Below are 288,358 nucleotides of genomic sequence, written 5' to 3'. Positions count from 1 at the left end.
GAATGAACTAATTATAGAAAAGCAAAAGGAGAACCAGAGTGCATGAAACCATTTTCCCTCTTCTTATTCATTGAATTCCTATATTGCTTTTGACCAATCACCCCTCTTACACTAAGTTCGTATGTTTTGAAATAATCAACCATGATCACAAGCTCCAGTGTAGACATGAGACCCTGGACTAAACAATCAGAGAATCACATGTCCTAGCAAATGGCTGCAGGTGGAACTGCAACCAGGCCATACCAACCAAATCCTGGCTCCTGGCTTCGGATCGGTGCGCCGGCCACAGCGGCCATTGGGGGGTGAACCAATGGCAAAGGAAGACCTTTCTCTCTGTCTGTCTCACTGTCCACTCTGCCTGTCAAAAAAAAAAAAAAAAAAAAACACTACTGATACAAGAAACATGGAGAGTCTCAAAAATCAGTGTGTTCAGTGAAAAAACAAAAAAAGGATACACACTATATTATTCAATGTAAATGAAATTCTTAAAAATGCAAACTATAGTGACAGAAATACCTGAGAGCAGTGCACAAGAGGGACAGGGGGTGGAAGGAGGAATGGATTATGGAGGAGAAAATGTGGAGGGATGAAGGGTAATGTCCGTTATCTTGATTGCAGGGATGGTTTCCTGGTGTACACATACATCATCATTCAGCTTCTAAGATGGCCTCCAGTGATACCACTTCCTGATACCCTTGTCCCAGTGGAACCCTCTGTCCTTAAGTAGAGACTCCATAGGGCAGCCTTGTGGTGCAGTAAAACCTGTGTGGAATGTGTGCATCCCATATCCAGAGCCTGGGATCAAGACTTACCTCTGCTTCCCATCCAGCTTCCAGCTACTGTGCCTGGGAGCTAACAGTTCTTGAGTTCCCACCAATGATGTGGAGACCTAGTTGAGTTCCTTGCTCGAGGCTCCTGGCTTTGCCCTGATCCAGCCTGAGCTGTCAGAGGCACTTGGTAAATCAATATTTGGTATATGGAACATCAATCTCCCTCTTTCTCTGTCACATATGCCTTTCAAATGAATATTTTTTAAAAAGCATAGATTGCAACTAGTGATGTGCTTATAGTGACTAGAATGTAGTAGAAATGTTGGAATGTCACTTCCAACCAAGATTAAGTTACAAAACTAATGTGGCCTCAGCCTTGTATTCATTCAATTTCTCTCCAGCCACCCCCCTCCCCCACTACGCACTGCCTTTATCTTGAAACCTTTGCCGAGGGAGCCCCCAGCTGCCAGGGAGAGGTTTATGTGGCAAAACATAGAACTCAGACCTGCAACAGTGCTGTGAATGAGTCTCAAGGTGAATCCACACTCACTGGCACACAGAGGTAACTGTTGGCTCTGCCCAACACTGATTTCAGCCTCTGGGGGACCAGGAACCAGAATATTCAGCTAAGCCTCTCCCAGATTCCTGACCCACAGTGTGAGACAACAAATGTTGTTTTAAGCTTCCAAGTTTTGGAGTATTTTCTGTGAAAAAAACTACATAAACAGTACACTAATCATATGTGTATTTTAAACATATGTACAGTTTACTGCACAATTAAGAATCAATAAAACAGATTAAAAATAATGGAGAGGAAAGGGAGGGACAAAGAGAGGGAAGGGTAGGGTGAAGAAGTGATGGAGGGATGAATCGAGGGAAGGAGAGAGACGGACAGGGAGCCAAAAATGGAAGAAAAAATTGAGAGGAAGAAAAAAGATCGTTTATGATAATTAAACCCACAGGACCAAGGCAAGGGTAAGAATGGGAAGGAAGACCTGGCACAAATGCTAAACTTCTTGATAAACATGCTATTTTTTTGATTTTTTATTTATAATTTTTTATTTCTAAAAAGGGGAAATTTTTCATGTATTTCATCTATACAGGTTTTTTTTTTTTTTTTTTTTTTTTTTTTGGACAGGCAGAGTGGCACAGGCGCTGGCCACCTGTGTTTGAATATTGGATATTGTGTCCTATCATTTCTCGTCTCTATTGCAAATTAAACTCTGACTAGTAACAGTCCTTCCTACAATCACATTTAAACATGGCTGTGCAGCTCTCCCCTGGTTTGCATCTTCTTCTAGTGTTTTTCTGCCGAATGGTTTCCTCTGTGCCCTTGGGAGTCCACGCTCCTTGACGCCTTCAGATGCATCACAGTGCTGCGCAGGTGCTGTCCTTTACTGATGCTACACTGGCTTCCCAGGGAGGCCCTTTAAAAAGGACGCTGCTGCCCCATGTCCATGCCGCGGGTCTGAATGTCACTTAGTGCTGTTTCTGGCCTGTTAAACTTGAATCTTGTTCTACATCCCTCCTCTTAAGGCTCAAGAACTTAAGTAAACCATGCTCTATGTCCTCTTCCCCATACACTGTACAGTGTTGTATGTTTTCCCTGATTTGTGGTAACCAATGTAAGAGTACAAAAAAAGGTATATGAGAAAAATTGACATTTTGAGATTTGATGGTTGTTGATAGCCCTTGTCTAGACTCCTGAGGAACAATTGTTTTTGTGTTTAATACTTGTTGAATCTTTTAAAAAATTTATTTCGTTTAAGGAATACAACTTCATGCATTTAATATATACAGATTTGGAAATATGATGCTTCTTCCCCTCCTATCTTCCTCCTACCCATACTCCCTGAATCTTTTATTTAGTGGGGGGTTTAGCTTGTGATTATAAAGAAAATTTAAAGTATGTCATTGTAAACATTAAAAGAAAAATAAGGAAAGAAAAAAAGTGGAAGTGAGGGAGGGAGGGAGGGAGGCTAGGGTGGGAAGTATCATTATGTTCTTAAAACTGTATAGATGAGGGCTGGCGCTGCGGCTCAATAGGCTAATCCTCTGCCTGCGGCGCCGGCACACCGGGTTCTAGTCCTGGTTGGGGCGCCGGATTCTATCCCGGTTGCCCCTCTTCCAGGCCAGCTCTCTGCTGTGGCCTGGGAAGGCAGTGGAGGATGGCCCAAGTGCTTGGGCCCTGAACCTGCATGGGAGACCAGGAGAAGCACCTGGCTCCTGGCTTCAGATCAGTGTGGTGTGCCGGCCATGGCGGCCATTGGAGGGTGAACCAACGGCAAAGGAAGACCTTTTTCTCTGTCTCTCTCTCTCACTGTCTAACTCTGCCTGCAAAATAAATAAATTAATTAATTAATTAAAAAACCACAGGTAAAACTGGTATGATTAAGAGTAGAGTGAAGGATTTAATCCTAGAAACAGAAAAGAGCCACCCTTCCCTCTGAAACAGGAGTGGATCACACATACAAAATGGTCTCCATCAAATGCAGTTTGAGTCGCTGAGCGGAGACTGAAGACAGTGGAATCTGAGTAACTTGATCTTCTCTGAGAGTTCACTCAGCCTCTTCCCCTTTACTGCCAACTCACCACCTGCTCTGCCTCCTCTCTTACAAACAGAATGCCTGTTTTATTCAGGTTTTCTGCCTCCTGGGAAGGTAATCCCATCCCAAAACAGCAGGTAAATCCGGGATACTCTCAACCAAATGTGCTTATCTCATTGTCGTGCCAATGGCTGCCCAGGGAGAGACAGGTAACCCACTCTGGAGCAATGACAGACGTGAGTGGAACCTCAGGAGGGAGAAAGACTTGACAAAATAGCATTACCTGTTATTCTACTCAACCTTGTTCTGTCAGGATGCAACGCCTGGAACAAGGCCATCTTGTGACCTTGAGAGAGGATAGCCTAAGGACTCAGCAAACCGGGGATAGCAGAATGGAAAACCAGAAAACACACCAATGCTTAATGACATTGTTAAACCAATGAGTTAACCAAACCTGGAAACCCTTACCTCCCAATGTATTGTTCTTGAGTTTGTTTTTTCAGTTTGCAGCTAAAAGTACTCTAATTCATGTATAAGGAAAACTAACTGCAAAGGATGTTTACAAGTATGATGCAAAAAACAAGTTCACTGTCAAATAATTTGGAGTATCATGCATAATATATCCTTATACCTGAAAATCCTGTTTAGCTATTAACAGAAAATTTTTAAATGGAATGTATTGCCTTAAGTGTTCAATTAAGGAGATCTTTCTGGTCTCAGGCATGGCTTAACCCAAGAGCTCAACTGGTATAGGGTCTTTATCTCTTAGCCATTCCTCCCTCCTCGCATGGTGTCAAGATGGCTGCCAGCAGCTCCAGGGCTACATTGTTACTGGTGATTTTCTCAGTAGCCCTAATATAAATCCGTGCATTCCACTTTAAGTGCATAGGTCGGTATGTGCCCACCCCTACTGTGTGGCTATGGCACTGGATTACAGGGGTTGCCTGGTACCCAGGCACTTCAAGAAGAAATTGAGGAGTGAGTCAAAGAATGGCACATAGTAGGCAGCAAGTGTTTTACTGAGAAAGCAAAGATACATACTCCACAGAGTGGGACCCACTCAAAGGGGAGTAGCCCTATCTCTGAACTGTGTGTCAGATTACGGGGGTCATTTACAGAAAGGAGGGGTGCATTCTGAGGATACAGTCTAATAAGGGGAAGGCATATTCCTGGTTTTTCTGGGCAGTAGGTGGAGATTTCCTGAAATTTGGCTACAACTCTTTTTCACCCCTTATTTGGCCCCATGTTTCCTGACAAGGAGGCTGACAAGCGTGTCGTTCAGCATGCTAAGATGTCGCAATGTGTGTGTAAGGAGCTCTAGGTCAATAAAGGCCAGCCAGGGCCCCTAAACTGGTTTGAGCCTCGTCCTGGCAGGGAATCTGTTGATCTTCAGAGCAGAGTGAACCAAATCTTTGTCCTGTGCACAGGAACTACCTTCAGGTGGCTCGACTGCTTCCTCCACTCCCATGTGTCAGCCAGAGTGACAGAATTACCCTGATTTGTCAAGCTTAGTTTTAATGACCACTGCAGAGTTAGAAGTTGACTCACATCTGACCTTGGGGACTGAGATGGGACAGACGGGGGAAGGAGTGCAGGAGCAGTAAGCGTCTTTGGAATTGTTTCACAGGGAGCTGTTTGTTGAGGAAGGAGGAACACGGGGCAGCTACAAACACTATTCATTCTGGCTACCCACACCCCTCACAGTGCTCTTCCCTAGAGACGATAACTGGAAGGTGGAGTCATTGCATCTATGCTGACTCCAGGATCTCTAGGGCATAAACATCACTCCAGACTCCTTCTGGACAAGAATCCTTGTGGTCTAGCAGCCTACATGACAAGTGCAACCCACGCTCTGTTGGACAGGAAGCAAGCAACAGGAAGTGCTTGCATCCCCGTGTTCCTACAAATATTGCATCAAAAAGAGAACCCAACTTCTCCATCATTATTAGACTTCATATCACTGAACTTTCACTCTATTAGATCTCATAAAGCAGAAAGATGGTCCTCTTATAGTTCCAAAAATTTGTCAAAAATGGAGTTGAAAGATAAATTTGTTTTGCTGTACAAAAATTTGAAATCTATGTATATGAAGGGTCTTCAAAAAGTTCAAGGAAAATGTGTCTTATGAAAAAACTATAATAGTATATGTTCCATAGTCACATTCTGAGTATTCAAGTTTACAACTTCAATATATGAATTTTGGGAGGATACAACCCAACCCATAAAACAGTACCTGATTCTGTCCTAGACACTGTGGGGGGAACAGTAATACAGTCATATCCCTGCTTCCTGGCACTTACATTCAAAGCCATTAAAAATGGTTATTCAACTACAAGTACAACATGAAAAGTAAAAATCATGAAAGCACATAATAAGGGCACTTAACCTGGTCCAGTGGTTCTCAGAACTGGAAGTAATTTTGTTCCCAGGGAAATGAAGACATTTTTGTCATCACAGCTTAGAAGTACCAGCAGCTAAACATCCTGCAACACACAGAGCTCCCCCCCAAAAATAACGACCTGGTCCGAAGAGTCACACCGCCACTGTTGAGAAAGCCTGGCATAGTCAACAGAGGCAGGCAAAGCTCCCTTGACCTGACCTTGCTAAGGAAGGCACAGAAACAGCAAGTGTGCAAACTGTGTTAGCAAGAACCACTGTTCATGTGAGGAACTGAAGGACGGCAGAGTACTGAGTGCAGAACACCGGCAGTGAGGGGTAGCCTGACATGAGGCCAAGTGCACGAGACCCGCAGCAGCTCAATCATGCAAGCCCTGGACTGTGGTTTTTATTTCAAAGAGTGATGGTGAAGCAAAGGGTAGAAATGTTAAAAGAAGGTAGCAGGGGCTGCCGCTGTGGTGCAATAGGCTAAGCCTCCTCCTGCGGCGCCGCCATCTCATACGGGAGCCGGTTTAAGACCCGGCTGCTCATCTTCTGATCCAGCCCTTTGCTACAGCCTGAAAAAGGAGTAGATGGCCAAAGTCCTTGGGCCCCTGCACCCACATGGGAGACCCAGAAGAAGCTCCTGACTCCTTGCTTCAGATCAGCTTAGCCCAGCTCCAGCCGCTGCAGCCATCTGGGGAGTGAACCAAGAGATAGAAGACCTTTCTCTCTGTCTCTCCTTCTCTTTGTAACTATCTCTTAAATAAATAAATAAATTCTTGGAAAAAAATAAAGGTGACAGCTCCTCCTTTAGAGATGTGTGTGTGTGAGGGGTAACTCTCCAGGAGCTGCTAAGAAAACAGATGGCGTTTGTGATAAGTGAGTTACAGCAGGAGAAAGGGTGTATTCATGGAAAATTTGGGGGTATGGAAGATCAAGAAGTAGTAAGCACTATTTTGCCTTTGGAGGATCTAGTAATCCTACAAGTCTACAGCAAAAATTGCAAAGGACGGTGAAAGAGGAAGAAGACCCGGGAAAGGATAAAGACTGTAAGTCAATGTCTCAAACTTTGAGAAAAATCAAATAAAGAGATTTTTGCTTTGTTTAATTATTTTGTTTCAGTGGTGGAGAGACAGAGAAACAAAGATGCCCCAAATATCTGCAATGGTCAGGGCTGGGCCAGGGCCAGGAAACAGAAACGCAATCCAGGTCTTCCATTTGGGTGGCAAGGACCCGACAACATGAGCCATCACCATCTCCTCCCAGGGTCTGCACTGGCAGTCCAGGGAAAGAGCCAGGGAATATACCCATGCACTCCGATGCGTGGCCACCAGGCCAAATGTCTGCTCCAAATGAAGAGCTTTTTTTATTTTTTATTTTTTTTACAGGCAGAGTTAGACAGTGAGAGAGAGAGAGACAGAGAGAAAGGTCTTCCTTCCATTGGTTCACCCTCCCCCCCAAATGGCCGCCAGAGCCAACGCATTGTGCCGATCCGAAGCCAGGAGCCAGGTGCTTCCTCCTGGTCTCTCATGCGGGTGCAGGGCCCAGGCACTTGGGCCATCCTCCACTGCCTTCCCAGGCCATAGCAGAGAGCTGGACTGGAAGAGGAGCAACCGGGACAGAATCCAGCGCCCCAACCAGGACTAGAACCCCCGGGGTGCCGGGGCTGCAGGTGGAGGATTAGCCTAGTGAGCCGCGGCGCCGGCCCCAAGTGAAGAGCTTTTAAAAGTAAAATTTCTAGGATTATGTCCAAAGATTGTAATTCTTAAGTTTGGATTTAGGTCCAGAAATTTTTACTGCTTCCAAAAAAAAAAAAAAAAAAATTCCAGGTGATTTGAATGAAATGATCAAGGTTACCCTTGGAAAAACTCTGCCAAAATGTAACATGAGCAAATTTTCCTTATAAGAAGTGTCTGGTGGCAATGGGAAGGTTGAGGGAGAGGATGAGACTGGAAGCAGAAAGGAGACAGAAAGGGAGAGATCTTCCATCCACCGGTTCATGCTCCAAATCCTCAGGACAGACCAGGCTGGACCAGGCCGAGCCAGAACCCAGATCTCAACCCAGGTCTCCCATGGGGTGGCAGCAACCCATGTTCCTGAACCATCATCAGCTGCCTCCCAAGCTTCAGTATCAGGAAGCTGGAATTGGAAGCGAAGTTGGGACTCAAACCCAGGCACTCCAGTATGGGACGTGGACATCCCAAGTGGCATCTTTTTTTTTTTTTTTGACAGGCAGAGTGGACAGTGAGAGAGAGAGAGACAGAGAGGAAGGTCTTCCTTTTTGCCGTTGGTTCACCCTCCAATGGCCACTGCGGCTGGCGCATCACGCTGATCTGAAGCCAGGAGCCAGGTGCTTCTCCTGGTCTCCCATGCGGGTGCAGTGCCCAAGGACTTGGGCCATCCTCCACTGCCTTCCAGGGCCATAGCAGAGAGTGGCCTGGAAGAGGGGCAACCGGGATAGAATCTGGTGCCCCAACTGGGACTAGAACCTGGTGTGCCGGCGCCGCAAGGCGGAGGATTAGCCTGTTAAGCCACGGCGCTGGCCCCAAGTGGCATCTTAACCACTGTGCCAAATGCCTGCCCTGAGCTTCAGTAACTTGCCGGGCACCATACACTAGTGCCACGCAGCCTGGCTCCAGAAGTCCACACTCTAGACCATACACTGGGACCCTCTTCTTCCTCAGTTGTAGAACTCACCACACGAAGAAGGACTTTCATTCTTCCACACTGTCTTCCACAATAGCACAGACACAATACATGCTAAGCACACAGCAGAGATGTGTTGAATTCTCTCTATAAGGAGACTCCAAAAATTTCCTGAAAAATATGTTTGTTTTGGTGCCCAAAAACAATTGCTGAAATTCACACCCAGATTTTTCATAATCTGCATTTTCTGACGTTTTTGAAAGCCCCTCATCTCTGTGGATTTCAAGCTCTTTCTTCACCAAAGCAAATTGTGTCTTTGAATCCCATTTCTCCATGAACTTTTCTAGTACCCTTGTATAATTAAACCATGAAACAAAGGGCAGCCTCTTGTAAAAGAGCGGAGGAAGTCACCTCTGCTGAATCCACCAGTATATGAGTCGCAGCAGGAAGGGTTTGGGCAAAGTTAAAAAAAAAGAAAAGAAAAGGAAGGAAAGGGGGTAGGGGGTGGGGAGGGAGGGAGAGAGGAAATGATATCTCAAAGCAAATTGGAGCAGCAAATATACATTTTTCTATTCCTAGTTAGCTGGAAACTATTACATTTCACTGTCTTTAGCCATAATTTGGTGTCCTGTGCTGTTGAGGCTCTGTGATTCAGAAGCCCTGGTTTTTTGTTGTTTTTTTTTTTTTCTTGGCTCTGCCTTTAATTCATTTTGGAATGTTACAAAATCCATCTGTTCTCTCAGTCTCCTTCTCTGTTTTCCACCAAATAGGAATCAAATGCTGATCCACCACTAAAATGCTTAGAGATCCTTGGGGTAAAAACATTATCTAACCGCAAAGGATGACTTGACTGCTGTGTTTGTAGGCAACTGCTAAAGAGACTTCCAAAAAACTTAAAGCTGCAAACTCGCTGTGTGGAAAAGCAGCAATCATTTATATGAAAATTTTTTCAATCACTAAAAATTCTAGACAAATTAAGAATTTCTCAGTCTTCAGTCACTAAAAATTCTTAACACAAGAATTGCTGAGCGTTCATGTGATATAGTTGTCACTGATGAATGATATTCTTCAATTATAACTAAGAATTCAAACATGCTTTACTATCCTATTGGTACTATGTTCACATCATTTTCCCATTTTGACCATCTAAGACTTTGACCTTTGTCTTCATGATTCCACACAGTTGGCCAAAATATTAAAAAGCACAGCATTATGAGAACAAATGTCATCTGACTTGTCAAATATTAGAATAGGCTGGGAAAATGTAGTACCTGTTCTCTTATCGAAACCATGGGGGCAGTTTCCTCAGAGCCTCTGATAATGGTTATACCTGGTCAAAGCAGGTGTTGCATACAGAGATCAAGAACTTGGTGGAAGCAGAAAAGTAGGGGTTTTTTTGTTTGTTTTTTGTTTGTTTTTGTTTTTGTTTTTTTGAGCCACCCACATCCCAGAAAGCACATTGTTCTCTCTTCCTGGGGGATTTAAAGAAGACATCATCCTCCTTCCTTGAATGACCATTTCACGCTCATTAACCTTGCTTTCAATTTGCTCACAGATTCATTCATGCACGGCCCTCCGCTCACTAATGACCACGCAGCACTGTCTCTCTTCCTTCTAATCTCACGCCATGAGTGACGCATGCAGACCCACTAATTTAAACACCGTGCTCTGGCTCACTCTAACACTGAGGTTCTGACCTCTCTCTGGAGCTCTCCCCTCGTAAACGCACTATCTGATATTTCTTCTTGGATATCTAGTGAGCAGCTCAAATAACACAGCATGTGCTGGACAATGACATGTTAGTCAGCACTGGGTCACATACACAATGGTGATCCCATAAAATTATAATAGCTGGGAAACTCCTACCACCCAGTGACATTATGATCGTATTACTCACATGGCTGTGATGGTGCTGGGGCAAACCCACCTTTCTGCTCTGTGAACAGTATAACACACGTCATTGTGTACAGAATATAAGACTTGATAATGATAACGAATAGCTGTTACTGGTTATGTATTCACGGCACTATGCTTGTGGTTACAGTACACTCCTACTTAGACTTAAATTTGCTGTAAAGTAGCAAGCTGCTTATGCTAACAGAGCTTTATCCATCTTCTGTGTACCAAATCTCTTGATCACATCATTTTTACTGGTGCTTGATTTAATCTCGAGTTGTTTTGTTGAGCGCAGCCATAGAACAGGAGGCTACACTATATAAACCCTGGAGCCTGAGTGTGTAGTGGGCTATACCATCCAGGTTCCTGTAAGGGCACTCAGTGATGTTCCTACAATGAAGAACCTGCCTAGTGCTACAGTCCTCAGAACGTGTCCCTGCCACTGATCGATGCAGAATTGTATCCTCAGAAGAATGTTCTGCTTTCCTCCCTGAAGAAATCACCACACAGTTGTCACCCAGGAGCTCAAACAAACTATTTAGGCATGAGATTCGATTCTCTATTTTTCTCACCCCCACCAACACACAATTCATTAACAAGTTCTATCAACATCATTTTAAAAATCATCACAAATGACTTCAGTTTTGATCACCTCTTACCATTTCTCTTGGTCCCCAAGCAACACTGTGACCTATTCTCCACAGAGCAGCTAGAATAAGCTTTTTAAAAAATATAAGAACTTACCTTTCCCCCTTTTTAAACCTTCTAAAAGCATCTTTAAGAATAAAATCTTAGGCCGGCATTATGGCACAGGGGTTAGGCCACCGCCTACGACACCAATAGCCTATACAGTCCCAACGGTTCTGCTTCCAGCCCAGCTCCCTCCCAATGCTCGTGAGAAAGCAGCAGCAGATGGCCCAAGGATCTGGAACTCTGCGGCCCACACAGGAGGCCCTGATGGGATTCCAGGCTCTTGACTCAGCCTGACTTAGCACCCGCCACTGCAGCCTTCTGGGGGCTGAACCAGTAACTGGAGCCTCTCCCTCTCTCTGTCTCTGCCTCTCTCGTCACTCTTTCAAATAAATAAACCACATATTTTCTTTGAAAAAAAAAAAGAAGGAAATCTGAAACCTTTATGCTGGTCTCCTCAGCAAGTATTTAAGTCGGTAACCACCACTCTGTTTCTTGCTTACTCCCTCTAGTTCCCAGCTCTGCAATTTTTGGGGCCTGCCATGGTCTGCAATCTATAGATCCTACCCTCTGTCACTGTCCATCACCACCATCAAACCTCAGTTGCTTAAACATGCAAACTTAAATATCCTTGCTTCAATACCCAAACTCCTTGCTCCTCTTTGAGTACTTCATATATATGTAGGAAACCAGCTAACTTTGGTCAAACTCAGTTCAGTCATACACCACGCCTGCTTTGATGCAAACGCCTGTGACTAGGAAAGGCACATGCCCGCGCTACGGTAAGTAAGTATGCTTGATCTCACATGCTTCTTTCAATACTGTTCCAATTCTCCAGCTCTTTCTTAAAAAAATGCCTAAAGAGATTTTATCCCCCTCAATATTCCTTTTGATTTAGTTTTAGTCTCTGGACCCACTGTAACCACCCTCCTGAACTACCATTCACACAACTACTTCCAAGTTTTACAACCAATGCTCAATTCTCAGCTGTCTTCTCCCTTCCATTTCGGCAGTGTTTGAGACAGTTTTACTTACTCCTTGTTAAGACTGCATTCACTTCGTGTCTGGCAAACCCCAGGCATCTGCTTTTCCTCTCATCTCACTGGCTGCTCATTCTCAGTCTCCATGACTGGTCCCTCCCCTTCTCCTTCCATTAAAAAGGATGTGCACTGGGCTTGAGTCCTCAGACCATTTCCTTCTCTTTCTGCTCTTGCACCTTGCAATGATCTCATCCAATGTTCATGGCTTAATTCATCATCTATATGCTGATAATTCTCAAATTTATAACTCTAACTGGACATCACCCTTGGCTGCAGATTCACACACCTGAACACCTACTCTACAACTTCACTTGTATATCAAATAGGCATTTTCAGTCCTCTGCCTCTGAGCTCTTGATCTTCCCTCTCAACCATTCTCTTCCCAAAGTCTTCCTTAATTCAGTGCATATAAACTCAATCCTGCAGCAACCTCACCTGAAATCTCTCTATTGTGTAAAACATTCAAGCTGTCAGCCTAGCACACTGCACCTCCCTGGTACAAACTAGGCTTCCTATTTCTCTACAGTTAAGAGCTCTTATACAGCTTATCGCAATAGCCTCCTAATATGCCTCTTTGCCGTTGTATCTGGCCCTTGTCAGTCTTTTCTCAATGCAGTAGCCAAAAGGCCATGTTAAAACATAAGTGATCCTGTCAAACCCTTGGTTGCATCCCTTCTCAGTGACAGAAAAAGCCAAGGCCCACAGGACGGCCTGCAAGGCCTTAGCTGATCTGGCCCCTTCTGACCTCAAACTCTATGATAAGCCACATCCACTGTATTCCTGTCATTCAAATACTTAGGTGTTCTCTTTGTTCCTGGAATCTGCCAGGCACAGGCACACTCCCACCACAGGACTTTCGTCCTCCAGTTCCTCTTCGTACCTCACACTTTCCTCAACTGTTCACATGACTCAGTCCTTTATTTCCTGCAAGAAATGTCATTAAAGTCGCTGTTTAAAATGGTAGCACTGATGCTTCCTTTTCCTCTTTTCTGCACTGCCTTTCTCGGTAGCATTTACTGACCTTGAACATTTGTGAACTTACTTCTCTGGAATTGCCTCGGCTACTTGTGAGTTTGTGTGTGTGTGTGTGTGTAAGAGAGAGGGAGAGAAAGAGACAGTAGACCATACTGAACCCGGTGTGTGTGTGTGTGTGTGCACGTGTGTAAGAGAGAGAGAGAGAGAGAAGGAGACAGTAGACCATACTGAACCCAGTGTGTGTGTGTGTGTGTGTGTATGTGTGTGAGAGAGAGAGAAGGAGACAGTAGACCATACTGAACCCAGTGTGTGTGTGTGTGTGTATGTGTGTAAGAGAGAGAGAGAGAGAGGAGACAGTAGACCATACTGAACCCAGTGTGTGTGTGTGTGTGTGTGTGTAAGAGAGAGAGAGAAGGAGACAGTAGACCATACTGAACCCAGTGTGTGTGTGTGTGTGTGTGTAAGAGAGAGAGAGGAGACAGTAGACCATACTGAACCCAGTGTGTGTGTGTGTGTGTGTGTAAGAGAGAGAGAGAAAGGAGACAGTAGACCATACTGAACCCAGTGTGTGTGTGTGTATGTGTGTGTGTGTGTGTGTGAGAGAGAGAGAGAGAGAGAGAAGGAGACAGTAGACCATACTGAACCCAGTGTGTGTGTGTGTGTGTGTGTAAGAGAGAGAGAGAAGGAGACAGTAGACCATACTGAACCCAGTGTGTGTGTGTGTGTGTGTGTGTGTGTAAGAGAGAGAGAGAAAGGAGACAGTAGACCATACTGAACCCAGTGTGTGTGTGTGTGTGTAAGAGAGAGAGAGAAGGAGACAGTAGACCATACTGAACCCAGTGTGGGTGTGTGTGTGTGTGTGTAAGAGAGAGAGAGAAAGGATACAGTAGACCATATTGAACCCAGTGTGTGTGTGTGTGTGCACGTGTGTAAGAGAGAGAGAGAAGGAGACAGTAGACCATACTGAACCCAGTGTGTGTGTGTGTGTGTGTGTGAGAGAGAGAGAGAGAAGGAGACAGTAGACCATACTGAACCCAGTGTGTGTGTGTGTGTAAGAGAGAGAAGGAGACAGTAGACCACATGAACCCAGCCTTAGACCTAAATGCAGGCAGAATGGGTCTCTCATGATTTCCTGGTCAGTTGCAATTGGAAGAGGATCTTCACTATATCCATGAAGCTACCTGCATCTGGGTCCACATGTTCCCCTTTTCTTGTAACTTTGGATGAAATGACCATTATCCAGCAAAGCTCACACACTCCATTTATTCAGTAGATCCCACTTCCCTCATCTGTTTGGAAGCAGTGTTGCATGATTCTCCCAGCTCTTGCCTGTATTACCAAATTTTCCTTCTGTACTAGATCTTTCCTAGTGGCCCATAAGTATGTCATTATGACTCCCACATTAAACAAAAAATTTGGCGTGATCTTAAACACTTCTCAAACTGCTCTTATAGTTAGATTCTAAGCAATGCTTTGTTAATGGCAATTGCTACCTCTGTTTTTGCAAATGAAAATGCCTACAGAGACTTTAAGTCATGTGCATAAGGTAATTCAGCCAGTAAAAGTATGAGCCAGAATTTAAGTACAGGACTTAACGACTCCCAATCCCATGTTAATAAACTTTTCTATACTGCACTGTCCTAAAGCCCTATTTTTTATGTGATATAGAATTTCATGGAAAGGGGCTTTCGTTCGCAATATATCAATCACTTGAAAGTTATTCTACTTAAGACCACTTTAATACATGCCATGATTGTTCTCCTTTTTCCATAATACATAATTCTTTGTATCTACAACTTCAAAATTGCATCTGCAATAGAGAACACTTGTTTATACCTTCACTACAACAAGTATTTACTTGCCTTAACACCCCACCTTACTCTTTTTACCATTATTATGTAAGTGCAATATAGTCATGAAGGCTGAGATTTGTCTTTGAGTCAACAAAGGTCACAGGTTTGCACTCTGTGAAAATGAACCATAATTCACACTATCATCAATTCCTCCACACTTGATTTGGGAAATAGCCAAGTATATATTAAGATGTGTACTAAAAATATTCCAAGCCCCTCAGCTCCCTTCATCCACCCCAGACTGATGACATTGACTTCTGCTTCTCAGCTGGGAGGCAGGACAGACGTTCTTGCTGACACCTCATCTGGGAGGCGTAGCCAGCCCCGGTGGAAAGACCAAGGCCGGGGCTGTCCTTTCTGATCAGGTCCTCTCCTTTGCTGCTTCATACTTGGCAACAGTTCCCCAGCACTGGGTTAACACTAATACACTCCGGACGACAAGGACGAATACCTTCCATTTTGGAAAAAAAAACACTTCTGAAATAATGGGGATTCCTGTGGTCTGGAATAGGCACCAGTCGTTTGGTAGCCTGTGCATTCCCCATCTCAGCATCTGTACTCGTGCTGAGCCGTGAGACGAGAGCCACTGCCTAAATTCCTTGTTCCACGGACCGGAGAAGGCTGAAAGATGGCTATCGCCTACCTTTCTCTGATTGTAGCTCTGAGCCTTTCCTGGATTTTCAGGAATTCTGATTTTCAACAGAATGTAAATATTTCTTAAAGAACGAAAATACTGTAACACTTTGTTGCCAGTTTATCAGACGTCTTCATGGGACAGGTGGTATAGAAGCTGCATTAGAACACTTCAGCAGAGAATGGATTATGGCCGGAAAGGGTACCAGTACCAGTCCAGGCAGGTGAAATAAGAAACACAAAAAGCCAGTCTGGTCTTCTCCACAGCCCTCATAACTGGTTAACTGGAGGAAGGTAGGAGGAAAAGAAGGAAGGAACCTGTTTCCATATGGTTCAAGCTAAGTCCAACCTAATACTCTAACTGCTTTGGTAGTTCTTGTTCCCTCTTGGAAACACACACGGAGCAGATATCTGACTGCATGTTTGGACACTGGTATCTCCTGGCCTCCCTGTCTCACAGGGATGCTGCTGGACAACAGGGTGGCCTCAGCTCACAGCAACTGTGAGATCTACTCTGTTCATTTATAAAACACTGCTGAAAACATCGCACATGGAATGACATCTCAGCCACCAGATTCACTAGGCTCCTCTACAGGCAGAACCGTACACTCAGATCCGATCTGAGGAACCTGCTTTGGAGCCCTGACTTGAAGCTGGTAGAGCACCTCGCCTGGAGAGCCTCCACCTACACCCGCGAGGTCTCCCAGGACCAGCTGTGGGTGCAGAATTCCCAAGAGGCACTCTCTTTCCCAGAGTTCCACTGGAAGATGACTGTAGCAGCTGCCTTTCCAGAGACTCACAAGAGAAACAAGGCAAGCGCACTCCTACTTGTAAAAAGTATTTCAGATGTAAATGGGGTCTCAGGAATAACACAAAACTTACCTAATAAGTACACTACATAAATATTTCTCTTAACTAATAAAAATATTTTAGCAAACAAAAGAAACTATATAAAATTTTCATGGAAATTCAATAAACTCAAAGATTTCTTTTCTTAAATCTTCCTGAAAATAGTTTTCATTTTTTAAAAGTTCTTTGTGATTTTCAATAGTTTTTTTTAATGTTTATTTACTCAGTTTTATTTATTTGAAAGGCAGAAAACAGAGAGACACAGAGAGCTATCTTCCATCTGCTGATTCACTCCCCAAATGCCTGAAACAGCTGGGTCTGGGCCAAGCCAAAGTCAAGAACCAGGAACTCCACCTGGGTCTCCCACATGGGTAGAGGGGCCCAAGTCCTTGGGCCATCATATACTGCCTTCCTAGCCACATTAGCAGGAAGCTGGATTCAAGTAGGAGAGCCAGGACTCAAACTGGCACTTAGATGTGGGATGCTGGTCCTTTTTTACCCATCAAGTCCACTTAGAAATTACCATTCCATCTCCAAGAATTACCCCACCCAAGCCATTGCAGACACCTAGGACACCTAGGACCTCAAAAGTAGTCCTGAGTTGTCAGTTTCTTCCCCAGCTAAACCATTCCTAGACCTAAGCTTCTATAGAATTACTGGCTACTTGCCCAGAGACCAAGTGGGTATCTGCATACCTTGGACTTCAATGTGCAAAGGACAAAGCAGTGCCTTAAATTCTAGAAACTTAATCTGGTTTCTTGACATCAAGGGAATTAATTCCAATGGCTTTGTGGAGGTCACACAAGCCTGATCACTCCCTAGGCGACACTGGAAAAGACTTCGACTATGTTAACCTCTGTGTGCCCAGCTCATCTCACTTCTTTACTCTCGCCGAATTGTCTAAGGATTCACAAGCAATTGGCTGTAAGGAGAAAAGATCCTATATAAACACTCACATTGTTTTTTTCTATTTCCTTCTTTCAAGTACATTGAAGAGGACAGGATTTCACACAGGAAACACTGAATGATAATATTTGGAGGAAACCTGCTGACTTCGTAAGACACAGTTGGCCAAAATTCGGCTCAGAAATACCCAGGGAAGCAAAAGCCTCCTAGAGTTACAAGGATGAGGTTTCCACAAGTAACAGAGCCCTCTGTAAAAGGCCAGGGATAAAACTGCTTACAAGGGGGAAAATGGAAACATCCGTGAGGTTGCAAGCAGCTCACGGAAGTGGTGCACAGGTGTGCCAAAAAATGTGGGACTCTGCAAGGAGGGGAGGAAGAAGGGGCTCTCAGGTTCTTGAAATGATAGTAAGAGAAAGGAGAAGGCAAAAGAGAGGGGTGTGGACAGAGGGAAGACAGAGAGGAACATGAAGGCAAAAAGACGTAGTAACTGTCCAGGAAGGGATTCAGCCGACTTGGCCCCAGACCCTACGGCTGGCAGGTTAACTCTTTGATACGCCGATAGAAAGAATTGTAGATGAAAATCCTTTACTTAAGCACTTTTGAGAGTGTTCCTTAAGTTGACATTAACATTATGGAGGTCGTGGAGAATTGTCACTTGTTTGCTTTCCTAAAGACATAAGCACGGGGCCGGCACTGTGGTGCAGTGGGTTAATGTCCTGGCCTGAAGCACCAGCATCTCAAATGGGTGCCGGTTTGAGACCCAGCTGCTCCACTTCCCATCCAGCTCTCTGCTATGGCCTGGGAAAGCAGCAGAAGATGGCCCAAGTCCTTGGGCCCCTGCACCCAACTGGGAGACCGGGAAGAAACTCCTGGCTCCTGGCTTCAGATCGGTGCAGCTCCGGCCATTGCGGCCAATCGGGAAGTGAACTATCGAATAGAAGACCCCCCCCCCCCTCTCTGCCTCTCTTTGTATTATGAGTTGTGATAAGGGGCCATTGCCTATGACCTACTCAGATTTTTTTTTTTTTTTTTGCAAAGGATGCCAAGTTGTAAGGGGGATGGGATGTTGAGGTGACTCCTGAAGCTTATGAGCCAAGGCTGAGGGTAAACATACAAGCACTAATAAATCACAAATTCTATAAAGGCATACCCATGATGGTGCAAGAGCAGCTAGCTGGGGTATTTTCTCTGCAGGCGATTATGAAGGAATGGGTGGCCCAGAGGTGAATGGGGAACACAGAGACTAAAGTGCAAGATCAAGACTTGCCCTCAACTAAACAGAAACAGCTTCGGCCCCCCCCAGATCTTCAGAGAAGGCTGAACAGGAGACGTGGGAGTGGCCTTTAGACTTGAAATATTCCTGTCTGGACCCAGCAGATCTGTAATCCAGCATTTTAAACTGGCACAGAGCCCAGGCATCCAGCTGACAGGTGTGCGGCCAGAAGGGCAGAGGAAGGCCTGTTGTATGTGAGATTTTACACGCTTTACTCCTAAGACTTTCCCTAATGCGATTTGCAGATGTCCAGTCACTGCCTCCGCTCACTCCTTGCCAGCAGAATTAATTACACTAGTAACTGCTGGTCACATAGCCAGGATGTGATCTCAGAAGCTTCTGAACATCAAAGAGATTTTTCTAGAGCCCTCCCTGAACCATTAGAGAGTTTCGCTTTCAGTAATTTTATTAGTGGGCATTTGGGTTTGGCTAAGTGGTCAGAGCTTGGCCTACCCTATTTAGTCCCAACAGGAATAGAGGAGATGAACTGAAATAAGGGTAGGTTTTATCTTCATAAAGCTGTGTTAAGACCTTAAACACGTAATGTAGCTACGAGAAAGCAAGAAGGACAAAAATCGCTACTGGACATGAGGCAGTTCAACTTCCTTTAGTTTCGTAAGAAGGACCTTAATTCTAAGATAGATAGATCTCTCTCTCTCTCTCTCTCTCACACACACACACACACACACACATATATATATAAGACATGTTCTGATACTCACAAATATGTATATATATATATATATACATGTAGAGTCTGTCATGACATATATGACAGGACTTCAAAAAGTTCATGAGAAATATAATTAAAAAACAAGTTTATTTGTTACAAAAAAATTTCACAGCCATGCACAACTGTTTTATAATATGCATTTTCCATTAATTTTTTGAAGACCCCTTGATATGTTATATATACATACATATATATGTATATATGTTTGTGTGTATTGTGTGTATGTGTGTATATATGTACATATACATATGTGTGTGTGTATATATATATATATATATATATATAAAACACTATGCACTACATGATAGGGAATACAATGGAGGTTAGAAATGAGAGGCCGACACTGCAGGTCAATAGGCTAATCCTCCGCCTGCGGCGCCAGCACACCGGGTTCTAGTCCCGGTCGGGGCACCGATTCTGTCCTGGTTGCCCCTCTTCCAGTCCAGCTCTCTGCTGTGGCCCGGGAAGGCAGTGGAGGATGGCCCAAGTGCTTGGGCCCTGCACCCCATGGGAGACCAGGAGGAAGCACCTGGCTCCTGGCTTCGGATCAGCACAGTGCACCAGCCGCAGCGGCCATTGTGGGGTGAACCAACGGCAAAGGAAGACCTTTCTCTCCATCTCTCTCTCTCTCACTGTCCACTCTGCCTGTCAAAAAAAAAAAAAGGAAAGGAAAGGAAAGGAAAGGAAAGGAAAGGAAAGGAAAGGAAAGGAAAGGAAAGGAAAGGAAAGGAAAGGAAAGGAAAAGAGAGAAAGCAATGATGTGACCTAAGAAGCAGCAGAGTCAGTTCTTCCTGTATGGGGGATGAGATGGAGGCAATGCTGTTGTCACACAGTTCTGTAACACTGTGAAATAGCATCAGATGATTCTATGCCTGTTAATTCTTGTTCATACATAGGACTGGAGCATCTGTCATTGAACAGGAGGAGAGAACCAGGGACAAAGGAATTTTTCATCTTGAGAGAAGCCCTAAAAATCCCAACTCAGAAACAAGGCCTTCATTTGGGAGAGCCAGTTTTTGTTTCAAGAAGAAAGAATCTGTGTGATTTCAAGGAACCAAGGTATAGGACAAGAGATTACATTATTGAAAGGTAACCACAGCACGTGAAAAGATGCTGGATAAGTCAAAATAGCTTTTCATCACCTCAGGGGGAGAAGAAACACCTTACTCAGATAAGGAAAGATGCCAGGGAGGAATTAGGAAAGGGTGGAGACTGGTACTATCCCTACTTCTTTTCTTCAATTAGGTATTAAAATTTCAAACAAAGGATAGAGATGTGCAAGTAAGTTTGCAAATCTCATGTGAGAAAACCTGAGCGTAAACTACTTTGCACAAACTACCAAGGCGAGAGATAAACTCAGAGAGGGGAAAATGGAGGCACTAGGAAAAAAAAAAAAAAAAACCTGATTGTCCCTCAATTTGGAGAGAGCTACCTACACAGAACATCATCATCACCATCAACGTCAATGTCATCATCATAACACTCTATCTTCTTTCCTCTATCCTGCTCTGCAACATTGGAATTGGAGGGAATATTTATTCTAGTCTCATATGTCAGTGAAAAGTTAGTTCTTCTAGAGAGACATCTCCGTTTTCTCTCCAGATCCCTGTTATTTTTCTCCAGGGGAGGAAGTATGAAGCTGTAGTTGGAATCCGCTTCGGTCCCCAAACTCCTACAGATGTTTAAACCCAAAGTCATGGTTAACAGAAGGAAAGTTAACCCAGTTATGGTCACTGGTGCTCCTTATGCCAGCTGGGACAACCCCTCAGAAGGTAATTCTTGAGAGAAGGTTGGTTATAAAAGCCTGAGTTTGGTCAAGCCACTGTCTTCCACCTGGGTCACCACATGAACTGCTCCACCCATAATCCACCTCTGCCACCACCCTCACAGAGGAAACCATTGTGGTTGCTCAGACTCAAACCTGAACTTTGAAAACTGTGAATCAAAATAAAACTCTTTACTCTGTAAGTTGGTTGTCTCAGGCTTTTCAATTTAGTCACAACTAACCAATAGATATGGCTTGTTTTCCTGCTAATTTGGGAGAGGGACAAAGCACTCTCAGGACACTGTCTCTGGGACAAGGGAGGCAGATTCTGTGGATGTGGGGCTTGAGAGATATGTCCATGCACAGGAATATTCTCCCAGGCTTCAAAGCCAGAATCCAGCCCATCATTATCATGATGGTAATTAGCACTTTTCTAACACTGGATCCTTAAAATCTTGACATCACTATGTCTTCAAAGGTCTTAATATTAAGGAACAATCTGGTTTTATAAATGTGCATAGCACAGAGTGCAATTGCTTGTTCATGAGGGCTACTGTATTTTGACTGTACTGACTAATGAGTGAGTGCTTAATAATATTATATATTGAATGACAAAGCTGAGTATCCTGCTGAGTTTTCCTGGGAGCACAGAGTAGCAGAGACCACAGAAAATGAGTGAGCAAGCAGTTTTTAACTCTGATTTTATCACCACAGCCATCAGCACTTTTTCAAGTACATTTTTTAAAACTTAGATTGCATGCTGTTAAGCTTCTCTATTCTGCAGAAGGAGCACTACTGTCCATGAATTAAAATCTCGACGAGAAATTTCAAAGTTTACATATATCTATGTCAAAGGTCTGCAGAGACACAGGATTCTGTGGATCACAAATGATTACAAAGTTATTTTTGCTTGTTCTGGGAGACAAGAGCCTGCTGGAGTCTTCCTAACTTGCCCATCAAGAAATAATGAAGGAGTTGCGGGACATCTTGAAATATCCACCCGGGAATGGCAGAAGAAATTGCAGCCAGCCAGCCCAGGAGCAGCACCCTGGGGAGAAATACATGCTGCCTCGCAGTTAAAGAACACGTTGTCTCACTGCGCACTGTCTGGACCTGCATCTTTAGAAAGTCGAAAGGTTGAAGAACGCTTGCCCCAGCACACAGCTCAGTGTGAAAATGTCCAGTTCTCGCCCTGAAGTCCTGTGAGCTAAACTGCAGTGTTCTTCAAAAAACAGACATTTCCAAACGTTAATAGGAATGTCTGACTTAATGTCCAATGCTTCACACCAGACAGATCCAGGAAACCTAGTTTCTGAGGTCATTTTTTTTTTTTCTGGAATCCCCAACTGATAGACAGTAAAGATGAGATTCAGAAATCCTCTAATTCAAGTTCAAAGGTTGATAGCATCCTCCAAACATCACTGTGGGGAACCATGTGGAATGCATATAGGATGAGCTCCATTGTGGAAGGAGTAGGGTTAGAAAGGTTAATTTAATTCTTTACAGCATAGACAAGATCCAAATCCAACTCTCTTGATATTTAAGGCTCAATTCACATTGATTATGCAAAGTGCAATGGGAATATCAGGGTTATATAATTAATTTGATTTTTGAGGCAATCAAATTAATTTTCCCCTTATTCAGTCTATTTAACACCCCATAGGTCAAATTAATTGAGTGCTAAAGGCTATAGCTACACAGAAGAAACTACTACTCTTGGGCCTTAATGATAACAAACCAACCTGAAGTATAGGAAATCAATTAATTCACAATTTCAAGTACTTACCTTAATATTCCCATTCACTTAATCTCCATGTTGGGGTGACTAACACTATCTTTTTTCTTTATCTTTTTTTTAAGCTTACAGTGGAAACAATGTACAAGTCGCAGCAGGGAGCTGGGGATCTATAGTTAGAACCTTCATTGTATCTCACATCCACCACATGAATGCATCCTGTCTTGGCATCAGTCCCCACACACTTCTCTTCGTTGTTCTCCTCCTCTTCCTTCTCAGAATGTGATTTCCAAGAGAGAAGTTTCTGAGCCTTGCTGCCTGGATTCAAATCCCGACTCGTCCACTTGATGTAATTTCCAGGTCCCTACCGATTCCTCATGTTTGTTCTGCAGATTAAAGAAGTCAGTCACACATACAACGTGGCATGCTGGCTAGCCCATGTGAGCGTTCAACATATGCTAGCAATGTCATCACAGTCTGCAGCATCACTTGTGACCATCAGCAGCATCTTGCTGTTCTGAATTCTCGTCTTCACTCTCTTTTCAAACATAGGCTAACAGAAGACTGTTCTGGCCTCATGTTTTTATATAGAGGAACTTCATCCAGAGCAACACATCTAATTCCACTTAGGCGCTCATCATTCCTACACCCACGGCGGGGAAAAAAAGAGTGGCTTATTCTGTTGATGCGAATGGGGAGGAAGACCTCTTTTTTCTAAACTGCCTGAATATTTACGAAGCAAAGGGCAAATAAAAATGTCAGATTACTGAGTAAAATGCTAAAAAGATTTTTTGTCCTTAGAAGTAAAGCAGGGCCAGCACCACGGCTCACTAGGCTAATCCTCTGCCTTGCAGCACCGGCACACCGGGTTCTAGTCCCGGTCGGGGCGCCGGATCCTGTCCCGGTTGCCCCTCTTCCAGGCCAGCTCTCTGCTATGGCCCGGGAAGGCAGTGGAGGATGGCCCAAGTCCTTGGGCCCTGACCCGCATGGGAGACCAGGAGAAGCACCTGGCTCCTGGCTTCGGATCAGCGCAGTGCACCAGCCGCACTGCAGCCATTGTGGGGTGAACCAATGGAAAAGGAAGACCTTTCCCTCTGTCTCTCTGTCCACTCTGCCAAAAATAAAAATAAATAAAAAACAAAAACAGAAGTAAAGCCATGTTCTGGCTGAGAAAAAACATTTTTTTTTACAGTTCATTGATTTTTTTTTTAACATTTATTTAATGAATGTAAATTTCCAAAGTACAGCTTATGGATTACAATGGCTTTCCCCCAACCCTTCCCTCCCACCCGCAACCCTCCTCTTTCCCACTCTCTCTCCCCTTCCATTCACATCAAGATTCATTTTCAATTATCTTTATATACAGAATATCAGTTTAGTATATATTAAGTAAAGATTTCAACAGTTTGCACCCACATAGAAACACAAAGCGAACAATACTGTTAGAGTACTAGTTATAGCATTAATTCACAATGTACAACACATTAAGGACAGAGATCCTACATGAGGAGTAAGTGCACAGTGACTCCTGTTGTTGACTTAACAAATTGACACTCTTGTTTATGGCGTTAGTAATCACCCTAGGCTCTTGTCATGAGTTGCCAAGGCAATGGAAGCCTTTTGAGTTCGCCAACTCTGATCATATTTAGACAAGGCCATAGTCAAAGTGGAAGTTCTCTCCTCCCTTCAGAGAAAGGTACCTCATTCTTTGATGGCCTGTTCTTTCCACTGGGATCTCACTCGTGGAGATATTTCATTTAGGTTTGTTTGTTTGTTTTTTTTTTTTTTTTGCCAGAGTGTCTTGGCTTTCCATGCCTGAAATACTCTCATGGGCTTTCTAGCCGGATCTAAATGCCTTAAGGGCTGATTCTGAGGCCAGAGTGCTGTTTAGGGCATTTGCCATTCTGCTGTGTATCCTACCTCTCATGTTTCATCGTTCTCTCTTTTTTAATTCTATCGGTTGGTATTAGCAGACACTAGTCTTGTTTATGTGATGCCTTTGACTCTTAGTCCTATCATTATGATCAATTGTGAACAGAAATTGATCACTTGGACTAGTGAGACTAGAAAAAATGATGCTGAAATTCATATGGAAATACACAGGAGACCTCGAATAGCTAAAGCAATTTTGTACAACAAAAACAAAGCTGGAGGCATCACAATACCAGATTTCAGGACATACTACAGGGCAGTTGTAATCCAAACAGCATGGTACTGGTACAGAAACAGATGGATAGACCAATGGAACAGAATAGAAACACCAGAAATCAACCCAAACATCTACAGCCAACTTATATCTGATCAAGGATCCAAAACCCATCCCTGGAGTAAGGACAGTCTATTCAATAAATGGTGCTGGGAAAACTGGATCTCCACGTGCAGAAACATGAAGCAAGACCCCTACCTTTCACCTTACACAAAAATCCACTCAGTATGGATTTAAGACCTAAATCTATGACCTGACACCATCAAATTATTAGAGAACGTTGGAGAAACCCTGCAAGATATTGACAAAGACTTCCTAGAAAAGACCCTAGAGGCGCAGGCAGTCAAAGCCAAAATTAACTATTGGGATTGCATCAAATTGAGAAGTTTCTGTACTTCAAAAGAAACAGACGAGTGAAGACAGAATGGGAAAGACAGAATGGGAAAAAATATTTGCAAACTATACTACAGATAAAGGGTTGATAACCAGAATCTACAAAGAGATCAAGAAATTCCACAACAACAAAACTAACAACCCACTTAAGAGATCGGCCAAGGACCTTAACAGACATTTTTCAAAAGAGGAAATCCAAATGGCCAACAGACACATGAAAAAATATTCAAGTTCACTAGCAATCAGGGACATGCAAATCAAAACCACAATGAGGTTTCACCTCACCCTGGTGAGAATGGCTCACATTCAGAAATCTACCAACAACAGATGCTGGAGAGGATGTGGGGAAAAAAGGACACTAATCCACTGTTGGTGGGAATGCAAACTGGTAAAGCCACTATGGAAGTCAGTCTGGAGATTCCTCAGAAATCTGAATATATCCCTACCATACAACCCAGCCATCCCACTCCCTGGAATTTACCCAAAAGAAATTAAATTGGCAAACAAAAAAGTGGTCTGCACCTTAATGTTTATTGCAGCTCAATTCACAATAGCTAAGACCTGGAATCAATCTAAATGCCCATCAACAGTAGACTGGATAAAGAAATTATGGGATATGTACTCTACAGAATACTATACAGCAGTAAAAAAAAATTGAAATCTGGTCATTTGCAACAAAATGGAGGAATCTGGAAAACATTATGCTGAATGAAATAAGCCAGTCCCAAAGGGACAAATACCATATGTTCTCCCTGATCGGTGACAACTGTGCACCAAAAAGGATACCTGTTGAAGTGAAATGGACACTATGAGAAACGGTGACTTGATCAGCCCTTGCCCTGACTTAATACTTTATCCCTCTTAGTATTTTTGTGTGTGTGTTCTACTTAATACTATTGGTTGAATTCTGTAATTAATACACAGTTATTCTTAAGTGTTGATACTTAACTGAAAAGTGATCCCTTTTAAATATAAGAGTGGGAATAAGAGAGAAAATAGATGTGCAATTTGGGACATGCTCAAGCTGACTTGCCCCAAACGGTAGAGTTAGAAACATACCAGGAGATTCCAATTCAATCCCATCAAGATGGCATGTACCAATGCCATCTCACTAGTCCAAAGAAAGAACTTTTAAGAACAATCCCATTCACAATAGCTACAAAAAGAATTAAATATCCTGGAATAAATTTAACCAAGGATGTCAAAGATCTCTATAATGAGAATTACAAAATATTAAAAAAGTAGAAGACAGAAAAAAATGGAAAAATCTTCCATGTTCATGGATTAGTAGAATCAATATCATTAAATTGTCCACATTACCAAAAGCAATTTACAGATTCAGTGTGATCCCAATCAAAATACCAATGATATTCTTCTGAGATCTAGAAAAAATGATGCTAAGATTCACATGGAAACACAAGAGACCCCAAATAGCTGAAGCAATCTTATACAACAACAAAAAGCCAGAGACATCATAATACCTTTTTTCAAGACATACTACAGGGTAGTTATAATCAAATTAGCCTGGTACTGGCACAAAAACAGATATGTGGACCAATGAAACAGAATAGAAAACTCCAGAAATCAATCCATGTATCTATAACCAACTTATCCTTTTTTTAAATATTTATTTATTTATTTGAAAGTCAGAGTTGCACAAAGAGAGGAGAGGCAGAGAGAGAGAGAGAGGTCTTCTATCCAATAGTTCACTCCCCAGATGGCCGCAACAGCCAGAGCTGTGCCAATCCAAAGCCAGGAGCCAGGAGCCAGGAGCTTCTTCCCAGTCTCTCATGTGAGTGCAGGGGCCCAAGGACTTGGGCCATCTTCTACTGCTTTCCCAGGCCACAGCAGAGAGCTGGATTGAAGTGCAGCAGCCAGGTCTTGAACCGGCAACCATATAGGATGTCGGTGCTTAAGGCCAGGGAGTTAACCCACTGCGCCACAGCGCCGGTCCCCCAACTTACCTTTGACAAAGGAGCTAAAATCAATCCCTGGATCAAGGACACTCTCTTCAACAAACAGTGCTGGGAAAATTGCATCTCTGCATGCACAAGCATGAAACTAGACCCCTATCTTATACTTTACACAAAAATCCCTTCAAAGTGGATCAGAGACCAAAATCTATGACCTGATAACATCAAATTACTGGAGAACACTGGGGAAACTTTGCAAGATATTGGCATAAGCAAAGATTTCTTAGAAAACACCTCAGAAGCACAGGCAATTAAAACCAAAACTGACCAATGGGATTACATCAAGCTGAGATGCTTCTGTACTGCAAAAGAAACACTCAGCATAATGAAGATGCAACTGACGGAATGGGAGAAAATATTGCAAATGACACAACTGATAAAGGGTTAATATCCAGAATCTATAAAGAGGTCAAGAAATTCAATAACAGAGGAGCGGCAAGATGGCGGAATAGGCAGGGAGCACACTTAGTCCGGGGGGAAAGAAAGTTTAAATATGTGGAGATACTGCAGGGTCAAGGAAGAGTAGGGGATGAAACAGCAGAGGAAACTCTTCCAGAACTAGTGATTCACAGTGGACCTGCGTGGAGAGCGTGGGAGCCCAAGTTCGGGACACCAGCGGCAGACTCAACACACCAGCGCTGGAACGCGAGGTGAGCAGAACCTCAATAGCCCGAGATACCAGCGGGCAAGCGGAAAGAGGAGGCTAGAGGGAACGAGGCTTGAAACTCCGTGGGGAAAAGTTCACCAGGCTAACTAGAAGGGAGATAGGAAAAAAATTTAAAAAGTGACCGATACAGACACAAGTTTCTCTCTCGCCGCTCACCTCTCAAAGGCGAGCAAGACAGAGCAGGCGCCATTTTGGACATACGTCATAAGCAGGGCGACATCAGGTTTGCACCAGCCCTGAGCCTAGCAGAAAAACCTGACTCTGTGGGGAGGGGTGAAATAACAGGAGATTAACATCTAACTTGGCAACCCAGTGGGAGACTGCAGGAGAATTGGAGCCCACACTGAGGGCAGCAGAGATTCCCTGTGTGGTCCTTGGGAAAGAGCTTCCAATCTCTGGCTCCTGAGGGTATATCATTTGCCTGCTAACTACCTCCAATTACGTTCAGCTGTGCGGAATTACTTCCCTTTTAAATCAAAAAAAGAAAGAGAGATTTACCACACCTAACCTGGGAGTGTCATCTTTGACACACCCTCAACCCTGAGGAACCAAACACAGCTCTCAGTCCACACTCATCTCAAGCCTCTGGGGCTCCACTGAAAGCAGACAGTCCACTTGATATAGAGCCATAGTGTAACAAGAAGAAACACCACAGTGAAGAAACCAAATATCTCCAACATGCCAAACAACAAACGCAAAAACCAAGCTAACAAGAACAAGGAAGACACTATGACGCCCCCAAATGAAAAAGACACCCCAATGCAAGATTATGAAGATGATGAGATCGAAGAAATGCAAGAAGCGGATCTCAAAAAATTGATAAGAACATTAACAAGTTCTCAAAAACAAATTCTTGAACTACAGAAATCCTTCATGGACAAGATAGAAAATCTCTCTCGTGAAAGTGAAATATTAAGGAGGAATCAAAATGAAATGAAACAACTAGTGGAACAAGAAACTCTGATAGTGACTAGAAATCATAATGAAGTGAAGAGTTCAATACATCAAATGACAAACACATTAGAGAGCCTTAAAAACAGAATGGGCGAAGCAGAAGAGAGAATATCAGACTTAGAAGACAGAGAACAGGAAAGGAAACAGGCAAACCAAAGAAAAGAAGAAGAAATTAGAAATCTAAAAAATATTGTCGGGAATCTACAGGATACTATTAAAAAACCCAACATTCGGGTTCTAGGAGTTCCTGAAGGCATGGAGAGGGAGAAAGGATTAGAAGGCATTTTCAGTGAGATACTAGCAGAAAATTTCCCAGGTTTGGAGAAGGACAGAGGCATCTTAGTACAGGAAGCTTATAGAACCCCTAATAAACATGACCAAAAGAGATCCTCACCACGACACGTCATAATCAAACTCACCACAGTGAAACATAAAGAAAAAATCCTAAAAGGTGCAAGAGAGAAACGTCAGATCACTCTTAGAGGATCTCCAATTAAACTCACAGCAGACTTCTCATCAGAAACCCTACAAGCTAGAAGGGAATGGCGAGACATAGCCCAGGTACTAAGAGAGAAAAACTGCCAGCCCAGAATACTATATCCTGCAAAGCTCTCATTTGTGAATGAAGGTGAAATTAAGACTTTTCATAGCAAACAGAAACTGAAAGAATTTGTTGCCACTCATCCTGCCCTGCAAAAGATGCTTAAAGATGTGTTACACACAGAAACACAGAAACATGGTCATCAATATGAAAGGTGAAGGAGGGAAACCTCACAGCAAAAGATCACAGGAAGCTCAACTTCTCTTTGACATAGAATTAAACTCTGATGCTCTGTTAAAGCAATGTGTTAATCTATTATGTTCTCTTGATGTCTGTTAAATTCTAATTGTTCAAAAACAGCTGAATTTTTATTAAGAGCTATGGGTTATTTAAATATGTGCTTTTTTCAAAAATTTGAATAATCACCTTGTAACAATGATCAAATTTGGTCTATGTTATGTCATGATTTTAAGGAAACTTTTTTCAACCAGATATTTTGGATTTTGAGCCTTCTTGGCATTCTTGACAGGCATTCAAAAAATCAAAGTTTCAAACAATCTGGTCTCTAAAATTTCCAGTAAATCCTGGACTTTGGTTTTTCCAGTTTGGGCCCAACTGAAAAAATCGAAGGACCTATGTCTCTCATCTTATAGAGACACCAACTAATCAGTCTATTTGGAGTATATTAGAAGGACTGTCAAGATGTGATGTGGTACCAGACTTTAAGTTTCTATAATGGAAAATGCTATTAATACAAATGTTTGAGAATTAAAAAGTCTAATGATCTTGTGTTACTAGACATGATAGTTATCTTAATGAGAAAGCCCCAGAGGCCTAAAGGGTTAAATACTTGTAAAATCCTACAGGTGCTTTCAAAAATACTGTGAAGTAAGCAAGTGCCTCTTGTTGGTTGATGAGTTTATAATTTTAAACATGGCGACTTAAAGTCTTTTGTCATCCACAGTTATATATGATCTGCTGCTCATAAAACTAAAGCGTTGTTGGTTCTGTGTTTAGCTGTCCTCCTATAGGTTCCTATGGACTTTTTCCAGCCACTTTTATTGTATTCAGTACTTTGGGATGGCTCTGTAAACAGATGAAGCCAATAATGTATTAACAGTACCAACTGAGAGAAAGTATGGTTAACTGAGGTTACTAAAAACAAAAAGCAATTCAAATCAATTGGCAATCTACAAAAAGAGTTAAAGATTTTAAAAGCTATTATTAAAATTGCTATATTGGTCTATTATGCTATATTATATGTGTGTACATATCGTATGTCCACATGGGGAAATTTTATTAAGAGTTTTATTTTAAATGGCTTATAGATAAGATTGTCCATAAATTTAAGCTGCTAAAATCAATCAAAGATACATTTTAATTTGTGGGACCTGAATCTGTGTATCATATGTTTTAGACTTGTTGGTAGAAAGAAACTAAAAACATTTTAGATGGTTGTGCTTAAGTTTACTGGCTAAACAAACTACACCTTGTTAGATATTTAAGAGGTGTTTTAAAATACATGATTCTTAAAATTTATAGAAGGCATTGGACCTTCTGGTAAATGTTTTCTTAAGTTGTTATCTAATGGTTGAAATGGTTTGCTAAGTATTCATGTGATATTGCTATTGTCAGCAAGCGATCTAGGACTTGCTCCCTCATTTCTCTATTCTAAGCCCAACTTGTTCTTTCATTTCTCTATTCTCTTCAAGGTAGGGAACTAATTCTATTATGAAGGAATCTGTAGGATGCACAATTTAATCTTTAGACCTTATAAAAGAGATGGCTAACATTTTTCTGCAATAGCATAGCCAAAATAAGAACTTAAATAATAATCTTATAGCTAGATTCACTTCGCCATCAGCGAAGTATACAGTAAGTAGAAAAAACCTCCCTTTCAGACCAAAGGGAAAGAAAGTTTTTAAGTGAGAATATAATTTTCCTCATGGGCATTGTCTACCTTAGAAAAACTACTACAGAACATGCCTGTGACTATAGACTTGTAGTTCAGGCCACCGAAGATTAGAGATGGGACACGGGCACTCCCTTGACTTGCATCCTCTGGTCTGCTTTAACACAAACCAGGAGGAAAAGAAAGCTAGGCATCAGAAGCAGTGGGTGGCAGGCCTATTAATGGCTGATCTGTACAGTGATCTGCCCTCAAGGAGACCCAACAGGCCAGTCCACTGCAGTGGCTTTCAATGTGGTAAGCCTGGGCTTCAGCAGAAGTCAGCTTGTGAAGAGCCCTGGCAGCTCTGCCAAGAGTTGGATCACTGGAAATGGACCTGCCCTGGAGTCGAAGGATGCCCAGGTCAGAGCCACAGATCTTATTGGCTCTAAGCTGAAAAGCCCTTCACTCAGCCCAACTTCCAAAGTGACCACTGCAGCTGAGGGGATGGTCAAGTAGGGTCAGCAACATTGCAGGCAGAACTGTCAATTTCTTGTTAGAGATGCCACCTGCCTTTACCTGGCCAGCTCTCCTCCCAGGCCAGCCAAGTAATGAAAGTCAACAGAGTGCCTTCCCCTAGGAGGTTCACACCTCCCTTAGGATATACCCCATGTGAAGAGATAGATAGGTCTGGGCCTCTGAATTTACAAGGCCTAAAGCCCACCAAATTATTATCAAGCCCCTTCTATCAGGTTCTATTTGCCTCTCAATCAGAAAAATTACTTGTAGCTTAGCACCTTTCTTAGCTCCTCTAATAATGACTCTGTCCTTTGTTCTAGGCCCTGTCTAGTGCACTTGGGCCTCATTCCTTTGTAATCATAACCTCTACTCTACCACCAATGGCTCTACTCCCAACCTGTGTGTACTGATGGTCCTCTTCCCCACTTAATGCTGTATAATGGTTCAAACCTGGTAAATGCCACTCTTAGGATCATTGCTTACTATCCTCACTCTGTATTTTATGACCTTGTCTAAATACGATCAGAGTCGGCAAACTTGGAAGGCTTCCATAGCCTTGGCAACTCATGACGACAGCCTAGGATGGTTACTGGCGCCATAAACTAGAGTGTCAATTTGTTGGGTCAACAACAGGAGCCACTGTGCACTTGCTCCTCATGTGGGATCTCTGTCCTTAATGTGCTGTACATTGTGATTTAATGCTATAACTAGTACTCAAACAGTATGTTTCACTTTGTGTTTCTATGTCGGTGCAAACTGTTGAAATCTTTATACAAAATTGATCTCCTGTATATAAAGAGAATTGAAAATGAAAAAAAAAAAAAGAAAAGAAATTCAATAACAAAACAAACAATCCAGTTAAGAAATGGGCAAACATCTTACTAGTCAAAGTGATCAGTTTAAGTTCATAATTGATCATAAAGGTAAGATTAAATGCCAAAGGGTTTACATAAACAAGACCAGTGTTTGCTAATAATAAACTGATAGAATTTAAAAGGAGAGAATGATCAAACATGAGAGGTAGGATACACAGCAGAATGGCAAATGCCCTAAACAGCACTCTGGCCTCAGAATCAGCCCTTAAGGCATTTAGATCCGGCTAGAAAGCCCATGAGAGTTTCTCAGGCATGGAAAGCCAAGACACTCTCGCAAAAAAAAAAAAAAAGACCTAAATGAAATATCTCTGTGAGTGAGATCCAGCAGAAAGAATGGGCCATCAAAGGAGGAGGTTCCTTTCTCTGAAGGGAGGAGAGAACTTCCACTTTGATTATGGCTTTGTCTAAATAAGGTCGGAGTTTGTGAACTCAAGAGGCTTCCATAGCCTTGGCAGCTCATGACAAGAGCCTCAGGTGATTACTCCTATCATAAATAAGAGTGTCAATTGTTAAATCAACAACGGGAGTCACTGGGCACTTACTCCCATGTAAGGTTTCTGTCCTTAATATGTTATACTATGCAAATTAATGATAAAACTAGTCTTCAAATTACTACTTTATACTTTGTGTATCTGTGTGGGTGCAAACTGTTGAAATCTTTACTTAGTATATATTAAGTTGATCTTCTGCATATAAAGATAGTTAAAAATGAATCTTAATGAGGGGTGGGATGGGAGAGGGAGTGGGAGATGGGATGGTTGTGCGTGGGAGGGAGGTTATGGGGAGGAAAACCACTATAATCCAAAAGTTATACTTTTGAAATTTCTATTTATTAAATAAAAGTTAAAAAAATAAATGGGCAAAGGAGGCATTTTTCAATTTTCAACAGGCATTTTTCAAGAGAGAAAATCCAAACGGTCAACACATGAAAAAATGGTCAGCATCGCTAGCCATCAGGGAAACGCAAATCAAAACCACAGTGGTTTCACCTCATCCCAGTTAGAATAGCTCTCATACAGAAATCAACAAACAACAAACACTGACGAGGATGTAGGGGGAAAGGTACCCTAATCCACTGTTGGTGGGAATGTAAACTGGTCCAGCCATTGTGGGAGACAGTGTGGAGATACCTCAGATATCTGAGTATGGACCTACCATATGACCCAGCCATCCTACTCCTGGGAATTTACCCACACCGAAAGAAATCAGCACATGAAAGAATTATCTATACCCTCATGTTCACTGCAGCTCAATTCACAATAACTAAGCTATGGAATCAACCCACATGTCCATCAACTGTTGAGTGGACAAAGAAATCATGGTACATGGACACTATTCATAGACACTATTCTTACTCAGCTGTAAAAAATAATGAAATCCTGTCTTCTACAACAAGATGGATGTGACTGGAAACCATTATACCTAGTGAAACAAGCCAGTCCCCAACACGTGCCGTATGCTTTCCCTGAGCCAAGATAACTAATAGAGTAACTAAAATGCAATGTACTAAAGTGAAATGGACACTTTGAGATTCAATGATTGTTTACAGCCCCTTGTCTCTTCTGTTGAGGAACAGTATTTTTTTTTTCTTCATACTATTTGCTGACCTCATTACTTAGTGTAGGGTTAAGTTTCTGATCACTAAGTAAACTCAAAGTAGATCTTCATAAAATTAAGACTGGGAATGGGAGAGGGATGAGGAAGAAGGGTTGGAACATGGGTGGGAGGGAGGGTAGGGTGGGAAGTATCACTATGCTCCTAAATATGTATATATGAAATACATGAAACTTTATTTTTAAGTTATACAAAAGAAATAAAACCAAGTTCTTTGATCAGCTTTGCCATTTTTAAAAGATAGATTTATTTATTTATTTATTTATTTATTTATTTGAAAGAGTCACACACAGCAAGAGAAGCAGCGAGAGAAAGAGAGAGAGGTCTTCCACCTGCTGGTTTACTCCCCATTTGGCAACTGTCGAAGATGCACCAGTCCGAAGCCAGGAGTCAGGAGCTTTTTCCAGGTCTCCCACACAGGTGTAGAGGCCCAAGGACTTGGGCCATCTTCTACTGCTTTCCCAGGCCATAGTAGAGAGCTGGATCAGAAGTGGAGTAGCTGGGACTCGAACCAGCATCCATATGGGATGCCAGCTGCAGGTGGTGGCTGTAACCACTATGCTACAGCGCTCGCCCCAAGTTTTAGTATTAACAAATGTAATGCTCCAAGCTGAATATTACTTCTGTGTCCAGCTCCACACCAGCTCCAAACTCTTCAGAACAGGAGTGTTACACACTGCACTTCTAAGGCTTCAACATGAGCATCCACTCAGATTCTACCCTTTCTTCTGCATGTTCACCCTGTCTCTTCAAATCTCATCTCTCATCTACAGGTGCTTGTCCACTTCCAGAACAAATTTGCCCAAGCATTTTTAAACACTGAAAAAATCATGTGCACTGTGTTTTCCCAGTGAATCGAACTCGAGCAGTCTTTAACAAAGTATTTTTCTGTGAAATCTTCAATTTTGCTGTCCTTTGAACCTGCTAGTCTTAAATTAGATATCACTTCCTTCAAAGAGCCTTTCTAATCTCTCCCATCCTCAGCATACCTCCCTAATACTCTATTTTTCTATTAAAACACTGTATGTACCTTCTTTTTATTGTCTTTCTACCTCACTTGTATGTTCCCACATTTAGTAAAATACTGTATTTTGTTAACCACTGAATCATCAACACATACCATCATGCTGACACATAGTAGATGTTCAATAACTGCTCTATTAAATAATGAATAGGGGTGTGTACTTAGCCTAGCATCTAAGCCTCCAGTTAAGACACTCATCTTCCATTTGAGGAATGAATGAGTGGATGGGAGCACACATTCGCTCTCTCTCTCTCTCTCTCTTTAACACACACACACACACACACACACACCTCCGCTTCTCTACTAAACTAATTTTTAAATGGATAAGGTGCTTATGTGTTACCTTACATTATGATAAATACTAAGGGTAAAAGAGTGAAAGGGGAAAGAGGGACACAAAACAAAAAGTAACCTGACTTTAAGAAGCTTGCAATATGCATTAAGGAGCAAAATTAAGTAGGAAAAAAATAGTGCTCTGAATGGCTATTCCTTATCTTTAGAAGAATAAGTATCAACAATCACTTTTCAAAATACATTTTAAAATGGAAGGAGAATCCTACTTATTGGTAACACAGAATTCAAGGAAAGGCAATCACTGTGCTCAAAATTTTGACCATTTATTTCACAACTGTCTGTTGCCTTTAGGAATCCCAAGCGAGCAGATTTGACCATCCCTGTCAGCGGCCATTTCGATCCTTGCCTTTATTCAATGCAAGCAGCACTAGCTTGTTAAGGTTGGTTTTATGTTCAATTGATTTACATTTCATTAACTTGGACAATAGTTCTTGATAAGTATTCATGTGCTCATAAAATGTCACTACTACAAATATCCATAAATAATGTCACCCTGTACTGCAACGTGCATTGGTGAAAATGTCATCTTGAAGCTAATCACATATCATGCTGCTGTCACTGATTCCAGGATTCCATTCTCAACAGCTTGATACAGCAGTGGCTGGGAGTCTTCCACGGGCTTGGTACATTATTAGGACAATGTCACTTACTTTATCGACACCAAAAAGTCAGCATTGAGTCATGTCACTTTTTGAACAGAACATCATGAGCGTTTTCTACCAAAAAATAATTAATCCTATTTTTAATCACTGCCTTGTTACAGCATGCTCAGCAGGCTGTTCTAGGAACAGTAGGTTAGTCAGCTGGCTAAGGAAACTCCACTGGTGAGCTGCCGCATTCACTCCTTGCTCCACAGACATCAGACATGACTCAGCGGCCGTAAATGTCCAGGCACATCCACACAGAACTCATCAAGGACCTGGAGGTTCGCTTTTGCTTTCTTGAACTTGTGGACTCTAAGGGAAATCAATTGCAAGGCCATTCTCCCCACTAACAGCATGCCTGCACTGTGCTGCTTGCATGCCAGGGAAGAGAGGATCTGCCACAGTCACCCAGACACGTGGCCCCTCAAGGCTTGTGCCTGGACTTGCAAACAATGCATTAAGTTAATTCAACACATTTAGTGTAACTGTCTAGTGCTCTGAATATAACCAAATCAGAAAATCAAAGCTCAAGCAAAATCGAAATGTTGCTGACCATTACTTTTTCTTACTAAGCATATCTACAATTTGTGAGGTTGTCAATTGATGTTCTATCTTTTTAGAGCTTTGAGTCGATGCAATATATTAAGACAAAACTAAAACACCATAAGCAGGTCTCCATCATGTAATCTGTGATGATAGTTAAAAAACAAGAGAGAGAGAGAGAGAGAGAAAATAGAATTCTGAATATGTATCAACTTAACACAATCTGTAAGTTGAACATGCATTTATATGTGTTTATAATTATTTTATGACAGATACTCTATTATTTAAAAGTAATGGTTTCTCCAAAATCTCAAAATGTCTCATATTTTTTAAAAGGCTTTGTATCTGAAAGGCAGAGAGACAGAGAAAGACAGAGGGTGAGGTGGGAGAGAGAGATCTCCCATCTGCTGATTTACTCCCAAAATGCTCACAATGGCCAGGGCTAGGCCAGGCCAAAGCCAGCAGCCAGCAACGCAGTCTCACATGTGGTTCGCAGGAATCCAGTGACTTGAACCATCACTGCTGCCTCCCCGGGTGTGCACAGTGAGAAGCTGGAGTCAGGAGCCAGAGGCAGGCATCAACTCCAGTTGACATGAGCATCGTAAACGCTAGGCTGAAGTGCCAGGCCTTCTGAAGTGCCATGTATGTGGTCTCTGCTGTGTACCTCAGCACAAGGTACGCCGGAATGTAAGGATGAAAACTGCAGGAAAGGGCTCAGGCCATGCCTAGAGGACTCTAAGGTTGTGTTTTGAGCCTGATGTGCTCCAAGTTGCTAAAAGGATTTTTAAAAAAATCCATTAACTACACTGACCAAATCTATGGGGGAGAAGGTGTATAATGCTTATAATTTGGATTTAGCCTAAATACTGATGGCTTAGTAGACCGCCAAGTATGTACTCTGGAACATTGTTTTAGAATTTCCCTAATGCCCCGCCACTATGCCTTTGTTGGCAAATGTGCCATTTTAATTCTTTTGGTGTTTTGCAACCCACTGCATAACAAAAAAGACCTAAGTTACACTGAAATTCAGTTCCTAAAGCCAGGCACTATCAGCAAGCTTCAGGATATTGCCTTTTTCTGTCCATCCACAGCTCTTCCCCCCACTCCCAGCCCCACAGACACATAAATTTCCAGATTTTTATAAAACTGTCAAGCTAGAACCTATATAGCCATCCCAAAGTTATACAAAATAGTCAAAGCGAGCATCGGACCTAGCCGTTCAGATGTGGCTTGATACACAGATCCCATATCAGAGTACCTGGCTCTGCCTCCTGGCTCCACCTCCTTATTACAACTTCCTGCTAGTGCAGTCCAGGGAGGTGCAGTGGTGACTCAAGTAACTGGGTTCCTGTCACCCTCGTGAAGACCTGGATTGAGTTCCCAGCTTCCAACTGTAGCCTCAGTGCTGTCCATTCCTTGTTAGCATTTGGGGAGTGAACTGGTGGATATAGTGTGTGTGTGTGCATGCGCATGTGTGTGTGTGTGTGTGTGTGACTGTGTGTCCCTCCCCACCTTGCAAACAAAACATACCAAACTTTTTTTTAAATCCTCCCATATTACGAGATGGTCTTTCACATAGAGTACTTTTTACTTCAACATAATTTGTGACCTGATATTACAGAACAAACCCTCTCTCATTACTCTCTAACTTCTCAGCTGACAATCAAGTGTAGTCCAGCCATTGAAGATCTATAATTGCTTACAATTTGACATAAGCAGGAGTTTCAAAAAGTTCATGGAAAATTCCCATTATCTTTTAATTTTATTTCTCCATGGATATTTTGAAATCCCTTTGTATTTGTCTCTCCTCTATTAGAATATAAGCTCAATAAGGGTTAAAACTTATCTTAAACTTCTTTGTATTCCTCAGGTACATAAAAATTTTCTATAAAACAATAAGCAGTAAATGAATATCGTTGATTGAGAAAACATATGAGATAAACATAATAGGTTTTGCTCAGAGCACAGAGTTGGAAGCAAGCCTTGTAAGGCAGGAAGGACAGTAAAGATCTGAGAATAATAGATATCTTTACTCTCACTTTGTATCTCAGCAGAAAAAGAAAATAGCGTTGAAACCAAAATGGTACTAAAACAATTTCAAATACTTCAAAACTAAACTCCAAAGTAAAACTAAAATTTCTAATAGAATATAAAGAATCTTGCCTGTGGTGCAAACACTATTAAAACCAGATTGTAAAAGTGAGAAGTTCAGACATCTACATTACCTAAGCAAAGATTGGTTTATGCCAAAATTATATTATGTTCCTAATTATTACATTCCTGAATTGTGTGTAGGTGTGCTCTGTGTGTGATTATTAATCTTTCTTTAAATGCATGCTGGTTTTGTGGGGGAAGACCCAAAAATCACTGTGAAGCTTGAATTTACAAGTAACCTAGACACTACAATCAAAACCAACGTTTACTGGAGAGTTCACAAAACAACAGGTACAACTTGACACGTATTCTAAAACTTTAAAACTATGTAAATAAGGTCATCTCTCAGTAACTACAGGAGATCAGTCCCAGGACCTCTGTGGGCATGAAAACCTACAGATACCCCAACCCTTATGTCAAAAGATGTAGTATCTGCATAGGATAGCACACATCCTCCCACATACTTAAATGTATTTGTCTTACACTAATAATACAAAAATTTTAAATGTAGATGCCATATTATTCAGTGCAAAGATACTTATAAAGATTGTCTTCACTGAATTATAGCTCTTCCATAAAAATATACCCTTCTCTCCTCATTTTAGGAGCTTCATCTTGAATTCCAAGCTATGTGACATTAATACACCCACCCCTGCTCTCTTGGTGTTGGTATTTCCTTGGTGGACATTAAATTCTCAAACTTTCCAAATCCTTTTGCTTGACTATATCTCTTGCATGTAGCATTCAGATGTCCAATTAGCTGCATGTCCATTCTGAAAGCCATTTTATCTTAATAAAGATTTAGTTCTATTTTTAAATAAAGGGAACCAGCATGGAGGTCAGTTGGAAACCATAATTCCTGGTTGCGCCAGGAGTGGAGGAAAAAAATCTGTGGGTTAAGTCTTCCTTTTAAAGATCAATTAATCTCATTTTTATTCTTACTTATCAAACTCTTGCTTTTGGAAGAATCGGATGCATCTCCAGAGCTTTTACTGGGGTCCTGAAATAGAAATCATCCTATTTTTTTGTTGGCTTTCCCATGTCACTTACCACATGTGTTTCTCTATGTGTGCATGTGTGTGCATGTCTGTGTGCACGAGAGAGAGGGAGAGAGAGAAACAGAAAAGTGCATATAGCAACAATTAGTTTTAGGAACAAAACCTGCCTGCCATTCACCTTCATAAAGAGAGATTTTGAAACTTGTTGGAAAGTCCTCTCCAGTTAAATCCTCCTCTTCTCTAGAGATAACCATCATTTTGATTTGTTTCAGTTGTTCATTGCCTTCCTCTCCCATTTACTTTCTCCACATACACTCTTTGAGAGTGCTTCAAAAGTTGGTGGAAAATGGAATGAAAAGAAAGTTATGCAAAAAAGTTTGAAATCTGTGTATACATGAAAGATCTTCAAAAAGTTCATAGAAAATGCATAGTATGCAGAAAACTATGCATGAATTTCTACGTATTTTTGCACCACAGTAAACTTACCTTTAAATTCATTCCTCCATGAATTTTTTGAAGTGTCCTCATGCATGCTTTTTCTAGGTAATATATTTTTTTAGAAAAGTTTTATGTAATAAATATAAATTTTGAAAGTACAACTTTTGGATTATAGCGTTTTCCCCCATAACGACCATCCCACCCACAAACCATCCCATCTCCTACTCCCTCTCCCATCCCATTCCTCATTAATTGTACTTGATTTTTAACACTATGTAAGTAGAATTATACCATTTTAACATAAATTACATCAAGCTCTTAATATTTTCATATTGCTGCTGTTAGAACTGCACAGTTCATTTTTTCCTACTATATCATTTTATTTATATAAATATCCCACAATTTTAATTCTTTCTACTATTGATGGACAGTTGAGTTGACTCAGTTTCTGTGGCTAGGAGCATTCTTGGCATGTCTCTGGTGCTCGCAAGCAATAATTTTTCCAAGGACCTAGACACAGTAGTAGAATTTCTGGGCTGTGTGGAAATGCACCTTCAATTTTATCAGGCCATTCCAAATTGTTTCTCCAAGTGGAAGTATCAAGTTACATCCTTTCAATGTACATCCCCATCCCAGAGTTCCCCGTCCTTCCCAATCTTGATATTATTCCATCTGCTTTGCAACTTTCTAGATCTGGTCAATGTCTCTCATTTGCCATCAGTGTTTCCCCTTGAACAATTTCCACTCCTTGTGCTGTGCTATCATTTTAGATAGCGCAGGTAATTTTACACAGACAGTCCACCATGTCCAACCGAAAGATTTACATGTGAATCTTTATTCTTCACTTCCAGAAAGTAAAGTAACTTATAGGAAGGAGAAAAAGGGTTTATCTCTTAAACAAAGATGGATCATGATACTGAACCATCTCACCAATTCAAACCAATTCCTTTAAGATACAGGCATGACACACTTTAAAGAATGTTAAGTATGGTTAACTCTCAGGCGATAAAAACTGCAATGGCTTATTAGCAGTCCATTTTAATAACTGCTATCCCAATAAACGAAAAGTAAAAAGCATGATATTTTCTTAAAAGCGACTAAATAAGTAGCAGTTTGCTTTCCTCAAGCTTGTGCTGTATCACTTTCTTCTATCTGGAATAAAATGTGACTACAGCTTTTTGAATACTCCATCCAAATATTTAATACCAGTTTCACACCTTTTGTTTCACCTCTAACATCTATATTACATCTCTCTTTTGTACTGTAGATATCTCTTATGTGATTTTAAAGCACAGACCCTAGATTTAGGGACACGATATTTGAATAATAAAGCAGGTTTATTGACTCAGGTGACTAAATACTCCAGAGGTAGTTCTGCCTTTAGGCGAGTCATGATCTAGTGGTTCAAACAGTGGCAGTGAGAGAACACAATTTCTCATTCTCTCCACTCTCTGCTGTGTGACATCATCCGCAGGTTGCATCCAATACTGACACACCATGCCCAGTGCATGGCCTCCAGTTCCAGAGGTCACACCCTCAATCAGACTGCCCAGGACAATACTGGTGTTTTCAATCAAATAATGGGTTACAGAAGTATCCCTGAAAAAATAAAATGTTACGGTGGAAGAACTCGGGAAACATTGATTGACTAAAATTGAAATTAATTCATTTCAGCCGGGGGTAGGTGCCACCCAAACCACACGGCCCAGGAAGGAGAAAGTGGTTTTCTCAAAGGAAATCACAATCCCATTAAGAAGAGGAGTACTGGACAGCCACACAGCAACAAAGGCCACTGAAGTCCTAGTTTAAAAATACTGTTTTCACTTATGTACTTGATACACAGAAGCAGTATGTCTTCCCAGGACATGCCCTAAATATTATCTTCCATGAACCTGCGTGTCAACGGAATCATAAAAAGTGGGAGCAATGGAAAATCTGGAACCAGAGATTGAATTTAAAACGCCACCTAGGGGAGGGGTTTCCTAGTGATTGGGACGCCAATTAAGACACTTGCATCTCACATCAAAGTTCCTGGGTTGGACGCCTAACAATGGCTCCTAACTCTTACTCCCTGCTAATGCAGCCCTGGGAGGAAGCCTTGTTGGCTCACATAGTTGGGTCCCTGCCACCCGTGTCAGAGATCTAGACTGAGCTCCTATCATGGCTGTGTGTCACTCCGCTGCTCAAAATCTGTCCCGGCCTCCCATCTCCATCACAGTCAAAGTCAAACTCTAATCATGGCCTGCCAGTGCCGGTCAAGTTCGGCCCTCAGAATTCTTTGCGGTCCTCTTCTGCTGTTCTCCCTCTTGTTCACTCCATCCAACCACAGCGGCCTCCTCACCTTTCCCTGATGATAACACACAAGCTCATTCTGTGTGCCGTATAAACTATGGGTCCCAGGTTTACGGCTGATTCCAAGACTGCAATACGATCAGGTGGGAATAGTAATGCATGAGAATGTAATGTTTTATTTTTAAATGATACAAATAATGATTTTTGAAAAATGTTTACCTTTTTCATAGACTAAACAAATGACACAGAACCAAATTTAAAGATATAAAGATCTGAGGCAGGCTTTTGGCACAGCATTGTAACTACTGCTTGGGGCGCCCATACCCCATATCAGAGTAGCTGGGTTCAAGTCCATTTCCTGCTTCCTGTTATTGCACCCCAGGTGAGGCAGAGGCGATGGTTCAAGCAAGTCGGTCACCCACATGGGAGACCCAGATTGAATTCCTGGCTCCTGGTTTCAGCCTGACCCAGCTCCAGCTGTTGAGGGAAGCTGGGGAGTGAACCAGCAGTTGGAAGATCTTTATCTGTCTCTGTCTCTCCTTATTTCTCTGTCTTTTGAATTAAACAAGAAAAAGAAAAAGTAAGATTTTCTTTAACAATTTTAAAGCTTTAAACTCCACTTGTACCTTGAAAAGTACTAATTAAGGAAAAGACTTGCATTAGTCTGGTTTTCATTACTTTAATAAAATATCTGAAGTTAGGTAACTTTGTAAAGAAAATATGTTTATCTAGTCCACAGTTTTAGAGGCTGAAATTTCAAGACTGGCACCCTCATAGTGAAACCAAATGGACTGTGGCATTGTGAAGGGCCCACGTGCCAGAGGAGAGACCACATGGCAGACTGGAAGCCAGAGGGCCACTCAGGACTCAGCCTTGGTTTTTTACAAAAACCCACTCTCTGTTGAACTAACTATGGTCTCACAAGAGCTACTTCCATCCCTGGTGCTCAATGACTTTCCTATTGGCTCCACCTTTTAAAGATCCACCATTTCTCTGTGGCACACTAGTTCTAATGTGCAGCACCAGTTCTAATCCCAGTTGCTCCTTTTCCAGTTCAGCTCTCTGTTGTGGCCTGGGAAAGCAGTAGAAGACAGCCCAAGTGCTTGAGCCCCTGCACCCACGTGGGAGACCCAGAGGAAGCTCCTGGCTCCAGATCGGCGCAGCCCCGGCCATTGCGGCCATCTGGGGAGTAAACCAACAGATGGAAGACCTTTCTCTCTCTCACTGCCTGAAACTGTCAAATAAATAAAATCTTTTTTTAAATTTTTTAACTTTTATTTAACAGATATAAATTTCCAAAGTACAGCTTATGGAATACAATGACTCCCCCCTCCCCATAACTTCCCTCCCACCCGCAACCCTCCCCTTTCCCGCTCCCTCTCCCCTACCATTCACATCAAGATTCATTTCCAATTATCTTTATTAAGAAGATCAACTCTATACTATTTCAACAGTTTGAACCCACACAGAAACACAAAGTGTAAAGTACTGTTTGAGTACTAGTTACAGCATTAATTCACATTGTACAACACATTAAGGACAGAGATCCTACATGAGGAGTAAGTGCACAGTGACTCCTATTGTTGACTTAACAAATTGACACTCTTGTTTATGGTGTCAGTAATATCCCTAGCCTCTTGTCATGAGATGCCAAGGCTATGGAAGCCTTTTGAGTTCATCCACTCAGATCTTATTTAGACAAGAACATAGTCAAAGTGGAAGTTCTCTCCTCCCTTCAGAGAAAGGTATCTCCTTCTTTGATGGCCCGTTCTTTCCACTGGGATCTCACTCACAGAGACCGTTCAATAAATAAAATCTTAAAAAAAAAAAAAAAAAAAAGATCCACCATCTCTCATTACTACACAAGAGACCAAACTTCCAGATTCTGTGAAAATATTAAAGTAGTAAACAAAATCTATAATACTGCTGCAAAGATTTGATACCCCATATCTATATACACCCATGTGCATGAATGTGTGTAGACATATATAAACTAAAATAACTTATGGACCAAATAATGTCAATTAGAGCAATCAAGAGGGGAAATCTATTTGAAGAAATTAAAGAGGCCGGCGCCACGGCTCACTAGGCTAATCCTCCGACTACGGTGCCAGCACACCGGGTTCTAGTCCCGGTCGGGGCGCTGGATTCTGTCCCAGTTGCTCCTCTTCCAGTCCAGCTCTCTGCTGTGGCCCGGGAGTGTAGTGGAGGATGGCCCAAATCCTTGGGCCCCTGCACCCACATGGGAGACCAGGAGAAGCACCTGGCTCCTGACTTCGGATCAGCACGGTGCACTGGCCGCAGCGGCCATTGGAGGGTGAACCAACGGAAGGAAGACCTTTCTCTCTCTCACTGTCCACTCTGCCTGTCAAAAAAAAAAAAAAAAAAGAAAGAAATTAAAAAAAAAAAGAAATTAAAGAAACCATTTTCAAGTACTCAATTGTTAGAGAATGCACTGAAAATGGTTTTTTACCTTTTTGCTATGATGTAAATGTAAAATATGTTAGAAACTAAAAAAAAAAATGACACAAAAATAGAAGGAAGGAGGATGGGAAGGAGAAAGAGTGGGGCAGAAGAAGGGAATATCATTTTGTTCTTAGATTTGTATCTACAAATCATACTGAATCTGTTAAAAATCAATTAAAATAAAACATGAAAAAAAGCAAATGGCTTTTTAATAAAGGTGAAATTGGAGAGATGATAATTATTTTAATTTTCCCATTCTAAACCACAACTATTGTCAACCACTGATTGGTTGTTCTTTGGATTTAGTTCACCAATCTGAGAATGGTACTGTGTCTTGCTTCCTTTCTTGAGGTCAGAAGAATTGGAATCCCTCTGGCTTTGGAGCAGCTGTGTTTTAGCTTAGTGATGAAAAGTTAGTGCGTCAGCAGGCTTTTCTGCTTCAGCTTGTTAGACACTCAAAAATATCAAAAGAAATTGTATTTATTTGATCTAACTAAAAATGGATATTTGCTCTTAGCTCTAATTGTTAACACCACTTTACCAGAGGGATTAGAACTCTTGCTCTGACACTCCCCACTACAACTGCACGGCTTACGTCATCAATACGAAATCTGTCCTCCATGCCTTTCTTTCTAGAACATTTCACCAACCACAATCAGTCTGCTGTATTACTTTCCTATGTGATGCTTTGTCCCAAATCACACAGATTTTTCAGAGATGCGCACACTGGGATGTAGCAAAAATATCTGCAATAGTCTACCTTTGAGTGACTGAAGTTTCTTCCATCAAGTCTAAGTACTGTCACTTCTTTAGTGTCACATCTTAACTGGGCTATTTTTAGCATTTTGTGATTTAATCCCACAACAAACACTCACACAGAAAAATATTTGTCCCATCTCAGGTAGTTTCTCAGAATGAATCCCTAGGAGTATCATATGAGGCTAAAGGGTAACAATATTTTTTAAAGCTTTTGACATAAAATTTTCCTTCCTAAAGGTTATGTAAATTTGAACTCCAGCAGCATGAATGGGGGTGGCTTTCTTTGGTAAAAGAGCTGACAACGTGAAGCACAGAAAATGGCATCTCGTCTTAACTCAAGATCCGTGGTCAAAATCTCTCCATGTGTGAATCTGATAGATTGAATTATTTTTCCTTTGAGAACTGTCAGTGTGCCTTTTCTAACCATGCCAACGAGAAGTGACAGTTCGCTCCACTCAGCCTCAGAAATGCTTCATTTGCATTGGGCATTTGACAAAGCTTATCTGCATTTCACCTTTAGCATTTGCATTAGGCCGCCATAGGTTCAGAGAACATTTTTCTATTTCTTTTCATAATTATCATGGTCTATTGTTTTTCCCAAGGGCTAACCTTCATATTTTTAACTTCATTCTAGGCCCTTTATCCAGACAATGCTCAGAGCAGAATTGATGCTATACGAGTAACTCGCTCCTACGTCAGGACAAATTTAGAAACTAACCAATGGGAGCTGGACTGGGTGATCCCTTCGACTTCTTCCAGTGCTTGTACTTCATGTTTGTCTGCTCCATTTGCAGGCCCTGCCCTGATGAGCTCACCTCTTCAACCCATGTGATAGTTCCTACGCATCAGTATCAGATATCTTCACATTTGGATAAATCTGAATGAGTACCTATAATGAAAGCCTTGCAAAGTACTCACATATAGTTGATTATTTCTATCATATGGCAACGAAGTCAAATATTTAGTGATAACTCTCTGATATAGGATGTTTATACTCAAATATAGCCTTGCTTACAATTTTAATAACTATAAGCAAATAAAATTCACCAATTTTTTTGCATGAGACAGATATAACAATGAATACATAATCAATATGAGCTGAGTAAATAAAACACTATTAAGAAAATTAAGTAATCAAATGTATATCAGGTCTTTAGCACAGTGTCTTCCAAAATTCAAAACATTTATTGAGCTCCCATTTCATTTCAGATGCTCTTCTTCAGTATGGAAATTTCAAACTTTATAAAGCATAAGAATTTTTTGCCCTCACTGAGCTGCCCAATTCCTCAATGCAATAGTTGCTCCTCTATAGCTGTTATTTCTAAATTCACAAATTCAATCACTCACAGGTTACAAATATTCAGGGGAAAAAAAACTGTCTATACTGAACATTTATAGATTTTTTCCCTTGTGACTATTCCCTAGACAAAACAGAATTACAGCTATTTACTTAATATTTATATTGCATTAGATAAGTTACCTAGAAATTATTTAAAACACGCAAGATGGTATGCATAAGTTATATGCAAATACAATACAGTTCTTTATATTTTATATAAAGAATTTGAGCATCTATGTTTTGGCATCCAAAGGGGTCCTGGAGCCAACCCCTAATGGATACTGAGGGATGATTAAATATTCTTGCCAAGTAACCAATGCCTAATTCAGAACACATCCAATTATGCTCCAATTTTGGTGAGCCCTATTCCCAAGACCTTGTCCACTAATTTGCCCAAAAGTCATTTTTGCAAACTCTCCAGGAAACTAAAACCAGTCAGTATTGCAGGAATTAGGTTGGGTTAAATAAAAACCTCTCCAAAGATGTTTAACACAAACAATATTGAAATTTTTATTAATCATTATGCACATTTGGTTATATATACACCGTTGTTGATAGATTATTAAATATTAGATAAAATAATATTAAAACTTAGAAGCATTAGCAAGGAAAAAGCGATTTCAAAGATCAAATATAATTTTTAAAAAAACAGGAAAAAGTAACTGAAGTTAAAATTGATGACTACATTGATTAACCAACAGAATAAACACCACTAAAAAAGGAGCTTCTATTCTAATTGAATAAACTATCAACCAACTGACTGCCCTATGGATAAAACTTTTATATCACACAGATAATATTTAAGAAACAAAGATTTGAAGACTTTAGAGAAGTAGGAATATCCTGCAGGATAGTTGAAACCTAGAATTAGTGACCAAAGCAGAGTGAAATTGCCAAATATTTTTATTTCTTTTTTTTCTTTCAACCTACAAAAAGTTATAGTCATACAGTCACTGAGCAGCTAAAACTATGAAAACCTACATAATTTACTCAAGAGAAACCAGAAGGAAAAATTTAGGGCAACAAGAACAGCTGGAAAAATGAGGTGAAAATGTAGAGAGAGGAGCCCCCAAATCCTATGCTAAAACGATGTTTTAAGCTGCTTCCAGAAGACACACTAAGCAATTTCAGTATGATCAAATTAATTGCCATCTAAAAAAAACTACCAATACTTTTCAACGGAATATAACAAAATCAACAATCATCACAATATATTCACAATGTACAGGATATACAAAGTTACTCAAATTATGATACACCAGGAAAATATGTAAAATTCAAGGGAAAAGTCAATCACTGGAAACCAATCATTAGACACAGGCTCCAGATTGAAGAATAAGTGGACTAGATCTTTAAGCAACCACTGTGACTTTACTCCATGACATTAAGGTAAATATACTCATAATAGAACTAAATACATAGGCCGGCGCCGTGGCTCAACAGGCCAATCCTCCGCCTGTGGCGCCGGCACCCCGGGTTATAGTCCCAGTCAGGGCGCCGGATTCTGTCCCGGTTGCCCCTCTTCCAGGCCAGCTCTCTGCTGTGGCCCGGGAGTGCAGTAGAGGATGGCCCAAGTGCTTGGGCCCTGCACCCCATGGGAGACCAGGAGAAGCGCCTGGCTCCTGGCTTCTGATCGGCACAATGTGCTGGCTGCAGCGGCCATTGGAGGGTGAACCAACGGCAAAAAGGAAGACCTTTCTCTCTCTCTCTCACTGTCCACTCTGCCTGTCAAAAAAAAAAAAAAAAGTAAAACTAAATACAGCAAATCTCAGTAGACAAATAGAAAGAATAAAAAGAATGAATGTAACATATAGCATTGATTTTAAAGCTAAAATTATCTGAATTAAAGTATTCACAGAATAATTTGAACAGAACATTGAATATAATAAGAGTCAATGGCCATAAGATAAATCATCTGGATTTATCTGGATAAATCCAGAATGGATAAGTCCATTCTGATCTACAGAAATAAAGGATAATTATACATAAAATTGAACAGATTTTCAGGGAACTGTGGAGCATTATGTAAAGACCTAGGATCTATATGTAATTGAATTCTAGAAAGGAGACAAGAGAAGAATAGGACAGAAAAAAATATTTGAATAAAAAAATGGCTGAGAAATTCCCAATTTGATGGAAGGTACAAATTTATACACCCAAGAAGATGAGAAATTTCCTATCAGGCTATTACAATAACATATGAAGTATCTATTGATCAAAGTTTTGAAACCCAAAGAACAAAATGAAATCTTGAACATGTGCAGAGAAAAGTAGCCCAAGAGATACAGAGGAATATCCATGCCAATAAGTACTGGCTTGCCACACTTAATGACAGGGGCGACAGGGGCCAGAAGGCGACGGGACCACATCTTCCAATTGCACAAACAGCTGGGGAGGATTTATCAACTCAGAATTATGTGTCTAGTAAAATTTCTTCAAAAACGAAGGTGAAAACTTTTCAACTGTAAGAAATTTCAAGATAATCCATTGTCATCAGACAATAAACAAAAAAATGCTAAACAATATACTTCAGGCTGAAGAGAAAATATCAGAGAGGAAATAAAAACCCTTACCCCCCTCCAAAAAATGAAGATCATTAGAAATAGTAAATACTTAATAAAAATGTACTTTTACTCGTTTCTTAAAAATAATATAATTTAGTGCAAAAAATTGTATTATTTGATATAGCTCATAATGTGCATAAACAGAATAAATACAAGTACAGAATAAAAACAGAAAACCAGTAAATGGACCCACATGACTGGAAGTTTTCTATATTTTATATGAAGAGATATAATGCTAACTCTGAGTGAAAAAGCGTGCCCACAGGAAAACGCTATGTGGAATGTTAGATTTATCTTGAAAACCCTAGAATAAGCACTAAAAATAAATAAAAAGCACATACCTGAGCAAAGAGACACAAATAAAAAGCCAAACAACTTGAAGAACAATGCACTTCCTCAAGTGCAGTTCCTCTTGGTCTGAAGATCTCAAAACCAAAGGGACAAATTATTTGCCCCTTGCAACCAAATCTCCTTGGCAATGATTCTTATTTTTTTTAAGATTTACTTATTTATTTGAAGGGCATAATACAGAGAGTCAGAAGCAGACACAGAGACAGATCTTCCATCTGATGGTTGCCTCCCTGCAACAGCCAGGGCTGGGCCAGGCCAAAGCCAGGAGCCAGAAGCTTCCTCCAGGTCTCCCGTGTGGGTGCAGGGGCCCAAATACTTGAGCCACCTTCCACTACATTCCCAGGTACGTTAGCAGGGAGCTGGATGGGAACTGGAGCAGCCAGGATCAAACTAGTGCCATATCCAATGTTGGTGCTGCAGGCAGTGGCTTAACCCACTGTACCACAGTGCCAGCCCCAGGAGCGATTCTGTGCCTGTATCCAGATTCCTTCTCTCTCTCTACAAGAAGCTGCCCAAGTTTACAACTCAACAGCCTTTCAAGTCTTCCTGCTTAAAAAAGTCGGAGAACCTAAGATCTAATTTCAGTATGTCCTCTTTCTGTCTCATTTAATCTTATTCGTCAATGCTTTATCAATACAATTTCCATTAAAAATCTATTTTGATCACATTATTTAAAGGGAACAAATTTCATGTATTTCATATATACTGTTTTAAGAGCATAATTATACTTCCCACCCTACCATCCCTCCCTAACTCCCTCCCTCCTTTTCTTATTTTTCTTTTAATTTTTACAGCAACATACTTTCAATTCACTTTTAATTTTTTATGTTTTTTTAATATTTCATTAATTTATTTGAGAAGTAGAGCTACAGACAATGAGAGGGACAAACAGAAAGAGAGGTCATCCATCCACTGGTGCACTCCCCACAGGGTCACAATGGCCGCAGATGAGCTGGTCTGAAGCCAGGAGCCAGGAGCCTCTTCCGGGTTTCCCACATAGGTGCAGGGGCTCAAGTGCTTAGACCATCTTCTATTGTTTTACCAGGCCATAATAAAGAGCTAGATTGGAAGAGGAGCAGTGCCCACATGGGATGCCGGCACCACAGGTAGAGGATTAGCTTGCTGTACCTCAGCATCAGCCCCTCAACTTACTTTATACTTATAAGGCTAACCCTCCACTAAATAAAGAAATCAACAAGTAGGAAGTAGAAAAACCACTGTTCCTTAAGAGTATAGACAAGGGATATATACAATAATCAAATCTCAAAATGTCAATTTTGCTATATATATTTTTTGTACTTTGTATATTAGTTATCACAAATCAGGGAAAATAAGTATTTGTCTTTTTTGGGGACTGGCTTATTTCACTAAGTATAATGATCTCCACTTGCATCCATTTTGTTGCAAATGATTGGATTTCATTGTATAGTTGAATAGTATTTCATCATATATATATAAATACACACCACAATTTCTTTACCCACTTATCAGTTGCACATCTGAGTTGATTCCATATCTTAGCTATTGTGAGTTGAGCTGCTATTAACAAGGGGGGTACAGTTAACTCTTTCATATGCTGATTTTCATTTTGTTTGGGTAAATTACAGGACTGGGATGGCTGGGTCACATGGGAGTTCAATTTTGGATTTCTGAGGAATCTCCATACTGTCTTCCAGAATGGTTGTTCCAGTTACATCCCCACCTGCAGTGTATCAGGGTATCTTTTTTCTCCACTTCCTCTCAACATTTTGTGCATTTTCTCTAAATTTCAATAGGATATCCGTATGAGCTAGAAGATAACACTCATAATCTTTTTGAGACATGCTGGTCTCTATCTTCCATCCTCTGTGATCGCTTCTTAGGCTTTTGGCTAAGTTCAAGTGCAGATCCTGTGTGAGACTGCTTTGGAAAAGGGCTATTAAGACTTTACAAATCCTACTGTTTATCGAGTAGGCTCTCTGAGGCCACCTGAAAATCTTTACATAATTAACAGTTCTTCCTGTCCTAGATTTACCTCCTTTTTCTCTTAATTTGTGACAGGCTGTAAGAGGCAAACTGGCATGGAAATGTCCCCAGAGAAATCTAGGACTTCATTGAATACTGCTGTTTCGCTGCTGTGGACAGGTGTTGTTACCCAAGTCCTCACCACTATGAAACAAGGGTCCCCAACAACGACAGCCTCTTCCAGGCCTTTCTAGCTTTCCTAGCCATTTCATGGAATCTTTTTTCTGATTTCGCTCACCAACCAGTTGCAAAGGCAACGTTTCAGGTTCTCTTATTGTGGTACTCCATTCCCAATAACAAATTCTATCCTAGCTATCTGTTGCTGTATAAATTCCAGTGAAATTGGGCCTGGTACTATGGCATGGTAGGCTAAGCCTCCATCTGCAGCGCTGACATCCCGCATGGGTGCCAGTTCTTGCCACTGCAGCTGCTCTTCTGATCCAGCTCTCTGCTATGGCCTAGGAAAGCAGTGGAAGATGACCCAAGTGCTTGGGCCCCTACACCTGCATGGGAGACCAAAAACCTTCAGTAGCCGCTACTCCCATCCCCCACTTCACGTCACCATATTGGGAAATGTGTGTGGTATACTGACCATAATCATGAACCAGGGGCAGGCATTTGGCACAGCAGTTACAAAACTACCAGGGGGCTGGTGCTGTAGCACAACAGGCTAAAGCCCCAGCCTGTGACACCAGCATCCCATATGGGTGCTGGTTTGAATCCCAGCTGCTCCACTTCTGATCCAACTCCCTGCTAATGCACCTGGGAAAGCAGTAGAGGATGGCCCAAATCCTTGGGCCCCTGCACCCACATGGGAGACCCAGAGGTACCTCCTGGCTCCTGGCTTCGGATCTGCCCAGCTCTGGCCATTGTGCCCATTTGAGGAGTGAACCAGTCTCTGTCTATAACTCTGCCTCTCAAATTTTTTTTAAAATCCTATAAAACTGACTACTCTAAAAATCAGTTACATCTCACATGTTTGTAGGTCAAGAAGTCAAACGGAACTCATCTGTGGGATCCCTCTACATGGCATTGCTGGGCTCAGTGGTTATTATCTGGTGGTGCCACTAGGCAGAGCTGGCAGTCACAAAACAGCTTCACTCACCTAGCAGGTATGACCTGAAGCCTGGCCACAGCAAGACCTCTCTCTCTCTCTAATCTTTGAAGCAGGATAGTTAGTTTTCTACGTGGAGGCTAAAAGCTCCGAGAGACTGTGGTGAGAGCTTTCATTCTCCTGAAGGGAAGCCCAGAACAGGCGCTGGGGCACTGTTACTGTACTCAGGGGTCAAACGTTCACGGGCCAGCCCCGGTTCTAGGGAAGGAGAACGTACACCACCTCTGTGGAGCAGGACTGGGGAGGAGTTTGCTGCCATTTTACTGCTTTACTACGACAGAAGAATATTCTCCTTAACTAGTAAAAATAGCTATGAAAATATTAAAATACATGGTGAAATGTTGAAACCATTTTATTTAAGATAAAAGGAAGGATGCAGGATCCTCCCATTGCTAGTCATCACTGAATGCTGACTAATGCTAACATTAATGGAACGTCTACTAGTACAGTAAAGCAAGAACAAGAAACTAAATCATCTAAGAAACTCCTACTGTTCGTAGGTGATATGAAACAAAATTCAAAACATTTAACAAATTATTCAAATTTTAAAAGAGAGTTTAGCAAGATTCCAGGTAGAAAATCATTAAAACTATAATTAATTTTAAAAATCTACCAACAATTAATAACAATAATTTTAAACTGTGTAATTTTTTAAAATGTATTTATTTATTTGAAAGTCAGAGTTACACAGATAGAGAAGAGGCAGAGAGACAGACAGACAGACAGGTCTTCCATTCAATGGCTCACTCCCCAGGTGGCCACAACGGCCGGAGCTGTACAGATCTAAAGCCAGGAGCCAGGAGCCTCCTCCGGGTCTCCCACACGGGTGCGGGTGCAGGGGCTCAAGGACTTGGGTCATCTTCCACTGCTTTCCCAGGCCACAGCAGAGAGCTGGATCCGAAGAGGAGCAGCCAGGACTAGAACTGGTACCCATATGGGATGCTGGCGCTTCAAGCCAGGGCATTAACCCCCTGCGCCACAGCACTGGCCCCTAAACTCTGTAATTTATAACTCTAGGAAAAAAATATTAAGTACCTAGGAATAAACCTAACAAAACATGTAAATGTTCTTTATGAAGAAAATGAGAAATATTATTGAAAGATGCTAAAACAACTTAAATGAATAAAGAGCTACTCAATGCTCTCACATAATAAGAATCAACATTCCAATGAAGTAAATTTTACATAAACTTTTGTAGATTTAGTGTACTGATGAAAATCTCAACAGAGATTTTTATGGAATTGGGTGAGTTGATTTCCCTCAAATATTTAAGAAACTGGAAGAATCAAAACACATTGAAAGTAACAATCAGGTAGAGTGACTTACTCTACCAGTTATCAAGTTCCTTCATAAAACTGTAATAACTAAGATAGTACAAGGATAGGAAATTTGACTGTTATAGCTCAGATATGGTTTGACTGTATTCCCCCAAAAGTTCACATGCTGGAAGCTTGGTCCCCAGTGTGGTGATGTTGAGGTGGTTAAACTTGTTAGACCTGGGGCCTAATGGGCAGTGGCTAGGTCATTGGGGGACTTCAGATAGCTCTTTTAAGAGCAAATTATTGGGGCTGGTGCTGTGGCACAATGTGTAAAACTGCCACCTGCAGGGCCAGCATCCCTTATGGGCACCAGTGAGTCCCAGCTGCTTCACTTCCCATCCAGCTCCCTGCTAACGTGCATTGGAAAGCAGCAGAGGGTGGTCCAAGTCCTTGGGCCCCTGTACACACATGGTATACCTGGAAGAAGCTCCTGGCTCCCGGCTTTAGACCAACCCAGCTCAGGCTGTTATGGCCATTTGGGAAGTGAACCAGTGGATGGAAGATCTCTCTCTGTCTCTTCCTCTTTCTCTCTCTTTCTCTCTCTCTCTCTCTCTCTCTCTGTAATTCTGCCTTTCAAATAAATAAATAAAATCCTTTAAAAACACTGTCCCTCATCATGAGATCCTCACCAAAGCTAAGTAAAAGTCAGCAGCATGCTTTTGTGCCAACAAAAATTGTGAAGTAAATGAATCTCTTTTCTCTGTAAAGTACCCAGCTTCAATTATTTTGTAATAGTAACAGAAAACTTAAAAAAAAAAGCTGACAAAATTGAATATAGAATTTATCTTACAAAAGAGCATACATTGTAGCTTAGTGCACAAAGATTAGACTTTTCAGTAAAGGCTCCAGACTGATTGGTTGGCACACTGCAAAGAACTAAATGTAATCTGTATTTCCCAACATGTACAGAAATGTTCTCAAGGTACATAAAAATAATTGTGTTTGAAGTACAAAACTGTAAGACTTCCAAAAGGCAACAAAGGACTCTCCCTGTAGGAGCTTGGGAGAGCAAATGACTCCCTAAACAAGGCAAAACAAATGTTAAATGCATTCCAAAGAAGCAAAGGCTTATAAGGAATCAACTCATATACTTATGGCAGCTGACAAACCCCAAAGCCCATCGTGAGAAGGGACCAACTGAGGACATCATTGTGTGCAATGGAATCACCAGAGGAGAGAGTAGGGAGAGCTAGTTTTATTGAACACACTGCAAGGAAACAGCAGGCAGGTAGGCAGCTCAGGTAAGATATGACAAATGCTGCCAAGGTAGACCATAGTCTGATGAGCAGACATAGAGCAGCAGTCCATTTGTAGTCAGAGTGACTGCTGCCAGATGCTCCCAAGGGAGCAGTAGACAGAGCCTCCAGAGGCTGGCTGTTACAATAATGACTACAATCCAAGAAGCATACTCGTCATGGTGGTATTTCCTCAGTTAGGATGAGTTTTCTATGGCCCAGGAGGATTTCCCAGGTAGGTGATCTGCATCTAGGGGTGGAGCTGGGGAGTCTCTATCCACCCCTTTATCTTAAGGAACTTCACCAAATGCCCTGGGCCCAGCCTTCACACAGTCTACAAGCTGGAGGCTCAGGAGAGCTTTTGGTGTAGTTGCCATTCTACTCCATAAGCCTGAGAAGCAGGAAACTGGATGGTATAGTTCTGTTCTGAATTTGGGCAGTTCTGAGACTCGGAAATTTCCTTAGTCCATGTTTCCAGATCAAGTCCAAAGGCAGGAAAGAACCAACGGCCTCATTCAAGGCAGTAGGCAGAAGGAATTCCCTCTTCCTCACAGGATGGTCAGCTGGAATCCTACTGAGGCCCTCAATTGAATGAATGGGGCCCACCCACAATCATGCTACCAGTTGAGGTGCTAATGTCATCCAGAAACACCCTCGCAGACACACCCAGAATAGTGTTTGGCCAAATATCTGGGCACCTTGTGGCCTGGTCACATTGACACATAAAATTAACCATCACACTAATCATAAAGGAAAAGTTTGATAAATTCAGCCACAATTGAATTAGGAACTTCTGTTCATCCAAAAATACCAAAAACAATTTACAAAGCAAGCCACAAACTAGGAAAGGACAATTGCAACACAAGTGATTGTCTTAGTCACTATGGGCTACTACAGCAGAAAACCACAGACTGGGTGGCCTCGGTAGCAAACATTTATTTCTCACAGTTCTGGAGGCCAAGAAATCCAAGATGAAGGTGCTGGCATGCTCAGCGTCTGGTGAGGACACTGCCTTGCAAACCTCGCCTTCTTGTTGTATAGCACAAAGGGCGAGTGCTAGACTCTTTCTCTGCCAAGGATGCTAACCCACCATGGGAGTGACAGTCATGACCTCACCTCAACCCAATTATCTCCCCCAAACTCTATCTCCTAATACCATCCCACTAGGGAACAGAGTTTCAACATATAAATTTTGGGGAAACACAAACATGCAGTCCACAACAGTAACCAAGGGAAGATTAATATCTACACAATGTAAACAACCCCTATGACTCAACCTCAGTCATAATCAAAGAAATGAAATTAAAACCCAAAAGAGATAGCATGTCACACGCACAAGATTGGTAAAACAATACCAAGTGTTGGTAAGGATACAGAACAACTCTTAGGCACTTTTGTGGGAGGATAAATTGTCAAAAACTTTTAGAAAATGATGTGGCATTACCTAGTCAAGTTGAATATGCACATACCCTACAATCCTGCCATTCCACTCTTAGGAATATATCCTAAAAACCTAGAGAAACTCATCATTACACAACAAAATCTTTATAGAAATTCTCTTATAAATCAGTAACACTCATAATAGCCAAAATCTGGATATAATCCAAACTTCCATCAGCATTAAAAGACTACATCAATTGTGGCATACACATTTAATGGAATATTATACAGCAGTGAAAACAAATAAGCTACTGCTACATGTATCAACACAATATTGGGCACTGAGTAACTGAACATTGTAATAGTGGCAGTAATAACAATAAAATCCATGTTACCAAGTGCTTGTCTGGGCACCATACATATAATCTAATCCCACAGCAATGCTGTGCAGTACATACAATCATTGTTTGCATTTTACAGACAACAAAAAATCAGTACACACCCTAGTAGTACAGTGAAGCAGGATCTCAAACCAAGGGAATTTTCATGTGGAGTCCATCGGATCAAATTAGAAATGTTCAAAAACTGGCCTAAGTCAGCAGTGTATTTGGGGCTACACATGCACATCTCTGTTCATCACAACAAGAAGGAAGACATAAAAATGATTCATATGAAATTATTCTTCCAGGAATAACTGAGGAAAGGATATTTCGGTAATTTTCAAAGTCCTGGAATTATTTTTTCTTAAACTGAATGTTGGGTCTGTGGTTGTTTACTTGATTATAATTCTTTAATGTGCATCTATACTCTGGAGTACCGGCACACTCCATGCTAGTGTCAAGTGAGTTTTCCTCCCACTCCTCTTCTTTCCTCTCAAATTTAGGCAAGATTCCTCCTTAGTATCTGCCATTGAAACTGAAAGCCAGGAGTTTTCTTTCTTATCACATCCCTTCTCCACAGAAGTGCGTCAGTATGACCTTGTCCACAAAAGGGGTTAGGCAAAAAGCAAAAACAGAAAAACATGGAGAAAATGTGACTTAATACTTATTTTAAATTTTATTTTTAATGGACAAACATTGGATATGATGTTTTCATACATGTATAAATTGTGGGATGATCAAATCAGGCTAATTAATATATTCATCACATGGATTGTGATGAGAACATTTAAAATCCACTCTTCAAAAAATTATATCATCACAGAGAAAGCAAATGCAGGAGTGGAGAAAAAAATAAGGTAATGTAAGGGGAAAAGAGAAGCAAAGAGAGAGATGGGATAAAGTGATACAGTAGAGAGGAACAGGAAAGAAAAGAGAAAAGAAAGATTAGCCAGTAATTTTCTGAGTGTCCTGCATGGTTCACCTATAAAAACAGAACTGAACCACTGAATTCCACTAGGCCTTGGATGAGGTCAACTGTCGTTGTCTGCTAGGAGTGGTCTAGTTTGCATCCAAGGATCCAGTGCTCTATAATGAAATGATTAGTTTCTACCTTCACTTTATTAGTCTTCTCGGCTCTAAAGCATCAATACTTAAAACAGTCATTTCGCATCAAATGCAAAACAAAAATTCAAAGAAATCAAAAGATGAGTTTGAATCAGTGTATTTACATATGTATTATCTGTGCAATTTATTTATTTATTTGAAAGGCAGAGTTACAGAGAGACAGAGGGAGAGAAACAGGGAGACATTTTCCATCTGCTGGTTCATTCCCTAAATGGCCATATCAGCCTGGGGCTGGGCCAAACCAAAGCCAGGAGCCAGGAGCTTCTTCTGGATCTTCCACATGGGCCCGGGGCCCAAGCCCTTAAGCCATCTTCTGCTGCTTTCCCAGACCATAGCAGAGAGCTAGACAGGAAGTGGAGCAGCCAGAATTTGAACCTGCACCCACCTGGGATGCCAGGGCCTTAGCCTACTAGGAAATCTAGTAAAGAGAACACTAAAGATCCAAGAAAACACTGACTTTGCTGAGTTGTTTCCACTAGGCCCCTCTGCCCCCAACTTCTAAGCAATGTTGTTTACTGTCTAATATTAGGTGTCCTGGAGAAGAAACGTTTAAAATGTGAGTAAGGTCTTGCTTTTAGAGGCAATTTTAATGCTTAATGAATACAATTTTGAGACAAATAAAGATATGGTACTAATCACCTGCAAAATGACAATAAATTTAAAGGATAGGGACATTAGTAAATATCCACTCATTTTGAAAGTTACCTGATTTTCCTTATAAAAAATGTGTTTCTCTTATATGTACACAATTTAATTAATAAAATTAAATGTTATACCTTTATTGTGTTTCTCTATAAAGAAGCCATTTTTAAAAGGGATTATGTTTCCTATTAAAGGCTAGAAAATTATTTAAACTTATTTTTTCCCAGAAACCTTTTATTGAAGGTATACAAACTTCGTGCATTTCATAAATACAACTTTAGGAATAGAATGATAGCGATTCTTCCCACTGTACCCACCCTCCCAGCCCTACTCCCAACCTTCTTCCTCTTCCTTTTCCAGTTCCCATTCTTATTTTTTATTAAGATCTATTTTCAATTAACTTTATACACAGAAGATTAACTAAATAAAGATCAACAAATAGTATTAAAAAAACTGTTCCTCAACAGTGTTTTGACTTCTCTTCTGGCTTCTCCTATGACCCACTCTTCATGCAGGAGCATGCTGCTGAGGCTCCATGGTTTGATATGCTCTAGAGACTCTCACGTTGTTGATCTCCAGCTTCACTCCATGTGGTCCGAGAAGATGCACGGTCTGATTTCAACTCCTTTCAATCTGCTGAGACTTGCTTTACGGCCTGGCCTGTGCTCTACCCTAGATAAAGTTCCATGCAATGGTGAGACGTTGTGCAGCTGTAGCACAAGCACCCAGCCCCCTGTCAATTCCCACAGCCAGATTCAGGTGTCTCCTCCTGGCTGGTAGCTGGGGGCGCGGACACGAACTGGCACAGCTGTTACGTATGTCCAAATGGCACCTGCCCAATCTCTGCTAGTTACAGGACGCTGGTGCCAGATGGTCAGGGAGAGAGAAATGCGCCCTCTTTTTTTCCTCTAGTTTGGCAGGTGTACTGTCTCCCACAGGGCTCCAAGCCAGACTCATGTCAGGCTCCTCCCACAGCTTTATCGCCAGTGGCTTGAGCTGCTTCTGACTGGTCTCACCTCACTCTCCAAAGCTGGTGCTGAGGCTCTCAGCTGTGTGGTCCTGAGTTGTGCATGTTCACACCCTCCATGTAGACCCACAGTGTCCCTCTAATTTGTGCCGAGTTTCCTCTACCATCTTCTCCCTAACTCTTCCCTGAGACTGCAGTCTCCCCACACTGTTTTAAGTACCTTCCCCTAGACTAGAGCGGTAAGCTCCCTCCTTATTCCACCATCTTGGTGCCTCCTAAACTTTTTTACATAAGTATTGATATCAACTTCAACATACTAATCAATCTCTCTGTGGGAGAAAATCAGAAATGCGTTTACTATTAGAAATGCCTAGATGAACATTTTCTTTCCTTAAAACTCTGTACCCTGATAAAGGTATTCCTTGGACACCCCAGGCAAGTTAATGAATTATGACACCTCAGGCCCTGATAACACTATATAGTATATTTTTCATGTTAAACATTAGAGGATATCCACATGCAGAAATTAAACCCCTATCTTTCACCCATTATAAAAGTCAATTCAAAATGGATTAAAGACCTAAATGTAATACACAAATTTGAAATTTTTTCAAGCGCACATAGGGGAAACATTTTAGGAACTTGTAAATTGGCAAGGTTTTTTTTTTTTTAACAGAAAACAAAAAAATAAGGCAAATGGCATTTCACCAAACTAAAGAGCTTTGGCACAACAAAGGAAACAATACAGTGAAGAGACAATCTACAGAAAGGAAGAAACGATGCAGAGGCCAGCCTTATGGTGTCACAAGCACAGCTGTCACCTGTGTTGCCAGCATCCCACACGGGCACCGATTTGGGCCCCAGCTGTTCCACTTCCCACCCAGCTCCCTACTAGTGGCCTGAGAAAAAGCAGAGGATGGCCTAAGTGTGTGGGCCCCTGCTACCCACATGAGAGACACAGATGAAGCTCCTGGCTCCTGACTTCAGCCTGGTCCAGCCCTAGACCGTGTAGCCATCTGGGGACGCAATCAGCAGATGGAAGATCTCTCTCTCTCCCTCTCTCTCTCTCACTGTCTTTCAAATAAATAAATCTTTTTTTTAAAAAAAGGAAAATATGGGCCACCTATACTTTGGACCAGGCATTAACATCCTGAATATATAAGGAACTCAACTCAATAGCATATATATAATATACATATATTATATATATAAAACTTAAGCAACTCCGTAGCAAAACTAAATCCAATTTAAAAATGTGCAATAGATTAAATATTTCTGAAAAGGAGACATAAAAATGCCCAACAGTACATGAAAAAAAATATTTACAATACTAATCATCAGGGTAATGCAAATGAAAATCATAATAAAGACACCACCTCACTCCAGTGAGATTATTACCAAAATGACAAAAGGTAACAAGTATTGATGTGATGTGGAGAAATGGGAACCCTTGTACACTATTGGTGGAAATGTAAACTAGTATAGTTATTGTGGAAGCTAGTAGGAGGGTCCTCAAAAAATGAAAGAACTATCATAAATTCCAACAATTCCACTACTGGGTATATACCCCAGGGAAACAAAATCAATCTCTGGAATAGACTTCTACAGCTTCATGTTTATTGCAGCACCATTCATAATTGCCGAGAAATGGAAACGGTCTAAGTGTCTGACTACTGATGATTGTACAAAAAACTGTGTGTGCACACAATGGAATACTACGCCATCATAAAAAAGGATGAAATCTGGTCACTTGCAACAGCATGAATGGAACTGGGTATCATTATGTTAAGTAAAATAAGCCAAGCACAGAAAGATAATTATCAAATAATAATCTCATAATAATCTCGGTCATATATAAGTCTAAAAAAAGTGATCTCACAGAACTTAAAAGTGTAATAGGTGTTACCAGAGGGTGCAGTGGGTTTTGGGGAATGGGAAAAAGAAAGAATAGGAAAATGTTTATTAGCAAGTATTAAGTTGTAGCTATTTGGCAATAAGAAATTCTGGGTACCAATGCATACTGGGGTTACTACTATAAGTAATGTTATTGTATGGTATATTTCTCTATTTAAAAACATAGAAGATAGGATTTAAGATGTTTTAAATATGGATAAACATGAGAAGGGCTCCAAGATGGCGGAATAGGGAGGGAGCTCACTGATAGTCCAGGAAAAGACAGTTTAATAAAAGTGGAGATACTTTTGTCTCAGGGAAGAATTAGGGAAAAAGCTGCAGAGGAAACTCTTCCAGAATTACAGGGACATGGTGGACCTACGTGGAGGGCACGGGCGCCCATGGCTTCGGAGCCCAGCTCCTGAGAGAGTCTCCACTCCAGTGCTGGAAAGGGAGGTGAGGCAAAACAGTAGTAGCCCAAGACACTGGCGGAAAAGTACCAGGAAGAGCCTAGAGGGAACGAGGCTTGAAGCCTCGTGAAGGAAAGTATACCAGCCTAAATAGAGGAGAAAAAAAAAATAAAGGGACCGGTACAGACATAATTCTCTCTCTCTACACACCTTACAAAGGTGTGCATGACAATGGAGCAGGTGCCATTTTGGACATATGTAACAGCTGCAACAGCTCAGGGCTGCACCTGCCCTCAGCCAAGCAGAAAAACCTGACTCTGGTGGGAAGAAATAACAGGAGACTAAGAGCTTGTGAATGTGTGGAGCTTATGAAATGGGACTGGGAAAAAAAAACTTACTGGGTGTGTGGGAGAACCCACAGTGTGGCTGAGACATGAGTAGTCGCAGTGAGACACATTGCAGGGGGATCTGAGCTTACACTGAGGACTGCACATATTCTTTGTGTGGTCCTTGGGAGAGAGCAAACATACCCACTGGGGCTAGTACTCAGGCACTGATTGCCATCGAGGAGAAGAGCTCAGAAGAGCAGAATTACTTCCCTTCTGAATAAAAAAGAGGGAGAGGGAGAGGGAGAGGGAGAGGGAGAGGGAGAGGGAGAGGGAGAGGGAGAGGGAGAGGGAGAGGGAGAGGGAGAGGGAGAGGGAGAGGGATTTACCCCGCCAAACCTGGGTGTGTCACCTTTGGCACACCCTTAACCCTGAAGAACTGAACAGAGCTCTCTGGCCACACCCACCACAAGCCTCTAGAGATTCACCAAAAGCAGACAGTCCATTTAATCTAGAGTCATAGTATAACGAGAAAAGCCACCAGAGTGAAAAAAGAAGAAGAAACCAAAGAATGTCTCCACAATCCCAAACAACACAGAAACCGAGGAAACAAGAAAAAGAAACACAACATGATGCTACCAAATGAACATGACACTCCAATACAAGATTTTGAAGATGAAGAGATAAGAAATGCAAGATACGAATTTCAAAAAATTTATAATAAGAGATGATGGCGGAATAGGCAGGGAGCACACTCAGTCCGGGGGGAGAGAAAGTTTAATATAAGTGGAGATACTACAGGGTCAAGGAAGAGTAGGGGATGAAACAGCAGAGGAAACTCTTCCGGAACTAGTGATTCACAGTGGACCTGCGTGGAGAGCGTGGGAGCCCAAGTTCGGGACACCAGCGGCAGACTCAACGCACCAGCACTGGAACACGAGGTGAGCCGAACCGCAATAGCCCGAGATACCAGCGGGCAAGCAGAAAGAGGAGGCTAGAGGGAACGAGGCTTGAAACTCCGTGGGGAAAAGTTCACCAGGCTAACTAGAAGAGAGATAGGAAAAAAATAAAAAAAGTGACCGATACAGACACAAGTTTCTCTCTCGCCGCTCACCTCTCAAAGGCGAGCAAAACAGAGCAGGCGCCATTTTGGACATACGTCATAAGCAGGGCGACCTCAGGTCTGCACCAGCCCTGAGCCTAGCAGAAAAACCTGACTCTGTGGGGAGGGGTGAAATAACAGGAGATTAGCATCTAACTTGGCAATCCAGTGGGAGACTGCAGGAGAATTGGAGCCCACACTGAGGGCAGCAGAGATTCCCTGTGTGATCCTTGGGAAAGAGCTTCCGATCTCTGGCTCCTGTGGGTATATCATTTGCCTGCTAACTACCTCCAATTACGTTCAGCTGTGCGGAATTACTTCCCTTTTAAATCAAAAAAAGAAAGAGAGATTTACCACACCTAACCTGGGAGTGTCATCTTTGACACACCCTCAACCCTGAGGAACCAAACACAGCTCTCAGGCCACACTCATCTCAAGCCTCTAAGGCTCCACTGAAAGCAGACAGTCCACTTAATATAGAGCCATAGTGTAACAAGAAAAAACACCACAGTGAAGAAACCAAATATCTCCAACATGCCAAACAACAAACGCAAAAACCGAGGTAACAAGAACAAGGAAGACACTATGACGCCCCCAAATGAAAAAGACACCCCAAGGCAAGATTATGAAGATGATGAGATCGAAGAAATGCAAGAAGCGGATCTCAAAAAATTGATAAGAACATTAAGAAGTTCTCAAAAACAAATTCTTGAACTACAGAAATCCTTCATGGACAAGATAGAAAATCTCTCTCGTGAAAGTGAAATATTAAGGAGGAATCAAAATGAAATGAAACAACTAGTGGAACAAGAAACTCTGATAGTGACTAGAAATCATAATGAAGTGAAGAGTTCAATAGATCAAATGACAAACACATTAGAGAGCCTTAAAAACAGAATGGGCGAAGCAGAAGAGAGAATATCAGACTTAGAAGACAGAGAACAGGAAAGGAAACAGACAAACCAAAGAAAAGAAGAAGAAATTAGAAATCTAAAAAATATTGTCGGGAATCTACAGGATACTATTAAAAAACCCAACATTCGGGTTCTAGGAGTTCCTGAAGGCATGGAGAGGGAGAAAGGATTAGAAGGCATTTTCAGTGAGATACTAGCAGAAAATTTCCCAGGTTTGGAGAAGGACAGAGGCATCTTAGTACAGGAAGCTTATAGAACCCCTAATAAACATGACCAAAAGAGATCCTCACCACGACATGTTGTAATCAAACTCACCACAGTGAAACATAAAGAAAAGATCCTAAAAGGTGCAAGAGAGAAACGTCAGATTACTCTTAGAGGATCTCCAATTAGACTCACAGCAGACTTCTCATCAGAAACCCTACAAGCTAGAAGGGAATGGCAAGACATAGCCCAGGTACTAAGAGAGAAAAACTGCCAGCCCAGAATACTATATCCTGCAAAGCTCTCATTTGTGAATGAAGGTGAAATTAAGATTTTTCATAGCAAACAGAAACTGAAAGAATTTGTTGCCACTCATCCTGCCCTGCAAAAGATGCTTAAAGATGTGTTACACACAGAAACACAGAAACATGGTCACCAATATGAAAGAAGGTAAAGGAAGGAAACCTCACAGCAAAAGATCACTGGAAGCTCAATTTCTCTTTGACATAGAATTAAACTCTGATGCTCTGTTAAAGCAATGTGTTAAAGTAATCTATTATGTTCTCTTGATGTCTGTTAAATTCTAATTGTTCAAAAACAGCTGAATTTTTATTAAGAGCTATGGGTTATTTAAATATGTGCTTTTTCAAAAATTTGAATAATCACCTTGTAACAATGATCAAATTTGGTCTATGTTATGTCATGATTTTAAGAAATCTTATTTCAACCAGATATTTTGGATTTTGAGCCTTCTTGGCATTCTTGACAGGCATTCAAAAAATCAAAGTTTCAAACAATCTGGTCTCTAAAATTTCCAGTAAATCCTGGACTTTGGTTTTTCCAGTTTGGGCCCAACTGAAAAAAATCGAAGGACCTATGTCTCTCATCTTATAGAGACACCAACTAATCAGGCTATTTGGATTATATTAGAAGGACTGTCAAGATGTGATGTGGTACCAGACTTTAAGTTTCTATAATGGAAAATGCTATTAATACAAATGTTTGAGAATTAAAAAGTCTAATGATCTTGTGTTACTAGACATGATAGTTATCTTAATGAGAAAGCCCCAGAGGCCTAAAGGGTTAAATACTTGTAAAATCCTACAGGTGCTTTCAAAAATACTGTGAAGTAAGCAAGTGCCTCTTGTTGGTTGATGAGTTTATAATTTTAAACATGGCGACTTAAAGTCTTTTGTCATCCACAGTTATATATGATGTGCTGCTCATAAAACTAAAGCGTTGTTGGTTCTGTGTTTAGCTGTTCTCCTATAGGTGCCTATGGACTTTTTCCAGCCACTTCTATTGTATTCAGTACTCTGGGATGGCTCTGTAAACAGATGAAGCCAATAATCTATTAACAGTACCAACTGAGAGAAAATATGGTTAACTGAGGTTACTAAAAACAAAAAGCAATTCAAATCAATTCGCAATCTACAAAAAGAGTTAAAGATTTTAAAAGCTATTATTAAAATTGCTATATTGGTCTATTATGCTATATTATATGTGTGTACATATTGTATGTCCACATTGGGAAATTTTATTAAGAGTTTTATTTTAAATGGCTTATGATTAGATTGTCCATAAATTTAAGCTGCTAAAATCAATCAAAGATACATTTTAATTTGTGGGACCTGAATCTGTGTATCATATGTTTTAGACTTGTTGGTAGAAAGAAACTAAAAACATTTTAGATGGTTGTGCTTAAGTTTACTGGCTAAACAAACTACACCATGTTAGATATTTAAGAAGTGTTTTCAAATACATGATTCTTAAAATTTATAGAAGGCATTGGACCTTCTGGTAAATGTTTTCTTAAGTTGTTATCTAATGGTTGAAATGGTTTGCTAAGTATTCATGTGATATAGCTATTGTCAGCAAGCGATCTAGGACTTGCTCCCTCATTTCTCTATTCTAAGCCCAACTTGTTCTTTCATTTCTCTATTCTCTTCAAGGTAGGAAACTAATTCTATTATGAAGGAATCTGTAGGATGCACAATTTAATCTTTAGACCTTATAAAAGAGATGGCTAACACTTTTCTGCAATAGCATAGCCAAAATAAGAACTTAAATAATAATCTCATAGCTAGATTCACTTCGCCATCAGCGAAGTATACAGTAAGTAGAAAAAACCTCCCTTTCAGACCAAAGGGAAAGAAAGTTTTAAAGTGAGAATATAATTTTCCTCATGGGCATTGTCTACCTTAGAAAAACTACTACAGAACATGCCTGTGACTATAGACTTGTAGTTCAGGCCACTGAAGATTAGAGATAGGACACGGGCACTCCCTTGACTTGCATCCTCTGGTCTGCTTTAACACAAACCAGGAGGAAAAGAAAGCTAGGCATCAGAAGCAATGGGTGGCAGGCCTATTAATGGCTGATCTGTACAGTGATCTGCCCTCAAGGAGACCCAACAGGCCAGTCCACTGCAGTGGCTTTCAATGTGGTAAGCCTGGGCTTCAGCAGAAGTCAGCTTGTGAAGAGCCCTGGCAGCTCTGCCAAGAGTTGGATCACTGGAAATGGACCTGCCCTGGAGTCGAAGGATGCCCAGGTCAGAGCCACAGATCTTACTGGCTCTAAGCTGAAAAGCCCTTCACTCAGCCCAACTTCCAAAGTGACCACTGCAGCTGAGGGGATGGTCAAGTAGGGTCAGCAACATTGCAGGCAGAACTGTAAATTTCTTGTTAGAGATGCCCCCTGCCTTTACCTGGCCAGCTCTCCTCCCAGGCCAGCCAAGTAATGAAAGTCAACAGAGTGCCTTCCCCTAGGAGGTTCACACCTCCCTTAGGATATACCCCATGTGAAGAGATAGATAGGTCTGGGCCTCTGAATTTACAAGGCCTAAAGCCCACCAGATTATTATCAAGCCCCTTCTATCAGGTTCTATTTGCCTCTCAATCAGAAAAATTACTTGTAGCTTAGACAGCACCTTTCTTAGCTCCTCTAATAATGACTCTGTCCTTTGTTCTAGGCCCTGTCTAGTGCACGTGGGCCTCATTCCTTTGTAATCATAACCTCTACTCTACCACCAATGGCTCTACTCCCAACCTGTGTGTACTGATGGTCCTCTTCCCCACTTAATGCTGTATAATTGTTCAAACCTGGTAAATGCCACTCTTAGGATCATTGGTTACTATCCTCACTCTGTCTTTTATGACCTTGTCTAAATATGATCAGAGTCGGCAAACTTGGAAGGCTTCCATAGCCTTGGCAACTCATGACGACAGCCTAGGATGGTTACTGGCGCCATAAACTAGAGTGTCAATTTGTTGGGTCAACAACAGGAGCCACTGTGCACTTGCTCCTCATGTGGGATCTCTGTCCTTAATGTGCTGTACATTGTGATTTAATGCTATAACTAGTACTCAAACAGTATGTTTCACTTTGTGTTTCTATGTCGGTGCAAACTGTTGAAATCTTTATACTAAATTGATCTTCTGTATATAAAGAGAATTGAAAATGAATCTTGATGCAAATGGAAGGGGAGAGGGAGCGGGAGAGGGGAGGGTTGCGGGTGGGAGGGAAGTTATGGGAGGGGGAAGCCATTGTAATCCATAAGCTGTACACTGGAAATTTACATTCATTAAATAAAAGTTAAAAAAAATTTATAATAAGAGCATTTAGAAGTTCTCAAAAACAAATTCATGAACTACAGAAATCCATACAGGACAGGACAGAAAATCTATCTCATGAAAACGAAATCTTAAGGAGGAATCAAAATGAAATGAGGAACTTAGTAGAAAATAAAACTGAGATATTGAAGAGAAATCAAAATGAAATGCAGAATTCAATAGAACAAATGAAAAACACATTTGGGAGCCGTAAAAACAGAATCAGGGCCAGCGCTGTGGCTCAACAGGCTAATCCTTTGCCTAGCAGCGCCAGCATACCAGGTTCTAGTCCCAGTCAGGGCGCCGGATTCTGTCCCAGTTGCCCCTCTTCCAGACCAGCTCTCTGCTGTGGCCCGGGAGTGCAGTGGAGGATGGCCTAAGTGCTTGGGCCCTGCACCCCATGGGAGACCAGGAGAAAGCACCTGGCTCCTGTCTTCAGATCAGCACAGTGCAACAGCCGCAGTGTGCCAACCGCCATTGGAGGGTGAACCAACGGCAAAAGGAAGACCTTTCTCTCTGTCTCTCTCTCTCACTGTCCACTCTGTCAAAAAAAAAAAAAAAACAGAATCAGTGAGGTAGAAGAGAGAATATCAGACTTAGAAGACAGAGCACAGGAAAGTATACAGTCAAACCAAAGAAAAGAAGAGGAAATTAGAAATCTAAAAAATACTGTCGGGAATCTACAGGATACTATTAAAAAACCCAACATTCGGGTTCTAGGAGTTCCTGAAGGCATGGAGAGGGAGAAAGGATTCGAAGGCCTTCTTAGTGAGATATTAGCAGAAAAATTCCCAGGTTTGGAGAAGGACAGAGACTTCCAAGTACAGGAAGCTCATAGAACCCCTAATAAACATGACCAAAAGAGATCCTCACCACGACCCGTTGTAATCAAACTCACCACAGTGAAACATAAAGAAAAGATTCTGAAATGTGCTAGAAAGACACGTCAGATTACTCTCAGAGGATCTCCAATCACACTCACAGCAGACTTCTCATCAGAAACCCTACAGGATAGGAGGGAATGGCAAGATATAGCCCAAGTACTAAGAGAAAAAAACTGCCAGCCCAGAATATTACATCCTGCAAAGCTCTCATTTGTGAATGAAGGTGAAATAAAGACCTTTCACAGCAAACAGAAATTGAAAGAATTTGTCGCCACTCATCCAGCCCTGCAAAAGATGCTTAAAGATGTATTACACACAGAAACACAGAAACATGGTCACCAATATGAAAGAAGGTAAAGGAAGAAAATCTCTCAGTAAAAGATCACAGGAAGTTCAAAGCATATATTAGAAATATCTTTGGGAAAATGGCAGGGCAAAGTCACTACTTATCAATAGTCACACTGAATGTAAATGGCCTCAACTCTCCAATTAAAAGACACAGTCTGTTTGAATGAATTAAAAACCAAAACCCATCTATTTGCTACTTACAAGAAACATCTTTCCAACAAAGATGCATGCAGATTGAAAGTAAAAGGTTGGAAAAAGATATTCCATGCCAACAGAAACCAAAAAAAGAGCTGGTGTAGCCTCCTTAATATCAGACAAAATAAACTTTAACACTAAAACTGTTAAGAGACAAAGAGGGGCACTATATAATGATTAAGGGATCAATTCAACAGGAAAATGTAACTATTATAATTTGCACCTAATTACAGGGCACCAGATTATTTAAAAGATATGTTAAGGAACTTAAAGGGAGACTTAGGCTCCAATACAATAGTATTGAGGGATTTCAATACTCCACTTGTAGCAATAGACAGATCAACCAGACAGAAGAACAACAAGGAAACAGCAGATTTAATTGACACTGTAGTCCAAATGGATCTAACAGATATCTACAAAACTTTTCATCCTAAACTTAAAGCACACACATTCTTCTCAGCAATACATGGAACCTATTCCAGGACTGACCACATACTCGGCTATAAAGCAAGTCTCAGAAAATTCAAAAGAATTGAAATCATACCATGCAGCTTCTCAGACCACAGTGGAATGAAGCTGGAAATTAGCAACTCAGGAATCCCTAGCAAGTATGCAAACACATGGAGACTGAACAACACACTCCTGAATAAACACTGGGTCATAGAAGAAATCAAAAGAGAAATCAAAAACTTTCTGGAAGTAAATGAGGATAACAACACAACATATCAAAACTTATCGGATACAGCAAAAGCAGCGTTGAGAGGAAAGTTTATAGCAATAGGTGCCTACCTCAAGAAACCGGAAAGGCGCCAAACAAATGAGCTATCAATGTATCTCAACGATCTAGAAAAAATACAGCAAACAAGACCCAAATCTAGTAGGAGAAGAGAAATAATTAAAATTAGAGAAGAAATCAACAGAATTAAATCAAAAAAAATTACAAAAGATCAGTAAAACGAAGAGCTGGTTTTTTGAAAAATAAATAAAATTGACATACCATTGGCCCATAAAGAAAAGACCCAAATCAATAAAATCAGAGATGAAAAAGGGAATGTAACAACAGACACCACAGAAATAAAAAGAGTTATTAGAAATTACTACAAAGAGTTGTGTGCCAGCAAACAGGGAAATCTATCAGAAATGGATAGATTCCTGGACACATGCAACCTAAAAAAATAGAACCATGAAGACATAGAAAACCTAAACAGACCCATAACTAAGTCAGAAATTGAATCGGTAATAAAGGCCCTCCCAACAAAGAAAAGCCCAGGACCAGATGGATTCACTGCTGAATTCTACCAGACTTTTAAAGAAGAACTAACTCCAATTCTTCTCAAACTATTCAGAACAATTGAAAAATAGGGAATCCTCCCAAATTCTTTCTATGAAGCCAGCATCACCTTAATTCCTAAGCCGGAAAAAGACACAGCAGAGAAAGAGAATTACAGACCAATAGCCCTGATGAACATAGACGCAAAAATACTCAATAAAATTCTGGCCAAGAGAATGCAACAACACATCAGAAAGATCATCCACCCAGACCAAGTGGGATTTATACCTGGTATGCAAGGATGGTTCAACATTTGCAAAACAATCAACGTAATACACTACATTAACAGACTGCAGAAGAAAAACCATATGATTCTCTCAATAGACGCAGAGAAAGCATTTGATAAAATACAACACCCTTTCATGATGAAAACTCTAAGCAAATTGGGTATAGAAGGAACATTCCTCAATACAATCAAAGCAATTTATGAAAAATCTACGGCCAGTATCCTATTGAACGGGGAAAGTTTGGAAGCATTTCCACTGAGATCTGGTACCAGACAGGGATGCCCACTACCACCACTGCTATTCAATATAGTTCTGGAAGTTTTAGACAGAGCCTTTAGGCAAGAAAAAGAAATTAAAGGGATACAAAATGGGAAGAAAGAAGTCAAACTATCCCTCTTTGCAGATGATATGATTATTTTTTAGGGGATCCAAAGAACTCTACTAAGAGACTATTGCAACTCATAGAAGTTTGACAAAGTAGCAGGATATTAAATCAATGCACAAAAATCAACAGCCTTTGTATACACAGGCAATGCCACGGCTGAGGAAGAACTTCTAAGATCAATCCCATTCACAATAGTTACAAAACAATCAAATACCTTGGAATAAACTTAACCAAGGATGTCAAAAATCTCTACAATGAGAATTACAAAATCTTGAAGAAAGAAATAGAAGAGGATACCAAAAAATGGAAAAATCTTCCATGCTCATGGATTGGAAGAATCAATATCATCAAAATGTCCATTCTCCCAAAAGCAATTTATACATTCAATGAGATACCAATCAAAATACCAAAGACATTCTTCTCAGATCTGGAAAAAATGATGCTGAAATTCATATGGAGATGCAGGAGACCTCGAATAGCTAAAGCAATCTTGTACAACAAAAATAAAGATGGAGGCATCACAATACCAGATTTCAGGACATACTACAGGGCAGTTGTAATCAAAACAGCACGGTACTGGTACAGAAACAGATGGATAGACCAATGGAACAGAATAGAAACACCAGAAATCAATCCAAACACCTACAGCCAACTTACATTTGATCAAGGATCTAAAACCAATTCTTGGAGCAAGGACTGTCTATTCAATAAATTGTATTGGGAAAACTGGATCTCCACATGCAGAGCAAAAAGCAAGACCCCTACCTCACACCTTACACAAAAATCCACTCAACATGGATTAAAGACCTAAATCTACGACCTAACACCATCAAATTATTAGAGAACATTGGAGAAACCCTGCAACATATAAGCACAGGCAAAGACTTCTTGGAAAAGACCCCAGAAGCACAGGCAGTCAAAACCAAAATTAACAATTGGGATTACATCAAATTGAGAAGTTTCGGTACTTCAAAAGAAACAGTCAGGAAAGTGAAGAGACAACCAACAGAATGGGAAAAACATTTGCAAACTATGCTACAGATAAAGGATTAATAACCAGAATCTACAAAGAGATCAAGAAACTCCACAACAACAAAACAAACAACCCACTTAAGAGATGGGCCAAGGACCTCAATAGACATTTTTCAAAAGAGGAAATCCAAATGGCCCACAGACACATGAAAAAATGTTCAGGATCACTAGCAATCAGGAAAATGCAAATAAAAACCACAATAAGGTTTTACTTCACCCCGGTTAGAATGGCTCACATACAGAAATCAACTAACAACAGATGCTGATGAGGATATGGGGAAAAGGGACACTAACCCACTGTTGGTGGGAATGCAAACTGGTTAAGCCACTATGGAAGTCAGTCTGGAGATTCCTCATAAACTTGAATATAGCCCTACCATACAACCCAGCCATCCCCCTCCTTGGAATTTACCCAAACGAAATTAAATTGGCCAATAAAAGAGCTGTCTGCACCTCAATGTTTATTGCAGCTCAATTCACAATAGCTAAGACATGGAATCAACCTAAATGTCCATCAACAGTAGACTGGATAAAGAAATTATGGGATATGTACTCTATAGAATACTATACAGCAGTAAAAAAAAAATTGAAATCTGGTCATTTGCAACAAAATGGAGGAATCTGGAAAACATTATGCTGAGTGAAATAAGCCAGTCCCAAAGCTTCAAATATCATATGTTTTCCCTGATCGGTGACAACTGAGAACTTAAAAGGAAACCTGTTGAAGTGAAATGGACACTATGAGAAACAGTGACTTGATCAGCCCTTGTCCTGTCAAGGAACAAGTTACTATTTTATTCTTTTTAGTATTTTTTGTTCTACTCCATACCATTGGTTGAACTCTTTAATTAACACACAATTATTCTTAGTCATTTAAATTTAACTGAAAAGTGATCCCTGTTAAATATAAGAGTGGGAATAGAGAGGGAGGAGATGTACAGTTCTGCACATGCTCACCCAGACTTACCCCTAATGGTAGAGCTAGAAACGTACCAGGGGATTCCAATTCAATCCCATCAAGGTGGCATGTACCAATGCCATCTTACTTGTTAAAGTGATCAGTTTATGACAGAATTAAAAAGGAGAGAACAATCCAACATGGGAAGCAGGATACACAGCAGACTCATAGAATGGCAGATGTCCTAAACAGCATTCTGGCCTCAGAACTAGCCCTTTTAAGGCATTTGGATCTTGCTAAAAAGCCCATGAAAGTATTTCAGGCATGGAAAGCCAAGACACTGTGCAAAAAAAAAAAAAAAAAAGACCTAAATGAAAGATCTCTGTGAGTGAGATCCCAGAGGAAAGAACAGGCCATCAAAGAAGGAAGTACCTACCTTTCTCTGAAGGGAGGAGAGAACCTCCACTTTACTATGGCCTTGTCTAAATAAGAAAGGAGTTGGCGAATTCAAGAGGCTTCGATAGCCTTGGCAGCTCATGACAAGAGCCTCGGGTGATGCATGGGAAACCAGGAGAAGCACCTGGCTTCGGATCAGCGCGGTGCGCCAGCCACGGCAGCCATTGGAGGGTGAACCAACGGTAAAGGAAGACCTTTCTCTCTGTCTCTCTCTCTCACTGTCCACTCTGCCTGTCAAAAAAAAATAAAAATAAAAATAAGAGTCTTGGGTGATTACTGACGTTATAAATAAGAGTGTGAATTGTTAAATCAACAAATGGAGTCACTATGCACTTACTCCCCATGTAGATCTCTGTCCTTCATGTGTTGTACTATGTGAATTAATGGTATAACTAGTACTCAAACAGTACTTTATACTTGTGTTTCTGTGTGGGTGCAAACTGTTGAAATCTTTATTTCGTATTACTAAATTGATCTTCTGTATATAAAGATAATTGAAAATGAATCTTGATGAAGAATGGGATGGAAGAGGGAGTCGGAGATAAGATGGTTGCAGGTGGGAGAGTGGTTATGGGGGATAAAGCCGCTATAATCAGAAAGTTGTACTTTGGAAATTTATATTTATTAAATAAAAGTTGAAAAAAAAGAAACTATGAATAAACAAAATATTACGTAAATATCTATTACAAATAGATACATTACAGTGATTACATTTTATACAATATATACATGGATCAAAAAACCACACAAATATGTATAGTTTTATCTTTAAATATTTCACTGTTTAAAAATAGATTAATCTTTTAAAAATTAGAAACCAAAATTATATGAAGATTTTCAAGCTTATAATAATCAATGAAATAGGAATAGAAACAAGGAGATTTCATTTAATTTTTTTTCAAACGGTTTTTAAGTAATGCTCAGTTTTATAGAGGGTAAAAGATGTTTTCTCACATAATAATGCTTGCCAGCATGTATAAGACATCTTACTAATGTGTCTACTTTGATACAATAACTCCATGTCCAAGAATTTGACCTAAGGAAATTGTCATCAGTCTATTGAAAGTTTTAGATTTAATATTCGTATCAATGCAGTAATTGTAGTAAACAATGGAAAAAATGCCCAACATCACAGAATTAAATAATGGCACATTTCTCGAATGGAGTATGTTTAAATGATAGTAAATATAGAAGGGAAAATATCAAGAAATTAAAACATAATAAGTCAAAAAATAAAAATTTTTGAAACTCATAACTCTATGTGGAACTGTCAATGTGAAATAAAGTCTTAAAATAAGGAGGCAAGAAAGCAACCTCAGTGACTGCCTAAGTCCATTCTGGTCCGAATGGCTCAGTTAAAGCCTAACTTCTTGTTCTGTAACAATTTCTTCTTGTAAGGTAAGCTATTAGAAAGCACAGTGGTGAGGAAAAAATGACTGAGTACATTCAAATGACCTTGGGTTATTGATGACAGGAAAGCAAATTTAATGAGAATTCAGTTTGCATACTGTCCATCAAGACTTTCTGTGCACGGCTGATGTAAGAAACTAAATTGCTCAATGGTGTTGAAATTAAAATAATCAATGGTATAGAATCCCATAGGATAGTCACAGCTCTGTAACCATAGGTAATCTTTCATAAGGATGCCACTAGCTAATCTCCACAACTGATGCTTTAGCCCTAGGGGTTATCTAGAACTTCTCAAGGGCATTTCTAAACACTTACATATTGCATTTAAAGAAAGAGGTTTCTCTCATCTAATTCCTAATGGGAGTTTTCCATAGGAAACAGAATTGGGAAGGAAAGCTAACAGTATACATGATTGTCAACCTCTCCTACAAAAGTTGAAGAAGAAAATTATCATGGACTATGAAGCCAGAGATTTTCACATCTGAAATTCAGAATAGTTGAAGAGATGTATGTGTTAACAAGACATAAAAGTCACAAAAAGTATACATTTGTTGACCATAAACACAGATACCAAATCCCAAAATACTATCAATGAGCCAGAAAGGAGGTAGCTCAGGAACTTTACTGAACACATGGAATTCATTTTCCCCAATAAATCGTATGAGACAAAATTGGAATAGTCCTAGAAGGGACTGTTTAGAGCTTTTTTGTCCATGAGTTTACCATAAAAAGAGGGTAGTGTCCATCCACAGAGACCATCACAGCGGGGAACAGCCAAGTTCCTCCAAGCGTGTGTTCTTGTGTCACTGACAGTCACTCAACAGACTCTGTGGAATGCCACCACTGGTGTTATCTGCCTTGGCACAGTGCCTGGTACACAGTGGGTGCTCAATGCACATTTGTTCAATGACAGCAGATTTAATCTGCCCCCTCCAAATCATCATCAATTGTCATTCTGCTGTGTCACTGCTCTTAGAGTGAGGAAAAACTGGAAGACAAAGTCCCTTATCAGAATTCTAATCCCCCAGACATAAAATATGGGCCTCGTCCCCTTATAGAAACATCAACAAGATTATTAGAGTCATTAAAATATTCTTGAATTTCTGAAGAAAAAGTAGTAGTAATGTAACACCAGGTAATTTTACTAAAAGAAACACACAGCAGGTCTTCAATTAATGTCATCCATCAAATGTGTCTGCACTTTTAATTTAAAGCTCCATTTCAAAGATTCTCATAGTATCCCACCTTCTCCTCCTCCATCTAACAATTGTTTAATAATAATGTCTGTTGCGTACCAGTCAGTTTTTCACAAGGTATGTGACAATTATAAGTTGTAACTCAAGTTCTATCTTATCTTTGAAGAAATAAAATTTATTTATGGGACACTGAATTGCCCTTTCTTTTCACCCTCCCATCCTTTCCTGTGTGGAAGACACCCAAGAACGGCCTTTGCAAGTTCACAATGGACGGCTACCATGCCCAGGCTGCCAAAATCCGTGAAGAACACGAGGCAGATACCATGCTATAAAACACACTGACATGATGGCTTTAACAGACCTGCATGTAAAAAGTCTCAAGGCGGTTCTCTCCCACACAGCCCAGGGATCTTTGAAGCCTTTTCCTGAACCGTAAGGAATGAGCCATGTATTTACCACATTTCTTCACTGGCCTTCTGGAACCCACGCTTGCAGCTACAGGGAATAAGAACCGAGACCTTCTAGAAGCCCCTTGCTGTCTCATCACAGATCACTCCAAGAAGAATGCCAAGAGACACTGTATCCTAGGAATCCAAGCTCGCTGTCTGGGAACCATTCTGATCCCTGCTGAGAAGCACAGAGCCCTCACAGTTCACCTCCACACAGTGGATAAAACTAGCACGGCAAAGCAGAACATCCCTTCCCAGAGTAACCAGATGCAGGGAGACAAAGAAACACAAAAGGTGGACAGAAAAATAGTATTTTCTAACAATAGTTCCCACAGGAAGTATTTTTTTATTTCGAAAAAGCTCAAATACACACACACACAAATACCTAAAGAACAGTACAATAAATATGGGCATATTCCTTATCTCCATTCAAGGGTACTTCAAAAAGTTCATGGAAAAGCAGAATTAAAAGATAAGTTTATATTATGACAAGAAAAAATTTGAAATCCATGCAATGAAGGGTAGTCTTCAAAAAGTTCAAGGAAAATATGTATTATGAAGAATTATTTCAAAAATTTTTCACCAAAATGAATTTATCTTTTCAACCCATTTTCCCACAAGCGTTTTCACAGCCCATTCTACACCAACTCTTAACCAGTTTGATGTAAATGTCTCAGCTCTCTCTGTAAACACTGCTATGGTCTAAATGTTTCTGTCCCCCCTCCCAAAATGCATATGTTGAAATCCTATCCCCCAGGGCCAGCGCTGTGGCACAGCGAGTTAATTCCCTGGCCTGAAGCGCCGGCATCCCATATGGGCACCAGTTCTAGTCCCAGCTGCTCCATTTCCAATCCAGCTCTCTGCTGTGGCCTAGGAAAGCAGTAGAAGATGGCCCAAGTCCTTGGGCCCCTGCACGCACGTGGGAGACCTGGAAGAAGCTCCTGGCTCCTGGCTCTGGATTGGCACAGTACCAGTCATTGCAGCCAATTGGGGAGTGAACCATTGGATGAAAGACCTCTCTCTCTCTCTCTCTGCCTCTCCTCTCGCTGTGTAACTCTCTCAAGTAAAAAATAAATATTAAAAAAAAAAAAGTCCTAACCCCCAAGGTGACATTTTTAGAAGGTGGGGCCTTTGAGAGGTGATTAGCTCATGCAGTACATGAATTAGCGCTCTTATAAAAGAGGCGCCAGAGACACCCCGTGCCTTCCCACCGCGTGAGAACACCGGAAGAAAGTGAATAAGAAAGTGGACTGTCACCAGACGCTGGATCTGCTGGAACCCAGGTCTGGGACTTCCCAGGCTTCAGACATTAATAAATATATAAGCTGCTTGAAAAGGCACACCGTCTACTATACTAAGACAGGGACCTACGTTCACTTCCTCTGCTAAGCCATTGAGATCATGTTGTGCACCGTGTAAAGGCTTTGCCCTTACACGGTGCACAACATGTCATGAACTTTTAGCACTTAACTGTCATGAACAGGAGCTGGCACTCACACTGCTCAACACCATTACCAGGCCTTCAGGAGGAGTCTGGATAACAAGTTCCACATCAGACTTAGCTGGAAAGAAAAAGAATGTAGAGTTACACAGCAGAGTGGGTGGCCACAGACCACAAGAGCCTACGATACATTTTAAGAACAAATAGAAGAAAGAAGTTCCAAGCCTCCGATTATAAATTTGTGTCAAAGAAGTGTTGATTGCTCTAATTTAATCAGTATACAATATATATGAAATGTCACACTATAGTCTGTAAATAGTACAATTAGAAAAAATTAAAAACACATTTAAAATACATGTAAGTTTTAACTTAACGTTTTGCATCCAAATCATGTACCTCAACCAGACTTCCATATTCTAAAATTTCATTTTAGAACTAGATAGATTCTCCATTTTGCTTGTGAATCATGAAGCATAATTATAAAACCTCTGAGGGTTCCTAAAAAAGGTGCCCAGAAAGTTCAAGAAAACTGTGCACGACAAAAAACCATGCCTGGGGACAAGCACTGTGGCACAGCACCACAAGCTGCCACCTGCACCAACAGTATTCCACATCAAGTGTAGGTTTGAGTTCAGGCTGCTCCACTTCAAGTGCAGCTTCCTGCTAATGCACTTAGGAAGACAGTGGAAAACGGCCCAAGCACTTGGGTCCCTGCCATTCACGTGGGAAACAAAGGTTAAGTTCCATGCTCTTGTATTCAGCCTAGCCCAGCCCTGGCCATTGCACACATTTAGGAAGTGAACCAGAGAATATAAGATTTCACTGTCTCTCTATATATCTCCCCCTCCCTCCGCCTTTCAAATAAATAAAATAAATGTTAAAAAAAAAAAAAAAAAAGAAAGGGGGCCGGCGCCGTGGCTCACTTGGTTAATCCTCCACCTGCCATGCCAGCATCCCATATGGGTGCCGGGTTCTAGTGCTGGTTGCCCCTCTTCCAGTCCAGCTCTCTGCTGTGGCCCGGAAAGGCAGTGGAGGATGGCCCAAGTGCTTGGGCCCCTGCACCCGTGTGGGAGACCAGGAGGAAGCACCTGGCTCCTGGCTTCGGATCAGCGCAGCTCCAGCCATAGCGGCCATTTTGGGGGTGAACCAACAGAAGGAAGGCCTTTCTCTCTGACTCTCTCTCTCTCACTGTTTAACTCTGCCTATCAAAAAATAAATAAATAAAAATAAAAATAAAAAAGAAAGGAAACTAAGATCTGAGTTTCAAAAACAGCTTTGCACCAAAAAATAGCTTTTCATTCCATTTTCCATGAATTTTTTAAGTTTTTCCTACATAAACTTGCCACCTCGGAAGCAGCCTACACACAAAATAGAGCTTGTTCTTTAGAAGACGCACCTCTGAAACGTCAAACAAGAGAACTTGCTTGTCACCCTCTGTGTAGCACCTGCTTGGAACATCTGTCCTGACCGCAGTCATGAAAGTTCTTTGTTTTAACAATGTTCCTGCTGGTTTTGGTCCCAGTGTCACCCTTTCAGGTTCTTTCTTAGGCACTTGCCCAAAGAATTGTGTACACACCAGAAAGACTGGTTCTCTTTCAAAACTGGCAGATGAAAATCTGCCCAACTGTTTTGTACATTTATCAAGAATTAAGGGAGCCTAGTTTTGCTCGTGTGCCTTTCCACCTTCTAAATCTATCAGTGAATTTCATTCAAGTGGACCATCTGGTGATCAGAATTCACATCTGAAGGACTGACTCAGGACATCCTATTTCGTGTTATCTGAATCTGACAGTTTAAATATTAGGGATGGTGCTGTCACCAGGATTTATTTAAATAGCCTATCAACCTATAAGAAAGACTTACAATCAAAGCACATTAAATCAAAAAATATAAATGCTATATTTAAACATCTCTGAAAAGAGGAAGTCACTATCCATTCTGCTAGAATCAGCACTTTTTCTCCCAGCCAACTATGAAAGATGTACAAAAGTACCATGTGTGTTTTAATGAACACAGTAAATCAAGGTATTTTGGTTTTGACTAAGACTTTAGAAATAAATGGCTTTGTAGATAGGGAAGTAGTTGCATTTGTAAGTAATAACTATATTCAAATAAATTACAAGAAATAATTTAATGACATCATCCAACATTGAAGCTATTCTCAAATTGCTCCATTTGTCCCCCAAATGTCTTTTATAGCTTTTTTTTTTTTTAATTCAGGATTTAACCAATCCACATGTTACATTTGGATGTTGTATTTCTTTAGTCTTCCATTGTCACCCTCTGATGTTCATGACACTAAAACTTTGGCTGTACTGAAGCCAGCTGGTCTACAGAATGTTCCACACTCTGAAATTCTTTGATGGTTTCCTCATGCTTAGATTTCGATGAAACATCTCTGGCGATGATTCCACCTAGGTGACACGGTGTCCCTCCTGCTGTGTAACACCTGGAGGCACCTAACCTTAGACCAACCAGTCACTGCTAGGCCTCAGTATAACGCGAACTGCTAGATCTCTCAGTCATAAAGACATGGCTTGTTCTACTGTGATAAGGAACATCGTGGGATGATACTTTGAAACTGTGTGAACATTCTGCTCATCAACAATCTTGTACCCTATCATTTTAGATTTCAAAAATATTCCTCACTGAAATCAGTCATTGCACTGACAAGTTCATAGAACAGAGTTTTATAAAAGGAATTTATTTATTATTTATTGATTTAAAGATACTGTTACAAAGAGGGAGACACACACACATGAGAGAGAGAGAATCCTCCATCCTCTGGTTCACGGCCCAAACGGCCATAACAGCCAGGCCCAGACACACTGAAGCCAGGAGTCAGGAACTCTATCCGAGTCTCCCATATGGATGCAGGTGCCCAAGTGCCTGAGCCATCTTTTGCTGCTCTTGCAGGCTTGTGAGTAGAGAGCTGGATCAGCAGTGGACCAGCAGCTGGGACTGGAACAGGAGCTCACAGGGGATGCAGGTGTCACAGTTGTTAGGCCACAACTACAGTCCCATAACAGATTTTCTAATTCTACCATTCTTTCTGCATTTATCAGTGACATTCTACTTTAAGGAAAAGCTTATTTGCTCTCTTTTTCTTTCATTTTGTTATCATAGAATCAAGGAATTCTTGTATTTGCTATGTTTTATTAGTATTATTATAGTTTTTGAAGCTCAAGTTGTCCCAACTGCGGTTAATATGAGTTTTATTTCGACATGTCCCCTTTATTCATGGGACATTTTCTTGGTTTCTAGATAATAAGATACTCCAGGATAAACCGAGGCTTCTCCTCCCTCAGATAGGGAATCAGTCATTTCTCCAAGGAGCCCTAACTGATTTTAAGTGATTTCAGTAACTAATGGGCACTGTATGTGCTCACATTTAGGAGGTAACTGATTTGAACTGAAAGCACAAACCTCAGAATCTTTCTAAGCTGTCAAACAAATGAGGTGATTAAGAAATAAAATTAAGGGCCAGTGCTGTGGTATAGCGGGTAAAGCCGCCCCTAAAATGCCGACATCCCATATGGGTGCCAGTTCAAATCCTAGCTGTTGCACTTCTGATCCAGTTTTCTGCTGATGTGCCTGGGAAAGCAGTGGAAGATAACCCAAGTCTTGGGCCCCTGCCTGCACATGGGAGAAGCAGCTCCTGGCTCCTAGTTTTGGATCAGCCTGGCTCCAATCCCTGCAGCCATCTGGGAAACGAACCAGCAGGTGGGGAGGACCAGGGTCTCTCCTTCTCTCTCTCTCTAACTCTGCCTTTCAAATAAATTAGTAAATCTTTTTAACAGTGAATTTCCACTGTATTTCCACTACCAATGTGTATAACAATGCTCATACATCTGATAATTTAAAACTACACGTTATTTTTGTTGATAAAAAAAATCAATAGTATAAATCATCACAATTTTATCAGATGTGGACATATATCATGTGTATTCTATTTGGGTACTAACTTTATCCTCTGGATTATATTCTGCTTCAGACAATTATAAAATAAACTCGTCTTCTTGGAGTTCAACCTGACTGAAACGAGGTGAAGTGGATCAAAGCCTTATAAACAGATAAGGAAAAGCACCTTAAGTTAAACATCTTCTGGAGGTGACTTTTGACACATTTTATTCCCCCGTTTGGTGCTGCTACTGCTCCAGCACTTACTCTTCACACAAGCTCCTAGCATGTCCTGAGTCTTAGGGTGCAGCAGCACAAGTGAAGAGCCATGATGCCTAAAGCTTAGTCCCAAACGGCTCAAGGGGGGAAAATCATCTAAAAGAAGTATGACGAAAAGTTAACCACCAAATACCGGTGCTGGGTATAGAGGTGTTCGCCATATTGCTCTTTCACTTTTGGGCATGTGGAATTTTTCACAAGATAGCAAGGGAAAGTAACCCTAAATGGATTCAACATATTCCTCCTCTGAGTCCTGGCAAAGCTGTCAGCAGTTTCTTAACTCTAACAATGATCACGTCACTACGCTGCTCAAAAACCTTCAGTAGCTGCCACCCCCACCCCCCACTTCACGTCACCGTCTTGGGGAATGTGTGTGGTATTCTGACCATAATCCCGGACCAGGGGCAGGCATCTGGCACAGCAGTTAAGAAACTACCTGGGGGACTGGCACTGTGGTGCAGCGGGTTAAAGCCCCAGCCTGCAGCACCAGTACCCCATATGGGTGCTAGCTGGAGTCCCAGCTGCTCCTCTTCTGATCCAACTCCCTGCTAATGCACCTGGGAAAGCAGCAGAGCATGGACCAAGTCCTTGGGCCTCACATAGGAGACACAAAGGAAGCTCCTGGCACCTGGCTTCAGACACGCTCAGCTCCGGCCATTGCAGCTATTTGGGGGGAGAACCAGTGGATGGAAGACCTCTCTCTGTGTGTCTCTACCTCTCTCTGTAACTCTTTCAAATAAATAAAATAAATCTTAAAAAAAAAAAAAAGTCACTACTTGGAACATCCACACATCCCATATCAGAGTGCCTAGGTTTGAATCCTGGCTCCACCTCCAATCCAGTTTCCTGCCAATGCTTGTCCTGAGAGGCAGAAGTGATGGCAAAAGTCCTTGGGTCCTTGCAACCAACATGGAAGACACAAGATCCAGACCAAGTGCCTGGCTTCAAGCTGGCCCAGTCTCAGTTACTGAGGGCATTTGGAGAACGAACTGTGGATGGAAGATGGATGTATCTACTTGTCTATATCTATCGCTGTCTCTCTGCCTTCAAATAAGTAAATTAATGTTAATATATATATAAATAAATATTAATAGAAAGCTAAGTTAGGCACCAGCATTGTGGCACAGCAGGTTAAGTCACTACCTGCGATGCCGGCATCTCATTTCAGAGTACCTGTTGGAGTCCCGGCTACTCTACTTCCCGGCCAGCTCTGTGCTGATGCACCTCAGGAGGCGATGGAAGATGACCAAAGTACTAAAGCTCCTGCCAGCCTCATGGGGGACCCTGATGGAATTCCTGGATCCTGGCTTCACTGGCCTTGTGACCATTTGTAGAGTAGAAATTCTCCCCCCCCCCCCCGCCCCGTTCTCTTTCTGTCACTCTGTTTTTTGTTTTGTTTTGTTTTGACAGGCAGAGTTAGACAGAGAGACAGAGAGAGACAGAGAGAAAGGTCTTCCTTTTTCCATTGGTTCACCCCCCAATGGCTGCTGTAGCCGGCACTGCGCCAATCCGAAGCCAGGAGCCAGGTGCTTCTCCTGGTCTCCCACGCGTGTGCAGGGCCCAAGGACCTGGGCCATCCTCCACTGCACTCCCAGGCCACAGCAGAGAGCTGGCCTGGAAGAGGAGCAACCGGGACAGAACCAGTGCCCCAACCAGGACTAGAACCTGGAGTGCTGGCACTGCAGACGGAGAATTAGCCTAGCGAGCCGCAGCGCCAGCCCTCTGTCACTATGACTTTCAAGTATATAAATTAATCTTTTTGAGAAAAAAGAAAAATTTTAAAAAATATATTTGTGTTTGAATCCTAGTTACTTTTCATTAGCCTGTGATCTTACACCTGGTTTCTTAACCTTTCTATACCTCAACTTCCACACCTATGAATGAGAGTAACAGTAGTCCCATCTTCACACTATATAAAATGGATTAAGTGACAAAATAGCTGTACATGTCAAACAGTGCCTGGCATATAGTTATGCTTTCTTATGCTATGTGAATTGTTAGCTCTATGCACTGTTATATTTTTAAAGAATTTTTTGGTCAGAAGTTTTCAGGAATTATTGGGTTAAACGAAACCAAGCAAGAATATTGACTGTGGGATTCTCAGAGCTTTTAGTATTCCAAAGTGCAGGACGAATCTTCAGCCATACACATCTCATACTCAGCATATCTCATGGGACAAGCACTTTGAAATCAGACTTGGGGAATGCTGACCTGGCGGGTAACAGCTGCACTCCTTAACATGACTTTGAAGGGCTTCTACCTACCCACCGACTGACTTTGCCATCTCCTTCTTTCACTCACTGCAGTTTATTTAGCCAAATTTCAAACTCTACCACCTCCCAATATGCCCTTAAATTTCCCACAGGCACTATGCCCTCTGCTTGTTGGGTTTTCCTTCCAATCTAGCCCACTGAAATGCTAAATTACTTGATTTGATCATTATAATTGTATAAATTTATTGAACTATCACTCTGTGCCCTATAAACTATCATTCATTTTTTTTAATTTTAAAGGGATGTGAATGCTAGCTAAACTTATTTGATCATCATCTATTGAATTATCACACTGTACTCCATAAACATGTGCTATTACAATTTAAAAACAGGGATGGGCATTTGGCACAGCAGTTAAGATGCCCTTGGGATGCCCCCATCCCATATTGCAGTGCCTGGGTGAAGTCCTGGCTCCACTCCCAATTCCAGCTTCCTGCTAATATGTATTCTGGGAGGCAGCAGATAATGGCTCAAGTAGTTGGGTTCTTGCTCCCCATGTGGAAGACTTGTATAGAGTTCCTGATTCCCAGGCATTTGAAGCGTTAACTGGTGGATGGGAGACTGATTTCTCTCCTTCTCCCCTCTCCACCCCCTTTCCTCTCCCTCTTCTTCATTCTCCCTCTCCTCCAATTTCTCCTCCCCCTCCTCTAACTTCTCCTCCCCCTCTCTTTATCTTTCTCTCTGCTTCTCCAACCAAATGAATAAACAAGAACTTTCTAAAAATTAAGTTAAAAGGTAAATAAATCCCTAGGATGACGCTGCCTCTACTAAGGCAGTCCAGATTCTCCCAAGCAGAACTAATTTTTCCTTCCTTGCTCCTTCGAGTACTTTATTTAAAACTCCACAAAAACACAAGCCATCCTGTCTTATGTTGTGGATTTTTAATTCTAGTTTTCTAGAATAATTCATTTAAATTTTGTAACTATGTGGGGGGAAAAAATGTTCAAATTTGCAGGGCAACTCTTTTATCAACCACCGATCTTAATCTCTTCCCTAAAAGCATTTTTCAAGTCCCTGTGACACAGACCTGGTAGTACAAACCTCAACATGTTCATGGTAACTATTATGAAGAAGTTGTGCATGATTTCAAAAACTTTTGCACCAAAATAAATTTGTCTTTTAATATTACTTTTCCATGATCTTTTTGAAGTACCTTCATATTATGCTTTTAAATTACCTGTTTCATTATAAGACTATAAATCTTAGAAGGAAGAATTAAATCTTGTCCAATTTTCTATCTCTCTTAATAGCTACAGAGTTCAATAAATATGGCACATGCTACATAAATGTAAGGAGAAATATTAATATTAACTGCATGAGATCTGTGGTTGCCACAACTTTGATTTAGAATATGAAAGAAAAAGAGAATTTCAGAAATGATGACTATTTTAAAGCTCTGTTTTGTGTATTTAAAAATTCCCCTCCTTTTGAACAGTCTAAGCCAGAGAATCTGTTTTTCTGTTTTCTCCTCTGAATTCTATAAATTATATGAAGACAGGAATTCTGTAAACGAACTTTAACTGTTTCTTTCATTGCAGCAACTGGTAACAGGCAGGATGCAGGGCTCAGAGTTTACTTCGGAAAAAGTAGACGTCATCTGGACAGGAGCACAGCCCCTCGCTGGCGTTAATTCCAGCGGGAAACGGTAATTAGATGTGTTCAGATTCTGACCATCTGAAACTTTAGGAAGCTTCTAAATTTGATTTGTGACGGAGGAACTGTGGTCAAGAAAGGAACATGTACACCAGTGATTTGGATATACTCCAGAATGTGGCCTTTTTGGACCCCAGTACATGTAATGCTAGAAGAAAAATGCAAACAGAGTAATCTTTCCCTTTGCCCTAGAGGTGTTTCTTGGAAACTTTTTTTGAGAAAGAACAGTTAATTGATAAGTATCCACCTAGAATTCCTATCTCATAGTCAATAAACAATTTGATATTTTGCCTTTACCTTAGAACACCAAAATGTTCCACAAAATCAGTGCCTCTGTTAGCTCCGTAAGTTTTAAGCACTGAGTGTGCATCTGAACCAAAAGAAACAGCTAACCAGTGAACAGTCAACACTTCCCTCCCACTTGGCCATGACATCAGCAGAGCCTCCTTCACAGCAGCTTCCAGAAAGGCCTGAAAAATATGGCTTTTGGCTACTTTCAGAAGAGAAGTGATAGCATTTGTAGAAAATAACTTAAAAGTCCAATGAGCTATTGAGTTGGATCCCAGGCCGATCTTTTTGGGACATAAACACACTTTAAAAAGTCTTGTTATCATTATGCAAGGCCATTATTGTACAAGAATGACTACACTGACTGGGGGAATGAAGTCAGCTTCTCCAGGCATCACTGAGTTCATCAATAGGACAGTCAAATACCATGTTGTCAGTCAAGTTCACGTACGCTAGAGATTTGGCTATGTTTAGAAATCTCTGTGCATATGACATAACTGCTCAACTTTAAAAATATTTATGAGTAAATATGAAAACATAACTACCTTGTTTTATGCAAAAAATTATCTGTATTAGCATTTGAAATAGCAGGCATAGTCTCGAGCAGTTTATCTTCCTATTTCTCTATAGTGAATTGCTACACCAAAGGCTTTAACTATGAGTGACACACTTCAAATGTGCTCTTCTGAAACAACTTCTGCACTAGAATAAGGGTGCATTATTGGTTTGAAGAACTTGAAAGATGACAACTCTGCCAAACCCTAAATCTTCTATTCACTGGCTTTGTACCCCTAGTTGAGACTCCAAGTCTCAGTTTCCTGACCTGTAAAATAGGGTAAATCCTACCTACCATGCAGTGTGATAAAGTGATACATGCACAATGCTTCACTTACAAAGTGCTCAAGAGATACCTACTGTCATTTTTCAATCCTGGTATTTAGGAGCAAAACCATAATAAATGGCAAACAGGCATTTAACGTCCAGCCTGGCTGGAATTACAGCCGACTTCCGTCCTCTCCCCGTTTTAAAAACTTAGTCCGTGGTGGTTCACAGCAATAAAGAGTGATGCCTACTGTTTACTGAAGCCTCACACCATCCTAAGCACATCGAGTAACTTGTCAGATCCTCATTTGTTCCTCCTGAAAACGAGCTTTATGCTTGTTTTCATAAGAAAGAAACTGAAGTGCAAACAGTTTAAACAACTTGCCTGGAGTCACACAGCTGGTAAGCATCAGCTTCTGGGCCTGGACTCCGAGCCTGACTTCTCTCAGCAACCCCTGCCCCCTTGACCACCTACCAGGAGGAGCACACACAAAGCTTCCTGGGAGTTTCTGTTCCTGCTGAGATGGAAAATAGAAGCTGTCCTCAGTTGGTGACAACTACCGCTAGACTGCGGCCACTTCAATATACAAGTTCCATGAAGTCACTTTCAGTGATTAAAAGCACACCTCATTTTTATATGAGATCTTTAGGAACTATCAGGACATACTCGATTTAATATTGGACAAGTGTACTTCAAAAAGTTCACAAAAATGGAACGGAAACCTAGGTTTACTGAGGTCAGCCGTGTGGCACAAGAGGTAAAGCCACCACTGTGATGTCAGTATCCCACATGGGCATCAGGTCGAGTCCTGGCTGCTCCACTTCTAATCCAGCTCCCTGTTAATACACCTGGGAAAGCAGCAGAGGATGGCACAATTGCTTGGGCCCCCTCATCCACATGGGAGATTTGGGTGAAACTCCTGGCTCCTGGCTTCCGACTGGCCCAGCCCCAGCCATTGTAGCCAGTTGGGGAATGAACCAGCAGATGAAGATCTGCAAGTGCGCACATGCATGGGGGGGAGGTGGGGGGGGTCCTTCCTCTGTCTGTTATGCTGACCTTCAAATAAATAAATAAATCTTTTTAAAAGTTGAGTTAATGTTGGTGCCAAAAAGCTTTGAAATCCATGTACAGAAAGGTCTCCAAAATGCTCATGGAAAATGTGCACTAGGAAAAAACTACATGGATTTCAATTGTTTTATATCAAAATAAACTTATCTTTTAATTCCATTGGCCATGAATTTTGTGACCCTTATGTTTGCAAGTTCATAGAACTGTTAAAGGAAAGCTACCTTCTTACCCCAAGATTCTTGTCTGGTATCCAAGAGAGAATCTCTACGACCAAGCTCCTCCACGTTCACTGTGTCCGTGGAAAGAGAAATTCCCTGTGGTTGGGGGGAGAGGGCTCCTCCTCAAGCTCCACCCAACGACTTACTCCGGATTCAGATCCCCAGTGGAACATCACTTCTTCACCCAAGGCTTCTTGTTCCCCTTTGCCCACATGCCCCTGGCCAAGTCACCCACTCATCCAGCTTTGCAGCTTTCAGTATCATCCAAACGATGTCAATTTCCAAATTTACACCTCCAACCCAGCTTTGCTTCTGCATGCCAAGTGAAATAAAATATTTCCATTTGGATGGATCGCAGACACTTCCTGCTTAATATGGCCAACACTGGATTCCTGATCTTTGCCCCAAAAACCTGCTCATGTTCAGTCTTCCCCATCTCAATTACTGGCTCCTCCACCCTTCATCTGACCAGGCCAGATGTCTCTTAGTCATCCGTGACTCCTCTCTTTGTCTCATAAATCTCTTTCAATCTAGCAGGAGTTCCTGTTGCCTTGACCTTCAAAATCCATCGTAAATTCTAGACTTCCCGATGCCTCTACCATTACCACCCTGGGCCAAATGATTATCTTCCTCCTAGACTGCTGATCTCCTGGTTTCCCTCTTTAACCCTTAAAATAGTTTTATCACTACAGTCAAGAGTGATCTTCTTATAAACAAGATGGTGTCATATCTCTGCTCGAAACCCTCCAAGTGCCTGTGTCCATCTGTGTAGATGATACAATGACCTATTAGTGCCTACAGGATCTGCCTCACATCACCTCTCTGACCTAGACCCTTAACCTCTATTCACTCCATTTCAGTCATGCTAGAATTCTATCAGTTCCTACTTCAGGGCCTTTGCACTTGCTGCCCTCCTCCAATATTCACTCACTCTTTTCCCTCATTGATTTCAAGCTTCTGGGCATATGTCACCCTCTCAGGGAGACCCTCTGTCACCAGACCATCACAGACCCCCCCTCAATGCTGTCTCTCTCTTCCCTGCATTATGTTTCTCCTTGGTGTTTACCTCGTAAATAATCACAGGGTTTGCATAGGGTTTCTCCCCTCCAAAAACTCACACTAAAATTTAATCTCCATGGTGAGATATTAACAGGTAAGAGCAGGTAGGAAATTTAACTAGGGACCTGGGCTCTGGCCATCATGAATGGGTTAATCCATTTATGTGATAAATGATTAATGGACTAATGGATTATCTCAAGAGGAGATCTGCTTTCACAGCTGGTGTGACTTGGTCTCTCCTGTGTTCCGTCTCTTGCTGTGTGATGCTCTGCTAACCTCAGGACTTCACCACTAAGACCATCACCAGACAGATGAGGCCCCAACCGTGGATGAGACTGTGAGCTGAAATAAACCTCTGCTTTATAACTTACCCAGTCTGTGGCTGTGGTATTAACAAAAGAAAACAGACTAAGAATTTTTAATTATAACTATTATTACTATTACTACTATTATTACTGTTATTATATTACTATATATTATATACTACATATTATATTACATAACATTTACTATATATTATATACTATATATTATTATTACTATTAGTAGTATATCTGTGCTTGAGAGGCACAGTCAGAGAGAGACCGTGAGAGAAAACACAGAGAGCTCCCATCTGCTAATTCACTCCTCAAATTCCCACAACAGCCAGGACAGGGCCAGACTAGAATAGGAGCTGGGAACTCATTTCAGGTCTCCCGTGTTGGGGTGACAGGAGCCCAATTACTTGAGTCATCACCACTGTCCCCTGGGGTCTGCTCTGGCAGGAAGCTGGAGTCAGGAGCCAGAGTCAGGGAGGAGAATCCAGGCACTCTGTTGTAGGATGCAGGCGTCTTAACCAGTATCTTAGCTGCTTGGCCAAACGCCTTCTCCCCGAGACGTATGTTACACAATTACGTTATGCTGCTGACTTTCTGTGTCCCTTGACTCAAATACATCTCCCTTTCTGCTTCATTCACTGATGACTCTAGCACCTAGAACAGTATTTGTTCAGTGAATTGGGTCAGATCACCAATTATTCATCACTTAGTATTATAACTTTTTGTGGCCTTTGTCACAATGGTATTTGATAGATTTTGTTAACTATGAGTTTAGTTACAGAATGTCTCTCTCCTCCATAGAGTAAAAGTAACAGGAGGCCTGAGACTGTCTTCGTGACACTGATTTCCTAACAACCTGCAGAGCATCCTCTGCTTAGCAGATCCTTACCTTACTCATATTTGCTGAACGAATGAACCAAACCATCAAGCACTTAGCACTGGATCCCAAGGCTGATTCCTTGTTCCCGAAGTGCTGCAAACAGGCTACCTGCTACAAGTCCCTTGATGAGACAAAAAGAAGGAAAATCTGGAAGAGATAGGTTTCAGGGTACCCAATGCCAGGATATGAAAAGTTTTGCTCGAGAAGGGTTGACCAGAGTTGTTTATGTGTGGGGGTGTTGTTTGGGCTTGGGTGTGCTCTTCTCGTGTGTGACTGAAACGGTGACACCCTTCTTCACACGCTTGCTTATTTCCGTAAGATATCAAAACTTCTTCAGGCAATAAGAAAGGACAGTATAAGATTATTTCAGCACATTCCAAGTGCATACACCAAGGTGCAAGTCCAAATTGCCTGAGGGCTAGAAAGCTAGTAACCAAGACAGTTTCTCAATGTTGCGAGTAACCCAATTATGTACTTTTAAAAAGGTGGTGTGCGTGTGTGGGGGGGGTGTATTATAATATATAATATAATATATATACATATTATTCCTAGCACGCTACCTCTTTGCTCCACAGGGTTTTCTTTAAATTATCTTATATAAAAACACATTACGATGTGGCAGGCACATCCCATATCAGAATGCCTGGCTTCACATCCCAGCTCTGCTCTCCATCACAGCATCTTGCTAATGGGCACCCTAAGAGACACTAAGTGGTGGCTCAAGTAGTTGGGTTCCCACCATCCACAAGGAAAACCTTTAAGGAGTTCCTCCTGGCTCCTGGCTCCAGCATGACCCAGTGACTGTTGCAAACATCTGGGGAGTGAACCAGTAGATGGGAGATATCTCTATGTCTCTCAACCTTTCAAATAAACAAATAATTTAAAGAGTACATTAAGGTTGCTCTGAAGTTGGGGAAGAATGGGTTTCCTAGATCTTTTGCTTAGTGTTATACTGCCATCTAGTGACCATAAAATGTAAGACTGACCTGCAGGACTGAAAAACAATGCAGTTGCCCAAGTCACAATCCCAAACTAGCTGATGCAGTTTTTAAAGATCCCTTTCCGGACCCCGGAAGCACAGGCAGTCAAAGCCAAAATTAACAACTGGGACTGCATCAAATTGAGAAGTTTCTGTACTGCAAAAGAACCAGGAAAGTGAAGAGGCAACCGACAGAATGGGAAAAAATATTTGCAAACTATGCAACAGATAAAGATTTTTTTTTTTTTTTTTTTTGGACAGGCAGAGTGGACAGTGAGAGAGAGAGAAAGGTCTTCCTTTGCCATTGGTTCACCCTCCAATGGCCACTGCAGCCAGTGTGCTGCAGCCAGCGCATCGCGCTGATTCGAAGGCAGGAGCCAGGTTCTCCTCCTGGTCTCCCATGCGAGTGCAGGGCCCAGAACTTGGGCCATCCACCACTGCACTCCCGGGCCACAGCAGAGAGCTGGCCTGGAAGAGGGGCAACCAGGACTGAATCCGGCGCCCTGACCGGGACCAGAACCTGGTGTGCCGGCGCCGCAGGCAGAGGATTTGCCTATTGAGCCACATCGCTGGCCAAGATAATGCAAACTGGTAAAGCCACTATGGAAGTCAGTCTGGAGATTCCTCAGAAATCTGAATATATCCCTACCATTCAACCCAGCCATACCACTCCTTGGAATTTACCCAAAGGAAATTAAATTGGCAAACAAAAAAGCTGTCTGCACATTAATGTTTATTGCAGCTCAATTCACAATAGCTAAGGCCTGGAATCAACCCAAATGCCCATCAACAGTAGACTGAATAAAGAAATTATGGGATATGTACTCTATAGAATACTATACAGCAGTCAAAAACAATGAAATCTGGTCATTTACAACAAAATGGAGGCATCTGGAACACATCATGCTGAGTGAAATAAGCCAGTCCCAGAGGGACAAATATCATATGTTTTCCCTGATCAGTGACAACTGAGCACCAAAGGGGAAACCTGTTGAAGTGAAATGGACACTATGAGAAATGGTGACTTGATCAGCCCTGACTGTCGAGGAATAACTTAATACTTTATCCCTTTTAGTATTTTTTTTGTCCTACTTAATACTATTGGTTGAACTCTGTAATTAACACACAATTATTCTTAGATGTTTAAATTTAACTGAAAAGTGATCTCTGTTAAATATAAGAGTTGGAATATGAGAGGGAGGAGATATACAATTTGGGACATGCTCAATCTGACTTGCCTCAAATGGTAGAGTTAGAAATGCACCAGGGGATTCCAATTCAATCCCATCAAGGTGGCATGTACCAATGCCATCTCACTAGTCCAAGTGATCAATTTCAGTTGACAATGATCATTATGATAGGTCTAAGAGTCAAAGGGATCACATAAAGAAGACTAGTGTCTGCTAATACTAACTGATAGAATAAAAAAGGGAGAGAACGATCCAACATGGGAAGCAGGATACACAGCAGACTCATAGAATGGCAGATGCCCTAAACAACACTCTGGCCTCAGAATCAGCCCTTAAGGCATTCAGATCTGGCTAAAAGGCCCATGAGAGTATTTCAGGCATGGAAAGCCAAGACACTCTGGCAAAAAAAAAAAAAAAACCACCTAAATGAGAGATCTCTGCGAGTGAGATCCCAGTGGAAAGAATGGACCACCAAAGAAGGGAGAGAACTCCCTCTCTGAAGGGAGAGAACTTCCACTTTGACTATGACCTTGTCTAAATAAGATCGGAGTTGGTGAACTCAAGAGGCTTCGATAGCCTTGGCAACTCATGACAAGAGCCTAGGGTGATTACTGATGCCATAAACAAAAGTGTCAATTTGTTAAGTCAACAACAAGAGTCACTGTGCACTTACTCCTCATGTAGGATCTCTGTCCTTTATGTGTTGTTCAATGTGAATTAATGCTATAACTAGTACTCAAACAGTATTTTACACTTTGTGTTTTGGTGTGGGTGCAAACTGTTGATATCTTTACTTAATTTATACTAAACTGATCTTCTGTATATAAAGATAATTGAAAATGAATCTTGATGCGAATGGAATGGGAGAGGGACTGGGAGATGGGAGGGTTGCGGGTGGGAGGGAAGTTATGGGGGGGAAAAGTCATTATAATCCATAAACTGTACTTTGGAAATTTATATTTATTAAATAAAAGTTAAAAAGGAAAGAAAAAAATTTTATCTCATATGGTGTTTTAAGAATGAAATAAAAGATTACAAATCAGGAGAAAAAAATCCCTTTCCATTCATGGAGAGGGCCCCTTTTAGAGGCTAGTGCTTCTTCCTGAAGTGCTTGAGCATGGAGAAAGTTAATTATGCTAATAAATCACTTTAACTGGATTTATGAAAGAGATATCAAATGGGGGAGGGGATGTCACCATTATTGTCTTTGGCTTCTGACATCACAGTGATCGGAGGCCGCCTCAGGTCAGGTAGTCTTCAGACACCTTCCTACCCACCTCAGTGCAAAGCTGTAAGTAGAAAGCAAGCCAGAGAGCGGGATCCCAAGATTGCAATATACCCACAGGAAGATCCAAGTCACACAGGGCAAATTAGTTAAAATGAGAGGGAGGACACACACCAGACAGAAGCATGGGAAATTCGTGATGGGAAGCCTAGGAGTACAACAGAGACTGGGCAGGACCACACTGAAGAAGCAAATAAGAAAGGGAATTGGTAGAGGCCTGGCAGAGGCAAGGCAGAGGTGCAATGGAGGTGGGAAGAGGAGGCCAGCATCAGCCCTCACCAGGTTAGATGGGAAATTGTGGGAGGGGGAACTAGGCCATTGAAATTCCACCTGGGAAAAAGAGCAGGTATAGAGGAACAGAGAGAGAGGTAGGGCACCCTGCTGCCCATCTACGTCTCCCATCCCCAAACCGGACCCTCCGCCGGCTGGGAGAAGCCATGTTCATTGCTTACATTTTCCAACTTAAGCAGGGGACGGCCTCCTCCACCTCATGTGCACAGGCCCATCAATTACAGGGCCACCTCACCACATCCCCCATCCAGGACCGAGGACCACAACATTTCAGAGTAATTTCTTCCCCACCACGCAAGCTGTACAACAGGAGAAGTCCTGAATATTGAAAACTGGAGCTCGTTCCACACACCAGTGAGAAGCAAGCCAGGCCCCAGTAGGCAGGGCCCAGTGCACCAGAGCTCACACCCACTACACTGCAACTGAGAAGTGAGCAGGGCTCCAGGAAGCAGGGCTGTGTGCTTCCACTTGCAATGCAGACACACAGCAGCTCATATCACAGGGAAGCCTCACCACAAGCACCAAGACACAAATTAGAAAGAAAACCAACCAGACAAAAAAGAAAAAATACACAAATGCCAAAATACAAAGGAAGAACCCTAAATAAGAATAAGGAAGACACTATGAGCCTCCCAAAGGAACACTACAACTCTTCAATAATAGAAAGTAAAGATGAAGAGATCAAGGATATGCCAGAAATGGAATTCAGAAAATTGTCAGATTATTTAAAAGCAATCAGAAACAGATTCACTATCTAAATGCAAAGCACGCTCAAGAAATTGAGATATTCAAGAGAACCCAGAATGAAATACTAGAAATGAAGAATTCTACCGATCAAATAAAAAATGCAGTGGAAAGTGGTAACAACAGAATAGGTGAGATAGAACAAAGAATATCAAAACTAGAAGACAAATTTATGGAAATATTAGACCAAATAAAACGAGAAGAAATTAGAAAACTAAAAAATATGGTTGGAGATCCACAAGATTCTTTCAAACGATCCAACATACAGATCCTAGGATTTCAGGAAGGTGGGGAGAGAAAAGATTAGAAGGCCTTCTTAGTGAAATAATAACAGAAAACATCCCCAATCTGGAGAGAGAGAGAGAGATTCAAGTACAGGAAGTACACAAAACTCCTAATAGGCACAACCAGAAAAGATCTTCACCACAACACACTGTAGTAAAACTCTCAACAGTAAAACATAAAGAAAAAAATCTTAAAATGTGCACAAGAGAAATGGCAAATCACATTCAGAGGAAACCCAATTAGATTCACTGCAGACTTCTCATCAGAAACTCTATGGCAAGAAGATATATTCCAAGTCCCAAGTGAAAAAAACTGTCAACCCAGAATATTGTACCCTCTCAAAGCTCTCATTTATGAATGAAGGAGAAATAAGGATCTTCCACAACAAACAGAAATTGAAAGAATTTGTAACAACTTGCCCAGCCCTATGAAAGATGCTTAAAGATGTGTGCTACACACAGAATCAGGAACATCACTACAAAAGAAGATGAACTCAGAAAATGACCCAGCAAAACTACAAGGAAACCCAAAATACAAGAACAGCACTATTTATGGAAACATGGCAGGACAAAGTCGGTACTTAACAACAGTCACCCTAAATGTAAATGGTCTCAACTCCCCTGTTAAAAGACACAGACTGGCTGAATGGATTTTAAAAAAAATCTATTTGCCGCCTACAAGAAACACATCTTACCAACAAAGATGCACACAGACTGAAAGTAAAATAATAAAAAATAAATAAATAATAAATAATAATAATTAAAATAAATAATAAAAATAATAATAATAATAATAATAATCCATGCTAACAGAAACCAAAAAAGAGCTGGAATGGCCATTCTAATATCAGACAAAATAGACTTTAACACAAAAACTATTAAAAGAGGGGCCAGCAATGTGGTGTGGCGGAGAAAGCTGACGTCTGCAGTGCTGGCATCCCATGTGTGCACCACTTTGAGTACCAGCTGCTCCACTTCTGATCTAGCTCTCTACTATGGCTTGGAAAAGCAGCAGAGTATGGCCCAAGTCGTTGGGCCCCTGCACCCACATGGGAGACCTGGAAGAAGCTCCCGGCTTCGGATCATTGCAGCTCCAGCCATTGCAGCCATCTGGGGAGTGAACCAGCAGATGGAAGACCTCCCCCAACTGCTGCCTCTGCCTCTGCCTCTGCCTCTCTGTAACTGCCTTTCAAGCAAATAAATAAATCTTTAAAGAATTATTAAAAGAGACAAAGAAGGAGACTATATAATGATTAAAGGAACAATTTAGCAGGAATATGTGACTATTATAAATGTATACTTACCTAATTACAGGGCACCTGGCCTTTTAAAAGAAATGTTAATGGATTTAAAGGGAGATATAGACTCAAATACTATAGTATAGGGGGACTTTAATACCCCACTTTCAGCAATGGACAGATTAAACAGACAGAAAATCAATAAGGAGACAAAAGAATTAATTGACACCATAGACCAAACAGACTTAGCAGATATTTACAGAGTCCCTACAGACTGAGCACACAAGGCTCCCACAGTGGCTGGGTCCAGAGGTTTCTGTCTGCCCTGCCAGTCTGTCTAGTAAACAGAGAGGCTGACGTTCACCAAGATGGCTTCACGTAGGCATCTTGATCCTCGGAGGCCACGTGAACCTTACCCTCCCAAGTGGCTGCTCAACCATCTCCAAGCCAGACTCAAAGTCAGTGGGGACTAAGGGTTGTTCCCTATGCTAGAATCTCTGAATCACACACATGGAAAGAGTCACTGGCTGAATTTGCTCCCTCCCCACCTCTGCCACCAGTGCTGGTGAGAAGACGTTCTGTCTCAGCCAGTTGCTGTGTACACACACAAAGACTTCTACAGCCGCTGCCCAAACCCAAAATGGCTCCTGCCCTTTCTCAGCTAGGCAGTGGGCAATATTAATGTGCCGTCTCTCTTTCACTGGGCAATCACTAGCAACTGCTAGAAACCACTGACCCCCAGGGCTCCACAATGGACTCATACCATGCTCTCTCTACAGCTATATCACCATGGGTTGCTACCATCTGGTCTCACTGTCTCCAAACTACCACCTGCTCTGGCACTGAGCTGCTGCAGTTGTCTGTGTTCGTGCTGTGTGTCCACATCCTCCACACAGGTCCATGGAGTTCTTCTCCCTTTTGTGGGATTTCCAGTGCAGTTTTCTCTCCAATTCTCCCGTGAGAGTGTACTTCCTACACTTTTTTTTAAAGTTTCTTTAAGGATTCTTATTCAGTGAGAGAAATGCACAGGAAAGAGAGAGCTTTAATTAGTGGGGAAAGAAGTCTAGAAGGTAGATTGGGTCCATACCATGCAAAGAGCAGGCTGGTATGAGGAAGCATGCAGGCAGGAAAGCAGAGGCAGGGCGGAGGCCATATAGCCTTGCCCCCAGAGGTGCAGTACAATAGGGGTGCGCAACCAAAAAAGGGAGGGACCCACCATGCTCCAGGCCTTTTCTCTATCCCAAAGGGGGTGGTTATGTAGTCTGATTGGCAGGTGAGCATCCCGGTGAGATCAACAGGGGCATGAGATCACACAGGGGGCGTGGTCTCCATCTTACAAATCTGATCTGTTTTATCCTATCTGCCTGCCTGCATCATTCCCCCCTCAGAGAAATTCCAAACCATAATCTTAAGGGACGCTGGAGGGTGTCGAATCATCATATCTTCTATAGCTGCTTCCTGCTGATTAGGGGCGTAGTGCAGGCCTTACCTGCCCTGGGTCTGGAAGTCTTCACCTATCTCACCTAATGAATTTGTTTTGTGAGCTGGAGAATTTTTGGTCACCACCAATGGCTGTGTTCCCTGCATGGCCAGTTATTCTTTGAAGTTGTTGAGTTCTGAAACATTTAAGTTTGTTAATTAGCATAAGCAAAACTGGAACAAAGCCAACTGCAAGTGGTGTGCCCCTTCAGATGGAAAGAACTTATCTTACAGACTTCCAGATAGTGGGTGGTGATAGGCTATCCTTATGTAGATTATAAAACCATTTAGCTTGAGTGTAGAGGATTATAATAGAAGAACCCAATAAGGAGTTTATTGTCAATAACAGCTCCCAGAGAGAATCAAAAGAGGAGGCAGGTACAGCATGTCTGCCTTAGGTGAAGCAGTCTTCATACAACGAAAGCAAAAGCTTTACTAATCTTCTTGCTTTTGAAGAGATATCTAAGATCCTCAGTTGACTTCAAGAATAATCAGGTGTACCTTTTGAGGTCACTGTGAAGACTTTGAGCATGAGTACCTCAGTACACTTTTTTTTTTTTTTTTTTTTTTTTTTACTGTTTATCCTTAGTCTAGTGCAGTATGTCTTTCCCTAATCTGCCATCTTGGAATCTCTCCCCAGTATGACATTCTTGGAAGCCAACCTTGCCCTCTTCCTTTTTTTCTCCTGAATTTCTCGAAAATTTTTCATCTCGCAGTCTTATAACTCTTTCACTGAATGTTTCATAATTCATTAAGTTTTCGTTTATAATCTTTTCTCTTCAGTTTAAACTTGATGGTAGAGACCATGTTCGCTTTGTTTGTGTTGAGAAAAAATTAAGTCATTTGTCAAAAAATATTTGGTTAAATACCTATGTTGATTATTAAATGCAGTGGCTAAAAATCATGGGTCTTGGGGACATCTCCCAGTTCTGGATCTTTCATTCACTACCTATGTTTACTTTCCTAATTATGGCATGTAAAATACGAATTTGCAACCTGCAGGGGACAGAATTAGGACAGCTGGCATATGATCCATTCTATTCCTGGTTACTATAGAAATATACCCAGAGAAACAGGGTATGGCAAGTCACCTAATCCAAGCTCCTCATAAACATGTTGTCTAGATATCTATGTTTTAAGTTGCTATGAAAGAATATCATACACTGGGTGGTTTAAAAAATATTCTTCAGGGAAGATTTGGTGTCTGTTAAGGGCCAGCTTTCTGAATCATGGATGATTGTTCTCCGTGTCCTCACGTGGCATAAAGAGGGCTGGTGGGCTCTCTGGGGTCTTTTGTAAAAGCACTAATCTCATTCATGTGGTCTTCACCCTCATGACTCAATCATCTCCCAAAGCCTGCACTAATATTGTTGTACTGGAGGTTAGGATTTCAACATATGAATTTGAGGGAACACATACCTTCAATCCATAGCACCAGAGCATGAGGCAAGTAGACTAGTGATCTTTGGTAAGAGGAAGAGCCCTTATCTATGGCACACTTCTAGCAGGATGTCTCTGGTTTATGGTTGCTTGTAGTAAATACACCTGAAATCTGTGGACTCATGAGACTCGGTTCTCTGAATAATATCACACAAGTTGTATAAAACTCTGGGTTAAAAAGGTTTACTTCAAAACTTTTTTTCCTACTCTGTAAGGTGACTGGCAAGAAGATAATAGAAAACTTAATAACAGTGTTGGAGATTTATGGGATTTTATCAAATGACCCAACATACAGGTCTTAGGGGTTCCTGAAGGTGTGGAAACAGAGAATGAGTTAGAAGGCCTTTCCAGTGAAATAATTACAGAAACCTTCCCCAATTGGGAGAATGAAAGGGACATCCAAGTACAGGAAGCATGGAGAACTCCTAATAAACACGACCAGAAAAGATCTTCACCAAAACACATTGTAGTCAAACTCTCCAAAGTAAAACCTAAAGATAAGATTCTAAAATGTGCACAAGAGAAATGCCAGAATAATTTCAGAGGATCTCAAAGTAGACTCACAGCTGACATCTCATCAGAAACATGACAGGCTAGAAGGTAAAGCGAGATATAGTCCAAGTCTTTAAAAAAAAAAAAAACTGTCAACCCAGAATACTGTACCATGCAAAGCACTTTCATTTATGAGTGAAGGTGAAATGAAGACCTTCCATAACAAACAGAAATTGAAAGAATTTGTTGCCACTTGTGCAGCCTTACAAAACATGCTTAAGGATGTGCTACACAAAGAAAACACAGAAACATGGTTATCACTATGAAAGAATGAGAAGCAGAAAATATCCCAGTAAAGGTATACAAGAAATCCAAAGTAAACAACAGGGATATTTGAGCAAAAACAGCAGAGCCAAGTCGTTGCTCATCAATAGTAACCTTCAACATAAAGGGCCTCAACCCTCCAGTTCAAAGATACAGACTGACTAAATGGATTAAAAAACAAGACCCATCTATTTTCTGCCTAAAAGAAATACATCTCACCAACAAAGACACACACAGACTAAAAGTGAAAGGATGGAAAAAGATATTCCATGCTAACAGAAACCAAAAAGAACTTGTGTAGCCATCCTAATATCAGAGAAAATAGACTTTAACATAAAAAAATGTTAGAAGAGATTAAGAAGGGCAATATGTAATGATTAAGGGATCAATTCAACAGGGAAGATGTGACTATAATAAATGTATAGACACCCAATTAAATGGTACCTGGCTAATTAAAAGAAATGTTAATGAATCTAAAGGGAGACAAAGACTCCAATGCAATAGTAATGGGGACTTCTATACCCCACTTTCAGCAATGGACAGATAAACCAGGCAGAAAATCAACCAGGAAACAAAGACTTAATCCACACTATAGACCAAATGAACCTAAAGGATAGCTACAGAACTTTTCACCCCTCGGTGGCAGAATACACATTCCTGCCAGTGCATGGAACTTTCTCTAGGATAGACCATTTGCTAGGCCATAAAGCAAGTCCCAGGAAATTTTAAAAGACTGAAATCATACCATGCATCTTCTCTGACTACAATGGAAAAAAACCTGGAAATCAACAACTCAAGAATCTCTAGATTACATGCAAACAAATGGAGACTAAACAATATGGCTCTGAATGAACAGTGGGTCACAGAAAAAAAATCAAAAGAGAAATCAAAAATTTCTGGAAACAAATGAAGACAACAATACATCGTATCAAAAGTTATGGGATGGCGCTGTGGCTCACTTAATCCTCCACCTGCAGCACCGGCATCCCATATGGGCGCCAGGTTCTAGTTCCGGTTGCTCCTCTTCCAGCCTAGCTCTCTGCTGTGGCCCGGGAGGGCAGTGGAGGATGGCCCAAGTGCTTGGGCCCTGCATCCACATGGGAGACCAGGAGGAAGCACCTGGCTCCTAGCTTCGGATCGGCGCAGCACAGGCCGTAGCAGCCATTTGGGGGGTGAACCAACGGAAAAGGAAGACCTTTCTCTCTGTCTCCTTCTCTCTCTCTGTCTACAACTCTACCTGTCAAATAAAAAAAATTTAAAAAATAAACTTGTGGGATACAGCAAAAAGTAGTATTACGAGAGAAGTTTATAGCAAGTGGTGCCTACATGATGAAATTGGAAAGGTACCAAATAAATGCGCTATATATGCATCTCAAGGACCTAGAAAAACAACAAACCAAATGCAAAATTAGGAGGAGGAAAGAAATAATTAAAATTAGAGAAGAAACAATATTGAAACAAAAAAATACAAAAAATCAGAGAAACAAAAAGCTGGTTTTTGAAAAAATAAACCAAACTGATACAAAATGGGTTAAAAACAAAGACCCATCTTTTTTCTGCCTACAAGAAACACATCTCACCAATAAAAATTGCCATTGCCATTTTAGTCATAACTTTAAAAAAAAAAAGAGGGAGAAGTACCTAAATAAATAAAGTCAGAGATGAAAAAGGATATGTAACAACAAATACCACAGAAATAAAAAGAATCATCAGAAACTACCACAAAAAGCTGTATGCCAACAAATTAGGGAACCTAGAAGAAATGGATAGATTCCTCGACACATACAACCTACCTAAATTGAGCCATGAAGACACAGAAAACCTACATAGACCAATAACCAAGATGGAGATTAAATCAGTAATAAAGACATCCCCCACTCCAACAAAGAAAAGCCCAGGACTGGATGGCTTCACTACTGAATTCTACCAGACATTTAAAGAAGAACTAACTCCAATTCTTTTAAAGCTATTCAAAACAACTGAAAGGGAGGGAATCCTCCCAAACTCCTTCTATGAAACCAGCATCACCTTAATTCCTAAACCAGAAAAAGATACAATAGAAAACTATAGAGCAATTTCCCAGGTGAACATGGACACAAAAATCCTCAACAAAATACTAGCCAATAGAATCCAACAACACATCAGAAAGATCATTCACCAGGATCAAGTGGGATTTATCCCTGGCATGCAGAGATGGTTCAAGATATGCAAATCAACGTGAACCATCACATTAACAAATTAAAGAACAAAACCCATATGATTACCTCAATAGATGCAGAGAAACCATTTGATAAAATATAACATCCTTTCAAGATGAAAACCTTAAGCAAATTGGGTATAGAAAGAACATACCTCAACACAGTCAAGGCAATTTATGATAAACACATGCCCAGCATCTTATTGAATGGGAAAAAGTTGGAAGCATCCCCACTAAGATCCAGAACCAGAAAGGGATGCCCACCTCACTATTTCTATTTAATACAGACCTGGAAGTTTTAGCCAGAGCCATTAGACAAGAAAAAGAAATCAAAGGCATACAAATTGGGAAGGAGGAAGTTAAACAATCCCTATTTGCAGATGGCATGATTCTATATATATATATATCGGATCCAAAAGATTCCACTGAGTGGCTATTGAAACTCATAAAAGAGTTTTGTAAAGTGGCAGGATATAAAATTAACACATAAAATCACTAGCCTTTGTATACACAGACAATGCCATGACTGAGAATGAACTCTTAACATCAATCCCATTCACAATAGCTACACAAAATATCAAATGCCTTGGAATAAATTTAACAAACGATGTTGAAGAAGGGTGGGAAGCAGGTGGAAGGAAGGTCAGGAGGGGAAGAATCACTATGTTCCAACATTTGCAAATATGAAATGCATAAAGTTTGTATACCTTAAATAAAATGTTTCTAGGTTAAAAAAATAAAAATAAAAATAAATTGCATGGACATATCTCAAAAATGCTAAAAAAAAAAAAAAGCCTCCAAATACCAACATCCTGGGGATTGGATTTCAATATATGAATTTGGAGAATTCACAAACATTCAGTCTATAGACCCATGGAATTCATGGAAGACAGATGATAAGTCATGATGAGATCTCTACTTTAGAAAACAGGTACAACTGGCAGGGACTCATTTCTTCAGATTGATGTATTCTTACCTCTCTCAAAGAGAAAAGTGCTTTGATTTTATTATGGAAATTACTCATATACATGCAGAGATATAATAAAATAGAAACACAAAACTATTTCTTGAAGTCTGAGATTGTACAACAGCCTTTTCAAAACATAAATTTGTGACCCGGAGCATGATCCAGGTAGTAGAAACAAGTGTCTTGAAGGAAAGTCAGAAAACTCACATGAAGATTATTAACAGAAAAACAGTCATGCACTACAGGATATAAATCACAGGGCAGAAGTCATTCTTCTAAGAAATCAGTTAAAATCTTAAGTGGCCTTAAAATCTTAACCTTGGCTGCCTCAGAAATCTTCAAATGTGAACTTGTGTTCATCATATGCAGCCTTCGTATGAGCCTACAGTAAAATAATTTTCCATCTGTCATGCTTCATGACAAAATACCACCTTGCTCTTCTAAGAAACACAGAATTGTCACCCTCGTGCACCTTACTTCCTCAGAACTAAACACCGCACTTACAAAAATCTCCCTTCTTTCCCACTTCTTCCTATCCCACTAATAAAATTTTCAAACTCTAAAATACTGTTATTTGATTAAATACTAAGCAAATATTTTAAATATTTAATTACATTTTAATATTTAAAATATTAATTTTAGTTTAATCTAAATGTATCAAATAAGTCCAACTTTCAAATGTTTGTAAATGAAGAGTAATGCAATAAATTCATGTATCACTGAGAAATTTTAAATTTTTTCAAGTAAAAAAGTTCATTTAGACTTTTTGCAAGTCAGGGTGGGGCAATATGAAAATAAACCAGAACCATCAGAAGTAAAGATGAAATAAACTATAAGAGGAATCCAGTTACCAAGACGTAAGGGGAAATTTGGATGAATTATCTGCTTTTCTCAAAGTTAAAAGCCCCCAAACCTTGGTATTTACTTTGGGGGGAAATCCTGCATGGGAAAACCACCACAACCTGTCTGCAAATTACCCCTTATTATCACAAGTAGGCAACACCTAAAATGACAGAAGAACAGGAAACCCAATGGTCCCACATCCTTCAAAGATAGCTATCTGAAGCTGCTGGTGGGAGTGTGTGGGGAAGACAGGCAAGATATTCACCAACCCAAGACACTGCACTGACGGAAGGCCATGCTCTTCTGTCCCAGCGGAGAGGCAGGGAACACACCATATTCCAGACCCAACAGCACCAGTGAGAAGCACACGATTTGGGAAAGATCAGAAATTTTATACAACTCCAGCTCCCCAGATTCAGGCACATACAATCTCCCTAAGACTAAAGCTGAAACAGGAGTATCAAGAAATGTTTCTCTACTCACTACAATTCTTACTCCAAATACCAAAGGACAAACACCAACTATAAGCAAAGAGGAATGGGGCAAGATCCCCTCTGAGACAGGATCTCACAAGAGCTACTGAAATCTGACAGTGTGACAAAAATACTGAGAAAATCCCAGTGCTTTCTGTATGCTGCCTCTGCTATGACCTAGCTTATGAAATATCCTAAATTAATTTCAAGTGCTGGCCTAAAAATTTGATTCTTGAGTCCTAACCTTACTGAATGGCTTATTTTTTGTTTTGTTCGGCAAATACTCTGTGCATGCAAACACAGTGGTAGGCATGGGCAAGATCTCAGGGAGAACCCTGACTCCCATTACCGTACGGTAGTAGCTTGGCAGGTAGGACCAGAGTTCATGTCTAAAGCCCACTGTCTCGGAGATTTCTTCTTCCACAATAGCTCTTGATTGAGTCTTCCTTTTTATTCCCACTTCCACCACCCCAGCACAAATCTCTACCTCTCTCTGTGACTCTTTCAAATAAATAAAACAAAACTTTAAAAAAATTTTGCCTGTTTGTGATCTCTCCCCTAGCTTTCTCCACCATCCATAAAACCTTTCATAAATCTTTATTAAACACTGCTTTTCTCATGCCAGCCCCTGTGCAAGATCTTCAGTAGATTCCCAAGTCCTACATTCTGATATCTATGACATCAATGAAGACAAGCTGATCTATGGACAGTGCTGGAAGGCCTAACAAAATAATTAGGAATATAAGATGATACTACTTAAGCTCCATTCAAGTTTTAAAAAACAGGATAGAATTATAAGACTGAAGCCCATGGAGTTGCATTTGGAAAATGTTGTATAAGAGAACTATATCAGTGTCCATTCAAAAAGTATCAACTACACAGAGATGCAGTAGTCCTCCATTATCAACCAAGGATATGTTTTAAGACATTCTGCAGATGCCAGAAACCATGGATAGTATCATATATATACTTCAGTTGTCTGGTGTGTTAGTTTGTTTGGGATGCTATAACAGGCATTTCTCACAGTTCTGGAGGCTGGGAAGTGCAAGGTCAAGGTGTCAACAGCTTTTGTCTCTGGTAAGGGCTCACTTCCTATTAATACAAGGCACCATTTCACTATGTCCTCACGTGATGGGAGGGACAGGCAGCTTTCGTTTCTTCTTGTAAATGTGCATGTATAAGGGATACATTTTAAATGTAATCATCTCCAAAAGGCCCCACCTCCTCCTTAGAGATTAGAAGTCCAATATAGGAATTTTGACAAACATTAGACTATTTTAGTAGTCCTGATAGGCTGAGAAAACCTCCAGGCCTGAAGGGTCTGAATCCTCAGTATCCTGCTTTAGTCACGCTAATTTTCCACTAGCTTTTACAAATGGATATGAAAGTACTGAAGTACCCCCAGAAAACCCCATAATTTCCAATGGTGCCTCCACTGTATAAGCCAATTTTCCTTGCATTTCCAGATGCAAAGTATTGAATATGTTCTTTTGAATTGTTTTTGTTGTGTTTTGTTGATGAAATGCCAAAATATAGGCCAGTGCTGCAGCTCACTTGGCTAATCCTCCACCTGTGGCGCCAGTACCCTGGGTTCTAGTCCTGGTTGGGGCGCCAGATTCTGTCCTGGTTGCTCCTCTTCCAGTCCAGCTCTCTGCTGTAGCCCAGGAGGGCAGTGGAGGATGGCCCAAGTGCTTGAGCCCTGCACCTGCATGGGAGACCAGGAAGAAGCACCTGGCTCCTGGCTTCAGATCGGTGCAGTGCGCCAGCCGTAGCAGCCATTTGGGAGGGTGAACCAACAGAAAGGAAGACCTTTCTCTCTGTCTCTTTCTCACTGTCTAACTCTGTCAAAAAAAAGAAAGAAATGCCAAAATATTACATATATTAGATCAAACAGGAAATATGACATGAATTACACAGTAACTCTAAAAGAACAGAAAATTTAGAAATGGATTTAGTCTCAGAAACTAACACAAACTGTATCATTTATGGAAACTGATTAACAGTGCTTCACTGCTTCATCAGTGGCCAGCATTGTGGTCCAATGGGTTAAGATACCACCTGCAACACCAACATCCTATATGATCACCAGTTCAAGTCCTAGCTGTTTCACTTCTGATCCAGCTATTTTACCTACTTCATATAGTCCTCACTACAACTTGCTAAAGTATGTATTATTGTCCCCATTTTACAGGAAACAAAACTGACCCAGATTGACTTGCCCAAAGCTATTTAAACAATGGACAAAACAGCACTGAAACACACTTTTCTACTACCAAGTCTTGATTGTCACACCATTCCACGCTATTGCTTATTATAAATATAATTCATAGATATAGTGAATCAAATTATCCCATGGGATTACTACTTTAGTAACGTAAATAAATTCTGAGACATGATCTAAACTTTGAGTTATGCTGATCTGTATTTTTTAGTGATTCAGTTAAGTTTTCCATCCTTATCAGATGTCTAGAAATCAAAGAAGTTCAACAAATATTCAATAAACATGATCTGTATAATCATTCCTTGTCCCTTTCCAAGAAAAAAGTCATTTTATAATCAGTGTTTCTGTAATCACTATTTTTCCTTTTGTTACAGATGTAAGACACCTATTAGTTTGACTTACATTTCTTTTGTCTGTTATATAGTTTACACCTAGATTTGTGTTGCACTACACCTTGACTGCATACATATTACAACACCCTCACGGCTTCCTTTTGAAATGGCTCCTGCTCTATGACATTAGTGGTATGTATTAAAAACAAACAGTAGAGTGGCATGCTAATTCTATCACATAGTCCTTTAAGTCAGATTCTCCCTTTCAATCTCCATTTCTGAACCTCATTTAACCCTTTCTCTCAACTAGTTGACACCAAATGCCTAGATCTTCACAGACTCCTTTGTCTGCAAAAGGATAACTTTCCAAGTCATTGAGACTCTGGGCCGGAAGCACTCCAGGTACTGAAGGTATAACACTGAGCACAAGAGACTCAAATCTGCCATGGGGGGAGCTTCTGTTCTACTGGGACTTCCCCATCAAAATTCTATCCTTGAGTATCTTAGCTGGGATGAAGAAATTTCAGATTATGGTATAACAAGATATGGAGTTTTTGCTTAAAAAACAAAAAATAACCTATTAATTAAAATATCCTGACATAGGCTCAACAGGCTAATCCTCCGCCTTGCGGTGCCAGCACACTGGGTTCTAGTCCCGGTCGGGGCGCCGGATTCTGTCCCGGTTGCCCCTCTTCCAGACCAGCTCTCTGCCATGGCCAGGAAGTGCAGAGGAGGATGGCCCAAGTGCTTGGGCCCTGCACCCCAAGGGAGACCAGTAGAAGCACCTGGCTCCTGGCTTCGGATCAGCGCGGTGCACTGGCCCCAGCGCACTGGTGGCGCCTGGCGGCCGCCATTACAAAATAAACCAACAGCAAAAGGAAGACCTTTCTCTCCATCTCTCTCACTAACTGCCTGTCAAAAAAAAAATATATATATATATATATATCCTGACATAAGTGGGATGCATTTACCCTTTCCTCCTTTCTCCTGTGAAATGAATTTTTAATTAAAAAATATAATGATATATTATGGAAAAATGTATAGGGATGTATGAAACTAAACTGTTGTATCAAAAATTCTCAAACGTCATCATCATCATCAAGCGGTTTCCATTTTCCCTTTCTGCATGAGTATGTTTCCTGAGGACACCACTGCGGTAAAAACTCTTGCTCAAGTTCGCACAGCCAGCAGGCCAGAGAGTAGAAACCCAACCCGACCTAACAATTCTCAGACCAGGGTTCAATGCCCTAAACTCGGGTTGCTTCAACATGCATAGTATCCACACTGCTGGCGTAAAAGGTGGAACCATGCCACCTGCACACGCCGTGTCCCTACCTGGAGGTGAAACCCAGAAGTGTGCCGTCACCACGCTGCCATTGTGGTTGTTACAAAAACGAGGTCCACACACAGTTTCCGGTCATTCCTACTGTTGTAAAAACCGCCACTGCACCATTTCCACACGGCCACTGTGGGCCGTCCTCACACTGCCCTCACTTGGCGAGGGAAAAGAGAAAGCGCCATGTGTCCAAGCCGCCATTTTAAGTCCACACACAGCTTCCGGTCATTCCTACTCTTGTGAAAACCAGCACCGCGCCGTTTCCACACGGCCATTACCATGCAGTCTCCACGCCGCCACTGTGGTTGTTATAAATACGAGGTCCACACAGCTTCCGGTCACTACTACCGTTGTACAAACCAGCACCGCGCCTTCCACACGGCCATTACCGCGCCATCTCCAAGCCGCCATTGTGGTTGTTATAAATATGAGGTCCACACAGCTTCCGGTCACTCCTGCCGTTGTACAAACTGGCCCCGCGCCGTCTCCACACGGCCATTACCGCGCCGTCCTCACGCTGTCCCCACTTGGCGGTGGAAAGAAAAAGCGCGCCGCGTCTCCACGCCGCCATTATAGGTCCACACAGCTTCCAGTCACTACTACCGTTGTACAAACCAGCACCGCGCCTTCCACACGGCCATTACCGTGCCGTCTCCACGCCGCCATTTTAGTCCCACACTCAGCTTCTGGTCATTCCTACCGTTGTGCAAACCAGCACCGCGCCATCTCCACAGAGCCATTGTGGTTGTTATAAATATGAGGTCCACACAGCTTCCGGTCATTCCTGCCGTTGTACAAACCGGCACCGCGCCTTCCACACGGCCATTACCGTGCCGTCTCCACGCCGCCATTTTAGTCCCACACTCAGCTTCTGGTCATTCCTACCGTTGTGCAAACCAGCACCACGCCATCTCCACAGAGCCATTGTGGTTGTTATAAATATGAGGTCCACACAGCTTCCGGTCATTCCTGCCGTTGTACAAACCGGCACCGCGCCTTCCACACGGCCATTACCGTGCCGTCTCCACGCCGCCATTTTAGTCCCACACTCAGCTTCTGGTCATTCCTACCGTTGTGCAAACCAGCACCGCGCCATCTCCACAGAGCCATTGTGGTTGTTATAAATATGAGGTCCACACAGCTTCCGGTCATTCCTGCCGTTGTACAAACCGGCACCGCGCCTTCCACACGGCCATTACCGCGCCGTCTCCATGCCGCCATTATACGTCCACACACAGCTTCCGGTCATTCCTACCCTTGTACAAACCGGCACCGCGCCTTCCACACGGCCATTACCGTGCTGTCTCCACGCCGCCATTACAGGTGCACACACAGCTTCCGGTCATTCCTGCCGTTGTACAAACCGGCACCGCGCCGTCTCCACGCCGCCATTACCCAGCCGTGCTCACGCGCCGTCTCCACGCCGCCATTACCCAGCGGTGCTCACGCTGTCCCCGCTTGGCGGGAAAAGGGAAAGCGCGCCCTCCCCGCCGCCACGAGGCTCCGGGCTCCGGAACCGGCCCGCGCCCGTCCGCTCCCTCGTCGGCCGCCCGGCGCCTCCTCCGCGACGCGGCCCGGACTGCGGGCGGCGCCTCGCTCAGCCGTGGCTGCCTTCCGGAGCCGCTGGTGGCGGCGGGAGCCCGCGGGTGGCGTTCCGCCGCGCCCACGGGCTTGAGGACGACGTGGCCGGCCGGCGTGGAGGTGGCGCGGTGGGACGCGGCCGGCCCGGAGGAGGCCGACCGCCTGCGGCCCTGCCCTGCCCGGCCCCGCCGTCGTCCTCCGGTGCTCGCCGCGGCAGCCCGGCCCGGTGGGCCCCGCAGTCCGGCACCCCTGCCCGGCGTCCCGGTGGGGAACAGGGAGGACCTCCGAAGACGAGGGCGCCAGGCGGGCGCTGGCGGCCTGCGAGCAGGAGCCCCTGAGGCCTGAGGCGGCCAGGGACGTGGCCGGCAGGATGGGCGCCGTCGGCTACCTGGAGTGTCCGGCAAAGGCCAAGCAGGGCGTGAGGGAGCTGTTTGGGATGGCCGCGGAGGCCGCTCTGCGAGCCAGACGCCGCAAGAGAAGGTGGGCTGCCTCATCTTGTGAACCCTGCGGCACGGTGCGAGTGACGTGTTCGCGGGGCTTCCGGTCTGTTACTGGATTTTTTCTCATTTATCAGTAGTTTACCAAGGCCTGCACACCAGAAGTCACCTTGCTACAGCGTTCGGAAGTCACCCATGGCCAATGCCATCCAACTCAGCCAGCCCCCGACACTGCCCTGTACCCTACCTGACACAGCAGGTGCTGTGAATTCCTTCACTGCTTGCTTCTTGCTTGAAGGACAAAACAGGTGTCTCTTGTGAATCAGGCTGGAACTACTTAAAAACCAACATGTCCCACCTGGCAGCTGCAGGCTACTCTGATGCGTTACCACTGTGGAGCTTTGCTCCTTAGCAGATTTCATTGGCATAGCTGTGGGGTGAGCATCCAGTTGGTTTCAAAAAAAAAAAAAAGTGGGGGGAGAGGGGGCTCAACCAGCAAGACCCAAGTCCATGCGGCTGTGGCAGAGTTACAGCTCTGTGGTTTCAGGTTTGTTACCTTATGGTTCCTGTGTAATTAGTGCCACTTAACGTATGTTACCAAAAATAAATATATCTACCCCAGGCTAAATGTGTTTTTGGTATAATTGGATTCATAATACCGGTATTCACCAACTCTGCAGAATGTGTATTGGCTTGTAAAAAAAAGTAGTGTTTGAAAAAAATTGAGATTGAAGTTTCATTTTTGAAATCTTACTGTGTTACTATCTCTGGTAAAAGATAACCACATCACTTGTTTTCTACCTATATCAGTACCTGTTTCCAGAGATGAGCTCAGTCAACAGGACTTTGTTTTCACACCTGAGGCAATTAGAAATTGTGGAAGGTGCTATAATCTCTCTCACCTGGCCTGCAGGCTCTGGCTCTAATTCACAGCACTTTTTCTCTTCACTGGATCCAGGTTCCCTCACAGAGGAGTTGCCAATCTTGGAGATGGAACTTGATTTCCCGCTTCTCTTTAGTGGACTAATTTTTTTCCCCTGTACTTGTTAATTTTTCCAACTACTAATAAAATAAAGGTAGTTTCAGCCCCAAAAACAGTGCTGAAGTTTTTTGAAACCTGAAATGGCAAGAAAGGTGATAATGGAAAACAGATTTCAATGTCACTGTTAGTCTAAATTATTAAGCAACCAGATAGGATTTATAGAGATTTAAAATTATCTTCATGGTGGGAATAAACATTATCTTGGTTTGTAGCTCCACTCCGAATTCTGTAAAACATTGGTAGAAATGGTTTGCAAACTTGTTCAGTACAGGGCCACATCATAAGTATCTTAGGATTTACAGACCATTCTTTGTTGTGTATTCTTTTGTTGGTGGTTTATTTTATTAACAACCCTTTAAGGAAATAGAAAGCATTCTTAGCGCTATGCAAAAACAGGCCCCGGGCCAAATTTAGTCCATTGGCTGTAGATTGCTGTCCCCTAGAAATGAGGTTCTGGGTGTCTGGCTCTACCACAGCCTCCTCTGCTATTGTCTACATACATGTCTAAGATACACAAAGTAAACTTTTTCACTGGAAGTTTTGTGACTGGCCGAAACAGAGGTAACTTAAAAATTCCGATTATATTTTTTCTTTTAAAAATGCTCATGATGTTACAAAATAAACAGATACAGCGATTTCATGCTATAATAACATAAAGAGATTCTTTGTTTTTCTTTCACTTATAAAAGTTCAAGAAATACTTTTTTTTTTTTTTTTGACAGGCAGAGTGGACAGTGAGAGAGAGACAGAGAGAAAGGTCTTCCTTTTGCCGTTGGTTCACCCTCCAATGGCCGCCGCGGTAGTGCACTGCGGCCGGCGCACCGCGCTGTTCCGATGGCAGGAGCCAGGTGCTTCTCCTGGTCTCGCATGGGGTGCAGGGCCCAAGCACTTGGGCCATCCTCCACTGCACTCCCTGGCCACAGCAGAGAGCTGGCCTGGAAGAGGGGCAACCGGGACAGGATAGGTTCCCCGACCGGGACTAGAACCCGGTGTGCCGGCGCCGCAAGGCGGAGGATTAGCCTGTTGAGCCACGGCGCCAGCCAAGAAATACTTTTAAATTTTCAAATTGAGTACTTTTTTACAACAGTAAGTGCATAAATGATTGCTGTATCACCAGAAGTAAATGTATAGCAATTAATTGGGCATTGTAGAGTATCACAAATATGTCAAAGTAGACTGTATATTTTTTTGACAGGCAGAGTTAGACAGTGAGAGAGAGAGAGACAGAGAGAAGACTTTATATTTTTGGCCGGCGCTGCAGCTCACTAGGCTAATCCTCCACCTGTGACGCTGGCACCCCAGGTTCTAGTCCCGGTTGGGGAACCGGATTCTTCCTGGTTGCTCCTCTTCCAGTCCAGCTCTTTGCTGTGGCCTGGGAGGGCAGTGGAGGATGGCCCAAGTGCTTGGGCCCTGCACCCACATGGGAGACCAGGAGGAGGCACCTGGCTCCTGGCTTCCGATCGGTTCAGTGTGCTGGCCGTAACAGCCATTTGGGGGGTGAACCAACAGAAAGAACTTTCTCTCTCTCTCTCTCTCTCACTAACTCTGCCTGTCCAAAAAAAAAAAAAAAAAAAAAGAGAGCGAGAGAAGACTTTATATTTTAAAGATAAATGTGTTCATTTATTTTCTGAAATTGCTTTCATAAAAATGTTCCCTATACAATTTCTGGTTTTTGTAGCATTTTTCTAATACATTTTTACCACCCAGACTTTGTGTTTCAACCTGTGTCTTTTTTGGACAACTATAAAAATAATTTCTTTTTTGTACAGATAAGAAAAATAATTTTACAGGCCGGCGCTGTGGCTTAACAGGCTAATCCTCCGCCTTGCGGCGCCGGCACCCCGGGTTCTAGTCCCAGTTGGGGCGCCGGATTCTATCCCGGTTGCCCCTCTTCCAGGCCAGCTCTCTGCTATGGCCTGGGAAGGCAGTGGAGGATGGCCCAAGTGCTTGGGCCCTGCACCCCATGGGAGACCAGGAGAAGCAGCTGGCTCCTGGCTTCGGATCAGGGAGATGCGCCAGCCGCAGCGGCCATTGAAGGGTGAATCAACGGCAAAAAGGAAGACCTTTCTCTCTGTCTCTCTCACTATCCACTCTGCCTGTCAAAAAAAAAAAAAAAAAAAGAATTTTACAGTGAAAAATGTTTCACTGTAGCTCATGATTAGACGGGTTATTCCACTTATTAGTTTACCGTCAGAGGCTGCCTTTTTCATATTAATATTGCATAATAAGTTATTTTTGTAAGAAAATCAAGTATATAGATCTAGGAAGGGGGTTCAGTTTCTGAGTTGTTCAGACTCCAAAAAAACCATAAAAGTATTTCCTTACATGTTAACACAATTGTGAGTAAAATATAGTTGCTTAGTTCTAATTCAGAGTATTTGGAATGGTAAAAATTCCAGTTCTTCAAATGAGGTCAATGAATAAAAAAATGATTTTTCTGAAAATTATATCACTTATATTAAGGCCTTGTGTACTAATTGTGAGCTACATATCAGCAATTACAAGTCACGAAGCAGATAACAGGCCTGATACTACTGCAGAGAGCAGAGGTCCTCTTTGGAACCAACTCATCTCTTATGAAACCATTTGATATGAAAACCATCTCTCTGGCTTTAACTTTTTGCAAAACTGAATATCCAGAAGTAGTTTGGCACTCAGATCCCATGATTCCAAATGCACATCTTTGCATGGTTGTAAGATTTCAAAGAAATTTAAGTCTCTAGGACAACTTAATAAACTATCAATTTGTTTATTTGCTCCTAATAAATTGTTAGTTATAGAAAAAAATAAACTATCAGTTTGCTTTTTTAAGTATCTGATCTCTAATCTTAAAAATGAAAGAAACTTTTAAAATAACTGTTGGAAAATTTACATACTCAGTGGAACAGATTAAGTGCACATAGGTTTTTTCCCCTACTGAAGTGGTATTAGAATCTCTCTCTTCCTTTAATAAGTTTTGCTGTCAACTTTATCATGTGATCTGATTCTAAATGTTTTTAACTTGAGAATCACTGTCTTGGCTTGCCTAAAAAATTACAAATTGCAAAGGGAGTGTCATAATATCTTGCTTCTCTTAGGTGAAAATTACCCATGCAGATGTTCAGGTAAAGGAAATTTGGCCTGGCTATCAAATGGTCATGGATGAAACAAACAAGAATTTCAACTGAAGCCTGAGATTTGCAATCTACACCACTGCTTTTCCACTGAGTAGCGTATGAATTGACAATATGATCATCTACTTTCTGTTATCATTAGCTGATTGTGTTATTGGTTAAAGCCAGCCTATGAGGATGAACATATAGCTTAATATGCAAATAAAATAAAACGTGAAATACACCTGTTTATGATATACCTGCATTGTAGAAAGTATAATTAAAAATTCAAAGTAATTTAAAAAATTAAAAGTAATTTTTAAAAAGATTTATTTATTTGAAAGGCAGTTACAGAGAGAGAAGAAGGGACAGAGAGATTGATCTTCCATCCACTGATTCACTCCCAAATGGCTGCAATAGCTGGGGTTGTGTCAAGCCAAAGCCAAAAACTAGGAACTAGTTCTCACTGGGTTCTGCTGCTTTGTGCCCCAGCAGGCTGACTCCTTCCTATTACCTCCCACTACACCCCACTTTCCAGATGCTCTGGTTACTGTCGTTTCTACTGAAGTTTGTTTCAGCAATTTCTACACTGGTTTGGATATTCCTGGTAGGACGCACTATGGTGACTGATTAACAATATTTTGTAAAAAAAAAAAAAAAAATACTGTATGCGCACTTGTGTGTCACCTGTGTTACAATCATTTGGGTTCCATTTCAGGAACCAGGCTTTGGCTCTGGTTACTAACGTGGAGCTAGCCAAACTATAGTTTGAGTGCATGATCATGTCTGACACCCACTGCAAGGAGTTACAGTCCAGCTACAAAGTAAAAAGGGAAAATTCATACAAGATTTCTCTGACTTCTGCACCAACTTAAAAGTCAGTAGGTTCCCAAAACTACCCTCGTGCTTGCTAATTCACGAGAAGGGCCCACAGTAATCAGGAAGGCTGTTAACACGCCCGGTGATGACCAGCTGTAATGCAGGGGAACAGAGGATTCCACATGCCCTTAGCACATACTGCCTTCTCGGCACTCGTGGGTGATAAACACACATGGAATGCTGCCAACCGGGGAGGCTGACCCAGGTCTCCCCGTGTGCAGAGCTGTTGTTGTGGTCCTATTAGGTAAGCGTGATGGATTGACTGATTGCCTCTATAATTGAGAGTCAGCCTCTAGGTTAACTGATACCACATGATTCAAAGACCCAATTCTAAAATCACATGGCTGAGCTTTCTGGTGTGGTCTGCTCTCATCTTAAGATTATCAGTCATGGCCAGCCACATTCTCAAATAAAAACATTCCAGATAGTTATGATACAAATTTCTCTCCAGAAGCTACAGGCAAAGTCCAGACTCTCCACTGTGAACTACGTAACATCTCTAAGCCTGTGTTTTTTCATCTGTAAAATAAATGTAATCATACTTTCCCTATGACTTTCAACCCTTAATTCATGAAGAAATGCTGTAATCCTCTATATTTAGAAAAAAAAATCCCAGCTAGTAAAAATTAAAAAAAAAAAAAAAACCTTTTCATTTCTGCTAGAATGAGGTAGCTTCTCTGACAGAATGTTGTCAAATGGCTCCCACCACAAATCCCATTTTCCGAAGATAATTCTGTTTACATCATGTCCTCAGACAGGCTCTCCCATTTTCAGGGGAATGGTACCTCGTGGTGAGACGTCCACGGTACCAAGCACTGGCAGAAGAGCCATGTTCTAAGCACTCATTAGCTGTGTGGTGTAATACAGGTAGTCTAACTTCTCTAAGCGTCGGTCTCCTTGTGAAGATAGCATACTTGCTTTGTGTGATATCACAGCTTATTGTTAAATCAATTGAATGTCATTGAGTGTAAAAATCATGACAAATATATATGTATATGAAAATACTCCTAAGTCAAAATGTAGTGAATAGTAGAGCCTCCAGGTAGCCCCAAGACAGTGGATTTCAGTAATGTACAGAAGAAAGGGGCGAATGTGTCAATACAAAGTGTAATGCTGAATGTTTCTGGCCCCACAAAAACCCACGTATTACAATCCTAAAGCCCAGTGTGGCTGTATTAAGAGGCTGGACTTTGAGGCTGTGATTTGAGGCAGCTCTGTCTTCATGATTGGGATTAGTGTTCTTATAAAAGAGGTTCCAAAGAGACCCATACCCTTTCTACCATATGAGGACAGAGCAAGAAAATTGTGCTAAATCATGCTGAATCACTTAGCACCTTGATCTTGCACATCCCAGCCTCCAGAATGTGAGAAAAATTTTTTTTCTGTTGTTCATAAGCCACCCAATCTATGGTATTTTGTTATTGCAGCTTGTAAGAACTAAGAAGTGGATTGTTGAATTGTCTGCTTCATCTCTCCACAGTACTTTGAAATGTTTTCTCCTGTATTGGTTTAGTAGCGTTTAAAACATTTGTTATGTAAGCTCTCTCCAGCACGTACTCAATCATAAATACACCCGCTGGGAGGTATAGACACAGAAGATTTTTGAGACTATGCAGTTCCCTGACTGCTGAGTTTGAGGTTCCATCCTCCCACGTGCCTACTGGGCTTTCAGGACCTCAGACACAGCCTTGTGTACAAACCCGATGCTGGCCTCATTTGCGCTTCTCCCCTCCTTGAGAAATGGCCCAGCTGTGGCGGTCAGCAGCACCCTCACACTCTGCTTCCTTCCCTGCACTGGTCAGCTGGCCAGGCAGCCAGGGAGGGTTTTCCTTCGGCGTGAACAGCCAGCTCCTACTTCTTTTCCAACATGCTGCGACCTCACTGCCTCCACAAGCCAAACAGACCAAAGGAGGTGTGGAGGTTTGTGAAGACTCTCCCAGTGCTTAGACCGCACAACTCAAAAGCCTGCAGCTCTCCGTGCCACAAGAAGCAGCAGATGATTTGGGAAGATTAATGCCAAATAAATACCAGCTCAGGCTTTCACTTGGCCCATCTTCAACATTTAATCATTTAATAGAAATATCAAGATTCACATCTTTTAATACATTTAGAACAAGGATCCTTTATATACTCTATATTCTGTGGTAATATGTCATATATTGTGGGTCGTTTTTGGCCCTATATCTTTTAAATCTAACCATCCAAATCTGACTTATATAGCACAAATGATTTGGGAAGGTTAATGCTAAGTAAATACCAACTCAGGCTTTAACTTGACCCATTTCAAAATTTACATCATTTAATAAATTTCTAAATGTTAAAAAAAAAATTGCTTATTCCAAAGTTGAGTATGAATATACTCAAGGATCATGGAAAATGCACAGGAAAATGTTCATGAAAAACGTGTGCTATGAAAAAAGTATGCATAGATTTTGAAAAACGTATATATGAATTTAAATGTTTTGCACCAAAATTACCTTTTAATTCATTTCTCTATGACCTTTTTGAAGTACCTTTGCATATTGTCCTGAAAACAAAATGTTTATGAATTTAAATCTATTGAAAATACAGTCCCTGGTGTATGACTTACTCATGATAGATTTGCCTACAGTTATCTCTTCCTATTTAACCAAGGTCCTGGAAATCATAACTCTGACACACTCACAGAATTCTTAAATTAAATCAGTCAGAAATAACCTTGGTGAGTAATTTGATCTACTCCACTTCAGACAGGACTACACCAAATCCATTTCAGCCGAGTCAAAGTCTACTCTGTTTTAAATTCAACTATCTATGTGATGGTCTAAATGCTGGCCTTCAGAAAGATACACCCATACCCTAATGCCATGAATGTTACCTAATTCGGGAAAATAAAGTGTTCTTTACAGAAGTACTTAAATTAATGACCTTGGTATGAGGAGATTATGCTGGATTATCCAGGTGGACCCTCAATCTGTGCCCAAGTGACCTTGCCAGAGACAGAAAAGGAGGACAGACAACAGAGAAGCCAGGAAGGTAAAACCACACAACTTCCACTTTGTCTCCCAGAACCCCTTAACATTTACTCAGTGTAACAGACAGAACTGTGTCCCCAGATGTGTTTAAGACCTAACCTCTGATCATGTAAACCTTCTTTGGAAATAGAGTCTTTACAGATGTTATCAAGTTATGCGTGTACCTGGGCTCCTAGTTTTGGCCTAGCCCAGTCCTGGCTGTTGCCAGGGGAGTGAACCAGTAGATGGAAGATCTCTTTCTCTCCCTGTCTCTTCCTCTCTCCTTCTCTATAATTCTGTCTGTCAAATACGTAAAGATAAATCTTAAAAAAAAAAAAATGAGTAGGGGTCTGCATTCTGGCACAGCGGGGTAGGCCGCAGCTTGTAACACAAGCATCTCATACTGAGGTACAGGTTCAAACCCTGGCTGCTCTGCTTCTGATCCAGCTTCATGCTAATAAGCTCGGGAAGGCAAGGGAAGATGGCCTAAGTAGTTGGGCCCCTGTTACCCATGTGGAAGACTTGGATGCAACTCTGGGCTCCTGACTTGTCTGCCTGTCAAATAAATAAATATTTTAAAGATAACCAAAGGGCTATGGATGCACCTAATTTAATTACTGGTATCTTTTTCAAAGAGGGAAACTCGGTGGACTTCCATAGACACAGAAGAATATCATTTTATTACAGAGGCAGCTACTGAAGTAATGTGCTCACAAGCCAAGGAATACCAAGAACTGCCAGCAACCACAAGAAACTAGGAAGACACAGGAAAGGGTCCTGGCCTGAAGTCTTCAGAGACCATAGCCCTGCCTATACCTTGGCTTTATACTTTGAGTTTCCAGAACTGTAAGATTAAAAAAAAAAAAAACTTTATTGTTTTAAGCCACCCAAGTTTGTGGTAATGTGTTGCAGCAATGATGGAAAACTGGTAGACCATGTTTGCAATAGATGATAGTTCCTGACTCAGCATCAACATACATGTGTTAATGAGCTTCAGACAAAATACTGCCAATGGAAAACTACCTTCAGAGGCAATGAGTTACTTTTCAAACATGGGAGAGGGCATTGCCATTGGGATTGACTGACGTTCCTGAACGTGATGGTGCTGACCATTTTTAGAGGGTCAGCACCTGAGCGATACGTTTCTATCATTCAACTGTATGTAACTAATTTTGTGACTAAATAAGAAGCTTTTCTAAAGACCCTAAGCAGAGGTTCTCAACCAGGGGCCAGTTTGTCCCCCAGCAGACATGGGCAGTATATGAGGATATTTTCCACTGTTACACATAAAGGGTGCTACTGGCCTCTAGTGGGTGAAGGCAAGTGATGCTACTGAACATCCGACAACACACGAGAAAGTCCTCTAGCCCCAAATGTCAATAGTGTCAAGGTTGAAAAAAACCTAATCTAAAGGAATATTCCAGGAATGTGAGTTGGCAAAATAATTTGTTACTGTAGAAACAATGAGCAAATCCACATTACCCCAACAGACAACATTCATAGATGGCTTAGAATGGTACATCTCACAGATGCTCGATGATGACTTGTTAGTAGAGACCACAGCGCTTTGGTTCCCCTGTCTTTGAAATGGATATTAAAAACAGGATGAGCATTTGTATTGGCCACAAAGTAGAACATGTCTGAAATGTTCTTAACACATTCCCTGTTGAACAGTAACTTCTTCAGTAATGTTAACTATTGCCCTCATCACTGTATGTACACTGTGATTACTATCAGTTGTTCTGTCCTATCACTAATTTGTCCCAGAATAACCCTCTCATCTCACTTCTGAGTTTTCTGTTTTGAAATTACCTGATTCTATGAGCTTGCAGGAAAAATGAATTGCTGATCTTTGACAAAAATTCTAAAACCAACCTGAATCCATTTCCACAAAAATATATCAAACTGGAGCTAAATGCAAAATGGACATCTCATTATCCTTGAATTACCAAGTGTCATCAAGACAGACAGGATTCTGTCTCCATTTCCTTATTTTGGGAAGAGAAAGAAAAAGTCTCTACCCTCTACTTGATTTTCTTTTGGTTTGGCCAGATTTTTCACTACCCAACTATGTGGAAAATGTTCCTAGTTTTTATGTAAATTAAGCTGGATAGATGGTCTTACAAACATATTTAATTGTGTTTTAGTTTTTCATAGGGCTTGTAAAAAAAGGCAGAAGACTGCTTTCTCCAAATCATGAATTTGCCCAGGGAAAAAGACCCTGGTTTCCATATGTAGAGATTTTGTGTACCTTATCTCCAGTAATTATCATAACAGTTAGGCAAGGGATATGTTTTTATTTTTGCTTTGGGGTTATAAAACTAAGCCTCAAGGAGGGAAATAACTTATGAAACATCACATGGTTTATCAGTGGTCAAGCCTGGATTTGAACCCAGGTTCGTCTCATTCCAGAGCCTGACCCCTTCCCATGATTCTTCATGCTACCCATCAGCATCTGCTCTCTGGCGTCTTAATCTCAGCATAGAAAAGAGCAATGAGATAGAATGGCAAATGCCCTAAACAGCACTCCAGCCTCAGAATCAGCCCTTAAGGCATTCAGATCTGGCTAAAAGGCCCATGAGAGTTTCGCAGGCATGGAAAGCCAAGACACTGTGCCAAAAATGACCTGAGGGAAAGATCTCTGTGAGTGAGATCCCAGTGGAAAGAACGGGCCATCAGAGAAGGAGGTACCTTTCTCTGAAGGGAGGAGAGAACTTCCACTTTGATTATGGCCTTGTCTAAATAAGATCAGAGTTTGTGAACTCAAAAGGCTTGCATAGCCTTGGCAGCTCATGACAAGAGCCTCGGGTGATTATTGACATCATAAATAAGAGTGTCAATTGTTAAATCAACAACAGGAGCCACTGTGCACCTGCTCCCCATGTAGGATCTCTGTCCTTAATGTGTTGTACTATGAGAATTAATAGTAAAACTACTAGTCGAACAGGTAGTTGTGTGGGTGCAGTCTGTTGAAATCTTTATTTAGTATGTACTAAGCTGATCTTCTGTATATAAAGATAATTGAAAATGAATCCTGATGAAGAATGGGATGGGAGAGGGAGTGGGAGATAGGATGGTTGTGGGTGGGAGGGAGGTTATGGGGGAAAAAGCTGCAACAATTCAAAAGTTGTACTTTGTACATTTATATTTATTAAATTAAAAAATGGAAGGCTATGTTAAAAAAAAAAAGAAAAGAGCAATGAGAAATCATGTTAGGGCACTTTGACAGGTAATTGTAGGGAGCATTGCCCATTGGACTGTGGTGGCCTAGAGGAGGATTCTGCCTAACACTTCTACAGCTAAAACCTGATGAAGAGTGTTCACTTCTCTCACTAAACTCTCCTTCTCCAAGAGCCTTGAAAACAATTTTGAGGGGCAGATATTTGGCCTAACGCTCAAGACACAGGACAAGACACCTGCATCTCACATCAGAGTGCCTGGGTCGCGTCCTGGCTCTGGTACCTGAGCCCAGCTTCCTGCCTGTGCAGATGCTAGGAGGCAGCAGGTGATGGTTCGAGTAGCTGGATTCTTGCCATTGAGTTCTCAGCTCTCAGCGTTAGCCTGGCTGGGTCCTCGCCAGTGCAGGAGTTTGAGGAGCGCATCAGCTGATGGGAGCGCTCTCTCTCTGTCTCTCAAATTATATAGATAGGGGCCACTGCCTGCGGTGCTGGCATCCCAATTGGTGCCAGTTCGAGTCCCGGCTGCTCCACTTCCAGTCCAACTCTCTGCTGTGGCCTGGGAGAGCAGTAGAGGTTGGCCCAAGTCCTTGGGCCCCTGCGCCCATGTGGGAGACCTGGAGGAGGTTCTGGGCTCCTAGCTTTGGATCAGCCCAACTCCAACCATTGTAGCCACTTGGGGAGTGAACCAAACGAACCTCTCGCTCTCTGCCTCTGCCTCTTTGTGACTCTGTCTTTCAAATAAATAAAGAAATCTTTTTAAAAATTATGTATAACAATTTTAATATAAAAATATAAAACAAATGTAAGTTTTGAAGCAGTCCTTGTCCTGCTACTAAATCTGCAACTCTTTTTCCCTTTTTTTATATGCCTTTTTTTAAAGGTTTATTTATTTATTTGAAAGGCAGACTTTGAGAGAGATGAAGATCTTCCAACAGCTGGTTCACTCCCCAAAAAACCACAACATCCAGGACTGGACCAGGCCAAAACCAGGAGCCTGAAACTCCATCTGAGTCTCCCATGTGGGTGGCAGGGGCCCAAGCACTTGCACTATCTTCTGCTGCTTTCGCAGGTGCATTAACAGGGTGCTGCAGCAGAAGCAGGGCAGCCAGGACTCAATCCAGCACTCTCATGTGGTTAAAGCTAGGAGCTCTCCCAATCTCTGACACGCGACTTCCCCGGCCCCCGCTCTGTGGCTCTGTTGGGACCGGGGAACCTCGACCGGGAGCAGAATCCCAATAAAAGCCTGTGAATTAATCGATTCGTCTGCCTGGGAAGATTTGTTATGCGCTGGACACCTTACAAAACCCACTATGCCACAACACTGGCCTGTCATTGGCTTCTTGCCCCCACCCTCCCAACTTGTTACTTACTGTTGGTCTTAGAACTCAAAGGGCAGAAATACCTGACAGCACAGGTACAGAGTGAATGGACTCTGCTTGTCTCAAAAGGAGATTCCACAGAAAACTATGCCGACCCAAACCCAAACAGGCTGGGGAGGGAGGGAAGAATGGAACATTCTTTCCCTGGTGTTCTCAGCGGGCCACAACCTGAGTCCCTTCTCTCCTGTCTAAATTCCTTCAAGGCTTTAGGTTACAGCCAAGGCTTATTCTGACCGATTCTGTAGTATTTACTGTCCCACACATACTGTGCTTCTCTTTTAAAAGTATGCCAAAGGGGCCGGCGCTGTAGCGTAGTGGGTAAAGCCGCCGCCTGCACTGCCGGCATCCCATATGGGCATCGGTTCGAGTCCCGGCTGCTCCACTTCCCATCCAACTCTCTGGTATGGCCTGAGAAAGCAGTAGAAGATGGCCCAAATCCTTGGGCCCCTGCACCCTGGTGGGAGACCCAGAGGAAGCTCCTGGCTCCTGGCTTTGGACAGCACGGCGGATGAACCAGCAGATGGAAGACCGACCTCTCTCTCTCTCTCTCTCTGTCTCTCTCTCTGCCTCTCCTCTCTCTGTGTATCTCTTACTTTCAAATAAATAAATAAATCTTAAAAAAAAAAAAAAAGTATGCCAAAGCCTGTAATAAACCAGAGACAGACTCAGCACATGGCACTTGTTGTGTACTTACTATGACCCAGGCACTGTGCTAAGCACTTTCTGTAGATCACAAACATATGTACACATGGAAAGGGTGGGGAAAAAAGAAGAGTGGGAGGAATTCCTTCTGGAGTCTGACTTCCAGCAAATGTCAAGAGCCCAAAGCTACCTCCCATCAGTGGAGGCCTTGTTGGTTGAGGTTTCCATTGGCATCCTGCAATATTTAGTCACTGGGTGACCAGCCTCCCATGGCCTTGTTTCCAAAGCACTGGCCTTTAAAGGGAAAAGAAAAAAAAAAAAAAAACTTGCAAGGCTGGGACAAAATCTGACATTCAAAATTATCAGAAGTACATGTAAATGGTAATGTTTTGAAGCTCAAAGATCACACGACATGAATTCCACAAAGGGTGTTTATAACATGAGGATGTTTGCGGCTACAAGTCACCATAAACAGCCAGGGAAGAGTGTCGTTTTCTCACTCGGACACTGCTATACACTCACTTTTGTCCTTGAGCAAAACAACCCTGATGAAGTTAATGTCCCTTTTAAAATTCAAGATAACTTTTCTCTGCCGAAATCCTGCACAAATCTCCCCATGGCATCTTAACTATTTTTCTATGACTGGGCACACACAAACGTATGGAAAGATAGAGCATCATGGTCCATCCATATCAACAGCATAGAATTCTCATGTAATCCCATTTGTACTTCGGCATTACTGTGATAAACAAGCCAGAAACTATGTCAACATACTTCCTAAACTATGGAGAGATTTAAGACAGCATATTTCAGCTTAAAACTCTGGCATTCTTAAAAATAAAAAGTAATTCTTTAAGGACATTTTGAGAAGCTCATAGAAAATGGAATTTATATTTTGATGCAAAAGATTCAAAATCCATACATCTGCAGGGGGTTCAAAAAGTTCATGGAAATGTGTGTTATGAGAAACAGAGATTTTGAAATTTTCACCAAAATAAATTTATGTTTAACTCCATTTAGCCACTAACTCTCTGAAGTAAGTTCATATTTAACACAGAGAAGAACAAAAGGGAGGGCAGCAATCCTCTTTCATTTTAGGATAAGATCCCATCAAGGTTCTGGTCTCCCCAGTGGATGTGACTGGTAATGAGGTGCTAATAGCTCCTAGGCTTAGCTGGATACAGAGACACACAGATATGGATGTAGCTTTTGACAGAGGTCTACCACCTAATTCAAAGGCTATCGCTGGTCTCAGAGCATCATCCCACGGTTTAGATTTGATGCCAACAAGAGCATCCCTGTCTGTTACCTCCTTTGTCCCACGGTCCTGCTCTCTCCCTCTTGTCCTGGCTCCTGTCTTCCAAGATCAGCACCAGTGTTCACTGATTCCTCCCCAAGGCTATTATATCTCACGCTGGAGCTTCTTTACGACCCCAATATCCATTCTGCGAGGAGGGTGGCAGCAGGAAGACATGTCACAAGCCCACGGATTTGATTCTCTGTCTTGCGCAGGGGGCCAATGTCCAGGTACTAAGGAACAACGGCATTTGTCATGAACAGATTTTTCTGGGCAACAGAAAGCTGTTCTGAGCATACATTTTTTTTAATTAATTTTTTTTTTTTGACAGGTAGAGTGGACAGTAGAGAGAGAGAGAAAGGTCTTCCTTTGTCGTTGATTCACCCTCCAATGGCCGCAGTGGCTGGTGCGCTACAGCCGGCGCACCGCGCTGATCTGGAGGCAGGAGCCAGGTGCTTCTCCTGGTCTCCCATGGGGTGCAGGGCCCAAGCACTTGGGCCATCCTCCACTGCACTCCCTGGCCACAGCAGAGAGCTGGCCTGGAAGAGGGGCAACCGGGACAGGATCGGTTCCCCGACCGGGACTAGAACCCGGTGTGCCAGCGCCGCAAGGCGGAGGATTAGCCTATTGAGCCACAGCGCCGGCCCTGAGCGTACATTTTAATCAAAATATATTCAGCAGCACAAGGTAAAGAGTTTTTTATCACCTTCCATTTTCACCCTCTTACTTTCCAAAAGAAATTTCCTCTGAAGAGCCAGAAGATTACTAGGCAAAGGACCTTTAAAAATATCATCATGGCAGCTCTCTACCTTCAAGCTGAATATAAGTATATTTCAAAATGTTCATGAAAGTGGAATCAGATAAATTGATTTTGACACAAAAAGTTTTGAAATATCTGCAATTTTTTTTCATGAACTCTTTGAAGACTCCTCATATGTGTGGATTTCAAGAGGATTTTTGGACTAAAATAAATTTATATTTTTATTCCACTCTCCACCAACATTTCGATGTACCCTCATACGAGCAGACTGAGGTTCCCAAAGCAGCCAGCCCTTCTATGAGATCAGCTCCACCTACTGCCCATATCTTCTGAGCCCACCCAGGGCCCTTTCTACCTCCCATGCTCTTAATCCGAGTGATTCCTCCCTGACTCCAGTTAGTCAACTGCAATTTCAGGTATTTGTCAACAGTGAGGGAAACGATCTAACTCTACTCAATCTCTGTTTATGCCGGAGACCTGATTTCAGGGAGGCCTCCACCGGCCCACAGTCAGGACCCGGCTATTGGTACTGGGGACTGGATTGGGAGAATTATAAGGTGGTGAACAGGTTGGAGGGGGAGCTCTCTAGAAAGCAAGCTCCTCCAAGAGCTACAGGATCTGAGAAAGATGCTCTATTTTAGAGGGTCCCTTACTGAGGGAGAGCCTGTGGGAAAAAGGAGGAAGAGGAGAGTCTATAGTATTTGACCTCAGTTACTTTCCTGGCTAAATGCAGTCATGAGCCAGAGACATCTAGAGAGTCAGTGTAGAGCATGCAAAGGAGGAAGGAGAGAGAAGGAAAGAGAGGCTAAGGAAAAGTGTAGAAGTTTGAATGAATAGAACACACATGACAGGGGCTGGCGCCATGGTGCAGTAGGTTAATCCTCCACCTGCAGCACCGGCATCCCATGTGGGCTCCAGTTCTTTTTTTTTTTTTTTTTAATTTATTTGACAGGTAGAGTTATAGACAGTGAGAGAGAGAGAGACAGAGAGAAAGGTCTTCCTTCCGTTGGTTCACTCCCCAAATGGCTGCTCCAGCTGGCGCGCTGCGCTGATCCAAAGCCAGGAGCCGGGTGCTTCCTCCTGGTCTCCCATGCGGGTGCAGAGCCCATGCGGGTGCAGAGCCCAAGCTCTTGGGCCATCCTCCACTGCCCTCCCAGGCCACAGCAGAGAGCTGGACTGGAAGAGGAGCAAGCGGGACAGAACCCGAATGGGCACCAGTTCTAGTCCCGGCTGCTCCTCTTCCAATCCAGCTCTCTGCTGTGGCCTGAGAAAGCAGTAGAAGATGGCTCAAGTCCTTGGGCCCCTGCACCTAATGAGGGAGACCCGAAGAAGCTCCTGGCTTCAGATCAGCGTAGCTCCGGCCACTGCGGTCGTTTTGTGAATGAACCATCAGAAGGAAGACCTTTCTCTCTGTCTCTCCCTCTCACTGTCTATAACTCTACCTCTCAAATAAATAAATAAAATATTTAAAAAAAAGAACATACATGACAGGTGATTAGAAAACAAAGTAGAAATGTAAGTGAAATGGGGTGCCATATTTTACGTTATAAAAACTCCTAAATAATGATACTGGGTTTGAAAGTGATTCCTGAATGGGAAAAGAGAAATGACTGTCTTGCTTTTCCATTTTTCGTATGTTTTGATGTCATTCCAGAGAATCTGGGATGGCAGTCCCTGGCATGCCACCCATGTACCCATAAGCCACACACCACAACCAGCCTAGGTGCATGAGGGCTTGCCACTGCCCATGTGAGAAGTTGGAGTTTGGAGGCGGGGCTGTGATTATGGGGCCCATATCCTCACTTCCGCATTCATGAAGAAAAGAAAGGGCCAGCACACTCAGGGATGTGCAGGCAGGAGCCTGCTGGACCATTCACCTAGCAGAGGACACAACCAAACATCCAGCCTCCAGCGCTTCTCTTCGCATCTGCCCATCCGTCCTACTTGTTGGCACCTGGGCCTTGACAAAGAGCACAAGTGGCAGCCTGGAGCTTAAGGTGCACCCATACAACTGGTACTTTCTTACCTCAATTTCATACCCACTTGGCTTTGAAATGCCTCTGTGTGTTCAATGCACAAGAAGTGTGCTTTAAGATGTAAGCAAAGAAAGCTGTACCACCTACCAGTTTAATCTTCCCTACCCAGGCCCAAATCCTGCAGCAGTGGTTCATGAAGCCAGATAAACCATTGCAAACACATTTAGGAAGCCGTGCTTAGACTCAAAGCTGTTTTCTCACCATCCTGCTCTTCAAATTGAAAGTTCAAAATAAACCCAGGGGAGGCCGGCGCTGTGGCTCAACAGGCTAATCCTCCGCCTAGCGGCGCCGGCACACCGGGTTCTAGTCCCGGTCGGGGCGCCGGATTCTGTCCCGGTTGCCCCTCTTCCAGGCCAGCTCTCTGCTGTGGCCAGGGAGTGCAGTGGAGGATGGCCCAAGTGGCCAGCCGCGGCGGCCATTGGAGGGTGAACCAATGGCAAAAGGAAGACCTTTCTCTCTGTCTCTCTCTCACTGTCCACTCTGCCTGTCAAAAAGTAAATAAATAAATAAATAAACCCAGGGGAAAAGTTGCAGTGACGTTTCTAGAGCAGAAGGGAGAGGTAGGCAAATGACTTTTGCCAGCTGCACCATCACAAGGGTAGGGCACAGAAGTGGGCTCAGCAGTGTCAAAGCTGAATCTTCAGGAATTTCTAGAATAAGTATCAGTGTCAACGTAAGAGGGAAGAACAGTTTTAGCCAGAGGGTTCACTGAAAATTTTAAGTCCTGTAGTCAGGACAATAAGAAGAGTGCGTTATTCTAATTTTCAAACTCACAAAAGGACAAACTCAACTACTGGTTTGGCTATTCAAGAAAGTCTGTCATTTTCTGATTTCCTTCTGTGGGGTGCTATATTTTGTCTTATGCTCATCAGCCAGTGATTTCTTAGCAATTCAGTAAATATATCCACCAGGCCAGTTTTCTTAAGTCCACGAATAGGATTTCAGCTTGATCAGTTTGCATCACAGAGCTAATAATGGTTTAATTCTGAAAAATTACATAGAAAAGAAATATGAGAAAATGACCACGTTTCTCCCAGTTTTGTAGCAGTTATAGCAGGTAGACTCTGTTTCTAAAATGAAAAAGGAAGAGTTATGAGTATTTCATCACGTTGATTTCCCAGTAAGCTTTCTAACCATGCATACAAGGGGTCTTCAAGAAGTTTATGAAAAATGTGTGTTATGACAAAACTAGGCTGTATCTCAATTTCTAGACAAAAGAACCTTATCTTTTACCTCCATTTTGCATGAACTGTTTGAATTACCCTCTTATCTCAAGGGAGACATTTATCCTGGTTACCCAGAATGTCTGGGCAGAGTCCTTCCATTTCGTGTCACTGTCATCTCCACATGGATGCTTGGGTGATAACCCTTCAGAAGCACCAACTGATCCAGGCAGATTTTAACAATGCAAGGTAGACACTACTCTCACAAGTCTTGAGGTATAAGCCCACTGTGCTTTTCTCTCTCTTTTTTCACATTATCATTCTGACCGTAATATTCCGTGGTTGACTGGGTAGTGTTTGGTCTAGAGGCTAAGGTGCTGATTTGGGTGCCGATTTCCACATGGAAGAACTTGAGTTCAATGCTCACCTCTAGCTCATGTTAGTGCATGCCCTGGGAGGCAGTGATGACAGCTCAAGTAATTGGATTCCTGCTATTCTCATGGGAGACCTGGGTTGAGTTCCTGGCTTATAGTTTTAACCCAGTCATTTGGGAAGAGAGCTAAGAGATAAGAGATCTCTTTGTCTCTCTGCCTCTTAATAATAGCAATAAAATATATACTCAGCAGTTGCTGATTAAACAGCATCAGTAGAAAAAAACACAACCATTTAAAATAATGTTTAAATTCTTCAGCTACTACTATAGTTGGTACTAAAATTATTATCATGAAGTCTAGGATTACCTTATCTCTTTGTCACCATTCTCCACTAAGCACCACCAGCAAGCTCAAGTGCCTGGGCTCACCTTGACCTAATACAGGGATTCAGTATTACACCACCCCTCTTCTGATAACTGGGTTTTCAGATCACTTACAAGTATTATCTCACCTGAGGTTCTTTTTTTTTTTGTTTGTTTGTTTTTTCAGGTGAAGTTTCAATGGATATTAAGTCTAGGATGGCACCTTTCTCTTCACCAAAAAATCTAGCTTCCAACGGTGCAGAGCTGGTGGAGCGTCCATCCGTAGCCACTGCCCTGGCTCTCCCTGGGGGCTTCCTCTGCCTGCTCGCATCACCAATGTCCCCAGCACTGCTAGTCTTTTGGGAGATTCTGGGCCAGCTGCTGTTCCCACTCAACTTCCACCAACTTGCAAAGCTCCATGGTGGCCTGAGCATCTTCCACAGGGGAATGTCGGCTTTTCCCGACCTGTGCGTCCCAGTGCAGCAGCATCTTGGTGAGATGCCTGAGACATGGAGGCTTTCTCTGGGAAGTTGGCTTTCCGGTTGAGAGAGGCAGGGGATATGGGAGATGTCCCGGGTTAGGGCTGAAAGTCCTGGAGGGCTCTGAAGTCATTGAGGATGGCACGCCTCACCACCATCTTCCCAGTGGGTAGCTTCAAGATCTGCCTCTGAGCAGTCTTGAAGGGCGTAGCATTAACCATGCATGTTTCTGGGTAGCACTACACTACGATGCTGACAATGCTCCATGGGGCCAAGGAACTGCCCGGCCCCTTGGGTCCTATGCCCACCATCTCACAGCCAACTGCCACCATCTACCTCTGCAACTTCCGGGAGAACTCACTCTCTGGGTGAGCCTGCGTGGGCTCTGGGCGTATTCTTCTGGGAGCGAGTGGGGCGGCTCTTAATCTTCGGAAAGGCACTCTGGAACCCCCTCCAGCGACAGCCCGGGCCTTCTGGGGAGGGGCGGGGGTCAGCCAAGACACAGACACGCAGCTTTCTTCTCCAGGGACTGCAGGCCCCTGTCTCCTTTCTTGAGAGGGAAGGGGTATTCCCAGCGCCATCCGCCTCAGGAGCCTCCCCTGTCTCTGGAGGGTCCGAGTGCAATTTAGGAGGAGCCTGGCGAAGGGGGCTGCTTCTCTTCCTTCCAGAAAGCCTTTCCGTTCCAAGAGCCTCCGCCTCTTGACAAAACGTCGGTGCTGGGTGTTTCCTTTGGGAGGCCGTTCCCAAAGTCCGGAGTCAGCAGCAATGCAGACAAGAGGACAGCAGATGGTAGGGGCGGAGCTGGGAGGAGCGGCTCACGGGTGACCGGATGGGGCACTCCATCCCGGCTGACTCCCACTGCGGAGGTTACGGGGGGATAAGGCTCTCCTGGACCGGCCCGCTAGGAACAGAAGCGCCCGAGCCGCATGCAGAAATCAGTGCGCGCCCCAAGGCCCCGAGGGCACTCGACTAGGGGGTGTTGCATCGCGCACCCCCAGCGCCCCGACCTCCGGGAACAAGGCCAAGGACTCCCACCTGAAGCTCGTTCACCTGGATTTCGTCTAGGTCACAATTGGTAACTGCGAAATCTGATAGTTTACCTTGTAATCATAGAAGAAGCAATAAAAATAACAGCTTTTAGCAACAACTATTTTAGAAATAGTGACATATCCGTGCATAATATCAGCACATTATTAAGAATTAATTATAGGAGTTGCATCTTTTCAGCACTTGTTACATGCCTGGAAGTTTATTTATTTATCTATTTGAGAGGTAGAGTTACAGATAGTGAGAGAGAAAGACAGAGAGGTCTTCTATCCGCTGGTTCACTCCCCAGATGGCTGCAGCAGCTGGACCTGGGCTGATCCAAAGCCAGGAGCCAGGAGCTTCTTCCGGGTCTCCCACGCAGCTGCAGGGCCCAAGGACTTGGGCCATCTTCTACTGCTTTTCCAGGCCACAGCAGAGAGCTGGATCGGAAGAGGAGCAGCCGGGACCAGGAGGAGGATTAATCTGCGCCACAGCCCGACCCCAACCTGGAAGCTTTATAAGTGCTTTATATGTACTTGTACTAACTCATTTAATATGTGCACCGCGGAATCCTATTTGGCAGCCTTCCTTCTGGATGGTACACTGACCAGGAACCTGGAAGCCTCACAATGCATGGGTAGCCTTCCTTGGTGTGAAGAGCCAATGTCCTTTTATGTTCAAGCATCATCTAAATCAAGTTTCTGTCTGACTTTGGGACCCCTGCTACTTCATTTTGTGCATTCCCAGTCTTCTACTGCTGCAGTGTGCCCTGATGACAACTTCAGTTCTGAACTCAGAAACCAGCACCTGCAGCTGGGTCCGCTTCCCAGGAAAGTCATTCCCTCAGAGGGAAGATAGCGGGACTAGGAAGCGGTTTTAATGCCAGGTCTTCCAGTTCTGCTGCAGGTCACTGACCTTGCCCTGAAAACCCTGAAAGGTGTCTCTGCAGCATTAGTGTCAGCACCAAGCATAACGTGTGCCAGACATCACAGGCACATGACCAAGCTAATTGAAGTCACAGTAATTCAAGGTAGCAAGAAGCTATTTTAGAGGCCGACACTGTGGTATAGCGGGTAAAGCTGCTGCCTGCGGTGAGGGCATCCCTTATGGGCTCCGGTTCAAATCTTGGCTACTCCACTTTCAATCCAGCTCTCTGCTGTGGCCTGGGAAAGCAGTGGAAGATGGCCCAAGTCCTTGGGCCCCTGCATCGGCCTAAGAGACCTGGAGGAGGCGCCTGGCTCCTGGTTTTGGACCAGCACAGCTCCAACTATTGCAACCATTTGGGGGGGTGGACCAGCGGTTGGAAGATTTCTCTCTCTCTCTCTCTCTCTCTCTATCTCTCTGTCTGCCTCTCTGTAACTCTGCCTTTCGAATAAATAAATAAATCTTTAAAAAAAACTATTTAAAAAAAATTTGTTGAATTGATTTGAAAAGGATTCTTAAATTATCTTTAAAGGGCCTTCCTTCAGAATAAGTAATAAATATTACTCCAAAGCCCAAAGTATAGCAACCCACATATTGGAAGGCAAAAACGAATATAAAAAGGATCCATTTAAGTAAGACTACAATTCTTTCCAGGTCACACGGAAGACGTGAGGCACAGTGGAGCCAGGATTGGCACAAGGACAGCGGACGTGAGTTTTAATCTGACATTTAGCAGCTGTGTGAAGTGAGCAGCTCAATTAGATTCTGAATATCTCTCTTCATCTGTTACACAGAAGACTGTAGCACTTCCTTTGTAAAGAAAAGACTTATTACTTATTTGAAAGTCAGAGTTACACAGAGAGAGAAGAAGAGGCAGAGAGAGGGGGAGGTCTTCCATCCACTGGTTCACTCCCCACTTGGCAGCAACAGCCGGAGCTGCGCCGATCTGCAGCCAGGAGCCAGGATCTTCTTCAGGGTCTCCCATGCGGGTGCAGGGGCCCAATGGCTTGGGCCATCTTCTACTGCTTTCCCAGGCCATAGCAGAGAGCGGGGTCAGATGTGGAACAGTGGGGAGCTGAACCGGTGCCCATATGGGATGCTGGCACTGCAGGCGGCAGCTTACCCACTGTGCCACAGCACTGGCCCCAGCACTACCAACCTTAAGATATTGTAACTGTAGTTTCAAAATACTGCATTTCGAGTGTCAGGCACAGAGGGTAGCACAAGACACTTCTCAGTAAAGGTAAGGGTGATAGTGACGGTGATAACGAGTACAGCAGTGACGGGGAGGGCCACAGGCCACCTTCCTGGGGGAAAACATGGGGCGAGCCTTTTGTATTTGCTGAATAAATCTTCAAAACAAAAGGTTGGAGAAAAGAAAAGGTAAGAGAACATCCTCAAAGAACTAAGACAGCTTTAGATTAAAAGAAGTAGGGGGCTGGCGCCGTGGCTCACTTGATTAATCCTCCGCCTGCAGCGTCAGCATCCCATATGGGCACCAGTTCTAGTCCTGCCTGCTCCTCTTCCAGTCCAGCTCTCTGCTATGTCCCAGGAAAGCAGTGGAGGATGGCCCAAGTGCTTGGACCCCTACACCCGCATGGGAGACCGGGAGGAAGCACCTGGCTCCTGGCTTCCGATTGGCGCAGCTCCAGCTGTTGTGGCCACTTGGGGAGTGAACCAACAGAAGGAAGACCTTTCTCACTGTCTGTACTCTACCTGTCAAATAAAAAAAAGTAGGAGAAAGTACAGCCCTCTGCCTTGGGGCCCCTGGCATCATGAGGTGTTCCAGTAAGCTTCATCAAGGTGATGTTTCTTCTCTTGTCTTTTTTTTTTTTTAGACATAGGGACAAAGAGCTTCCATGTACTATTCCAGCTTCCAGATGCCCACAACAGCTGGGACTGGGCCAGGCTGAAACCAAGAGTCAGGACCCAATCTGGGTCTCCCACGTGGTAGCAGGGACCCAAGGCCTTGAGCCATCCCTGCTGCTTCTCAGGGTGCATATTAGCAGAGCTGGGACTCAAAGCCAGGCACTCCGTATGGAATATGTGCAAGCCAAATGGCGTCTTCACCACTAGGCCAAACACCTGCCCTGGTTTCTCTTGTAGACCATATACAATTTTCAGCTTGGTCCACATGCATGGCCCCTACCCCAGCAAAGAGAAATCTTAGTCCTGTCTTTGAAAAGACTGATTCATAGGAATTTTTGCACTGATTTAAATTAATCACATAAGCTATCATTATAATCTATCATAGAAACTCAAGTCATGATGAGTGGATTCAATTATGACTGTGTAGTAGAAAGAAATAAAGGGTAAGGAATCACAGCATTTGTAAGTATGTTAGATGATGTTTAAGAATAGCAAAGTCAGGATGTAGTTTATTTATAAGGTGAAGCACAAAAAAATCTGGGCATATTGTATCCTGACATTTTTCAGGCAAAAATTTGAAATGTCATGCAGTCCTAACCACAGAAGACAATCCTTGTGAGAATTTTGAAAAAGAGAAGTTGAGTAATATGTTGGAGTGAATGATAGGTTCTTAGCCTCCCACAACACCAAATCATGGAAAGTTTTCAGAGGTTGAGTATATAAATAAAATATGAATTTCAAAGTTCATAGTTCCATTTCTGCAAATATTCTATCTCTGTTTATGTGAAGAATTGGACATAAAAATATGAATTAAAATGAACTATTCCCTCCATGGTAATGTGCCTAGTTTCCATCATCAATGAGAAGAAATAGTAATGTTCAAAAAGTATTATTTAATTACAATCAATTATACAGTCCTCTTCCTTGCTGATTTTAATTCCCTAAAACAATCTGCCCTTGGGTCCGGCACTGTGGTGTAATGGGTAAAGCTACTGCCCGTAGTGCTGGCATCCCATATGGGCGCCAGTTCGAGTCCCAGCTGCTCCACTTCCAACCCAGCTCTCTGCTAATACATCTGGAAAATGAGCAGAAGATGGCCCAAGTCCTTGGGCCCCTGCACTCATGGGGGAGACCCAGATGAAGCTCTTGGCTCCTGACTTCGGACCAGCCCAGCTCCAACCATTGGGGACACTTGGGGAGTAAACCAGCAGATGGAAGATCTCTCTCTTCCTCTCTCTCTCTCTCTAACTCTGCCTTTCAAATAAAGAAATCCTAAATAAAATAAAATAAATTTGGCCCTCTTTTTCACAATTCAGATTTGTTTAATCCTCAACTTACATATCGCCCAGTCCTTGCCTGCTCTAACCTTCAGTTCTAAACCAAAAGTCTAAATCAGAGTTTTCATTTATGCTAAATTTACACGAATCAACAATTTGATGTCATTTCCAAAAAAAATGTAAGCATCATCTTGGACTGTTTTAAGAGAAAGACAGTATTCCAGTAAGACAGGTGCTTTTGCAAAGGCCACATCTAAAATATTAAAGAATTATATCTCTTAAGGAAGGTGAAGATTCAGCTTCAAATACCCATTTCTCCCGTTCTAGAGTTCAGAACCAGTAGAAAAGTAAAGACAAGTTAAGCTGTCAGCTTTATTCTTGGTAATCTATTCTGAGAAAGTGATATTACATCTGAGGACCAAGATCCTATTAGTACTCTGTGTCAGTCAACTACCACTTTTGTCCCCAGGCACCCAAAGCTTATGCCAGCACCTAGGAGCGTTTGGAGCTGGCTCTAGGGAGGGGAAGGGCAAGTTTACAGTTTTCTGATAGACTTGTTCTGCCCAGTTAAGGCACCATGTTCCCCTCATGACTAGGTGACTGACTTCTCTACAGGGAGGAATGAGAGAGCAGTGGGACCAGAGCCAAGAGTCTTATTCTAGGAGAGGTCCTTCTACACACAGACAGGAACCCAGGGAAAAGGAGCTTCCCTCCCAAGAGCACTTAACCTCCACTCCTCATTAGACAAAATTGGTACACTTTGAGAACACAAGGCCATATAGCTCAACAAATGGTTGCAAGAGCAAGACTGCAGGGAATTAATGCCTTGCTTCCAACAGCTGTATGGGTAATTCAGCTGGTCTGTATGGCTCAGTGGCAGAGAGGCACGTTGTGCGTGCTCCCTCACCTTCCTTGCTTTCTGTTCAGTTAGGCAAGGCCATGTGACTAGTCCTGGCAAAGCAAATAGGAGCAACGCTGACATGTGAGACTAAGGCGATGACAATTCTGCTCTTGGTTCCAGTCTTTTCCTCAGTGGATCAGAAAGTCCCATATTCTAGATGGTACAGCTATGCAGAGTGGGACCTTCATCAACCTAGGGTCAACCTAGGTCCTAAATGAATGGGGAAGAGGGCAAAGTCACGCTGAACTGAAGATACTGCTTAGGGTGCCTGCATCCAACGTTGGAGTGCCTGGGTTCGAATCCAGCTGAAAGCTCCGCTTCTAGTTCCAGCATCTTGCTAATGTGCAACTGGGGAGCAGCTCAAGTAGCTATGTCCCTGCCACTGACATAGGAGATCCAGATTGGGCTCCCAGCTCCAGACTTTTGTATAGCCTGGCCCTAACTGTTGTGGGCATTTGGAAAATGAACAAATAGATGGGAGATTCTCTCTCTCTCTCTCTCTCACCATCCCTCCCAAATAAATAAATAAAATTTTTTTAAAGAAAAGTGCAAAGTCAGACCATGAAAACCAGTAAGAGAAGGAAGCTGTTCACAGAGTGTAGACTCAATCCTGAGATCAGGGATGTTTTCCATCCCCCAAACAGCAGGCTTATAAAATATCTACTTGGCAAGATTTCGGAGCTGTTGCATACTGATGAGTGCTTGTACCGCTCATTCCTCACCACTTCAAGTGGGGTGTTTGCTGACGTTGCCTCAAACACAACCTCTCAGCTACTAAACACTGTGTTTGATAGATACATTGACTGGTCTCTCTCTCTTTAGTTCCTAAGTGTCTGGAGCAGGAGTAGGCACATTCAGAGCTGATATAGACACTAGTGTGGGATCACTCAGAAATCCCAAAATAGAAACTCAAAACCATGGTTTGATGCGACGTTAAGTTGCCCCCTTGTGAAGTGAACCCTATATTTGGAAAAACGAGAGAGAGCAAAGTTGTGTTAGCAACCAGGAGAGAGGACTGTGGCAGCAATAGGGTTGCCCAACAAATGTGGCTAAACAGGGCTGTGTGACTAATTCTGCCCATGGGCAGCAGTGACTTCAGTTATCTCTGTGTGACCAGAATGAGACTGCGAGAACTTTGGGTTAGCCGTCCGGGTGACAAGGCTGACAGCCTATCGCTGGGTCACTATGTGCAGAACAAGTTTCCTGGAGAGTTGCATGGATGTTACAGACTTCTCATAAGACACAAATGATTAAGTTAAACCACTGAGGTTTGAGGTTGCTTCTCACTATAGCACAGCCTATTATATCCCGTTTTATATAAAACTACAAGGAGCAAACTTTGAAGCTCCTTGGAGTTCAATCCATATCCTGTTTTCTTCTGGCTCTGAGTTCCCCCTAGGGGAATTTCTACATTCCTGTGGTCTTAAAGATGACCATTGTCCCAAACTTTCCCCCAAAAATGCTAGATTATACCTAATGCCCTCCCATAATCAACTATGTCCCTTTCATTCTTTAAAGGGCCACAGTTTGGATGATTAAATTAAAAGGAAGCATCTGCATATTGATTTCACCCAAATTTCCATCTCCAATCCCAGCATCCCACATGGAATCGGGCATCCCACATGGAAGATGCAACTGCATGCTCTACACACACCTCCATTTGCATATTCTCAAGTATAGGCACCTCCAACTTAACATTTCCTAGACTGAAATTGCTGTTTTCTCACCTTTTCCAATCTGCTTCTTTTCCAGTGAGCCACAGATTACAGACCCACTTGCTGAAGTTGGAAACACGTATCATCTCCAACAGCTGCCTCTCCCTTGTCACCCACATCCAATCCATTATCAAGACCTGTCAATCCTCCCTCTGAAATATTCACATATAAACTCTCTTCTTATCACTACTGCCACCACCTGGTCCAAGTCACCTCTCTCTTGGACTCCTGCAATAGCTTCTTATCTGCTCTATGCTCTTGCTTCTACTCTCTCCACAGCAATGAGAATACTACTTAGAACCTAAGTTACATCATGTCCCTTTAGCTTACGGATACTCAGTAATTCTAAGAACTCAATCCTCAGTCTTCACTTCTGGTCTATGAGGTCCACATGATATTGTCCCGTGTACCTCCTGGTTTTAATTCCCATATCTCACATCTCCCTGCTCCATTCATTCTGTCCTTAGTCCCCCAGAAACATTCTTTTTTGCTCTGATTCCTTCGCACCTGTTGATCTTTCTAGCCAGCAGACTGCTGGAGGTTCATCGAAGTCCACATTCTCCTCACCCACCTATATGTACTGTTGGACTATATTTCCCAGACTCCTTTGCAGCTATTGTGGCTGAGGAATGTAATCACAGGCATGTGACATGAGCAGAAGTAATTTATCCCTCTCCCAGGCCTGGCCATTGAAAACATCCTCTCCATGCTTCACCACACTCTTTCCTCTCTTCCACTGGGAACAATAGAGATAACCAAAAAATGGAAATCCATACATAATTTTATCATAATATCTATTTTCTATGAACTTTTGGAAGATCCTTTGACTATCTGAAGATTCACTGCTACAAAGTTAGCACTATCCTAACAAAAATGTGTACCTGCAACATTGATCCATCCTACTGCCACCAGCATACACACACACACATGCACAAAAATGTGTACCCGCAACATTGATCCGTCCTACTACCGCCAGCATACACACACGTACATGCACAAAAATGTGTACCCGCAACATTGATCCACCCTACTGCCACCAGCATACACACACGTACATGCACAAAAATGTGTACCCGCAACATCGATCCACCCTACTGCCACCAGCATACACACACGTACATGCACAAAAATGTGTACCCGCAACATCGATCCACCCTACTACCGCCAGCATACACACACGTACATGCACAAAAATGTGTACCCGCAACATCGATCCACCCTACTACCGCCAGCATACACACACGTACATGCACAAAAATGTGTACCCGCAACATCGATCCACCCTACTGCCACCAGCATACACACACGTACATGCACAAAAATGTGTACCCGCAACATCGATCCACCCTACTACCACCAGCATACACACACACACATGCACAAAAATGTGTACCCGCAACATTGATCCACCCTACTGCCACCAGCATACACACACGCACATGCACAAAAATGTGTACCCGCAACATCGATCCACCCTACTACCGCCAGCATACACACACGTACATGCACAAAAATGTGTACCCGCAACATTGATCCACCCTACTGCCACCAGCATACACACACGTACATGCACAAAAATGTGTACCTGCAACATTGATCCATCCTACTGCCACCAGCATACACACACGTACATGCACAAAAATGTGTACCCGCAACATCGATCCACCCTACTACCGCCAGCATACACACACGTACATGCACAAAAATGTGTACCCGCAACATCGATCCACCCTACTGCCGCCAGCATACACACATGTACATGCACAAAAATGTGTACCCGCAACATTGATCCATCCTACTGCCACCAGCATACACACACGTACATGCACAAAAATGTGTACCCGCAACATTGATCCATCCTACTACCACCAGCATACACACACACACACATGCACAAAAATGTGTACCCGCAACATTGATCCATCCTACTACCACCAGCATACACACACACACATGCACAAAAATGTGTACCCGCAACATTGATCCACCCTACTACCGCCAGCATACACACACGTACATGCACAAAAATGTGTACCCGCAACATCGATCCACCCTACTGCCACCAGCATACACACACGTACATGCACAAAAATGTGTACCCGCAACATCGATCCACCCTACTACCACCAGCATACACACACACACATGCACAAAAATGTGTACCCGCAACATCGATCCACCCTACTACCACCAGCATACACACACACACATGCACAAAAATGTGTACCCGCAACATCGATCCACCCTACTGCCACCAGCATACACACACGTACATGCACAAAAATGTGTACCCGCAACATCGATCCACCCTACTACCACCAGCATACACACACGTACATGCACAAAAATGTGTACCCGCAACATTGATCCACCCTACTACCGCCAGCATACACAAACGTACATGCACAAAAATGTGTACCTGCAACATTGATCCATCCTACTGCCACCAGCATACACACACGTACATGCACAAAAATGTGTACCCGCAACATCGATCCACCCTACTACCACCAGCATACACACACGTACATGCACAAAAATGTGTACCCGCAACATCGATCCACCCTACTACCGCCAGCATACACACATGTACATGCACAAAAATGTGTACCCGCAACATTGATCCATCCTACTGCCACCAGCATACACACACGTACATGCACAAAAATGTGTACCCGCAACATTGATCCATCCTACTACCACCAGCATACACACACACACACATGCACAAAAATGTGTACCCGCAACATTGATCCATCCTACTACCGCCAGCATACACACACACACACATGCACAAAAATGTGTACCCGCAACATCGATCCATCCTACTACCGCCAGCATACACACACACACACATGCACAAAAATGTGTACCCGCAACATCGATCCATCCTACTACCACCAGCATACACACACACACACATGCACAAAAATGTGTACCCGCAACATCGATCCACCCTACTACCACCAGCATACACACACACACGTACATGCACATGCACACACATTGTCAGTCACTCTGCAGGGCTCCCATCTACTCATATTTTAAGTCTTATGTGCATAAAAAGCCTCACTTCCGTACCCAGTGGAATTTAATTTTGTCTATTATTCTTTCTCTCCACACTCTATGCTTTCCCATTGATTTACTCACCAGAATGCATTAATTACATATTAATTTTTGTGTGTGTTTAAAGTTTGTATCCACAACTAGCCCATAAGATCCATGGAATTAGAACCTTTTGTCCAGCATAATAATATACACAGTGCCAACACCTTGCTTGGCATATAGCAGTCCACACATTTTAAAATGCAGATGAACAAATAAGAAGTCACTATTAAGGGAATATATTTTTTTCATTATAAGAACTCAGCTCTAAACCAAAAACCATGAAGGATCAAAATACACACCAGGAAGATTTTTTTTTTTTTGTAACCTTTATTCATTCAGAATGCAATTTTGAGTCAATCTACAACCAAAAGAAAATGCTAAATTCTTACGTAGTGTTAACAGGCTGAATAATATAATATTGCCCCTATGTGTACAAGCAAGAAGTCGGTCTCTATTCCTTTCATAAAATCTCTTGGTAAACATGTATGTATTTTTTCCATCAAAAATGCATCAACAAGATCATGCTTATGTGGCTAGTCAGCACAATAGACAAATAATAATTTCTACTGAACTACTGAAGTCTTGCGACACAGTGCTCACAGCTCCAAGCAACGTCCATTGATCTTTTCAATGGCATTCATTATGTGACAGGCTCACCAGTTACATTAAAATAAGTCTACTAATTTTTAAAAGCTAAAATTACTCAAAAAGTCCTGTATTGTAAATAACATCTGGAATATTGCATTTGTCTAAGATGACTAGATTACATAAATCTTTTCTACAGTCCTTTCTGCAGATGTAGGAAAACAAATGCTATATAAGAGAGTGAAATAAAGTTCTTATATTTTTGCCTAAAAGTCTATTTATTTATTTTGCTTAATATTTAAATGATCAAAAATGAATCAATATTAAATGACTGCACAAAACCTAAAATAAAATGGCCACATTACATCATACTACATTATATAGACAGATTAAAAGCAGCTAATTAGAAGCCTTTTCTAAAAATTTAAAGTTTCTGACATCATTTTCCACCATTCCATCAACTCTTCCTTCTCCTCTTCTTTCCTTTCTGAAAATGACTCCAGTTCAAAATCAACCTAAGGGAGAAAAATCAAGAATTTATTTTTATCAAATTGCTTTTAAAAATAGACATAAAAATGAACAGTTTCAGCGCTTATATAACAATCTCAACTCAGTCACCTAAATTAAAGTGGATCCTCAAAAAATCTCTTATAATAAACAAGAGATATTCTCAGGGGGAAAAATCAAAAGTCATTATGTTTGAAATGTGCTTTGCTCTAATCACTTTAAGGCAGGTATAGTTCAAGAAAATCGCCTGCCCCAGTCTCTTCCCCTCATAAAAAGGTGTCACTTGGAGTTAATATTCTGCCTTTATCTATTGAATGAGCTTTTCCTGCCAGCTCGGACTTTCTCTCACTAGATGGGGACATATGGGAGAATACGGTCCTATGTGCTGTTGTCCCCAGCCATCAAGTTCTGCCTTCCAAAATCTTGAGTTTGTTGAAGAACTGAATGAAAACACGTATCTCCAAACCACTGCCCTTGTCACGTGGGAGCTCCGTCAGGTCTAGGCGGCACCTGCACAGAGCCTATTCAAACTCCGCAGCACTCAACCCCAACCCCAGGCCCCCGCTCCGCATGAAACGGAGAGTTTGAATGTGGCCACCTGCACCCCTGATTGTGTTGGAATGTGATTACACATCCTGGCACCAAGACAGCCAGAAAAGTTAAGGATCAAAATGGTTGAACCTTTACAGACTCTTCCTGGGGCTATTTTTTTCACTTTTCGAAAATTTGCCTCCTTATTTTAATATATACACAACCTAATGCACATGTACCCACAACCAAAACCAAAGCAAAAGTTAAAAACTCAATATATTTTGTTTGCCAAAACCAAACTTTTATACTCCAAACTTTGGGCGCATAAATAAAACACAATACAGTTATTTCAGGTAAGCCTTTGAATTGGAAATACTGTGGTCTCATCACCATCTCCTTCCTAGCAAAAAAAAAAAAAAAAAAAAAAATTTTTTTTTTGACAGGCAGAGTGGATAGTGAGAGAGAGAGACAGAGAGAAAGGTCTTCCTTTTTGCCGTTGGTTCACCCTCCAATGGCCGCCGCGGCCAGCGCTTCGCACTGATCCGAAGCCAGGAGCCAGGTGCTTCTCCTGGTCTCCCATGCGAGTCCAGGGCCCAAGCACTTGGGCCATCCTCCACTGCCTTCCCGGGCCATAGCAGAGAGCTGGACTGGAAGAGGAGCAACCGGGACAGAATCCGGCGCCCCAACCGGGACTAGAACCCGGTGTGCTGGCGCCGCAAGGCGGAGGATTAGCCTGTTAAGCCACGGTGCCGGCCCGTCCTAGCAAAATTAATGGTATCTACTTGAATAAAATACACGTTTCAATAGTACTTAGCATAGGGGCCTTGCTCATAGTGTATACTTAACAAATGTTTAGTTAAAGCCCAAAATCGTCTAGTGGGCATCATTTTTTAAAAAATATTTGGTGAGTAAAGCATTGTGCTAGGTGCCAGAGATAAAGACAGAAAGGAACAAAATTCCATGTAGATTGAAATTCAGGTTAACAAATAAAATTGTAACTTCTCATGTATCTTTAAGAAACTGAGAAATGGTAATACCAGTGGTAAAGCGTTCCATGAGATTTGGGGCAGATCATCTGATATTGCTAGGCTTCAGTGTTCTCATCTATGAAGTGGGGCTAACACTGCCCACCTCATAGGTTTGTTATGAATATTAAATGTAAGTCAGTGAAATATGCCTGACAATGCTTAGTACTTAGTTTTTACTAGGTTCACTATTATTGCCATGCTAAGTTCTTACTATGTTTACTCACCCCAACAGCAGGGCTATAAGGAACTGCTACCTTCTTCGTTATTGCCAGATAGCCAGGAGCTGAGGCCGTAAGTTTATAGTTTCCAGGTACAAGCAATCTCCAGTAATCACCATCTTTCGCTGTAGGAAAACAAAATATCAAATCATAAGGCACACATGTGGATCGCATAGTTATGCCATCTAAGAAATACCTACCATTGCTTGGTTAGACTCCGATCCCTATTTTTAAAATAAATATACAGGGAACTTGAAGAAGTTCTCTTGAAAAGGGAAAGACGCTCTCCCAGTACGCTCATTTCTTATGGCTGCTTTACAGACATTACTGTTATCTAGCAGACATCTAAGATCATGGCTCTTCTGATTACACCAGGAGAAATACGAGTAAAACGACATCTATAGTGGGGCCGACACTATGGTGCAGTAGGTTAAGCATCAGGCTGCACTGCCAGCATCCCATGTGGGCACCAGTTCCAGTCCCGGCTGCTCTACTTCCGATCCGGCTCTGCTATGGTCTGGGAAAGCAGTGGAAGATGGCCCAAGTGCTTGGGCCCCTGCACCCACGAAGGAGACCCAAAAGACACTCCTATCTTCGGATCAGCCCAGCTAGTGAATCAGCAGGTGGAAGACTCGACCTTTCCCTCTCTCTCTCTCTCACTCTCTATAACTCTGCCTCTCAAATAAATAAATCTTAAAAAAAAAAAAAAGACATTTATCAAGTCCTGAGCGGGGGGGGGGGGGGGGGGTCAGAGCACCTGGCAGCCCGTTTTGATTCATGCTAGGGGAAGACCTGATGGTGCAAGTCTGGGTTGGGGTTTGCAGAGTGCAGCCCAGGGGCGGTGCCCCCACAACTCCCAAGGATCTAGTTAGAAATTCCAATTTCTAAAGATTTCAGAGCAGGTTGGTCTCCTGAGTTCTTCCAATCTCCTATTTTCCTACACCAAGGCTTCTCAAACGTAGGTGGATATCAGCCTCCTGGAAAACGTGACAAAATGCACTGGCTCGGGATGGGCCCGAGACGGGGGCCTTCCGCCTCTGCAGGGTGGTGCTGAAGCTGTGGTAGGAGCTGCACTCTGCAGGAGGGCCTCCAGGACAAGCCACACTTTCTCCTTTTCCTGAGTCGGGCCACACATCCTCCTCACCCGCTCTCTCAGGGCGTACTTCACATCTTATCTCAAGGCGCAAACAGATCGAACCAGGGCAGGTTAAGCCCCCATCGCCACATCTTCCCGTCTGTCTCTAGACCCCCGCATCTCCTTTCAGACAGTGCCTCCTGTATCAGTTGATAACCAAAGTTCTGGAAAGATCTGTCCGTGTTCTCTGTTACTAATGATTCTCCTCCTGCTCTCTCCTGGACTTTCTCCAATCAGGTTCTGCTTATGCAGTCCACAGAAAACAGATCTTGTCACAGCTATCCACACCAACATAGGGGAACTGGGCAGGGTGTCAGAAAGAGATGAGCCAGAATATTCTCTCACAATTTCCACATAGGCATTTTAACTCCTCTCCCTTACCTGTCAGTATGCTCACTTTCCCATGATGCTCCAGTGTCTCATCTGAGACCAGGAAGGAGGAGATGCCATGATGGCCACGTGGAAGTTAAGCTCCAGGTGGAGGAGGTATGGAACTCCCAGGAAGCCTCATACACACTAAACACCTCGTTTGTATATTCTATTAGGGCACTACCCCGTAAAACGGATACATGTGGAGACACCCTTCTTTTGCCCTTGGCCATGTTCATGGGTTGCCCTCTGGCCTCCTTCCCGTCTCTCCTCATGGGCAACCCTCTGGCCCACTCCTGATGGGCATTTCTCCATGTAGGGTCCCCCACTCTCTGGCATGAATGTATATTCACCCTCTCCCTTAAGTAAATCTCTCACATATGTACCGTGTTTATGTCTCTGCTTTGAATTCATATCTCTAGGCAAGCAAGAACTTGCAATAATAAAGCGGCTCTTGTTGGCATTCCTTATCACCCCCTCCTTCCTGAAACACCCCCAGGCTTCCAGGACAACGCATATTGTTTTCCTTCTGCTTTGGAGGCCATTGTTTGTTCTTTCCTCCTCATCACCTTGACTTTGAAGAGCTGGAGGGGCTGGCGCTGTGGCACAGTGGGTTAATGCTCTGGCCTAAAGCTCCAGCATCCCATATGGGCACCAGTTCTAGTCCTGGTTGCTCCTCTTCTGATCCAGCTCTCTGCTGTGGCCTGGGATAGAAGTAGAAGATGGCCCAAGTCCTTGGGCCCCTGCACCCGCGTGGGAGACCTGGAAGAAGCTTCCGGCTCATGGCTTCGGATCGGCATCACTCCAGCCATTGTGGCCAATTGGGGAGTGAACCATCGAATGGAAGACCCCTCTCTCTCTCTGCGCCTCTCCTCCCTCTGGGTAACTCTGTCAAATAAATAAATAAATCTCTAAAAAAAAAAAAAAAAAAAAAAAAAAAAAAAAAAAAAAACAAGAAAAGCTGCAGTATCCGAGAGTCCAGTCCTCAGATTTCATTCCCTTTGATTCCCTAGGTCAGAGTTTCCTAAACTTTTCATATGATGGAATGAAGAGAAAGTAATATTTGTATGGCAGCCGATGATTCACAGATAGAAGAGGTGTCCTGGAGCCAGAGGGTCCCAAGCCGGAGTTCTACTCCCGCTAAGAGGTAAGAGGACCATATCTTGGCCCAGATTCTGGAGTCGTGCTGCCCTCAGTGGGGTGTGGATAAATACTGCTGGGCGTGTGAGTAAATGGCATTTAAGAGGACAGATGTTATAGATTTAAAAAACAAATCCAGGCAGTGCATGTGAAGATTATGAAATAGAGTGATATATACACCGGTTTGGGAAATTAAGGTTAATTATGCATAAGACCTAGACAAATTATAAAAACCTTATGACTTAAAAAAATGTTGCAATGATCCCAACAGATGACTGTTAACCTAAAATGAACTTGGAGTTTAACAGCAGGAGTGCAGAGAAGTGCCAGGAAAATGGAACATTTTCCCAAACTGGGAAACTGGAAGTGGGGCTTTAAACCAAGAAATAAATAACATCACACTTGAATCCTACAGCCTCCAGGTTCACCTTGAATAACTCTGCATTTATGATACGGAGTAAGTGAAGAAATGAATGCAAATTCCAGACACACTCTACGCCAGCGGTTACCTTCTACATCCCTTCACAGCTCATTGCAGAGACTAGGAAAGACACTAGTATTCTAACTCCAGCCAGCTTTGTTTCCCTTTGCTTTCCTGGGCAGCTCTGGGGAGACACAGCTAAAGAAAGGGCGCCACCTGCTGTACCCCGACTTCCAGGGACAGCGGCCACCCTGCGTTTCACTGCGCCTGACCTGCTCCCACAAATGCAATCAGCCTAGGTCAACACTAAGGGAGAGACAGTGGAAAGAGACAAGGAGGCTAGGAGTGTAAGATTAGAATTACGATGATGAGAAGTAGGCTTGCTGAACCTTGGGCTCCAGGTCAGAGCAGACACTCACCGGATGTAACGTCGTGATCTATTCCTTCCACGGAGATGGTTGCATTGGCAATCGGGTTACCTTGAAGGTCTCGGACAAATCCTTTAACTCCTCGGTGTATCTATCAAAGTCAAGAACAAACAAAACATTCCTCTAATAAGTGGCTTTCCAAATGTTCCATGCCAATCATTCCTTATTTTCTAGCAAAATACTGTAGATCCTCAGTGTTAAAGCATCAAAGCATGAGAAACGTGCCAGGGGATTCCAATGCATGCCCATCAAGGTGGCATGGACCAGTGCCATCTCACTAGTCAGTTACAAGAGACTCAGATGATGATTGATGTCATAAAAAAGAGTGCCAATTGTTAAATCAACAGGAGTCACTGTGCACCTACTCCCATGTAGGCTCTCTGCCCTTAATGTGTTGTACTATGCTAATTAACAGTAAAACTACTACTTCAACAGTACTCTATACTTTGTATGTCTGTGTGGGTGCAGTCTGTTGAAATCTTTACTTAGTATTACTAAGTTGATCTTCTGTATATACAGATAATTGAAAATGAATCTTGGCCGGCGCTGCAGCTCACTTGGCTAATCCTCCGCCTGCAGCACCGGCACCCCGGGTTCTAGTCCCAACTGGGGCAACGGATTCTGTCCTGGTTGCTCCTCTTCCAGTCCAGCTCTCTGCTGTGGCCCAGGAAGGCAGTGGAGGATGGCCCAAGTGCTTGGGCCCTGCACCCGCATAGGAGACCAGAAGAAGCACCTGACGCAGCGCGGTGCGCCGGCTGCAGCGAGTGGTCATAGTGGCCATTTTGGGAGGGGTGAACCGATGGCAAAGGAAGACCTTTCTCTCTGTCTCTCTCTATCTCTCACTGTCTAACTCTGCCTATCAAAAAAAAAAAAAAAGAAGAAGAAGAAAATGAATCGTGATGAAGAATGGGATGGGAGAAGGAGTGGGAGATGGGATGGTTGCGGGTGGGAGGGAGGTTATAGGGGGGAAGCTGCTATAATCCAAAAGTTGTACTTCGGAAACTTATATTTATTAAAATAGAAGTTGAAAAAAAAATTAAAGCATGACCAAAAGGAAATGACAAGTAGCTTCCTGAAAATTTGTATCTTGTTCTGAGTCAAAGAAAGACCTTGAGGTACTTTCTGGATTAGAATAAATAAATAAAGTTTTTCATATTTGTTAAGTCACAGGACTCACTACAGTGTACAAATCAACACCCCGTTAAGTAGGTAAATATCAGGGGCCACTGGTTAAGTTGCTGCCTATGGCACGGGCATGCCATGGTGGAGTGCTCTTCCAAGTCCACACTGCTCTACTTCAGACCAGGCTGCCTGGCCTGTTAGTGCTCCGGAAAGGCAGCACAGGGCGGACCACGTACCTGGGCCCCTGACATTCATAGGGAGTTCAGGCTCCTAGCTTCAACCTTGCCCAGGCCTGGCAGTTGCAGCCACTCCTCTTTCTCTCTCTCTCTCTCTCTCTCTCTCTCTCTCTCTCTCTTTTGCTGTCGCTCTTCCAATGCTCTTCCTTCCAAATAAATGAATACATCTTTTTTGAAAGCGTCTCCCTCTACTATGTCAATTGTGGGCAGCATTTTTCTCTCTTTTATCCTTTCAATTTTATTTTTTCTTTATTCTTTTTTCTGATATGCCAACTTTTCTGTCTAAACGATTCCACTGCAGTAATAAATGCCAACAGAAGGGTTATGGGCTGTCAGGACTCCACATGAATTCAGGTGGGAAAACACTATCATTGCATGGCTTTTGCGAAGGAAATCACAGAAGTTCAAGTTTCACTCACAACTTGGAGAGGCTGTTTATGACCCCTTCCCCTCTAATCATCTCTACCCAGATTCTAGGACGGTTCAATTTCAACCACAGTTTAAGGCATCCAGAAGATTCTCCATTGTTGCTGGAACTATTTGTATCAGTATCTTTTAACCTCTTATGTACTTAGATATCACCCAAAGAGTTTTTGAAGGGCCAGTGCTGTGGCGTAGCAGGTAAAGCCATAGCCTGTGGTGCCAGTATCCCATATGGGTGCTGGTTTGAGTCCTGGCTGCTCCACTTCCTATCCAGTTCTCTGCTCATGTACCTAGGAAAGCAGTGGAAGATGGCCCAAGCCCCTGGGTCCCTGCCACCCATGTAGGAGACCTGGAAGAAGCTCCTGGCTTTGGATTAGCCCAGCTCCAGCTGTTGCGGACATTTGGGGAGTAAACCAGTGGATAAAGTATCTGCCTCTCTTTCTCTCTCTCTCTCTCACTCTCTCTAATTCCGCCTTGCAAATAAATAAACATTAAAAAAAGAGTTTTTGAAAGAGTGTGACTCCACAGGAGGCAAGAAATTCATTTTTAAGGACTCAGACGATTCTGATACAGGTAGCCATGAGCCAGTCCCGCAAGATCCCTTGAGAATCTTCGTCATCTATCGTTCCAAAGCTGTTGAGTGGAAGGCACTACTCCTCAGCACACCATTTACCTAATTAGCTTCACAGTTCTCAATTCCTGCAAACATTCCTCTAAAACCCTGCAAGAGACTTCTTCCCAACCAACCACAGAGTTAGCACCACTAATCAGCTACTTTCCATGAAGTGCAAACTGGTCCCGGCCTAGCTGTTAGGCCCAGGTGTTCAACCAGTGATCACCACCACTGTCAAGAACACAACATCGAGGCAGAGCTTCTGGCAGTCTTCCCTGATCTTTCATCAGCCTCGGATTCCCTAAACGGGAGTGTTTATGGTGTGAGCTGGACGAGCCTGTTCATTACAAAAGACCACTGTGTCTGCTTCTACACAGCTCGCACCCTAACACCAGCACCATAGCAGGGCAGGTCATGTGGATCACAGAGCAAACCTCTGTCCAAGTGACTTCCAACAGAGTGTATAACTTCATCCCTCTTTTCAGCTGATTTCTACATAAACTGATGTAACTAAAAGACGAACTGGATGCATGCTCACATGCCACCATAAATATGGCCGATATACCACCCTTTCCTGATAGCACAAATCTGTGTTTTCCTGTTTCTTTTTTATTTATTAGGCAGAGTGGACAGTGACAGAGAGAGACAGAGAGAAAGGTCTTCCTTTTTCCATTGGTTCACCCCCCAATGGCCGCTACCGCTGGTGTGTTGCAGCTGGTGCACTGCGCTGATCTGAAGCCAGGAGCCAGGTGCTTCTCCTGGTCTCCCATGCGGGTGCAGGGCCCAAGGACCTGAGCCATCCTCCACTGCACTCCCAGGCCACAGCAGAGAGCTAGACTGGGAGAGGAGCAACCAGGACTAGAACCCGGGGTGCCGGCACCGCAGGTGGAGGATTAGCCTAGTGAGCCACGGCGCCAGCTCCTTTGTTTCGTATTGCATTCTGTCTCAAGAACTAAGAGACAACTTACATAGCCAGTGAACCTGTTTTTTTAATCATCAATCAGAATGATGATCTTATGGACATCGACGATGGGAAATCTTACAGTTCCAGGAAGGCTTCTCTGAACTCCCTGTCTGTACTTAACTTCCACTTTAGTTTTTATCTTCCCCTCTAGTGATCAGGATTCACGTTTCTGACGAAACCAACACATCTCTCCCTCATGCCTCAGAATGCCTGGGACGTGAAAATGGCTCAGTAAATTTTTGGTGAAAAATGTATGTAAACAAAACGAGAAGTGTGGCATTAAGGAGACACTCTTTGATGTATAAATGGAGAATGCAGCAAAAATCCCTCTTTGTTCTCTTCCCCCAAAATTCATTTTTTTCAGTTAACCTTGATCTTAGAAAATCCATCCAAACACAGCTGTCTTCAAAGACCTATAGGGATTCCCACCAAACCTGATCTTGGGTTTGGAACATGGCTACTTATCCTTAGCTTTTGTGGTTCAAACATATTTTTTATGCTAATTTGCAACAGGAATCCACTGACTGAAAAAATCCTGTGGAATGGGGCCGGCGCCATGGCGCAGTAGGTTAATCCTTCACCTGCAGCACCAGCATCCCATATGGGCACCGGTTCAAGTCCCGGCTCCTCCTCTTCCAATCCAGCTCTCTGCTGTGGCCTGGGAAAGCAGCAGAAGATGGTCCAAGTCCTTGGGAGACCAGGAAGAAGCACCTGGCTCCTGGCTTCGGATCAGCAAAGCTCCCGCCGTTGTGGCCATTTGGAGAGTGAACCAACAGACAGAAGACTTTTCCCTCTATCTCTCCCTCTCACTGTCTGTAACTCTACCTCTCAAATAAATAAATAAAATCTTAAAAAAAAAAAAATCCTGTGGAATGGGCATTCTGTAATCGGGTCCATTCCAGTGGCTCTAGTCCATGACAGTCCTTGTTGTAGGGCTGTACGGATGTTTGACATATGTAGAAGACTTGCTAAGCTGACTTCGATTTTTGAAAACTGAATTGGTTTTATACATATATATATATGTCTATACAAACACATGGATATATGTAAGTGACGAAATATTAACAGCCTTTGTTCCTATCAGATTAGCTTAATAAAGGTGTCTTTCTGCTGCCATGATGTTGACGTCACTCTGCTGGACTTTAGGTGTAAATGACCACATTCAGAACGGAATTCAAACACCATCTAGGCCCTCAGGCAAGGAATGGCGTCTACGTCCTTCCACTGCCCCTCCCAATACCAATGTCACATCCTATACAGGGAGTGAGGCAGCAAGGGGCTGTCCCGGTCTGAAGTAGTGAAGTACTTGCAGATGATGAGAACCTCTGCGATTCTACATGGATCTCATCAGAAGGGCTGCATCAGTGACTCTCTGGTGACTGTCCCAGCTACGTCATAACAGGCATCTAGCACAGTGATTCTGGATTCAAATTCCGACTGAAGGACCTCCCTGTGTAACCTCCCTGTGTAGCTGATTCTTCATCTGTAATTCACACACTGAGGAAAATGATGGTGGTGGTATCAGTGGTGGTGGTGGTAGTGGTCGTGGTGGTACTGATGTAACTTCCCTCATAGGGTTGTCATGAGGACGAAGTGCCACTATTGCTACATGCCAGTCATTTAGGATAATGACCGGGAAACAATAAGTGCCCAGTGTAAGCTGTCATGATCATGATTACCCAGGATGCAGCTGAGCCTAGGGTGAGACAAGCGCGGCATGGAGGACGTACGGTCAAGGACAAACTCACTCGCAGCTCCTGCTGCTACACTTGCATGAGCTCAAGATTTAATTCTTCTGTATACCATGCACCCTGTGGGCCTCACTTTCCTGGCTCAGCCCCTGGCTTCCTGGGATGCCTCACACCGAAGGGGCTCAGGGAAGGTGAGAGTCCGGGATTGCTCGTTTCAAATAATACAAATGAAAACAAGGTTCTACCTCACTTCTCCACAACTCTCCAGTGTAGACATTCTCAGTGAATAGCCATGAAGCACAAAAGCAATGACAAGTGAAAGCCTAATTAACCCATGGCCAACACCTGTCTTCCAAATACGACAGCCTCATTCTGGGGCAGATGGATGCCTCGGGCTGAACACCTCTTGGGAGACTATTGCACACCAGTGTAAATGCTCCTGAATCTCCCAGGGCATGCTGGGGGCTGCATTTACCTGCTCGAGGTAGCTAATGAGGGCGTTCTTATTATCCTTCCAGTAGCTCTTCAGGGTCTCTTCGGGTGGGAACTTTTCACAGCTGAGCTCCACAGTGATCTCGAAACAGTTGCTGCTGAGGTAATTGAAGTCTTGCATCCCTGCCAAAGAACCAAATGGGAAATCAGAATACTCTCATGGTGATTAAAACTCTACAAAGGCCACTCTGCCACCTTGAGGGCCAAGCAAAAGAGACACCAACTGGTGCATTTGAGGAAGTTTCAATCAGTGATTGAAAAGCACACTTAGAAAAGACAGTTACTACCCCTAAAGCACCAACTCTCCCAGGTCCTTAAGTGATCATTTAGCTTAATGCATTGCTGAGGTAGGGTACTAAGGCAGGTGTTACCCACATTCCCTGTTTCTGGAATGGGCTTCAAGAAAGACAACAAGGTAAAAGACTCAATTCCTACTAAGGTACAATGGAACCTTAAAAAGTTCATGGAGGGGTGGGCACTTGGTGCGGTTATAAAGATGGCACTGGGTTTGCTCACATCGCATTCTGGACGCCTGAGTTTGAGTCCTGCTTCCACTTCTGATTCCACCTTCCTAGGAGGCAGCAGGTGATGCCCCAAGTGCTTGAGTTCCTGCCACCTGCATGCGGGACCTGGATTGAGTTTGCAGCTTGGCCTGGCCCAGCACCAGCTGTTGCTGGCTTTTGAGGAGTGAACCAGTAGATGGGAGAGTCATATTCTTTCTCTCCTCTCCCCCCGCCTTTCCCGCCTTTCCTCCCTCTCTCTCTCTCTCTGCCTCTTTTTCCCTTTCAAATAAATAATTAATAAATCATCTCTATCTAAAAAGAAAAGTTCATGGAAAGATAGAATTTTCAAATTATTATTGTGCTTTCCATGAACTTCTTATTTTATTTTATTATTTTTTTATTTATTTGACAGAGTTATCAACAATGAGAGAGAGAGACAGAGAGAAAGGTCTTCCTTCCATTGGTTCACTCCCCAAATGGCTGCTATGGCCGGCGCTGCGCCGATCTGAAGCCAGGAGCCAGGTGCTTCCTCCTGGACTCCCACACGGGTGCAGGGGCCCAAGCACTTGGGCCATCCTCCACTGCCTTCCTGGGCCACAGCAGAGAGCTGGACTGGAAGAGGAGCAACTGGGACTAGAACCCGGCACCCAAATGGCATGCCGGCATCGCAAGCGGAGGATTAACCAAGTGAGCCACAGCACTGGCCCCTCCATGAACTTTTTGATGTCTTCTCCTATTAAACAAATGAACATTCCTCTAAACTTACCTTTCTATCAGGGAAGACCTTGGAGAGTCATGTGCGATGATTGACATATTATCTGTTTCCTGAATCCCCCAGTGTCATAGTACATCCCTGATGGATTGGGAGGCTTGATGCTACATAGGAGGGGTCTGCAAAGTGTTCGTGGAGGACTGGGCATTTGGCCTGGCAGTTAAGCTGCTCATCTGGACAACCACATCCCATATTGGAGTTTCTGGATTCAAATCCTGGCACTGCTTCTCGTTACAGCTTCCTGCTAATATGCACCCGATGAGGCAGTAGTTGATGGCTCAAGTAGTTGGGTCCCTGCCACCCACATGGAGGATATGAAGTGAGTTCCTGGCTCCTGGCTTCAGCAACCACCCAGCCCTGGCCATTGCAGGCTTTGGGGGAATAAACCAGCAGATGGGAGCTCTGTTGTCTGTATCTCTCTCACTTTCTCAAATGAGAAAAAATTCATGGAAAACAGGTATTGTGAAAAAGTATGCCTTAATTACCAAAAAATTTGCACAAAATAGACAGGAAATTTATTGGTAGAACTGTAAATTCAATCTATAACAATGGAGGAGGATGAAAGACTTTCTAAATATAAATGGCTGACTCTCAGTGGTAACTGTCAATAAGCAACCATTACACAAACAAAGACCAGAATGGAAACTCACCGCCAGGCACACTATACCAGGCACCACCGTTGGTTGTTCCTTCTACAAAGCTGCTGTCATCATCACTCTTGCGGCAGGGTGGCCGGTTGGGGTCAGACATGACTGGGTTGAAAGAGGAGTACGCCCGAGCCACGCTTTGGAAAATGGCATCATCTGGGCAGGAGCTGTATTCATGAGCGCTTCCTGCAAAAATAATTCTCAAGATGAAAGGACTCGACGCTGATCAGAATACCCTGCTTGTTTTTCCAAGGAGCGATTCCGTGTTGAGTTTTCACTGGTACATTTTTTTTCCAGCTATGTCACCAGGGGAAATGGGGTGAAGGGTTAAGTACTAAACTACTACCCATTGTGCTTAGGTTCTGTAACGTCCACTCCTAGCACTGCCATGCAGAAGTTGCATAGAATGCAAATGCCACTTACTAACTGGAGCTTCACAAGAAAAGGTGATAAGGCCATAAAACAGGACTTCAAAGAGTTCATGAAAAATGGAATTAAAGAATAAGGTTATTGTGGTGCAAAAAAAATTTTGCAATTCCATCATAGTTTTCTCATAATATGCATTTCCCATGAACTTGTACTCATGTAAGATAACAGAGAGAATCCTGCTGATTAAATGTTATTTTAAAACGCACCTGCACAAACCTCACTGACCCTATGAACCACTCTCACACAAGCTATTCAGTACTCTACTTTAGATTTCGTTTTAAATCTCCGATGTACATTGAAGAAATACATCATACCAATTTTATGCTTTGAATTCTTACTACTATAAAATATGAGAGGACTTCAAAAGGTTCACAGAAAACTGTATTATGTGAAAACTATGCATGGATTTCCAAATTTCTAATAAACTTATCTTTCAATTGCACTTTTTCCATGAGGCTTTTGGAGCTCCCTTCATATTCCTAGCCTACAAATTTCCCAGCTCCTGGCAAGCCACAAAATTCCTAAGTTTATTTAACAATTTTGTTTCGCTAACCTTTCTTCAGCTCCCAAAGCTTCCGATATCTAAAAGCATCATCGCATGTTTACAAAGCGCTAACTCTTCCAAGGTCCCCAGGAATGGATACGATGCAGGAAACTTCCTGGAGCAAGAAAAATTAAGCTGAAATAACTAGCTAAAGCTTGCGTTACCTGAGGTGCAACTGAAACTCATGGAGGAGACCAAGCAACACTCCCCTTGCTGGCATCCCTAGAAAGAATGCTGAGAGCGCACACCAAGACACACAAACAGAGCCACAGCGCCCTGCCCAGGCACCAGGAGGCTCTCTCTGTGTGGAAGTCCTTGGCGCACAAGCCTATGTAATTTCTGTACTTGCTCCCTTTTACCAGTGACCAGGAGCGACCCAACTTTATGACTACTGTTTTCTTTTCTCTTGAGAAGTATTCTATCGGCATCATGTCTGGGGGCGGGGGCAGGACTCTAGCCTGGCCGTTGGAACACTGGCTGCCCCATCAGAACACCCGGGTTCACCCCTGGCACTGGCTCCTGACTCCAGCTTCCAGCAGACACTGGGGGCAGCAGCGCTGCACTGACCTCTCAAGTTATTGGGTTCCTGCTACCCACGTGGGAGACTGAAATTGCACACCTGGCTCCTGGCTCCTGGCTCTGCCCCAGCCACCCACGAGTCCTGCCTGTGGCAAGCAATCGGAACTGATCCAGTGAACAGGAAGGTTCTCTCTCACTCGCCACTTTGCCTCTCTTCTCCTTCTTCCTCTCCCTCTCAAGTTAAACACATACACTTTTGAAAAAAATCCTGTTTCTCTTCACCTAAACTTTGAAAAAAAGTGACAGTCTTTTTCTGTCCAACAGATGTGCCACTGCTAAATGAAATTATAAAGGGATGTTCCTGTTAAACAATACATATGTCTATAGCCAAAATCACTTAACGACTGGTTATCTAAAAGAATATCACACAAGTCATCCTATACACCCTCACTGAGTATAGTCATTGCAAACCATGAACCAGTTAGACAAGAATACCTACCACTCCTGGTCTCATCGTAGGGATAATTGGCCACAAGGTCTCCTCCATGGAGATTGGCAGAGAGCACAAAAGGGATGTCCATAATCCAGTGAATGACAGCCTTGGTCTCAGGAGCAAGCTGTATGAAGGATTGGAGAGGAAAAGGACTATGAATTGGAGTCATTGGTATGCTCTCATGACAGCAAAGACATAGGAAAGGTCAAGAAGAAACTGGAACCTGGTCCTATTTCAACCACTTTGCGGTTGTTTTCATTGGAAAAAAGTTTCCTGTAAGAGCAGCAGCCCCCATATCTATCTTTCTCAGATGTGTAATAAAAAATATTTCAATAGCACTTAAATTTCTTTACAAGTTCTGTCCGTTTTTCTCTCTTTGGTAAATTGAAAACAAACCTGCAAATCACTTACAGAAGTTGGGACAGCTTTAGCTGATCTGTCACGGCTCATGCGTCTCGGTTCCTAACAGTTAAGAATAAGATAAGGAGAGAAGGTAACAGCTGGCCTGCAGAGCAGAGTTCCTCATCTAAGGTTCTTCAAACACGTGGAAGATTTTTATTTCCAACTTTAGCTTACTGTTTTTTTTTTCAGTTTTCTTCTACTACTTCAAACACTGTCCCTATAAAAGAATATTAGTCTGGGTCTATTTTAGAGGTAACTATAAAATCTCAGTTTACTTTGGAATGATCATCTTAAATTTACAAACAAAAGCACACGTTTCAGGAATTCATGTTGAGTTTTTTGAATGATTCACATCCCCTCATATCTTGGAAGCAAAACAAAGGAGAAAAATGTATACCAAAAAATTAATCTGGAGCCAAAACTTTGATACATTTTTATGATGAGCTTTTAATAGCAGTGGGGGAGATTCTAAAACTCCAAGTATTTCTGTGGTAAAAAGAAAAGCTGTCCCTGGAGATGTGATCTGTACTGTTCTCTGGGACAGGAATTCTAAAGGCGTCCATACGGGTTGGTGGTCAGGGTGAGATCATGTATTTGTGTATCCTGGTTTGGCTTGTGAACAGCTCTCATGTATGCTATTTTATTGTGCTTTATAACACCTCACTGGATATACAAAGACAGGGAGCTCCACTTCCCAGGGGAGAATCTGATGCTCGGGGGTGTGGAATACCATGTTCAAGTCCACACAGGCAAGGATTCCAATCCAAAGTAGGAGCCAGAAGACACACATTACTCTTAGTATGTCAACTTTGCTGCAGAAAACTCTCCTATTCTTCACATGTGCTACTCATAACTGTGGAAAAGGGTGATTTAGAATACTGGTCAGGGGTAGCAAAACATGGCTACCTGGAATAAGTTGTAATGTTATACAACATGGCAGGGTGACTATAGCTTACAACAACTTATGGCATGTTGTATAAAGAACTAGAAAAAAGAGTCCAGAGGCTCCCAATGCAAAGAAATGGTAAATGTTTAAGGAAAGAGAAACAGTAGATACCTTGATTTGATCATCACACAATGTGTACCTCTGCTGAATTACCATACCATACTCCAAAAATATGTAAACATATTGTATGTTGGTTACAAAAAGATTAGGGTATCATTTTTGCTATTTGTCTGGCTGCTACCTAAAGAACTTTTTGAGAACTGCTCATACTTAAGTGGCCCACCGAGAAGACACCAAGACGCCCCCAAGATCAAGCCCCTTGTGGAACCTAAAACCAGCTGGGCCTATCTTTACAACCTGCACTTGGGGGCAGGCATTTGCTGCAGTGGCCGAGATACGACTTGAGCGGCCCTCATCCCACATCAGAGCGCCTGGCTTTAAGTCCTGGCTCTGCTCTCATTTCTAACTCCCTGCTAGCGTGCACCCTGGGAGGCAGCAGGTGAGGGCTCGAGGACTTGGCTCCCTGCCAGCCGTGTAGGAGACTAAGATTGAGTTGCCAGCCTGGCCCCAGCTACGGAGGGCGTTTGAGGAGGACTATCTATGTGCGTCTGTCTCTGTCTCTCAAATAAAAATAAATACTTAACTAACTTTAAACTTCCATGTAAAGACGGTAAATGCAGCCCAAATATTAGGCTGTATCATTAAATGACTTTGGCTCCCAAAATAAGTTGAAACTCTAGGAGTGGTATTAAAAATGTATAGAAAATGCATACCATAAAAAGATTATGCATGGATTTCAAAAGTTTTACACCAAGTTAAATGTATCTGTTAACTCTACTTTTCTATAAACTTTAATTTTTTTTTTGTTTATTTATTTCAGAGACAGAGAGAGAGAAACCTCCTATCCTCTAGTTCACTCCCCAGATGCCTACAACAACTGAGGCCGGGGCTGGGCCAGAGCTGGAGCCTGGAGCCGGGAATACAATCTGGGTCTCTCACATGGGTGGCAAGGACCCAACCACCTGCGCCATCACTGCCACCTTCCAGCATGCTAGCGGGAAGCTGGAGCCAGCAGCAGGAACCAGAACTCAGACTCAACGTGGGACCCAGGCACGGTGCTAGGCCAAACAGCTGCTCCCCGATTCTTCCATGGACTGTTTGAAGTTCCTCATTTGATTTAGGTTTCTTCACAACTGTAACCATTAAAGGTAAGTATAAACTCAACAAATTATGGGATGCATTTTCATCCACTGAGCCTGGATGACAGGGGAGGCAGCTGGACCGACAGTGAGAAATGACCCAGCAGGAAGAAGAGCAAGAGGAAGCTCTATGCGGAGAGGCTCAGAGGCGCCAGGAGAGCGTCGGCCTCGCGGCCCGTCTCGGGGGGGGGGGTCCCCGGAGCACCAGGGGCTCACGGAGAATGTACACTCCCTTCTCCACCAAGGCCGCAGCACACACCCCAGACTCCATGAAGCCGTATCAGCTGGAATCTGCATCTCTAACGCAGGAAGGCTGCCCAGCAAACAGCAGAGCTAACCTTGCAATTCCAAAGCATTCCTAGGTGATAGACACAGACAGAGGTATCGGGGCGAAGGGAAGGGAGTAGGAGGGGATATATAGTGACGTTTATGAAATCCCTGCCAACTGTCTCGTACCCTGCTGGGTCTTTTTTTTTTTTTTTTTTTTTTTTGGACAGGCAGAGTTAGTGAGAGAGAGAGAGACAGAAAGGTCTTCCTTTTCTGTTGGTTCACTCCCCAAATGGCCACTACAACCGGCACTGCACTGATCCAAAGCCAGGAGCCAGGTGCTTCTCCTGGTCTCCCATGGGGTGCAGGGCCCAAGCACTTGGGCCATCCTCCACTGCACTCCCTGGCCACAGCAGAGAGCTGGACTGGAAGAGGAGCAACCGGGACAGAATCTGGCGCCCCAACCAGGACTAGAACCCAGAGTGCCGGCGCCACAAGGTGGAGGATTAGCCTAGTGAGCCGCGGCGCCAGCCTCCTACTAAGTCTTAACATTCTCTCATTCTTACTGACAAACTGGGGAAAAGGAGATGAGGCAGGGGACACACACAGTATCAACCCCCAATTATAAACAGCTTTACTAAAAAATTAGCATACAAACACATCTTGCTTTATGTTTCAGGAAGGGGATTAAACTTTGATTTTCACGCATTTTTCTTTAATTTGCATTTATCTAGAAAAAGCAGTGGCACTGAGTTTTTTGGTTTTTTTTTTTCTTTTCAATAAAAGCTCCTTTTTTATTTTTTTTATTTGACAGTGAGAGAGACAGAAAGGTCTTCCTTCCATTGGTGCACCCCCAAATGGCTGTTATGGCTGGAACTGCACTGATCCAAAGCCAGGAGCCAGGTGCTTCCTCCTGGTCTCCCATGCAGGTGCAAGGCCCAAGCACTTGGGCCATCCTCCACTGCCTTCCTGGGCCACAGCAGAGAGCTGGACTGAAAGAGGAGCGGCCGGGACTAGAACTGGTGCCCATATGGGATGCTGGTGCTGCAGGCAGAGGATTAGCCAAGTAAGCCCTGGTCTGGACCCAAAAGCTCCTATTTAAAAGAACACCATCAGCACAGGCATTGTGGTACAGCCAGGCTAAGTCACCACTTAGGAAGCTGGCATCCCATATTGGAGGGCCTGGGATTGAGTTCTGCCCTCAACTCCCCACCCTGTTTCCAATCCAGTTTCCTGCTAACATGCCTGTGAGGCAGCAGGTGATAAGCCAAGTACTTGGGTCCCTGCCACACATAGGGGGGACCTGGATAGAGTTCTAGGCTCTGGGCTTCAGCTTGGCTCAGCTCTGGCTATTGCAGGCATTTGGGGAGGAAACCAGCAAATGGAAAATCTGTCTCTCTTTTTTCTTTCTCTCTTTCTTCCTCTGTCATTCTGCCTTTCAAATAAATATTCTTTTAAAAATAATAATACCAATGAGCATGCATCATTTAAACAAATATTGCCTAAGCTGGAAATACAAAATTATCTAGAGATTACACAAATATGATCCAGGTTAAAGCTGGGATGGAGAAGGTGGTGCAGGCTGGAAATAATGTCACTTGCACAAAGGTGCCAATCAAACATCTGGTCAACATGAGTTTAGTTCACAATTCTTCCATGACAGGTGCCAGAAAGTATTTTCCTTGCTTCTCAGATGTAACAAAGACAGGTTCAACAAAGACAAAGATGGGAAAGTGTGAGGCCAGTGTTTTGTTTCTGCTGAAGTCATTACTAACAAGACTGTGCCCTCTTCGCTGGCCCTCGGCCTGTCCAGCTCTCCCTGTCCCTGGAAAAGGTACTTTTGGGGGGCTGAGAAGCAGCGAGTGTATCTGCGACTCCCAGGCAGGGAAGCTCTGGTCACTCACTTAGAAGGTCCTGCCAGAGCCTAGCCCTGGCAGCCCAGAGGCAGACCAGCCTCCGCCTGTAGGCTGGGCCCAGGTTTCTGGGAGGAATCCTAACTACAGGCAGGAGAATGTTGAGAATTTAGGTCAACAATCTGGGGCCCTCTGCTGGACCCTCCCCCCAGTGTCCCAGCCTGGATTTTTAGCCACTGCACTTTCACATCCTACATTTTTCAGATTTGCTTGTGGGACTGGATTGCACGTTCACTCATAGCAGGCCCTCCGTCCACAACTACAGATTATAAGTCCTGGGAACAAGGGGGTGAGATGCAGACTCACGGATAAACGCATCCTCAAGAGCAGAGGGACATGGCCCGAGGGGACCTGGGAGCAAAGGCAAGGGATTCCAGACCTGGGGACGACTCAGAGCCAGGCACTGAACTGTGAGAAAACAAAATCCCGCGAACAAGGAGAGGGTGTGGCTGCACCAAGCATCCAAGCCAGATTAAGGGGTGAGCCAGCTGGCAGCTCCCAGGGGCCAAGGGACTTGTGAATGACCCTGAAGCACTAACGGGTGGAGAAGTGGCTCTTTCCCCCTCCCACTTAGAAGAGGAGCAAGAATTGCCTGCGGCAACCAAGCAGGAACTGAGAGCTGGCTCCTGCGCTTCTTCCACGGTGGATTCAACTTCTCTGCAGCACGGAAAACAATGTTGGTTTGAAGACACCCTGTGCTGAGTGAGCCTGTGTCCACCTAGCCCTGAGTGCCTCCCTAACAGGAAGCACTGAGAAATTACGCGGGGATGATGAGAGTTCTGGCTCCCGACCTCACGCCCTCCGCGTGTTAACTCATTCAGTCTCTATGAGCATCTTACGAGATGGACACTGTGCCTTCTCCACATTCCCGATGAAGACACTGAAGCACAGAGATGTTAAGTAACCTTTCAAAGCTCACACAGCAAATCTCAGAGCCAGAACTTGAGTCAGGGTCTCCGAGTTTCACCGTCACACTGGTCTCCCACACTGGCTTTTCACTCTGTCAGCATTTTTCACTTTATGGACACTGGCAAGGTCTGAAGCAAAAGAGTGACTGTGTGTGTGTGGGTGTGTGTGTGGGTGTGTGTGTGGGTGTGTGTGGGTGTGTGTGTGGGTGTGTGTGGGTGTGTGGGTGTGTGGGTGTGGGTGTGTGTGTGTGGGTGTGTGGGGGGGTGTGTGTGTGGGTGTGTGGGTGTGTGTGTGGGTGTGGGTGTGTGTGGGTGTGGGTGTGGGTGTGGGTGTGTGTGTGTGTGGGTGTGTGTGTGGGTGGGTGTGTGGGTGTGTGTGTGGGTGTGTGGGTGTGTGTGTGGGTGGGTGGGTGGGTGTGTGTGTGTGTGGGTGTGTGTGTGTGTGTGTTGGGGGGGTCGGTGTGTGTGTGTGTGGGTGGAGAGGTTCACTATGGAGGACTCTGGGAAGACTCAATAGAACTGAGAGGGGATAGACACAAAGAGTGGGAGTCTCACCCATCAGAGCAGGAGCCCATGGGGACCTGAATCAAAGCCGTGGAATGTCTTTGCAAAGGAAGGGAGACTGCAGAGGTGGGAGCTGTGGGAACGCACTGCTGGTGAGGGTGGGGAGCAGAAAAATCAAAGGTTTTCATGATCAGGATAATGGAAGAATAGTGATTCTAACAAAATAGTTGTTTCCAGAGACACTAAGCTTGTGGCCCTGGGTTCCACTGGGTAAAGGGACCCAGCGAGCAGGTGAAACTGAGAATGGAGCTGCACCAAAAGTCTGGAGCTAGAGCGGGGAACCGGGAGACCTTGAAGAGAACTTACAGGACACAGATCAAGGGCCATGGTGACTGAGATGCCCACTCTGGGTTCCTCCCTTCTGGCCCCACCCCTGAACCCAATTCCAGAGAGCAGGACTCATGTCCAGCCCCAGCCCATGGCCGTGACTTTCATGTCAGAGTTAACTACTCCACACATGACAGCCTTCGCCCCTTTTCCGAGACCCGCAGTGAATGCCTGCAGGTACTACCAAGCCCTTTCTATAAGATGCTTTTTGCTAGACATCCATCCCTCTGATAAAGTTTAATTTGTAAGTCAGGCACAGTCACAGATTAACAATAACTCACAAGAAAACAGAGCCATAATGATATACTGTAATAAAACAGCCAACGTCACTATTCTCACACATCGGGGTCCCAATCCCAGAAACTGTTCAAGAATGACTTGAACAAAACAGTTGATCTCTTTAACAGAGACACCACTGGATGGTGGGGTGGCAGATCCAGTGTGGATGCTCTAGGGACCACTCACAGCCAGGGAGGATGGAGTGGGACAGCCCGAGCTTCCATCGCGCTACTCTGAACAGCTCGCAACGTAAAGCCTGGTGAACTGTTTATTTCTGGAGTTGCCCATTTAATCGTTTTGGACTGAGCTGGGTGGTGGGTAACCGAAACCACGGCAGGTGACAGGGCAGACGCCCGCTGCACGCCTGTATCCTTCAGGAAGAACAAACACGTGAAGGCCCATCTCCTTAGCTTAGAGGACACAGCCCGGAAATCAACAAAGACACGTATGGTCGACCTTTGCATTCTGATCCACAATCTTCTTCAGGTTTTTCAGCAGATGGTTATTGGGGCCGCCTTCTTTCTCATTGACATACACGATCCTATCCAAGTCTGGGAAGTTCCGGTTCAAATCTATTCCCTGGGCATTGCTTCGACCCACAAACCAATCCTTGAGCTCACCAGGCTAAAAAAAAAAAAATTCACAAAGATGTTCAGTTATTCGGCATTGTGTAACTATAAGGTCTCTATTCATGGTTTTTAAAATAAGTTTAAAATAAGGATTAAGTATTCATTTCAATGATATCCTCCTATAATGCAATTTTCACTATTTTACTTACAAAAGAATGAAGGTATCGATTTATGGTACTTGTTTGGATATTTTGAAAATATTTTCGATGAATCATATTTTAAGTGTTAATAAGAGGTATGTGTCATTCAATTTCAAAAATTCAGTATATATCAATTAATAATAGCATACATTCTGTATTTAGATTTAACTAAAATATTCATTGCCTCTAAACCACAGCAAACTATTTTTAAATATTTAAAAGAATCACTAAATAAGATTAGAAGCTTAAAATAAGTCCAACATGAATAGTTCATATTTTAATAACACATCTTCCAGTAGTCCTCCTGAAGAAAAACGAGCTCTAGAACAAGAGGTCTAGAGTCTTGCGATTTGAGGAATTTCTGTCCAATTTAAATGCTTCCTTTCACTGTGCTACAACCTAGAAACTTAATGAATTTCCAAGATACTCGGTTTAATGTTAAAATGTGAATTTTGTGTTATGATTAAATTACTTCAAATCTATGATGGATTTTTAAGTCATGTACTCCTATATACCTTAGACTGTGAAAAATAAAAATCTGTAAGACTTGGTGTCTTACAGCAATGATAACCTTTTACTCATCTGTCTTATAAGATCAAGATCACATTAAGACATCAAATAACAATTTTGTTACTAGAATTTTCTCCTATAACTTTGGAAAGCATATCAATGTTATACTTATTTACAGAAATTCACTCTGTGAGTAGATGTCAAGCCACTGGGCCACTGGATTTTCTTAATTGCAGCTACACACACAAAATATTTTCTTTAAAAAATAAAAATTAAAAGCTTTACTTGTGTTCCCATACAATAGGAAAATTATTTCAAACTGAAGAAAACCACAAATATTATATCCCCAATCCTGTCCAATCAAAATGAGAATACACCCTATAGCTTCTCTTAAATACCATTCATTTCTAGCTCTCTAACAGCCAAAGTATATCACATTATTTTTAGTTTATTGGCGAGTTATTTTTTGTTTTATTTGTTTTTTTTTTAAGATTTTTATTTATTTATTTGACAGGTAGAATTACAGATGGTGAGAGAGAGAGAGAGAGAAAGGTCTTCCTTCCGTTGGTTCACCCCCCAAATGGCCGCAACAGACGGAGCTGTGCCGATCTGAAGCCAGGAGCCTGGAGCTTCTTCCCAGTCCCTACATGGGTGCAGGGCCCAAGCACCTGGGCCATCCTCCACTGCCTTCCCGGGCCACAGCAGAGAGCTGGACTGGAAGAGGAGCAACCGGGACTAGAACCGGCGCCCATATGGGATGCCAGAGCCACAGGCGAAGGATTAACCTAGTGTGCTATGGCACTGGCCTCTGTTTTATTTATTTATTTTTTAAATTTTTCTCATGATTAACCAAAGATTAGACATCTATTAAAACATTGGTCTGGCCAGAAGCTCTTCCTCCTTGGCTTCGGTAGAGGGCGCTGTGTTCCTGACTCATCCAGACCGAGCCGAGGGATTCCCCTTCAACACATAGCAGTATTTTTCATACTGGCAAATTTTTAGAAGGAAATTTATCTAGTCACAAACGAGGATGAATTAATAGGAATTATTTAATAACATGAACAAAACATTAAAAATTAACTTATCAACAAAACTTCTCATTCAGTCTCTGCTGAAGAAGAAATTCTTTAACCCCTCACGTTCTGGCTTATTTTCTTACCAGCCAGCTGAATCCTGCACCACTTTTACTCTCCAGTGTGCCTTGTGGAAACTCCGGGTGACAGCGTTACTTACCGATGAGCACATATGTACAAGCACATGAACCATGAGGAAGGCCAGCCCCACCTGACCAGCCGGGCACCCACCTGGGATGCTGCCTTCTCAAAGCCGTCGGGGTTCAGCGAAGGCATGATGTGGATTCGGGTGTTGTGGATCAGGTTGACGATGGTCTCATTCCCCTTCTGGTATTCATTGCATAAGTACTGGGCCAGGAAAATGAGCAGTTCCCTTCCAACAGCCTCATTACCGTGCATATTCCCAATGTATTTAAATTCAGGCTCACCTGGCAAGATCAAAAATAGAAAATAGGAAGATGTTTTCCATAATACCAAAGAGAAAGCAAATAGCACGCAGTGGTGCCGATCCCATCTCCCTGCTGCTGGATGACACATAGCCAACGGCTTCCGCTCCTCCCTAAGGCGATGCCTGAGACATCTACCTTACACATTAAAACTCCAGAAACATCCCTTCTCTCCTAGCCCTCTCTCCTCAGCTTCCCACCTGCTGGGGACTGAACCGTGTCCACGGAAATTCATAGGTTGAAGGCCTAGTGCCCAGTGTGACTGTAAATTGGAGATAAGGCATTTGCAGAGGTAAGTTAGGTTAAATGAGGTCATAAAGGTGAGGCCATAATCCAACATGACTGATGTCTTTAGAAGAGACAAAAGATAACTCTATTCTCTATTTCTATCTCCCTCCCTCCCTCCCTCTGTCTCCCCCATCCCCTCAACACAGGAAAGGCCATGTGAGGACCCAGCAGGAAGGTGATGGCAAGCCAGGACAAGAGCCCTCAACACTCAGTGGAAACCCACTCAGTGGCACCTTGATCTTGGACTTGTAGCCTCCAAAACCATGAGAAAATGCACCTGTTGTTCAAGCCACCTGGTCTGTGGTATTTTTTTTTAATGACAGTCTGAGCAAACTAGTCCACCACCATCTACTAATAGGCTACTTACCAGACTCCTGTTGGCTAAACACTATATTTGGCATGTTTTCTTATTCGGTCCCCACCAAACATCTACAAGGGTTTTCATTGATGAGCATGCTGAGGGCCAGGCTGCCTAAGAGTCTGACCACACAGCACAGCCCGTGAAGCCAGGATTCAAATGCTGGTCTTCTAGTGTGGGCAAAAGTTTATGCTTTTATGGCTCTCCCCCCCCCCCCCAAACCATAGTGGTTAAAAGGAATCAGCCTGGGTTTAAATCCTAGCACCAGTCCTTCCAGGATGGCTTACGTAGAGTTCCCCCAGGTCTTCGTGGTTCTCATCCCTATCTGAAATATAAAGATAGCAACAGACTTTTCCCTCAAAAGGTGACTGTAAGAACTAAGTGCAATCGTGAATGTAACTCAGAACAGTGCCTGGCAATAAGCAAGGGCTATGTGTTTGCTGCGTTTGTTTCCCATGGTAATATTACTCCCCCATTTTATCTTGTCGTTGCGGGGCGCTTTAGCACGCATAATCTAGTTTTCTCTTTACAACAGCTCACTGAGCTATGGAAGGCAGAGACTGTGTTTTCATTATGGCTCCAAGGCTGCCTGAAGAGCACAGGTTGGGCTGAATGGAACGCAAACACAAATCGCAGTCGCCTGTCTCTGCCGCTTTCTGACGCGGTTTTGCAGGTGCAACGAGAATGCAGAGCGAAGTGGCCCAAGGTAACCCTGTGGTTCTGCTCCTTTCAACTCATCCATCCCACAGGCCCAGCCTCTGCAGTCCGAGGATTCTCCCATCTGGCACCGCCAGCTCCTGGCACGAGAAAAGAAGCCGGAATTCCTTTTCTCCCGCGAATGCCCTGGTATCTAAACATTCTTCGCCTGAGATTCTGAGTGTCTGATTTCAGTGGCTACCGACCCAGAACCCAGGTCCTCGTCCTCCTGTTGACCTCTCCGGCTGAGTTTTATGCTAATCTTAATCTTCGGGTCAGATGGGGGTAAGAGCAGTGCTATTTATACCCCCTCGGATTTGACTTGGACGGAGAGATTCTTAATAAAACCAGACTCGCCCAGAAGGTGCGAGAACAAATGAGAAGGCGTGAGAGGAAGCAGTTCCTTTGCTTCTGATTTCAGAAGTGACAGTAACTCTCTTCTTCTGTGAATCTCATGCACTTATATCACACACACACACACACACACACACACCCCATGTATTAATTTCATTGAGGCACAGGAGGAGTTGTAGCAGCCCTTTATGTAAAGAAAAGGAGAGCAAAAAGCCAGAGAGGTGGGAGGGGCTGGTGCAGCTCTGAGCTTGGCCCACAACCCGGGAGTGGAGAGGAGTACACTGAACATTGCCTATTACTTCTCTGGGAGCAAGTGTTTGAAAATCATTTCAAGAAGAAATAGCAAACTCACAGTCGCTTAGCCACGTTGTTTAAATACGGCATTTTGTAGGACACACAGAGTAGATGCAAATCTTGGTGTCCAGGACACTACAGAAGCCCCAAGAGCAAATAAAGTGTGTCTCTAAACACAGGGAATACAGGGTCTGGGGGAGGACTCATAGCATCTGAGCACTGCTCAGAGGGGAGGGAGCACCGAGGAATGTCGGATCCGGAACTAGCCAGTCCCACGGTTTTAAGCTGCAGTGTTCCACCTGCCTCTCAGGACTGTCTCCAGGCCCCTCTCCCCTCAAAGCCAGAGTTATCTTTTTTTTTTTAAGACTTATTTATTTATGTGAAAGTCAGAGTTACACACAGAGAGAAGGAAAGGCAGAGAGAGAGAGAGGTTTTCCATCTGCTGGTTCACTCCCCAGTTGGCCACAACAGCCGGAGCTGCGCTGATCCGAAGCCAGGAGCCAGGAGCCAGGAGCTTCTTCAGGGTCTCACATGCAGGTGCAGGGGCCCAAGGATATGGGCCATCTTCTACTGCTTCCCCAGGCCACAGCAGAGAGCTGGACCAGAAGTGGAGCAGCCGGGTCTCGAACCGGCACCCATATGGGATGCTGGCGCTTCAGGCCAGGGTGTTAACCCACTGCGCCACTGCACCGGCCCCACCAGAGTTATCTTTACAAAACACAGCACCCATCAGGTCACCGGTACATGAAAACCCATCACTAACCTCCCACTTGCCTTCACAATTGACACAAAATTCTCTACAAGATCTCTAACTGCTACACGGTCTTGATATCAGAATTTGGCCCCCTAAAATATGTATCAAAATGTAGTCCCTTAAAGTTCCCCAAAAGTCTCATCTGGGGTGCCACATGTTATCGGAATTTGGGGTGCCATATGATATCACCCTATGCTTATTAATAAATCCCAAATATTAGTAAGCCCATGTGGATTCTTGCCTAATATTCACAGAAGAATTCTGAATGCCGGCATAAATGAACGAGGCAGTATGGTACATTTTAATCTTTTATTCAGTGCGAAAGATGCGTAGGTGAGAGGCCAGCGCTGTGGCACAATGGGTTAAAGCCCTGGCCTGCAGTGCCGCCATCCCATATGGGCGCCGGTTCGAGTCCCAGTTGCTCCTCTTCCAGTCCAGCTCTCTGCTGTGGCCTGGGATAGCAGTAGAAGATGGCCCAAGTGCTTGGGCCCCTGTTCCTGGCTCCTGGTTTCGGATCAGCTCAGCTCTGGCTGTTGCGGCCATCTGGGGAGTGAACCAGCGGATGGAAGACCTCTCTCTGTCTCTCTGTCTCTACCTCTCTCTGTAACTCTTTCAAATAAATAAAATAAATCTTAAAAAAAAATGCATAGGAGAGTGAGGGCTTTATCTATTAGAGAGAGGTAGATCTGGGTTCGTCCCGAGTACCAGGAATCAGCCACATGGAAAAGCATCTAGGCCAGGAAGCATGGGGCAGGTGGGGCCACGCGCCCAGGAGGCGCAGGGCTGCAGCCAGCCCCCTACTGGCTAGAGGCCAGTAGGTAAATGGCTGGACACACGTGTCCCAGGTTTTTAATCCACTTTCAAAGGGGAGTGGTTAATTAACCTGATTGGCACTCAGGTGTGGCCAGTTAGGGGCATGAGGTCACACAGGGGCATATCGAAGGTGTGGTCTAACAGCTCACAAACCTAATCAATTTTAACCTCTATGCCTGCCTACTTCAGTCTGGCCTGGGGTGTCCCTGTCACCCCTGAGGCCCCATGCCTTCCCTCCTCTCTTGCCTGGAATGTTCTCTGCTCAGACACACACCCTGCCCTCAGATCTAACGCTGCACACATACAGCTTCCTCAGAGTAACTGTTGCCTAGTTCCAGCCCCTTTGCCATTTCTCATACCTCAATCTGTAAACATACATTTAATGATGGGGCCATCTGGCTCCCCTCCTGCCCCCCAAGAACTGCAAGGGCCCTCAGCACTGGGATGGCGTCAACTTTAGCTCACTTGTGTGTCACCTGTGCCCAGCATAGTCTGGAACATAGTGAGGGCGCCACAGACAATGATTCAGTAAATTCACGAGTAAATGAATAAATGAACAAGTCTGGCTTCCCCCACCCCAACCAGCCACGGCCACAGCCATGGACAACCTTCCTGGGACAGTGCAAGGGACTTGGGCGTCCGGGGACGACAGCCCCGGACTGGCCGCTCCACGGAACACCCAGGCAGGAGCAGCCATTCTGCTGGCGGAGCTGTGAACAGCTGATTTCCCACGAAGAAGATTAATCGCCATGGTCACAGCAAAGCCTCTCTCCTGGCAAGCAGCTCTCGGAGGCTATTTTTGTTGTGCATTCTAAACAATGAGCTCCAAAGAGACTTTGCCTGCAGCATCCTTAATCCACAAATAGGAATCAAATGGAAGACACTGGGTTTTGAGGGAACCCCTTCTCTGTCCGTGTCCCTTCCGTTTATTTGAATTTTTTTTTTTTTAAAGGGAGAGCTCTTCATCACCACCTAATGTCCTTTTCTGCAGCTACAAAAGGCGGGTTTACAGCAGGCTGATAGATGGCTGACGTACGCCTTCCTGTTTACGGTGTTTACAGAAGGATAAACCCCAGGTTTCCCAGGGCTGCAGCTGCCAGGTGCGTCACTGCTGGTGGAGGCGCTGGCAATGCGTGCAGTCCAGAGCTAGCGCATCTCTCTCCTGGCAACGGGAGCAAAAGGCAGCAAGAAGCCGGGCTCCCGGGACACTTGGGGACGGCTGCGTGTGCATTCATATGTGGTCTCACTCACTCTTGATCTCACGTTTGCTCCTTGCACAGTAACCCTGAGTTCCTGATCTGGCAACGGAGGAGGAGTCCTATTTGCACAGGGTGCGTTGCTAGGCAGGAAGAATATTTCTCTGCATCCATTTTCCCACAATCTCATGCCGTGATCTTTCATCGACTTCCCGTGGCACAGAGCAATCAAGAGATTATCCACAGACAATCATCTGACAAGCCCAACCCAGCCTAGCGGGGCCGGATACTATATTTTTATATGCTGTTCAGAACAGTTAATGGACCTGGTTGGATCTGCCTTCCCATCAGAACAAAAGAAGAATAATTTTTTTTTTAAATTAGCTCCACACTTTTCATGAATAACGACACAAATTCCAAACTCCAGTGGGCAAAGAATTTGAAGTACAAATTAACTCTCAATTTGCTCAAATTATATATTATTATGATCAAAAAATAATAACTCAATCAGAAAAGAAAGAAACTTAAAGCAAGGTCCATTCTTTGCCACACCTACTGTGAGACCACTGTCAGCAAAGCAAGAGACTGTCCATGTTCCAGGAAATGTCTCCCTGGCCCTAAAGGGACACACTCACGGTAACTGAGACTTAACTGATCCACGTAGGATCAGGCTCCTTGAAAAGAAAAAGAGGCTGCAGGCTGACGAATGGCAGGCAAGGAGAAAGGCCCTGGCTACCTTGCGCGCTGTCTGGAGTCGAGGACCAAACACGATCAAGGTGCTACCCCGGCCTCTGTTCCTGGATGAGGTCTGTGTGCACCCACTTCCCCCTCACTGCCTTCATCAGGAGAATGGGTCTCTTGCTGAGAGCCAGAATTTCTCGGGTGAAAAACGTATCTGCAAGGTTCGGTTGAGGCCAGGTGTTGGTTGTTCGGTGTCTCAAGCTCAGAGAGATGAGCTAGCCCTTGAAGGGAATGACATTGACCTGGCTTCAAATTCAGCTGCAACGATGCAGCAAGCCACAGAGGTTAGCAACAAGGATATCAGAGCGTGTGGATGGCATCTCTGGAGAAAGAACAGTTCAGCACGCTGACAGATGGAACCTAAGCATTGTCCAGCTACAGAAACCAGATCCCGGCAGAAGCCAGTGTGTGGTATTATCATGATCCGATAAAAGACCTCTACTTTAAGAAAGAGAAACATCTGACGCCTCAAAAATAAAATGCTCATGGGGCTGGTGTTGTGGCACAGTGTGTAAAGCCACTGCCTAAGACGACGGCATCCCATATGGGCACCAGTTTAAGTCCTGGCTGTTCCTCTTCCCATCTAGCTCTCTGCTAATGGTCTGGGAAATGCAGCGTAAGATGGTCCAAGTACTTGGGTCCCTGTCACCCATATGGGAGCATGGATGAAGCGCCTGGCTCCTGGCTCCTGGCTTCAGCCTGGCCCAGCCCTAGCCATGGCCATCTAGAGGATGAACCACCGATGGAAGATTCTGTGTGTGTGTGTGTGTGTTTCCCTCTCTGTCTGTAACTCCACCTCTCAAATAAATAAATTTTTCAGAGATTTAAGACGGATAAATAAACGAATGCTTAAGAGAGACAGAGAGAAAGACAGGGAGATCTTCCATCTGCTGGTTCACTCCCCAGATGGCCACAGTGGCCTCCGCTGGGCTGATCTGAAGCCAGGAGCTTCTTCCAGGTCTCCCAAGTGGGTACAGGGGCCCAAGCACATGGACCATCTTCCAATTGCTTTCCCAGGCCATAGCAAAGAATGGATCAGAAGAGGAACAGCCAGGACTTTAGCCAGCACTCATATGTCATGCCAGTGCCACAGGCAAAAGCTTAACCTACTATGCCACAGTGCTGGTCCCAATAAATAAATATTTAAAAAAATATAATAAGGCCGGCACCGTGGCTTAACAGGCTAATCCTCCACCTTGCGGCGCCGGCACACCGGGTTCTAGTCCCAGTCGGGGCGCCAGATTCTGTCCCGGTTGCCCCTCTTCCAGGCCAGCTCTCTGCTATGGCCCGGGAAGGCAGTGGAGGATGGCCCAAGTCCTTGGGCCCTGCACTCACATGGGAGACCAGGAGAAGACCTGGCTCCTGGCTTCAGATCAGCGCAATGAGCCGGCCGCGGCGGCCATTGGAGGGTGAACCAATGGCAAAAAGGAAGATCTTTCTCTCTGTCTCTCTCACTATCCACTCTGCCTGTCAAATAATAATAATAATAATAAAAAGCTCATATTTTACACCCCAAACACCCACATCCATGTGGATAAAGTTTAACGCCAAAGGCAAGCTACTAATGTCCCCAAATGGTAAAGAGAATTTATAGCTTAAAGACATCAGAGCACTCCTAATGCATAGGTCCATGGACTCAGTAGGCTGAACTTGGAAGAAATGGGCCGTTGTCCACCTTTACTGCGAAAGAGACCATATCACTCCCTTATTTGGCCCAATGCTTAGTCTACCTCCTTTTCTAATATATTCTCCTCTTGGACATAGCAGCAGGCTAAACACTAAATACAGCAACTGATCAGTTAGCTTTGAAGACTGCTTTTTTTTTTTTTAATTTATGTATTTGAAAGTCAGAGTTACAGATAGGGGGAGAGAAAGAGAGAGAGGTCTTCCATCGGTCTTCCATCCACTGGTTCACTCCCCAAATGGCTGCAAAGGGTGGAGCTGTGCTGATGCAAAGCCAGGAGCCAGGAGCTTCTGCTGGGTCTCCCACATGGGTGCAGGGGCCCAAACTCCTGGGCCATCTTCCACTGCTTTCCCAGGCCACAGCAGAGAGCTGTATGGGAATTCGAGCAGTTGGGACTCGAACCAGCGCTCATATGGGATGCCGACACAGCAGACAGCAGCTTTACACACTACACCACAGCGCTGGCCCCAAGGACTGCTGTTAAATCTTAGAGTCATTCAATGACCTCCGTATGGCAAGAAAATACCAGAGGGAAAAATCGCTAAAGGAAAATGAGGTAACAAATGTGAGTTGTGGCCAGCGCCGCGGCTCAACAGGCTAATCCTCCGCCTGTGGTGCCAGCACCCCGGGTTCTAGTCCCAGTCAGGGCACCGGATTCTGTCCCGGTTGCCCCTCTTCCAGGCCAGCTCTCTGCTGTGGCCAGGGAGTGCAGTGGAGGATGGCCCAAGTCCTTGGGCCCTGCACCCCATGGGAGACCAGGATAAGCACCTGGCTCCTGGCTTCGGATCAGCGCGCTACCGCGGTGGCCATTGGAGGGTGAACCAATGACAAAAGGAAGACCTTTCTCTCTGTCTCTCTCTCACTGTCCACTCTGCCTGTCAAAAAAAAAAAAAAAATGTGAGTTGTGAAATTCTATGCAAGAAGTACGGCGTCATCATTCAGAAAATAAAAAGTAGGTTAAGGATATTTTAAGACAGAATTTGATTTTAGTAACAGAATTTCCCCATCTTTCTTTCTGAAAATAGAAAGGAGTCTCACACTGAAATGGATATGTTCTTCCTCCAACATCAAGCTCTAGTCAAAATGTAAGTACCCCAACAGATTTGGAAGGTATATATTGAACTCACTGATTACACAGTTTTTAAAAAGATTTATTTCTTTATATTATTTTTTATTTGAAAAATAAAATACGGAGAGGGTGAGGGTGAAGGGGGGAGGGAAGGGGTGAGAGGAGGAGGGAGGTGAGGGGGAGAGGAGGAGGGGGAGAGGAGGTGAGGGAGAGGGAGGTCTTCCATTCACTCCCCTGGTGGCCACAATGGCCAGCACTGGGCCAGGCTGAAGCTAGAAGCTTCTTTCAGATCTGCCACGTGGGTGCAGAGGCCCAAACACAGGCCAGTCTCCACTGCTTTCCTAGGCTACTAGCGGGGAGCTGAATGGAAGTAGAGCAGCCATGGCACAAATTGGTGCCTGTATGGGACGCCAGTGTCACAGGTGGCAGCTTTACCCACTATGCCACAACACCAGCCCCCGATTACACAATTCTCAAAGCTGCTGGCACTTTTAAAATACATGTTCCTGCCACAAGTAATAGACCAGGGAACTTCAAAAGGCTTTTGCGAAATAAAATATAGGTTTATCTTTGGTGCAAAAATTTATGAAATCCATAAAGGCGTTTTTCATGATACACTTATTTTTAAATGGACTTTTGAAGAACCCCTCATATGTATGGATTTCAATGTTTTTGGCAAAAAAAAAAAAAAAAAAAAAAACCTTTTCTTTTAATTCGCTTTTTCGTGTACTTTTTGAAGTCCACTCATACTAGACATAGTACTAGGTACAATAGTATCCCAAATAAAACTCCATTTCTCAATAACGTCATGATAAGCACATGAGCAATAAACAAATGAACGGCTACCCAAAGCTTATTGCTGAATTGATCTGACTTACGCACCGCTAAGTGCAAGCAAGTCAGAAACATCTCTGAAACAGACAGGCCTTTTCATCAATGATCTTCCCCTCTCACTGGTAAACCTGGGGTTAAGACTTTAGTGCAACTACTTGTTTCCATCTGTTTGACATTCTAATCTATTACAGCCTGTGAACCATCCCCACAGAAAACTGGACTCTGCAAGTTTCCTAGACTTGTCAATAAGCACGTCATTAACTGGCTCGTGTTTTAGCACATCCTAGCAGCCTAAAACGCTGAGCGTATTCCTAAAGGAACTGCAAATCTCCAGGGGTCAAATAAACAATGGAAGAGGCTGGGTATGGTTATAAAAATAGATTCCTTTTCTCCAGAAGGAATGAGGGGAAAAATAGAGAAGGAGGGAAAAGAAACCAAGAAATAGCCAAGAAAAACAAAAAACTGTTGCAAAAGAAAGTAGAATGTATAAAAGCATCATATTCTCTCCTCTCCTTCCTTCAGAATCATATTTTAAAACAACTAAATTAACATTTTAAAAATGAAGTCTCATATTATTTTTTATGACTTTTAGTTATTTACTTGAAAGAGCTATAGAAAAAGAGTTCCCATCTGCTGGTTCATTTCCCAAATGCCCAAGCCAGGAGCTGAGACTCACTCCAGATCTCCCAGGTGTACGTCAGGGATCCAGCTACTCGAGCCATCACCTGCTGCCTCCCAGAATCTGCACGAGCAGGAAGCTCAAAGTAACAGCAGAGCCCGGTATTGAACCCAGACGCTCCGCGTGACTCAGGCATCTTCACCACCAGGCCAGAGGCCAAGCCTGCGTCTGATTTTTTTCTAATGGGCAGTCAAAATGGCTTGCATCGCACAACTCTTCTGCAGAGACATATTACAGAATTATTTGGGGGAATTTTAATTTTAAATTAGCCACTTCTATAAGTTGCATGTTCTCTCACATGACAGTAAGATTATGATTGAAGAGATATCAAAACAAAGAACAAGATTTCCAGCCTCCCAAGTTTGTAAACAATTTGTCACAGTTCCACTATTCACAGAAACAGCTTCAATTTTTTTTTTAAACAAACTATTTGGAGCCTTTACAAAAAGTATGCTGGAAACTGACTACAAATACCCATACAGTGTGGTGTACGCTGGCAAATGTTTAATAATCAGTTCTGATTCGGCAGGACTGCCTGCTCCCATGGTGTAAATACTCGCACCATAGCCAATTTGGAGCTGCCAATGGGAGGTCACTTGGCTCACAAATTTCTTGAGAGTCAAGAACAGGTTCTGAGGTGAGCACTTGGCCTAGCGGTCAAGATGCTCACATTCCATACTGGAGTGCCTGGGTTCAAGTTCCCGCTCAGCTCCAACGCTAATGCACATCTTGGGAGGCAGCAGGTGACGCCGTAAGTGCTTGGGTGCTTGCCATCCCTCCACGTTGGAGATCTGGAGTGAGTTCCCAGCGTCTGGCTTCGGCCTGGCTCAGCCCAGGCTGTTGTGGGCATTTGGGGAGTGAACCAGGGAATGGCAGCTTGCTCTCCCTGTCTCTCTCTGTGTGTCTCTGCCTTTCAAATTAAATGAACAAACAAAAATAATTTAAAAGAAAAAATAGATTCTCACAGGCCAGCACGAGTCTACTCCGACACACCACTGCACATGGAAACAATCTTTTGGGATAAACAGCTTTCAGTGTCACCACAGATTCTCCAAAAGGGGAAACTAAGTTCTCAAAAATTTGGGGAATTCTCAAACACAGAAATAGAGTTAGACTAGCTTTACAATACCACTTTCTAAAAAATGTTTCACTTGATGCTGAAAGAATTAAAAGAGGTTTGCTTGGGTGCGCTTTTACTTTTTTCTTGTGTAGTTGTAAAGCTGTTTTTGTAAAGCATTGCACATTATCAATGCTACTGGGGGAAGCAAAGGTCAAAGGGACGTCAGAGATGTTTTTTGTTTTACCTAATTATCCTGGCAATTACTGATTCACCAGATTATATCACCCTTTGCCCTAAAATCGGCTATAAAAATTCAATGAAGAAATTTTATAAGTACTTTTTTCTGTGTTTATCAGCAATACTATCAGGTATTCAAAATTTCTTGTTTTCTCCACAATGTTGACCCAAAAGATCATCTTTGAGATGGAAAAGGCAATGTCATTTCTATGTCTATACACATTTATAATTAAAAATTCAAAGAAATTAGTTACTTAAGATTAGTAATGTGAAATGTATTATTTTTACATTCCCAGGAGAAGCTGCCTATGAGCACCTTTAGATGCAAAAGAAAAATGAGATAAAGTTTGACTTATTTAAGAAAATCTCAAGTGAGCAGAGTTTTAATACATGCATCAGCTAAGATAGAGTTTTTTTATTTATTTATTTTACTTGACAGGTAGAGTTATAGACAGTGAGAGAGATACAGAAAGGTTTTCCTTCCGTTGGTTCACTCCCCAAATGGCCGCAAATGGCTGGCGCTGCGCCAATCCGAAGCCAGGAGCCAGGTGCTTCCTCCTGGTCTCCCATGCGGGTGCAGGGCCCAAGTACATGGTCCATCCTCCACTGCCTTCGCGGGCCACAGCAGAGAGCTGAACTGGAAGAGGAGCGACCGGGACAGAACCCGGAGCCCATATGGGATGCCGGCGCCACAGGTGGAGGATTAACCAAGCGAGCCACGGCGCCGGCCCCGAGATAATTGTAATGATACAGTTTCATGACTTGAAATCTTTCTGTAGCTATTAGCCGTCCAGAAAGACCAAGCGTTATTTTTTTAAAAGTACTATAATAGCTCCTGATACTTCAAGTGCTTACCAGAATGCTTACGGTTCCAGAGTATCTGTTGCTAGTTATTTTAGATAACTCTCAGCAGATTCTGCTGCCGTTAGTTAATATCCTGATCGAGCAAAATAAGACAAAATGTAAAGACAGACTTCTCTGAGGGGTGAAGCATAAGCAGAGGGAAATGAGCTGCCACTGGAAGGAGGGACGGCAGCATACATGGACCCGGCTCATACAAAGCGATTCCAGCTCGGGTCTCGGCGGATTCCGACACTGGCATATTGGTGTGAGCTGTGCTTCAGAGTCATTTCCGTGAAGAGTCCATCGCATAGCTTGGGAAGGTTTGTTGGCAGCATCAAGCTTTTTTATTTTTTTATTTTTTATTTTTGACAGGCAGAGTGGACAGTGAGAGAGAGAGAGAGAGAAAGGTCTTCCTTTGCCGTTGGTTCACCCTCCAATGGCCGCTGCGGCCGGCGCACCGTGCTGATCCGATGGCAGGAGCCAGGTGCTTCTCCTGGTCTCCCATGGGGTGCAGGGCCCAAGCACTTGGGCCATCCTCCACTGCACTCCTGGGCCACAGCAGAGAGCTGGCCTGGAAGAGGGGCAACCGGCTCAGAGTCCGGCGCCCCGACCGGGACTAGAACCTGGTGTGCCGGCGCCGCTAGGCAGAGAATTAGCCTGTTAAGCCACGGCGCCGGCCAGCATCAAGCTTCTTAAGGTGGAAGGTTCTTCAGGCTGCTGAAGGTGGACGTGCAGAAAAGGATTCGATTCCTTCTGCAAAGCTCCGGAGGACGAAACCAGCATCAGGAACTGGAAGGTCCAGTGAGGGAGCACTCAGCAGAGCCGAAGTACAGACTCTTTCAGAGCTATTGAAAGACGGAAAGAGTGACTCCTACATGGGATGTACTTACATCCCATGTGGGATCTGTCCTTAATGTGTTGTCTAATGTGCAGTGATGCTATAACTAGTACTGAAACAGTATTTTTACACTTTGTGTTTCTGCGTGGGTACAAACTGATGAGATCTTTACTAATTATATACTGAATCGATCTTCTGTATATAAAGATATTAGGAAATGAAAAAAAAAAAAACCTGGTGTTAAATTGGAAATGACATAGAAAATTAATTAATTTTTTTAAAAAAATATTATGTAGGATCTCTGTCTTTAATGTGCTGTACACTCTTATTTGATGCTATAACTAGTACTCCAACAGTATTTTTTTTTCTCACTTTGTGTTGCTATATGGGGGCAAACTGTTGAAATCGTTACCCAATTTATACTAAACTGATCTTTTGTATATAAAGAGAATTGAAAATGAATCATGATGTGATTGGAAGGGGAGAGGGAGCGGGAAAGGGGAGGGTTGTGGGTGGGAGGGAAGTTTTGGGAGGGGGAAGCCATTGTAACCCATGAGCTGTACTTTGGAAATTTATATTCAGGCCGGCACCGCGGCTCACTAGGCTAATCCTCCGCCTTGCGGCGCCGGCACACCGGGTTCTAGTCCCGGTCAGGGCACCGATCCTGTCCCGGTTGCCCCTCTTCCAGGCCAGCTCTCTGCTGTGGCCAGGGAGTGCAGTGGAGGATGGCCCAAGTGCTTGGGCCCTGCACCCCATGGGAGACCAGGATAAGCCCCTGGCTCCTGCCATCGGATCAGCGCGGTGCGCCGGCCGCAGCGCGCCTACTGCGGCGGCCATTGGAGGGTGAACCAACGGCAAAAGGAAGACCTTTCTCTCTGTCTGTCTCTCTCACTATCCACTCTGCCTGTCACCAAAAAAAAAAAAAAAAAAAAAAAGAAATTTATATTCATTAAATAAAAGTTTAATAAAAAAAAAAAAAAGAAAGACGGAGAGGGTGAGGGGGGCCGGCACTGTGGCCTAGCAGGTAAAGCTGCCACATGCAGCAACGGCATCCCATATGGGCACTGGTTCTAGTCCCAGCTGCTCCACTTCCAATCCAGCTCACAGCTATGGCCTGGGAAAGCAGTAGAAGATGGCCCAAGTCCTTGGGCCCCTGCACCTGCATGGGAGACCTGGAAGAAGCTCCTGGCTCCTGGCTTTGGATCAGCCCAGGTCCAGCTGCTGCAGCCATCTGGGGAGTGAACCAGAGGATGGAAGATCTCTTTCTCTCTCTCTCTCTCTCTCTCTGCTTCTGTTCTCTGTAACTCTGCCTTTCAAATAAATAAATAAATCTTTAAAAAAAAAAAAAAGGGATGAAAGACAGACGGCAGCTGGGAAGCCTTTAGTTCCCCCACAAGCAGAAAGCTAAGAGGCACGCCCTAAAGTTGACAGGACAATCTGAAACATCTCGTTAATTCTATCAGAGCAGGGCCTACAACTTGTTTGACTGACTGTTGGGGTTGAAGTTTCTAAGGTGGTCCTATATGTTATAGTTCTCAATAAAGGGCAGCTGACATTTTTGCCTTTTCTCTGAAACAGTGAGAAAACAGTTCATCAGGCACCTAAGACGTGATTACAGAAGTAGTGGAAAAACACTCGTCTATTGCTACCAACCAACTCTGCCCACAAATGAACAGCTCATCCGTGCAAAACTAAGTACATAAGAGGATGAGTAAAAGTGATGTCATCAGAACCTGTGTGGGTGGAAAACGTCAAACAGCTAGAGCGTGGACAGATGCATTATAACCAGCAGATAAAGAGGTCGCAGTGTTAGCCACCTGCGACAAAACCAACAATGTAAACACTGCGAACCATCTCTTCCCAGAAGGCCCTTGGAGCATTGTGTTTAAAGAGTTATTTGTTGGTTTGAAAGGCAGAGTTACAGAGAAGCAGAGAGAGAGAGAGAGAGAGAATATTACTCTTAAATAGATATTAAAAAAAAAACAAAGCGTTGAGTTCTTCTCCTATGGTTGGTTATTCCAACCAATTTAAGCGCTCAAGTGATGTGGGATCGTTTTCAGGGCAGTTAAATGGCCTCAGATCTGAGCCTCACTCTATGTGCCAAACTGCGTGACCAAAAACAGTATCTGCTAATGCATATAAAATCCGATGCAGGGAGACAGTAGAACATTATAGAGTTTCCTGAAATGTAACCCTAAAATGCTCCAGACTATTTAGAATGCAGTGTTTTGCTCATCTCACTTCTAAATTCTATATTTAAATTTTAAATATACATTAAATAATTATGCATGGCTTTACATTTTTAATGCACTTATGAATAAATTATGAGTAATCATGGATCCTCATAGAGCATGAGTATCATATTTTGTTTGTGGCTTCCTCATTAAAGTACTTTCAAGATTTTTTTACTGACTGCAATTATTCTAATTTTATCTGCCACTCAGTCTCATCCATTTTCTGCTACTCTTATTTATTTCTCTGGAGACTAAGATGAGACCTTTAGAGAAATTTGTTTCTATGAAGAGAAGAAAGTAATCAAATGAAAGGCAAAGTCTCCCACAAGGTCAAGTAGATAACTAAACAGATAAACGTAGCCCCTAACAAAGACCTGAGATTTCTGAACATACAATACTTTTTATTAGTTTCTACTGTGTTCCAACTGTCCCTTCCCTTAGGGGTCCACTAATGGATCTCTATTACTTAAACATTCTACAGCCATTCAAAATTTAAAATACTGAAATATTTTGCTAAATAAAATATAAGGCACCTGACTTCAATGAATAAATAGAGAATTACTATATTACTAAATATTAACTAATATTTAATTTCATGTGCCTCCAAAGTAAACATTAACACCAACATAAAATTTTATGCTGAACATTGTCATTGTTTTTGCTAATAAGTTTGTGATTATTTTTTTAGAAAACTTTTATTTATTTATGTATTTATTTTTGACAGGCACAGACAGTGAAAGAGAGAGAGACAGAGAGAAAGGTCTTCCTTTTTCTGTTGGTTCACCCCCAAAATGGCTGCCATGGCCGGCACACTGTGCTGATCTGAAGCCAAGAGTCAGGTGCTTCTCCTGGTCTCCCATGCGGGTGCAGGGCCCAAGGACTTGGGCCATCCTCCACTGCCTTCCCGGGCCATAGCAGAGAGCTGGCCTGGAAGAGGGGCCACTGGGACAGAATCCGGCGCCCCGACCGGGACTAGAACCCGGGGTGCTGGCACCGCAAGGCGGAGGATTAGCCTAATGAGCCGCGGCACCGGCCTAGAAAGCTTTTATTTAATGAATATAAATTTCATAGGTGCAGCTTTTGGATTATGGCAGTTGCGATTCTTTTAAAACCATGTAAGATTCCAACCTGGATGGCTTAAGATACCTTGTCAAAAAGATCCTTACTGAAACATTTCTTTGTGAAAAATATAAAGAACTGTCTGCCTTCAAACTTGATGATAAAAATCATTGAAAATATCAGTCTTATTTTAAAAGATTTTCTAATGGCTTAACAACTCAGAAAAAGATAAATAACCACACCCAAAGCTTAGCAAGAGAAAAGAATTTATTTTCTGGGGAGGCCAGTTGGTGCAGCAGTTAAGTCATCTCTTGGGACAGTCACAACTCATCAGACTACCAGGTTCATGTCCCGCCCCTCTGCTGTCAATCTAACTTCCAGTTAATGTGAACTCCAGGAGGCAGTAGATGATGGCTTAGTTGGGTCCCTGCTTCCCACATAGGAAACCTGGATTGAGTTTTTGGCTCCTGGTTTCAGCCTGGCCCAGGCTGCTGTAGGCATTTGAGGAATGAACCAACAAATGGAAGATCTCACTCTCTCTCTGTTTATCTCCTTCTTTCAAATAAAATGGAAATAAATAAAACCTTTAAAAACAATGTATTTAAAATGACCAGAAAAAATCCACATGAACTTGCATAAAGCCAAACCAAACAAACATAAACAAAAGCCTATGTAGTTCTATCTGTATAGATACTTTCACAATGTATTTCAATTTCAAGAGTAAGAAATACTGTTATTTTCTTCCAACAATGTCCCTTCAAGAATTTCACGGAAAATGCATGTTATGAAAAAAATTATACAAGGATTTCAAAAATTTTTGCACCAAAATAATCTCTCTTTTTTTGACAGGCAGAGTTAGACAGTGAAAGAGAGAGAGACAAAGGTCTTCCTTCCGTTGGTTCACCCCCAATGGCCACCACAGCTGGTGCGCTGCGCTGATCCAAAGCCAGGAGCCAGGTGCTTCCTCCTGGTCTCCCATGTGGGTGCAGGGCCCAAGCATTTCGGCCATCCTCCACTGCCTTCCGGAGCCACAGCAGAGAGCTGGACTGGAAGAGGAGCAACCAGGACTGAACCGGTGCCCCAACAGGGGCTAGAACCCGAGGTGCCGGCACCACAGGCAGATTAGCCTAGTGAGCCATGGCGCCGGCCTGACCCCTATCTCTTTCTATGTATAGTATATCCCATACTATAATCAACTCAAAATGAATCAAAGACTTAAATATAAGACCTGAAACTATGGATATACTAGAAGAAAGAGAAACACTTCAAAATGCCAAACAACTTATTAAATGAAACCCCTAAAAGCACAGGCAACAAAAGTGAAAAGTAGACAAATGTGATTATATAAAACTAAGAAGTTGCACAGCAAAGTAAAAACAGACTGGGAGCCGGAGATGTGGCATAGCCAATAAAGCCTTTGCCTGCAATGCCAGCATCACATATGGGTACCAGTTCATATCCAGGCTGCCTCACTTCCAGTGCAGTTCCCTGCTAATGGCCTGAGAAAAGTAACAGAAGATGGCCCAAGTATTTCTGTTCCTGCCACCCAGGTAGGAGACCCTAAAGAAACTCCTGGCTCCTGAATTTGGTCTGGCTCAGTCCTGGCTGTTGCAGCCACCTGGGGAGTAAACCAGTGGATGGAAGATTTCTCTCTCTCTCTCTCTCTCTCTCTCTCTCTCTTCTTCCTTTCTATAATTCTTTCAAATAAATATATAAATCTTTTTTAAAAATCAACAAAGAGACAACTGACAGAAAGAAAACAGTTCCAAATTAGTCATCTGACAAAGGATTGATATCCAGAATATATAATAAACTCAAATAACAACAAAAATAAAAAATCCAGTTCAGAAATGAGCAAAAGGAGACGGGCATTGTGGAGCAGCAGGTTAAGCCATGGCTGGGGACCTCTGAATCCCATATTAGAGTGCCTGGGATGAAGTCCCACCTCTGCTTCCAATCCAGCTTCCTGACAATAATGTGCGCCGTGGGAGGCACACAAGTCCCTGCCACCCATGTGGGAGACCTGGATGGAGTTCCTGGATCCTGGCTGTACCCTGCCCAGCCCTGGCTGTTGAAGATGATTGGGGAGGAGACTGAAGATCTATCTCCCTTCCTCTCTCTCTTCCTCTCTGTCTGCCATTCTGCCTTTCAAAGAAATTAAAAAATAAGTAAATAAACTTAAAAGATGAAATGGGCAAAAGATATAAATATTTCCCCAAAGAAGAAATATCAGTGGCCCATAAATATATGCAAACATGCTTAATACCACTAGCCATCAAGGAAATGCAAAACAAAGCTAGGTGTAATCTCATTCCTGCTGGAATAGCTAATCTCAGAAAAAGACAAAAAATAACAAATGCTGGTGAGTATGTGAGAAAAGTGAGCCTTTACGCGCTATGGGAAGGAATGTAAATTAGTAAAGTCATTATAGAAAACAGTATGGAGTTCCCTAAAACAGCTTTACCTCTTCTGGTTATATATCTGAAGGAAATGAAATTCGTGTAAGAAACAGGTACCAGCACAACCATGTTCTCTGCAGTATGACTCACCATAGCCGAGATAAGGAATCAGCCTGGATGTCTACCAAGGGATGAGTGGATAATGAAAATGTGATAGACGCACACAGTAGAATATTACTGAGCTATCAAAAAGAATGGAATTCTGACATTTGCAACAAAGTGGATGGAACTGGTGATCACTGCCTTAAGTGAAATAATACAGACACAGAAAGACAAGTACTGCATATTCGCCCTCCTATGCGGAAATCAAAAAGTCAATCTGCACTTATTCTTTTAAGAAAGCGATATATTTATTTATTTGAAAGGCAGAAATAGATGGGGCGGGGCCGGGAGTGGGGGGGAATGAGTTTTCCATCTGCTGGTTCACTTCCCAAATGGCTACAATTGCAGGAGCTGGGCCAGTCCAAAGCCAGGGGCCAGGAGCTTCTTTGGGGTCCCTCACGTGAGTGCAGGGGCCCAAGCACTTGGGCCATCTTCCACTACTTTCCCAGGCACAGTAGCAGGCAGCTGGATTAGAAGTGGAGCTGCTGGGATTTGAACTGACGCCTACATGGGATGCCAACAAGGCAGCATCTACATCACAGCACCAGCCCTGAAATTAGATTTTCACAGCTGGTAGGACTAGACAATGTAAGAAATTTTTCTGTTATCTTCTCCATAATTCATATACGTTCGTTATTTCAAACGAAGATGAAATAATCGTTTTCATTTCAAAAACACATAAGCCTGTGGAATCTCATTAAATGAAAATATCAATTTTTGTAGAATTTCTGTTTTCACAAATTTTAAGTCTTCTTCTGAATTCAATTTCCATTTATTCAAGTTGTCAATAACATACATCTTAATAGGAGTTGCACCTTTTTTGTTAAGTCTATTTCTAGTTATACAATTGTGAAAGAACATTTTTCCACTTCTATATATAATTTATTGTTGGTACTATTTTTAAAAGCTGTTAACTTTTCTGTTGTGTCTTTTATTTTTTTCAAGTTCAAGGAAAACACCAAAATCAGCCAAAAGAAGATAGGAGCAAAGATTTAAAAAGCTAAAAGAAAAACATTAATATTATTAAGAATTATGAAAAACAGTATAAAAGATAAATAATATCAATAATACAAAACAATAGAATAACTCTGTCATGCCTAAGAAAAAAAGAGAGAAATAAAATAAATTTATATACTATTAAAAAAGGAAACAGGACCATAGATATGGAAGTCAGGGTACATTTTTCTTATCATTCTAAACAAGAACCCAAAGTATAGAAAGCATTCAACTCCCAATTTTGAGGAATGCAGTTCTGCTACAAGAGAACATCGCCACAGCACAAGAGGAAGCCCTCTCCTTACAGAAGTCTCCCTCTGCAGAGAAAACTGGGAGGGGGGGGGGGACAAAGAGCAAAGAGGCCAGGGAGAAAGGCTAAGCCTGGGGTAGCAGGAACTTTGGGGCTTAGGAGTTGCCAAGTCCAATGAAGGACAGTGGAACCAGTGGCAACAATGGCTGTCTCCATGCCCCATCTTGGCCATCGCCACCCCTAGTTCTCCACCTCAGTGTGGCTGTATCTGCTCCTAATTAGCTTCAAACCCAAAAGTGCTGTCAACACAAAGTCCAGTACCTCTCCTGGTGGTTAAAAATCCAAGTTCTGACATCAGGCAGGTTAGATTTCTAACTGCCTCCCAACACTTGCTGGCTGTGAGACTCTGGGCAAGCTATGTATCCTCAGCTTCTTCAACTCTAATGTGACTCAGGTGTTATGAGTGGAGAGCCCACAGAACGCCCCTGTTGAAGACCGTCTTCGTCCATCCAGGCTGCTATCACCATATACCATATACGGGGTAGCTTATAAACAGCACACATTCACTGCTCACGGCCCAGATCAAGGCACTAGCAGATTCGATGTTGGCTGAGGGTCCTCCTTCTGGTTTACAATTGGTGCTTTCTAGCCATGCCATCACATCGTGATAGAGGCAAGGAAGCTCTGTGGGGTCTCCTCTGTAAGACCACTAACCCCACTCATAAGGGCTCCACCCTCATGATCCAATCACTGCCAAAAGGCCCCTATGTTAGCAAGCTAGGTAATTAGGTTTTCAACACACGAATTTTGTGTTGGGAGAAGACAAATGAGTATGATAGCAAAGCCCTAACCCATAGTTCCTCAAAACGTGACTATATCTGGTGAGAAGACCGTTAACGATGTAATCAACGTACAGTGATGCCGTCCAGAGGGGTGTTAAACCAATCTGGCTGAAGCTTTTAAAGGAGGAGGAAATTGGAACACAGAAAGTGATGCCCAGGCACAGAGAAAAGATGTGGGGACACAGACAGAGGGCAGCTGTCCGCAAACCAAAATGAGAGCCCCCAGGAGAAACCAGACCTGCCAACACCTTGACCTTAGACTCCAGAACTGTAAGAAGACAAACTCCTGTTGTTTAAGCCACCCAGTCTACGGCATTTCGTTATGGCAGCCTTAAGAAATTAATAAAATAGAGTTTGGGGGAGAACTTAAAAGAACTTAGAATAGTGAATGACATTAATCGATCTTAAATTTATTTATTAAAGATTGAATTTTATTTACTAAATATTTATTGAAATCGTGTATTAAATAATAAATTTACTTCATAAATAAATGCCCAATAAAATTAGCTATTTGAAACGGCATTGGATTGGAGGAAGGAAGGGAGAGAAGAAAAGAGGAGCCGCTGAGTGAATGGAATTTACTGTGTTCCTTGTGCTGGCTTTTCTGTAGACAACACTGCTAATTTCTATTGCTTGCTCCTTCTTATGATCCCCAAGGAGCCCCCAAATGATCTAAACCCCAGGGATGCTCACGTTTTTCTAGTCAGGCCCTTTTAATTGGTCTTGAGTATCTTTGGTGGGCCAGGCCCCAGGGTTACAACAGGGCCAACCATGTCAACATAGACCTGGATCTCACTTTCTTGAAACAAAGCCTTCCAGCTCTTGGGCTCCACATTCTGGGATGGCTGCACAACTTCAAGGTTTCACTGTTCCTCCCCATGGTGACCCAAAGGACTCTCCCAGAGCTGTGATGACGACGACACAGCCCCACAATTGGGGCACACTGAAGGTTGCCTCACTGGCATTTTCACCAGAATGATACGAGAATAGTTTTACAAAGTCTGCCTGTTCCTCAACACCATCACTGTCCACTAGAGCTCTGTCCAAGGGTGCCCATTTTCTGCACCTTTGACAGTTGAGTACTTGCGATGCTGCCAGTGTCACCAAGGACTGGATTTTTAGTTGCATTTAATTTCAAGTAATTTAAACAAATGCATGTGGCTGCCACAGTTCTAACCCTTTATGTTTATGCAATTTTTTGGTTATAATCTGGAAATTTGGAACTTAGCACTTTTACACAAATTGTCTGTGTGAGAGTCAAGTTTGAGGAATTTCAGAAGGAAATTTGGAAGTAGCACTGTGGGCACACCAGCATGAGCTGCAATTATATTTTGGAAAGAAAACTCATTGTTTTGCTGTAAGAAGCAACTTTCCTTAGGGGAAAAATCAGAAGAGGCTCTGCCAAACTATAAATGCTATTTAACCAACAGGAATTACAAAATGAATGCTGTCCTTTTACAGAAAATATGGAATGTCTTCCTTACTCCCCGTTATCAGTGGAAGACATGACCAGTCATGATCAGAAGCGTTGACAGGGGCTACCTGAAATGTATCTACATTCACAGTCTAGGGCCGCGACATTAAAACTGGAGCAACAGCGGTCATTTTGTTTGGTCAAAATGCCCACACACCCTCAAACGATGGCCCCAAACTGTCAACGGCCTCAGAGACAACGCAAAATAAGAGGAGTTATAATGGAAAGCCCAAATGTGATGGAATAAATAATTGGAAGAACCTCAAACCGAGATGGCATGGGAAAAGCTCCACCGTGAGAGTCATCATTATTGGTTCTGGAACACTACTTGGAAAATGGGGTTACCTGGCCTCCAGGGCTGGCTTGAGAGAGTTCCAAAACTCAAGGACTGCAGCAACCTGCTCCAGAGGCAGCTGCAGCAGAACATTTGATTCATGCCCCCCTCCTGTAGCAAAATGGAGCTACATCACTGGAATGCCAAGGCCGCCAAGTGCTGCCAATCTGGCCTCTGAGTTAAGGAGATATGTATGAGCCACTCTTCTACATCCACAATACCCAAAGTTTCTTTATGCTGAGTCATTAAAAACAACTTTACTATTCACCAGATTACCAAGCAAAGCAGGACTCTTGAGAGCAAAAGGGCCTCGGTGTTCTGAGATGCAGGAAATAGGTAGAGCCTGGACCATCCTCTGCATAGAAGGACATGTGGTTACCTAGCAACACGGGGCATCTGGCATCAAGGTTCAGGGGCACAGTCAGAGATGTCTCGGTCCCTCAACCCCCTCTTTTGTTACCCTTTGGATGTGTGTTTGCACTGATGAGTTCACCACCCAGTGACATCCTGCAGTAGCATTTTATTCTTTTATTATTGAGATGAGGTTGTCAGAGCTGAATGCATAAGATTTATGTCCTAATGAGATTTGCTGATGTCGTACATGAAAGAAGGAGCACACCCGTGTGTCCAGCCAACACAGAAGGCCCAAGTCTTGGAGGGAACCTTCCGGTGCTCATTAGCAGTGCCTGGCGGAGGCCTCCCATCAGTGCCTCATATATCACGAGGGAGACGCTGCAAGGAAAATATTTCCAGATCACAGAGGACAGCAGCAGCAGTGCCAATGTCCAGCTGACTCCTAGAGTTCTCGCAGCCTGGATGCTCACGTGTGGCTCAGCTGGGAGGGTACAGGGAGGAAGTCATAAAGTGGACATGGCTTAAAGACATAAATTATTACAGAAGTTTACTCTTGTTTATTCCAAGATGATCACAGGAATCATGACATCAAGTGGCATTTCTCCAAATCCCTGAAAATCAGGACACTGCTCCAGAAATCATAGCTTAGAAGTACGGATTGAATCATTGGGGGGATTCTGAGGCTTTTTTTTTTTTTTGGGTTAATTTCTGCTGCAAATGAATACATTTCATGTTGTGAACACATATACTGATCTAACTTCTAGATTATTAAAGAGACACAGTTATTTTCTGTGACGATGAAGACAAACTCCAGAACCACCACTCTCCCTGCCTCCAGTGATTCCCCACTGGCAGAACGCTGGAGCCTTGTGATTAGAGGCTTCACAGCATGTTGAAAACTTGGAGAGGATTCCTAGAGAGTGGAAACAGGAAACACACACACGTCCATGAGCAAGAATGGCTGGTATGGAAGTCTCACATGAAGCTATGCAAGTATAACAGAGTAACTGCATTATACAGTGACAGGCCTCGAGCAAGGTGTTACAATTTTAAAAATCTGAAAATCAGAGAAGTAAACCCTATAAGCAAGTGAATTGCATTTTTCTCACTTGTTGGGTTAATGAGTTAATCTGGGGAGTACTTTAGTCCCCTTCATATTTCCATAGGTTCCCCCATCACCTTCAACAATCTTTTATCTAGATTTTCTTATTCTTTTTAAAAGTGTTTATTATTTATTTTCATTTTATTTGAAAGGAAGAGAGACAGAGAGATCTTCCATCCTCTAGATCATGCCTCAAATGCAACAGTCAGGGCTCAGCCAGGCTGAAGCCAGGAGCCCAGAAGTCAATTCAGGTCTCCCATGTGGGTAGCAGAGACCCAAATACCCTGCTGCCTCCAAGGGCACACATTAGCAAGAAGCTGGAACCAAGCAGAGGAGCCAAGACCCAAACCAGGAACTCAGCTATGGGTTGTTGGTGTCGCAAGCAGCATATTAGTCACTACACACAAAACATCTACCCCCTCTTACTCTTTCATCTATTGATACTATCTAGATTTTATGTCAGCCGCTCCTCTTTTCTGATCAAACTGCTTCCCCAATCTCAATCTTCTCAAATATAGAAATTTCTAGCAGCAATTGAAAACACACAACATCTCCTTAGTAACGGTATCCTGCTTTCATCACTAGTCTTTCTGACATCTGATGTGTAAGAAACACAGAAAGAATCTCTTGTCACGGAGATAAAAGTTTGAAACTGCAGGAAATCTTCAAAGTGATATGAGTCACATTTTAAAAAATTGCTCCAACAGACTTCTGCCACAACATATTGTTTCTTTTATGTGGATAAATTAGCAGTAGAAAGCACAGATGGCTGTTCTATGAATAATTTATATCTAGCAATTTAACTAGGAAGAGAATTTCTGTTGATTTATAAGTCAAAACGATAAACAACCAAGCCATGGTCTATTATCCATCCCTCAGTTAATTCCACCCTTTGTCCCTCCTCTTCTACCTTACCCATCCCCTTTCACATGATCTTTTTGCTGCCTTACCAAATTTTACACTTGGTTCAACATAAGGTCATTTTTTGGCAACTACCAAAAAATGTGGGGTTTGTTTGTTTTATTGTTGTTGTTAATACTGGGTGGGTTGGTGGGTTGCCTGGTTGGTTTTTCCAAATAGGATGCTAGACCATTTATCCAAAAGCAACTTCAATGAGCAAAATCTAATATTTCTCATTATTCCCCTTTTTCTTTTTTTTTTTTCTTTTTTTTTTTTTTTTTTAATTTTTTGACAGGCAGAGTGGACAGTGAGAGAGAGAGACAGAGAGAAAGGTCTTCCATTGCCGTTGGTTCACCCTCCAGTGGCCACCGCGGCTGGCGCGCTGCGACCGGCGTACCGCGCTGATCCGATGGCAGGAGCCAGGTGCTTCTCCTGGTCTCCCATGGGGTGCAGGGCCCAAGCACTCGGGCCATCCTCCACTGCACTCCCGGGCCACAGCAGAGAGCTGGCCTGGAAGAGGGGCAACAGGGACAGAATCCGGCGCCCCGACCGGGACTAGAACCCGGTGTGCCGGCGCCGCAAGGCGGAATTATTCCCCTTTTTCTAAGTCAGAATTCTACAAGGCAGATTGTCTGAAGGCTTGCACCTCTTTGTGACTACAAATCAGACACCTCTCAAAACAACACTTGGGTTTTGTTTTTTTTTTTTTTTTTAAGATTTATTTATGTGAAGGCAGAGTTAAAGAGAGAGAGAGAGCGCGCACTTCCATCCACTGCTTCACTCCCCAAATGACCTGCAACAGCCAGGTCTGGACCATGCTGAAGCCAGAAGCCAGGAGCTTCTTCTGGGTCTCCCACGTGGGTGCAGGGGCCCAAGCAATTGGGCCATTTCTGCTGCCTTCCCAGGTACATTAATTAGCAGGGAGCTGGATGGGAAGTGGAACAGCCAGGACTCGGACCAGTGCCCATATGGGATGCCAGTACTGCAAAAAGCAGCTTAACTTACTACACCACAGCATCTGTCCTAACACTCAGGCTTTTAAAATACAGGGGCCGGCGCTGTGGCGCTGCAGGTTAACGCCCTGGCCTGAAGCGCCGGCATCCCATATGGGTGCCAGTTCTAGTTCCGGCTGATCCTCTTCTGATCCAGCTCTCTGCTATGGTCTGGGATAGCAGTAGAAGATGGCCCAAGTCCTTGGGCCCCTGCACCCATGTGAGAGACCCGGAAGAAGCTCCTGGCTTCAGATTGGCGCAGCACCAGCCGTGGAGGCCAACTGGGGAGTGAAACAGTGGATGGAAGACCTCTTTCTCTGTCTCTACTTCTCCCTCTGTAACTCTGTCTTTCAAATAGATAAATAAATCTTTAAAAAAAAACACACACACAAGGACTGGGGGATTGGATTAAGATGGAAGAGTAAGGAAGCAGCCTGCTGCTCTAGTCTAGAAGATAGTTTTAAAAAAAGTGGAGTGCAGTGTCAGGGAAGAGTTAGGGAGAAAACAGGAGAGGAAACGGCACAAATTGGAGGGACACAGTGGACCTACGTGGAGGGCGTAGATACCCACAGCTCAGGACCCAGCAGCCAAGACCTTCCACACCAGCACTGGAGAGTGAGGTGAGGCCAGGCTGCAGCAGCCCAAGCCACTGGCAGGAAAGCTGCAGGAAGAGCCTGGAGGGAATCCAGCTGGGAGCCCTGTGGGAGATAGTGTAACCACCAAACTAGAGGAGAAAGAAAGGGGGCACACATTTCTCTCCACCTGATCACCCTGCAACACTGTCCCCATAACAAGCTGACAGACAGCAGGTGCCATTTGGGACATACCTAACAGCTGTGCCAGCTCGTGTCTGTGCCCAGCAACCAGACAAGTGGAAACTCTTGAGTCTTGTGGGGAGAAGTAACAGGGGGACTGGGTGCTTGTGACTGTGGGAGGCTTATGTGCTGTGACTGTGAAAACGCTGAGGCTGCGTGGGAGGGCTCAGGGTGTGGCTGGGACTCTGGGCAGTCACTGTGGGAGGCTCCACATGCTCAGAGCTCCCTGGTTCCCTGGTGAGGGACATTGCTGCAGAATCTGTGCTTCTACCAAGGATTGCACAGATCCTTTGTGTGGTCCTTGTGGCAATGCAGACGAATATTATACCCACTGAGTGTAGCATCCAGGCACTGGTCTCCTTTGAGGAGAGGGGGTGAGCAGAGTTTATGCCAACAGAGCAGAACAAACCTCCCCTCTGATGAAAGAAAAAAAGAGGAGATCTACCAGGCCCACTTGGGTGTGTCACCTTAGACATTGCCTTCACCCTGGAGCCTCAAACAGAGCTCCCTGGCCACACCCACCTCAAGCTTCTAGTTATTCACTGTAAAAAATAAAAAACAAAAAACACTCCACTAATTCACAGAGGCATAAGCCAAAGGTAAAACTTGCCACAGCGAGAAAACAAAGAAACCAACGAGTATCTCCACAAATGCCAAATAATAAATGTACCAATTCAAGAAACAAGAATAAGGAAAACAACATGATGCCCCAAAAACAATACAACACTTCAATATCAGATTGTGAAGATGAAGAGATTGAAGAAATGGCAGAAATGGAATTCAAAAAACTGATCATAGGATTACTTAGAAGTAATCAGAAGCAAATGCACAAACTAATGAAATCCTTACATGATACTAAAGAAAATTTCGCCCACAAAATTAAGATTTTTTTTTTAAACAGGCAGAGTTAAACAGTGAGAGAGAGAGAGACAGAGAGAAAGGTCTTCCTTCCATTGGTTCACCCCCAAATGGCCACTATGGCCGGAACTGCGCCGATCCGAAGCCAGGAGCCAGGTGCTTCCTCCTGGTCTCCCATGCGGGTGCAGGGCACAAGGACCTGGGCCATCCTCCACTGCACTCCTGGGCCACAGCAGAGCTGGACTGGAAGAGGAGCAACTGGGACAGAATCTGGCGCCGCAACCAGGACTAGAACCCAGGGTGCCAGTGCCACAGGCAGAGGATTAGCCTAGTGAGCCACAGCGCCAGCCTCAAAATTCAGATCTTAAAGAGAAATCAAGGGGCTGGCGCCATGGCTCACTTGGTTAATCCTCTGCCTGCGGTGTCGGCATCCCATATGGGCACCAGGTTCTAGTCAAGGTTGCTCCTCTTCCAGTCCAGCTCTCTGCTGTGGCCCCAGGAGGGCAGTGGGGAATGGAGGGCAGTGGAGGATGGCCCAAGTGCTTGGGCTCCTGCACCCACATGGGAGACCAGGAGGAAATACCTGGCTCCTGGCTATGGATCAGCACAGCGGCTACTTGGGGGGTGAAGCAACGGAAGGAACACTTACCTCTCTGTCTCTCTCTCTCACTGTCTATAACTCTACCTGTCAAATAAAAAAAAGTTTTAAAAAAAGAAAAATCAAAATGAAACACTAGAAATGAAAAATTCAATAGAACCAATACAAAATGAAGTGGAAAGCCTTAACAACAGAATCAATGAAGAAGAAGAAAGAATTATCCAACACAGAAGACACATCTCAGTAAATTATACAGTTAGATGAAAAACATGAAGAAGAAACTAGAAAATAAACAACACTGTAGGAATCTAGAGGATACTATCAAATGACCCAACATACAGGTCCTAGGAGTTCCTGAAGGTGTAGAAAGTGAGAAATGATTAGAAGGCCTTTTTAGTGAAATAATAACAGAAAACTTGCCTAATTTCGAGAAATAAAGGAACATCTAAGTAAAGGAAGCACATAGAACTCCTAATAGACATGACCAGAAAAGATCTTCACCATGACACACTGTAGTCAAACTCCCCACAGTAAAACATAAATAAAAGATTCTAAAATGTGCACAAGAGAAATGCCATTCAACATGGATTGAAGATCTAAATCTATGATCCAACATCATCAAATTATTAGAGAATATCAGAGAAATCCTACAAGATATTGGCACAGGCAAAACACTTCTTGGAAAAGACCTCAGATGCACAAGCAATCAAAGCCAAAATTAATAAATGGGATTACATCAATTTGAGAAGCTTCTGTACTGCAAAAGAAACACTCAGGAAAGTGAAGAGGCAACCAAAAGATCGGGAGAAATTATTTGCAAACTATGCAGCTAGAAAGGATTAATAACCAGAATATATAAAGAGATCAAGAAACTCAACAACAATAAAACAACACAATTAAGAAATGGGCAAAGGACTTAAACAGACATTTTTCAGAAGAGGAAATCCAAATGGCCAACAGACATATAAAGAGATCACTAGCCGTCAGGGAAATGCAAATCAAAACCACAATGAGGTTTCACATCACCCCAGTTAGAATGGCTTTCATACAGAAATCAACAAACAATAAATGTTGTCAAGGATGTGGGGAAAAAGGTATCCTAATCCACTGTTGGTGGGAATATTAACTGGTAAAGCCATGTGGAAGACAGTGTGGAGAAATACCTCAGAAATATCAATATAGACCTGCCATATGACCCAGCCATCCGTCTTCTTGGAATTTACCCAAGGGAAATGAAATCAGCATATGAAGGAGTTATCTGCACCTCCATGTTTATTGCAGCTCAATTTACAGTAGCTAAGACATGGAATCAACCATAACGCCTGTCAACTGAAGACTGGATAAAGAAATTATGGAACAGGTACACCATAGAATACTACACAGTGGTTAAAAAAAAAAAATGAAATCCAGTCATTTGCAAAAAAAAAAAAAGGATGAATCTGGAAAACATCATACTTAGTGATATAAGCCAGTCCCAAAGGGACAAATACCATATATTCTTCCTGACCTGTGATAACTAATAGAGCACTTTAAAGGCAATCTGTAGAAGTGAAATTGACACTTTGTAAAGCAATCACTTGAACAGCCCTTGTTTTGACTGTTGAGGAATAGTTTTTTTTTTAATACTATTTGTTGAACTATTTATTTAACATAGAATTAAACATATATGTATAAAGTCATTTGAAAATAGATCTCAGTTCAGCGCGGTGCGCCGGCCGCAGCACGCCAGCCGCAGCGGCCACTGGAGGGTGAACCAATGGTAAAGGAAGAGCTTTCTCTCTGTCTCTCTCTCACTGTCCCACTCTGCCTGTCAAAAAGAAAAGAAAATAGATCTCAGTCAAAAATAAGAGTGGGAATAAGAGAGGGAGGAGGGGGCCGACGCTGTGGTTCACTTGGCTAATCCTCCGCCTGTGGTGCCAGCACCCTGGGTTCTTGTCCCAGTTGGGGCGCCAGATACTAATCCCAGTTGCTCCTCTTCCAGTCCAGCTCTCTGCTATGGCCTGAGAGGGCAGCAGAGGATGGCCCAAGTGCTTGGATCCCTGTACCCACATGGGAGACTGGGAGGAAGTACCCAGCTCCTGGCTTCGGATTGGCACAGCACTGGCTGTAGCAGCCATTAGGGGAGTGAACCAATGGAAGGAAGACCTTTCTCTCTGTCTCTCTCTCTCTCACTGTCTAACTCTGCCTGACCAAAAAAAAAATAAAAAATAAAAAAGAGAGAGAGGGAGGTGGAAGAGAAGTAGGAATATGGGTGGGAGGGTGGGCATAGTAGGAAGAATCATTATGTTTCTAAAGTTATGATTATGAGGTTTATGAAGTTTGTAAAGCTGTATAGTTCTGCATACATTCCTATGGACTTATTTCTAATGGTACAGTTTAAAAACTTGACTGAGACCCCAAATCCCCTTAAGCTAGGTGGTAAAAATACCATCTTAAGTATTAAAGTTTTCATATTCATGGGATTAGGTATCTAGTAATAATAATAGAATTAAAAAAGAGTGAATGCTCCAACGTGGAAGCAGGCCACACAGCAGACTCATAGAATGACAATAGCTTTTAAGTAGCACTCTGCCTCAGAATCAGCCCTTAAGGCATTCTGTTCTGGCTGAAAAGCCCATGAGAGCATTTCAGGAATGGAAAGCCAAGAAAGTGTGGAAAAAAAAATCCTACATGAAGGATCTCTGTGAGTGAGATCCCAGTGGAAAGAAGTGGCCATCAAAGAAGGAAGGATGTACTTTTCTCTGAAGGGAGCAGAGAGAGAACTACCACTTTGCTTATGGTCCTATCTAAATACTGATGGAGTTTGTGGATTCAAAAGGCTTCTATAGCCTAGGCAACTTGTGTCAAGAGCCTCAGGTGATCACTGACATCATACATGAAAGAGTCAATTGTTATATTAACAAGACAAGTGCTTGGGCTCCTGCATCCGCATGGGAGACCAGGAAGAAGTACCTGGCTCCTGGCTTCAGATCAGCGCAGTGCCAGCCGCAGCGGCCATTTGAGGGGTGAACTAACAGAAGGAAGACCTTTCTCTCTGTCTCTCTCTCTCTGTCTATAACTCTACCTGTCAAATAAAAAAAAATTTTAAAAATTAACAACAAGAGTCACTGTGCACTAACCTCCCATGTAGGACCTCTGTCCTCAAAGAGTTGTATTATAACTATGTCTAAGTGCTCCCAAAAGATGTATCATTCTTGGGTGCTTCAATAAAATTAATTTTCTAAAAAAAAAAAAAAAGGAGAACTGAAATTAACTTCAAGATAAAAATGACTTTGAACAGCCACCGTCTGAACTGTTGAGCAACAGTTTTTGTGTGTGTGTGTGCTAATAGTTGAACTCTTTACTTAGTGTAGAATTCGTCTTCTGTGTACAAAGTTATACAAAAATGGATCTTAGTGAGAATAGGACTGCAAATAGAAGAGGAAGAGGAAGGGGAAGGTGGGGTGAGAGTGGGAGTGGGAGGGCGGCTCTGGTGGGAAGAATCACTCTATTCCTAAAGTTGTACTCATGAAATGCATGAAGCTTGTATTCCGTAAATAAAAGGTTTATTTTGGGAGAAAAAACACACAAGGACTCATCAGTCAGGATTGCTTTGCCTCATTCTGCATGTGCACCAGGCTGCTGACCTTTAACGACCGCATTTACTAAGGATGTTTACCTCTGTTTTTGGCCACTGGTGCCCATCCTTTGAGAAAGCACTTCCTGAAAATCTCTCATAGACTCCACCATTCACGAATCCCAAGAGATCCAAAATCAATTCTATGTACTCTCCCAGTCACACATACTGGCATACACCTTAACAATTTTAATACATGTTACCCTTGAAGCCAGGATGAACCCACTGACCTCAATAGAATATTCCATCCTTTTAAAACCAATTCCACAAGAGTACTTCCTGAGAAATCATAAGAAAATTGAATTAAAAAATAAGTTTATTTGGTGCAAAAAATTTGAAATCCCCAGATAGTTTTTTCATACTATGTATTTCCATGAACTTTTTGAAGATCCCTTGTATGTCTGGAGTTCAAAATTTTTGCACCAAAATCAGTATCTTTTAATTCGATTTTCTACAAATTTTTTGAAATACCTTTTTATTTTAGCAATTTTGTGACACTTGCCATGTTTTAAATTACCCGTTTGACTTCCTCACCAATGTGCAGGCTCCAATGGAGCAGAGGCTATAATTGCATTGTTCATTATTAGAGTCTTGTTAGTCTCTTCACAGTGACAATGACACAGAAGACACTCAGTAAAAATCTACTGATGAACTGAATCGGTGGAAGGGGACGTGATTCAGCATCATGGTGTCTCCAATGATGAACTGAATCAGTGAAAGGGGACATGATTCAGCATCATGGTGTCTCCAATGATGAACTGAATCGGTGAAAGGGGACGTGATTCAGCATCATGGTGTCTCCAATGATGAAGTGAATCGGTGAAAGGGGACGTGATTCAGCATCATGGTGTCTCCAATGATGAACTGAATCGGTGAAAGGGGACGTGATTCAGCATCATGGTGTCCCCAAGGAAGGACAAGTGTACAGTTGTTTCCATGACTCCTGCCTCAGAGGCTTCTTTGAACTCCCATTTAAACCTGTGCTTTTTCTAGGCCGAAACATGTGGGAAGGGATGGACAGGTATTTGTCCCAGAGATTAAGCCAGCACTCAGGGACACCCACACTCCATTTCAGAGTGCCTGGGTTCGAGATCTGGTTCCACTCTCCATCCCAGCTTCCCACCAATGTGCACCCTGGGAGGCTTAAGTACGTAGGTCCCTGCCACCCACATGAGAGCCCTGGATTAAGTTCCTGGCCTCTGGATTTGGCTTTCCCTAGTAGACCAACAGGTAGGACACTTTCTCTCTCTCTCTCTCTCTCTCTCTCTCTCTCTCTCTCTCTCTCCCTCCCTCCTTCCCTCCCTCCCTCCCTCCCTCCCTCACTGTCTCCCGCCCCCAATCTGCAATAAGTACCTTAGAGTGATTCACAGCCTCGCAGCCTCTCCCTGATTCACACTTCGCCCTCAAGCTGTAGCAAACCATTTGTCCCTTGTCATCCACACCTGGCTCTATCTCACTTCCACTGTGCTGCACATGTTCCTTCCCCAAGAGAGGCCCTGTTCCCTTTCTTCCCCCAGAAAATGTTACTCGTCTTCCAGAGCTCAGCTCAGACATCAGCTCCTCCAGGAAACCTTCCCAGAATTCTCTCCATATTCCACTCTTTGCTCCCAGATAGTCCTGTGTCTTTCCTCCCACAATACCCAAGGCATGATGCTACCTATCAGGGCCATTGCGAATTTGTATGTTTGCCTGTCCTTTTTCAGACAGAATGGCCTCATGGGTCAGAGCCATGCTCTCCCCTTTCATCTTTGTATCTCCAGGGTTCAACAGACAGCCTGAATTACTAACAAGTGCCTGGCCCAAAGGGTTTCTACTTAATGTTTTCCCTACTCCCAGGCCCTTAGAAAATTATAAACTCGGGTGAGATTGAGGACCTAGGTGCCAGCAGAATAGAGCGGACTCATCCGGGAACCAGGTCCTAAATAAAGACGCCTGCAAATGGTGCTTCAGTGACATCTGAAGCAGACATGCGAAGCTTCTGCTGGACTGGAATCAACTTCCCCTTGTTGAGTGACTGCACCGTGACTTCCTCACCCTTGGTCCATATGACCCAGGACTACCCGACCAATGTTCTCCTCCTCTCTGACCATAACAACTGTTTCAGAACCAAGCATGTGATGCACACCACTCCAATAAAACTCAACTAAGGATGTTCATGGGAACATATTCTTCTAGGAGAAATGCTTGTGTGAGAAAGGAGTTGGTTAACACAGAGAACTGGAGTCCTCAAGGCCAAGGCCTTCAAGAATTGCACTCTGGATCCAGCCATGCCTTCAGCTAGTTCCTTCCCACACTTATCATTTCTGTGAGCCATTACAATTACTTTTTTCTCTAGTGGTAGAATGTCTGTCACTTGCTATAAGAACTCCAATACAATGTCCAACGTACATAATCACTTGAGCTATGAAACTCCATAACTAATCCAAAGAGGGGCTGGCATTGTGGTGCAGTGGGTTAAGCCACCACTTGGATGCCCACATCCTGTATCAGAGTGCTGGTTCGATTCCTGGCTACTGAGCTTCCAATACAGCTCCCTGCTAATAATGCACCTGGGAAAGCAGCAGAAGATGGCCCAAGTACTTAGACCTCTGCCACCCACATGGGAGACCTGAATGAATTCTTGGTTCTTGGTTTCAGCCCAGCCCAGCCCTGGCTATTGTGGCCATCTGTGGAGTGAACCAGCAGATAGAAGATCCCTCTCTATCTCTCTCTATCACTCTGTCTTTCAAATAAGTAAATGAATCTTATTTTTACAAAGTAGTACTGAATTATAACTAGTGAAGGCTTCAATTTTTCCTGAAGTCTAAACAAACTGTATTTTTAATCCCTGAATTTCTCTAGAGAACTACTTCACTTGAAGTGCAAAACAGGACCATTCTATAAATTATTAAAATTACTTTTACATTGGCAGTCTCTAAAACAGACTAAATAGAAAACTGGCCAGGCCCTGCACAAGTCTGGTCCAATACTACGTAATGTTATTCTCTAAACGTGTTATGATAAGAAACAGACGAAATGTCTGGGACATTTCAAGCAGAATAAAAGCACCAGACACCACCCTGAGGGATGAAGTTACAAAACTCCCAGATACAAGGTGGGGCCTTTTGTGATGTGTGTAACTATAGGCACCTGTACCACAAAGTCTTCAGAGCCCACTGGCTTAATATCTTTCCTCTTTGACATCCATGTACAGAGGGATGGGGGCCTAGGCTAGGGGCAGAGCAGGGCCTCCCGTCTCAGGTTAGGAAAGCAGTCAGTAGTTGAATTGGTTTTACTCAGAGTACAAGTTGGTAATGTTCAGGCTACTGGTAAACTGTAGAGAAATAAAGATAGTAATTCTGGTACACCATGCCAATAGCACACACAGGTTAAGGAAATCAAGTAGAAAAGATAACATATTTACATCGTGCTTTTCAAGTGTTTTCAATATGTTATTTTCTTATTTGATCATCACCTTCCTTCCACAAGCCTGTGATTGTACAGACCTGGAATTAATAATCGGACCAGAGAGACAAGAAAGGTAAAACCAAGGGGCATGACTTGTTCAAGATCACTTTGCTGGCAAGCTGCAATACCAGAATCCAGATTTTGATCTTCCTATCCCCAAAATAGATGCTCTTGCTCTACCAGGTTGTTCTGAAAATGCCAAGTGTCCACACAACTGGAAAGCATTTACTTTGGCTCTACACAAAGCATCCTGTTTACTTGTGAGATGCAAATACTAACTTCTACCATATGCTGCACTACATAACCAAGGCCACAAAACCGAAAGAACAAGGTGGAAACTTAGGTTTCAGAAAAAGTCACAGAGCTCATTTCACTTTGGAAGAAAGAATATCATGTGAGAGAACACAACTGTTTTCCTTCGAGGACAAAAGCCAGGTGACCAGCTTAATAATTCTTACGACAATTGGGGGGAAAAAAAAAACACGAAATAGGTGATAAATAGATCTCTTCTGGACACACTGAAAGGGACAAACAGAAGTGGGGTGTTTTGTACCTGTGGATATAGGTTAGCAGTGTAGGTAACCATAGGGCTTGCGAAATTAGGACAGATGGTCTGAAGCAGATTATTAAAGCTTTCTCTTTAGTCCAAAGATGTATTTGAAAACAGATTTTTCTGTGTCTAAAATGATTCTGCAAACCACAGTCCATGGGTTGACCACCTCCTTTTCTGAATAAAGTTTTGTTGGGTCACAACTACACCAGTACATAAGTTCTTAATGTTTTAACGAAAAATTTAACAATCATAACTTTTCCCATTGGTTATTAAGGCTACTCTGCACAGTTCCCATGTGACAAAGTTGTTTTTATGGTCGCACATTGTCATGCAGAGCAAAATTAAAATAAATAAATAAATAATAAATAATAAAATAGATATTTATATATATAAATATATAAGCATAAATCTGGCTTCTAAACCACTTACAAAAATGTCTTTTCAGTTGCAATTGTGACCCACTAAGTGGATGAGGAAATCAATTTAGTGATGCGAAGAGGAATTTTTTAAAATAAATTAGGAAAAAGAAGGAAAGGGGAGGGGAGGAGGGAAAGTAGAAGAAAAAAAGAGACAAAGGGAAAGATCAAAGTGCAGTTTTGTGAGGACTTGTATCCAGTGTGTGTGTGTAGGTGTGTGTGTGTGTGTGTTGGGGAATGCTGTGAAATAAAATGTATTTTTTGCACAAAGGCATCAAAGCAAGTTTGAAAGTCACTGAGCTAAGAATAGTGTGCACACAAAGAGGCTCAGGACTGAGCCCTAGAGTCCCTGAAATCTTGAGTTTGGGTGGTGAGGAGAAACTGTCAGAGAAAGCAGAGCACCAGCCAATAGGTAGGAAGAGAACCTGGAAACCAACTGAACCCCTGTTTCAAGAAGGAAGAATGACCAACAGGGCCCACTAGAACCCAGGTACTGTAGTGAGAACTGTAATCACTCTCTTAGCAATGGTGATGAGGCTAGTGATAAAAAAAGAAACCTGTAATATCCTAAATTCAATTATAACAGCAGGAGGACACAGGAGGAAGAGTTAAGAGAGCAGCTCTGGGCAATCCGGAAGGATGTATGAGTAAGCTAAAACCTTGATTTAAGTCCATCTGGGCCAACCAATGTCAATCTCAAGAGTTCTGGTTTAACAACACTCTTTAATGGAACAGTAAGAGCAAAAGCCCTGTTGGGATTGATTCAAGTCAGGAAGGAAAGTGCGAAGTCGGAAACAAAGGGTACAGCAGTATAATGGCACAGCAGTATTTCACATGAATAAGATATATAACAAATTAAATGTCAGAACGCGTAGTGTAATCAGGCAGAAAACCTGAGGGTTCTTGTCTAGCGTGTTTGCCAATGGAAACATCCAGACAATAGTTAGAGCTGTAAGCAGAGAGGAATTTATTTGGGTTAGCCACGCCAAGAACAAGGTGGTCTCATGACCAAAACCCGGGCTTTCCAAACAACCAGGAGTTACAAGTTTTTTAAAGCTTCCTTCCAGCAAGTTAAACATTTTTCAAAGGTTGTGAAGAAGCTCTAGAAAAGCTTATGTGCATATGAAAAATAAGACAGGTGCGTGGGCCTGCTGGATAATACTGCACACTACATGCGTCCCATGGAGTGTGGAGTTAGGGGTGGAGATGCAGCTTTGTAATGGGGGTGGGGGCTTTCCATATCAGAAAGGTGAACGGGAGGACTGACCGCTGCTCTCCTCTTGGGAAGAACCTTAACCCAGCTTCAGCTGCGTCACGCGGTCACAGCTTCTTATCAAGGGGCGCTCACCCTGGGGAATGTCTTCATCTAACCCAACTGTGTGTGCCCTGGAGCCACCTGCAAAGACCCCTGGCTGACTTTAACCAGGATTAACACCGAGTTAGGTTTTTCCGCTTTGACAGGAGAGGTATAAATAGTACGATCTGTGGAATACAAAGTATGTAATATTTAGGTGTAAATTATGCTCTGCTTCCTTTCTATACCTTTTTATGGAATCCCAGAACTAAAATGGTGCATAAGAGGTCACACAATTTATATCCTGCCTAAGAATCACACTAAGTTACTATGTGGAAGCTTTTCTATTTTCCAGAATTTTAGTACTGTTTTAAATCGTGTTTATAATGATTTTCCAATGTTTAAGTAACCTAGGACATGCTCCATTAATAAATTAATTTCACATCTGCTCTTACAAACCCCATTTCAAGCTTTCATTCTTTCCCCTGCTGCTTCTCTACACTCTTGTCCAAGATCTGCTTTCTTTTGCAGCCTGAGAGACATTAGCATTTCAACTCTCTCAAAAAAGCCACCATGTGCAAAATCGTGGTTCCCTTTCATTTCATTGGAGCTATAAAATGTACTGAGACTATTGCTTTCTGCCCTTTTCCTATAGTTTTGGTGACCGCTGTGAAGATCCTTTGTTATCACACACTCAGCTACCAGGTGCTAACGCAGCCCCTGTTTCTGCTGATAGCCTGGCTCCTGCCTGATTCTCTCTTCCTTGCTTCCAGGATCTCACCTCCATCAAGAGGTTATTGAATGCAGTGTTCCACACAACATGTCCCAGGTGGCTGCTGGGTCCCGTATTAGTGTTCAGCATTCCATTGAGCTGTTTGGATGCTGGAAGTCAGACAGCAAAAGGGAGAGATAACCTGATATTTGGTATTAGAATGAGGCACATGAAATGTGTAGGTCATGACGAATGGTCAAATATAAGGTGGTTTTCAAAAGGCTCATGGAAAATGCATATTATGAAAAAAACTATCCAAGGATCTCATTTTTTTCAGCATCAAAATAAACACATATTTAAATTCCATTTTCCACGACCTTTTTGGAGTCCCTCGTACAGGAAGTTTCATGTGGTTCAGCCATAAGTTCCTGAAAAACCTGCATGTCCTCCATGGCTGTTCATTGAACACTTTCTGTGATTCACCTCGATTTGCAAACTTCCAACAAACTGTTTCTTTAATACTGCCTTTCACATCATACATAAAATTTATAGCTTAAATGTGTGCTAAATGCTTACTATACAAGGCACTGGATTCAATATTGAAAATTCACAGTTGGAAACTCAGATGTGACCTTGGATCCTTACTACCTGGCAAGGGACTAAATGTTGGAACAATCCCGAAAATATTTATTTAATTAAAATTGAAATAAAAGTTATGAAAAACCATATGGAGGTACTGCAAAAAGTTCATGGAAAATGAAATTAGAAGAAATGTTTATTTTGATTCAAAATAATTTTGAGGGGCTGGCGCTGTGGCATAATAGCTTAAGCCTCCTATTATGCCAGTATCCCTTATTGGTGCCAGTTCAAGTCCTGGCTTCTCCATTTCCAATCCAGTTCCCTGTTGATGGCCTGGAAAAGCAGTGGAAGACGGCCCAAGTGCTTGGGCCCTTGTACCCATGTGGAAGACCTGGAAGAAGCTCCTGGCTTCGAATCAGCCCAGCTCCTGTGTTACAGCCATTTGGGGAGTGAACCATCGGATGGAAGACCTCTCTCTCTGTCTCTGCCCACTCCCTATAACTCTGCCTTGCAAATAAAAAAAAAACCTTTAAAAAATAGTTTTGAAATCCACACATAGCTCTATCATAATTCATATTTTCCATGAAGTTTTTGAAAACTTCTCATAAGCACAGATTTCAAAAAAATTTTGCACCAAAATAAGCTTAGCTTTTAATACCATTTCCATGGACTTTTTGAAGTACCCTCACAACAGAAAGAGCCTAAGTCAGTCTAAAAAGGTGGCGAAGGCTTCCCTAAGAAAGTGACTTTTAAGTTGAGAACAGAAGGCTGAGTGGGAGTTCAGAAAAGGAAATTTTCAGGAAGGAGAAAAAACAGCCCTAAGTCAGGAAGGAACTCTCAAAGAACTGAACACACGAGGCCAACAGGACAAGCGCAAAGTGAACAAGAAAGGAGGGCGCAAGAGAAGCAGGATGAGGGAGGCAGCCCTTGCCAACGTATGCCCTGCAGCAGTGAGAAGAAGCGACACGATTTGGCTTGAAGTAACGGCTTGATGGACTCACTGGCATTTTGGAAGGTTCGCTACCTACAATGCAGAGCAAGGACCCCCCAGCAAACTCTGACCAGAGCAACAAATGCCTCCTTGGAAAATCAAGTTTCTCTGAAACCCCACCACACCTGTTTGTGAGACACTGGCCATGGCTGCTGTCTCCAGGTGGCAGGGCTGTGCAGTTGACACTTACACAGCTGGAAGGGTGGGGAGCCTTTAAAAAAAATCATGGGAATGCATATTATGAGAAAAGTACGTGGCCAGCGCTGCGGCTCAACAGGCTAATCCTCCGCCTTGCGGCGCTGGCACACCGGGTTCTAGTCCCGGTTGGGGCGCCGGATTCTGTCCCGGTTGCCCCTCTTCCAGGCCAGCTCTCTGCTATGGCCAGGGAAGGCAGTGGAGGATGGCCCAAGTCCTTGGGCCCTGCACCCCATGGGAGACCAGGAGAAGCACCTGGCTCCTGGTTTCGGCTCAGCGCGGTGCGCCGGCCACAGCGGCCACTGGGGAGTGAACCAATGGCAAAGGAAGACCTTTCTCTCTGTCTCTCTCTCTCATTGTCCACTCTGCCTGTCAAAAAAAAAAAAAAAAGTACTCTTGGCTTTTAATTCTGTTTTCCATGAATGTGTTGAAGTCCCCTCGTGTTTGTGATTTGTTCCTTCACAGAAAATGTTTGGTGACCGCTGGTGAGGATAATGAATCAGAGAGCCCAACAAGGTGATGAGGGGAAGTAGAGACACCGCGGGAGTCCAAGCAGGAAACGCTGTCAGGAGAAGCAGCAGGCAGATGTGAGAAAACTTAAGACATACAAGAGGACTTTTTAAAAGAAAAGAATGGAATGAAAGGGTGCAAAAACAATGGAAACCCATGCATGGTTTTCTTCATAACAACCGGTTTTCCATAAACATTTTAAAGAACCCTGTGGACTTGCCAGGCCTTGGTGATGGCTGGTGTGAGAAAGATACGCCCAGAATAATGATCTGGTTTTTGGGAGAAGCAGCTGGAGTTTGGGGGGAACTTCTTAGGCAGTACAGAGGCAAAGGATGAACAGGCTTAGAAGGATAGAGCAGGAACCGACCCTGAACTTTAGAAAAAGCCACCTGGAACACATTTATCACAGGGAGGCATAACTCGAATTCACATTCCAGTCTCCAAAATTTGCCTATTGAAATTATTTTATTAAAAGGTTTTCCAAGATTTCTGCAATTCGTTTCAGCTCCTCCTGCTGTGTTTTCTTGCCCACACATCTGTTATCTAAGCCCAGCACAAATGACTGGGCACATAGCTATGCTCACAAAACTTTCCAAGGTTGGAAGAGACCACACAAATCTTCCTCCACCACTCAGCTTTTTGGGTTTTCAGTACTTAAAGTATGTTTTGGACCTGGCAGACATGTGACCTAACAGGATGCCAGTTAGGGTGCCTGAACCTCATATCAAAGTGCCTGAGTTTGGAGCCAGCAATGTGGCGCAGTGAGTTGGGCTGCTGCCTGCAACACCAACACCCTGCACCGGCCCCAGTTCGAGTCTCTGCTGTTCCATTTCCAGGTCAGCTGCCTGCTAATATGCCTGGGAAAGAAGCAGAGGATGGCCCAATTTCTTGGGGCCCTACACTCACTTGAGTGACCTGGATGAAGCTCCTGGCCCCTGGCTTTTGCTGGAACAGCCCTAACAATCGCAGACATTTAAGGAGTGAACCAGAGGATGCAAGACTATGCCCCCCCTCCCCCACGTAACTCTCACTTTTAAATAAATAAAATAAGTCTTAAAAAAAAGGAAAAGTTCTTGAGCTTGAGTCCTGGCTCTAACCCCTGATTCCAGCCAGTGCAGGCCCTGGGAGGCAGGCTCATGAGGTACACAGAATCCTGGATAAGATGATCATAGATTTATCATCAAAAGCTTTGGAGGACATAGGGGATGATGCATTTAAAACAGAAGAAAAAAGTGTTAATCAAGAATCCTATAGACAGCAAAAAATACAACTTCCTCACCCTAAATTTCCCTCCTAGTAGGTCTTAAAAGTATATACAGGTTAAGCATCCTTCAAAAATCTGAAAAATCCAAAATCCAGAATACTCCAAAGTCTAAAACTTTCTGAGGCTAACATGACATCATAAGTGGAAATCCCTCACCTGACCTCATGTGACAGGTCACAGTTAAAAATGCAAGCACAGGGCCCTGGCATTGTGGGTTCAGGTGTTGTCTGTGATGCCAGTTCCCATACTGGAGCACCAGTTCAAGTGCCAGGTGTTCTGCTTCCAATCCAGGTCCCTGCTAATGCACCGTGGAAGGTAGCAGAAAATGGCCCAAGTGCTGGGCCCCTGCCACCCACATGGGAGACCCAGATGGGGCTCCTGGCTCCTGGCTTCAGCCCAGCCCAGCTCCGACCTTTGCAAGTAGTTAGGGTTGAACTAGAAGAAGGAAGATCTCTCTCTTTCTCTCTCCCCTGTCTCTGTCACTCGGCTTTTCAGATAAAAAAATAAATATTTTTTAAATGCAAGTGCACCAAAAATATTATATCAAATTACCATTAGGCTATTTGTATAAGATGTAAATGAAGAATAAATGGATTTAGTGTTTAGATTTGGGTCCCATCCCTAAGATATCTCATTATGTATATGCAAATATTCCAAAATCAAAATTCCAAAATATTCTGGTCCTAAGTATTTTTAAAAAGTGATACTCGACTTGTATCCTTAAATAACTTTTTTAACACTTTTAGCATATTTCATAATAAATAAAAATCACATTCATATAGATTTACATTTTTTTCAAATTCCAACACAGGATGAAAACTGTATATTTTACTACCACACAGTTCCAACCATCAATCATATAGTAAGTTCCAGAAAGCCCTTCTCATCTTCCTTTTGGGATTTGTGCCAGAAACAGTGAGGCTTAAATTTTAGCTGACAACACTTTGAGTGTGTTACCTTCAAAGTGTCACAGGCTCCTGTGGAGTACATCCATGAACATCATTCTGAAGTCCCACACAAGCACTTACATTTGGAAAATCAAGCCAAAAACATATTTTTATGTTACTTTGTCACATGTTGTTTGGCACAACTTTAAAAAAAAATGTGTGCGTACTCCCCAAAGTGACATTTTCCTCAGGGAACAAGAAGGTCTTGTAGTAAGTATGACTAACATTACTTCTTCCAAAAACAGTCGACACATGCAATCCATTTGGCCACATATGGTTACTTGCAAGAAGTGATTTAAAAAAAAAATGAAAACTGCCTTCAGGCTACGTGATTTCTATAGCCATTAAAATTGGCAAAAAATAAACGATTACAATCAATCCACTTCACAGCACAGTAACAATAATGGCATTATTTCTATGTGTCTTCAATATTTCCATTCAGTTTTCAAACAATCAGACATTCTCTAGGTACATGGACATTATCTGCAAAAAGACTCCCAACACCTTCATGGCCAGGCTCATGCCAACAGAGGACATGACACACCTGAGGATTGCACGTTCATCATAAAGTTCCTCTTACCTAACAGTTAGTCATGTGTACAGCATGGAAAAGTAATCCAAACACACAGGAAAAACAAGCAAGGACTTCAGATGTCTCCTGGCTAGGTGTGCTTGCTTGATATTCTGTGTAGGTGCATTTAATCTTGCCTATAAATTTGAAGTATTTGCAACATGAAAGAAGATTAATAATTTTGAAAACACTAGAAGACTAGAGGTCTTCAAAATAGTTCATGAAAAATGCATCTGATAAAAAGAAAAAAAAAACTAAGCACAGATTTCAAAATGGGTTGTATCAAAATAAACTGATTTTTTATTCCCACTTCCCTAGAATTCTTTGGAAGCCCTTTCATACATTTAAAGAACATGGGGGAGAGTGCTGGTCTAGCAGGTAAGCTGCCAGTTGGCATCCCCACATCCCATGTCACCGTACCTAGGTTCAGTACCCAGCCCCACTCCTGCCTCCAGCTTCCTGCTCACGCACACCCTGGGAGGCAGCAGTGATGGCTCAGGTACTTGGGTCTCTGATTCACATGTTCGAGGCCTGGATTGAGTTCTGGGCTCCTGGCTTTGGCATGGCCTAGCCTTGGCTGTTGAAGGCATCTGGAGAGTGAACCAGCAGATGGGAGTTCCGTCCCCCCATGCCAATAAATAAATTTAAAAATGTTAAAAGTATCTTCCTAATATACTTACTCTGAAAATGCTTTTGTATAAACTTGGATTTCCAAAAATTTTACAATAAGAGATTCTAGAAGTTATTAAACTAATTGCTCCCAAGGAACCAGAACTCCCTGAGCACACACCCTTGTGTAGTCCCCTCTGGCCCACTGGTAAGGCCACTAGCACCAACAGTGAAGCCCCCAAATCAGCCAGCTTCTAAATGAACTCAGGCAAGATTAGCAGAACTGACCAGCTGAGCCAAGCCCAAGTTGCTGACCAATGAATCATGAAAAAAAAAATCAAAGTATTGTTCTTTTAAGCCACTGAGTATTTGGGGTTAACTTATTATGTAGCAATAGACAACTAATGCCTGATACAGGACAGAAGAGTTATAGGATTGGATAGAAGAAAGAGTAAAGATTGATGTGATAGGCTGATAAATGGCTCCTCCGCAGGTATCCACATCGAAACCTGAATACGGTGAACATTACTTTACATGGCAAAAACAAAAGGGCCTTCACAGATGTAATGAAGTTAACGACCTTGAGATGAGGGGGCTCTCCTGGGTTATCTGGGTGTGCCCTAACTAAACACATGCATCTTTGTTAAGAGGGGGATCACACAGGCAGAGCAGGCAACAGGACCACAAAGGACAGCAGCCACCAGCAGCTGGAAGAGCCAAGGGAGGGCCTAGACAACATCTGTAGAAGAGGACTTCAGAAAGTTTTTAGAAAGTGGCATTAAAAGACAAAAGTATATTTGGTGCAGAAAATTTGAAATCCATGCATAGGTTTTTAATAGTAAGCATTTTCCACAAAGTTTCTGAAGACCCCTTGTCATTTAGCCCAGTGTTACTGTTTTCAAATTTCTGGCCTTAGAACTGTGGAGAATTTCTTCTACTGTTTTAAACCACTAAGTAGGGCAGGCACTGTAGCATAGTAGGTTAAGCCTCTGTCTACAATGCCTGCATCCCATACAGGCACCAGTTCTAATCCCAGCTGCTCCATTTCCAATCCAGCTCTCTGATAATGGCCTGGGAAAGCAGAGGAAAATGGCCCAAGTGCTTGGGTCCCTGCACCACGTAGGAGACCTAGAAGAAACTTCTGCAGCCCAGCTCTGGCCATTGTGGACATTTTGGTAGTGAGCCAGCAGATGGAAGACCTCTCTCTGTGTCTCTACTTCTCTCTGTAACTCTGCCTCTCAAATAAATAAATAAATCTTAAAAAAAAAAAAAACCACCAGGTTTGCATCACAGAATCCACAAGAAAGGAGTACAATAGGTCTCTCTCTCTCTCTCTCTCTCTCTCACACACACACACACACACACACACACGGGAGACCAGCTGTTTTTATGTTGTGATGCAAAAGAACAAAGCATTTCCCACTAGAGAGAAATCTCTTTGAGCAGAAGATCAATCCTTTTGCTTGGGAATAGTTAAACCTTGATGAGAACATACAACACGTGGGCAGGGTTTCGTCTAGTGGTTAGGATGCCCACGTCCTACAGCACAGTTCCTGGACTTAGGACGCAGTTCTGCTCCTAAGTCCAGCTTCCTGCTAATGCACAGCCTAGGAGGCAGTGGTGATGGTTCAAACCACGAGGTTCGTGCCCCCTATGTGAGAGGTCTGCATTGAGATCCTAGCTCCTGGCTTTGGCCCCAGCTAGAGCCATTTTGGAAACTTGAGGAGTGAACTAACTGATGTGACCTAGTGAGTTCTCTCTCTCTCTCTCTCTCTCTCTCTCTCTCTCTCTGGTTTTCTGTCTCTGCCTCTCACATAAAAATGCAAAATCTCTTTTTAAAAGATTTATTTATTTATTTGAAAGTCAGAGTTACACAGAGAAAGAAGGAGAGGCAGAAAGAATGAGAAAGAAGTCCTCCATCCACTGGTTCACCCCTGAGTTGGCCGCAATGCCAGAGCTGCGCCAATCCGAAGCCAGGAGCCAGGAGCCTCTTCCTGGTCTCCCACGTGGGTGCAGGGGCCCAAGGACTTGGGCCACCCTCCACTGCTTTCCCAGGCCATAGCAGAGAGCTGGATCGGAAGTGGAGCAGCCAGGACTCAAACTTGCACCCATATGGGATGCTGGCACTGCAGGCAGCAGCTTTATGCGCTACGCCACAGCGCTGGCCCCACAAAATCTTTTTTTTTAAAAAAAAAGATTTATTTATTTATTTGAAAGGGGGTGGAGAGAGAGAGAGAGAGAGAGAGAATGTTCCACCTGCTGGTTCACTCCCAAAATGGTCACAACGGCCAGGAATGGGCCAGCTGAAGCCAGGAGCCAAGAACTCCATTCCAGGTCTCCCATACGCACAACTGGGGCCCAGGAGCCTGGGCCATCTTCTGCTGCTTTTCCCAGGCCATTAGCAGGGAGCTGGATCGGAAGTGGCAGAGCTGAGACTCACACCAGTGCCCATATAGGGATGCAGGCATCACAAGCAACAACATCTATGTCTATGCCATCTATGCCCGAAGGCCAGCCCCCTAAATGCAAAATTTTAAGAAGAATTTAAGGTGATGTTGATTTCACTAGGAAGTGCTAAAGAACACTATTTTTAGATTATAAAGCACAATACACATTCACATGATTTTCACTTTTAAAATAAATATCAAATGTGCAAGGTATGGGTGCCTGGGACTGGACTACGCCTGGAGATTGACGGACGGTGGAAAGCAGTCTCCCCTGTTTCTAGAGGAAATCCGTGGGAGACAGTGAGCATTGCATCCCCTCCTCTGTGGGTGGCTGGGACACTTCTGACGGAGCCTGGAGAGCGAAGCATCATGAACAGGGAGTTCTGTCCTTTTCAGGGTTTCATTTTCAGGAAATAAAATGTAGGCTCTTATCCAATGCCCGCACTGACTTGCTCTTACTTTTCTATTTTTAACTTAGAAAATATAACCTACAAAATGACTAAATAAATAAGCTACATCCATAAAATGAAATATTATGCAACCATCAAATATCTTACAAATAACTACAGAAAATGGTTGAGGCATGTTTATGATCCAATACTTTAAGTAGGCAGGACAAAATTATAACATATACATACACACACAAGAGTACTTCCAAAGTTAATGGAGAATGAAGGTAAAAGATGTTTATTTTGTGGTAACATAGTTTTGAAATCTATGCAGCTTTTCCCATAATATGCATTTTTCATGAACGTCTTGGATATCCTTTGTGTGTTTAGAAAAAGGACAAAAAGATAATTGCCAATAGTTAGCTGTGGCTGAATGACCAGCACATTTCTGAATTTTCTCAAACACCTGTGTATCTCTTTCATCCATCAAAATAGCCCACTTCAGACAAACACCAAAGATATTTGCCCTTTCCTACTTCTAGAAGAATCTGAGGCAGCTTAGATGATTTTACATTACATAAAACAAGAGTACCTGAATTGGAAATAAAGCCAAGGCCAAAAGAGATGCATTGCAAATGTGAACATGCATGACGGTCACCTGGAGACCTTTTAGCACACATGCAGATTCTGACTGGGTAAGTCTAGGCTGGGGCCCACACCTGCATGTCTAGCAAGCTCTGGGTGTTGTGCATGCTACCCGTAAGAGGGCAGGTGGAACACCACACTGTAAGCAGCATAGAAAGAAGCAGGAAGTATGTCACTATATCTGGCCTAAAGGCTAACTTTAAACGGAAATGAGTAAAAAGAATTGTTCCAACACCTGATCTTCAGGGTTCTTTTTATTTATTTTTAGATTTTTATTTATTTATTTGAAAGTTACAGAGACACAGAGAGATCTTCCATCCACTGGTCCACTCCTCAAATGGCCACAGTGGTTAGGGCTGGGCCATCCAAGAGTTACGAGTTTCTTTCAGGTCTCCCATGTGGGTGCAGGGGCCCAAGCACTTGAGCCATCCTCTGCTGCTTTCCCAGGCACATTAGCAGGGAGCTGGATCCAAAGTGGAGCAGCTGGAACTTGAAGCCACGCCCACATGGGGTGCCAGCATCACAGGCGGTGGCTTAACCACAACGCTGGCCCCCCGTTTAATTTGTTCTTAATTTATTTAAGAAGCAGAAACACACACACAAGTGCAAACTCCCATCAGCTGATCCACTCCCCAAAAGCCCACAACAGCCAGGGCTGGGCCAAGCCAAAGCCGAGAGCTGGGAACTCCATCCAAGTCTCCCACATGGGTAATAAGAACACAAGAACTTGAGCCATCCTCGCTGCCTCCCCGGATCCACACCAGCAGGAAGCTGGAATCCCAGAGCCAAGAGCGGAACTGAGGCACTCACTCCACTGTGGGTCGTGGGCACCCCAACTCTGTCTGAACCACTAGGCCAATCATCACCTCCTCTTACTTTCTAAAAATACGAAGATGAAGTTTGCGCCCTCTCCTTCTAGAAGGAATAGTATTTATAGATTTACACAAGCTTTTCCTTGAGCTACTAAGAATAGATCTTTAAACTTTTAGGGTTGGGAAACACTCCCCTAGAGATTTTTTTTTTTTTCAGTGTGGGAAATCATGAGTTATTTTGTTTTGACTGAAGACTTGAGATCACAATTGGTGAGAGTCCTGAGCGCCAAAAAACAGAGAACAATATACGAGGCACTTCAAAAAGTCATGAAAAAGCGCAGTTAAAAGATAAGCTTATTCTAGTGCAAAACAATTTTGAAATTCATGCAAAGGAAAGTTCATGGAAGGTGAAGAAACTAGGCATGGGTTCCAAAAAGTTTTGCACCAAAATAAGCAACTCAATTTCATTCAATTTTCCACAAACTTTTTGAAGTCCCCATAAAAAGTTATTGCTGAAGTCTTTTAGTAATTCATCCAGCGTCAGTATGTATTACTTGGGGCCAGTGCTGTGGCGTGATGTACCCAGTAAAGCCGCTGCCTGCGATGCTGCATCCCATAGGGGCAACAGCTGGAGTCCCGGCTGCTCCACTTCTGATCCAGCTCCCTGCTAATGCGCCTGGGAAAGCAGCAGGAAGACGGCCCAAGTGCTTGGGCCCCTGCACCCACGTGGGAGACCCAGAAGGAGTTCTTGGCTCCCAGCTTCCACCTGGTCCAGCCCTGGCCATTGCAGACATTTGGAAAGTAAACCAGCAGATGCAAGATATCTCTCTCTCTCTCTCTCTCTCTCTCTCTCTGTGTGTGTGTGTGTGTGTGTAACTGAGACTTTCAAATAAATAAAATAAATCTTTTTAAAAAAAATAGGTGTTATTTAAGGCACAACAGGCACAACCTTGACACTGTTAACATTTGTGACCAGATCATACGTTGTTGTGAGTACTGCTCTGAAGCTTCGTGGGGTGGGTGAGCGCCAGCCTGCACAGCCACTCCCACCAGCAGCCAGTTGCCCCTTCGCTTTCCCACCACTGGGTGGGACTCCCAAGAATCTCCCCAGAGGTTGCCCTGGATAGCAACACTTTCCCCAGTGGAGAACCACTGATCTAAAACTTTCTTCTTGGACTTCACTTGCAATTAAATATTTTTTGAGGAAATATTGCTTTTAAACAAAGGTGAGTTTAATTTGTTATAAGGATGATTTTAATGTATTGCCAATAACTAGTAACTGTCAGACTTCTTAAAATTAATTCATTCATTCATTTTATTTCTTGGAAAGACTGCCGGACAGAGATCTTCTACCCACTGATTTCTCTTGCCAAGTGCCGGAAACAGCGGGGCTGGCCAAGCTCAAGCCAGAGGCCCAAAACTCAGACCCGGAGACCTGTTTTCTTTGTTGCTCCTCTTTATCCAGCTAACAAACAGGCAGCTCTGACTTTCTGTTTTCCTAAACAGGAAGCTGGCACCTAATGGGAAGACTGATCCAAAATACTGCTTGAGTGAGACGCCACAAATTTCTCAGACTCAAGAGATCCATTAACGAAGTGGAAGGTGCCGTAAAGTAGGACTGGTTCCAGTTTTTCACAATGTCTTACAAATCAGAGAAAAACTTCTAAGCATAAAGAACAATCAAATGTTCAGAGAGTGATTCTATTTTCATAATAATCAGGGGGTTATAATCTAAACCTGTATAATCTTTATAGTAAGCAAGAGTGGAATGAAAAAGAGGTTTCTACATTTGAAATAATTACAGACACTAAAAGAGATGGCCTTCATCACAAAATGCCGAAAAGAAAGCAAGCTAACAAAAATAAAAGCATAAAACTAAGTAGATTAGGCCGGCGCCGTGGCTTAACAGGCTAATCCTCCGCCTTGCGGCGCCGGCACACCGGGTTCTAGTCCCGGTCGGGGCGCCGGATTCTGTCCCGGTTGCCCCTCTTCCAGGCCAGCTCTCTGCTATGGCCCGGGAGTGCAGTGGAGGATGGCCCAAGTGCTTGGGCCCTGCACCTGCATGGGAGACCAGGAGAAGACCTGGCTCCTGGCTTCGGATCAGCGCGGTGCGCCAGCCACAGCAGCCATTGGAGGGTGAACCAACGGCAAAAAGGAAGACCTTTCTCTCTGTCTCTCTCTCTCACTATCCATTCTGCCTGTCAAAAAACAAAAAAAAACTAAGTAGATTAAACATGGTAATTACAGCAATAAATATAAAACAATTAATGTAAAAAATAATATTAATTGATCTATAACTATAACAAATTATATAGTATATGTTGTATAAAATATAATAAATTATATATAATTATAATGAATTATATACAATAAGTATAATGATAATCAATATAAAGATACCAAATAACTGTATTTTTCCCATCAAAAGGAGAAAAGACTAAAACCTAATGAGACAATAACACATTCTGCTACTTCTCATTAATGGGCCAAAAATAAAATGACATGGAACTAAAAGAAATTCAAATATATACTTGCATATCAAGCAAAAGTAAAATCAAACAAAAACTAAAAAAAAAAACACTTATGCAAAAATGATTTTTAAAAGCACTAAGTAGATGAAAAGGAGCATTTTATATTATGAAAAAGTACAATATCTAGGACGTAAATCACTCTAAATACTGAAGCATGAAAATACATTCAACAAAACCTTTGAAAGTATAAACAGAATATAATCAACAATTACTTGTGACACACACTTACATAGTAACAAACCAGACAATAAAATAATCAACGCAATTACAAGAAACACTTGCCTTCACCTGTCGAGCAGAAGAAACAAGGACAACCCAGAATTTTAAAAGAAAAATAAAATCAACCAAAACAGATCCATTGTGGGAATCTAGAAGTAGGGACTTCACCCTGTAACACATACAGGAAACACAGCAGCTGACTGCACACTTGGCCACAGAGAAATTCTGGTAAATTTTAAAGAGCAAAATTTTACAAAGCAGAAAGATTCATTCTCTAATAACTACATAGTGGAACTAGAAATTAAAAAAAAATTAAAGAGGCATAAAATCCAAATTTCTTAAATGTTTATTTAGAAAAAAATAGATCAAACAAAAAATTCAAGATAGTTCATAAAGCAGCAATAATGAGGTTGTTAAATGTCCGTATCTTTAAGATTGGTCAAAGGCATACTCAGATATTGTCATGCTTTAAGTTTTTTTTCTTTTTAAACATAAAAGTAAACAAACTAAACAAATTTTAAGTTGTAAAACAATGGAAAGATCTTCTTAAGAAGGTTAAGAAATTTAAAATATGTGTAAAAGTAATAAATAAAAAAGAAAATAATGAATAAATTCCAATGCTCCTTACTTAGAGCAATAATAATGATAATAAAATAGACTAGCACTTCTCAAATTGATGGTAGAAAATCAAAATGTATCCCAGAGAATATTAACAACTGTGCCAAGAACAAGTGTTCCTGCACATAAACTGAGTTCTTTTAATCATTAAAGAGACTTCAGAAGTTTTCCCTTCTATTTTAAGACTTAGTGGATCTTTTCTTATGTTAATATGTCCTCAAGAAGAGTACTTGGTACAATTTCCCAAGCCTATTTGGCCTTTTTTAGTACTCTGAGAACAGCTTGCAAAATGTTGAGACAAATCCCTGGCAAATCTACTATCAAAAAAAAAAAAAAAAAGAAAGGAAGGAAGAAATAACTAATTATCAGAAATAATAAAATGGACCTAGTAATGAACAGAGAAAAATATATTAAACTGGAATTCTATGCACAACTGTGCACTATTTAAAACAGTAGACCCTAACTTAAGGGGGCACTAACTATACAAATGTGCCACCTTACTTATGTAATGTAGGTTAAGGGTCAGGATATGATCCTAAGTAGAGTTATGAGCTGGATGAAAATGTGAGCACAGACGTTTAGCCTAAGTCAGATCAGTGGTGAGCATTCCTATGTGCAACTCGGGACTGCATCATGGCACAGCAGGTTAAGCCACAGCGTGTGACACCAGCATCCTACTTGAGCACTGGGTTGAGTCCCAGCTGCTCCACTTCCAGTCCAGCTTCCTGCTAATGTGCGTGGGAAAGCAGTGGAACTCATTTGTTCCTCGACCGCTGCGAAGGGGCAGGTGTCGGCCTGGCAGCGAAGATGTCCACGGTGCACATCAGGATCAAGTCTCAGCTCGGCTCCTGAGTCCGGTTTCTTCGGCTCTGTCCCTGGTTCCTGCTCATGCCCATCTTGGGAGGCAACAAGGCGACAGCTCAACTAATTGGATAGATCCCTGCCATGGACATAAAAGATTGGGATCGAGTTTCCAGCCCAAGCCCAGGCTATTGCTGGTATTTGGGGAATGACCCAGTATATGGAAGATACGTGTGTGTGTGTGCGCACACACACGCATGCCTTTCAAATAAATAAATAAATAATTTTAAGTATAACAAATGTGTATCCTATTTTTAGTGTTCTGCCTTCAGTGCTCAAGGAAAAGGGCATCACCACACAACCCACCTCCCAGCCTAATACTTTATTCATTTACATTTAAAATATAAAACTTACTCTTAAGTACATGTGGTTACAAAGCTAAGAAAAAACAACAAAAATAGATTAGAACCCAACATATTAAATGACTGTTTCTTCTAAAGAAGAAAAGGGAACACCTAATATTTTTGATGCATGAAATCAAAGATGTACGTGGAAGAAATGCTTCCATGGGCTAGAAGAGGCTTGAGCTGTGAAGAAAGACACTGTCATATGAAAACAAGGGAGTTTTGAATTAAAATTCAAGCACAAGGGGCTGGTGCTATGGTGCAGCAGGTTAAAGCCCTGGCCTGAAGCGCCAGCATCCCATGTGGGCACCGGTTCTAGTCCCGGCTGCTCCACTTCCGATCCAGCTCTCTGCTGTGGCCTGGAAAAGCAGTAGAAGATGGCCCAAGTCCTTGGGCCCCTGCACCCATGTGGGAGACCCAGGAGAGGCTCCTGGCTCCTGGCTTTGGATCAGCACAGCTCTGGCCGCTTGTGGCCAATTGGGGAGTGAACCACAGGATGGAAGGCCTCTCTCTCTCTCTGCCTCTCCTCTTTTGTGTAACTCTGACTTTCAAATAAATGAAGAAATCTTTTAAAAAAGAAAAGAAACACAGCCTTTAAAAAAATTCAAGCACAGAAGACTAGGTCCACTACACGCCAAGCCAGTTCTACATACTCATTTACACTGAATTTGTGACACGTCCCCTGTGCCATTCCAAGTGATAGGTTTTCTCTGCTATACTTTCTTCTCAATTTTCAAATTAAGATTATTTACCATAAAGCTCAACATTATTATTTCTTTCATAATAGCCCATTCCAAAGGCCTTTCTAAGGAAAAGGAAAAAAAAGGAGAGGGAAAGAAAGAAAGAATGGACTGAGCACAGAAAGTGTCAGTGCTACCTTAGCAACTTCTTAACATCCAAAAGGGAATTCTTTCTTCCATCCAAACTGTGAAGGGAACAGGTTTCCTACAAATCCTACTGCTTTTCTACAAAACAAAGCACTCCTTATAATTTTGGTCACAATCTCTTAGTCAACAAAACTTGTATTCTAATGGAGTAATCCACCTCACATTTTGATTATCCTGCCACAAATACACACTTACTTAATATTCTGTTTCTGTCCTATCACCCTGCCCTGGAGTCCTAGCAAAGAGTCTTAATTTTTCCCCGAAACCTTGAGCTGCAGATGGGGAATTTTCCATGGTTGTGATTTTTAGCGGAATCTCCCCTCACGGAACACTTCCTGTCGCCATCTGCCTGTTTCAGGGCCAATAGGACATTTCTTGGCTTGTGCATTTCTCTGCACATCCTGCTGTCTGGCATTTCCCTCCCCACCCCCTGGCCTTCTGTGGTTTTGGAGAGCTGCTCCAAGCTGACTGACTCTGAGCTCACCAAGCTCTTCTGTATCCTCATTTTTCTTTCTTTCGTCCTCTTTTTTTAAGATGTATTTATTTATTTGAAAGGCAGTTACAGAGAGTTAGAGACAGACAGACAGACAGACAGTCTTCCATCTGCTGGTTCACTCCCCAGATGGCCACAATGGCCAGAGCTGCACCGATACAAAGCCGGGAGCCAGGAGCTTCTTCAGGGTCTCCCACACAGGTGCAGAGACCCGAGGACTTGGGCCATCTTCTACTGCTTTCCTAGGTCATTGAGAGAGCCGGATTGGAAGTGGAGCAGCTGGGACTCAAACCTGCAGCCATATGGAATGCCGGCACTGCAGGCAGTGGCTTTACCTGCTATGCCACAGTGTGGCCCCTCCTCATTTTTCTAACAGGCCTTGAATGTCAATCAGTGAGCTGCATTCTCCTTCGCACAAAATGCGCTTGCTTCACCACTGGCTGCTGATACTTGTGTTTTAAGACAACACAATTATTAAACTGCTGAACACATTACTCTACATGAGGATCTGCACTGCTGTCATCTCTCTTCAAGCTACTCTCAGATCCCTAAGACTTGGATTCTATGGGAAAACACTCAGTGCAGCTGTTAAGACGTGACTCGGGCACTCCAATTCCCACATCCAAGTTCCTGAACTGGAGTCCTTGATCTGCTTCCAAGCTGGCTGCCTACTAATGAAAAACAGAAGGCAATGGCTCAAGGACTTGTGTCCCTGACACCCACAGGGGAGTTAGGATGGCCCCAAACTTCGGCCCAGCACACCCCCGCTGTTGCCTGCATTTGGGAAGTGAACCAGCAGATGGAAGCTATCTCTTTCTGTCTCTCTGCCTTTCAAATAGATAAAATGAATATGTTTCTTCATGAAAGAATTCAATTAGTGAGCATAGCAGTGGCACATGAATTTAGTCCTTGAAGTCCTTCATAATTAAGAGTTAGCGAAATGCCCTTTTTTTTAGTTTACAGATAGAGTTATAGACAGTGAGAGAGACAGAGAGAAAGGTCTTCCTTCTGTTGGTTCACCCCGCAAAGGGCCACTACGGACGGTGCTGTGCCGATCCGAAGCCAGGAGCCAGGTGCTTCTTCCTGGTCTCCCATGCAGGTGCAGGGCCCAAGCACTTGGGCCATCCTCCACTGCCTTCCCAGGCCGCAGCAGAGAGCTGGACTGGAAGAGGAGAAGCCAGGACTAGAACCCGGCGCCTGTATGGGATGCCAGCACCACAGGTGGAGGATTAACCAAGTGAGCCACAGCGCCGGGCCCGCAAAATGCCCTTAACACAGCACAACAACAACAAAAGCCATAATTCTCTCATCCACCTTATTTCTTAATGTTTATTTATTTATTTACATCTATTTGAGAGTGAGAGCAACAGAGACAGACAGACAGAGAGATCTTCCATCTTGGAGTTCACTCTCCAAATGCCTGCAACAGCCAGGACTGGGCTAGGCTAAAGAAGGAGCCTGGAACTCCATCTGGACCTGCCATGTGGGTGGCAGGGGCCCAAGCACCTTGGCCATCATCTGCTGCCTTCTAGGATGTACAAGAAGAAAGTGGGACAGGAAACAGAGTAACTGGAACTTGAACTGGTACTCCAGTATGGGATACTGATGTCCTTAGGGTCAGCTTAACACACTGCACCACAATGCCCACCCCATCATCCACTTTAATTCATTAAGTGCCCAGCAGGCTCCAGGCACCATTTCAGGGGCTGGAGATTCAGTGGTTTAAAAGGGAAAAAAGGACAGACAAGATGTTAAAGTTGTAATAAAAAGAACTGAACATAAGGCCCCAGACACTTTAGGCTAAGTAAAATACTGAGACTTCACATTTATAATTATATGATCTACTTAATTTAGGACTCATTTCTACATAGTTTTCTCTGTATTAAAATCATAATTCTAAATTAAAAGTATTACTATCAAAATAGAAAGACAATGATTAAAACCAGCTATTGTCAATAAATATTTCTGGAATGAATGAATGAATGGGTATTTACCAGCTCCACTGTTTGTTAGTTTTACAACCCTTGCAGTTCATAAATCCCTCTAAGCCCATTTCCTGCCCTGTAAATTGGAAGTATAATTCCTAGTTCATTTCATTGTTGTGTTAAAGGAGAAAATCTCTCTGAAGGCCTGACCCATAGAAATTGCTCAGTAATGGAGAGCTCTGTCTCTGAGTCATGAGGCATCCAATAACATCAAGGACATCATATTTAACTTAACCCAAATACTTTATATGGCTAAGTCTGTCTTCTGGAAATTTCATTCATTAAAAAAGTAAGGAAAATTGGATATTGAATTCTAGTAAATTCATTTGTTTAAAAAAAAAAAAAAAACAGGTCCAGGGGCTGGTGTTGTGGTGCAGTGGGTAGTGGGTTAAGCTACCACCTGTAATGCCAGCATCCCATATCAGAGCACCTGTCAAGTCCCAGCTGTGCTTCCAGTCCAGCTCCCTGCTAATACACCTGGGAAAGCAGTGGAAGATGGCTCAAATACTTGGGCCCTGCCACCCACGTGGGAGACCCGGATGGAGTTCCTGGCTATCCTGGCATTGACCTGGCCAAGCCTGGCTGTTGCAATCATTTGGAAAGTGAACCAGCAGATGAAAGATTCTCTCTCCTCCTCCTCCTCCTCCTCCTCCTCCTCCTCCTCTCTCCATCCCTCCCTCTCTCTCTTTATCCCCACTCCCCTGTCTGTTGATCTGCCTTCCAAATAAATAAATCTTTTTTAAAGAAGCCCAAAGTAGGAAAAATTGAACAATTTGCCAATTTTCTTAACCATCAGTACATTTGTTCCCCACTGATACTCTGCCCTACCCTCATCCCCTCTTCCACAGCCTAATCAATTACATATTATTTTCTAATCTGAGAAAATGACCCTTCTCTCTGCTGCCTAAACCCAGTGGTTAATTTGTACCTTTTGCAAGGAAACCTACCAACTTTCTAAATAAAACCCAACCCCAGCCCTGCAAGGTTACAAGGGAAGGTGCATCCCAAGTGGTGAATGGAAGCTGAATCACAGAATTCTGATTCCTTTTTCCCTGGGATCCCACTCATTGACTCAATGGTTCAACAGACAAGAGTGAACGCCCACTGTGTGCCAGGCACTGTCCGTGGTGCTGAGAATACAGTGTGCAAATACAGACAAGGTCCTCACCATTCCTGAGTCTATGGCTTAACGGCATAAACAACTACAAAACAGAGTGAAGAGGAGGCACATGGGAGACACTGGACCTCACAGGGACAAACCTAACCAAGGCCTGGAGAGGCAGAGGGATGTGATACCCTTGGTGAAATCCACTGAGTGGAAGCAACAGAGCCAGACGAATGGAGAAGACGGGCCTGGGCAGAGAAAAGAGCGTGTGCGAGGCCTGGATGGGCCAGGGTGGGGCTCTGGGGACCAAGCAAGCTGGGTTGAGGAGCATAAACGGTCTGCTGCATTTTCAGCCATGCTGCTTTCCATTCTGCGACCCCAAAGCCTCCAGTACTCTTCTGTGTGTTTCACTCCGCTGTGAGTCAAGCCACTGGAAACTGAAAACGGTATTTTACACAACCCCCATCCCCACAAGGGGAAGAGCACTGAGGAAAGTCGTGTCCTCCTCCCCAGGCAGCTCAACAGCGACAGTGCGAACTCTCCAGCTCTCCCCGCGGGGCAGGTGAATGGAGGGAAGGCGGGCATGTCAGGGCCTGAGGCTTAGTTAACACTTCCCCACGCACCTCCTCCCTCCAGAGCCAACCTGGGAAGCTGAGTGGAGTTTTATTTGGAGGCCAGAAAGCTTCCTTATGCCCCACATGAAGGCACTGACTGAGACTCATGTAAAGTTACGGTGAGTTGGCATAGGAGGATGGACAGGGCAGAGTTGGCAAAGAAGGATAACTAGGAACTTCCCTGGTCTAGTCCAGGACCACAGTTTCCAAAAGCGTGAATGCCATGCCTGGAACTGCAGAACTCAACCCCAGGTTCTAACTCCCCATTTCACATTGAATGTTCACCTCTACTGCATCTAGATCCTATAGAAAATTAAACTAAGACAAACCAAAAAAACACCTGTCTCATCTGAGGATTAGATGTATAACATAACAATGTTTGGTACATTCTCCCACATTACCTAAATGAGACAGTGAGAGACTGAATGTGACAATAAATATATCACCATCTGGATATATTTATATTAATTTTGGCCTATACATTTCTACATATTTTAAATTATACACCTTTGAGTTATGACAAAAATAAGGCGATAATAAGGAACAAAAGGGAGACATAAAATGTGATTATTGACTACAAAGTTATCACTCATGGTGAAAGCTTAAGCATTTGTCATTATTAATTGTCCCAAAACATACTTTAAGGGAAAATAGAACCCAGAAAATATTAATGATTATGGTAATGGCTCCTATGCATAATGCTGCCTTCATTTCACTCTATTTAATTCAAATGAAAAAAATAATTAATTAAAGTTACCCTCCAGGTAGCAGAAGTTCTAAAAGATAATCCGGGGGCTGGTGCTGTGGCATGGCAGTTAAAGCCGCTGCCCGCAGTGCTGCCATCCTATATGGGCGCCGGTTCGAGTCCCAGCTGCTCCGCTTCTGATCCAGCTCTCTGCTATGGCCTGGGAAAGCAGTAGAAAATGGCCCAAGTCCTTGGGCCCCTGCACCCGCGCAGGAGGCCTGGAAGAAACTCCTGGCTCCTGGCTTCAGATCGGCGCAGCTCCAGCCGATGTGGCCAATTGGGGAGTGAACCATCGGATGGAAGACCTCTCTCTCTCTCTCTCTCTCTCTCTCTCTTTCTCTCTGCCTCTCCTTCTCTCTCTGTGTAACTCTTTCAAATAAATAACCAAATCTTAAGATAAAATAAAATAAAAGGTAATCCAAGTCAGTTTTTACACAACAGCTTGCTAGAGAATTACAACAAGTCCCACACAGTGACACAGAGGAATCTCACCATCTGCTGCCCCAGACTTAAAGAACAGAAAGATTAACTCATCACCATGGAAACAAGAAAGAGCTTTCCCACAACTTTTTCCATACACCACTAGGTCCAGAGATATTTCCGGAAGTAGTACTTCCAACATCTTCACTAACTTTGCCTATTTATTATTTAGCAGCAAGACTAAAGATGAAATAAATTCAAGAGTCAAATCCAAAGTCTTGATCAGAACCAAGATGCTGGCTAAGTTCCTCCCGTGACCACCTTCCCACAGAGCCACCAGAGTGAACAGCTGTTCACACACTAACACACTAAGTCACTAAGGGAAGAGTTGCCCATGTCACTCCTTGCCCAGTCCCAAAGAACAGTGCATAGAGTCTCCTCCCACAGGGGAGAGGGAGAGTGAGCTGAATCCTAGTGTCAGGCCCACTGAGAAAATATTCCCTCAGGGGGTCAGTGTTGTGGCTCAGTGGGTTAAACCACTGCCTATACCACCAGCTTCCCATATGAGCACAGTTTTGAGTCTGAGCTGCTCCACTTCCAATCTAGTGAATATTTGGAGCTTCCACAGCCAACCATCCTGCACCTGCACACCTGTTGCCAGCAGAGAGGCTGGGAGAGGGAGCTTAGGCGGTGACTCAGAGCCCAGAGCTCAGAGCTGGATCTCTGGTGCTGAGACCCAGCACCTGATGAAGCCCAAAGGCCTCTAGCCCGGGCCAATGCCTCAGACTGAACCTCTAGACTTGTCTGGTAGCAGAGAACAGAGCTTCGGGGAGGGGAGTCAGACTCATCTTGTCAAGTACCACTCCCAGCCTCCGATGTTTTCCACATCTTGTTTCTTCATAACTTGATCCTAGGACAGGGTGCTGGGAACTGTCCCAAGCAATGGGTTGTGACGATGGGTAAAAAGGATGGCTAGGGGAACAGTCGCAGACCCGCTGCTCCTGAGTTCACTCCGACTCCATTCTGGGCCAATGCGATTGACGTATTTGCTCCCTTGGATAGCTGCACCTTGGGTCCTACTTCCTCTAGGATGCAAACTGCACTAACTGTATGAGGACATACCTTGTGCATTTGAACTTGTTTTGCTTAGTATAAATAGTCTGGGATTGTATTTTTGTATATTTTCATCAAAGGCCGGCATTCCTGCACTGTGTTCTCAGGTCCATGAGCAATCTCTGGGATGAGTCTGCAGCGGCTCCAGGCCTGCACAGCATGAAGGCTTTTTGCTGTTTTTCTCACTACAGAGAGCAACTATTTGGAGTGCACGGCCTATTGAATCACCTCATTTTGCCAATGAGAGCTGGCTTTGTTGCCACAGTGTCCTCTTGAAACCCCCTCCACCCTGAAAATGTTTTATGGGAGACAAAGTGTTAATGGGGTTTTCTCATGACTTGTCCTCCTCCTCCAAGAAGACTGAAAATTAGTCTGGACAGGAGAAGGCGGTGAGGAGAAGTCAGGCAGGCCAAGCCAGGTGAAAGGGCCAGAGAGGAAGCCACGGTGAGGGCTGCCTGGTCCTAGGACACGGGTCTTTTGCTTCACTTGACAGAGCCATCCTTCACTGGATTTAGGCGAGGCCTGCTATGCACACCAGAGAGTGTGTGTGTGTGTATGTGTGTGTGTGTGTGTGAAAAATGCGAGCTGGCAAGGACGAGTCTGAAGACCAATAGCCCTGTACCCATTCTGTGTTGTACAGGGACAGAAACATGCAACAAGGACTAAAAACTCCTTCCCAAATTCTTGGTTTCCAGGGAGACCCATAAGTGAGGGCCTTGGTGATGTCCAGAGCCAGCGTCCTGCCCTGTGACTGTGGTGATTACTGTGTCATGGTAACTAAAGGAGAAAAAGGGGTTTCACTTACATGCTGAGAGATCACCGCAAACCTACCTCCTGTGTTAACATGGGACAAATGCAACAGAGCACACTGGGTGATGTGTCTGGTCCTGGGTGCCTCTCTCCCCAAATGCTGCCCCCTTTAGTTATGGGCTTTGTAGGACTTCACTGAGTCTCTGACTTGGTGATTGCTAGATGGCCTGGTTTGTGTAAATATAATGTGTTGGTCTTTCTCCATGTTCTTTGGGGGTTTTATTGTTTATAAACTTTCTTTTGTACTGAGAGAAAAACAGCCAAAGCATCTTAGATAGAAGGTTCTACACCAGGCAAAAGGATCTGAAACGTAAGTTCGGAGGAGCTCTCTCTTGAAGTGGGACTCTTAAACCATCTCTTCTTTCATGTTCCTCTTGCCCTATCCTATTCTGGATCTTCTATCTTTAAAATTTGACTCCTACCCTACCCTCTTCTCCATTCCCCCATCCACAAAAGGAAACCTACACACCCACACGTAAACATTTAATTGCCCGGGTGTCTCCACATATCTAAAGGATTCATGCAAAAATCCTAAAGAAAATAGGAAGCCTCCAACCCATTGTTCCCAACCTCCTGGGTGAAGACCATTTCCTGAAGCGATTCATGCCAAAGACTTGAGACACAGATATATTTGGATGGGTCAAATCTCGATTTGTATCCTAAAGAAGAGAGGCTACTGGGAACCTTCTGTGTACAAAGTGGGGTTTGGAGACCAGGGAGGGAACTATGAATGTACATCCACGTCACTCAGGAACTTTTATGCAGGTGCAAGAAACTATGTCAAAGTGGCCACAAGATTGTTTGATAGGAGACAGAAGAATGTAACGCCATGTTTACTGCTAGAAACCAAAGCTTTGTGTGAAATCTTGAATTTACAGGAGAGAGGGAGGGAGAATAGGAGAGCTTGAGTCTGTTCTTTCACTGATCCCACCCTTCAGTCCTGAACTGCAGGAGGCTAAGACCCCTGGGGTTTGGTGACCCCTATCATGGGGGTTAGTTTATTTCAAGGTTGATTTTTGTTGTGCTGGGTACTTCTTTTCCCATTTTCTAATTGCTTTGTAACACATATGCTGACTCTCCCCATCCCTTCTCCTTTCCCTGGGGAAATACAAGGAATAAGTCAAGACTTATTGGTACTGAAAAAAAAAAAGATAAATTACAAAGCTACAGTAATTAAAACAGCATGGCCCTGGCATAAAACAGATCTACAGACCAACAGAACACAATAGAGACCCTAGAATTAAACCCACACATATACAGCCAATTGATCTTTGAGAAAGTTGCCAAGAACATGCATGGGAAAAAGGATAGTCTTTTTAATAAATGGTTCTGGGAAATTTGGATATCCACCAGAAAAATAAAACTGGATACCATTTCTTACCAGATACAAAAATCAATGCAAAATTGATTAAAATTCTAAATGTGAGACCAGAGACTTTGGAACTATTACCAGAAAACCCACAGGTCACTCAGGACATTGGAATAGGCAAGAATTTTCTGGATCAGATCCGAAAAGCATAGGAAATAAAAGCAAAAGTAGACAATAGGGGTTTCATTAAACTAAAGAGCTTTTTTAAGCATCAAAAGAAACAACCTACAAAATAAGAAGCAACCTACAGAACAGGAGAAAATATTTGCCAAAAGCTATACATCTGACAAAGGGTTAATATCTAAAATATATAAAGAACTCAACTAAGTTGCAAATAAATTTTAATTTTTAGGCCGATGCCGCGGCTTACTAGGCTAATTCTCTGCCTGTGGCGCTGGCACACCAGGTTCTAGTCCCGGTCGGGACACCGGTTCTGTCCCGGTTGCTCTCTTCCAGCCCAGCTCTCTGCTGTGGCCCAGGAGTGCAGTGGAGGATGGCCCAAGTGCTTGGGCCCTGCACCCCATGGGAGACCAGGAGGAAGCACCTGGCTCCTGGCTTTGGATCGGCACAGCGCGCCAGCTGCACTGTAGCGACCACTTGGGGGGTGAACCAATGGAAAAGGAAGACCTTTCTCTCTCTCTCTCTCACTATCCACTCTGCCTGTCAAAAAAAAAAAAAAAAAGAAAGAAATTATGGGGTTCCATGGCACAGTAGGACTACTGTAGATAGTGTTAATACACTGTATACTTCTCTATAAAAACCTACAAGACAGGAATATTTGATGCTTTCACTATAAAGAAATGTTAAAAGCTTAAAAAGATAAATACCTTTACCGAGACTGGATATTATACAACGAACCCATGTAACAAAACATCATATTATGCCCCATAAATATGCACAATTTGAAGTTTGTTAATTTTCTTAATAAAATAAAATAGAGCTGGGGGTAGGGGACCAAAAGAGACTCATATTTCTGGTATTAATTTTTTTAAAGGTGGCTTCCTGCTCTCCCAATCTGGCATTTTGCGAAGTACTGTTGTTCACTTCAAAATGCAAATATATCTAAAGAAATGACCAGCTCTCCCTGCAGAAATAAGCTTCATTTTATTTTGTGAACATATTCTTCTGAATTACTTTACATACACAGGAGGGTACTTCAAAAAGTTCATGGAAAAGTTTGTGCACCAACTTTAACCTCATTTTCCATGAATTGTCTGAAGATCCCTTGTATGAATGGATTTCAATTGTTTTTTGTGCCAGAATAAAACAATCTTTTAATTCTATTTCCCATGAATTCTAAGTACCTTTGTGTGCATGTGTGTATATACTTTAAGTACTACACTGTACTATATATCATATATACATACACATATCATATATATATGTTGTTTTTGTTCAGCACGTCTTCAAGTTGTGTAACCTGTTGATGTTCATCAAACTACCTTAATTATGGAGCCAGTCTACCAGGGAAGACTATTCCAGGCTGTGAACATATGCATATACAATTTATATAAGAAATAGTCTTGGCTTTCTGACTGCCTCATTGTTTGTTTATTTGTTTGTTTAAAGATTTTATTTATTTGAGAGGTAGAGTTACAGACAGTGAGAGGGAGAAAGAGAGAGAAAGAAAGGTCTTCCACCCACTGGTTCACTCCCCAGCTGGCTGCAATGGCCAGAGCTGTGCCAGTCCAAAGCCAGGAGCCAGGAGCTTCTTCCGGGTCTCCCACATGGGTGCAGAGACCCAAGGACTTGGGCCATCTTCCACTGCTTTCCCAGGCCATAGCAGAGAGCTGGATTGGAAGAGGAGCAGCCAGGACTAGAACTGGTGCCCATATGGGATGCCAGCACCGCAGGCAGAGGATTAACCCACTATGCCATGGCGCCTGCCCCATTGTTTTTATTACATGAAAACTATGATTAGAAGCATAATAAGGGCCGGCACCATGGTTCACTAGGCTAATCCTCCGCCTATAGCACTGGCACACCAGGTTCTAGTCCCGGTTGGGGCACCGGATTCTGTCCTGGTCGCTCCTCTTCCAGGCCAGCTCTCTGGTGTGGCCTGGGAGTGCAGTGGAGGATGGCCCAAGTGCTTGGGCCCTGCACCCGCATGGGAGACCAGGAGAAGCACCTGGCTCCTGGCTTCGGATCGGCGCAGCGCGCCGGCCGTGGCAGCCATTTGGGAAGTGAACCAATGGAAGGAAGACCTTTCTCTCTCTCTCTCTAACTCTGTCTGTCAAAAAAAAAAAAAAAAGAATAAATATTGTGTTTCAAATAAGAATACCCGGCTCTAAGGTGTGTCAAAATACACCCATATTATTTAAACTCACCCTTCTTTTAGGAGGAGGTGATCCTATTCATTATAAGATTCTTCATGGTTTATATTTTTTATATTTATCACAGAAAATCTTCCTTTAAAATAAAATAGATTTTACTCAAAGATGCAGAATTATTTGTAAGATAAATTCAATGTGATCAATTTGATAGATTAAAATTCTATTCAGATAGCAGTTCATCACATCATTTTAGTAGCTTGCAAGAGTAGGTGCTTAAAACATGAATTATATCGTCTTAAAGATTCTAAATCCTGAGCCGGCGCCATGGCTCACTTGGTTAATCGGCATCCCATATGGGTGCTGGGTTCTAGTCCTGATTGCTCCTCTTCCAGGCCAGCTCTCTGCTGTGGCCCAGGAGGGCAGTGGAGGATGGCCCAAGTGCTTGGGCCCTGCACCCTCATGGGAGACCAGGAGAAGCACCTGGCTCCTGGCTTCGGACCGTTGCAGCGCCGACCGTGGCGGCCATTTGGGGAGTGAACCAACAGAAGGAAAACCTTTCTCTCTGTCTCTCTCTCTCTCTCACTGTCTATAATTCTGTCAAATAAATTTTAAAAATTTTTTTAAATTAAAAAAAAAGAGATTTTTTAAAAAGATTCTAAATCCTTCATGGATTTTATTTTTTGCAAGAAAAAACATACAAACAGTTTGAGAAAACAACAAAACCAAAATATCTTTCCCCAGTACATTATAAACAAGCTCAGGAAATATTTCAGTCTGAACATTCTCTTGTCCATATTAAAATAGACTATTTCTCAAGTGCTATTAATAATTCAACTTAGAACAGAATCATAAATATTCATGAATGGAAGATCACTTGCCCTCTCCCCACGCTCAGAAAGACCTTTGACTAAACATTTCCAGAACGATGGACAGCTGCCCGGCGCTCAGGTGTCTCCAGGCATGTCTGTGCCAGAAGCTCTGAGACAGGGAGGCTTCCATCAGCTCCCATCACAAGGTGGAACTCTGGAGCTGTGTCGTCTGCCCCTCCTCTGTGTTCTCACAGACTCTGTGCTGATACCACAACACTTACAATTATCTGTTTAGAAGTCAGTTTTCCACACACAATTTCCGAGGCATCTTAGTGATCTCAGATTTTATTTGAGCAAGCAAGCTCGGAAAACCTAGGTATCTTACTTAAAGCCCAAAGGCAGGACACGAGAATTCACTTGCGAGTAATCAGATTCCCAAGCTCCTGGGATTCCTCATTAGGCTGTGCTTCTGGATCGAGTCCCGGCTGCTCCACTTCTAATCCAGCTCCCTGCTAATGTGTCTGGGAAGGCAGCAGAAATGGCCCAGGACTTGGTCCCTTGCACCCATGCGGAAGACCCAGATGAAGTTCCTGGCTCCTGGCTGCAACCTGGCCCAGGCCTGGCCATTGCAGCCATTTGGAGAATGAACCAACAGATGGAAAATCTCTCTCTGTGTCTGTAACTCTGCCTCTCAAATAAAATGAATAAATCTTAAAAGAAAAAAAAAAGACATCTGTTGGGGCACATGTTGTGGTACAGCAGATCAAGCCGCTGCTTGCCAAACAAGCATGCCACGATGGAGTGCCAGCTCAAGACCCGGTTGCTCTGCTTCTGCTCCAGCTCCCTGCTACTGCGCTGGGAAGGCAGTGGAAGATGGCTCAAGTACTCGGCCCCTGCACCCATGTGGGAGACCAGATGGAGCTCCTGGCTCCTAGCTTCAGCCTGGCCCAGCCTCAGCTGTTGCAGTCATTTGGGGAGTAAACCAGTAGATGGAAGTGCGCTCTCTCTCTCTCCATCTCTCTCTCTCCATCTCTCTCTCTTTCTCTCTGTCTCCCACTTTCCCCCCCACTGTCTGTTCACTGATTTGACTGTCACACTCTCTGACACTACGCTGGCTGCTGGAGAAAGCTGAGTGAAACAAGGCCCCATCCTCCATCTGCCTCCCCTGTGCTCTGGCACCCTCACCATGGGGTGCCCACGCCAGGGAGGGCGGGGAAGCTCATGCAGTGACAATGACATCCAGGTGCAGACCCAAAGAAGGAGCAGGAAGAGCCACTCAAGAGAAAGTGCTGAGTGGGAGGGGGAGGGACAGGGAAGAATGGTTGAGGCGGAGGCAAGGTGAGACAGGGACTGCTGCTACAGCACACAGAGTCAGCAGGACAAGAGCTCAGAGAAGGGCTGATGTGAGGCTGCAGGGCGTTAGGAGAAATCCCAAGAGCAGGTTAAGAAGTCATGGTTTTGGTCTAAGTCTACAAATAAGTAACTAGAGAGTTGTAAGCAGAGGAAACATACAACTTTTTTTAAAGAATTATTTTTATTATTTGAAAGAGAGTTACAGAGAAAGAGAAAATCTTCCATCCACATTTGGGTTCACTCTCCAAACGGCTGCAATGGCTGGGGCTGGGCCAGGCTGAAGTCAAGAGCCTGGAACTCCATTTGGGTCTCCCATGTGGTAGCAGGGGTCCAAGCACCTGGGCCACCTTCTACTGCCCTCCCAGAAACATCAGCAGGGAGCTGTATTGGAAGTTGAGCTACCAGGACTCAAACTGGTGCTCACATGGGATTCTGGCATCACAGCCTGTGCCTTAACACACTGTGCCATAACGCAGGCCCCAGGTAACAGATTCTGTGTTTGAGAGAAATCACTCTGGCTGTGATGGCATGAAAGGAAATGGCAGGGGGGTCAGTGTTGTGGTACAGCGGGTTAACGCCCTGGCCTGAAGTGCCGGCATCCCATATGGGCGCCGGTTCTACTCCTGGCTGCTCCACTTCTGATTCAGCTCTCTGCTGTGGCCCGGGAGGGCAGTGGAGGATGGCCCAATTCCTTGGGCCCCTGCACCCACGTGGGAGACCCAGAAGAAGCTCCTGGCTCCGGGCTTCAGATCGGTGCAGCTCCGGCCATTGGGGACAACTGGGGGGTAAACCATCGGATGGAAGACCTCTCTCTCTCTCTCTCTGCCTCTCCTCTCTTTGTGTAACTCTTTCAAATAAATAAGTAAATAAATAAATAGAAATGGGAAATGGCAGGCTGTGGCTGATCAGTGGCTGGGAGACCAATGACTGGGGCATTAATCAAGGCCAGAGGTTGAAGGGATGACTAGAACTTCTCCCCAACATACAACCTCAAATAAGTCACTTTCTTTTCATATTCTTAAATGCAACAAAAAGATACATGTTCTGTTCCCTCCTGGGAGGCGATGGTGCCGACTCCATGAGCCCAGTCAGTGTGGTCACCAGCACAGGCTCTGGGATAAGAAAGTCTGGCTTTCAAACCTGACTCCCCCAGTCCTGATTTTGAACCTCTGTGCACGCTACGGGATCTGCCTGTGCCTCAGTTTCCTAATCTGATGGATGGACATAATCACACTACCTGCACCATAGGATGTGCAGGAAGGACTTAATGGAATAACGCCTTTACTTATGTTCCTATCTCCAGCATCCGGAGTTGTGCCCAACATGTCAGCATTTACAAGGGGCTTCAGAAATTTCACGGGAAATGTGCTTTATGTGAAAAAAAAATCTAATCACAGATTTCGAAGTATTTTGCACCCCAATAAACTGGTCTTTAATTCCACTTTCCACAAATGTTTTGTAAGGTCTTCAGAGTTTAAAAGTTTCAACATAACTGTAAAAGATGTTTAATGTCTGTAATTCCCCCACTGCCACATGGACCATATTTTTTTAAACAATCTACAATCTCTAAATCAACCACATGTATCTGTTCTTTAAAAAACAAAGGTTGGGGCCAGCACTGTAGCCCATAAGAGCACCGGTTTGAGTCCTGGCTGCTCCACTTCCAATCCAGCTCTCTATATGGCCTGGGAAAGCAGTAGAAGATGACCCAAGTCCTTGGGCCCCTGTACCCACATGGGAGACCCAGAAGAAGCTCCTGGCTCCTGGCTTTGGATGAGACCAGCTCCGGCCATTGTGGCCATGTGGGGAGTGAACCAGCAGATGGAAGACCTCTCTGTCTCTCTCTCTGTCTCTCTCTCTTTCTCTCTCTCTGCCTCCACCTCTCTGTAACTCCACATTTCAAATAAATAATAAATATTTTAAAAAATGAAAAGACAAGTTTACAATTCTCTTTTTAGTTTCTTCCTCAGTTTTCCCATAATGCAATTTACCATTTCAGACACAACTGGTTCTGTTGCACATGTATATAAACCTAACTTGCAGGCTGGCTGGGATCTGCATGTCCCCCTACAGCCTCCTAAGCTTGTTCTGCTTGTAGATGGAGGCTGTCCCACTCTGAACTTGGTTCTTTCCTTGCATGTAGGTTCAACACCTTTGAAATTCTAGCCGGCGCCGCAGCTCAACAGGCTAATCCTCCGCCTGCAGTGCCGGCACCCCGGATTCTAATCCCGGTCGGGGCGCCGGGTTCTGTCCCGGGTGCCCCTCTTCCAGTCCAGCTCTCTGCTGTGGCCCGGGAATGCAGTGGATGGCCCAAGTGCTTGGGCCCTGCACCTGCATGGGAGACCAGGAGAAGCACCTGGCTCTTGGCTTCGGATCAGCGCAGTGCACCTGCCGCAGCGCACCGGCCACTGCGGCCATTAGAGGGTGAACCAACGGCAAAGGAAGACCTTTCTCTCTGTCTCTCTCTCTCACTATCCACTCTGCCTGTCAAAAAATAAAAATAAAAAAAGAAAGACATTTTAACTCAGCCCACGGTAGTAGCTAAGCAGTGATTGACCATACCAAAGAAACACTGGTTCCCCAGTGCACAGAAGGGCTTGCATATTAAAGAGACGGTTCCTCTCCTGGAGGAATTGAGAGACACTGTGTCTCTGGTCTCCGCCCACACCATTCTCCAGTAGAGAAAGGTTTTCTCCTCACATCTCCGCAGCAGGGGTAGTGTTTCCTTGAGCAAAACCAGACCCGCTGAACTATTTACCACACACTGTAATAAGAGCACACTTTGGACTTTGGATTTTTGTAATTTGTATTGCATTCATCACTTGATGAGATAAACAAAACCTGTTTGCCGTGGACCCGACACCCTCACAGGTTTCTAGATACCCATGAGAAAACACCCTCAAGCACAGCCCAGGGTTTCCATGAGGACCCTGCAGAGGTAGAATTCAAACGGCCATGCCCACAAGAGAGAAGCCAGCTGGTTTCCATCTTCAGTCCACAGGGAGCGAGAAGGGGAGGATGCATTCGTTGACCAAGGCTGTTGCTGGCCAGACCATTTAGCAATGTCTATGGCACTGGTTTGCAAAGTGTGCAAAATGTTGAGTGTAGCTACCAGGCAGCTGTGAGCTCTATAAGGAGATAAAGCAAAGAAAAAAACAAAGAAAACAACAGATCAGAGAAGGAGGGAGGGGAGGGAAGGAAGAGCAAGGGAGAGAGAGAGACAGAAATAGTAGATGAAAGGAGGAAGAAGTCGATGGGGAGTCCATATTCAATAAACAAGCGCTGGGTGCCTCCCTGCCACTGCTTTAAAAATGCCTTTCCCAACAATGTCTTTTTGTTTTAATAATTTCTCTCCATAGAGGAGAAAAAAAGGGGAACTATTGCTTTGGAGATGAGAAAGAAGCCAGCTCAGAAATGATGAGCCAGATTTTCACCTTCAGTACACAAGACTGAAACAATCGCATCTCTTTCCTCTAGGACGGGAAAGACCCTGCCAGGTCCTCCATGGACCGCTCTCTCCATTGGATTTATCACCAGGGCAGCCAGGAAATTACCTTTGACATCCCCTGAACCCTGGCTTTCCACAAATCATTTTCATTTAGCTCACGTCCTGAAGCATCCACAGCAAGGAAATCCCACAGTGCAAGCGCGCACACACACACATATGTACACACGTGTGCACTCACAACCACCCTGCTTCCCTTGCTAAACATAACAGCCAGAGCAGTGTCACAAATGGGGGAGGGAGCAGATAAAACTAATTTTTAAGATATTTATTTATTTAAAAGGCAGAGTAACAGAGAGAGACAGAGAGGTCAGTCTTCCATCCTCTGGTTCTCTCCCCTAATGGCCACAATGACTGGGGCTGGTCCAGGCCAAAGTCAGGAGCCCAGAACTCCATCCAGGTCTTCCATGTGGGTGCAGGGGCCCAAGCACTTGGGCCATCTTCCACTGCTTTCCCAAGCCACAGCAGAGAGCTGGCCTGGAAGCACAACAGGCAGGACTTGGACCAGCACTCTGATAAGGGATGTCACCATTGCAAACTGCGGCCTAACCTGCTGTGCCTCAACACTAGCCCCAGGAAACTAATTTTAAGCAAGATCCTCTCATTCCCCCAGCTTATCTAAGATGTTCAGTTGGGTCTTTAAAATACCTTCTAATAAATTTTTCTATTTTCCATTTTGGGATAGGAACACATGCAAGGATAAACACGATCCCCTCCCTTGTGTTATCTTTTCATTTCTTTCTTTGTCTATAGTAGTTACAAAATTGTAAGCTCTCTGCCTCTTAAATTAAGTATTACTGAGCTTTTATTTCAGGACCTTCTGGGGTGACCAGATTCCAAATGCGTAAAAAAAAATAAATCGCCATTAATAGCCGGGTCCTTGGCAGCTGGGAGCCTTCTGGTCTTTTTCATTCACTCACCCAAGTGCGGGTCTGATTCTCCTCTGGGCAGAGCCATGAATAGGACCATTCATAATCACGCTACACCAAAAAGGAGTCTGTTCTGGCTGGAGGACCCAGCGACTCTTTTTCACTTTTTTAAACTGAAGTTGTTCAGGGTGAGTTGTTTATAAAATTCAAGACTGACCCATTAAGATCTCTGATTTAAAAATAAATAAATAAATAAACTTCTGTGGCTGACAGACAAAAGTGCTTCAAAAAGGGAGAGGACCAGTACACAGTCCTCTGACTCTCTAAATCCCATCCATACTGGTATCTTATAGAATGGTATCTTATAGAATTCAACAATATGAAGGGTTCTGAGTGAGACTAAAGTATAAATATTCTACAATATAAAATACTTCAATAGGGACCAGCATTGTGGCATGGCGAGTTAAGTGACAGCCTGCAATGCCACATCCCATATGGGAATTGGTTTGTGTCCCGGCGGCTCCACTTCCAAACCAGCTCCCTGCTAATGCACCTGGGAAGAGCAGCAGAGGATGGACCAAGTGCTTGGGCCCCTGCCACTCACATGGGAGACCTGGATGAAGCTCCTGGCTCCTGGTTTCAGCCTGGTCCAGCCCTAGCCATGTGGCCATTTGGGGAGTAAACCAGTTGATAGAAGATCTCTCCCCCTCGCCCTGTAACTCAGACTTTCAAAATAAATAAATGAGAGGTATTTTTTTTTAAAAAAATACTGCAATAAAGACTGGTCTATCCACATTTATTCTAGAATGAGATCAACACAGTATTTCATAGCTTGTTAGAAAAGCATTGGTATACTGCACTACTGGTGTTTTACTTAGTGAGGTGCTATTTGCACATTGAAAGCCTCAGAGTCAAAAATATCTCAATTTTAAGTCCATTATTTATTTTTTGTTTCTCATACAAATAGCATCAAGTCAGTGACCTGGCTGCTCTCCCCACACTTCTCACGTCACCGTTTCAGAACCTCCACCTCCCTCACAGTGAGCTGGCTCGTGCGCTCGAGAGCTTAGCTGCTGTAGGCATATTTGGGGGAAAGTGCATACAAAACTAAGAAAGGGCATCGCTGTGCTGTGGTTTTGTCAGTCAGAAGAAAAGGCTTGATATTATCCATAAACCACTCCACTCCCTTAAATCCTCTCACAGAAGCTTTACCCAACCCTCCAATCAGAGCTAATGGTTTCCTCCTCAGTGCACCTGTAGCCCCCGTAATAATGACCGCCTTCACATTATTCCCCTGTGTCCTCCCTCTCTGCACCCCCTTCCTGGAAGCTCACCACATTGCAACACAACAACTCCCAGGTGTGGCCCCTCACGCAGCACCAATAGCATCCTGGGAACTGGGTAGAAATGCGAACGTCCAGACCACACCTCAAATCCACTGAATCTAAAACTCTCACAGGGTGGGGCCCCAGCAACCTGTATTTTCACAAGTTCTCCAGATAATTCTCATGCAGACTCAAGATTGGAATTATTGAAATAAGCATAAATGTCGGAAGCAGACAGTCTAAAGTTTTTAAGTTTTCGTAGAACACCACATATTAGCTGATGACATTAAGCAAGTCAGTCTCCATCTCTAAGTTTTCTCTCCCCATCTATGACATGGACAGAATACTAAACAATGCCTAACATACAACATGTCTTCAAACAGTGTAACTGCCCTCATATGTTGTATCTTCAACCCCTGGCATTGAGCCAACAGTCTAAAAATACTTTGCTGCCCAGAGCTACTCACTCATTGACAAAAACTGAACTGAATGGAAAGTGAAGAATGGATGCAACCATTTGGAAGGAAACCTCAATGCACCTACAGACACCACCACTGATAGATACGGGTAATGGGTGAGGAGGAAGCCACATAAAACATCACTGAGGGACGAGCTTAGATCAGTAATCTTGACTGCTCTGTCTCTTAGGGACCCTCCTCTTACCTCAAATCCCTGCTCTATCTTTGTCACGGTAGGAATTTCACTCTTTGTTAGAAAGAGATATCCCACAATTCTCCCAAATTCTTCTATTCTTTCTGGGAATAAGTTATGATATCCATATAAGCTTTATACTATAGCAATCACTTGCCAAGTCACTCCTCTCAGTTGGAAAGAGATAACTTTCTTCACGCCTTGCAGGTTGAGTTTTCAGAAAGTTTGGATATCTAGGGAAACCAATAAAACCAATTCATGACAGGTTAAAAAAAATACTGTGTTGGGGGTGGATTTTTAAAAGAATAATTTTAAATAAGTTTTACTGGGACAACTGGATATCCATATGCAAAAGAAAGAAGTTGAATCCCTATCAATATCACATCACACATAAAAGTTAACTCAAAACAGATCGGTGCCAGCACTGTGGCACAGTGGGTAAGACTGCTGCCTGCAGTGCTGGCATCCCATATGGGCGCCAGTTTGAGTCCCGGCTGCTCCACTTTCCAGCCAGCTCTCTGCTATGGGCCCCTGCGCCCGTGTGGGAGACCCAGAAGAAGCTCCTGGCTCCTGGCTTTGGATCCTTGCAGCTCTGGCCATTGTGGCCAACTGGGGAGTAAACCAGTAGAGGGAAGACCTCTCTCTCCCTTTCTCTCTCTCTCTGCCCCTCCTTCTCTCTCTGTGTAACTCTGACTTTCAAATAAATAAATAAATCCTTTAAAAAAATGAATGGACATTTCTCCAAAGAACACACACACATATGGCCAATAAGCACATAAAAAGATGCCTGGTATCATTAGGCATCAGAGAAATTCAAATCAAAACTACCACAAGCCGGCGCCGCGGCTCACTAGGCTAATCCTCCACCTAGCGGCGCCGGCACACCGGGTTCTAGTCCCGGTCGGGGCGCCGGTTCTGTCCCAGTTGCCCCTCTTCCAGGCCAGCTCTCTGCTGTGGCCAGGGAGTGCAGTGAGGATGGCCCAAGTGCTTGGGCCCTGCACCCCATGGGAGACCAGGAGAGGCACCTGGCTCCTGCCTTCGGATCAGCGCGGTGCGCCGGCCACAGCGCGCCTACCGCGGCGGCCATTGGAGGGTGAACCAACGGCAAAGGAAGACCTTTCTCTCTGTCTCTCTCTCACTGTCCACTCTGTCAAAATAAAAAAATAAATAAAAAATTAAAAAAAAACTACTTCAAAAATATCACTTTAACATAGAGGCCAGCCAAAATCAAAAGAAACTGGTGATGTGGAGAAATTGGAACCTTTATACACTACAAGGTTAATAGTATGGTCAGTTTTGAAAACAGTCTGGGAGTTCCTGAAAATGCCAGTTACAATATGATCCAGAAATGGCACTGATGGGTGTGTACTCAAGAAATAAAAACATCTCCACACAAAAACTTACTTGTATATTATTCTTAAAAAAAGAGCCAAAAATTGGAAAAAAAATCCAACCAGATGTCTATCAACTGATGAATGGAGAATTAAAATATGGCATATCTATCTACATGAGGGTACTTCGAAAAGCTTGTGGAAATAAAATGAAGTAAAAGATTTTTGGCTGCTGGTCCCAGCTGTGTGGATCAGCAGATTAAGCTGCCACCTGCAATGCCAGCGTCCCATTTGGGTACTGGTTAGAGTCTTGGTTGTTCCATTCCCAATCCATCTCTCTGCTTCTATGATGCCTGAGACAGCAGCAGAACACGGCCAAGTGCTTGGGCCCCTGCCATCCACATGGGAGACCCGAACGGAGCTCCAGGCTGGCTCAGCCCTGGCTGTTGTGGCCATCTAGGGAATGAACCCGTAGAGAGATCTCTTTCTCTCCCCCACCTGTGTGTCTCTCAAGTACATAAATAAATATTTTTAAGGATTTATTTATTTATTTATTTGAGAGACAGACAGAAAAAGGGAGAGAGAGAGAGAGAGAAAGAGAGAGAGAGAGGTCTTCCCTCTTGCTGGTTCACTTCTCAAATGGCTGCAATGGCTGGAGCTGAGCTGATCCGAAGCCAGGAGCTTCTTCTGGGTCTCCCAGGTGGGTGCAGGGGCCCAAGCCCTTTGGCCATCCTCTGCTGCTTTTGCAGATGCATTAGCAGGGAGCTGAATGGGAAGTGGAGCAGCCGGGACTTGAACCTGCACCCATAAAGGATGACGGTGCCATAGGTGGATGCTTCACCTACTATGCCACTGCACCAGTTCCCAAAAAGTAAATCTTTAAAATGTTTGACTGCAAAAAAAAATTTTAAAAATCATGCATAGTTTTTCTATTCTATGCATTTTCTTTTTTTTTTTTTAAGATTTATTTTATTTACTTGAAAGTCAGAGTTACACAGAGAGAGAAGGAGAGACAGAGAGAGAGGTCTTCTTTCCACAGGTTCACTCCCCAATTGGCCACAACGGCAGGAGCTGCAACAGTCCGAAGCCAGGAGCCAGGAGCTTCCTCTGGGTCTCCCCATGGGTGCAGGGGCCAAGGCCTTGGGCCATCTTCTACTGCTTTCCCAGGCCATAGCAGAGAGCTGGATCGGAAGAGGAGCAGCCGGAACTCGAATTGGCGCCTATATGGGATGCCAGCACTGCAGGCGGCAGCTTTACCCACTACACCACAGCACCGGTCCCCTATTCTATGCATTTTCTACAAACTTTTTGAAGCCAGCTCATATAATGGAATATTAGTTGGCCATAAAAATGAAAGCAGTACTAAGACATGCTGCAACATGGATGAGGCTTCAAAACACTGTGCTAAACTATTAAGTAAAAGGACACATTTTGTGGTTGGATATATACGAAATGTCTAGAACAGGTAACTCTATGAAGACAAAAGGTAAGTCAGTCTGGTTGCCTAGGGCTGGGTTGGGAGGAAATGGGGAAATGAAGAATGACTGTTAATGGGCAGAGATTTCTTTTTCAGGTGATAAAAATGCTCGGTGGAGCTGGTGTTGTATTGCAGCTGGGTAAGCCATTGCCTGGGCCATCAGCATTGTGTATTGGAGTGCTGGTTCCAGTCCTGGCTGCTCTGTTTCTGACCTAGCTCCTTGCTAATGCACCTGGGAAAGCAGCAGAATGTGGCCCAAGTGCTTGGGCCCCTGGTACCCATGTGGGAGATCTGGATGGAGTTCCAGGCTCCTCGTTTTGGCCTGGCCCAGCCCCAGCCATTGCAGCTATTAAGAGAATGAATGAGAAAACTCTCTCTGTCTCTGTCCTTCTCTCTCTGTCACTCTGCCTTTCATATGCACAAATAAATCTTTTTTAAAGAAGCAAACAAATGAAGAGGTAAGTAAGCATCTAATGAAGCAAACCAGGTAGGAATTGTTTGCCACCATTGTTTGCTCCTGTTCATCACAAACACAAAGGGTCTTCAAAAAGTTCATGACAAAGGAAGTTTATTATGAATAAACTATGTATGATTTTTCAAAAATGTTTTTGCACCAAAATAAACTTATTTTTTTAATTTTTCCACAAACTTTTTTCATTTGATTTTTATTTATTTGAGAAGCAGCGAGACAAGGAACTAGACAGAGACAGCTCGCATGCTCTGGTTCAGTCCCCAGATACCTGAAACAGTAAGGGCTGTTGTGCCTGTGCAAAGCACGGAGCTGGGAATGACTTCGGGGTGGCAGGGGCCCAACTACTTGAGCCATCACTGTTGCTTCTCCCAGTCCGCATCAGCAGGAAACTGGAATCAGGAGCAGAGCCAGGTACCAAACCCAGGCACCCCATATGGTACATGAGCATCTTAGCCCTCACCTTAACCATTAGGCCAAGTGCCCAACCCTTTCTACAAACTTGCTTGTTGCCCACTGGTTCAAAACAATAGTGACATCATGGCCTATTAAAGAAGCTTTATTGGGGCTGGAGCTGTAGGGCAGCAGGTTAACACCCTGGCCTGAAGCGCCGGCATCCCATATGGGCGCTGGTTCAAGTCCCGGCTGCTCCACTTCCCATCCAGCTCTCTGCTATGGCCTGGGAAAGCAGTAGAAGATGGCCCAAGTCCTTGGGCCCGTGCACCCACGTGGGAGACCTGGAAGAAGCTCCTGGCCCTGGCTTTGGATTGGCCCAGCCCTGGCCATTGCAGCCATTTGGAGAATGAACCGTGGATGGAAGACCTCTCTCTCTCTCTCTGCCTCTCCTCTCTCTGTGTAACTCTGACTTTCAAATAATTTTTTTCTTTAAAAAGAAGCTTTATCATGTTTTTATGAAGCATATCTTTTTGATGAAAATGAGTCATAACCCAAAGAAAGAACTGATATGAAACATGAAACAAACTGGACATGTATCTTTTTTTCCTTATCTATCTATCTATCTATCTATCTTCTCCCTTGCATTGTCACCATCCTCTTCAAAGTTCTCATGAAATCATGCCAGAATTGGGGCCGGCATCTGGGGTAGCAGTTGGTATGTGGTATGACCACATCCTGCATGGGAATGCCTGGATTTGCGTCCTGGCCGTGTCCCCAGTCTCAGCTTCCTTCTAATGAACACCCTGGGGGGAAGCAGCAGGTGATGGCTCAAGTGGTTGGATGCCTGCCATCTCTGTTGGAATCCCAGATGAAGTTCTCAGCTTGGGCCTGACCAAGCCCCGATCATGGTAGGCATTTAGGAAGTAAACCAGTAGATAGTAGTGCTTTCCCTCTCTCTCCCTCTCCCTCTCTCTCTCCTTCTCTCTCTCTACCTCACAAATAAATACAATGTCTTAAAATTACGCCAGGATGAGTTCAACAGCCTCCTGGCCAACCTCCCTGCCCTGATTTTTAATATATCTGGCTTACTATTAAAATAACTAATCTTATCACAACATTACTTTCCAGAGAGTCGTCCTGCACTTACAAGACAACAGAAGCCCTTGCTGCTCATCACTGTGTCTAAATCCTTCCACCCAGCTTTCAGGGTCCATGTCCTGTGGCACCACTCAGTCATTAACGATATAAAAGCGCGCCTTCCCATGTTCCCCAAACACGCACCCTCCCCCACTCAGATAGATGATCCACATCTCATCAAGGCAGGCAACCATTAGGGGAGACTGAGGTTTAGGGAGCAATAGTCCCTATCATTTATTAAGCGTATGTTGTATGCATTGCATTTTACCCCCACATAAACTTTAGGTGACAGTTTCATGACTTTACAGAATAGAAACCGAGACCTTCTGCAAGGTCTCTAATCTATAAAACAGCAGAGCTAATGACTATGTTGGCCTTATTCCAACCCTCAAATTCTTGCCCATGTGTTGACCCTCACTTATAGGAAAGACACCCACGAGGCAAAGGATATTCACATCTTCAGAGCTTTGCTTCAGTTAGCTGCACCTATCGTTACGAGTGAGCTTGTCTAAAGAGAAGGTGTGCGATGAGAAGAAACCAAGAACAGAGTCCCGCACAGCACCATCACTTAGGATAGACAGAAGAGAGGACCTCGAAAGAGACCGAGAAGGTACAAGGTGAGAGCCAGGAGAACTATCCAGCACAGATCAGGAAGTGGAGTCTCAAGTGATCATAAGAGTCATCAACTGCATAAAGCAAGAAAAGCAAGGTGGAGATGAAAACTGCTCATTAAAACTGGTGCTTAAGAGCCAGGGGGACTCGTAACTTATCATCCAAACCAGGCCCATTTGAAAATAAAAGAGGACTAAATTAACAAGTACCACAGGGCCACTGACTATGACCCTGGAGCGAGCAAGACAAAAGATCACCCTATTGAGGAGTTACTAGAACCCGTCGTGAGACATTTCTAAAGAGTGTTGCCGTGGAAACCACAGGTGATGGCTCACGTGGTTGGGTTCCTGACACCTACATGAGAGACCTGGATTGAGCTCCTAGCCAACGGCCCCATTCCCAGCCCCAGCCCAGTCCCACCCAGTGCTAGCATCTGGAGAACAAACCAGCAGATAGATCACTCTCTCTCTCTCTTTCAATCTCTCTCTCCCTTCTTCTCTCTCTCTCCCTCTCTTCTTCTCTTCCTCCCTCCCTCCCTCCCAAATAAAGAATAACCTTCTTTTAATAAATGCAAAACAGGTATTTATTGTTTTGAATCAATAGTCTCAATTATTATACTTGATGCATTTGACATCTGTATATATCTTATGTTAAAATACATGATTTTTATTGCCTCAAATGCAAAAGAAAAAATTCTTTATGCTCTGTAATATCAAACATCCTCAGTAATCATTTTAAAAGTGTATCTCTGGTGCTGGTGTTGCAGTACAGTGGGTCAAGTCACTGCGCTGGATGCCCATATCCAACATCAGAAGGCGGGTTTCAAGTCCTGCTACTCTGGACTTCCAATCCAACTTCTGGCTAACATAGCTGGAAGGCAGTAGACAATGGTCCAAGGACTTGGGTTGCTGCCACTCACGTGAGAGATCCAGATGGAGTCTCTGGCTCCAGGCAGCAGTCTGGCCTAGCCTTGGCTCTGGCAGCCATCTGGAGAATGAACGAGCAAGTGGAAGGTCTCTCCTCCCTCTCTCTCAAATAAAATAAAATACTTATATATATATATATATATAATTTTGGTTTATGAATATATACTGTGAGAGAACAGTTTACTGAGTGTACTTTTAGGCACATCAAGATTAATATGATTATATATTGGAATATATTTAGGCAACTAATTTTTAATATAAGTAAGCTCAACAGCAAACCTATTTAATTCCTAGTGTCAAGGCCTAGAATCATGCATTAATTGGCTATAACAGGCAGCAATTAGATGTGAAACTTCTTACACACAGTTGGGTTAAAACAACTAATTCCTGCAAAACCCATTTTTAACACCTCAGTGTGTATCACCTGGTATTCTTTGCCTGACAGAACCATACCTTTAAATACAGCTCACGCCAGATGGTGTCCTCAATAAAAACCAGCAGGAGGTAATATATTAATGCTATGAGACAGCGAGTCTGCAGACACTCAACCAATGAATTCAGTGTTCAGTGGTGAAGTCTTTCTGTCACCATGGCAACACCTGCTTCAGGAAAGTACTGAATTTTTCAAGTCAAATGAGCTACCCAGCATAAAATCTTAAGTCCTCCAAGCCTTGATGATCAGCTACTTCAGTAACAACCCAAATTTTTTACACTGACCTCAAATCATGGGTATCCTGAAAAGCAATTTTGCCTTCCACTTTTAAACACGTATATACTCTCGTCTCTAACTTCCTTGATTTCCTAGGTAAACAGTCTCCATTTAAAGGTCGTATATGTGTGTAAGTGTGTACATTGTAGGCTAACAGTCCTGAGTATAAACACAAATGTTAGTATCCTAGAAAATTTTTACTGGTACCGGAATATCAGTTGGAATATTTACTAAATACTATATTTTATTTAAATCAGTAATGAAATCATAAAAATACCAAAAATTGAAAAATAATGTGCAAGAGAATAGAATATTTTGAGTGTTACAGCCTTTAAGTTATCTAGTATGAATGTTCAAAATACAAATAAATCTTTTTAATTCAGTCCCATCTTTAAGTTGAAATGATCATTTGTCCCATAAAAGAGAGGTGATCTTGTTCAACCTGGTGAAAATGCAGAGACTCTAAAATTATGTTTGGAAATAAGAGGGTCTTCAAAGGCTCCATGGAAAATTTGTATTACAAAAAACTATGCATGAATTTCAAAACTTTCCTTAATCTAAAAGTAAACTGAAAAGTAAACATACTTTTAATTCAATTTGTCCATAAATGTCCTGAAGTCCTCTCTATTATAGAACTAAGATAAGATGGCAACACACTTGAAGAGGTAAATAAACACAAGTACAGTTTTCTAAAAGGAACCCTCACCCAATTTTGATTATTCATACTCTCCATTACAACATAGCACATGATTTATTTTGCAAGATGTACACAACCCTCCCACAGGCCATCTCCCAGGGTTCATGATGTCCTGGGACCAGGAGTACAACTGCAATATTTGATCACAAGACTACTTAAAATGGTCAGTGAGATGGCAGGTGCCTGACTTCTATCCCCTTGGCCTCAAAATTACCCCTGTGTGTTCCAGGAAGCACTGGGGTGTCGTGGGTGTCTGAGATGTGTTCAGAAGTCCTCATACAATCTTGGGTTTGCTCACGCCTACACTGAACCAAGATTGAGGCCTTCATTTCAACTCTCAGGTAATAACCGTTACACAGCACAGAGACCCTGCTGATGCCCCAACCAGCATTTCTCTTATTCCCCAAAGTTTCTCTTGCACGGCCAGCCCTCGGTGTTTCTTTCCCTTCGTCTCTCTCTACACGGCCTCTGAATCCGTCCTTTTCCTTTTCAGTCAGTTGAGCTCATTTGTCAGCCCTGAAGGCCCAGTCCTCCAAAGCATTATTCAGAGCAAGCATCCAACAAAAGCTTGTTTCTTCTTAGAGAGTGGCTTCTACTGCCAAGAAAAATAGCATTTTCTGCATGTACTTAGAGCACACTGGAGTGATTTATTTCAGTCCTTTCCTGATGTTTTGCCACCCCAGGCCTTGTCCGTCCACCTCCAGATACCCGTAGCCACTTACAGCACTGGGGTCAGGAAGTTCTGCTCCAAAGAACTGAAAAGTAAACTCCCTAACAGACTCCACTCCATGTCAGTGACTCATGACCCTCTATGCCCACATGAAAAATGGTAATGTCCACTGTGAGGGGAAACATTCTAAAAACGAGCGTCTGGCTGTGTATCAGGAAGTGAGTTCGAGGTCCCTAGCTTCATAACCTTGAGTAGCTTATTTAACCTCTCTCTGAGTCTCAACTTCATCTTCTATGAGTATTCCTTCCAGCTAAGAAAAAAGAAATCTATAACCCAAATGTTTCACAACTCTACGGAACACTAATGAAAACTGAATTTAACACTCAGAGTAATTCCAAATAAATTTACCCTAATCAAAAACCTATAATTGGAAAAATTAAATTCAAAATATTTAGCCACAGTGAATTTCTCTCCCCAAAGCATCTGACAAACTACATGATCATTATTCAAGTATTAGACAAAGGCAGCTGGATTAATGCCTCAAACAGCTGCCAATGCACAGAAGAAAGCCATGCATGGAATTCTCTTCCCATAACTCACACCAAGTCACTGTTTTTGTGGTTCTTATTTTGGTTATTGTGTTTTATTCATAGTTTTTGAATTGTATAGTCAAAACAGAACACTAATTGAGTTATATTTAACTGCTGGAAATTTGCCTAACAAAATTAAAATTAACTAAATATTGTTACTCTATCACTAACAGAGTGTTCAATAATGTCTACCTAGCGGGGAAAAGTATTGGTAATCACTTGTTGCTTACTACAATAAAAGCTATGCGTAATATCCTTATATAAGATAACCATATTACATGCTTACTTTTCTATATATAAAATGTGTATATAACTATACATGTTATATATTAAATATGTATAAATAAAATTAAGCATATTATATATTATGTAAATATGTATACACACACACACATATATATATATATATGTAGAGAGAGAGAGAGAATGTTAGTACACTCTCCATCACAAATAGTTTTACTCTCTTTATCAAGGAGATTGACCCCAAAGAACAACATCCAAAAAAACTATGTTCTCTAACAAGATGAAAATTTCATGTTAATGAAGTGTAACTAACTGGCACAACATATATTCAATGTTTATATGTCACCACATTGGGGAAAACTGATAAAAAATTAGAAGTGTGAATGATCTTTTACCGACTTAAAATAAGTCCTCTCATCTACTTTACAGATTGTATTAATCTTTTAAGTTATGCTCAAATTCCCACCTCCTTCTGAAGCCCTCTTTCGATGGCCTCTTTCTCTCTTCTCTTGCTCTCAATCCCCTGTAGAATGTTTTTTAGATACAAGAGACAGACAGAGAGCTCCCATCTGCTGGTTCACTCCCCAAATGCCTGCAATGGTTTGAGCTGGACTACAACAAAGCCTAGAGCCAGAACTCGCATGGTCTCCCACATGAGAGGAAGGGACCTAAGAATTTGAGCCATAACTACTACCTCCCAGAGTGCGCATTAGCAAGAAGCTAGGATAGAGTAGAGACGGGACTTAAACTGTCCGTTCAACATGGGATTCAGGCATTCCAACCCATGTCTTCAACCCCTAGGCCAAATGCCCTCCTCTTCCTGTAGAATTAGAGTTAACACTCTCCTACCGAGTCCTTGGTAAAACATAGCTGCTAGTTGATCCTTTTTGAAATATCTCTTCAGTGTGCAAAATGGCACTCAAAGAGGAGACACTTGGGTATTGATGCTAAGGAAGTCATGCAGAAGAAGCACAGTGAGACATTTGGAGATGAGGAGAACAGTATTTCAGGTTCTCCCCTTTACTGCTCAGTTTGATTTCCGAATGTGAACTGGTTTAAAAGAATTCTCATATCTATAAATGCCTGCTGCATGATTGAATGCATTTTTTCTTGACGACCTGTCCAATGAGTGTGGTTTACACCTGCATGTGGCTAGCAGGGCCTTTTTACAATGAAGCATTCTTTTTTTTTAAATTTTTATTTATTTATTTATTTGACAGGCAGAGTGGATAGTGAGAGAGACAGACAGAGAGAAAGGTCTTCCTTTTTGCCATTGGTTCACCCTCCAATGGCCGCTGCAGCCGGCGCACCGCGCTGATCCGAAGCCAGGAGCCAGGTGCTTCTCCTGGTCTCCCATGCGGGTGCAGGGCCCAAGGACTTGGGCCATCCTCCACTGCCTTCCCGGGCCATAGCAGAGAGCTGGACTGGAAGGGGGGCAACCGGGATAGAATCCAGCGCCCCGACCGGGACTAGAACCCGGTGTGCCAGCGCCGCAAGGCGGAGGATTAGCCTGTTAAGCCACGGCGCCGGCCACAATGAAGCATTCTTATAGCCTCGATTTGAGAAAAGAGAACATCATGGAATATGTAGAATGGTCTACAAATGAGACTCCTCGGCCTTCTGGGAAAGTTTTCCTTATGCTACTATCTTTATGGGGCCTATAAATACATTACCTTAATCCAATAAATTTTCGAGAAAATACTGGCAAGTCTCACCCTTCTCTACATTCATTTCAGAAACACGTTTTCATTCATTCCCTTTCCCTGCATGCAGAGGTCAGAGAATTGAAGCACCAGTAAGTCCAAGTTCAACATTAAGATAATAACAGAGGGGTGGGTGTTGTTGCACAGCTGGTTAAGCCTCCACTTGGGAAGCCCACATTGCACATCAGAGAGCTGGCTCCAGTCCTGGCTGCTCCACTTCTGATCCAGCTTCCTGCTAAGGCACCCAGGTAGCAGCAGATGATGTTCAAATATGTGAATCCCTGCCACCCATATGCGAACTCAGGATGGAGCTCCTGGCTCCTGGCTTCAGCCTGGCTCCGCCCTGGCTGTTGCAGTCCTTTGGGGAGTGAAGCAGGGGATGGAAGATCTCTCTTCCTCTGTCTCTCTGCCTTTCAAATAAATAAACTACATAAATCTTTTAAGAAAAATAAAGTAAAATAAAAATATCTCCAAACTCATGATGAATTCTCCCTCCTATAAGAATTGAGCTCATGGCCGGCGCCGTGGCTTAACAGGCTAATCCTCTGCCTTGCGGCACCTGCACACCAGGTTCTAGTCGCGGTCAGGGCGCCAGATTCTATCCTGGTTGCCCCTCTTCCAGGCCAGCTCTCTGCTATGGCCCGGGAAGGCAGTGGAGGATGGCCCAAATCCTTGGGCCCTGCACCTGAATGGGAGACCAGGAGAAGCACCTGGCTCCTGGCTTCGGATCAGCGAGATGCGCCGGCCGCAGCGGCCATTGGAGGGTGAACCAACAGCAAAAGGAAGACCCTTCTCTCTGTCTCTCTCTCTCACTATCCACTCTGCCTGTCAAAAAAAAAATTAATTAATTAATTTAAAAAAAAAAGAATTGAGCTCATACATAAGAGTGTTAATGAGCACTGATGTAACTATCTGCCTTGCACGTGGGGGAAGAATACACAGTTGCCGATTTGGCCAAGTGTATATAACCATATCTAGTACACGTGTCATTCATTCTGCAGTGTTCCATTCATTAGTCACTTTTTTTTAAAGATTTATTTATTTATTTGAAAGCCAGAGTTACACGGGAGGGGTGGGGGGAAGGGGAGGGGGAGAAAGAGAGAGATCTTCCATCCCCTGGTTCACTCCAGTTCTGGTTCACTCCCCAGTTGGCCACAACAGCCGGAGCTGCACCGATCCAAAGCCAGGAGCTTCTTCCGGGTCCCCTATTTGGATGCAGGGGCCAAAGGACCTGGGCCATCCTCCACTGCTTTCCCAGGCCACAGCAGAGAGCTGGATCGGAAGTGGAGCAGCCAGGACTTGAACCTGCACCCATCTGGGATGCCAGAACTGCAGGCGGCGGCTTTACCGGCTGCGCCACAGCGCCGCCACGATTAATCACTTTCAGTAATTCATGGTGATTTACTACAGAGCCTGCAGATACACGGTACAGTCTACAGCAAAAAGAGCAGCCACTATCCTGGTTCCAGGAATACACAGACAATCCAAAAAAATTGCTCCTTAAGAAATGAGAGCAGGGCCAGTGCTGTGGCATAGTGGGTAAAGCTGCTGCCTCCAGTGCCGGCATCCCATATGGGTGTCAGTTCTAGTCCCAGCTGCTCCCCTTCTGATCCAGCTCTCTACTATGGCCTAGGAAAGTAGTGGAAGATGGCCCAAGTCCTTGGGCCCCTGCACCCATGTGGGAGACCCGGAAGAAGCTCCTGGTTCCTGGCTTCAGATCAGCGCAGCTCCGGCCATAGCAGCCAACTGGGGATTAAACCAGCAGATGGAAGATCTCTCTCTCTCTCTCTCTCTCTTTCTCTCTCTACCTCCTTCTCTCTCTGACTTTCAAATATATAATAAAAAAAAAAAGAGAGGACATTTCACTTGATAATTTGATAATGTGAAAATCAAGCACTGACATTATAAAAATGCATGCTAAATTTAACTGAAATTATGATGCTCATCAAATGTTTGTACTAATGTTCATTTATGATTTTAGTGACATTCTAATAATGTTTACATGCCAAATAATTTTATAGTGTTTAATTTATAAATGGTTATAAGTCACCATGACCTTCTAAGAGGTTTCCTATGTTTGGCTAAGAAATGAACGAGAAGGATGGTTCTCCAGAGAGAAAGAAAACTCCGGCACAAGCAATGCTTCAAACTATTTACTTCTTACTGAACCTACAGCCACATCTTAAAGCCTCATTTTACAAACGCTCTTTGTCAGAAATGACAAGGAGAGTGCAAAGACACTGGCGAGAAAAAGAAATGAGTCTCTTCTGTGTAGCTGAGAGCAGGCTGCCCCTGCGTGAGAAACAATGGCAATGGAGATCAAGCCAAAATGCGCCTAGCTCCGTGTTCCCACAGTTCCTTCACAGTTCCATGACACCTCCTAAAAACAGCCTCTTTAAAAAATCAACTTCTCAAGATTACCTGTCCTCCTTGGAACATAACTCTCCTTAGCATTTTTACTTAGAGTTCCTAGTACGTAAAAATGAGAGCAATTTATGTGTATTTTTATAGGGAACAAGTTAAACTCATTGTGACAAAATGTTCTTTTAAAAAGAAGGAAATGTATGTATTTGATGTTTCTTTTTTTTTTTAAGGGAAAGGGTTTACTGGGGAACACCCTACGGACCGGAGTGAAGGGGCGGCGAAGGGAAAAGAGAAGGAGACTGTAAGAGAGAGAGACAGAGAGGAGGGAGGAGAGAGACGAGAGGAGGAGAGAAGCCAAGAGAAGCCAAGAGAGCGCAAGAGAGAAGGGCCAAGAGCCAAGAGAGAAGAACAGAGAGAGAGCACGTGTTCAGGAACAGGCCCTTTTAAAACTTTGCCTGAGGGCAGGCAGAGAAGCAGGAGCAGCGAATCCCATTAGGATGGGGGTGGAGCCTGGCTCAGGTAGCTGGGCCATGCGGCCACCTGGTTAAACTGCGCCAGTTTCCTAACATTCCCCCCTTTTGTTTTTTATAAAGCAGGGTTTGTATGGGGTTACATTAGTCCCAAAAGTCCAGGAGGGGTAGAGGGACCATGATCTGTTAAAGACTTCTTTTTGAAAAAAAATTTTTTTTTCTTTGTTTGAAAGGCACACTGACAGAGACAGAGATACAAAGAGGTCTTCCATCGCTGGTTCAATCCCCACATGGCCACAAAAGCCAGAGCCAGGCCAGGATGAAGCCAGGTGTCAGGGACTCCACCTGGATCTCCCACATGGGAGGCAGAGGCCCAGGTAGTTGAGCCACCATCGAATGCCTTCCCAGGAAGCTGGACCAGAAGCACAGCAGCCAGGTGTGATGTCACAGGCACAGCTTAACCCGCTGAGCCGTAACAACGGCCCCGAAACACTTTTCAACAAAAAGAGGACTCTTCATTATCTAAATCCTTACCTGTGATGAATACGGAAGAACTGAGAATTTAAGATCATCTGGAGGTGGCGTATAGAGCTGGACAGCTATGGGTAAACATTGGACAGCAAATGTGCCTACACACAGCCAGTGCGCTCATGACACAGGCTTATCAGACAAAACCCTCCCAACTGGTAGTCAGCCACTATCCATTATTTAAGATTTCTTCTTTACATTTTAATTGAAAAGCAGAGTGATGGAGAGAGATCTTCCAGCTGTTAGAAGTGGAGTAGCCAGGATTAGAAGCAGCACTCCGCTACGGGTGAGGTGCAGACATCCGAGGCGGCAGCTTCACCACACACCTGCCCTGGACCACTGTTGTTAGACTATCCACAGGCGAGGGGGACCTCTACAGGGAGTCAGAGGAGAAAACACGGGGCCACATCAATATCCTCTGGCCCAAACCCTGTTATCTCCTCAAAAGGGCAAAAGCAAATTCAGCCCAACTAGTTGAACCCTTGGGAGAATATCTGACCACACATGGAGAAGACACGCGTCACTCAGGAAAACTTCCTGAAAGGAAAGACTTTTGCAGTACAGTTTTTTAAAAGGAATAAACCACTTAGATAAAAGAGAAAACTCTTCAGTTACTGATAATAGCTGTGAACAGATGTAAAAACAAAAATGAAGTCATTTTATAGATGCAAATAAAATCCCTAAATATAAACGCTTAACCCAATTTGAAACTGCAAACAATTCGGGATAATTTCTGCTTTCACAGTTACCTCGCCATCATCAAGGCCTTGACATGGAGGGGCATTTAGCCTAGAGCTGAAGAGGTCGAATGTCTCACATTCGAGTGCCTGGGGGTCATTCCTGGCTCTGGCTCCTGACTCCAGCTCCCAGGTACAGCAAACCCTGAAGGGCCGAGGGGATGACTCAAGTAATTTGGTTCCCGCTACCCACTTGGGAGTCCTGGGTGGATTTCCTGGCTCCCAGCTTCGGCTCTGGCCCCAGGCATTAAGGGCATTTGGAGAGTAAACCAGCAGTTGGGGAGCTCACTCACTCACTCACTCTCTTTCAAATAACTTAGAAAACAAAAGCAAGACAAAATGTCATAGTATTTTAGTCTATATGTTCACATAGTAATATCCACATGAAAATTATCTGGTTTTTATAGTTTTGGAATTTTCCAAAAACTGAATTTGGCTCTTGAAAAAGTACATTGAACAAGCAGATTTTCTTGTGTGTGAGCTCTATAGAGGTCCTGCTGCTTCTGTGGAGCTAATGCAGTTTCCAAAAGTGTGTTAATATAATCCCCATGATGCTTATTATGTTGGGAATCTGGCTTGACATTTAAGTTCCCACAATGAATAAGCCTGGTTTCCTCTAGTAAACTTAAAAAAAAAATCTAGGTTGAAAAATTGACCAATGTTATGATTTCAGACAAACACAGCTCTTTCAACAGGATTGTTATACATTAAAATCAAATGTTCAACACCACAATCTATAAGATAAAAAGGGCAAAAACCATTTTATTATGCAAATATCTTTAATATTGCCATAGTTTCCCTTATAGGTATTGTCTTTACATTTGCTGTATCAAGAAAAGGAGAGGCCCTTGCATCTACATGCAACAGATGTTTTGTAGAATCAAGGAATGTGCCCACCAGTTGTTCAGTATGCAAATTAAGTTCACCATGTAAAAGAGTTACTCCAAAGCAAGAAATGTAATACACTTCAAGTTAAGGTGTTGCCCTAAACGGTGATTGGCAGACAAAGTAAAATAAATATACTAGGGCTCTTCAAATAGTTCATGGAAAATGTGTATGATGATAAAACAACACACGGATTTCAGGGTTTTTTTGCTCCAAAATACACTTATCTTCCAGTTCCATTGCTCCACAATCTTTTTTTTTTTTTGACAGGCAGAGTGGACAGTGAGAGAAAGAGAGACAGAGAGGAAGGTCTTCCTTTTTGCCGTTGGTTCACCCTCCAGTGGCCGCTGCAGCCGGCACATCTCGCTGATCCGAAGCCAGGAGCCAGGTGCTTCTCCTGGTCTCCCAAGCGGGTGCAGGGTCCAAGCACTTGGGCCATCCTCCACTGCCTTCCCGGGCCATAGCAGAGAGCTGGACTGGAAGAGGGGCAATCGGGACAGAATCCGGCGCCCCGACCGGGACTAGAACCCGGTGTGCCAGTGCCGCAAGGCGGAGGATTAGCCTGTTAAGCCACAGCGCTGGCCAGCACAATCTTTTTGAAAGGCCTTTGTCCATAGCAGGTATCCTTTAGGCATTCTCTAAATTAGATTGAAAGCAGCAGGTATATTAACAAAGTCTTATGTTTTATTTTCACTTTAGAAAGCTGATTTGCAGCATGGAACGCCACATTGTAAAATTTTATAATGGTTAGGATAAAAGGGTGTACCCCTTTGGCTAGAAACAGGACAAAGAAAAAGGTTGTTAGGGATCTGGTCAGGGAGGTGATAACTCACTGTTTATATTGATGTTTTCCTAAACTCAAAGCAAAGGTTATGATTTGAGCAAGTTGTTGCACTCAGCTCTTTGTATAAGACGTTTCTTGGGGTGGGAAGTTATATACTGGTAGTGAAAAGGACCTGCGTAGTGATACAAAGATTCTTCTGGATTTAATTGTTTTAGGTGGTGTAGGGAGAGGAATAGGGTGAGTCCAATCAGATAGCATCACTCTAGGATCTGAACTTAAGAGGAGCTGCCAGCATTGAGCCAATGAACGCGATCATCGTGGCCTCTCCCTACTACCCTGACATGCAAAACCACAGCAATCGACTTTTATAGCAGCCTGAACTTCAGTTAAAAGTTATATTCAGCATCATCAAAAAATTAAGGACCTGCACTCATTTTTAAAAGTAATCAGCCCTGGGGCCGGTGCTATGGTGTAATAGGTTAGGCCTCCATCTCTGGTGCCAATTCAAGTCCCACCAATTCAAGTCCCGGCTGCTCCACTTCCAATCCAGCTCTCTGCTGTGGCCTGGGAAAGCAGTGGAGGATGGCCCAAGCGCTTGGGCTTCTGTACCCACGTGGGAGGCCTGGAGGAAGCTCCTGGCTTCGGATCAGCCTAGCTCTGGCTGTTGTGGCCATTTGGGGAGTGACCCAGTGGATGAAAGACCTCTCTGTAAGTCTGCTTCTTAAATAAATTAATATTTCTTTAAAAAAAAAAAAAAAGTAATTAGCCCTTGAAATATCTCTAAATGAAGAGATTTTATTATTGTTCCAGAACAATGATGATTAGTAGTGATGTTATGGTAAACAGGTTTCTTTTTTTTTTTTTTTTTTTTTTGGCAGGCAGAGTGGACAGTGAGAGAGAGAGAGAGAGACAGAGAGAAAGGTCTTCCTTTGCCATTGGTTCACCCTCCAATGGCCGCCGCGGTAGGCGCGCTGCGGCCGGCGCACCGCGCTGATCCGAAGCCAGGAGCCAGGTGCTTCTCCTGGTCTCCTACGCGGGTGCAGGGCCCAAGCTCTTGGGCCATCCTCCACTGCACTCCCTGGCCACACAGAGAGCTGGCCTGGAAGAAGGGCAATCGGGACAGAATCCGGCGCCCCGACCGGGACCAGAACCCGGTGTGCCGGCGCCACAAGGCAGAGGATTAGCCTGTTGAGCCACGGCGCCGGCCGGTAAACAGGTTTCTATAAAAAACAAAGTCTTTCCTAGCAGTACAGAGTTGTTCCAGGGAATATTATCATAATTAACTCATTTATTTTTGTTCAAGTGTCAACCCTGTATATTCTACTTGCCCCCTTATCCTTCAAGAGTTACTCAACTGGGGATGGTTAAAGCTGGAGACCGATCATCTGAAAATAATAAAAGTTTCTGAAAACACACACAGATGCTGCGCTTCAGCCATGTTTTATTAGAATGAGCTGGCTGTTAGATCACTTAGAAAATACCATATCCTGAATTTTAAAATAAAAGGAACATTCATAGAACGATGGACTCAGAGCAATTTGAATAATTAATGGGAAGGGAAAGGACAAGTACATTTAAACACCTTTCAAATCCAGGCCCATGTGACCCATCAGCCAGCTCTTGGATAAACTTTCGCTTTCATGGCATTTTCAAGTACAATGTGAATACCATTTCGTGAGAGAAAAAACAATTAAAATGTGAAGATATGTGACTTTGAATGAAATCCACGAAACTGAAAGATGTTTATTTTGTGGCACAAAGATTTTGAAAGTTATGGATAGTCTGCTTCATGATACACACTTTCTGTGCACTCTCTGAAAATCCGCTGTATGTGTGAATTTCGATTTTTTTTTGCACCAAAATAAACGTATCTTTGCATTCCAATTTTCATGAACTTTAAGTTCTCTTGAACAAGTTCTGAGCACAAGATTACAGTTCACTGATAGAACACATCAATCAACGATGGAAAATGCCACACACACTTTATTAAGAACTTTGTCATTGTCAGATCATTTAATCGTCTTGGTATTATCATTTCCGAGATGACGGATTTGGGACTTAAAAGAGAAATTCACTGACTTGCCCATGAGCACAATGGAAAACAGCGTGCCAGAATCGGCACTCAGATTCCCTACATCAAAGCCTGCACGTAAACCTTTACACGGTAATTCTCCAAGAACTACAGAGACACAGCAGCGGCGTGGAAGTCAGGGCAGTGAGAATGCAAGGACGCTCGGAAGCTCTTTCACATCTGCCAAAGACAACAGCCAGTTCCTACGCAGTTTCATCACAAATTCCTTAGATCGGTTAGATGGCCAGTGAAAATCCTGGAATGGCCCAAATTTAATTATCTCAAGGAACAATCATCAAGACATTCTCACATAACGATGACCAATCTCTAAAAATTTTTATGTACTTCTTTTCATTTTATTTGAAAGTCACAGAGACAAAGAGTGCAAGCAAGATCTTCCATCAGCTGGTTCGCTCTCCCAAATGCCTATAACGGCTGGAGCTAGGCCAGGGTGAAGCCAGGAACTCAATGTAGGTGTCTCATGTGGGTGGCAGGGACCCAATTATTTGAACCATCATCCGCTGCCTCTCAGGGTGCATTAGTGAGAATGCTGGACAGGAAGGGAGGCAGGACTCAAACCCAGGCACTCATACTGGACGCAGATGTCCCCAACTGTGCCTTAACATCATTCTGTGCCCCAACCCTGTCTCCCAAGCAGTGTCTTACCACTGCAACAAATGTCCACCCCATGATGAACAGTCTGTTCCTATTGGGTGAGGCAAACAGATGGCACAAAAGGAGCAGGACTGCCCCACATGTTAGAAATCGATCAAAGGCAAACATCTGTGAACTAGAAAACACAATGGGAGGGAAAACACCCTGCAGGGCTCTAAACCAGGCCCACACAACACCATGGCTGGAGGCAAGCATCCGGTAGGCCTGGCGGAAGCAGATCTCACAGTGGACACAGCCAAGACAGCTGACTCAACCTAAGGCCTGTGAGGCACATTTTCCAGAGCAGTTGAAAGAAAGGAAACAATTTCACAAATTAGTCCATCTTCTTAATAATTGGATGCAAGCTTACTCGCTAAATTCTTTCCCGCATAATTTTCCGCAAACCTTTGGAAGTACCCTCATATGTTACTACTTTGGCCTCTCAGCCAAAGTGGGGTGTGAATTTTTAAAGTAGTTCCATTTTATAGTCAAGAAAAAGAAGGAAACAAAAGCTAAAAGCATGGGCCCATCTTCATGATAAGAGTTGGGATACGTGTGTCTCAGCTTCATCTTTCCAACTGAAATTAGCTCCTTGGTCATCAGAATCAGAGTCTCAGGTCAACCAGTTGACTCGACATAATCTCCATGCTGGCTGTTCGCATGCAAAAAAGGAAAACATATGATCTGACCCCTGAAGAACTCCCTGTAGGAGACTCCCCACTAGAGATTGGCCAAATGGATTCTTAATAACGTAACAAGTGACAAGGGACTAAGGCCCTGTTTCTCAAGACTGTAACACTAGTTCCAAGACAAGCTCTTCAAAAAAAATGAATTCCACTGTGAAAGAAGATAGGAAAATACTGTATAGTATATAGTACTATACTGGATAGCATACAAGGGGACTTCAAAAAGTTCAGGGAAAGTAGAATTAAAAGATTCGTTTATTTGAGTTCAAAATAAACTTGAAATCCATGCTTATGAGGGAGGTCTTCAAAAATTTCACAGAAAATACGTATTTTTTAAACTATGCATGGATTTCCAAATTTTGTGTACCAAAATAAACTTCCCTTTTAATTCCATTTTCCCTGAACTTTGTGAAACCCCTCCATGGTACATCTAATTTGGAGATCTGAAACAAACCTAAGCATATTAATAAGGACTCCACCAGGTCTTGCAACATTCACACTTGTCAATATGTGCTTACGTAAGACCTATCAATCCCTACTGAATTAATGTTCTATTGAATACACTTTGGGAAAACCTGGACTATTGTGTCCCACTTTACATGGACTAAAAGGGTCCTTTTAAGTCCGTAAAGGTGGGGAATTTACCCCAATCGTAAGCCCTAGGGGAGTAAGCCAGCCCATGAGTATTCTGCCACTTCCAAGTTCATGTTCACAGAAAACTGCCTTTTCTGTGTGAACACAGAACACGGTGTCAGGGGCAGGCCCAACTTCCCCTCTCCTCCATCAGCCCACAACAAGTCAATCAAGAGGTTCCTTTTGGTAAAAGCGGGGATGACTCACTCAGGTCTAAACATAACTCTTGACCAAGTGTGGTGGATCTAGAGTTTTCTCCAGAAGCCACATCCGTCCTCACCAAGCGTAAGGCACTACGCAGCTGTAATCACTTCGCACTAACACATAGTAACCTATTATGAAGAGAACCAACACAAATGCTCCAATCTCCACTTCTTTTTTTCAAGTTGTGAAGGACTTTTGCCAGCATTAAATGTTCCATCACAATATTTGGCAAATGAACATTGGCATTCATACTCTTTAAATTTTAACAGATTTTTGGAGGAATAGATCCAAAATAATCATTCTGGCATTTGAGAAAGAAAAATTTAAGCACTAAAGAATGTTTTGAAGATAGCATTCCAGCTATAAATCAGATTTACTTTCCAAAAGCAGTTCTGAACTACATGTAAAAGAATTAGTATTTTGAGGAGGGAAGAAAGTAGGAAAGTATTGTTATATTCTTAAAATTTTTACCTATAAAATGCTTAAAATCTGTTCTCTTTATCTAAGTAAAAGCATTTATAAAAAATAAGGAAGTATGAACAAAACAAAGCAAAAAAAAAGTTCCCAACTTTCAAAAATGAACTTAAAAGTATCTCAAAGCAGTCTGTCTTTAGAATATGTTAGGTTTTTATCACTGTATTTTGTTAACAACATTTCTGTGTTTTTAAAGCTTTTTGAAATAATAAACTTTTGTGAAACTTTAAAAACCAATGTTTTAAACAAGCTAATTTTAGCTCTAACTGGGAGGAACCATCTGGGAATACGGATTCTATTGCTGACACATAAATTAATAAAGGTTTCTTTTCTGAGTACTGCAATGATTATATGCATGCTTAGGAAGGCATGTGCCCGGTTTGAACACATGAGTCTTTGTGTGCAGAAATACGAAGCAAAGCATTAAATGCAAGTAAAAGCAAAGCAAACGGGCGAACCGTCATGCCTGGCAGGTGTCAGAACTAATGGGAACACATCTGAGCACTCAGAAGCAACCACTGGCCCAGAGCACAGTCTTCACCCCAGTCCCAAAAAGGCCACCACACCAACTCCCAGCATCCAGGAAACCCACGGGGGTCCGGACTCCTGTCGCGTGAGGACAGAGAGGGGACAAGACCACTCGGGGTTCTGCTCGCTGAGGCTGTCTGACACCTTCAACTTGGCTCCAGCTGGTGTTGCAGATCTCCAGAGCTATACCAAAGGATGACTAAAAACCCAGCTCGTCAAGGACCAGCTGATGCCCACCGGGACATCACACAAGAGGTCAGAGAAGTCCTCTCTGTCCATTCACAATGCAACTCATTTTCCCTCTTGATGAATTCAAATGTTGACTGACTGAGAGAAACACATTCAGAAGTTCAAGCCCAGTCTACACCAAACGAGGACAAAGATCACTTTTTTCTGCTCAGGAAGAGAGCGTCTGGTGTCAACACACATGTCTGAGCATCAGCTGCTCATCTAACCAAGTAAACCTCTCATTTGACACTTACTTCTGCCACAATGGAGGGTTTTATATGTGTGAGGATACTATTTTTAAAAAATCGTGGAAAAGTGGGATTTAAAAATAAGTATATTTTGGTGTAAAAAATGAAATCCATGCATATTTTTTCATAACACATTTCCAAAAACTTTTTGAAGAACACTCCTAAATATGGGCTTTAAAATGTTAACTTATCTGTTAATTCCCATGACGTTTGAAGTAGCCTCTCATAATCACTGATCTGCTGATTTCTATTACAATAACTAACTCCTTATAAAACAGCTACTCCTTTTCAAAGTTCAGAAAAAAGAGTCTAAATTCCAAAAAGTAACAAACTTGACCTCTGTCTGTTGCTGGAAAATAAAATGAATACCAGCAACTTCATCATCAGATTTTTAGTCAAATAAATAAATTCATTAAGTCAAATGTTATTTCCTAAAGCTGAGTCCAAAAAGTTAGCTCAAACCCAAAAGGGTATTTGTGAGGTGAGATTCGTTAGGACAGTTGCCTTCCTTCAAAAGTGGAGGCCTCTAAGGCACGTAGTTATACCAGCTCTGTTGAAACGTGTAGACCTCCATCGTTTGTACATGTCCCGCCTTCTTGTCTTCCTGCCTTCAGTAACCTCGTCCCGCTGACCCCGTGTTCCCTGTGTCCTTCCCACAATCCTGCCTGCTGCCCTCCTTACCTTTCAGCTGCCTTTAAACTCCCAGTGCTGGAGCCAAGGGCAAAGCTGTCCCGAGCACCACTGTGCAATCCAGAAAACTCGGCCCAGGTTGAAAGCACAGTCGCTCAAAATGCGAAAGCAACCTATGTCTACCTCAGAATGGGTATGGAAGTCCATTTTCCATTTGTTAGTATATCTTAGTCTAAACGGAATTTGGATGCTGTTTAAGAATGGTACGCATTTTCCTTTATCCAAGACTTTGTTAGGTCGAACTGCTCGGGTCCCATCAAACTCCTAGACTGACGAGACCTCACCATTTGCTGGTTCCCTGTGGACTTCTGAGTCACGCCCCCTAAAACGCGGCATGCCAAGGGGAAGCACCCTTGTAGTTTTCTTAATGTTGGTTCACAACGGTTTACTTCTGCTTTTAAAAATACAAAGGACAAGGCCGGCGCCGTGGCTTAACTGGCTAATCCTCCGCCTTGCGGCGCCGGCACACCGGGTTCTGGTCCCGGTCGGGGCACCGATCCTGTCCCGGTTGCCCCTCTTCCAGGCCAGCTCTCTGCTGTGGTCAGGGAGTGCAGTGGAGGATGGCCCAAGTGCTTGGGCCCTGCACCCCATGGGAGACCAGGAGAAGCACCTGGCTCCTGGCTTCGGAACAGCGCGGTGCGCTGGCCGCAGCGCGCCTACCATGGCGGCCATTGGAGGGTGAACCAATGGCAAAGGAAGACCTTTCTCTCTGTCTCCCTCTACTGTACACTCTGCCTATCAAAAAAAAAAAAAATACAAAGGATAGGGGCCAATGCTGTGCCATAGTGGGCTAAGCCTCCACCTGCAGTGAGGACATCCCATATAGGTGCCGGTTCAAGTCCCGGCTGCTCTACTTCCTATCCAGCTCCCTGCTAATGCACTTGGGAAAGCAGGGGAAGATGGCCCAAGTGCTTGGGCCTCTGCACCCATGTGGGAGACCCAGAGAAAGCTCCTGGCTTTGGATCAGCTCAGGCCGTTGCAGCCATTTGGGGAGTGAACCAGTGGATGGAAGACCTTTCTCTCTGTCTCTCTCCCTTTCTTCTGTCTCTCAAATAAATACATTTTTTTAAAAAAATCTTTTAAAATACAATGGATAAACATTTTGCATCCTGTTATAAGTTATATGTGGACTGAAAGTCTCCCTCACATAACAATGAACTGTAAAGCCTATGTTGTATATTTCTGAATTCTTCTTTGTAAAATGAATTCTATCTATGTGTCCAAGGAATAAGACCTTTTGTTGTACGGCACTGTGTTATTCAGCTACAGAGTGATTCACTTTTTCCATATCACATAGTGTATATTTTCCATATTACATAGTGTATATTTTCCCATAATGTGCACTACTCCATGATGGATATTCAGGCCTGCTGGGTGCTCTACCTGCCCAGGCTTGCAGTCTCCAAGAGGGATTTGCAATTCTTGATAGAGTATACATTCCAGATATTCGAGCATTGCTTTTAGTTTCAAAAGCATATCACATTCGGATAGTAACATGATTTTATTTCTGAAGTTGAAATCAGACCAAAAAAAAAAAAAAAAGGTAAACACCTGCCTTCACATAATCTCTTTGAAGTAACAATAGTTAAAAAAGCAACTCTCAGGAGCAATCTAGAACAAGAGTAACAACGCGTTCCGAGTACGCAGGCAGCAGCAGTCTCACATATTTAGACTGGCCTTCCCTGTACCTGGGATGTCTTGAGTTCAGTTATTGGACTTGGTTCTAATATCACATTTAAATTTTTATTTTCAGATAACAAAAAAGAAACTGATTTTCAAAATTTCTTTCTTTTTTTTTATTTTTTATTTTTGACAGGCAGAGTGGATAGGGAGAGAGAGAGAGACAGAGAGAAAGGTCTTCCTTTACCATTGGTTCACCCTCCAATGGCAGCCGAGGCTGGCGCATCTCGCTGATCTGAAGCCAGGAGCCAGGTGCTTCTCCTGGTCTCCCATGGGGTGCAGGGCCCAAGCACTTGGGCCATCCTCCACTGCACTCCCTGGCCACAGCAGAGAGCTGGCCTGGAAGAGGGGCAACCGGGACAGAATCCGGAGCCCCGACTGGGACTAGAACCCGGTGTGCTGGCGCCACAAGGCGGAGGATTAGCCTGTTGAGCCACAGCGCCGGCCTCATAATTTCTAATTCTATATGCCGAGTCCTGCTGGAGTGCATGCTATGAAACGTTTTCTTGTGTCGGATTTTCGGGTTTTGACAGAAAACTTACACAAATCCTTTCACTTAACATTACTTGAAGGTGAGAAATAGAAGAAATACTCCCTGGAGATCTGTTATTGAACAACCTATAGCTACACATATGGAGATCAAAATGTCTCTGTGTGTCGTCTACTCTGGGCCTGCATTTAGAGTTTTTAGCCTATTTTTCTTGCTCGCTTTGACAAAAAAAAAAAAAAAAAGTGAAGCATTCCTTGCTGGTGCTATGAGCCAGCTCACTCCCGCATTGCCTTTGCTAATCAGAACGGAGATCAGCCCGCAATCACGTAAACAGAGCAGAAACATAATGGGAAAAAAACTCCCGGACATTTTTCCAAATGCCCCTTGGTGCTCCTCAACGGGTCCCCCTGAGCACACAGTCCACGCACCGCGCCTTCACTCAGGATGCGCGCCAGGGCTAAGCGGGAATAAAAACCTGCTCTTCGTACACGGTTCATCCCCCGGCTTCAGCCAGAGAAACCGGGCACCGCTTTGGACCGGGCTGGGCGGCGAGCACCGGCGGCCCAGCGCCTTGGCGCACCTACCAGGCGCACGCACCGCGCCACGGCTCCGCAGAGCCCGCCGGACCCAGGGCGTCCGGAGCCCGACGGCCGCCGCCTCTGCCTGGTCCCCCCGACTCCGGGGGGCGAGGGCGGCCAGCGCCTTCCCCAGCACCCACGATTGCGCCCGGGGGTGCCTCCGGCCGCAGGGGCTCTCCGGGCCGGGCGCTTCCCCGCGGCCCGCCGCCCACCCGCAGACATCCTGAGCCCACCTCCCGCCGGCACGCAGCACGACCCCCGGGACGCCCCTCACCCGGCTCGTGCACGCCGGGGCTGTCGGACAGCTCGATGACCAGCAGCTCCCGGCCCTCGAAGCTGCGCCCCACCGTGTAGATCCTGCTGATGGCGGTGCACTGCAGCCACACGGACACCAGCGCCTCTCGCAGCTCCGGGTAGCGGTGGTACTCGAAGGAGATGCCGTCTTCCTGCTGCAGCCGCCGGCGCCGCCGCACGCCTGCCGCGGGCGCCCCGGGCTGCTGCGCCTGGGCGCCCAGGACACACACGCAGGCGGCCAGCGCCAGCAGCGCGCAGCCTCGCCGCCCGGCCATCGCTCGCTCGCTCGCTCGCCCGCAGCCGCCGCAGCCGCCTCTTTTGTCTGCCGGGGCCCGGGCGGAGCTGGCGGGCGGGGGCGGCCAGTCGGGCACCCGCCTCCTCCCGCCTCACCTTCCCCGGGGCGGAGGGAGTGTCCGGGGGCGCGCGCGCGCGGGAGCCCCCCCAGAGGAGCGGGCGCGGCCCCGCCGGCTGCACTGCCCGCGGCCCAGCCCGGGGAGCTGCAGGACACAGCACCGGCGCGGGGCGAGCCCGCAGGGCAGGGCTGCGGGGCCCCGGGCTGAGAGCCAGGCGCGCGGCAGGTGACGGGCAGCCGAGGTCCCGGTGCGGGCGCGAGGCGAGACCCCCGCTACTGCGTCTGGAACAACAAAGATTCTTGGGTTGTTGTAGGAAAGTAACGCGTATCACCCCAAGCCGGCCGGGGTTTCCATGTTGATGTGCCAGGAATTAGAGCATATTGCAGGGAAGATGGTGGGGGCGGGGGACACAGGGAAGCGCTGGAAGCCACCTGCCTGCTCCCCGGACGGACCTTCCCTAAGAGCTGCGGGAGCCCAAACACAAACCCAAGGGTTGGGGTTGCATTTACTGCAAGGTCTCACACTGGGCACTTGGATTTAGAGGCCGAAGACAGCCTAGATGCTTTCCAACAATTTGCAGACAATGTCTTTAATTGCATTGATGCACATTCCTGGTTTCTCCTCACTGGAAAAAAAAAAAAAAAAAAAAAAAAAAAACAGATATGGCAGAGCCTGCACCAGCCCTGTCTGCAACACCGCAGGGCAAGGCACAGCACGACTCTGCCGCTGACTTCGACAAAGGGTTTGCTTTGGCCTTAGGATTAAGCCCTGTGACAGAAGGAAAGCTGATCACGGTAAATGACACCCCCATTCCTTTAGCAAAGTGACTGTAAAAATAGATGCTCGCTCAGCACCCAGCCCTTAGACAGAATCTGTATTCCTGGAGCAACGTCTGCCGCAGATGTTGCTCCGAAGACGTTGCCATTTGGATTCCGGAACAGCACAAATCTAAATAAATAAATAATCCCTTGGATACTGCAATGAAGCAGAAAAACTGGACGCCAGGAGGATGATTTTTTTATGCCAGACTTTTTTTTTCTAAACTTGTTATTTCTCCACTGTATAACAATGAATCGCACTGAAGAGAATCCCTCACCTAGAAAAGGATCCAGAAGTACTGATGATTTTGCGGGGTCAAAAAAATGAAGGCCAAGGCTCGGTTGGCAAGGGGATGGTGGGGAACCTGGATCCAACTTCTTGTGAAGACCTTGACCTCAGCACTATGGATCTTCCCTAAGGGGGTGGGGTTTAGGGAAAGCTAAAGACTGAATTGCTCAGGAAAATCTCATAGGACTAACTTCTGTAAGTCCACCTCTTTATTTCTGCCATGGTAAACAGAGTTTTTATTTCCCCAGTAGGAATATAAAAGAATCTTTTTGATAAAATGAGAAGTACCATTGACAGGTATATTTATTATATTCATGTGGGTATTACTTGCTACTAGCAGTACCAATCCAGTTAACTTTACAGAAGAAATTGACTAATTTCATAAAATGCATGATTTCTGTAGTAAGATTTCAATTCAAAACTATGATGTCTAAAATAAAGTTTTATGAATACTAAAAAAAAAAAAAAGACTGAACTGCCACACGTTGAATGGTTTGGGCCAACCATTTTTCTTGTCAGGGTCAGCAGAGCTCAGAACCATATTATTTTCCACTATAACCAGCCTATGTCTGATCACGTGATCCTGAAGTTTGAAACTAGGATTATAATTACACTTCTAAAATCATACAACTTTGGGAACACAGGAAAAAGAAAATAGAGTAGCTAAAACCAATAGCTTCAGAAGTGGAAGGTTAAGATTTTCATGTTAGCAATTTAAAGTAACTACCTTAATTTGTGGCTAGGTGGGGCACACTGACTACTAACTACATGCATAAACAACATAGTTTTCATTGAAGTCCTATGTTGTTCCTTATCTGTCGCTTTACATAAAAGACATATTTCCTATTTTATCCAAACTGTCAACTTTATGGCAATTTTTAAACTTTCTTTTTAATGGGTAGAATCATACGAGCTCTGTGGTCTCACTTGAGGGATGTCTCTTTACATCTTAGATGCTTCTCTAATCTATAAAATGAAAAGTTTGGTTATATTACTCATTCTCAGAAGTTTGAGTACAATAGATTCACCTGGGGAGTTTATAAAACTGTATAGATTGTCAAGTCCCTACCAATTCATTGAGTCTGAACTGGGCTTCAGATATTGTCAAGTCCCTACCAATTCATTGAGTCTGAACTGGGCTACAGATATTAACAAGTTTAGGTTTTAACAAGAAAATCAGCTATTAGTAATTTTTTATTTTTTAATTAATTAATTTATTTATTTTTTGACAAGCAGAGTTAGACAGTGAGAGAGAGAGAGACAGAGAGAAAGGTCTTCCTTTTCCGTTGGTTCACCCCCCAAGTGGCCGCCACGGCCGGCGCTGCACCGATCCGAAGCCAGGAGCCGGGTGCTTCCTCTGGGTCTCCCATGGGGTGCAGGGCCCAAGGACCTGGGCCATCCTCCACGGCCTTTCCAGGCCACAGCAGAGAGCTGGACTGGGAGAGGAGCAACCGGGACAGAACCCGGCGCCCCAACCGGGACTAGAACCCGGGGTGCCGGCGCCGCAGGTGGAGGATTAGCCTAGCGAGCCGCGGCGCTGGCCCAGCTATTAGTAATTTTTATGTTTGACTAATAAGCACACTTTGAGAAGCACTACCCTAGGAGTCTCCTAAGGTCTCTTTCAGACCTAGGACACTGTGATTTTTGAATTTCTCTTTTCATAAAAAGTAGATTCCTCCTCCTCTGGTGGAGGGAGTGCTCCACACATACTATTGCTCAGTAGACCCCATATACCAAGCCTTCCGCTCAAAGGAACCAAAACTCGGCCTTTGAATTATTGTAGGTGTAGGTCAGCTGTACCAACCTTCCTGGAGTATACGTGATTTCCTGATGGCTTCATAGGCAATCATGAAAAAGGTTACGTACCCATCCTGATCACTGGATTGAAAGAAAACTTGCTGCCAGGTCTTTGTGTGTTCAGAGTAAATCTAGCAGCAACCCCCATCTTAAACCCCAGGCATCGAGAAAGAAAAGAGTTCTTTTGTTCACGTCTCTCCAGACATCTGGAAGAGCGTCTTGAAGTTCCTACAACCTCCACTTCCTGCTTCTCCTCTATCATCTTCAAATCTCGAAGCTGTCTCCTCCTAACCTCTGTCTGAAATCAACCTACTCCATAAAAACTTCGTGAACACACGGATAAATGTTTAGCACGTGGCTCTTGGGTGGGGCAAGGCCTAATTCCAAGTGTTTGCTGAATTCCATGGTGTAGACATTCTCACCGCAGCTGATTTTGAATTGTGAATGTGACATTAACAAACACAGCATTAGAGACACGCGGTAGCCTGCCATCAGACGGTGTGGCCGTCGCACTGGTTCTTCCTACCCTCCCTTTCAAGAGAGGGAGTTAATTCCCTTCCATCTGCGTGTCGTCAGGACTTAACGATTCACTCCAATGAACATAATATAGCAGGAGTGGATGGGATTTTATCTTTCATAATTACATTATGAAAAGACTGTGGCTCCCACTTAATAGCTTTGTCATGCCTCCCCATCTCTCTCACTCCTTCACTCCACCTCTGGCCACCCCACCACCCACCCCCATACTGGAAAGACTGGCTGTCATGTTAAGGAAAAGCCCACATAGTAAGGAACTAAAGCTTCTGGCAGACAGTCTAGAAGGAACTACCACCCTCAGTCCGACAGTCAGCAAAGAACCGAGGCCTGTCAACAACTCTGCAAGAGGGCTGGAAGCAGATCCATCAGTCCTGGCTGAGCCATGACAAGATCCCGTCTCTGACATCTCCAGGCTCTACCACAACCTCCTTAGAAACCACAAGCCAGAACCTGACCCCAAGAAACAGATAATCCGTGTTTGCTGTTTTCAGATACGGCTTTCTAGTCATTTGATATGCGGCGATAGATGTGGGTATAGCATCACCCACATCTCCATACGATAGACATAAATAACCTCAAGACGTTACAGGACAGAGTGATGTCATCAGGATGGTAGAACAGCAAGTCACAGCCTCACTCTCCCACAGAAACACAGATTTAACAACGTGTGAGTAGGGGCCTGCGCTGTGGAGTAGCAGCTTAAGCGGCCGCTTGCAGTGCCGGCATCCTATATGGGCGCTGGTTCGAGTCCTGGCTGCTCCACTTCCCATCCAGCTCTCTGCCATGGCCTGGGAAAGCAGTAGAAAATGGTGTAAGTGTTTAGGCCCCTGTACCTGCGTGGGAGACCCGGGAGAAGCTCCTGTCTTCGGATCAGCACAGCTCTGCAAAGCTCCAGCCGTTGCAGCCAGTTGGGGAGTGAACCAGTGGATTGAAGACCCCCCCCCTTCTCTCTGCCTCTTTGCTCTCTGTGTAACTCTGACTTTCAAGTAAATAAATCTTTTTTTAAAATCACCTTAATAGGCCGGCGCCGTGGCTTAACAGGCTAATCCTCCGCCTTGTGGCGCCGGCACACCGGGTTCTAGTCCCGGTCGGGGCACCGATTCTGTCCCGGTTGCCCCTCTTCCAGGCCAGCTCTCTGCTGTGGCCCAGGAGTGCAGTGGAGGATGGCCCAAGTGTTTGGGCTCTGCACCCCATGGGAGACCAGGAGAAGCACCTGGCTCCTGCCATCGGAACAGCGCGGTGCGCCGGCCGCAGCGTGCCTGCCGCAGCGTGCCTACCTCAGCGGCCATTGGTGGGTGAACCAAGGGCAAAAAGGAAGACCTTTCTCTCTGTCTCCCTCTACTGTCCACTCTGCCTGTCAAAAATAAAAAAATAAAAATAAAAAAAATCACCATAGTGTGAAGTTTAGAACTAAGTTAAAAAGGTGCTGTAGCAGCAATGAGCACTAAATCAAGATTAGCCACACTGAAATGGGTAAGAAGAGCTATTTCATTTTGCCTACATCAGCCCCTCCCCCAAACCGGCGCAGCTCAGCATCCAGAGCTACAGCAACTCCTCCCCCTGGCCCCACCCCTGGTAGAGGAGAGACTTTTAGGACACTCCCCACAGGGTCAGCTTCTGTCTTGCCTCTCACGGAGTGCTGAAAGAAGTGGCACCGTCCAGAAGCCTGAGAGAGCTAAGGAGATGGGCACCTTGCTAAGGCTGGCGAGGCTCTCTGAGACTTGGAAGAGCCACAGAAGTGAGGCGTTCCTTCCAGGAGAGAGGGAGAGCTGAATGAGGGTTATAGAGTCAGTCTCTCAGGAGCTGCTTTCTATCTCACTTCATGCAGGGCACTTGCAAAGCTAATATATTTGCACACCAGAGGGAGTAAGAGATTACTGAATCAGCAGGAAACCAAAGATCAAATGCCTGTGGCAGCTGGTGACAATGGTCCAGAATCTCTACCCTGTGGGATGGGCAAGGTCTTTCCCAGTCAACACCAGTTTGTAAACACTGGAGAAGGGGCTGTTTGTTCAAATATGTGCACGTCAGTGTGCAGCCACAAGGAATACGAAGACCTAGGGAAACAAAACACAGTCAAAGCAGTGAATAATTGACCAGCTGACCAGCTACTGACCTGAAAGAAATGGACCTCTATGAAAGAAATCAAAATAACCAGAAGGTACAAGAGAACAGAGACAGATAACTAAATAACTCAGGAAAACACTTGAACAAAATAAAAATATGACACAAAGAGATAGAAACAATAAAGAAGCAAACAGGAAGTCTGGAGCTGAGGAACACAGCAGCTGACCCAAGATATTCACCAGAGGGGGACAACAACAGATTTGGTCAAGCAAAGGAAATATCAGTGAAAATGCAGACAGATCACTTGACTTCACAAAATCAGCGAAGAATGAAAAAAATAATAATAATAAGGAAAGACTCAGGAGATTATGGGACACCAGAAAATGAACCAAAATGTGCATTGTGTGCATCCAGAAGGAGAAGAGAGAGAGAGGGAGGAAGACAGCTTATTTAAAGCAATGATGGCTTGCGGCATCCTAAATCTGGGTGTGAAGTGCACAGCAGGATTCATGAAGCTAGAAGGATCTCGAACGCTAACTCCAAAGCTTACACCAAAGCGCAGCATCATCAAATCGCCAAACATCAAGGACGAAAATACGTTCTGAAAGCAGAAAGAGAAAAATTACTCGTCACATATAAGAGAACCCATACATTGGTGGGTTTCTTGGCAAAAATCGTGCAGGACTGACAGAAATGGGTTGGAATATTCAAAGTGTTGCCAACCAAGAATACTTAATTAGCACTATTTTCCTTCAGAAATAAAAACAGGAAAAAAAAAGATTTTCATAGACAAAAGCTGAGGGAGTTACCACTAGACTCCTTATAGGACGAGCTAAAAGGATTTCTACTTACTGACTTGAAAGGAAGTTAAAGAGCAACATGGAAGCAAAAGAAAACAAACAACGTAAAGTGAGGAGGACGGAAAAGGGTAACGTGTTTGTAATTGAAGTTATCAGCTTAAACATGCTATTAGGTCTTCTGTGAACCACATGATAACCGCAAAGAAAACGCCTATAGTGATACACACAAAAAACAAATAGATCAAAGTATATTGCTACGAAAATCAACAAATCACAAAGGAAGATAGCAAGAAAGGAAATGAGGAACAAAAGTACAAAACAGAAAATCGTTAGCAATGTTTATAGTAAATCCTTATCTATCAATAACTTAAATACATAGGTATTATACTGATAAAACGACATAGAGTGATTGAACAGATTAAAAAAAAAAATCCAACTACATGTTGCCTGCAAAAGACATACTTTAGAATCGGACACACATACACTGAAAGTAAAGCAATAGAAAAAGATGTGCCGTGTAGACAATAACCAAACGAGTGCATGTGTTACACATCAGACAAAGAGACTTTTAACCAAAAATGAGCACAAGAGACAAAGGTCACCATTTAATGATAAAAGGGATAATTTGTCAGGAAGATATTACAATTATAAACATATATGTACCCAGCACCAAAGTGTCAAATGTATAGTCAAGTAACAGGTCCAAAGGAGAAATAGACAGCAATACAATAATAATAAATTTGAATACTCCACTATCAACAATGAGTAGAACAATCAAATAGCAAATTAATAAGGAAACAGCAAACTTAAACACCACTGCACACCAAATGAGCCTAGTAGTCATTTATAGAACTTTCCACATAGCAGCAGAGCGCGCCCAGAGCATTCTCAAGGATGGATCACGGTTTAGGTCACACAAGTCTCAACAAATTAAGACTGAATTCACACCAAATATCTTTCCAACCAAAATGGGATGAAACTAGAAGCAATAACCAACAGAAAACTGAAGAATTCACCAAAATATGAGCATCAAACAACACAGTCTGTACAACATTTGACCCAAATAACAACAGGGAAAACATGTCAAGAGAATTACAGCGCAGCATACCAAAACTTACGGTGTGCAGGGTGGGCACTTGGCCGCGAGGCTGAGACACCAGCTCAATGCCAGTCTCCTGTTCTGGAGACTCTGGACTTGGTCCTGACACCAGCTTCCTGCTGATGCACACCCTGGGAGGCAGCAGCGCTGGCTCAGGTGGTTGGGCTCCTAGCACCACTGTGGGAGGCCTGGGGCCTCCGTCACTGCGGCCATTTGGGTAGTGCACAAGCAAGTGAGAGTGTTTCTCTCTCTCTCTCTCCCTCCCTCCCTCTCAAATAATAATAATAGTAATAATATCAAGACATACAACCAAAATAGTACTAATAGGACAGTTTAGAGTGATGAAGCCTACATTAAAAGAGGTGCAAGATCTCAAATAAACAATATAAACTTATACCTCCAAACCTAGGAAAATAAAAACAAATTAAGTCCAAAGCTAGCAGAGAAAGGAAATTATAGACTAGACCATAAATAAATTAAATAGAGAATAGAAAAAAAAATCAATAAAACTAAGTTGGGTTTTTAAGGTAAATAAAATTGATAAATATTGACTTAGAATAACTAAGAAAAACAGGAAAGATTAAAATAAATAAAATTACAAATGGGTGAGAAGACATTACAACTAATGCCACAAGAATAAAATGAATCATTAAAGACTGTTATGAACAAATGTAGGCCAACAAATTGAATAATCTAGAAAGAATAAGTTTCTAGAAATACACAGTCTTACCAAGCTGAATCAAGAAGAAAGAGAAAGCCTGATCACACCAATAACAAATAAGGAGATTGGACCTGCAAACAAAATCCTCCAGTAAAGAAAAATTCAGGATAGAAGGTTTCCATGATGAATTCTACCAAGCTTTTAATGAAAATTTGAAAATTTTACATCAATCCTTCCTTTAAAATAAAAATTTATTTATATTTATATTTATTTTTATATTTATATATATTTTTATATTTTATATAAATATTTATATATTATATATGTATATATAATATACATAAATATATTATAGATATATTTAATATTTTATGTTTTATATATTTTATATATTATGTATAAAATATAATTTTAAATAAATATAATTTATAGTACATATAATTATATTTATATTATATATTATATAATATAAATATAATTTATAATATAAATTATAAATATATAATTTTATATAAATTTATATATGAAATATTTATATATTTTATATAAATATATACAATATATTTTATATTTTTATGTATTTATGTATTATATTTTTATATTTTTATTTTTATATTTAGTATATTTAGTTTTTTTTTTTCTTTACTTTTTGACAGGCAGAGTGGACAGTGAGAGAGAGAGACAGAGAGAAAGGTCTTCGTTTTGCTGTTGGTTCACCCTCCAATGGCAGCCGAGGCTGGCGCACCGCGCTGTTCCAAAGGCAGGAGCCAGTTGCTTATCCTGGTCTCCCATGGGGTGCAGGACCCAAGCACTTGGGCCATCCTCCACTGCCTTCCCGGGCCACAGCAGAGAGCTGGCCTGGAAGCGGAGCAACCGGAACAGAATCCAGCACCCCGACTGGGACTAGAACCCGGGGTGCCGGCGCTGCTAGGCGGAGGATTAGCCTGTTGAGCCACGGCGCTGGCCTATTTAGTTATATTCTGTAACTCTGAAAGGCAGAGTTACAGAAAGACAGAGGCATAGAAAGAGAGAGAGAGAGAGAGAGAGAGAGAGAGGTCTTCCATCCACTGTTCACTCCCCATATGACCACAACAGCCGGAGCTGAGCCTATCTGAAGCCAGGAGCCAGAGGCTTCTTCTGGGTCTCCCACATGGGTGCAGGGGCCCAGGGACTTGGACCATCTTCCACTGCTTTTCCAGGACACAGCAGAGAGCTGGATCAGAAGTGGAGCAGGAGGGACTCGAACTGGCGTCCATATGGGAAGCCGGCACTTCAGGCGGCAGCTTTACTCACTATAGCACAGTGTCGACCCCACATCAATCCTTCTTAACCATATCCAAAGAGTTAAATAAGGAGAATACTTGCAAAGTTCTCTTTTGATACCAGCATTACCCTGATATAAAAGTCAGGCAAAGAAACTGCAAGAGAAGAAACTACAGAACAATATCCTTGATGGACACATACGGAAGTTTTTAACAAAATATAACCAAACCAAATCCAACACCAAATTTAAGGGACTGTACCTCAATGATTAAGTATGATTTGTCCCTGAAATACAAGGATGGTTCAACACAAGCAAATCTATTAATGTAGTACATCGTATTAACAGAAGCTAGGATCAAAATCATAAGATCAGCTCAGTAGGAACAGAAAAATGCCTTGCTGGATTTAACACCTTTTCTGATTAAAATCTCTTAACAAACCATATATAGAAGGACTTTATGTCAAGACAATAAAGGCCATACAGGAAAAACCCACGTCCAACACCATACTCAACAGCAAAATATGTAAAGTTTTTCCTCCCAAATCTGGAAGATTAGGACGCCCATCTCACCGCTTCTATGCTACATCATACTGGGAGTCCTGGACAGAGCAACGAGGCAAGGGAAAGAAATGAAAGTCATTAGAATGGGAAAGGAAGAATTAAAATGATCTATTTGTAGATGACATGATCATAGATACAAAAAATTATAATGATAATAAAACAGTTAAAACTAACAGTTGAATACAGTAGAGGTACAGGGTGAAAAATCAACATGCAAAAATCAATTCTGGGGCCTGCGCTGTGGCTGAGTGGGGAAAGCCACTGCCTGCCATGCCGTTATCTGATATGGGCGCTGGTTTGAGTCCCAGCTGCTCCACTTCCGATCCAGTTCTCTGCTATGGCCTGGGATAGCAGTAGAGGATGGCCTAAGCCCTTCGGCTCCTGCACCCACATGGGAGACTCAGAAGAAGCTCCTGGCTCTTGGCTTCAGATCAACGCAGCTCTGGCCTTTGCAGCCATCTGGGGAGTGAACCAGCAGATGGAAGATCTCTCTCTCTCTCTCTTTCTCTCTCTGTAACTCTGCCTTTCAAATAAATAAATCTTTATAAAAAATAAATTATTTGCATTTATATACATTAACAATAAACTACCCAAAAATTTTAAGAAAAAAATACAATTTATAATAGCATCAAAAAAATCACAAAGAATAAAATAATTGGAAATAAAGTTGACCAAGCAAAAGGCTTACATGGTGAAGCTACAAATTATTGATGCAATAAATTAATGAATCCACAACTAAATGGAGTCCTGCAGCCCATATTGGAGTGCCTGGCTCGATAAACACCTCCAGCTCCGGAATCCAATTTCCTGATCACACAGGCCCTGGCAGGCAGCATTGTTCAAGTAACTGGCTTTCTGTCGCCCATGCGGGAGACCTGGATTGAGCTCTTCACTCCCAACTTCCACCCAGTCTAGTCCTGATCGTGATAGACATTTAGGGAGTGAACCAGCATGTGGGAGCACTCTCTGTATCTCTTCCTTTCTCTGCCTCTCAAATAAACACAAACTTTTAAAACGCCAGTGGCATTCTGACAGAGATTTTTAAAAATCCTAATATTAGGGGCCAGTGTTAAGGTGCAGTAGGTTAAGCCACCAAACTGCAATGCCCATATGGGCGTCAGTTCAAGTCCCGGCTGCTCCACTTCTGATCCAACTCCCTGCTAATGTGCCTGGGAAAGCAGCAGAAGATGGCCCAAGTGCTTGGGTCCCTGCACTCATGTGGGAGACCTGAATGAAGCTCCTGGCTCCTGGTTTTGGCAGGGCCCACTCCTAGCTATTGCAGTCATTCAGGCAATGAACCAGCAGATGGAAGATTCTCTCTCTCTCTGCCTTTCAGATAAATAAATAAAATTTTTTAAAAAAAATCCTAAAATTCATATGGAACCTCAAAAGACTTGCGCCATCACCTGCTGCCTCCCAAGGTGCACCTTAGGAGGAAGCTGGAATGGAGAGTAGGGCCAGTGCGAAGGCCAGGCACTCTGACATGGTACGCAGATGTTCCACGCAGGAACTTAACCGCTGCACAAACGCTCACCCACAGTAAGTACATCACGTATAGTGTCTACTAAATGTGCACGTGCACACTTGAAAGGTATTGTAAAGATTACCCATCAAGAATTTAGGGTTACTTTCCCCAGCAAATGGATGCAATATTACCAGAGAGCCTCCACTCTCAGACTAAGACCACGGCCCCTTCCCAGCCAGCCCACCCAACAACGTGTTGAATGCACAGTACATGTTCATTACATGTAGAGCTTAAGGCCCGACCTTCCCTCCCACACTCAGAGCAGTACTGAAGGATCATCCAGCTTTAGAGCACCAGCATAGGTTTGACTGGGGCCTTTGTTGGGACGGCATCCCAGCTCAATTTCCCCCTCTGCTCCCTTCCCACTAGGCTGATCTTTTTTTTTTTTTTTTTTTTTTTTGACAGGCAGAGTGGACAGTGAGAGAGAGACAGAGAGAAAGGTCTTCCTTTTTGCCGTTGGTTCACCCTCCAATGGCCGCCGCGGTCGGCGCGCTGCGGCCGGCGCACCGCGCCAATCCGATGGCAGGAGCCAGGTGCTTCTCCTGGTCTCCCATGGGGTGCAGGGCCCAAGCACTTGGGCCATCCTCCACTGCACTCCCTGGCCACAGCAGAGAGCTGGCCTGGAAGAGGGGCAACCGGGACAGGATCGGTGCCCCGACCAGGACTAGAACCCGGGGTGCCAGCACCACAGGCAGAGGATTAGCCTAGTGAGCCACGGCACTAGCCCTACTTATTCCTTCTTGAAACCCTTTCTTCCTTGGACTTTGGTGCCTGCCCAACTTGCTGGTGACCTCTACAAAGTGTCCTGGGCTTCCTCGGGGCTCCACACTTGGCCTAGTGTGCTGCCCTAGTTTCAAAAGTCACCTCTACTCCCATGTTTATTGTTCCAGGATTTTAAGTCCTAAATCCTTGCCGGGATTCAACAACCACCATTTCCTACTCATTCATCAACCACATTCATCAAGTTGTTTGCATGTAACGTAAGTCACTAACCAATTTCCCCACTCTATATTCAAAGTAGTTCCTGTTTCTGTCTATAATATTATAATTTTAAATCTTCAATACTGTAAATATATAAAATTCATAGGAGAAAACATGGATTTTGTATTTTATTTTTAAGAAAATCAAATTGCCAACTGACATCAGATAAGCAATTCGAAGAAGGATGGGTTTTCCATTCAGTTGCTGGAAGCTGACCAGCACAAACAGCACATAACAACTTCATGGCATAGATAAAGTTGCTCGGGAATGTTAAACATATTTAAGGTATGCAAAACGAGTACCAATGCCCTTTGACTTGCCCTGGGGTAATATCCAGATAAATGCATTGTAAGCTGAAATATTGCATTTAAGGCACCTGACCTCGGCTGGCGCCGCGGCTCAATAGGCTAATCCTCCGCCTGCAGCACCTGCACACCGGGTTCTAGTCCCGGTTGGGGTGCCGGATTCTGTCCCGGTTGCCCCTCTTCCAGGCCAGCTCTCTGCTGTGGCCTGGGAGTGCAGTGGAGGATGGCCCAAGTGTTTGGGCCCTGCACCCCATGGGAGACCAGGAGAAACGCCTGGATCAGCGTGGTGCGCCGGCCGAGGCGGCCATTGGAGTGTGAACCAACAACAAAGGAAGACCTTTTTCTCTGTCTCTCTCACTGTCCACGCTGCCTGTCCAAAAAAAAAAAAAAAAAAAAAAAAAAACTTGTTCTGTCCATTCATGATCCCAGAGCTGACTGGGAGCTACCGTCACTGTTGCCACTGTCAGCATCAACACACTGGTTCATACCACATATTGATAGTCCAGGAAAAGATTTAAGTTAGAAATTCAAAGGGAAGTCTTCTACTGAATGCATGTAACTTTCTCACCACTGTAAAGTTGAACCATTTTAAGTCAGGGACAATATGTACTAAAATATTTTATTATAAACAATAATCACCTCATATTCTTCATGTTACTTTTGAATCCACAATATATTCCCTATGCATTTTTTAGTCTCAAGAGTTCAATTAGGAAATCCAGCCACTTTTTGTTTATTAAATTACAAGATGTCAGAGTGAAATGGTCTTTTACTTAATGAAAGTTTTTCCCTCCCCTGCTAGGCCACAACATAATAAATATATGCAATCATACGGGAGTAGTTTAAAGGGTTCATGAAAAATGGGATTAAAAATAAAATTTTTTGGTGCAAAATAACTTTTAAACCCAAGCATAGTTTTTTTTTTAATAATTTGCATTTTCCATGAACTGTTTAAGCATCCTTAGCATGCAAGGATTTCAAAACTTTTTTGAAATGATCACTGTTTTTAAAAATTAATTACTACAGGGCAGAAAAACACAGAGAGATTGACCATGTGCTGTCTCACTCCCCTATTACCCACAATGGCCAAGGGTGGACCAGGGATGTAGCAAGGAGCTGGGAACTCAATTCAGGTCTTCCATAGGGTGGCAGGAGTTCAACTACTCAAGCCATCACTACTACCTTGCAGGGTTAAATTTAGCAGGCAGCTAGGGTCAGGAGCCAGGGTCAGAGATAGAAGCCAGGTTCTCCAAAGTGGGATGTGGCTACTTAACTGGTATCCTAACCACTAGATGAGTCACTGACCCTGGATTGAAAAGTGTTTTTTCATCAAGATAAACTTATATTTTAATTCCATTTTCCACAAACTTTTTGAAGTACCTTTATGTGTTGTGTCCATACATGTGTATTATACTGTTTCCTGCTTCAATCAACAGTTTGCTAACTTTTCTCTCTGCTACTAGATGGACGGGCAAAGTCAACACTGAGGTTGAGCAATGATTTGTATACAAAGAGTAAAAAACAAACCAAAAACCCCTCTCACTCATTCCCAGAATTTTTTTTTTTTTTTTTTTACAGGCAGAGTAGACAGTGAGAGAGAGACAGAGAGAAAGGTCTTCCTTTTGCCGTTGGTTCACCCTCCAATGGCCACCGCGGTAGCGCGCTGCGGCCGGCGCACCGCGCTGATCCGAAGGCAGGAGCCAGGTGCTTCTCCTGGTCTCCCATGGGGTGCAGGGCCCAAGCACTTGGGCCATCCTCCACTCTACTCCCTGGCCACAGCAGAGAGCTGGCCTGGAAGAGGGGCAACCGGGACAGGATCGGTGCCCCGACCGGGACTAGAACCCAGTGTGCCGGCGCCGCTAGGCGGAGGATTAGCCTAGTGAGCCGCGGCGCCGGCCCCCCAGAATTTTTTTTTAAGATTTATTTTATTTATTTGAAAGACAGAATTACAGAGAGAAGTAGAGACAGAGAGAGAGAGGTCTTCTATCTGCTGGTTCACTCCCCAGATGGCCACAATGGCCAGAGCTGTGCTGATCTGAAGCCAGGAGCCAGGAGCTTCTTCCAGGTCTCCCATGTGGGTGCAGGGGCCCAAGGACTTGGGCCATCTTCCACTGCTTTCCCAGGCCATAGCAGAGAGCTGGATCGGAAGAGGAGCAGCTGGGACTAGAACCAGCGTCCATATAAGATGCCGATGCTTCAGGCCAGGGCTTTAACCTGCTGTGCCACAATGCCGGCCCTCATTCCCAGGATTTTACCCTTAATTTCAAAGATGCTGTATGGATGACAAGGAACCCAACATCACTGAAGGAATGACAGTCTGCAGGTGAATGAATGGTCAACATCACACATCAAAAAATCCACACAAAATCAAAACAGTACATCCAGCAAGTGGATGCTTAAACAATATTCACTCATAATGCTGACTTTAACATAATCCCACTATTGCTACTGTGCACCTCAGTGCAAATTCATCAGTCTTTGAAGTTAAATCCGGATTCTCCTACACCCCACGTACAACATGTGTATTGGGCAGTTCTTTGGTTGAAAAGTCACTTAAGGTGGAGTCTTGCTCCAAACCAGTGGAGAAGACAGCTTGATCTGCTCCCTTCTAGGCTGCGTGATTAGCGACGTGCATCCTGAGACACTAACTTGGGAGAGGGCAGAATCCCACGAAGTGGACAGACACGGGTCCAGGAGATGGGGAACATGGGCTACTCAGCTGAGGCCTGACTGGTGGCTTAGGCCAGGTTTGGAGGCTAGCTTTGCCCCAACATGAGTGTCTTAACGTGATGTTCTTCAGGGGGAAACCTAAGAATCCAGGTAGAATTTGGGTGAGAGAAGATTGGGTCCTGGAAGGGAAGAAGGGAGAAAAAGAGAGAGAGGGGGGAACACAGGGGAGGAAGGAAGGAAGGAAAGAAGGAAAGGAAGAAGGAAGGCGAACAGAAAAAATCGAAATTAAGGCAGTCGAAAAGTGAAATCACTAACATCAGTCCAGTGATCTTAGGAACTTAATGCACATCACCTACTTTTGTGTGATGAGTGTGGAAAATTTACGTTCCTTGTGAATGATTAGTCCTAGATCAAATTAAGGAATCTCTATACCTACTGTGATACCCACTAGCAATATGAAAAAATAAGTAACATCACATTATAATTGCTTTAGCGTTTACTGTTTCATTGATTCTCACAATGACCTCATTTCATGAGCCACATTTTACAGATAAGTCTTACAAATTCTTAGAGAATAAGTTCCAAAGCAAGGAAACACTCAAAGAAAAAAATATCATTAGCTCAAAAATATCGAATTTCAGAATTACCATTTAAGTTTCTGACTCTGAGTTGCTATTTTAGGACAACATACCAGAAAGCTAAAGTCTTAGCATTTAAGCAGGAGCCAAGAGTGAATTTAACTTCTGTGCTTTCTTCCTGTCTATAGAGAAATTAATTATTCTGGTGTCTTTACTAAGTATAGACTGTGAGATTGCTTTAACAGCTATAAAATGTGGTGGTGGGACTCATCAGTCTTAAAATGTTATTCTTTGGTATTTAAAATAAAACTACCAAAATGGAATTTTAAAAAGATGATATTCACAGTAGCCTACTTATAAAATATTATGCAAGATCCTAGCAGCTAGGAAAAATGTACCGTTTTATAGTCCTCACTTTTTCTGCTAATATAATGTTCAAAAAAGGCTAAAAGTGCATTTTCTCTTGTATATCCTTTGGGAATAAAATTACCAAGATGGAAACCATCTGGTGCCCTCTTGTCAGACTAAGTCTCCAAGAACAGTTGGTTTTTTCTTAGCTTTAGGTGCTGCCAGCCTCTTCGTTTATGGTGTGATTCAGATGCTCTGGAATCCACACGAGCAACTCTACCCATAACGCCGAAGCACACAGCAGTCACTGTCTTCTCATCATGACCAGCAAGTGCGTCTCATCTATTTGGATACGTAATGCTCTTGCCAAACTCGTGATCCTCACAATCCCACTCCTTCCTCTGACAAACAAAAACCCTTGTTTTCCAGCACTCTGGCCTCAGAATCAGCCCTTAAGGCATTTGGATCTGGCTATAAAGCCCATGAGAGTTTCTCAGGCATGGAAAGCCAAGACACTCTGGCAAAAATGACCTAAATGAAAGCTCTCTGGGAGTGAGATCCCAGCAGAAAGAACGGGCCATCAAAGAAGGAGGTACCTTTCTCTGAAGGGAGGAGAGAACTTCCACTTTGACTATGGCCTTGTCTAAACAAGGTCGAAGTTTGTGAACTCAAGAGGCTTCCATAGCCTTGGCAGCTCATGACAAGAGCCTAGGGAGATTACTGATGTCATAAACAAGAGTGTCAAATTGTTAAGTCAACAACAGGAGTCACTGTGCACTTACTCCCCATGTAGGATCTCTGTCCTTAACGTGGTGTACTATGCGAGTTAACCATAAAACCACTACTCAAACAGTATTCTAAACTTTGTGTGTCTGTGTGGGTTCAGTCTGTTGAAATCTTTACTTAGTACATACTAAGTTGATGTTCTGTATATAAAGATAATTGAAAATGAATCTTGATGAAGAAAGGGATGGGAGAGGGAGTGGGAGATGGGATGGTTGCGGGTGGAAGGGTGGTTATGGGGGGAAAGAACCACTATAATCCAAAAGTCGTACTTCCAAAATTTATATTTATTAAACAAGTTTTCTAAAACAAACAAACAAACAAAAAACCCTTGTTTTCTCCCCATCTTCCTCATCTTATAAGTGACCTGAGTATCAATTTGTTGAATAAGATTCCAGCTTATAATCTTTTAAAACATGCATTTATTTTATTTAAGAGGCAGAGAAAGACAAAAAGAAACCTCTCCTCTCCTTGTTCACTCCCTCAAATACTCGAACGGCTGAGGCTGGGCCAGGCTGGAGCCAGAATCTGGGACCCACCAACTACCTGGCCCATCGCCTGGTGCCTCCCAGGGTCTGCAGCAGAAGGAAGCTGGACTCAGGAGCGGAGCTGGGACTCCAACCCAGGCCCTCCGCTGTGGGATCCAGTCATTCCCACGGGTGCCCTAACCACTACATCAAACCACACCCACCCGTAGTTTGCAGTCTCTTTCCCCATGTCCGTGATTTCTCCCACTTCATCTTCATCTTCAGGTGGAATCCACCCCGCCCTGCCATTGCCACTGCCACCACCTGAAAGCAATGACCAGTCTTTCCCACAGACCCCAGCCAATGCCTCCAGCTACCGACCTCCCTTTTTCTACACCTGCTCACCTAGAATTTTTTACTCATAGAGAAACCCACTTTCAAAATGTAAGTCAGATCATCTCACTCCTCTGATTAAAATCCTCCAGCAGCTTTCCAATGTGCTTGGAATAAATCCCCAACTTTTTTTTTTTTTTTTTTTTTTTTTTTTTGAGAGGCAGAGTGGACAGTGAGAGACAGAGAGAAAGGTCCTCCTTTTCCGTTGATTTACCCCTCAGTGGCTGCTGCAGCTGGTGCGCTGCAGTCGGCGCACCACACCGATCCGAAGCCAGGAGCCAGGTGCTTCTCCTGGTCTCCCATGGGGTGCAGGGCCCTAGCACTTGGGCCATCCTCCACTGCATTCCCAGTTACCACGGCTCTCACAGCCCTCCCTCCCGTCACCCCTGGGCACCACTCTCACAGGCCTGCGTGTGAAGCAGGCACTGCAGGTGCATCCCGTTCACTGCCTTCACGTCACCGTAGCACAGTGCTGTTGCTGCTTTACCTGTGTTGCTGTCTTGTTTGCTTCTCCGACTAGAAAGTGACTGACTCCAGAGCCCAGCCCATAGAACAGATGCAACAAGTATTTGCAGAAAGAGTGAGTGTGCTCTGTACCCTAACATTTGTCTTTAAATCCCCGAAACTTTACACCATTTCAACTTAAAGATCAGCTGGCATCGCGGCACAGTGGGTTAAGCCACCACCTGTGATGCCAGCTTCCCATAGGGGCGCCAGTTCACGTCCCGGCTACTCCACTTCTGATCCAGCTCTCCGCTAATGCACCTGGGAAAGCAGTAGAAGATGGCCCAAATGATTCGGCTTCTGCCACCCTTTTTGGGGAGTGAACCAGCGGATGGAAGATCATTCTCTCTCTCTCTCTCTCTGACTCTGCCTTTCAAATAATTACACAGAATAAATCTTAAAAAAAAAAAAAAGAAGAAAGAAAGAAAGAAAGAAAGAAAGAAAGAAAGAAAGAAAGAAAGAAAGAAAGAAAGAAAGAAAAGAAAAAGAAGAGGGGCCAGCACTGTGGCGTAGTGGGTAAAGCTGTCGCCCGCAGTGCTGGCATCCCATCTGGGTGCCGATTTGAGTCCCGGCTGCTCCACTTCTGATCTAGCTCTCTGCTATGGCCTGGGAAAACAGTAGGAGGTGGTCCAGGTCCTTGGGCCCCTGCATCCATGTGGGAGACCTGGAAGAAGCTCCTGGATCCAGATTGGCACAGCTCCGGCCGTTGTGGCCATCTGGGGAGTGAACCAGTGGATGGAAGACCTCTCTCTCTCTCTCTCTCTCTCTCTGCCTCTCTCTAACTCAGACTTTCAAAGAAATAAATAAATCCTTTTTAAAGTTATAGAAGTTACATGGAAAATTCATATAAATTGAAAGTTAAAATCTTACAAATAAGAAGTTATCAACTCATAAGTAAGAAGTGAGAGAGACAGGTAGTAGGAAACACAGCATTCTTTCCATCATGTACCAGAGGGCTTTCAATTCATTCATTCAAAGAGCTTTTATTGAGGAGCTACTATCTGCCATGTGCTGGGATGTAGTCAGCGAGGAACAAGAAACTGACTAAGACACAGCTCTCTCCAGGGATTCAGAGCTCGGTCTCTGGCTGGAGATACACAGCTGCCTTGTCCAGCGATGTGCACTTTCCCCAGCTGACACCGATCAGCGCACATTGGAAAAGTGTATTTCAACTAGGATTTAGCAGAATCAAAGTCTGAAAAGAACACTATTGAGTATTTTGAATAATTTGGAAAAATATACAATAAATGGTCAGCAGCTAAATTGGTTCAATAATTGATGAATTCACAGATTCAGATCACACCATGTGCCAGCGGCGTAGGAATGCGCTTACAGCAGGAAGTGATACCAAATACGGTGAGTCATTTATTCTCTGTGGTTCGGTAAACAAATTAGGTCCAGCTGCCACATAGCTCAAAACTGTTTCATGAAGGAGCCTTCCAAACTTCAGATGTTTACTTATCCTGCTGTTCCTGGCCTCAGCAAATTAACATTTTGATCCTTATCATTTTAAAAAAGCTGTTTCTATATTGTATTTATTTGATAGAGAGATTGAGGACGGCTTACTCCCAAAATGCTCACAACAGCCAGGGCTGGGTCAGGCCAAAGCCAGGATCCTGGAACTCAATCCAGGCCTCCCACAGGGGTGTCAGGAGCCTGAGTACTTGACCCAGCAGAACTGTACCCCACGGCAAGCCTTAGCACGAAGGTGGAATCGGGAGCTGGAATTAGACATCGCACCCAGATTGCACAAACATGTGGCTTGTAGGTATCCCACGCAGCGTGTTCACGGCTGCACCAAGTGTCAGCGGTCCCCTAACTCTGAATTTGCATCTATTTTACATAATACTCATGAGACCCTAGAAACCCTAGCACAGTCCCTTCCCTAGTCTGGTTTCACCTGTCCTTGGAGCTGGGTTCTGTCTCGACCTCCTGACACCGCCAATATTTCGTTTCACTACTTCTGGGCACTAGGACCAACTACCCCACACACGACTTGACACTCGGTGAGGACGGGGGCAACAGCACCACAGAAAGAAAGGGGCTCAGATGCTACCCTGAGTGAGGGTCTGTCACAGGTGCTCTGATGAGAACAAGCCACAAAGCCCCGGCTCACCCTCCCGGCTCCCCGTGCCTCTCCTCAGCCTCAGGGCAGGGCAGTCCCTTGTCTATAATGCTTCAGACCCCAAAAAATGTTGGATCTGGCTTAATTCACTCTCCAAACTCTTCTTTCCCCATCTCCCAGGGCCCTCGCATTACAGACCTTTCAGCCTCCGGTATTGCAGTCTCTCACCTCCAGGTCTCAGCTCGTGCCGGTCCCTTTGCTCGGCTGGCTCCTCCCCTCCTGCCCCCTTCCATGTCCGGACACCCGGTGGTCGCTTCTCACCTCACACCTTACTTCCCAGGGAACCTTCCCTAAAAGCTGCCATCCTGCAAGAAATCTCTC

General features: G+C 43.4%; 1 protein-coding gene and 1 pseudogene across 1 annotated transcript; both read right to left on the bottom strand.

The window, feature by feature from the left end:
• Positions 1-131,562: 131,562 nt before the first annotated feature.
• Positions 131,563-132,271, bottom strand: LOC133765816 (interferon-stimulated 20 kDa exonuclease-like 2; annotated as a pseudogene).
• A 10,565-nt stretch (positions 132,272-142,836) lies between these two features.
• CPE (carboxypeptidase E) lies at positions 142,837-267,387 on the bottom strand. Its single transcript, XM_062198999.1, has 9 exons — positions 267,093-267,387; positions 167,709-167,905; positions 165,582-165,749; positions 158,327-158,444; positions 156,339-156,521; positions 154,397-154,536; positions 148,864-148,963; positions 145,386-145,504; positions 142,837-143,610 (listed from the first exon to the last, which is right to left on the bottom strand). The coding sequence occupies exons 1-9, from the start codon at positions 267,385-267,387 to the stop codon at positions 143,512-143,514; spliced, it is 1,419 nt and encodes a 472-aa protein (XP_062054983.1). The 3' UTR covers positions 142,837-143,511.
• Positions 267,388-288,358: the final 20,971 nt, after the last annotated feature.

Source organism: Lepus europaeus, chromosome 8 (assembly GCF_033115175.1).
Source record: "Lepus europaeus isolate LE1 chromosome 8, mLepTim1.pri, whole genome shotgun sequence".
In the NCBI taxonomy this organism is placed as follows: Eukaryota; Metazoa; Chordata; class Mammalia; order Lagomorpha; family Leporidae; genus Lepus; species Lepus europaeus.
This window is presented reverse-complemented; position numbering and strand designations above follow the sequence as displayed.

Bases quoted from the DNA above. Each gene is read 5' to 3' on its own strand.
- CPE (XM_062198999.1), bottom strand. From the start codon at position 267,387: ATGGCCGGGCGGCGAGGCTGCGCGCTGCTGGCGCTGGCCGCCTGCGTG. The intron at 154,537-156,338 runs GTGAGTTTCCAT...GTTCTTTGGCAG, and splicing joins CTGGTATAGTGTGCCTGGCG to GGATGCAAGACTTCAATTAC. The intron at 143,611-145,385 runs GTGAGTAAACAT...TTTCTCCCTTAG, and splicing joins CTTATAGCCCTGCTGTTGGG to GTTGATTTTGAACTGGAGTC.